Genomic DNA, 242,138 nt, shown 5'->3' with positions numbered 1-242,138 from the left:
CCAAAAGACACATTACGGGTGTCCCCTGGGTGCAGGTTTCTGGGCCACGCTGCAGACGGCAGTGGAGTCTCTAGGAGTCTGGCCCAGGAATTTGTATTTTGCCAAGTTCCCCAAGTGATTCTGAAAGTCCAAGAACCACTGATTACCCTGGGGGGATAAGGGGATAGGCACTGCCTAAAATGGCTTCTGAAAGATGGGTAGGACTGACCAGGAAGAGTGTTCCAGCCAGAACCATGGAATGAGGCTAGGAAAGCATAATAGATATAGGCAACATTTAAGTACCATCTGCCTTGTGCCAGTCACCCTCCTACGTGCATTTCTGTGTATTAATGCATTTAATTCCCATGTCAACCCCGTGATGTGGGTGCTGTTATTATTCTCCCGTTTTCCAGATGAGGAAGCCAAGGCACAGAAGGGTGAGCAGCAAAGCCAGGATTTGAACCCAGGCAGGGCTGGTATATATGCTGATAGATACAGAGAAATCATAGCAAATGAGTCTGATAATGTTGGGGCTGATCACAGAAAAGCCTTGAAGGCAAAGTAAACCAAGGTAAGTTTGAACTTCATACAATGAGCAGTGGTAAGCCATTGTTGATTTTTGAGTGAGACAGTAACTTCATCTGCCCCAAACCATGAAGCCCCTAACTATGTGGTCAGCGCTGTGCTAGGTGCTGCAGGGGGTTACGGCCAACTTCCAGGGTGGGATAGGTGGCAACTGGCAGGGTCAGTGAATGTCCTGGAAGTTCTTTCTTTTAATGTTTTATTTTTGAGAAAAAGCGTGAGTGGGGGAGGGGCAGAGAGGGAGACACAGAATCCGAAGCAGGTTCCAGGCTCCCAGTTGTCAGCACAGAGCCCAACGTGGGGCTTGAACCCACAAATCGTGAGATCATGACCTGAGCTGAAGTCCGAGGCTTAACCAACTGAGCCAGGTACCCCTGTCCTGGAAGTTTTAACTGAAGTCACTCCATAGGCTGTGATTCAGAACATTCTCATGCTCCATCTTTCTCCACCTCCTGGGATAGAGCTGGAAGGTTGTTTGGTTTGGCCAGCAGATCAGGAGCGGATAGCACCAATAACCACTCAGTGTGGGAAACACGCGCCCTCCACTTGCCTGGTGCCCACCCCGCTCACCCTCCTCTGCCTTGCCCTCAACCCCCCACACTGGAAAGAGCATCCTTTAGATGGCATCCAAAGATCGCTTATTTTTCTAACTAGTTGGGTTTTTTTTTTAATAAAAACAATACAGTCATGATAAAAAAAATTCATTGCCAGAAAAATTAAGTAATAAAAGTACCCACCCCGTCTCCATCCATTCCCCTGCCATAACCAATATGAAATTTCTTGTGTAGCCTTCCAAAATTTTTCTATGTATGTATCACATGTGTGCATGCACCCCATTTCTTTTTACATAAATTGCATACCATCTAACTTTCCTTGGATACCATTTTGAACATTTGGTTCTACTCTCTTCTTCAGAATAGCTGCTGGCTTACTACCTCCCTGTATGTATGCATGTACCCTAATTTACCCAGCCTCTCCTCCTGAGGAACAGTTACGGTGGCTCCACTTTTTTTGCTATTATAAACAGCACTGTAGTGGACATCTCCAGGCATAAAGCCCGCTTTGAAGTGATCTGCCCTTCTGGTAATTGCTATAATATGTACTCATCAATTTGGTATATATGGGTTCACCACCAGGTATCTTACCATAAAAATCAACTATTGCTTGAGATTTATTCCATCATCTTAACTCCAGAGTGAGGAAAAGGCATTTTTAACCAAGTACTGAGCAACATAACTTGTGTTCTATCCTGAGTCAGGCACTATGTGGGAAATAGAAGTCTAAGACAAGGGCTCTGTCCCCAGGGATGTGGGTCTATTAAGAAGACAAAACTGATGGCCAAAATATAAGCCAGAGAATAGCAAAGAGCATTAAGGAATTGTAAGTGAACTGATGTGGCTCTGAGGCCTGCATGGCCAGAGGGAATTTGAGAACTCCCAGATCAGCTTTGGGCTTGGGCTGTAACAGCTTTAAGCTCCCTTATACCCAGGAAAATGGGAAGGGCCTCCCCAAAGAAAATCAAATCAAAATGATTGTCGTTCTGTTCCCAAATGCTTGTGTTCTGCTCATCTGGGCCCAGGGCTGGTTTATTTCCTTCTGCACAATGTAGGACCCTGCTTTCACTACGTAAGTGGCATTTTCTATTCCTTTGATGTTCCTCTACAGCCCCACAAAGAAACCAGAAAATAAAACTGTCAACAACAAATTCTCTTCCAGCAAGATGGAACCACATAAATCTCCATGATGTTCAAAGACATTGCTTCTTTTCTTCCTGGGAAAAAGTAGGTCTTAAAAGTGCCAGGTGAGATTTGCAGGACAGGGGTGGGGTAGGGGATTGGGAAGAATTTGGTCCCATCTGTTTCTTTAAAACCCACTGATCAGTGATCTTTTAGATTTCTCTTAAGGTAACTTTATTTAAGATAGAAACAAAGCAAAGACCCACTTCCCACCCCTTTCTACAAGCCACCCTTGGGCCTGTCTTCCTACCTGGCCAGAGATGACTTACGCAGCCCCCAAGCCCTCTCTGTTCACTTATTTCTGGAGAGTAGACTGAACTATGTTGGGTCAGATATCTCTTGGGACAGTAGTTGGACCTCCAGTGGCTGACTATTGTCTTGAGGCTCCTTCAAACAGCTTGACTAGTGCTGAATCAGCCCCAGGATCTCCCAGCCAAGGACCATAAGTCAGCCCATACCGACCCCCTACCCCAGGAATCCGGGCCAACCAAGACGACAGCAGAGGCCTTAAGTAGACCCTGATGCAGGGCGGAGGTTGGTGGCATTCCGCCCTCTTGAGACCCATAGCTTTGCTGGGACCAATTCCCAAGAAGCCCTCTCCACACATTTGTGTCCTGCAACATTTTATAACCTGGCCAGGCAGGGAAGCTACCAAAGCTCCACCCATCCAGAACCAGACTTGGAGCAGCAAGATCACTCAGCCTGAATGTTTAGCGATCCAGAGAGAGACAAGGAAGTGCAGACCCCTGCCCTGTCTCCATGTGCCCACTCAAAATGGAGGCCCACATGTAAGGTGCTGCCCACTAGATACCTACCCAGCTTCTCTCATGACAAAGCCGTGCAAAGACCAATGAGTCAGATTCCAGACCATGTAAGTGGCACAGGGACTAAGAGCTTGGGTTCTGTGTTCAAATCCCAGCTATGCCAGCAAGTCTCAGCAAGTCTCTTAGTTTCTACGAGCCTTGGTTTTGCTGTTTCTTCTATAAAATGGGATCACACTGTCCACCTCATACAGCCATTGAGAAGATTGGGTAAAAAGGTAGGATTTAGCTTTAGGACTTGAGTGATAAAGTCAAGGACAACAAAAACAAAAACAGTGAGCTCTCCATAAACGGAAGGTTGTCTGTTCTGACTACCTTGGGTTCCTTCCTCCATAAACCTGAGGCCTAGGTTTTAGGTTAGCAGAGCCCCAGCTAGCTCTTCCTCTGGCAGCCTCTGCAGGTGGAATGTCTGTTCCCCACCACACCCCTGCTACCATCAGATGGTCCCAGATAAAGTCTCCAAAGGGGGCCTTGCTCTTTAGCAAATGAATGGCCAATTACCATTTATTTTAGGATGGACTTTTAAAAAACAATTCCTGACCTTCCCATCTGTACAGTTTCTAATTATTTATCCTGGTACCTTCCTCCTATGGCAGAAATGCACAGAAACATGCAAATACACACACACACACACACACACACACACACACACACATCCTTTGAGAGACTTTCTAAATCCCTGAGCATAATAACCCAAATATTGCATGGCTTTGGAAACAGATTTATCTGTTTTTATCAAAGGCTGCTCCTGCTAACAGATAGCCATCCTAGGTTCAGAAACCTGTCTTGTGCTCCCAGGAGAGGGTCCGCTCAGGCTCCCTTGGGTGGGCTGCACAGTCAGAGCCTGCCTCAGTTGCTTTGGGCTTGCAAATGCTCTTTCTAGCCTGCCCCGTATGCCAGGGAGCTGATTTTTGCTTTTCAGCCACGCCCTGCAGGCCATTTGCTACTGATAAAGTAGGCCGCCTGGACCCCTGCTGTCTACAAGGGGAGTCTTGGTGCAGTGGATCCTTGGGAGAAAGTAACAAGACAGTATTCCACAGCTCTTGCCTGGAGCACGTGTGTGAGCATCCTTTCCATGAGCAGCATGCTCCTGGGGTGCTGGAGCATGGGTGTTCCATGCGGCACCCAAGCTGCCTAACAGCTGCACAGGCCCTTAGTCATTTCAAATCCATTCCCTTAAGTGTGCTCCAAGCAGGCCAAGAAGTGAGAATCTGAGTACTTCTTCGCAACATGGGAAAGGGTATTTATTTTACTATCATCAACAATGTGGCAAGATCTGGGGACTCAGTATTAAACTAGGCTTGGGGTGCTAGGAAGAGGAGGAGGAGGAGAGAGAAAAGTCCCAGCTTCCAAGGGCTCACAGGTCATTTGAGATCAAACCCACACACGGAACCAGGAAACACTCCAAACCATGAACCAAGCCATGTACAATGTAGGACACCATGTCCCACAAAGTCATGGGAGAATGAACACAGCGGTCAAGTCTGATCTTTCACAGAAGTCTCACCATGATGATAGGGCTTCCTACCATTCACTGAGCATTTACCTGGCAAGTGTTGAGGCCTTACGTGGATGATCCCAGTATTCTTCAACAACCCTACGAAATAAACACAATGGTCTCATTTTACAGATAAGAAACTGATGCTCAGAAAGGTTAAGCAACAGAATTTAATGAGTGGCAGAGCTAGGACATGAGCTCAGAATATCTGACCGAACAGCCCTATTCTTATCCACACTGGTATGCTATCTCTTTACACAAAGAAGAATTTTTATCTGAACTTTGCCAGAGAAAAGGCTGGTTGAAAAAAACAAAACACAAAACAAAACAACAGGCTGCTCTGAGGAAGACTGGGAGAGTGGAGGAAACAGTATTCACAAAGGCTCAAGAGCTCTGACAAGCCAGATGCGAGCAAAATGTTTGAAAAAGCCAATGGCCAGGCTTCCAGGGACTCACAGGGGAAGATGAATGGGAAATGAGTCTCCTGGGCGGGTACAGTGTTCTGTGGGGGGGGGAAAGGGAGAGAGAGGCTGGAGGCTAATCAACAAGAGCCCCCTTGGGCTGGATATTTGGTTATGTGTGAAGACTTTAGGTAACAAATGGAAACAGGCCAACATAAACCACCCAAGAGTCAAGCTTGGTTCTGAAGGCAAAGCAGCGCATTCCCCCTGCGTCAAGAAGGCCTTCGACTTTGACAAAGGAAAAGTGGACCAGGCAACACATGAAACTGAGGAATCAAAGGAGAGAGAGACACACACACACACACACCTGCACCCAGAGCTCCAAAGGGCAATGTGGAGGGCACACACAGAAGAAACACTCCAGCTCGGGCCTTATAATTCAGATTTAAGCCACTTACACGCTCAACCGCTTCTTTGTCTGAGATCAGAGATTTTGAGCTAGAAGGAACTTCAAGTAACAGTCACCATCTCCCCCTACCCCCACCATCACTTCCAGCTGTCCCAGCCACCCAGCCTACCCCCAACCAAGCCAGGATGTCACTGGACTCGGTCCAGATGGGCTCCAGTTCAGAACCACTAGGGACGGGAGCTTCACAGGACCACCTCTGGTCAAGGATTCGGATGTTAACCTCATGTATGACAATGAGGCTCTTTCAAACTATTTTTCTCTTTTTCCACACCGCAGGACATAGAGAACAGCTTTCAGCTTAAATCTGTAAGTTCGACATGCTTTTTATAAGATATACACCAATTGTTAAAAGCGGTTATCTCTGCAACACGAGATGGTGGAAGAATTCCTATTTTCATTGTTGCATTTTTTAAAAAGCCCTAATATATTATTTCTGCCCTCTCCTGCAATGAAAGACATGGTATTTTAAAAGCTCCTTGTGGAGCATTATTTAACTGCCTCTCTTCTCTAGGCTAAATCCTTACACTTTTATCCAGAGGTTAACAACTGATTCCTCTGTGGGGCAGACGGGTGGCATAAAGGAGAAGGAAGACGTGGAAGGCAGTGCAGGTGACCCCAACAAACTGCAGAGAGCATGCCTGGCCGAAAAGCATTCACCTCCCAAACTGGGCTGTGGGCCACCAGCCTGCAACCTCTCCCCACGAGCACTTTTCTCATCCTGTGTTTCTTGGTTTTGCAAGCTTCCTAAATTAGTATGTGGAGCCCCAAAGAGAACATCTTTGGTTTTGGTCATCCAAAGACATGCCATTATCTGTTGTGTCAACAGCAATTTTGGTCTCACGCCAAATACTTGCCAACACACAGGATTTTACACCTGCAAAGTCCGATCAGTCCCCGAGTCCTAGGAGAGGCCACAGGGGCCAAGCAAAGATCCAGGAAAATGTGACTCGCAGACTTTGCTCTGCTCTGGCTCAGGTGCCATGGCAACAGGGCGCCCCATCCTGAGCAGACTGCCCCGTCACGTGGCGCCCATTCTGGCAGATCGGGCCACCTCACCAAAGCAGGCTTGCGTCTGTCCAGCTGGCTCAGAGCCACACCGGTAGCTATTGACATGAGTCAAAATCCACCCAGAGGCAGCAGATGGCCGGGCTGGGCTGAGACGTGGGGAGAAACAGGGCTGGCTGGGCTGAGTCAGAGGCAGGGGCTGCAGACAGCTCAGTGGGCACCGACAAGTCACAACATCACTCCCACTACTGCCCGGTCTTTCGCCACAGCTGGGAAGCTAAGAAGAGGTTCAGCATGAATAGAGCTGAAATGATGACAAGCTGATCCCCAGACCTGGAGATAAGATGGCATCGGACAGCCCTGTCCCACTCCTATGGGGTAAGTGATAGAAGCTGCCAGCGTCCAGTTCCTGCCGGCACTCCCGGTCACCCTTGGTTGTGAGCAGTGCTGGGCAGAGCCACTCAAGGTGCCATATGGGGCCAAGACAAGCGTTCCCACTGCCAGAGAACCAGCTCCAAAGCACGAAGTCTACAGCCTCCACCAAGATGAATGGAATGACCAGGGGCTCCTGTGTTTTTGTCATCTTTCGCCCCCACATGGCCCAGGGCTTGGTACACAGCAGGCAACTAGAGGCATCTGTTGAGACCAAGTGAAAGTGTGTGTGACGCAAATGCAACCAAGTGACCTTTGCCTGTGACTGGGTTTAGGGTGTTGTTTATTTTTTCAAGGCAGGATGTTGGTATAGAACATTCTGTGAGCCATCCTGAGCCCTGACAGCACCGGTGAAATTCTGACGTAGTCGGTCTAGGGGAACAACGGGTGTTTCATTTCCTGCTTCAGGATTTTTTTAGTCACAAGACCCTTGGTGTCTCCCAGGCCAGCGCCAAAGTGTGAACAAGAATGATACGCATGCATGCCCATGTGGACAGCAGCTTTCAGTTGCCAAATGGAGAGTATTTGGGCCTGGAGTGTTTCCCTCTTCCTCTTCTCCAGCTTTCCTCTCTCCAGGGAAGTTGTGGAGGGGCCCAATCCGTAGTGATGAACATCATTGATGGGCAGGCCTTGAGCCTCCACATCAGCCTGAGCACCAGTGATCTGGAGGTCAAACTGGGCCAAAAGGCCAAGGAGCCAGGAGGCACACAGGCTCCCAAAAATGTGCTTGGACATTGGCACTGGGCACTTGAGATTTCTTGAGAATCATCAGAAGGTAGAGGCCTGAGGAGTCATACAAACGGATTGTGAGAAAGAATACATTTTCTGTCTCCACGTTTATTGAGAACCTCAAAGAAAATGAACAGAGATTGATTGACCCACCAAAACAATCCCTGATGTAGAGTCACGACGTCCTTGGGAATTCTGGATGTGAAGGGGGAGACTGAGACTCAGCAAGTTAGCCCATAATCAAAAGCATCAGGGTTGTTCTGAAAATAAAGATTCAAGAAGCCCAGGAAAATGCTCCTATCTATGAGAAGGGCGCACACTGTGGGGTCCTGCTTCATGGCTGCTGTCCAGAGCCGGAGAGCTGGTGTGTGGTTCAAACAGCTGCAGGACAGGAAAGAACGGTTAGCTTGTCTGAAAGGGAAGCCATGGGTAAAGGTGGCAGGCGTGCTTCTTAGATTGACAAGATACAAAAGACTGGTTTGTTTGGGCAATGAAGTTATCTTAGCTACCTTATTATCAACTGGTCATGATCATTGACTGGAGGAAAAGCTCATTTGGGGAACAGTTGTGCATGTTTGGAATTTACAGAAGTTGTTGTTGCTTTTCACAAGTTAAAATGCTTGTGGACTGATTGTTCCGGGAAGTAAGGTGTCTGGGCTTCACTGTTTACCAACAAAAGGACACCCCCCCACCCACCCGCCACAAAAAGAAACATTCTTCTGTCATTGTTAGATTTTACTTTAGGGAGTTTGAAACAAAACAAGTCGTTTCCAAAAACACTTTTTAAAAATCAGCAAAACCATCATCAAACCTTGAAATAATGGAGCTGACCCAGCCCTTTCAAAGATGGATCAGGAAATTTAGGTCTAGGATATGGAAGTGATTTGCTCAAAATAGTACCACTGGTGAGTGGGAAATCCAGGAAGAGGTGAGGGTTCCCGATCCGTGGTTCAGTACTCCATCTCCAGAGGACAGAGGTTGTGGTAATGTGTATTTTGAGACATAGTTTAAAATATCTAACTATGTTTTATGTGATCTTCCTTTGGAGACAGCCAAAGTGGGAGGTGCGGGAGAGCATGGCTGGGTAGGTGTGAGCCCGCGCATTGTGAGGGTACAGACGCACTTCTGCTGGGGCAGGACCCGGTTCCCCAACGCCATAATTGTCCAGCGCCCAATTATGCACTGGACCGGGAGTACAGCAGGTGCCAGTACAAGTTCAACGTCTCTGAGCATCGGAACAAAGCACATGTTCTGGCTGCGGACCCCTACACGGTCTCCCCAGGTCCACTGGGCAACTTCATCTATTTTAAATATCCCTAACTTTCCATGCTGTGTGGCTGGTCATTCTGCTTGTTACCCAGTACAACCCCACAGTCAAATGTCTTACTCAGCTATTCCATACACATCCAGCCGCTCAAACCAGGGCCAAAAGAGGTAATCGATCATGGATATACAGTCTCCACCAAAGAAGACGGTGTTCTGATAGCCAAGAATCTAAAAGTTTAAATAGAACAAAAGCAAGTTAATTTACCTACCTGCTGCCATGTTTATAGATGCTAACTACAAATATCAAATTTACTCCCAAAGAGAGAGAACCAAGGCTCTGATTCTCCTTGCAATTTGTTAGGCAGTGAGTCTTCCCTTTTCCTGAGGTTTCGTCCACTTCCTTTAGGGTCAAACTCCCAGCCAGATTCAGCCCTTCCCCCCTTTCAACACTGGAGCACTGGGGTGGCTCATGTGACTTGGGAACTTGGAGGAAACCCCAAGCAGAGGGAGCCCAGCTCTGCCCTCTTAGCCTAGAACACGTTCCTCCGTGTGCTAAACTTTCATTGGATGAGCTCAGTTCCTGGAGACAGGGGCCCTGCCCCAAGCCAGCGCTGCCCATTACTGAGAGGCAGGGGACCACATTAGGAACCCTGCTCCCTCATTTTCCAGGACCCACTTTATCTGTAATTAAGGGAATACTGTAGTCTCCATATGTCTTCCTCTTTAGACTTATTTCTCAATCAATGTATAACTAAAGCAGGAAAGAGCAAATGGTCTTCGTGGACTCCCTCAAATCCCAACACTGTCTTTATATCATCTTTTCTTTTTTTTATTTGAGCTCTTTGAACTATACACTTCTGGCCACTCGTCACTGTCAACTTTTTACATTAAAATAGAATGTCTCATTTCCCAATGGGACAAATTTATCCAGATAGGTAGACTGTAAACCAAACAGATAAACTCTTAACAGACAGATAACCAAAAGCCAGTTAAAAAAAAAAGTACCTGAAAATTTTAAAAGCAAAAATGTCTAACACAGGTTACTTTTGGACCAGGTCTTTCCAAAGAGAAAAGTATGGGGCCAGTTACCTAGGTAAATCAAGCAAACAACTCTCTTTGACCCATATAACTCATAATCAACTGCTTACTCCCCTACAGCTATAGATCCAGATTCCTACATCCTTTAGATACATTTCTATCTTCCTATCTCTACCACTCAGGCTTGATTTTTCATACTCCAGACCAGCTTATGGATTCTGTGATGTAGTCTAGGGTTGTCATTAAGAAGGTGAGCTCAGGAGCAGTCAGACCTGATCCTATCCTGGGCTCTACCTCCTATTCAACATGGAACCCAGGGCAACTTGCCTCAATTTGCTCATCTGTACATGGTGGTAAGTTAGCGCCCACCTCAGAGGTTATGGTGAGGAGTTACGTAATCATGCATAAATAAACATAAGCTCTTATGATGAGAAAGCATAGAGATGTCCAGAGTCTACCTCTACAGAAAGCAGATCCGTTCCTGACAGAAAAGATGAATGGGATCCCCCCACCTGCCACCCTTCTCAGAGGAAAAAGCAAATCTAAGTTTTCATTATCCCCCAATATGGTAAAGAGCAGTTTACATGACTGGTGTCCTGGAAGTCTAAAAAAATGTTAGGTAGCATGACTTTGTTCAAGAAAACTAACAGGATGGAACTAAACCAGTAGAATCTGGCCAATGAAAACTCAAGACAGAGGCTATTTTAAGGCATAAGGAAAACAGATCTGACTTACAGCAGAAAAGAACAAATTGTTCAGTTTTCATGGGTTCTAGATAGCACCAAATCTTTGTGTTCAGGAATAGATCGTAATTACCCAGACTTTTATCTCTGGCTTTGAAACATATTTCTCCAATTTACTGTTGGCTTTCATGGGACAAATCAGAACCAAATCTAAATCGATCAACCCCAGAACATCTGTATAATTCTTCTGTTTACAGAGCAGCGGTGCTCTTGGGAAAGTCCTTGTCAAAACAAATCATATATGGACATTTATTAGAACCCATGATGGGTCCTTTGGTAAAGTGATATTTCAAAAATGAATAACTGCTTAGTAATTGATATTTATTTAGTATATATTTTAAAGCTTTTTATTTACTCGAAGTAGGAGTATGTCTTTGATATACATGATGTTACAGATATAATTAATTCTTTTTTTTTAATTTTTTTTTTCAACGTTTATTTATTTTTGGGACAGAGAGAAACAGAGCATGAATGGGGGAGGGGCAGAGAGAGAGGGAGACACAGAATGGGAAACAGGCTCCAGGCTCTGAGCCATCAGCCCAGAGCCTGACGCAGGGCTCGAACTCCCGGACCGCGAGATCGTGACCTGGCTGAAGTCGGACGCTTAACCGACTGCGCCACCCAGGCGCCCCAGATATAATTAATTCTTATATAAACACTCAAAGTAATTCAAGCCCTATCAAAGTACTTGATACAGTAAAAAGTCAAAATGAGCATATGGATGAAATAGATGAAGTATTATTCTCAGCCAATCTCTCCCACCCCCAAAATACATTTACACATTCCCTCGGGCTCCCTTCCTTCCTTCCTTCCTTGTTCCTTCCTTCCTTCCTTCCTTCCTTCCTTCCTTCCTTCCTCTCTCTCTCTCTCTCTCTTTTATTTTTCCTTAAGTTGGCTTCACACCCAGCCCAGAGCCCAACGTGGGGCCTGGGCTCAGGACCCTAAGATCATGACCTGAGCTGAGATCAAGAGTCAGACACTTAACCAACTGAGCCACCAAGGCACCCCTCCCTTGGGCTTTCTTAAATTCAAGTGTAACATCAAAACTCCTTGGAGTTTTTGATACAGCTTCTGATTCTTGACTCCTGCCTCAGACAGGCATTTCTCCCCCAGATTTCTCACAGGGCAAGTCTAAAAGTCCCAAGAGAGGGGTGTCTGGGTGGCTCAGTCAGTTGAGCATCCGACTTTGGCTCAGGTCATGATCTTGCAGTTCTTGAGTTCAAGCCCTGCATCAGGCTTTGAGCTGTGCTTGACAGCTCAGAGCTCAGAGCCTGGAGCCTGCTTCAGATTCTGTGTCTCCCTCTATCTCTGCCCCTCCCCCATTTGCACTGTGTCTCTCTGTCTCTTCCAAAAATAAATAAACATTAAACAAACAATTTTTTAAATAATAAAAGTCCCAAGAGAATAGCCATCTTCCTATAAAGTAGCACAAAGTGCTGGCTCCTTTGCAGACATGTGCCAGTGATGTAGAACATCCTGGCCAGCCCTCCTTACAGGTTTATTGAAACCTTTAAGACCCTCAGTAAGCGAGCTCCCTTCCATGCAAACCTGATACCTTCAGATATGTGCAGTGGCTTTTCCCTTAAGAATCACAGAACATCAGTGTTGTAAGGGTCAATGGAACTCCTCTACTGGGACCCCCCCTCCCACTTTACCATTTTTTTACACCATGCTCATTACACACAGGATTAGAGATGCAGTGTAAAAAATCTGTGCAATAAAAAAACATGAAAGGGGCGCCTGGGTGGCTCAGTGGGTTAAGCATCCTACTTCAGCTCAGGTCATGATCTCACGGTTTGTGGGTTCAAGCCCTGCATCAGGCTCTGTGCTGATAGCTCAGAGCCTGGAGCCTGCTTCGGGTTCTGTGTCTCCCTCTCTCTCTCTGACCCTCCCCCACTCATGCTCTGTCTCTCAAAAATAAACATTAAAAATTTTTTTAAAAACCACTAAGATCAGAAAAAAACAAAAGTTAGAACAGAAGGTCAAAACAAGGAAGGAAATATCAAGCCCAGGGGCCTGAAGAGTTCCTTAAATCTTTGAATCTGACTTGAGTTTCCTGGCAGCCGAGGAGGAGAGGAAAACACGCCGGGTGAGCCAATTCTTGCCTCTCACGTGGAAGCACAAAGAGACTCTCACTTTTCAGGGGAGGAAACTCACTCCTAGGGAGGTGAAGGAGCTCTCTGGGTAGTGCAGGAGCTCAGACGAAAACAGCATTCTCCTTATTCCCATACTAGAGTCAGCCCTTGTGTTGTTGAACTTCAGATATCTAAGTATGACGACTGCGGTCACAGTCTCTTGTGAATTCTTTGTTCTTTAAATTTAAGTATCAGCAAAAACCCTAGAATCAGCAAACTCTGAAAGCCTCCACCCCTCTCTGGCCAAGGCTGGTCCAACTGTGAGCTTCCCTGTGAGAACTCCCTCCCCAGTCCTGTTTTCTCTCTCTCAGACATGGGCTCTGCCAGAGCACCAGCCATTGGGAGATGAGACACAATCACAGTAAAAAACAAAACAAAACAAAACAAAACAAAACTTTATCAAAAATCTTCTTCTGGGGCACCTGGCTGGCTCAGTGGGCACAGCATGTGAGTTTGTGAGTTTGAGCTCCACATTGGGTGTAGATTACTTAAAAATAAAATCTTTACAAAATTCTCTCCTTCTTGTTCTATTCCATTGATAAGAGGGTCTTTGGTCAATATTACTAAGATAGTTCTCCTGTGTTCTCAGTTTAAACTTAGTCCCTTGCCCAAAGCCAATTAGCTCCTCTGAAAGATTTTAGGATAGTCAGAAGTAAAACAGGATAGTAGGATAGTGAGTACACAGATAATCTTAATCTCCAGTGGCTTATCCTCCCTAAGTGTTTTATTGTCACAAATGGAATAGGAAGCTGTGCTCCCTCAACCCCACTTAGCAGTGGTTATGCTAATATCCATTTTATAAAACTCTATTTTGAGTTCTTTTTGTCACCCACCTCTCACATATAGAATCCCTCACTTTCAGAACTATTGTCTCTGGTATGCCAAGCAAGGCAAAATAGCCTGCTTACAGAGGTGTTTTTATTCCAAGGCCCCAGACATCTCCCCCCAGGCCACACACGGGCAGCTGAGGGAAGCGAGGCTCCAGCTTCTAGCTCTCCACTTTCCTAAAAGTATCAACACATCTCCAATCCAAGCTTAAGAGCTAGGATATTGGGGAAAAGACATTTGATGTCCTGAAATATATATATGTATTTTAAAAATCTACTTTTTTCACTGAAAATTGACTACTAGACTTCCCTTGCTTGTGGATGTCAAAAGAGGTAAGGAGTGAACACGCAAATGAAGAGGGAGGGACCGTTGGGTACAGTGTTTCCAGCCCCTCAACGTGAAAAAGCCCGGATGAAAGGGCTCCTTGTCCTCTGCGAGGGCCTCTCGGGCTCCCCCAGGAGGACCCAAAAGAGGTTCGCCCTAGAGCGCGGGTGGAAGGAAGAAGCGCGGAGCACCCCCTTGTGGCCATACGTGGTAAGGCGCCCTGGCCTTTGCTTGCCCTGGAAGTTTACCAAGGAGGTAAAAGAAATCTGTACGGTTTTTGTGAGAGAAGCAAGATCTTAAAGAGAAGCAAATCCCAGACTTCCTCAGACTAGACACTAAAAAGCTTCCATCTATAGTCTTGGTTAGTAAAGCTGGGGATCAGCTTCACTAATGCTTCACTGTGCTTAACTTGAGGAGGTCTCTGCCCTGCACCACTGTCATTGCCTCCAAAGAGGGCAGACAGAGCAGTGGCTTGAGGGAGCGCTGCTGTCCTCGCTGGAGAACAAAGAGAGTGTTTTTTTCTTGAAGGAAACAGTTCCTGAGAAGCAGAACCTCGCTCTCCTCCCGCCCCAAAAAGACACAAAACCACTTGCCAATACATCAGCAAGGCAGGCCCTTCTCCAGAAGTAGAAAAGTACTCAACTAAGGGGAAGAAATCTGAGTCCATAAAAAATAAGAGAAGGTTCTCAAAGGCCCCCTGGGGGTGCTCAGTCGGGTAAGCCCCAGCTTCAGCTCAGGTCATGATCTCACAGCCCTTGAGTTCAAGCCCTGCATCGGGCTCTGTGCAGAGAGTTCCAAGCCTGGAGCCTGCTTCAGATTGTGTCTCCCTCTCTCTCTGCCCCACCCTGCTCTCTCTCTCTCTCTCTCTCAATCTCTCTAAAATAAATAAACATTAAAAAAAGAGAGAGAGAGAAGATTCTCAAAATTTCACATTTCTGACATTTCTGGTCCCTGTTACACTGAAGCACTGCTGAGGCTGAGCCAGCGAGAAAGAACTGATTCCCTGTAAAATGAACCAAGGGTATAGAAACAAACTATGAGGACAAACTAGAGTACATATAAACCCATTTCTCCTCTGGAAAGAAGCCTCAGAAGTAGGTTCTGGGACAGAACACACCCCCTCCTGCTGCTCAACAATTATGACCTGGAGTCCCCTATGAAGATTCAGAACGCAATTTGTCAACATTCAGGGATTAAAGGACCATCCTGAGAATTCTATGCTGGGATCCTTTTAATGGGCTCACTTCTTTTGCCAATGTGTATGAGCACGATAGTAAGAGGGGAAGCTAGTAGGCCAAGGCTTGACAAGTCCAATACCTTTAAAGTGATGGATCGTGAGTGAAAAAAAATGAATATTTTCCATTTCTCCTGAAGGGGTAGACGACTTCCTATTTGTAAAAGCTGTGGAAGAAATCACAACGGGAAAGACCTATAGCACAATACGGTTAAATGTTAGATTTCCATTTTAAATACACTTTTTCATATTTTTATTTATTTTTGAGAGAGAGTGAGCACGAGCAGGGGAGGAGCAGAGAAAGAGGGACACAGAGGATCCGAAGCGGGCTCTGCACTGACAGCACAGAGCCCGATGCAAGGCTTAAACTCACAAACCGTGAGATCATGACCTGAGCCTAAGTCGACGCTTAACCGACTGAGCCACCCAAGTACCCCTATATTTCTTTTTTTTTGTTTTAGTTTATTTTATTTTTGAGAGAAAGAGAGAGAGAGAGAATTCCAAGCAGTCTTAGTGCTGTCAGCACAGAGCCTGACAAGGGGCTCGATCTCAGGAACCGTGACAAGAGTCAGACACTTAACCAACTGAGCCACCCAGGTGCCACTAAATGTTATATTTCTACATGTACAAAAAAAAAAAAATAAGCCAAACTAAAAGTTAAAAAAAAAGAAAACAAAAAAAAAGCATTTTTAAAAACAGGCAAATATCCTTAATACATAAGGAACTCTTTAACATATAAGGAACTTTTACACTCAACAAGGAAAATCAGGAAGATCTTGATAGACGGGTAACAGGCCATTTTCACAAAACCCAAAGAGATGGCACACTTTGGGGGAAAATCTTCCACTTCACTAGTAATCAAAGAAATACAAATTAAGGCAACCATGAAAAACTACTGCTTCTCTCCAAAGCAGGCAAATATCATCTTTAATGAAATCTCCCAACAGTGGAAAGGGGGAAGTGCAAAGAGAATTTTTATACACTGCTGGTGGGGGGCAAACAGCCCAAGTCTTTGGGGAAGCAATTTAGCAACACACTGCTCCAGCCTCTAAATGTTCATACCCTTTGATCTGGTAATTCCATTCCTGGAAGTCTGGCCTAAGGACATATTCTAAAATACAGAATTTTTTTTTTATATGCAAAAAAGAACAGCTGCCGTTTCTTACAGCACCGTTCAATGGTAAACAACCAGAAACAATCTAAAAACTCCTAATGGGTGTGCTGGATAAATAAGTATGGTTTATACACATGGCAAATTATGTAGAAAGAAAGTGATTTTTTTTTCTGTTTTTAAAGATTGTACATGTAATACAGAAATACTTTCTCATTATTTAAAAACAAGACAGCAGCCTAATTTTTTTAATGTTTACTTATTTTTGAGAGAAAGAGAGCATGAGTGGGGGAGGGGCAGAGAGAGAGGGAGACACAGAATCTGAAGCAGGCTCCAGGCTCTGAGCTGTCAGCACAGAGCCTGACACGGGGCCTGAACTCACAAACTGTGAGATCGTGACCTGAGCCAAATTTGGACACTCAACCGACTGAACCACCCAGGCGCCCCCCACAAAGAAAGCAGTATAAATGGCAAAGACCTGCCCTCCCCATCCCTGCTCTTACCAAGTTTTCTTTCTCATCCCAGTTCTAATCCCTTTCCCAGTAGCAACCTCTATTGGGAGTGTGATATCTATCTATAAAGGCATTTTTCTGGACATTTATTTACATGCATATGTACACATATGTACATTTTTTTTTCTTCTACAAAAATGGGATCATGCCATCTGTATAACTGTGTAATTCACTTAAATATTTCTAGGCAATTTTTTCATGGCAGTACTCATGGATCTACTTCATTCATTTTAAACTGCTATACAGGGGTACCTGGGAGGCTCAACTGGTTGAGCGTCTGACTTCAGCTCAGGTCATGATCTTGCGGTTCACAAGTTCAAGCCCCCAACCAGGCTCTGTGCCGACAGCTCAGAGCCTGGAGCCTCCTTCAGATTCTGTGTCTCCCTCTCTCCTGCCCCTCCCCCACTAGTGCTCGCTCTCTCTCTCTCTCTCTCTCTCTCTGAAAAATAAATTTAAAAAACATTAAAAAATAAACTGCCATACAGAATTCCACAAGATGAACATAATTTTTTTATTTAAAAATTTTTTTTTAACATTTACACAAGTCGGGGAGGGGCAGAAAGAGGGAGACATAGAATCTGAAGCAGGCTCCGTGCTGTCAGCACAAAGCCCACTGTGGGGCTTGAACTCACAGACTGTGAGATCATGACCTGAACCAAAATCAAGAGTCAGCTGCTCAACTGAGTGAGCCACCCAGGCGCCCCAAGATGAACATAATTTATCTAACCATTTCCTGTCTAATGTACATTAAGGTTTATAATTTTTCACCCTCATAAATAATGCTTCTTTTAAAAATGCTCTTATACATATAAACAAGCATTCTAGAGTTTATAAAAATATGGGAAAATCTTTACATCATAACGATAACCTAGTTCTATATAACAGTACAATTTCAACTACATAGCAGAAAAGGAAAACAAAAAAAGTCCAAAATAATACCAATAGTTGTTTCTGGGTAATAGGCTTATGGATTTTTTTTTCTTAGTTTCTATATTTTCCAAATTCTCTAATGAACAAATACTAATTTATAATTGGAGAAAAGTAAAATTAATTTCTACATGATGAGAATAATTATTATTCTATTATTTACATGGTGGTAGATGGTATAGCAGAAGGCTATTAACAGAAATATAGCAAATATTCATTTACATGGAAAGCAGCTGTCAGAACTGGACAGTGAATAAAGTTACCAAAGTAGCAACAGCACAAAAAACACTCAATTAGCCCTTGTGAATAGAGGATAATCGGTTTCCTAGTGTGGAAGGATGGTGATTACAACTGAAATTAATGGCACATTAATAGACATGCTAAATCAGTTAGCAAACCCAAGAGAACTGATAACATACATCCAACACAAAAACGCATGCATAAATGCTCACAGCAGCATTATTTGTCATAGCCAGAAAGGGGAAACAACCCACCTGTCCATTAACTGATGGATATGCAAAATATGGTATCTCCAAATAATGCAATATTTTTCAGCCATAAAAAAAAAAAAAGATGAACCTTTAAAACATTATGTTAAGTAAAAGAAGCTCATGAAAGGCTAACATTCTATGTTTCCACTTCTGTGAAATGTCCAGAACAGGTAAATCCATAAAGACAAGTGAATTAGTGGGTGCTGATAGCTGGGAAGGTTTTGAAGAAATGGGAAGCTAATACTAATGACTAAGGAGTTCCTTTTTGAGATGATGAAATGTTGTAGAATAACTAGCGGTGATGGTTGCACAACTCTGTAAATATTCTAAAAGCCACGGAACTGTACACTTGAAAAGGGTGAATTTATAGTATGTGAATTATATCTCAATAAAGCTGTTATAAAAACATAGCTAGTAACAACTAATTTAGTTTGTAGACATGTTAAATTGTTGATAACAAAATAAATTTAGGTTATAGTTTGCCATACACAAAAGGCTATAGAAAATTATTTTCAGTGAACAATTAGCCAGATACAAACTTTCTTTCCTTCATGTCCTGCTGACATCAAAGGATAAATAATTAAGCAACATATAATTTCATTATTGAAATTAATAAAAATTAAGGAAAAAAAGCAAAACTTAACCAAGAAAATATAATCTAATTGGGTGCAAATGTATTCTTTCTGGAGAGGAGAAAGGACAGATTAAAAATTAACATTAGGGTAGGGGCGCCTGGGTGGCTCAGTCGGTTAAGCGTCCGACTTCGGCTCAGGTCACGATCTCAGGGTCCGTGAGTTCGAGCCCCGTGTCGGGCTCTGTGCTGACAGCTCGGAGCCTGGAGCCCGTTTCAGATTCTGTGTCTCCCTCTCTCTCTCTGCCCCTCCCCTGTTCATGCTCTGTCTCTCTCTGTCTCAAAAATAAATAAACGTTAAAAAAAATTAAAAAAAAATTAACATTAGGGGAGAAATTTGGAATCACAAAAATACTTAACTAGAGATGTTCCTGGGTGATGTCAATACAGCTTATACAAATCTGACCTCACTAAAAACACAAGACATGTAACCAAATTTGGCGACATGGGAAGCTTTGCGTGGAGACATCACAAGGCAGGTTGGGGAATACCAAGAATTAAAAACATGGGCGCCTGGGTGGCTCAGTCAGCTGAGTGTCTGACTTTGGCTCTGGTCTTGATCTCCAGGCTAGCTGCTGTCAGTGCAGAGCCCGCTTCAGACCCTCTCTGTCCCCCTCTCTCTCTGCCCCTTCCCTGCTCTTTCTCTCTCCCTCTCCCTCTCCCTCTCCCTCTCAAAAATAAATAAACATTTATTAATAAAAAAAAAAAAAGAATTAAAAACAACATAAGGTCTCCTGTGGCCCCCGGAAGCTGAAGGCCTCAAGTTACTAGGCAGGTTGTCATTCCCTCCTAGGGATTGTGTTTTCCAGAGTTATCTGTTACTACCCTTCTCATTCCCTTTTATTGAGTTCCACTGATGATTGGCAAGAAACCAAGCAACAGCCAGAATACAGAATTCATAACACAGAAACGCTGAATCAGAGCAAAATTCCGCAGCATCAGAGAAATCTGGCCGAATCCTGTCTTTCACTGCCTTTGGGCTGACTGCTTCCACAATGAAAATATTTAGAATGAAGGCACTAGCCCCGCCCCCCCAAAAAAGGAACCTCTGAAAGTTCTGCCACATTCAAATCCACAAAGATAAAACGAAAGTGGGCTCAAGTGCTATTCTGATACGGCGAAGTCAAGCACAAACGTTAAAAAAAGAATAAAGCTAAAAAGACGTGTGCCACTGAGATTGATTCAGTAGAGGCTGGAAAATCGGTTTGACAACAGAAAGTGTGGTTAGGGAAGGGCATCCCTGTCATTTTAAAGCTCATGCAAATGTTTGGAACAGGAAAGCAAGTGGGGACTCTGCCAGTTTGATAATGAATGCAGCAGTAATGTATCTCAAAGAATTGTAAACATATTGCAGAAAAATGCGGCTAAATAACAAGCACAATGAATCTTTAATTTTGATGCAACTTTTTTAAGAACAAATTTAAAAGTCAGGGCATTACTTGAAAAAGAGAAACTGTCACAGTTTAAGGCTGCAAGCAGTAAACTGAGCAGAAGATTATGTATTGGTATCTTGCCTTACTTATCACTCAGAAAGACCATGTATATTTAATGTACTTTCAGCTCACACAAAATCCTGATTATATAAAACCATGCAAAAGAGTTGCACAAGTCAGGGAACATTCGCTATCAAAATTATTCTCACAAGTTTCTATCTCAGTAGAATCTCCTAGAGTCAATATACTGGTATTAAGAGTGGATCAAGCTAACTGGGCATGTTTCAGATTCTGATATTGCCTACATTGTATTTATAAGTCTTGCTAATAATGGGACAAAAACCATATTCAAATCTGCTACAACAATCCTGAATATTCAGGGGTCCTTAAATACCATCAGTATTTTGGTATATACCTACCTCAGCTAGTTTAACAAATTATTTCTAGGACTCAGCTACTGAAGATAAAGAGGAAATGTGTTATTCAGTGTTGCGCCGGAGCTGACCAATCACCAATCACATCTCTTTTCAACCCTGGGCTTAGACACAACATTGGTAGGTCAAATCAGCATTTGGTGGGAGTATTTACAGCACCGAAATCAGAAAATGCTATAAATCAGGGGGGCCTGAGTGGCTCAGTCGGTTAAGCATCCCACTTCGGCTCAGGTCATGATCTCACAATTCGTGAGTTCCAGCCCCGTGTCGGGCTCTGGGCTGACAGCTCAGAGCCTGGAGCCCGCTTCAGATTCTGTGTCTCCCTCTGTCTGCCCCTCCGCTGCTTGCACTCTGTCTCTCGCATTGTCTCAAAAAAAAATAAACATTTAAAAAAATAATAGAAAATGCTATAAATCAGAGCTTCTTCTTCTTTCAGAAGTCCTTTCTTATAGATAATTATTCATCATCCATAAATACTGCAATTGTACAAATCTAAGATAGGTAGCTGGAAATGTAAATAAATGTAATCTGCTTCCACTTGACAAAGGTCAAATGAAAGAGAATTAATAATCAGCCTTCCCTGAAGGGGATAAAAATAGCATTCTCTAGCTGCCAACAGTTACAACTCCCAGCCCCATAAAGGGAACATATCAGATTCTAGAACAAATTTAAAGGAAGTCATTAGAACCACCTTTCAGATCATTCTAGAGGTAAGGGGTAAGTAGCTGTATTACTGCCAGGTTAGGGAAGGATCTGCTGGCAGAGATTGCTCCTTGCCTACCCATAGCCACTCTCCCCTCTTTCTTGATTACAGAACCCTGATTTATTCAAGGTGTCCCCAGCTAAAAGACTACATTTCCCAGCTGGCTCTGCACATAGTTCTCACACAACAACTAAGTTGTGGCCAATGAGATTTAAGGAATCATTGAGTAGGGATTCTGGGAAAGTCTTTTAAAGGGGCATGGCCTTTCGCCATTTTTTCCCCCTTGTTCTCCTTTCCTCAACTTGGAACTTAGAAATGATGGCTGCAGTTCCAGCAGCTATCTTGTCATTTTGAGGATGAAAGACCTGCACTAAAGATGACAAAGCAGATGGAAAGAGAGCCTCAGTCCCTAATAACTTTATAAAGAACCCATCAAAATAGCCCTGAACTGCACTACTCTGACTTTTTATGTGAGAGAGCAAACTGTTATAAAATAAGTTTACAGTAGTAAGGTCCCTTTTGCTAGCAGCCAAACAAAATCCCTAACAAATACAAATCTTAGCCTCATTGGCAGAAAATACAGAAGCCATGCAGCAGTAAAGAATGTGGTGAGTTGGGGAAAGGAAGAAACTCATCACGTGTCCTTCCCCCTTCCTTGCCAGATTTTCAAGAATAGTTCCATAACAGGTTAGTGGGGAGCAAGCACCCACAAGTTAAAACCAGATGACTGGCACCTGAACTTATCAACTTCTGGCAGAAAGAATAAGTCTGTGAAAGCAAGGGGTCAGGCTCAGGACCCTGTATCACCTCTTCCACTGAATCTGACCAGGAGAGGGACCCCCTTTTGTACCTCTTCAAGGTTGCAGAATTCCTGACGCAGGGCTAGCTTCAGATCAGCACATTCTCTCCCACATCTTATGGCCACCAGACACGCCTTGGTCAAATGTGGGACCTAATCAGAGAACACAGGTTCTTAGTGGAGAAGTCTAAGGAAACTCTGTGCTCCTGTTCTGCCTGAAAACACAGCCAAAGCTTTATCACTCCAACTGAACAGGACAACACGCACATCCAGGTTCCCCACCTCCTGGGAGGGTCATGCCATCTCTGGGTTCCAGGAATCCACTGTCACAGCACCCTGGCAAAACAAGGCACTTTATTTTTTTTTTTTTTTTTTTAAATTTTTTTTTTTTTCAACGTTTATTTATTTTTGGGACAGAGAGAGACAGAGCATGAACGGGGGAGGGGCAGAGAGAGAGGCAGACACAGAATCGGAAACAGGCTCCAGGCTCCGAGCCATCAGCCCAGAGCCTGACGCGGGGCTCGAACTCACGGACCGCAAGATCGTGACCTGGCTGAAGTCGGACGCTTAACCGACTGCGCCACCCAGGCGCCCCAAAACAAGGCACTTTAAAGGGGGTCTCTAGTGCTCCTTACTCGCTCAGCTACTTCTTCGTTGTTCAATCTGCGGTGGGGCACTTAACCTCTCTAAGCCTCAGTGTTGTCATCTGAAGAATGGATACAATAACAGTGCCCCCCTTGCAGGGCTGTTGGGAGCGTTAAGCGAGTTGACCTTTATAACGCAGGTAGGGCCGTGCTTGGCACAGCATAAATGCTCAAGATAGGTCAGCCATTAATGTTCTTGAGTTCCTTTTATTTCTTTTCAAAGAGAACTATCATAAAACTCCATTTTTTCTTATATTATCAACAGGTATCCCCTGTTCTCTCTTCTTCATGTTTCCTGGGTAGTTGGCACTGTTGCTCTGCATAAAGTCCAGTCCCCCTTCATGCATTACCTTCTTAACACCCCAATTTTTTTTTACCTGAAACCTTAGAAATATTCCCCTTAAAGCGCTACCAGTTTTCAGCTCTTTCAACCTTCCCACCTGGAGGCACATGGTCATGACCACACCGTAACCATACCTCTTGAGTCTCCTAGTTGAAATGGAAAAAAACCTATCAGTTAAGCCTTTCATCTTTAATTTTAGAGGTGAGAGCCCTACTATTACTCCATACTAGTTTTCCTTCTAAGATGCACATAGTATTAACACAAAACAACCTCATCAATGATTTAGCTTTAAAAATGAACTGAGGTTTGGGAAAGACATACAAAGTAAAATAGACTGTAAGTGGCTTTTTAAAATTTTGGATATACCTTATAGAATAGCTCCAATAACATCTTCTGGCGAGCCCGCTCATAAGGGTCATATGGATACAGCTTCCTTCCAGGATAAGCATCGTCCAGGTACTCACAGGCGATGACAGATTCATAGATCAACTGACATTTGCTGTTCTCCAGGACAGGAATTTGGCCAGAAGGGTGCTTTGTATAGTACCATTCAGGCTTGTTTCTCAGGTTAATGTTGATTACTTCATGTCTTCAAAAGCAGAGGGAAAATAAGACAGAGCAAAAATGAGAGGCTTACGCAGACAGACATTCATCTGGAAAGCAGAAGCAATCAATTTATAAAATTTCAATTTGCAATAAGTTTTTCAAAGGTTAGGTTTCTACAAAGAAAAATACATAGCAACATCATTGTCTCCATTGCTATAGTTAAGACGAGCTAGGGGCGCCTGGGTGGCTCAGTCGGTTGAGTGTCTGACTTCGGCTCAGGTCATGATCTTGCAGTTTGTGGGTTCGAGCCCCACATCAGGCTCTGTGCTGACAGCTCAGAGCCTGGAGCCTGCTTCGGATTCTGTGTTTCCCTCTCTCTTCCCCTTCCCCGCTTATGCTCTGTCTCTCTCTCTCTCTCAAAGATGAATAAACTTAAAAAAAAAAAAAAAAGACGAGCTAAACATTTTTTCTGCCTTGTCTTGTTTGCTCTTTGTGATTCCTGCCTCCAAGAGGTTCAATCTCCTGCCCATTATCACTGCTAGGAAATAGTACAGCCAAGCTGAGAGTCAGAAAGTCTGACTCAGAGCTCACACTCTTAAGCACAGCATTACAGAGTTTCCTACGTTTTAAAGCTTGCAAATACAAATATGATATTAACAAGTCACAAAAGGATATGGTAAATATTAGTAGTTATGAGCTCAAACTCTGGCATCAGACTGCCTGTGGTTTGGACTGTCTAGCTTGTGATGCTGGACAAATTCCTTAACCTCTCTGTGTTCAGTGCCCTTAATTGTAAAATGGGAGGAATCATTGTGGCCATCTTGGCATTGTGGTGAGGATCAAATAAGTGTGTCTAAAGTGCTTGGGACAGTGCCTAGGTACATAAGCATGTAATAACTTTTTTATTCTTCCCAATATTATTATTAGAGGCTCAAGCCTATAAAGTTACCAGAAGTGCTCACATATGTTTAAAAGAGCAAAGGAAACAAATGAGTATATTCTTTGCTCAGTCAAGGAGAGTATCTTAAATCCTAAAGCAGTGGTTTTCAACCAGGAGTAATCCTGCTCCATTCTGCAGGGACATATGTCACTATGTGGAGCCACTTTTTGATTGTCATATCTAATGGGTAGAGACCAGGGATGCTGCTAAATGCCCAACAATGAAGAAGACAGCACCCCACCCCACCCCAACACACACACACACACACACACACACACACACACACACACACCAAAGATCTACCTGGCCCAGAATGTCACACACACACACACACACACACACACACCAAAGATCTACCTGGCCCAGAATGTCAATAGTGCCAAAGTTGAAAAACCCTGCCCTAAAGAAATACTTACATTGCTTCCTAAACTATCAATTTGTCACTTAAGGGTAAAACCTGGAGCTGTTGTTATTTTAAAAAGGTAACCTTAGGGCCAACTAGACTCAAGCCATAAGGAAGAATCTGGAAGTGTATGCCATATACACTCAACAGAACAGAATTGCATAATAAAATGTCTCTCCATTATTATTTCTTGGTATTTCTCTGACATCAGTCTGAAACTCTGAAGTCATCCCTTAATGACTTCCTTAATCCCTTAATGACTCTCCAAGAGAGTCAAAAGCCTGGAATAACACAACCTCAACACTTTGGCTCTGGCCAGCTGCACTCCTCAGTCCGTATTCCAGCAAAGTTGCTCTACCTTCCATACCCAGACCTCCTCTGCAGGTGCTAGTTTTGCAAAATTCCTTCTGGAAGAAAATGTACCTATTTCTCAGGTATGTTAGAACCTTCAAGACACCTCTTGACTGCAGTTCTTTCTACCTACTTCATTGTTTGGAACTATTTGTTCATTCATTCAAAAAATATTTTTCAACACCTACCATGCACCAGGCTCTCTTCTAGCTCAGGAGTAAAACAGACAAAAGCCCTACCCTCAGAAATTACATTTGGCCACCGGGGGCGGGGGGGGGTGGCGGTGGTGGCAGTGGGGCCGAGGAGCGTGGAGGGGAGAGGAACGAACGGATAAAATGCTGGATGCGGTAAGCGCAACGAAGAAAGTGAACTGAAGTTGCCTGGTTGCCTGGGTGGGGGGCCCATTCGCTGGAGCAGAGGAGGCCTCGTAGCAGCCGCAGTGCCCTTCCTTCACAAGCATTACGGGAGGGAACCGGCTCGCCAGAGGCAAGGTTCAGTTTACCGCGAGGTGTCCTGGAAGTTTCGGGCACAGACACCGCTACGAACAAGCCGTGCAGTTCAGGACCGCCTGCTAAAGAACCCGCCCTCTGCTAACCACTTACCGACTCTGCCTCAGAAGAAGGGGACACAAGGAGCGCCTCTGAAATCGGGGCAGGGCGCCCCAGATTTTGAGCACCCCGCTCGCCTCTGGGGCTCTGGCTTTCAGCTTCTCACCTGATGCCTTTGGCCCGGAGGACAAGGCGCGTCCTGTGCGCAAAGGGGCAGAACCTCATACTGTAGACTCGGATCAGGCCCTCTGGGACGGGCCCCGGGGGGCAGCTTCCTGCGGGGGGTGGGAGGGATCGAGGGACCGGTGAACCCATGGGGAGGTGGGCTCACTCATCTCCCGGGGATCCCAAGAGAACTGCTCGCACCCCGCCTCCCGAGTCCCAGAGAGGACACATTTCATTCCGCTTTTGTGCAGAGAAACCCCTCAAGTCCCTCCCCGCCGCGCTGGTCTGGGGGCCATGGCCCGACAGCCCCATCTCCCAGAGCCAACATCCCCAGCCACGCGGAGCCCCCAGTCCGGGGACAGCTGTCGAGGGGGCTCACCTTTCCCAAAGGTCCTGGTCGCATCCTCCATGGTCTCCCGGCGTCTGCGCGGCGTGTTATCCTCGCCGCGGCCTCAGGCTCTAGGGACAGCTTCGCTCCAGCCTGCCCCTCCTAGCCCCAAATTCAATTTTTGAGTGACTGAGGTCGGGGTTGGAGGGGAGGTGGTGAGGGGACAGAAGGGAAGTGATCTGGGACGGGAGCTAGGACAACTTAACCAAGAGAGACATCTGCCCGGATCTGGAAGCCCAAAAGTCAGAGTGAGCAAGAGAACCCTGAAAAGAACCCCTTGCCTTGAACACGTGGGAGAGCATTCAGGGTGGGTCTCTCCTCCAGATCCAAAGTCCCTGAAGATTGGGCATTTAAACTCCAGCTTGTATTTCAAGGGAGTTTAGTAAAACTTGACCAGGGTAATGATACGTTTTCTTTCCCATCCTAAACCCTCCCTCCTGCATCTCTAAGACAATTGGACACAACCTCCCTATAATGAATAAGATTTGTTTGTTTTAAGTGAAGCCAGACTTCCTCCAGATATAGCAGATAAGGATGAAAACTTGTTAGTGTTGAAATCTTGCGTGACCCGGAGAGTGAGTGCCTCCTTAAATTTTTTGCGGATCGCGGCCCCTCACTTGCTTCACCTTTATTCTCGCCCTATTTGTGACATTTTATCCCAGCTACAGAAAACTAGTGATGAGTAGGAACATTCTTTACCTAGAGGCAAAGACAAATTTGTAAATTCTTACCACTCCCAGCACTCATTTCAGAGAAAACTCGAATTGCCACGGAAAACATGGCCAACAACCCAGCAATACAGGGACCACTTGGGTAGCTCTTCCATCTACCTTACATAATGGAGGTAGCTGGTCTTTGTTCTGACCCTGATAGGCTGAGATCATGAAATTTAGCAGGTGGTAAAATAATTCCTTTAATTTTACAGGACTTGGTTGAAATGGGAATTGCTTGTCAATGGATTGTATAAGATTGACAGGTAAAGAAGGAAAGAAAAGTATGATCTGTCTCACTCACACCAACTGATTTCCATTGTCTACCTTGTTTGATTCCCATGACTACTCAGTTAGGCAGCTAGTATTATTCCTATCTTGCAAAACAGAAAAGAGACTCGGAAAAATGAAATTACTTGCCCAACGTGACCAGTGAGTGGGGTTGAAGAACTTTAAAAGTTCAAAGCCTGACTTTATTGTCTTGGCCTCTAAAGTTGGTTAAGAGGGTAGGAATGTTAAGTCCATTCTTATAAGTATTAATTATGTGTGAGATATAACATATAACAGCTGCTCAGATGTCCACTAAATTTAAATATTATTAAAATGACAGAACCTAATTATGTAACTTATGAATGGGTATCTTTTGGCCTTTGGAATTCCAATCTATCCAGAAATCATTGGTTAATAGGCTTTTTTTTTCTACTGAATAAGAATCTTTAAAAATCTTCAGGATAGTGACTCTGTTACATTTTTTGCTAAGTCATTCAGAGTGAATTCATGTGGTTTTGAGTAGTTGTCGCTTTATAAGAATTGGAGAGTGGCAAAAATGTTTGAATAAGTGTTCTCTGAAAAGAAAATATTATATGTCAGTAGGACATCTGGTATTGCAAAAGGTAAACTGACTTGCCATGCTAACAATTTTGCATTTTGGAAGACGGATAAAGTAATAGGATAACTACTATTCTGGAGCTAATTTTGACCAAGAACAACAAATTAGTGGAGCGCCTGGCTGGTTCGGTTGGTAGAGTGTGCGACTCTTGATCTGGGGGTTGTGAGTTTGAGCCCGACCCTGGGTGTCGAGATTACTAAAATATTTTTTTAAAGGGGGGTTGGGGAAAGAACAAATTGGATGGTAAGATGAAAGCAATGACTATAGCCATATCACGTGAGAGCCTCTTGGTAGACAAGGAAGTGACTCCTCGGCAGACCAATGTATCCTCACATAAGAAAAGCAGATTCAAAGAGTTGGAAGAAAATATATCCAGATTTTAAAGGGGAGGGGCTATAAGAGGAATGTGAAATTATTACTAACACATATTTGGTGCTTTATGTGTATTCAATCATTTAATCCTTAAAATAGTCCTATAAGAATTCTATAATTTTAGTTTAAAAGACAACCAAGCTGATGCTAGCAAGGTGAAGTCACTTGTCAAAAGCCTCACAACTAATAAGAGGTGGAGGGAGGATTCTGAAGCCTGGAAGTTCAACTCCTGGGGCAGCAATCCAACCAGAATCTTATTCTATCCCAGAGTTGGGCAAACTTTTCTATAAAAGTTGAGATAATAAATACTTTAGGCTCTTCCAGCCAGCTTGTCTCAACTACTCTCTACATTTTAGGGTGAAAACAGCCAGAAATAATATACAAATGAATGGGTGTGGCTGTGTTTCAATAAAACATTGTGAATGCTGAATTTAAATTTTATATATATTTTAACGATTTTATTTTTAGAGTAGTTTTCGATTCACAACAAAATTGAGAAGATACGATTTCCCATATACTCACTACCCCTACACATACACAGACTCCTCCACCATCAACATCCCCCATCAGAGGTACAGTTTTATAATCGATGACCCTGCATTGACACATCATTGTCCAATGCCCACAGTTTTCATTAGGGCTCACTTTTGGTGAATTTCATATAGTTTTCATGTGGCACAAATTATGATTATTCTCTTGATTTTTTTTTCAACCATTTACAAATGTAAAAACCAGGGTGCCTGGGTCACTCAGTTGGTTAAGCATTCACTCTTGGTTTGGGCTCAGGTCATGATCTCACAGTTCATGAGATGGAACCCTGCATTGGGCTCCGGGCAGACAGCACGGAGCCTGCTTGGGATTCTCTCTCCCTCTGCCTCTCTCTCTCTGACCCTCCCCTGCTTGTGCTCTCTCTCTCCCTCAAAATAAATGAATAAACTTGAAAAAAAAAAAAAAGAAGTAAAAATGTAAAAACCATTCTTAGGTCTTGGACTGTAAAAAATCCAGCAGTGGAGGGGCACCTGGCTGTTTTAGTCAGTTAAGTCTTCGACTTTGGCTCAGGTCATGATCTCATGGTTTGTGGGTTCAAGCCCCGCCTCCGGCTCTGTGCTGACAGAAGCCTGGAGCCTGCTTCTGAGTCTGGGTCTCCCTCTCTCTCTCCCTCTCTCTCTCTCAAGAACAAATAAACATTAAAAACCAGCACTGGACTGGATTTGACCTGTTGGCCTTAGTTTGCCCATCCCTGCTCTATACTGACAATGACTGAATTAACAATAGACAAATTGGGAATTACATTAGCAAAGTAAAAGGTTCCTGAACCATCTTATTACTATGCCAGAAGAGAATGTATTTCCAACTTTTTTCTCCTCATCCCCACTCATCAGGAAAATCAACTCTAAGAGTTGGAAGATATTATTTATTAAAAGTATACCTGTGTGTTGGAAGCCACATTCTAAAATGGGAGTGTAGTTGGTGAAGTTAGAAAAGATAGAATGATGGAAACATTTCTTTCTCCGAAAAGAAGTAATATATTGTCAAGATTCTTACTTGGCACTATATTTAAACCCTGGCTTTGGCTCTTGGGCAAGGTATCTAACCTCTTGGACCTTCATCTTCATCATCTGTAAAAAAAGAACACTAATCGTAGCTACTTGATAGGTTTTGAATATTGAATGAAATCGTGCACATCCTCAGTATAGTAAGAGCTCAGTGTGTTTGGAAATTAATGACTAATATTAGTGAATAAGAACACATGTCTAATAGCACAGTGCACTCCAATTTTGCATCTATAAAGATGAAATGTACCGCAATTCTGCTTTGCCAGACACATTAGAATTAAAATTCAACTCAAAATACTTATTTCACCAGCTACCAATTTAATGCCAGTTGAATGGGTTGCAGGCTACAGGCTACATTTCAGTAGTGTGGTTCTTAATCTTACCACTGAATGCTATGGTTTCCCTAGAAAGATTTTAATTATGACCTTTAAGCTTATCCCTACTTCCTTTCTAAGAACCAATATGTACCTCTTTGAAATCCTCTTTGCAAACGTTCTTCTTATGTTATTATATCATGTTTATACCACTATTATACTGATTCACTCAAGCAAGAAACAAATAGTAATAGGGCTATATGAAACCTACTCTAAATCATTTCTAGCTACCTGAAACAGAACCGGATCAGTTTTGAAACTGTGGGGAACTTCAGTCATGGGTGATAATTATTCAAGCCTTCTAGGAAAAGAATGCCACCAGAGAAATAATTTCTTTAACTACACATGTCTCTGTTTTGAGAAACGGAGAGAAAGCAGAGTTTGCATTTTGCAGTTAAAAAACTTTTTATTTATTTTTTTTTTTTTTGTTACACCAATCTCTGACAGTGGCAGAAACTGGAGGACATTTCAGAAGCCTAATTTACATGAAAAATTATGTTACCGGGTGTTCAAAACTTGTTCGCCAAGTTCAAAGAATGAGATAAGTAAGGGGAAAATCTCTATTTTCCCAGGACTGTTTCCAGCAAGTTGGGCTCATAGGGAATCCTGTGTTCTAATGCCTTTGGGACTTTTTTGTTTCAGTTTTATTGAGACATAATTGACATACAGCTCTGTATGAGTCTAAGATACAAAGTATAATGACTTATATAAATTGTATAATGATTACCTCAATGAGTTTAGTTACCATCCATCTCCTCATACAGTTTAAAAAAAAAAAATCTCCCCACGAGATCTTTTAGGATCTACTTTCTTAGCAACTTTCAAATATACCATACAGCGGTGTTACATATAGTCATCTTGTACATTACATCCCCAGGACTTACCTATAACTGAAAGTATGTAACTTTCCACCACTTTATTTTAATCCCAATGCCCTCCTGAACTACACACACACACACACACACACACACACACACACACACACCCCAATCTGGGACACATCAAATAAGATTAGTAAAGTTACCAGAGGAAGAACTTCATCATCCCACTATGGAATCCTGAGTCAAAGGAGAATTTCTTCCTAAGTACTGGATTCCACTTTCCTATTCCTATTTCTCCTTACAGCTTGGGGGATCAAAGAAAAAAAAATTAAACATTTTAATATGTTATCATTTGAAAGAGCAAAGGCAGATTTTCAAGATCCTGAAATTAGCCAAAGTCAAATATTTGTAAAATTTAACAGAACACACTAAATTTGAAAAAGGAACATCAACACTTCCTGTTAAATCCCAGACATAATAGTGGTGTGTCCAAAAGGTGGATACTATCCTCTCCTGGCTCAGCCTCTAAATGCTAGTGAATAGAGACTGGGGCAGAAGCAAATGTATGATCTTATCTCAAGAATGCTCTGAACGACTGTAGGAGTTCAGGCTGGATTTAAATCACCTCTTTAGCATTTACTAGCTTGGTGACCTTGGGAAACACACAACTTTCTATGCCCCAATGTTCCCCCTCCCATAATTTAGAGCCAATAGTACCAACACATTCTGTAGCTTGGGGAGGATTAATTCAGATACTGGTTAAGAGACATTTAATACCTAGCAAGCACTCAACATTAGCTATTATTTTTATTAGTATTTGAACGTAGCAGGGGAGTCCCATAAATCCTCACAACGTGAAGACTTTCGCGGGGACCAAATTTGCCTGCAGCCAATGCCCTGTAATGTAGCTAACCTAGTGGTGCCGGATGCAAGCCTGAGAATTCCTGATCTTCGGTCGTCTTTACCTACTCCAGCCAAATCAGAAAAATTAGAATAATTTAATGAGGTTTTTTTTCTTTAAGTTAAAGGGATTCGCTTTAAAGACCTGTTCTTTAAATTATAGAGCTTGTGCTTTTCTTGATGAAACTTTGATGAAGATAAGTCGTTGGGTTTTCCTTTTAAAAGTGTTAGGCAAACCCGAAATTCGTGAAAAATCCAAAATCCATTATTGACCTCAAACCCCTCTCCCTTCCAATGCACCACAGACCGGACAGACCCACCCGGGGGAGGTAACAAGAGAAAGACACACCGAAGTCACCCACGCGCGCCCGGCGGACAGAATTGGAAGTAGAGCGGAGCCTGCAGCAGCTGGCAGTGGCAGCGGAGGGAGGCGGGGCCCAGGCGGAACCCGCCCCTTAGAACGCGATCCTACCCGCCGACTGGCCGCGACGCCTGGAACTCCAGCCAATCTTTAAAGCCTTTGAAAGCCCTACGGCCAAGCAGTGCGGAGCTGAGCCAATGGGCGGCCGCGTTACAGGCTCCTGGATACCGAAGTCGCGAGTGCTTGCGGTGTAGTAGCTGGCAAAAGTAGAAGCCAGGTTGTGGCTGGCAATGGCAGCTCAGCGCCCCGGTTTACATCCGACTGAAGTGTGCCCGCAGCCGACCGGGGCCTGGAGGGTGGGGCAGGCGGACGGCGGCAGAGATGAGTCCACCCGGAGCTTGGGCGTGGGTGGCGGCCGAGGGTTTGCGGCCAGAGGCCTTTTGTGAAGTCAATCGGTTCTCACGGCCTCTCAGGGTGCGGTCCTTGGATCGCCTGCATCACCGTGGGGTGGGGGTGGGGGAGAGCTCATTTCAAATGTGGACTTTGCAGCCCACCCTGGACCCACCGAATCGGAAATCCAGCGGTGAGCCTTAGGTGATTGTTATGCGCTCTTACGTTTAAGAATATGTACCGGAAACCAGACTGTAATGGGGTGGGTCGACAGCTCACTGATATTCACAGTGTGTTGGCTGTGTTCTCGATCTTTCTGCCAGCATCTTAAGGACTCATTTAGCCTCGGGATCTTAGTAAAACTGTCTGTAGAATGAAATGATGCTCTTTGACCTAAGTTCTTCTTTTTTTTTTTATTTCTTTAAATTTTTATTTTTTTAACATTTGCTCATTTTTGAGAGGCAGAGAGACACAGAGCTTGAGCAGGGGAGGGGCGGAGAGAGAGGGAGACACAGAATCTGAAGCAGGCTCCATGCTCTGAGCTGTCAGCACAGAGCCCGAAGCGGGGCTTGCACTCAAGAGCAGAGAGATCATGACCTGAGCCCAAGTTGGACCCTTAACCAACAGAGGCACCCAGGTGCCCCTGACCTACGTTCTTCTAATGGAAGTAATGTGATGATAAAAATTAAATAGAAGCTCGGTGGGCTATAGAAGATAGCATTAATATTTCCGAATTACTCATCCAGACTTACATCGGAATTGATAGATGTGGTCTCCACATTATTTAAAAAAAAAAATTTTTTTTTAATGTTTATCTTTGGAAGGGGGTAGGGCAGAGAGAGAAGGAGACACAGAGTCCAAAGCAGGCTCCAGGCTCTGAGCTGTCAGCACAGAGCCCAACGCAGGGCTTGAACTCCTGAGATAGTGACTTGAGCTGAAGTCAGAAGCTTAACTGACTGAGCCACCCAGGCGCCCCTTCACAGTATTTAGTTACATTTATGGGATACCTGCCATGTGCCCAGCATGGGAGTTGGTACGAAGAATTTGAAGGGCATTGAGATTGAAGACGGGGAAACCAAATAGGAGGACACTTAGTCACCTAACTTTGAGGTGTTATTAGTCTGGTCTTAAGTGGTGACAATGGGAATAAAAAAGGTAGTGAAATTAAGTTGAAGGAAAGAAAAGAATGAGGAATTGAAAATTTGAGAAGGCAGATGTAGAAACAACAGAGTATCCAAGTGGAAATGTCCTATGGGCAGGAAGAAATCTAGATTGAAGTCCAGTTCTCACCAGAGATGATTATTTAGAGATTTTCAGCAGAAACTATGATAAAACCCTTAGAAGCATGTGAGCTTACATTTCTGTAGGAAGGCCTTAAGGGCCTTAAGCCACAATGTCAAATCAGAGAAGGTGATCCAATGAGACATGAGAGCATTTGGTAAAATGAAAGCATGTTTTCCTCATATTCGTGAAGGAAAATATCAGACATCTCTTCATGGCTGACTCCTGCCCCCATCAGAGCCCATAATCACAGGCCTCAGGGCTGTTCTGCAGGTAGAGATCTAAGAAACCTCGAAAGGCCTTCGCCTCAATGAGGAGGGACGACACTGCAGGATCTTCCCTCATGGCTGCCATCCAGAGCTTAAGTTTTGGAGTGTGATCTACACACCTGTGGGAAGGGAAAAGAATGAACGTGTGAGCTAGATGAACTAGGAAGGCATTGCAAAGTCTCCTATACCATTATCACTCTACAGTTTCCTTTTGTTTTCCTCTAATCTTTTAAAATATTTCTTTACAATGCACATAATCAGAATATTAGATTTGGAAGATATTTTAGAGGTCTTTGTTTTGTGGAAGAGGAATCCTAGAGTCAAGTGACTTGCTCAGTTAGCACAAGAATGCATCCAGGCAGACTGATAACTTTGTTAAAATGAGAACATGAAAGACAGCCATGGATGTTATATAGTTATTATTCTATAGCAAGACTGACTAAAAGTAACCCTGAATAGCTCTAAGAATTGGGAGTAAGCCAAGGTGGCTGCCTAACTTCAAAACATGGAGTTTGGAAACTAGTGTGGGGATCCTGCTGGAAAATGGGAGGGAGCATTGGTCATACAATCCCACATGATAAAGCTTATAAAAATGCACTTACGGATTTTTAGCCAGAAGGGAAGGAGTAAATTATTTTTAAAACATTTTGTTACATGTTGCAGTACTCTCTGCCCACCCCTGCACTGCACACTTCCAGGAATGGAGAAGGGGGGTGAGTATATGCCCTGGATAGTCCAAGACTCTCCTCCTGTCTGCTTGTGCCCATTCATACCAGTTGTATAAAACAGTTTCATTTTTGTTCAGGAAAAAAGGTCAACATATAATATGCCAGTCATCATTATCCTAAATTATGTACAAAATACTCAAATGTCTTACTCATTTAACTCCAGAACTTCGAGCCGTTCAAACCAGGGCCAGATGAGGTAATCAATCATAGAAACAGAATTGCCACCAAAGAAGGTTGTCTTCTTATTGGTCAGAACCTGAATGTTAAACAGCATGAGAGTACTGCTTAAGTGTGCATTTCGTAAGATTCATCATCAGATATTAGAAGACCAGGTAAGTAGAGCAAGTGAGAGAAGTTCACCAAAAGATAGATATGAGAATGTTAATTGCAGCACTATTTGTAATAGCCCCAAGATAGAACTGTTCACTGTCCATCAGTAGTAAAACGGATAAACAAACTGCTATAGTCATAGGTTGAAACACTATACAAAGAACAGGAATGAACTATACACAACATAGATGAATCTCACAAACCTAATGTATGAAAGAAGCCAGACCCCGAAGAGTACATATCCTAGGATTCCATTACGTATAAAGAGCAAAAACAGCCAAAACTAATACTGTTTCTTGTTATGGGTGCTAATTCCATGACTATGTTTACTTTGTAAAAATTCATCAAGCTGTACTCATGCTTTGGGTACTTCTCTGCATGTAATACTTCAATTAAAATTTTACCTAAAATATGCTGGAAATAACTGGATTAACTATTTTTTTAAAGGTTTTTTTTTTTTTTTTACATTTATTTATTTTTGAGAAACAGTGAGACAAAGCATGAGCAGGGGAGGGGCAGAGAGAGAAGGAGACACAGAATCAGAAGCAGGCTCCAGGCTCTGAGCAAGCGGTCAGCACAGAGCCTGATGAGGGGTTCGAAGCCACAAACTGTGAGATCATGACCTGAGCTGAAGTCGGATGCTCAACCGACTGAGCCACCCAGGCGCCCCTGGATTAACTATTAACTGATGTCAAAATTATTTGAAAGCCAAAACAAGTTGTATGTTCCTGAAATTCAAGAACGTGCCTTGGTATTAATGGTTTTGCCAAAGTAAAGAAACTGAGAATATTATCTGCCTAATAAACAAACCAACTTACTGTTTATAAAACTTCTGCAATTTTCCTCAGGGCCCATATAACAGTCTGCATTATAGACTGATGGCATATATCAACCATCTACTACCAAACTAAATATCTGAAGAGTATAGACAACGTCTTACTTTCTACCTCCCATACTTTCTAGCATAGTACCTTGTACTTATTAGGCACTCAGAATTGTACAATGAATCGATATTAACTGGGTCTGTCCTTAAACTATAGTGTCTGGTTATTATATTCTGCATAAATAAAATTTAGTATGACAGTTTAAGTCAGAAGGAAATAACCCTCTCAGCAACCTAAAGCATGGAAATGATACTACTCACTTTGAAGCATGAGTTCTTAATCTGGAGTGTGAACTTAGATGAGAAAAAAGTACCTACCTTCTCCGAACTCCACTAACCCCACAGTTAGCAGGTATTTCCATTATGAAATAAACCACAGTAGAGTTAATCTTACATATTTTAATTTAAGCATTTAAAAACATGGGCTTTACCAGGTTGCCAAACACAAAAGTCTTAATCTTCAAAGAAACAACATCTCACATGCATTCTCTGACCAAAATGTAATTAAATTAGAAAACAGCAAAAGATGTAGTTTAGGAAACTTACAAGTACATGATCAATAATTGGTAGGCAATGAGAAAATCATGGAAACAGCAAAAAAAAAAAAAAAAATTTAGAACTGAACAATGAAAGTCCTTCACAGTAAAATATACTGGATGCAGCTATGATGTTTAGAAGTAGTATGTTAGTCATTAATGCATTAAATAATCAAGAAAGACTGAAAATAAATGCATTGAGCTACGGAACTCCTGGGCTAGTTAATAAAAGCAGAAACAGCCAAACTCTATCAAATGGTTTCTGAGATTAGAAATACAGGGAAAGTGAGATACTAGGAAGATGGCGGCGTAGGAGGACGCTGGGCTCACCGCGCGTCCTGCTGATCACTTAGATTCCACCTACACCTGCCTAAATAACCCAGAAAACCGCCAGAGGATTAGCAGAACAGAGTCACCGGACCCAAGTGCAGACGAGAGGCCCACGGAAGAGGGTAGGAAGGGCGGCGAGGCGGTGCGCGCTCCACGGACTGGCGGGAGGGAGCCGGGGCGGAGGGGCGGCTCGCCGGCCAAGCAGAGCCCCCGAGTCCGGCTTGCAAAAGCGGAGGGGCCTGACGGACTGTGCTCCGACAGCAAGCGCGACTTAGCGTCTGGGAGGTCATAAGTTAACAGCTCTGCTCAGAAAGCGGGAAGGCTGGAGGACAAAGGGAGGGTGAGCTGCGGAGCCCCCGGACGACAGAGCTCAGTTTGGCGGGGAACAAAGGCGCTCTCCAGCGCCATCTCCCCCGCCCATCCCCCAGCCAAAATCCCAAAGGGAACCGGCTCCGGCCAGGGAAATTGCTCGCTCCGCGCGAACACCCAACTCTGTGCTTCTGCGGAGCCAAACCTCCGGCAGCGATCTGACTCCCTCCGGCTGCACAGGGCCCCGCCTGAAGTGGATCACCTAAGGAGAAGCGAGCTAAGCCTGCCCCCCCTGCCGCCGTGCACCTTGCCTTCCCACCCCAGCTAATACGCCAGATCCCCAGCATCACAAGCCTGGCAGTGTGCAAGTAGCCCAGACGGGCCACGCCACCCCACAGTGAATCCCGCCCCTAGGAGAGGGGAAGAGAAGGCACACACCAGTCTGACTGTGGCCCCAGCGGTGGGCTGGGGGCAGACATCAGGTCGGACTGCGGCCCCGCCCACCAACTCCAGTTATACACCACAGCACAGGGGAAGTGCCCTGCAGGCCCTCACCACACCAGGGACTATCCAAAATGACCAAGCGGAAGAATTCCCCCCAGAAGAATCTCCAGGAAATAACAACAGCTAATGAGCTGATCAAAAAGGATTTAAATAATATAACAGAAAGTGAATTTAGAATAATAGTCATAAAATTAATCGCTGGGCTGGAAAACAGCATACAGGACAGCAGAGAATCTCTTGCTACAGACATCAGGGGACTAATGAACAGGCACGAGGAGCTGAAAAACGCTTTAAAGGAAATGGAAAACAAAATGCAAACCACCACAGCTCGGATGGAAGAGGCAGAGGAGAGAATAGGTGAACTAGAAGATAAAGTTATGGAAAAAGAGGAAGCTGAGAAAAAGAGAGATAAAAAAATCCAGGAGTATGAGGGGAAAATTAGAGAACTAAGTGATACACTAAAAAGAAATAATTTACGCATAATTGGTATCCCAGAGGAGGAAGAGAGAGGGAAAGGTGCTGAAGGGGTACTTGAAGAAATAATAGCTGAGAACTTCCCTGAACTGGGGAAGGAAAAAGGCATTGAAATCCAAGAGGCACAGAGAACTCCCTTCAGACGTAACTTGAATCGATCTTCTGCACGACATATCATAGTGAAACTGGCAAAATACAAGGATAAAGAGAAAATTCTGAAAGCAGCAAGGGGTAAACGTGCCCTCACATATAAAGGGAGACCTATAAGACTCGTGACTGATCTCTCTTTTGAAACTTGGCAGGCCAGAAAGAATTGGCACGAGATTTTCAGGGTGCTAGACAGCAAAAATATGCAGCCAAGAATCCTTTATCCAGCAAGTCTGTCATTTAGAATAGAAGGAGAGATAAAGGTCTTCCCAAACAAACAAAAACTGAAGGAATTTGTCACCACTAAACCAGCCCTACAAGAGATCCTAAGGGGGACCCTGTGAGACAAAGTACCAGAGACATCACTACAAGCATAAAACATACAGACATCACAATGACTCTAAACCCGTATCTTTCTATAATAACACTGAATGTAAATGGATTAAATGCGCCAACCAAAAGACATAGGGTATCAGAATGGATAAAAAAACAAGACCCATCTATTTGCTGTCTACAAGAGACTCATTTTAGACCTGAGGACACCTTTAGATTGAGAGTGAGGGGATGGAGAACTATTTATCATGCTACTGGAAGCCAGAAGAAAGCTGGAGTAGCCATACTTATATCAGACAAACTAGACTTTAAATTAAAGGCTGTAACAAGAGATGAAGAAGGACATTATATAATAGTTACAGGGTCTATCCATCAGGAAGAGCTAACAATTATAAATGTCTATGCGCCGAATACCGGAGCCCCCAAATATATAAAACAATTACTCATAAACATAAGCAACCTTATTGATAAGAATGTGGTAATTGCTGGGGACTTTAACACCCCACTTACAGAAATGGATAGATCATCTAGACACACGGTCAATAAAGAAACAAGGGCCCTGAATGAGACACTGGATCAGATGGACTTGACAGATATATTTAGAACTCTGCATCCCAAAGCAACAGAATATACTTTCTTCTCGAGTGCACATGGAACATTCTCCAAGATAGATCATATACTGGGTCACAAATCAGCCCTTCATAAGTTTACAAGAATTGAAATTATACCATGCATACTTTCAGACCACAATGCTATGAAGCTTGAAGTCAACCACAGGAAAAAGTCTGGAAAACCTCAAAAAGCATGGAGGTTAAAGAACACCCTACTCACGAATGAGTGGGTCAACCAGGCAATTAGAGAAGAAATCAAAAAATATATGGAAACAAACGAAAATGAAAATACAACAATCCAAACGCTTTGGGACGCAGCGAAGGCAGTCCTGAGAGGAAAATACATCGCAATCCAGGCCTATCTCAAGAAACAAGAAAAATCCCAAATACAAAATCTAACAGCACACCTAAAGGAAATAGAAGCAGAACAGCAAAGGCAGCCTAAACCCAGCAGAAGAAGAGAAATAATAAAGATCAGAGCAGAAATAAACAATATAGAATCTAAAAAAACTGTAGAGCAGATCAACGAAACCAAGAGTTGGTTTTTTGAAAAAATAAACAAAATTGACAAACCTCTAGCCAGGCTTCTCAAAAAGAAAAGGGAGATGACCCAAATAGATAAAATCATGAATGAAAATGGAATTATTACAACCAATCCCTCAGAGATACAAACAATTATCAGGGAATACTATGAAAAATTATATGCCAACAAATTGGACAACCTGGAAGAAATGGACAAATTCCTGAACACCCACACTCTTCCAAAACTCAATCAGGAGGAAATAGAAAGCTTGAACAGACCCATAACCAGCGAAGAAATTGAATCGGTTATCAAAAATCTCCCAACAAATAAGAGTCCAGGACCAGATGGCTTCCCAGGGGAGTTCTACCAGACGTTTAAAGCAGAGATAATACCTATCCTTCTCAAGCTATTCCAAGAAATAGAAAGGGAAGGAAAACTTCCAGACTCATTCTATGAAGCCAGTATTACTTTGATTCCTAAACCAGACAGAGACCCAGTAAAAAAAGAGAACTACAGGCCAATATCCCTGATGAATATGGATGCCAAAATTCTCAATAAGATACTAGCAAATCGAATTCAACAGCATATAAAAAGAATTATTCACCATGATCAAGTGGGATTCATTCCTGGGATGCAGGGCTGGTTCAACATTCGCAAATCAATCAACGTGATACATCACATTAACAAAAAAAAAGAGAAGAACCATATGATCCTGTCAATCGATGCAGAAAAGGCCTTTGATAAAATCCAGCACCCTTTCTTAATAAAAACCCTTGAGAAAGTCGGGATAGAAGGAACATACTTAAAGATCATAAAAGCCATTTATGAAAAGCCCACAGCTAACATCATCCTCAACGGGGAAAAACTGAGAGCTTTTTCCCTGAGATCAGGAACACGACAGGGATGCCCACTCTCACCGTTGTTATTTAACATAGTGCTGGAAGTTCTAGCATCAGCAATCAGACAACAAAAGGAAATCAAAGGCATCAAAATTGGCAAAGATGAAGTCAAGCTTTCGCTTTTTGCAGATGACATGATATTATACATGGAAAATCCGATAGACTCCACCAAAAGTCTGCTAGAACTGATACATGAATTCAGCAAAGTTGCAGGATACAAAATCAATGTACAGAAATCAGTTGCATTCTTATACACTAACAATGAAGCAACAGAAAGACAAATAAAGAAACTGATCCCATTCACAATTGCACCAAAAAGCATAAAATACCTAGGAATAAATCTAACCAAAGATGTAAAGGATCTGTATGCTGAAAACTATAGAAAGCTTATGAAGGTAATTGAAGAAGATTTAAAGAAATGGAAAGACATTCCCTGCTCATGGATTGGAAAAATAAATATTGTCAAAATGTCAATACTACCCAAAGCTATCTACACATTCAATGCAATCCCAATCAAAATTGCACCAGCATTCTTCTCGAAACTAGAACAAGCAATCCTAAAATTCATATGGAACCACAAAAGGCCCCGAATAGCCAAAGGAATTTTGAAGAAGAAGACCAAAGCAGGAGGCATCACAATCCCAGACTTCAGCCTCTACTACAAAGCTGTCATCATCAAGACAGCATGGTATTGGCACAAAAACAGACACACAGACCAATGGAATAGAATAGAAACCCCAGAACTAGACCCACAAACATATGGCCAACTCATCTTTGACAAAGCAGGAAAGAACATCCAATGGAAAAAAGACAGCCTCTTTAACAAATGGTGCTGGGAGAACTGGACAGCAACATGCAGAAGGTTGAAACTAGACCACTTTCTCACACCATTTACAAAAATAAACTCAAAATGGATAAAGGACCTAAATGTGAGACAGGAAACCATCAGAACCTTAGAGGAGAAAGCAGGAAAAGACCTCTCTGACCTCAGCCGTAGCAATCTCTTACTCGACACATCCCCAAAGGCAAGGGAATTAAAAGCAAAAGTGAATTACTGGGACCTTATGAAGATAAAAAGCTTCTGCACAGCAAAGGAAACAACCAACAAAACTAAAAGACAACCAACGGAATGGGAAAAGATATTTGCAAATGACATATCGGACAAAGGGCTAGTATCTAAAATCTATAAAGAGCTCACCAAACTCCACACCCGAAAAACAAATAACCCAGTGAAGAAATGGGCAGAAAACATGAATAGACACTTCTCTAAAGAAGACATCCAGATGGCCAACAGGCACATGAAAAGATGTTCAGCGTCGCTCCTTATCAGGGAAATACAAATCAAAACCACACTCAGGTATCACCTCACGCCAGTCAGAGTGGCCAAAATGAACAAATCAGGAGACTATAGATGCTGGAGAGGATGTGGAGAAACGGGAACCCTCTTGCACTGTTGGTGGGAATGCAAATTGGTGCAGCCGCTCTGGAAAACAGTGTGGAGGTTCCTTAGAAAATTAAAAATAGACCTACCCTATGACCCAGCAATAGCACTGCTAGGAATCTACCCAAGGGACACAGGAGTACTGATGCATAGGGGCACTTGTACCCCAATGTTCATAGCAGCACTCTCAACAATAGCCAAATTATGGAAAGAGCCTAAATGTCCATCAACTGATGAATGGATAAAGAAATTGTGGTTTATATACACAATGGAATACTACGTGGCAATGAGAAAAAATGAAATATGGCCTTTTGTAGCAACGTGGATGGAACTGGAGAGTGTGATGCTAAGTGAAATAAGCCATACAGAGAAAGACAGATACCATATGGTTTCACTCTTATGTGGATCCTGAGAAACTCAACAGGAACCCATGGGGGAGGGGAAGGGAGAAAAAAAAAAAGACGTTAGAGTGGGAGAGAGCCAAAGCATAAGAGACTGTTAAAAACTGAGAACAAACTGAGGGTTGATGGGGGGTGGGAGGGAGGGGCGGGTGAGTGATGGGTATTGAGGAGGGCACCTTTTGGGATGAGCACTGGGTGTTGTATGGAAACCAATTTGTCAATAAACTTCATAAAAAAAAAAAAAAAAAAAAAAAAAAAAAAAAAAAAAAAGAAATACAGGGAAAGTAACCCAACTCATTTTATCAGGTTAGAATATCCTTGATATAAAAAACAAGGACACTATGAAAACAAAATAATAGCCCAATCTCATTAATATACAACACCTTTAAGTATTCACTAGTTCTATAGTATATAGAAAAATCCATTGAAAACAAGTAATGCTAGGATGGTTAACACCAGAAAAATCTGTCAATAACACCATATTTATCAGATTAACATAAAAATTCTATGAACATATCAATAGATGTAATAGATATAGACAAAACATTCAGTAAAATCTAACACTCATGCATGACTTTTTGTTTTTTACAGACTAGAAGCATTTTTCTTAATGAAAAAAAGTTGTGAAGAAAGTCTACAGCAAACTTCAAACTGACAAAATATAGGATACATTCCCATACAAGACAGGAACTATGTCTAGTAAAAACCCAAGGCTGAGCCAGGAAATGGAATGTTTCAAGGCCAAGAGAAAGACTTGATCTAAAGGCCCAAATGGCAGCTTTGCCCCAAGGGAGGTAAAAACTCAGCCGGGCTTCTCCAAGTGTCTTTACGATTCATGGCAAACTCTGTGGTGGGAAATGTTTATTATGTATTATTAAGTAGAAAAAACACAGAATAATATCTATGCCCTGATTACAGTTACGTTAACCTTTCTTTCTTCCTTTCTTTTTGTTGTTTTTTTGTTTTAATATATGGATGAGGACTAGAAACAGGCATGGAAAAATGAAAACAGGTGACAAATTGTGGAAATATCAGTGCATTTCTCCCTTGTTAACATCAGTGCAACAAATTGTTTTAAAAGCAAGCCATGACAAAATATTTTTAGGTGTGTTGATTTCTATCTTAAATGCACCTGCTTATAGCAATCTGTTGTAACCTAAAATTCCTTAATTGATGTTATTACTAACTGTCACAAAGTGATTTGGGAAACGGGCATAGAAAGAAAGAAGAGGGCAGGAACAGTGTATCATTTACTCTGATAAAAGCTAGGAGAAGAGATTACCTCCTCTAACTTGCTGAATTCTTTACGCAATTCTTCTTTTAGGCCAGAGCCGTCTTCGTTATTTTGTCTTCTAATGAAGCTTGTTACCAAAGGGGGAACCTAGACAGAGTAATTTCTTACTGTCAGTGTGAGGCTAACTGTACCGGCCCCCTCACTGAACCCTCAGAGTCCCAGTTCAGGGTGTTTGAGAAACTTGAAAGGTGCACCCATTCCTGTGTTCACAGAGGTCAGGTATCAATCTTAGAAACAATTTTGCGGTGAAAGGTGCTGTTTGGTCAGGATTTTATAAGTTGCAAATAGTAGAACCCACTTTGGCGAGTTTGAGCCAAAAATACCTTTTAAAAAGTATTGAGTAGCCCATTGAATTATTGAGAGGCTGAAAAAAAAAAAAAAAAGGCTGAGAACTAAGCTGGAACATTCCAAAATCATGCTCCGAGCTGACCTCATGGGAAGCACCCACTGCTGCCAGTGAGCTGAGCACTAGGTGCTGCGGTTTGTACCTTTGCCAGAAGTGGGACTCGGAGGTAACTAAAGCCCAGAATTTAATCTTGCAACGGCCACTGCTCCCGGCCACTGCTCCCGAAAGCCTGGGGCTCTGCGCCACCCTCCCACCCCCTCCCCTGCCACTCCCACCAGCAGAATCAGTGCCCCACCCCAAGTCTGTCTCCCCACATTGCTCGTTTCTCATTTTTTTACCTTTAAAAAAAAAATTGTTTTTCTGGGGCGCCTGGGTGGCGCAGTCGGTTGGGCGTCCGACTTCAGCCAGGTCACGATCTCGCGGTCCGTGAGTTCGAGCCCCGCATCGGGCTCTGGGCTGATGGCTCAGAGCCTGGAGCCTGTTTCCGATTCTGTGTCTCCCTCTCTCTCTGACCCTCCCCCGTTCATGCTCTGTCTCTCTCTGTCCCAAAAATAAATAAACGTTGAAAAAAAAAATTTAAAAAAAAAAAAAAATTGTTTTTTTAATGTTCATTTTTGAGAGAGAGCCAGAGATAGAGGCAGAGACGGAGACACAGAATCCAAAGCAGGCTCCAGGCCCTGAGCTCTCAGCACAGAGCCTGTTGGGGGGCTCGAACTCCTGAACTGTGAGATCATGACCTGAGCCCAAGTTGGAGGCTTACCTGACTGCGCCCCCCACCATGCCTTTTTTAAAAATATGGAACGCTTCGCAAATTTGCATGTCATCCTGGTGCAGGGGATGGATGGTTCCAATTTTCATACACGCGCTGCTGAAGCAAGCGCCACATGGCTCATTTCTGAGCCCAGCTCCACCATGTGTGTTTCTGACAGGAAGAGCCTAGGTCCCAGGCATTGGCCCCAGCTGCAAAGGGAGCTGGGGAAGAGAATTTTTCTGCTTTCCACCTCGGGGAGGACATGAGAAGGGTGTTCGAAGGGGCTGACTACCTGAAGACTCACAGGCGTAGTGCCAGATGCTGTAGGGCTCCTGCTGGAGGCATTTGTGTTTTCTCACTGCAAGAGCTTGAAGTCCACTCGTCTCAGTTTATCAACAGGTGCTTGTAAAAATCCAGGAGAATGTCCTGATATCCTGTCCGTATCAGTACAGCTTGCCCTCTTTGGAACTGAAAGTTTGCTGGCAGCACTTCTGTACGCAGTTCCATCTGGGCATGCCTGCTTTATCTATCCCTGCCTTGCCTTAAATGTCTGCTCCGTATGGTTTCCTATATATCAAGATATCAAGTCCCTTTGCAATGCTCTTAATTTCTGCTTCCTTAAAAAATGTATTTTTTACATGCCTTTGGTTTGTTAAGCCTTCAATTATATAAACACACACACACATACACACACACACATTTATACACAGACACACATCTCTAAAGCTTCAACACCTTTACTGTTAATCTCTGTGTCTCAGTTTCAAGTTCTCAGGAAAGAAGATGATTGGCTGCAGGTACAGGTGGGGGCATTTCTGGTTTGCTGAGAGCTGTGGCCAGGAGGGAGGGGGCATATGGTACCTAAGGCCACCTTTTCCCTGAATGTGAGCTGGGAAGTAATGGTGAACATCTCCAGCTTTTAGCTGATTTTCTTTCGAGACAATACAATGAATCTTTTTTTTTTTTTTAAAGTAATCTCTACACCCAACATGGCACTTGAACTCACAACCCTGAGGTCGAGTCTCATGCTCTACCAACTGAGCCAGTCAGATGACTCTACAATGAATCTCTTGTTACTTTTTTTTTTTTTGAATTCTCCAACACCTTTCTTCTAATTGCCATGTTCCCTGTCTATCACTTTTGACAGCAGGTATCTGCTGTTTCCCTCTCCTTCTGCTAAGCCAGACAACTCCCTCTTCCTTCCCCATTGGCTTCCCTTTGCAATGTCTCCTTACATAATACATTCTCTCTGTAAGTTCCACCTTCTAGGTATTTCTTTAACCATTTAAAGAAGACAAGATATGCCGACATATATTCTGATAAATAACGGGTATAGAGATAACTTGACATAGCTATACCTGTTGTCTACTATTGGGCATTTCTTTGTTAATATCAATTGTTTGAACTATCTACAACCTTGATGCTGATTAAAATAGTTCTTCTACAAGAATGTCATTTACTCAGCTAAAAGCTACTGCCAACACACAGTAGATGCCCGCTGCTAGACACTGTGGCTAGAACCACAAGAGCTAACACAGTATTTACCATGTGTCAGACTCTGCTCTAGGTGTTTTATATAAACTGATTTTTATCTGCAAGAAGGGAGCAGTTATTATACTAGTTATTATACTCCTTTTATAAGCGATGAGCTGAGGCACAGAAGTAAATGAGTAACTTTCTCAGAGTCACACAACTAGGAAGAGGCAGAGTTGGTCACAGACCTAGGCAGTGAGCCAACAGTGATGGGAACACGGCTTCACCTTCAAGGAGCTCACAGCCCTGGTGCAACACACAGGCAAGAAGGCAGGCAGTCACTGGCCCAGAGAAGTTAGCACATGTGGGAACACAGCTGGGCACTAAGCCAGCGAGGACAAGCTTCTGGAAGGCAGCAGAACCTGAGCAGATACATGAATGAGAACTTGGAGATAACCAGGCAAAGTGAGAAGGGGGAAGATTTAAGGAGGAGGTGGCAAGTCTGGGAAAGCTAAACATTCAGCGGCTGGAATACAGTGTCCAAAGAGTAAGGAGGGCTAACATTGGAGAGGCAAACAGGAACTGGATGGTGAAAGGACTTGCAGGACATGTCAGAGCAGATAAGAGCACTGCTTTCTTTTCCTTTCCCACATTCCTGAGTCATAAATGACAACACCGATTTAGCTTAAACAACAAAGTTTGTTCAAATAAGAGCTGAGATTTCTTATACACACACCTTAGAAAATAACTCAAAGACCATCTTTTGGCAAGCTTTCTCATAGGGGTCATCTGGCAACAGCTTCTTCCCTGGATATGCTTCATCCAGGTACTCACAAGTAATGGCAGATTCATAGATCAGTTGACCCTGACTGTTTTCCAGAACTGGCACCAAACCAAAGGGATTCTTCGTAAAGAACCACTCAGGCTTATTTTTCAGGTTGATGTTGATGATTTCATGCCTGAAAGACACACAGAAGACAATGAAGAGAGTGGAACTTTTTCTTTTTTCTTTTTTTTTTTTTCTTTTTTTGGTACTTCTGAGTAGATCCTTACCAGCCCTACCATCCACTTAGCTGATTGGACCCCAAATTTAGGAGTCAAATCAGTCTTGATTCCTTCTCCCTTGTTCCCTCTGCCTCAAGTCAAATAAATGGATGGATCATCAAGACCGGTCGGCTAGACCTCAAAATCATATCCACTTTTCAGCTATACTGCTACCATCTGGTCCAAAACATCATCTGCCAGCTGGACCACTATAGTAGTCTCCCACTGGCCGCTGCTTCCACTGTGCCCTCCCTACAGTCCATTTTCCACACACAAGTAAATTGAATCAGGCCACCCTCCTGCTTGCAACCCCTTGATTGCTCCTCATTGCAATGAGCATAAACTCTAAGCCCCTCTGTGGCATGTGATCTGGCCTGTTCTTACTTGTCACACCTGTTTCCTATAACTTTCCCTCTGGTCATTACAATCTGGGCACACTGGCCTTTTTTATATTCCTTGAATTTGCCAAACATGTTCTCACCTTAGAACATTAACATTTATTGTTCCTCTGCCTTCTCTGCCCGTCTTCTCAGGTCAAACACCATTCCAAGAGGCCCTCCCTGACCACCCTCTCTGAAGCTGCTGAGAGCCTCTATTAACATGATCATCTTGTTTTCTTGATGATATGTATCTGAAATTACTTTGCTCACTTATTTACATGTTTATTATGTCACCTCCCTAGAATGTAAGCTCCTTGAAAGCAGGGATTTTGTGTATCTAGTTTATATTAATAAACAAACATGTAAGTGAGCAAAATTTTAAACAGATTTAAATGCTGTGAAAATAAAAGTGGTTTCAGATAGGGTACTCAGTAAATATTTATTGAATGAATTAATAAGTGGAAAATGCTTCAAGATTGTCAATAAGATAATCCACTTTGGGGTATAAGGTATCATTGCAAATTATAGGAGGTACATAATTGAATTGTATCCATTACCTACTATATGAGAATCAACATGATAAAATTCAATTCCTCTTGCTAAATTGAGTAGAAAGGTCCTCATTTTTTAAAAAAAATATTAAGGAATGCAAAAAATCCACCCACAAAACCAAGTTTCAGATTAAATGTCCATGCATTGTTTTTTTTTTTTTTTTAATGTTACGTGAGTAAGCTACGTATGCTAAGCAAACCCAAAAGGAGGAAAATGAAATCCAAGCTATATTCAGACTGTAATTAGATCTAACTTGTTTCTTGCCTGAGAGATTGTAGAGGAAATAAAAGAAAGGAAAGCTTCATATAATTGTTAAATCTGAGTAATCATTCAACAGAACAGGTTAGTTATTCAAAAATAATAACACACCAACACCTTTTGTTTCCTACTTCCCCATCCACCTCAGAAGTTAGAATAGTATTTAGTTTGAGGATTTAAATATGTAATCCCCCATGGAAACAGAAATGGCTACAATGAACCCTAGCATTTGTGTATCAAGAGGTTTGTGTGGGGACAGATTACTGGAACTCAGATACAAGCCATGGAAAGAAATACAAGGCCAGCTCCCTGCCAAGGAATTATCAACACTTCTGAAATTTTTATACCATGAAACAAAAGTTGTTTTATACCAACAACAGCAACAACAAAATGGGGTTTTTTTTTTTGTGATAAAGAACACACTTAGAACACACTTGTATTTGTCAACCTGACATTATGAGTTAACAAGTCAACACACCTGCCACGAGTTGGAAGATGCACTTTTTAGAGAAAACCATGCTTTGTCAGGTTATACCATGTGAAAATGTAGCACCTGTCCAATAAAAGTCTTCTGGGTGTGAAACTGAAAACTAATTCAGAATGTAGAAGACCTCTGTTGTTTCCTGTTACCATTCTTCACCCCCATACACACACTATTTTGGTAAAACCAGTCCAGTTTTCCTTTGGAAAACTGTCCCAGTAAATAAGGTAGGTTGTTTTCAACCTAGTGTTCCAGCGGGGCACATAAACCAGGATTTTATGCCTCCCAATCCAGCTGTGCTTGCTCCTATCCTTTTATTTTTATTTTTATTTTTAATGTTTATTCATTTTTGACAGAGACAGAGTGTGAGTGGGGAGGGGCAGAGAGAGAGAGGGAGACACAGGATCCAAAACAGGATCCAGGCACAGAGCCTGATGTGGGGCTTGACTCACTGACTGCGAATCACGACCAGAGCTGAAGTCGGACACTTGACCGACTGAGCCACCCAGGAGCCCCGATACTTTCCAATTACATAAGCATAAGATACATCTTTTTTCAATCCAATTTGAATAAGATTAGGATAAAATACAAAGTTTGGAATGTTGAGCATTTTGCTATGTGTTCAGAATCAATTTCATCCAAATAAGATGCAAATTTTAGTGAAGTGATGGCTAATTCAAAAATATTTTTGGGGCGCCTGGGTGGCTCAGTTGGTTAGGCATCCCACTTCAGCTCAGGTCATGATCTCACCATTTGTGAGTTCAAGCCCCACATCGGGCTCTGGGCTGACAGCTCAGAGCCTGGAGCCTGCTTCAGATTCTGTGTCTCCCTCTGTCTCTGCCCCTCGCCTGCTCATACACTGTCTGTCTCTCTCAAAAATAAACATTAAAGAAAAAATTAAAAGAAGAAACTATTTTTTTTCCTTCAGAAAAAGAATGCATCTTACATTCTTTTAGGTAAAATTATTGTCTGCCTAATTCTCCCCCTAGAAAACTAAAATTAGTTTATAAACCTTAAGCACATGGATGGAAAATTTCTTAACAATGGGGGCTATGTTTTAAACTTCCACACCACAGGTATCTAATGTCTGCTCAACAAATTCCAAAGATCATTGGAAGGGAGGGGATTCCAATGGATATTATCAGGAGCCAACTGACTATCGCATACTCCCTATGCATAACCCATTGGTCAAAAAAACCATGCTAATTTCAAAGAGGCTTCGCAAAAGACTAAATTTTTAGGCATAGACACTTTGACTCAACCAACAACCCAACCTATAAGAATATGTCCAGTACAGTTAACTCAGCACTCTGCCAGGACGGTCAACGCCTGGACTCTGTCCTGGGGTAAATTACCAACTATTAGGGAAGGGACTATATACTCAGAATAACAGCAAACAGTATTAGGTATCAGACATGAATGTAGAAGTGGGGTGAAAGCAAAAGGGCAGTGGACCAAGAATCGGGGATCTACCAGACCTAAAAGCGCTGCTGCAGGTCATTACCTGTCAAGTGATCTCCCGAATCACCAGCTTTACCAGAGCCTCAACTTTTCTAATCCATAAAGTGGTTAGGTTGATCTAAACGGGGAGTCCTAGACTGGTGTAATCTGTGCCATTCCCCCTACCTCTCACCCTGGGAAGTAGGTTCATAATTTGCTCTGTCCCCCCAAAAGTCTGAGAATAGTTTATTTTGCAGGAAAGAAGCCCTGGGGCCCAATCCGAGGTTCCCACCCGGCCGCCCCGCAGCAGCTGGTTCCCGGGCGGCTGGGGGAAAGGCCCCTGCCTGGGTCCTCACCCAATTCCCTTGGCCTTCAGGACCAGGAGCGTCCTCTGGGCGAACGGGCAGAACCTCATGCTGTAGACGCGGATCAGGCCCTGGGGGACCGGCCCCGGGGGCGCGCTTCCTGCGGGGGAGACGCAGCAGTGGTCATGGCCCCGAGAGCGGCCGGGACTCCCATCCTCCCGCCACCCCCGGGCCAGGCCGCGGAGAGGTCCCGCGCGCTGCGGCCCCGGCCCGATCCCCGCGTGTGGGGGACCCCCCCGGGTGGCTCCGGAACAGCCACACCGGACACGCGGCAGGGGGTGGCCGAGATTCCCCCCTCCTCCCGCGGCCGGCAGGCCTCACCCTTCGCTAGGCTCCTGGCTGACCCTCCGGACATCGCGGCGCAGGGCAGGCCGAGTTCGCGACCCAGGGTGTGCAGGCGGTTCAGGAAGTACGTCGCCCCTCCCTCGGTCCTTGCTGCCTTCTCTTCTCCTCTCAGAAGTGCCTGCCGGGGGCGGCCGCCAGCTGGGCGGGAGCTGTGCTCGCCGGGCCCCGCGTGGCCCCGGGCGCTTAATGAAAGCTGGCGCGCGGCGTCCAGAATCCCCTTCCCACCCTCTGCAAGCGGGAACGCACCGCCCCTGCGGCCAAGAGCCTGCAGGGAAATCGCAGCCGGAGACCCACCCAACGCGCCCACCTAGGCCTGGCCTTCCCGGTTTTGCAGAGCTAGCGCTAAAACACCGCAGCTGCTGGTCGTGCCCGAGTGTACTCGCTGGCCAAGAGAGGTACCCACGTCCAGAGCCACAGAAGAAGCTCGACACCCTCAGAGACATCCCCCCATCCAGAAGGATGGTGGTCTCCAGGCCGGCCTCCACGTATGTCCACGCCTAACCCTGACCTGACCTCCCACACCCCGCACCTGGGCGAGGAGGCACACCCGCTGCTCTCAGGTGACATGGGTCTGGGTGCAGATCCCCTTCCGTCCCCAAACTCCCCTGACTTGAGGGCTTGTGGGCCCCAGACTGGAGCTTGCTCACAGTTCTGGGATGTATTCTGCAAAGATACCTGTCCACTGCCGGTGTCAGTCGCCCAGCCATCTGTGCAGCCTTTTCCTTTCCTTGTCGGTACTTAATACAACTACTATTGCATAGCTTAATATGGCTACTGGGAGGGCCATTGTTCTTACTGTCACCTGTAGGACACATCCTTTTAATTTTAACGCAAAGGGAACAGCACAAATGTGGATAATACTAACCTCAGAATGCTGGTGCTGCTTTAAAAAACCTATTAAAGGTTTGGATTTCTTAGTTGATTTATTTTGAGAGTGAGAGGGATAAGTTGGGGAGGGGCAGAGAGAGGAAGGGAGAGAGAGAATCCCAAGCAGGCTCAGCACAGAGCCTTTCGTAGGCTCCATCCCTCCAAAGGGGCCATCAGAAAGGTGAGAACATGACCTGAGCTGAAATCAAGAGTCAGATGCTTAAAGACTGAGCCACCCAGGCGCCACAAAGGTTTGGATTTTGAAGCTGAGTAGGGGCACAGGCTCAGAGTCCCACAAGTGAGCTGAGTAAATTTAGACTTGTAGATCTATGACAAATGTCTGTCTAGAGCCACTGCTGAAAGTCCCTTAAAGAGGCAGAAAAGCAGAGGCTCCAGGGCACATGGTACGACTCTAGAAAGGGGTCAGTGTTTTGTTTGTCTGCCTAGATTTGCAAGCTGGTAATTCCTGTGCCATTTATTTGCTCCAGGCCTTGGTGTCTGCTTTTATTTTGATTAGCTCTATTATGGGAGAGGCAGAGAGTGAGGTGATAAGCACACCAATCTTGCAGCCTTTCCTGCCTGGGTTTGATGCCCACTCCACCCCTTTATTAGTTTTCAAGGGTTAGGTTACCAAAGTACCACAGACTAGGTGGCTTAAACCACAGAAGTTTAGGGCCGCCTGGGTGGCTCAGTCAGCTAAGCCGCCGACTTCAGCTCAGGTCATGATCTCACAGTTCGTGAATTCTGTGCTGACAGTGCAGAGCCTGGAGCCTGCTTCCCGTTCTGTGTCTCCCTCTCTCTCTCTGTCCCTCCCCTGCTCTCTCTTTCTCTCTCAAAAATAAATAAACATTTAAAAAAAATTTTTTTAAGGAAGTTTATTTTCACAGTTCTGGAGGCCAGAAGGCTGAGATCAAAATGTCAGCTGACTTGGTTCCTTCTGAAGACTATAAGGGAGAATCTATTTCATGCCTCTCCTCTAGCTTCCGGATGGTTTTGCTGGCAATTTTTGGTATCCTTGGCTTGTAGAAGCATCTGTTCCATCTCTGCCTTCACCTTCCCATGGCCTCCTCCTTGTGTGCATATCTGTGTCCAAATTTCCCCTCTTTATAAGGACACTAGTCATACTGGATTAGGGACCCACCCTACTCTAATATGGCCTCATCTTAATTGAACTAATTACAGCTGTAATGGACCTATTTCCAAATAAAGTCATATTCTGAGGTACTGGGGGGTGAGGTTTCAACATATCGATTTATGAATTAATAATTCAATATATGAATTTCTTATAAAACTCTATAAATTATAATAACCCCTTATTAAACTGTGTGAATGTAGGCAAGATCCCTTTGTGTTTTAGTTCCCTCATCCGTAAAATGCAGTGGTGAAAACTTCTTGCCTCCCTTATAGAGTTTGAAGAAGTATTACATTAGTAAATATATAGAAAACACTTAAACGAGTTCTTGGCACAGAATAAACGTTAAATAAATGCTTATTAATACAGATACTAAATGAAAAAAATTAAGGCACATTTTTTACTAACACAGGGGTCTTGCTTAGCTCTTTTTTTAGAAAACTAACTTTTTAGAAGGACTTTTAGCACATTTATGATATAATGCAAATTAACCTTGTACATTTAAGTCTCTGATTGGCCAACCTAAAAACTTCATGACTAGTGTAACATTTTGTTGTAATGATTTGAAAGATCCAATTCAACAATAAAGTAAAAGGTTAATTGCTCAAAAGAAGAAATTGAAAAAAACATATATTGTCCCAGGAAACTACTGTACTGCTGTGCATTATAGTGGTTCCTCTCCAGGCCCTCTGTGATTGTGTTCATAATGTGACCATCTGGATACCCACTGCTGTTAGCCACAGGTGAAGGGCACAGTATCTCACATTTTTGCAGTTGTGATTGTCAGTAATTAACCTGAGGGGGCTAACTCGAACTGATTCTGCTGGTTAAAGGTCAAGAGTTGGAGGTCACAGTGATAAGAAACAGTGTTTTGCCTTCTAAGTACCACCGTATACACTCACTTGATACAAGTGACTTACTGACCATATACACTCACTTGATACAACATTCTTTTGTGACTTGTCAGGAATGTAATTTGAATAATATTATACTTTTTAGAACATGATCAATTAAAATTAATAAGGTATTTTTATAGAGTAAGTTAGGAATATTGAAGTCACATGAAGTGTTTCACTCGTTATTATTTTAATTAATTATATTTAAAATCTCTTGAAAAATTAGGGGCCCTTATCTTCTTACAGAATTAACATTCTGTGACAGTCTATGGCAGCCTTCAACAAAGAGATTCCATGGAAAAATACCAGTGGAATGAGAATGAAAGAATTAGTAAGGCCCAGAATGAGGTCAAGTGAAAAAACAAAAAAATCATTATAATCCTTACAATAAGAAGCCATACCATACAGGAATAAATGGTCCATAAAGAAAGGAGCTTGAATAGCAAAAAAACCAAAAAAACAAAAACAAAAACGAAAAACGGGGGGCGGCGGGGGGGGGGGGGAACAGGGATAGAGGGATAGTAAAAGTGTACCCTGAGTACAATGGATAAATAATTTGTGGTGTATTCATATGTTCATATAATGGCCAACTATCCAACAATGAAAACTAATAAACTACAGCTACAACTATTAACATGAATGCATCTCGAAAACATAAGACTAAGTCACAAAATAATATACGTGGCATGACTAATATATTAACTTTAAAAACATGCAAAATGACACAGCATGTCAGTTATGGCACATGCATATGTGGTAAAATTGAGAAGCAAGCAACAATAATAAACAGAATTCAGGTGAGTGAATACCGCTGGATCGAGGAAGAGAAAGAAAAAGAGAAGGCACGTGACATGGTGCGGTGCTTGCAGGGCCTGGTTATATTTCTTACGCTGGAAGGTGGCTTCTGGACAATGGAACTGAGGTAGGAAACAATGAGTTGAGAAGAAATGAGATGAAGACTGTCTTCATTTGAAAACCTTTCTATGTAATCTGAGTTATTACTCTATGCTATATATCAAAAAGAATTTTTTTAAGAAACTGATTTTAGGGAAGAGGATGGGCGCCAGGAGGAGCTACTCTTGTCATGGAACAGAGCGGTGTGGGGGCGCTTGCGAGGCCAACTCCAAGCTTTCCGGGGACACCCACCGGCCTGTGGGGCCGAGGCCGCGGCCTACGGCAGGTGCGTGCAGGCGTCCACAGCCCCGGGAGGCCGCCTGACTAAGGACTTCTGCGCGCAGGAGTTCAAGGCCCTGCGGAAAAGCTTCGCTGCCCCGGCCCAGAAGGGGAGGCTTTCGGGGTGGAAGAGCCAGCCCTGCACTTCTGTTTGCTGTGGACTGCCACAAGGGCAAAGGTCTAAAACATGTAAAGCTTTTAGAGCTAAAAGGACTGCAGACTTTTCCGGGCAGGTCGTGGGCAGAAGGGGATTTGGTTTTCCTGCATCGTGTGTGTAAGGTTTCTGATTAAAGAGGCAGTGAAGAGAGTACTGACCATGGCTGATCAAAAAACGAAAAAGAAACTGATTTTTAAAAGGACAGGTAAAAAAATAAGAGCAAAACACCAACCTAACGACTTTTTTTTTTTTTTTTAATGTTTTTTCTTGAGAGACAAAGGGTGTGAACAGGGAAAGGGCAGAGAGAGAGGGAGACAGTCTCAGAAGTGGGCCCTGTGTTGGGAGCAGAGAGCCCTACTTGTGGCTGGAACTCACCAATTGCAAGATCATGACCTGGCCGGAATTTGGCTGCTTAACCCACTGAGCCACCCAGGTGCCCCCCAACCTAACTACTCTTAAAAGGGACTGTAGGGGAGAAAATTCTGCCACCCCAAAATGTGTTTCTTTGGCATATGGATTATTTTAGGCTGATTATTTGTAAGAAACAGAAGGCTCAGGAAGAACCTTTGACCTTCTCCCTGAATACCTGAAAGAATTTGCATGAAAGACCTGTTCCAAGAAGGGAGCTATCATCATAAGTAACAGCGTAAGATGAACTAGGTGTGGTAGACAGGAAGAAACATAGCAAAGTTTGTTTTTAAAATTCCTCTCTGTGTCTCATTCTTTTTGTATGGCCCCACAAACATTTGTTTAGGAAGCATTTGCTTGTTTTCATCTTGTTTTCTGGAAATTGTCTCCTCCCCTTAAAGCCCCAGATCCCTACCCCCTTCTCAGTTCAAGATGAGGTATATACCTCATTTTGCCTATTTTTGGAACCTTTCATGTTTGTGTGGATTCCCCAAACATACATAATTAACTTTGATTTTCTCCTATTAATCTTTCCCATGTCAATCTAATTCTTAGACCAGCCAAAAGAATCTAGAAGGATGGAGAAAAATTTTTCCTCCCCAAAAGCATGAAGTAGTTGTATATATACTGATGCAGAAATACGTTCAAGGTATACTGTTAAATGGAAATGTAAAATATCATATAGGATATAATTACCTCTGGTGAATGCATACTGCCTGCTAGGTGTCTGCTAAATGTTCCACATGAAAAAGTTTTAATTAAACTTTAAATAAAAGTTAAATAAATAAAATTAAATTAATAAAAATTAAATTAAATAAGAATTAAATAAATTAATTAAATTTAATTAAAATTTAAATTAAATAAAAATTAATAAAATAAAATAAATAAAGAATTAAATAAAAATTAAATAATACTGTTAATATTACCATCTCATGGATGAGGAAACTCAGGGACAGAAATTAAGTGGCTTTCCAACAGCAACATACTTCTGAATGGTGGAATGGGTCTTTAAATTCTGAACTGACATCACAGTCTGATCTCTTAACTACTGCCATATTTCATTAATTCTAAGCTGTACATTTCTCCACTTTTGAACACTTCTGAAAATTGGGCTATATCTTAAAATCACTATAGGCTTGGTGCAATCCTGACATGGATGTTATTGCTTGTGCTTGAACTTTGCAGGGTGGATGCCAATGGCTTGAAAGAAAATCTCAGAGATAATAAGAGGGCACCCTTTTTCCATTATTAAATGAAATGCTCTTATTGGCACAGAGGACAATGCAGGGGGTGGGGAGTGGCAGATGAGGTAGTGGTAAATGAATACCTATGACTCTGACTTGAGAAATTGTTCAAAATAGCTGGGTTGTAAAAGTGAACAAGTTGTAGGAAAACCTTAACTCACATCATTTATATTTTCTCTTCTTTTTTTTAATGTTTATTTATTTTTGAGAGAGAGAGACAGAGAGACAAAGAGAGACAGAGAGAGAAAATGAGTGGGGGAGGGGCAGAGAGAGAGGGAGACACAGAATCTGAAGCAGGCTCCAGGCTCAGAGCTGTCAGCACAGAGCCCAACTCAGGCCTCTAACTCACTCACTGTGAGATCGTGACCTGAGCTGAAGTGAGATACTTAACCAACTGAGCCACCCAGGTGCCCCTATATTTTCTTGTTTATACTTACACAAGAGAGTAATATAGGATAAAACCTATTTCTTTTGTCTATGTTTATTTATTTTGAGAGAGAGCAGGGAAGAAGGACAGAGAGAGAGAGAATCCCAAGCAGACTCTGTGCTGTCAGTGCAAAGCCCAACTCAGGGCTTGATCTCAGGAACCTCGAGATCATGACCTGAGCCGAAGAGCTGGATGATTAACTCACTGAGCCACCCAGGTGCTCCAGGATAAAAATCTATTTCTAGGTAAGTTTTAGTTCTTTTATGATAAAAATCTAAATTTTAAAGAGCACTTTCAATAAATATAAAATGAAAATTCTGAGTGATGAGAAAGGATTCTTTTGTAATTTTTTGGTAGATTTTACCCCTTAATAATTTTATCTGAAATTTGATGAAATTCAGTATGTCTTGCTCACAGTTACCTCTAATGTACTTACTGACTTTTTTAAAGTCATTTTTAAATCACATTTTTATTTTATTTTTTTTTTCAACATTTATTTTTGGGACAGAGAGAGAGCATGAACGGGGGAGGGTCAGAGAGAGAGGGAGACACAGAATCGGAAATAGGCTCCAGGCTCCGAGCTGTCAGCCCAGAGCCCGACGCGGGGCTCGAACTCACTGACCGCGAGATCGTGACCTGGCTGAAGTCGGACGCTTAACCGACTGCGCCACCCAGGCGCCCCTTAAATCACATTTTTAAAGTGATCACACACACACACACACACACACACACACACACACACACACACACACCCCTGATACTTTATTTACCCTACCCTGTGGGATGCTTTGTGAGATTTTGTTTATGTTCTTTCAGTAACAAAAAGCTGTTGGTCACAACTTAGTAAACAAATCATACAAATCACTAAGGTGTTACAACCCATAACTGCTCTAGAACACAAACGTGTTACCAATGCTAATGAAAAATTCAAGGGAATTTGATAATCTTCTTTCTTAGCCTTAACCCACCGTAGTAATCTATGCACTGCCTGCTTTCAGTGTGCTTATAAATCACCTTCCTTCCCAGGCTCAGTAGCTGAGGGACTTGCAACTGACTTGCAACTATGTAACTATGTAACAGGACCATCTGCCTATATTGTACCTTTCATTTAAAGTCATTTTTATGTATATCATTTCATTTGATCCTCATAAGTAATCCTTTGGAGGTAGGCAGGGGAAAATATCAGATTCACTTTACAGATGATGCAGTTAAATTTCAGAATGTTTTGGCTTTTCCAGTATCACATACCTAGTAAGAAGCCAGATAGAATAAGAACATAAACTTTTAGGCTGGGGGCTCTTTTCTCTAAATCACATAGCCTCTGAGAGTATACTCTGAGTTCAAATATGTATTTTCACCACTTCATCTTCACTTTCTCATTCTGGACTCAAGTTTTTGTCATAGAATACAATGAAGCGTCCAAGTCTAAACTTGTCATGCCAGATTTCTACCAGTAAAAACATATGGCCACAGAACATGTATTTTTTTTGAAAGCACTGTTTCTTTGCTTCTACTTCAAGGGATTATGAGTATGAAAGACCCTATGGGCAAAGGAAATGGAAGGGAAATAAGATGAAAGGATATAAAATGGAACGTACTGATGGATTTTACTGTTTTTAAGCTTTTACTTTTATGAGAAGGTACAATGGAGAATTTAATGGGGATGAACCTTGAAGCTTTTTAGGAGGACATCCAAACTCAAATTTTGAATATGTAATGATGGTAAACCTTTGCTCTTCAAAAACTTTGTACTTAATACTCCTTGAAAATGCTATTTTAAGTGATATTTATGGCACACGGCGAATTCATTCATTTTTATCTACTAATGGCCCCTGGATTTCTGTTTAAATGAAGTCCATGTTAGAGTCCATAGATATATGGATATATAGAGTCATAGATATATTTTCTTGTTTATACTTTCACAAGAGAGTAATATAATATAAAATTTCATTTTTAATTAACATTCATTTCAGTGTTCTGCAAAATTGCCAGGGATCCAAGGCCCCAGGTGAGCCCAGAAGTCTCGCCTAGCCCATCTCAATGCCCTCCACAACCAGATACCTTCTGCAGGAGTAACTAACTTCCCGACTTTTTGTTAAACTGTACTGTTTTTGTCATCTAATAAATTCCACTGCTTCCCCCTTTCACCATCTCCCACAAAGCTTTCCTCCTACGCTATTTTATCTTTCACTCTGTAGTTTGTTAAACATCTGTGACATTGTACCATCCACAGACGCAGCAAGGAGTGCCCCTGCCAGGGACCCCACGCTTTAGAGAGCCCATGCCACCAACGTGCAGGATACAGCACTCCACATTCTCGCAGAACCATGGCAACCCTAAAGATCTACCATAGTGACTAGCCCTCTTCTCGCCCCGGGTTTCTCCATTGTTGCCCCAGGTCCTCAAAAGCAGACTACTTACTGTTTTTGACCACTGTGAGGTTTGTGGAATGTATCACTACTGACTGACATCAGAGGGATAAACTATTTAGGGAGTGTAGGGAAGATCTGAGTGGCAGAAATGCTTGGATATGAGAAAAGACAGATAATAAATGTGTCTAGTCCTCTGCTGCTGAGAGTATGAATTCATTAGGCTGTTCTCATAATTAAGGACCCTTTCTCAGTAGAATCAAGTGACTACTTTCTTAATTCTCTTTGGGTTCCAATTTGTGCATCCAGGGGTTCTCATGAATTAGTGTGGTATTGGCATTAGTAACACATGAGACTGTGGAATGCGTTACAATATAATACAAACCTTATTATGCCTACGTTTATTTATGTACGTGGGACTAGATGAAACATGTTGCAGCCTGACACCAATTCTTCACTTTGACTAGATGGATACTGAACACTAGAATTACAGTGTTTGATATAAAATATTTTAAGATTTAATTATGATAAAAAATGAAATAACAATTTTGCCTTCATTTTAAAATTCTGATTTGAATTTTTTTTAATGTTTATTTACTCTTGAGAGAGAGCACGCGAGAAAGAGCACACGTGTGTGAGTTGGGGAGGGGCAGAGAGAGAGGGAGACAGCGGAGCTTAAGCGGGCTCTGTGCTGTTAGCCCCATGTGGGGCTCAACTCATGAACCTGAGCTGAAGTCAGATGCTCGACTGACTAAGCCACCCAGTGCCCCCTGATTTGAATTTTTAATTTTCATTCCTGTAATTTGTATTTTGATTATTTATTTATTTATTTATTTTAGAATTTTTTTTAACGTTTATTTATTTTTGAGACAGAGAGAGACAGAGCATGAACGGGGGAGGGGCAGAGAGAGAGGGAGACACAGAATCGGAAGCAGGCTCCAGGCTCTGAGCCATCAACCCAGAGCCCGACGTGGGGCTCGAACTCATCGACCACGAGATCGTGACCTGAGCTGAAGTTGGACGCTCAACCGACTGAGCCACCCAGGCGCCCCTGTATTTTGACTTTTAAATTTTACTTCATTTTTTAAAGTTTATTTATTTTGAGAGAGAGAGAGAGCGAGCGAGCACTGGGGGAGGGGCAGAGGAGGTGGGAAAAGAGAATCCCAAGCAGGCTTTGCACCAATGAGGGGCTTGAACTCACAAACTACAAGATCATGACCTGAGCCAAAATCAAGAGTTGGACGCTTAACCAACTGAGCCACCTGGGCATTCCAACTTTTAAATTTTAATAAATTATCTAAAAATACTTGGATAAATGGCTTACAGGTGTCTTGCCTATATTCTTGCCTTGGAATTCAGGGTGGGCCTGATGTAACAATCTCCCCTCTCCCCCTTAAACTAACTTTCTTAGTCACCTTCTTTAGAGCATTGTCTAACACTGTATTATTTACTACTTAATAACAGTGTATTATTTACACTATTTAATAACAGTGTATTATTTACTTGGATGTTGATTACAAATCCTTTTCATGTTTCAACCAAATGTAGTTATTTCAGCATCAAGATCAAGGTAAGCAACTTGGGACATGAAATGTAATCATACAGCTATGTTTTACACACACTACAAAAATATTTGAAATGTGAAAATAAACCTGAATATGTTAGGTTAAATGCACAAAATAATAACATTCATCCATTTTTACTAATTGGCTCAGAATTACCATAAAAATGTAACCTGGTCCCATATTCTTTATTCTAAAACTTCCGAGAATTATGAAGGATTCCCTATTTTTCTTCTTCTTCCGGGAAAATGCTCAATTCAAGTTAAATGCCCAATTTGATTTAAAATTTCAAGTCTTCACATGTCTGGAAAGAAGGGTTCTTTCACATAATTAATTCCACCTGGGTTCAAATCCATTTAAGATTGTGATACTCTGTACAAGATTCTTGACTTTCCTGAGACTCAATTTCCATGTCTCTGCAATAGGGATAAAATAATACATGTTTCATAAATGTGTAGCAGACGCAGAGCAGTGGCATAAAAAGAGTTAGCTGTTCTCATTGCCGAGTGGAGAGGAAATCTGCGCAGAGCCATGCGTCCAAACTTGAGTTACATGCTTCAACTCTCTGAGCCCCAGTTTGCCCTGTACCATGGTTGTTGGGAGGATCCAGATTTTATGAAGTTCTCTACAAAAAACAGGAGCTCAAGAAATTGTGGTTTGTTATCATCACTATTATAAAATGGGCCAATTACCAGAGAATAAGAAGCTACTTTCTCTTGCAAATTGTTATCCCTTTACCTTAAAAACATTCATTACTTACATTTCTTTTTACCCAGAGAAACAATGTTAGTTTCTTGCTTTTTTGACTTTTCATGTAAACATTGCTACCTTTCACAAAAAGCACATTTATTCATCTACTTAATGAAATGCGTTCCAGTATGCTGTATAATCTTTTCCCATGTTTAAATGATCCTAGAAAACCGAGTTAGTGGGTGGAAACTTTAGTGAAAATTCATCTTTCAGATATCATGGAGTTTGACTGGGACCCAAGAGAAGCCAGGAATGAAACAATCTCTTAGTGGGAAACAAGTATTTGTTGTTGTCGTTCTGTGGCTGGTTGTGGACAAGTTTTGGTTTTATGGTTCAATGAACTTGAATTGACCACGGCTTTTTGGGGGCATTGAGCTGAGTTCTACAAAGGTATAAAGCTTAATGCTGAGGATTAGGCTTATTCTGTCCAGGACTAGTCTAAGGGTGATAGAGAGGAGATTTGCAAGGAGAAAAGGAGTTGAGAGGTGTGGGTTGTGCTTAGGTGGGTTGGATGCTTCCCCCAAATGGTGGAACATACTAGTTGTCACCTTAGGACGCTCAGGGCTGCTCCTTGGGGTCACTGATTAGAGAAAGAACTTGTTTCTAGAGAAAGATTTTGTTTCTACTGTTTGTAAATCTTTCAGAGTGAGCACTGGAACAGATTTTCCTGATTCACCCCTACCAGTCCATTTCCTGGGGATGATCTATATTTCCCGCTGCAGACTAAGAAAGGCCACTAATCTTCCTGTAACTGATATGATGTAAAGGTTAGGGCATCTCTTCACGAATATCAACAACAGATATCACAGAAACCTAGCTGGAGACATTTTTTTAATCTAAACTGCAGTCAGGGTTTCATGCAGTAAGATAGCTATAAAATGGGGTTTTCCAATTTGATTCCATTTCGTTTCTCTTTTGCTCTAGCACTGGGCAAGTTCAGGGTTTCCAGGGTCATGGCTGATGCCAGCCTGGTCAGTATCTCTTTTCCAGAGTACATACTTCCTGCCTCCCTTATATCTTCTACCTACCATTTATTTACCCAGTGGCAGGATTTGCCTCATCACATTCTTCTCTGGTGTTGGCTTTAAAATGCTCAGGTTGTGGTTAGGGGCGCCTGGGTGGCTCAGTCGGTTAAGAATCTGACTCTGGATTTTGGCTCAGGTCATGATCTCACAGTTAGTGAGTTTAAGCCCTGCATCCGACTCCTCACTGACAGTGTGCGGAGCCTGCTTGGGATTCTCTCTCTCCCTCTCTCTCCCTCTCTCTCCCTCTCTCTCTGCCCCTCCCCCGATCACTTTCTCTGTCTCTCAAAATAAATAAACTTAAAAAAATAAATAAAATGCTCAGGTTGTGGCTAAAGGTATTTTCGGTTGGAGGGCTTAGTCAAAATACAAATACAAGCCAACTAGTGAGGAAGTGGCAGCAGAAACTGTCCAGGGTTTAGGAATTACCAGAGGGGAAAGCTTGACTTTTCTTTATGCCACTTCCCCCTGTGACTGAGAAATGTAGGATTTTGTCACCCAGTTCTGTGAGGTTCTTTAACACTGAGCACTGCATGTGTGTTGCCTTCCATTTCAGCAAAAAAACAAAAAAAAAAACAAAAAAAAAAAACAATCTTTACAGCAGAAACACACGTCTCTGATTCTTCTTCACCCCATCAGTGAAGGGTACCACTCTCTTTGACTATGATAATCAGAAATCCAGATCATCCTTGATTCTTCCTTTTCTTTTACCCCTCTTTATCAATCCAACACCAAATCCTATAGATTTTTACCTTCTAATTTTTAGACTGATCAGTGGTCTTTAACTAGGGGTGATTTTACTCCCCCCCCCCACTATAGACATTTGACAATGTCCATAAACATCTTTTTAAGTTTATTTATTTAGAGAGAGAGCGAGCAAGAATGTGCACAAGAGGGGGAGGGGCAAGAGAGAGAGAGAGAGAGAGAGAGAGAGAGAGAGAGAGAGAGAGAGAATCCCAAGCAGGCTCCGCACTATCAGCACACAGCCCAATGTGGGGCCCGAACTCACAAACTGTGAGATCATGACCTGAGTTGAAATCAACAGTCAGATGCTAACCAACTGAGCCACCCAGGTGCCCTTAGACATTTTTGATTGTCCCAACTATGGAGGTGCTACTGGCAGAGGTGCTCCTAAACATCCTGCATGCAACTCCCCACCAACCCTCCAATGCCAATAGTGGTGAGCACGAAAATCCTGTTTTCCATCCCTTGCTGGGACCCTTAGGCTCCTAACATGTCTTCTATTTCTATTTCCCCTATTCTCCTAGTCAAGTGATAATCTTCCTGCAGTCAGAATCTTTTATAAACATAAATCTGATCATGTCATTCTCCTGATTAAAGTTATTTAATGTGTTTGCATTGGCTTTTAGGAGAAAGAGCAGAATTCTCAACTTGGCTTTTACCTGGCCCTTGGTTCCTTCTCCAGCTTCATCTTCAGTATTTTCTTCTCATCTCCCTCTGCTCCAGGCACATTACTCTTCCCTGTTCATCCAATCTGCTGTCCTGTCCTAACAGTTTACAAAACTCTCCTCTGCTCATCCTACTCCTGCCCCCAACCTCCACCCCAGCCCCTAGCACCCAGCCCCCAGCAATGGCTCCTCATCCTTCAGCTCGAAGTGAAAATGGCGCATGCGCACTGAAATCATCTCTGCCCATTCAACTAGGTGAAGACCTCAACACAGGCGATCACTGTATCATGCTCCTTTTCTTCTTAATTCAACCTATAATTCTGTATCTGTGTAATGATGTGGATGTCTATCCTCATCTTCCTGGACTCCACCAATCTCTAAGTTCCAAGAAGGAAGAAATTTTATCTCTTTTGCTCATTTTTTTTTTCAAGTGACTAGCACCATGCACGGGAGATACTCAGTAAATATTTGTGTACGAAATGAAGGCCAGAAGGTGGCAAGACAGGGAAGAAAGAACTAAGGAAGAGAAGGGGAGGCCAGTGAGGAGGAGACGAATAGAAAGGAAGAAAGGGAAAAAGGGTACGAGAGGAAAGGGAAGAAACAAGAACAAGATGTGGCCTTCCGATCAAGTTACTTCCTGGAGATGTCTGCCTCCTTGAGGTAGCGGAGGGTCCGTGTGAGAGTGTAATATAGTAATTAAAGGCTAGGAACTCTAAATTTAGACGATACCGATACCTGGTTTTAAGTCCTAGTTTGCAGTCTTAGGCAAGTTCTTTCTCGCATCACTTACACTTTGCTTATCTATAAAATGGGGCTGATGGGCGATTTGAAGAGTAAATCAAATAATGCCTGCATGGCGCTAGGAACGACGTCTGGCGTGGTCAGCACACAATATTAATTCTGCTATTGATATTTATTAATATTGTAATTATTTGCCCCAGGCAAGGGCCACTCAGCACTCACTCTTAAGGGCCCGCCCCACGCTTAGCTCGCCGCTCTCCCATATGCTGAGACGCGGCAGCACTTCCACCAATCCACTAGGTCCGAGAGGGAGCATGCAGACAGGGAATAGCCAATGGGAGCAGGGGTTACAGTCTCCTGGATACGGTGGTAACAGCGGACGCTTTGCAGTCTGCGCCGCAGAGGACCTCAGAGTAACGAACGGCTGCAGACCCGAGTGGGCTCGGGCATTTTCTCCCCGGGGCCGGGCTGAGAGAAACCTGGCCCATGGCTCACGGCCGGGAGCGCGAGGAGAACGCCTACGCCTCCGTCGGCCCTTCACTGTCCGTGAGGTGCGGCGTCCTCCGCCCAGCGACTGCCGGGTCTCTCGGAAACTTCCTTCTGACCCAGTCCCCTCCCTACCCTCTTCTTTCTCCCATTCTTTGGACCTGCTCTCCTGGAAACTTTGAGCTCTTGTCCTTTACCCCCCAACGCCCTCCTGCAGACTCCCTCTCTGTGTGACTTCTTAGTGACCACATCTCCAGCTGTTTGCACCCCTTCGTTTTTCTGCGACCCTCCCCTTTCTCGCTTACCCACGATTGCTCTCTTCCACTCTTCTGCCTCCTCTTTCTGGCTCAGTATTCCGTTTTCTCCTGATTTTTCAAACACCACCCTACACACACTCCCATCCTTTCCTCGTCATCCTTGGGGATTTACCCTAAATTAGGACCGTCAGTCCCTTTCTTCTATCCACTAACTTTGGAGCTATTTGCATTTTTTTAGTGGTCTTTGGAAAGCACAAACAGCTGCACAGATAGAAGGTGGTATTTCTTTTCTTCTACATTCTTGAGTGTTACCTGCACTCTGTTACTGTTTGATTCTGTATCCTGTACTCTCCAGTCATGTTGACTTAATTCCATTTATTTTCTGCATTCTATCTGTTTTTTTCCCATCTAAAATACAGCTATACACATTTCATCTTGGTAAAGAAACAGTTTTCTACTTGACTCACAACCACAAAGTAGGCTGCCCTATTCAAAGTTGTTTTTTTTTTTTAAGCTTGTTTAAAAAAAAAAATGTTTCTTATTTTGAGAGAGCGTCTGCGCGAGCGAGCGAGCGCGCGAATGGGGGGAGGCAGAGAGAGGGAGATGGAGGGAAAGAATCCCAAGCAGGCTCCACACTGGTCTCACAGCCAGCATATGTCTTCTTTTATCTTAGAGATTGTTTTGGGCAGAAAGGAGGTAAAAATAGAAGAGATGTGTTTCAAATATTTTGATGACCTTTTGTTTGCTTTGTTTAAAAAAAGTATTTGAAATGGATTATATTGATGGTGATATATTTTTTTCCCAAAGATGGGTCCAAGGATTCCCTAAGCAGAATGTTCATTTTGTCAACGACAGCACCATTTGCTACCCTTGTGGGAATTTTGTAATATTTATTAATATTGAAACCAAGAAAAAGACTGTACTTCAGTGTATGAATGGAGTTGTGGGTGTTGTGGCAACTAATGTTCCTTATGAAGTTGTGGCTTTTTCCGACCGGAGGTTAAAACCTCTCATCTACATATACAACTTTCCTGGATTGACCAGAAGGACCAAATTAAAAGGTAACCTGCAAGACTCGTAATCTGCCGTAACTGAAGGATTTCTTTATGTGACCAAACCTAGTTCTTACAAATGAAGGGTGTTTTTGGTTTGTCAGTTTGTTTTTTTTGTTTTTTGTTTTTATATCACACATTTTAAAAGTAGGATCGAGCTGATCACAAAGAATTTAATCAGTGTACTGCAGCCTTGCTACTCAAAAGTCTGTGGTCTGTTTATCTTCAACATTGGTATCACCTAGGATACCTGTTATAAATACAGAAACTGCTCCCATCCCAGACTTACTGAATCAGAATCTGCATTTTAATAAGATTCTCCAGGTGATTTATATGCACATTAAACTTGATAAGCACTGGGCTAGTAGACTATTACAGCACTAAATGCAGTTTGAAACCTTTTTCCAGAATACTTTTTTTTTTCTTTTATGACGATTTATTGAAAATCCAGGTAAATTGAGGTCATACAAGTTCTAAAGTCTCTGAGCCTCAATTTCCTTAGGTGTGGGGATAATGGTAGTATCTACTGTTAAGGCTGTAATGATAATAAATGTAATTATATGTATATTATGTATATATCCACATGACATATATGAATATCACACACACACACATATAATATGTCAGTCACCGTTACCCAACATTTACTATAATTAATTTATTCACAGATACATGTGACCCACAGTGGGCTGCTGCACATTTACTGGAGTTTCCATCTAATGATTCCCTCATTTAACACATCATGGATAGAAAGCCCAGGAGAGCTTGGGACTGGTCTTAGTTCTTTGGACTTATTGGTCAAATAAGTCTTTGGGTTAAGCCAGGGAATTTCACTATAATTGATAGCATTTTATTTGTGGGGAAATTTGTGTTCTCAACAGATTAAAACAACTTATAAAACATCACTCATTCATACATTGGTAACTGTCTATATGGACTGTAACTACTCTTCATCTTTAAAATTTCCCCAGCTTTGTTATTTTGACTGTAGCCCTGTCGAAGCAATTAAAAGTTAATTCAAACCAGCAGCCAACATTTATATTAAAAAATGGAACTCTAAAGGCATTCACAATAAAATTATGACTAAGTCATCAAGGATAGCTGTTGTTACCACAGTTATTTAATATCAGCCTGGAATTTCAAGCTAACGCAACAAAATATGAAACAAAAATTATAGGTATAGAAGAAGAGATTATGGGTAATGCAATGGTCTACTAGGACTAATAAAAGAATGCTCAGTAAGATGCTGGTTTCAAAATATTCACATAGCTAAGGTGATTTAAGTACTTAGAACTGATTCAAGAAGAAATGTGAGCGACCTCAATGAAAACTACAAAAATATCATTGATTTAAATTATTTAAGTATATAGAGACATATTCCTGAGTGGAAAGTCTTGTTATTATATAGTTCATAGAAAATAATTCCTAAGTTTATCATGTTTTAGACAGCAAGGAGTACTTAAATGAAATGATTCTGAAGTTCTTCCAGAACAACAAAAAGTAGAGATGGGAATAATTTGAAAGAGAATGATGGCATGATAGAGGGTCCTTTTAACATGATGCTATAGCGATTAAGAGTGTGATATTGGTGTAGGGATCACCACATCAGTGGAAGAGTTGAAGAGAGGGTACAAGCTTAGAATATATAAAAGCTAAGTATATGATGAATGATACTCTGCATTCCTTCCCCCAAAATAGATAATATAGATTGTTCAGCAATGGTGCTAAGAAAACTATTTGAGGGGTACCTGGCTGGCTCAGTCGGTGGAGCATCCAACTCTTAATCTCAGGGTCTTGAGTTCATGCCCCATGTGGGGTGTAGAGATTACTTAAATAAATCAATAAATAAATCTTTAAAAATTTTAAACAGAAAACTATTTGAGCAAACATATCAAGTTTGATACTCATGTTATACTGAACGTCAAAACATACATCAGATAAAAATAAGAGTTCAATATAAACAGCAAACCATTTGAAAAGTAGGAGAAAATATGGTAGAATATTGAAATGATTTGGATGGGGAAGAAATTTTCACACAAAGGAAATAGCTAAAAATAGAAAAATTGACCTATTATTGCATACAAATTTAAAATTTAAGAACATTCAAAACACCATGAAAAATTAAAGACAAATAATAAACTGAGGAAGATACTTGGAAGTAATATGATCAAGTATTTTTAGAGAGTTTATGAAACAATAAGAAAAAGACCCAAACATCCCATTAGAACAGTGGAAGAAGAAATTGCCCAAACCACAAAACTACAGATGACCAAAATATCAAAAAATATTCCATCCAATATTCATTTTAAAAATTGATATTTGAACTGAGATGAGGTTTTTCTCCTTATCAAGGTCACAATTTTTTTAAGCTGATAACTGCTAGGTGGAGCACAGTGAAATTGGTAGCACACTTTCTTGCTGAAGGTGGGAATAAGGTGGGAGTAAGATTGATACAATCTTTCTGGGAAGTAAACATTACCGTATTTGACCCAGTTAAACTCAGTTGAAGAACTAGAATTCAATTTTAAGGAAATCAGAAATAGTCAAAGATGTGTATGCACAGGAGATAAAGGCACTATCATAATAGAAAAAGATTGGAAACCACCTACATCCCCAGTAATAGGAATATGGTTAAATATGTGAAAATATCCCATAAAGTGTATTATATAAGCATTAAAAATTGATTTTGAAGAATTATTAATGACAAAATGCTCTATATAATGTAAACAATAGGAGTAACACTCTATGATCCAAGTTTTTGAAATGAATTATTATACATAATATTTAAACCATGATTGTTATAGCTATAAAAAGCAATGTTATGTATTTTTTCAAAGTTATATTTAAGTAAAAAAAAATGTTTATTGACAAGTAAGCATAGAAGAAAATACCAGAAATTTACCAAATTTGGTAGTGAGATTACAGAGGATATATTTTCTTGTAAAGCTTTTTATTGGGGGGGAGAGGCACCTGGGTGACTCAGTTGTCAGTCTCTTGACTTCAGCTCAGGTCATGATCCCAGGGTTGTGGGATAAAGTACCCCATTGGGCTCCTTGCTGACTGTGGAGCCCGCTTGGGATTCTACCCCTTCCTCTCTCTCTGCCCCTCCCCCAGTTGTGCATGTGAACTCTCTCTCTCTTTCAAAACTAAATAAACATTAAAGCTTTTTTTTCATATTCAAACATCATGCATTTTTTAGAAATTTAAAATAAATAAAATATAAAATGAATAATCTTCATTCATGAGAGGAGATGTCTATAGTAAGGATAGAAATTATTCTATTGAGGCCTCTATTCCACAGAAAACCTTTTATTTTTGCTCAGTTAATACAAGTTTTCTTTGTTAATCAAACTGGGCTAAATAAATTCAACAAACAACAAAGTTTAGCGTTATATTCTAGTCAGTTAAAGTGAGAAGGGCAAAAACAGGAAACAACCACGAAAAGTACAGAGAACTAGCAATAGAGACCTGCATGTGAAAAAGACATGGGAGAAGGCAGAACTTGTACCTATGGAACCACATTGAAAAACAGCAGGTAGAGTGGGGGAAACGGGATCTTTATACACAGGAGGGCAGAAGCAGATACTTCCTTGTCTTAGCGTCCTCGTGACACACATTGTAAACACATAGTTACTAAGGTTTTTAGAGTCATGTTTCATGTCTTCAACTACAGGGATGGATGAGATAGAACTTTTTATAATTGTTCCTAGAACCAGAAGATATTAAGCAAAGGGCCTGGTGTGGCCCAAGACATAGAGACGTGGAAGTAAGCTGGAATGATTACAACTCCCCAAAGTATTTAACGTTGTTTGAATAACTTTTCTAATTACAGTGTTTCATATATTTATGGAGCATGTTCTAGTTTTTGGGTCATTTCAAATTATACTTACGACATCCATGGTTCAATACACTCAGTTCTGATTGAAGTCTAGGGACAGTGACCTAATGGTCTTAATTTACTCTCATATCTTTAGTTTTTTATTTTAAAAAAATTTTTTAATGTTTATTTTTGAAAAAGAGACAGAGCATGAGCAGGGGAGGGGCAGAGAGAGAGGGGGACAGAATTCAAAGCAGGCTCCAGGCTCTGAGCTGTCAGCATAGAGCCTGATGAGAGGCTTGAACTCAAGAGCTCTGAGATCATGACCTGAACCAAAGTCGAATGCTTAACTGACTTAGCCACCCAGGTGCCCCCCTAATTTTTTTCTTTTTTTAAAAAAGTAATCTCTACACCCACTGTGGGACTCAAACTCAATATCGAGAGTTGCATGATTTCCCAACTGAACCAGCCAGGTACCCCAATTCTAATATCTAAAAAAAAAAAAAAAAAAAGGAATTTTAACGTTGCTTTTAGCTTTCTGTTCATAATCTTAGAAATTACTTAGGAGATTTGTTATTCCAGGAGCTGAATGCTTTTGAATTATGTGAAAATCATTAGATAAGGGAGATAAACTATAAGACTGTAGTTAATCTGAACACAATGATTAAACCCTTGTAACTGATTTTATATTTTAGGCAGTGTTCTTCTGGACTACACTTTACTTTCATTCAGTTATTGTGGCACCTACTTGGCTAGCTACTCCTCTCTCCCAGAATTTGAACTGGCCCTTTGGTAAGTCAGTGTGCTACAGCATTCCTTTCATTGGATTACATTTTAATCTTGTCTGGATTTTATTAAAGGACATATACATGCAAAATGTGCAACAAGGAAAAATGGAAAGAATAAAAGTTTTGATTATAAGGTTTAATAGAGTTGCTACTTTTAGGCATAAAATTTGGCAGGGCAAAAGCTATATGGGAGTGAAATTATCATCTTTCCTTTGTTGTTAATGTGTTATAATAGTTCCTTTGTTGGGTAAAGAATGACAATTGCATACAGTTTCATCTTTCCTTCAAATAAATGGTAGCAACTCTTTTTTTGAGTTGTGTGTGTATTTTCCACTAATGATGAATTTAAGATGTTCTCTATATTAGAGTTCAATTTGAAGTAATTATAATTAGTATTTTAATTTTGATTTTAATTAGTAAAGTAATGTTTTTAGAGACATTAGAAGAGTTATATGTTCAGAGAGTGGAACAGCACAGCACATTTGCCAGCTGTATAGGAAATACCTGTAAGACACATCTGTGGTCTTTGCTGGGTCATTTCATGTGGCCAGTTTCAAAGTTGTACTCACTCTTCCATCCATTATATAAACTCCTGCAATGGACAGTTTTCCGTTTTTAAACATATTTTATTTTTAAGGAATCTATACACCCAATATGAGGCTCGAGCCCACACCCCTGTGATCAAGAGTCACATGCTCTACCAACTGAGGCAGCCAGGCACCCATCAGGGGGAGTTTTTCTTTTAAGGGGAAGTACAAACTGTTCAGAGAATGATTGAAGATACTCCTTACACACCAGCATTTCTTATACAAAAATATAATAATCTAGGTTCAGAGAACTACATTTAGTTTGTTCAGTTTCTTTTTTTTGTAACAGCTTTATTGAGGTATGATTGGCATATTAAAAAATTCACATATAAGAATATAATTTGATTAGTTTTTACTTGTGTACACACCCATGAAACCATCACCATAATCAAGATAATAAATATATCTATCACCCCCAAAAGTTTCCTTGTGTTCCTTCATATGTTTCCTTATGGGCCCTTCCACACTTACACCATCCCTGTCCCAACCCTTGGCCCCTTTCCCCAGGTAGTCACTGATGTGTTTTCTACCACACATGTGCTGGATTTGTTTGCATTTTCTAGAATTTTTTGTACAGGGAGTCATCCATTATAGACTCTTGGGGTCGGGGGAGCCTGGCTTTCATGTAGCATAATTATTTTGAAATTCTCTTATGCTCCTGTGTGTGTCAATATTTCATTCCTTTCTATTCCATGGAATGAATATACCACAGTTTATTTATCCACTCACCTACTAATGGATATATTAGTTTGCTGGGGCTGCTATTAACAAAGTACTAGTAAGTGGTTGAAACAACAGAAATTTAGTGTCTCACAGTTCTGGAGGCTAGAGGTCTAACATCAAGGTGTAAACAGGGTTGGTCTGTTCTGAGAGCTATGAGGGAGAATCTGCTCTAGGCTTTTCTCCTTGGCTTGTTAATAACTGTCTTCATGTTCACATGGTGTTCTCATTGTATGTAGATCAGTCTCCAAATTTCCCCTTTCCTTTTTACAGGGATACTAGTCATATTGGAATAAGGCCACACTAAATGACTTCATTTAACTTAGTAAAGACCCTGTTTCCAGATACAGTCACATTCTGAGGTACTGATAGGACATCAACAAATGAATTTGAGGGGGACACAGTTCAACCTATAACAATACTTAAAGGATAAGTAGGAATCAACCTTGTGAAGAAGATAAGAGAATTCTAAACAGAGGAAAGGCATGTGCAAAGGCCATGAGGTCAGAGAAAATATGGCAAGTTTGAAGATTTAATTAAGAGATCATAATGATGGCAACCAGAAATGGGTCATGAGAGGTAAGCCTAGGTGGTCAGTCTGAGGCTGAGGCTGGCTCATGAGCAGCCTTATAAATAAGTGACCATGTAATTTATCATGCAAGTCAGGACACTTGAGAGTGAGAGGGGATGTTGTCAATAATTAAACCAGGAGAATACTCACCCTATGCCTAAGCCATGCTAATAGGCACATCCTTTATCCTAAAGGTGATGGGAGGCTGTTAAAGGGTTATACGCAGGGATGTGACATGAGCAGATCTGTGTGTAAGAAGCCATGTTCTAGCCATGTCATGGAAAGTATATTGGAGGGAAATAGGCATGAACATGAATTAGTAGGCTTTGGTGGCCCAGGTGAGTGGTGACTGTGGCATGGACTAGGGTGGTGGGAGTAGGGACAGAGGGAAGTTGAGAGATTTGGAAAGTGTTTAGGAGGCAGTACCATGGCACGTGGTGACTGAATGTTGGGCGTGGTGCTGAGGGAGAGGGACAGCTGAGGGTTTTACCCAGAGTTGTGACTTTGACAACTTATGGTCATTATGGTTCATGTCAGAAAGATGTCAAGAACACAGGTAGAGGGAAGTTGGAAGCGGCAATGGGGGAAGACCAGCTGAGACAAACTGAGGTGAGGGTGCCTGAGATAAATAAATGGATATATCTAGTTGGGCCAACTGATAGATCAGTTAGGATTTAAGTTCAATTTCTGTCACAGAAACCCAAATCATCCTAAAGTGGTTTAAACAAGACAGAAGTTTCCTTCAAGTTCACTAGTCTGGGTATGAGTAGCCCATGGTTGGAATGGTGGCTCCCTAGTCTCGGGCCAGTCTGCCTCTAACTTGTTGCTCTCCCTCTCTTGGAGTGTTGCCCTCGTCTCTAACGTAAAGTGGGGGCACTGCCCATGTATTTTGGGGAGCCAGTGGGAAGGGAAAAAGATAAAGAGGAAGGCACAAACCTTTCTTGGAATGCATAGCTTAGATGTTGCACACATCACTGCCACTTATATCCCACTTACCAGCTTAGTCACAAGCCTTGTGGAGCTACAAGGGACACTGGAAAATTTGGTCCTCAGTGTGGGTAACCACGTGGCTGGCTAAAAACTAGGAGTTCTGTTACTCACAGAAAGAAATGGAGAAGAGATGTTCAGGGACACAGTGCCTCTGCCACAGATGTGCAGGACTGGAGCTCAAGAGAGAGCTGAAGTTCGGGAGTTGTCAAAGTGGTATTCAAAATGCTGGAAGTGGATAAGAAGAACTCAAAGAAGAACCTCGGGCCGAACCTAGAGAGCACCAATAAAAGGGTCTGAAAGAGGAAGAGAAACCTAGGAAGCTCAGAAGGAGTAGTTATGAAGGGAGGAGGGACACTGAGCATGGGGGCTTTCCAGAATATGCCTCAACCAGTGTTCCTTAGAAAGCGGAGTCTGAGGTAACAGCCCCTGAGCCACTTCTTTAGTGGGGAGTGGAATCCCAGGAAGGAGGCAGGTGGAAGTGGGAAAGCGCAGGGAGGCAGGGAAGGAAGAGAGCCAGCATCAGGGCACATTACTTTGCCGGCCAAGTGCATTAGTCTGCACTTGGTGCCAAGTGCAGTCGATTGCTTGGTCTCACAGATGGTCTTCTGAGAGGCAGAATGAACTGTGAACATGGGAAGTCCTTGGTCAGTGACAGACAGTAGTAGACTAGGAAGCGGGGAGGAAGAGATGAGAGTTTATCCACTGACTCTTGTTATCCCACTGAGTGGGATATCCCTGCACAGAGTGTTAACAGCCACACTTTCTGATTTATTTAGACCTCCCGCATGTCATTTCCAGGGGCACATGGGAGCCTCTGGGTATGTGGAGCAGGCATGAGGTGAGGCACAGGTGGGGTGTGCCTACATGAAGTTCGTCAAAGCCTACACCGTCAGACAGCCACTGAGTCAGCTAGGCAGAACAGGTGATGAAGGCCCCAGAAAGAGGCATGAGATGTCCCCTAAGAGGTATGTGACAGAGATCCCAAGAGTCATTTCAGAAGATCATTGTGAGCAGTGTCAAATCCTGCAGAGGTCAAGTTAGACAAGGACTGAGAACTGTTGGATTTAGGATGAAGGTGGATATTGGTGGGTCTTGGAGAGAGCTGTGTCAGTGGACTGGTGGTGACAAGGAGCAGATTTCCAGGCATGAGAGAGAGCTGGAGTGAGAAAGAAGAGGCAGAGAGTTTAGAACAACTCCAGGAGTTTGGCTCACAGGGGAGGGCAGAAAGACATGTAAGGGTGAGATTGAGGGAAGGCTTTTTAAAAGATGGTGCAGATGAACATTTAAGTGTTGTCAGGAAAGAGTCAGGAGAGAGGGAGAGTCTGAAGATGTAGAAGAGAATGAATAATGGAAAAACTAATGTTCCTAAGGAGGCAAAGACCCCACACACAGGTGGTGAAAATAGCCTTAGGTCAGAGGAAGTACATGCCTTCCACTGTAACAGGAGGAGGAAAGAATGATGCATATCCTGATAGCAGAAATTTGGGGAGAATTCCCAGGCGATAGCCTCTATCTTCTTAATGGGATCTCTTCACTGAAAGGAAGAAGGAGGTAGAGAGGTTGGAGACTTCAGGAGAGTGGAGAATATTAAAAATATTCTCCCCTTATTGAGAGAATGGGAGAGAGAATGGACCAGAGAAACACAGCAGGATGCAAGGGTTATTGAGGGTCCAAGGGTGGGGGCATTAACCATGAATTTATAATGTCACAGACACACATAGTCCTCTGATCTTTGTTCCAATGTCTCCAGCATCCTGGGCTTTCAGTTCTATCCATCCAGGGTTGATGGTTGGTCCAGGGATCTGAGGCAGAAAGTCAAAAGATTCAGGGAACCAGTGATACCAGTAAGAGAATGGCTGACATGAGGGACAGAACACTTGTGATGGAGGTGGAAGGAAGTGAGAGCAGGAGGGTGCCAAAAGGCAAGGTGAGCTCAGTAAATATTAATTCCATTTCCCAGTCAGAAGCCTGAATGGAGTGCTAGCTCCTTGGAGGAGGAGATAGCTCACATTTATTTTTCCTCCCATTTCATCTAATAAAAGACCTTGCCCATGGTAGGGATTCAGGATAGTCTCTCAAATGGGTAAATGAATGAAATATTTTAAAGTACTGATTTTTAAAAGTCAGTAAATAATCAATTGGTATCAATGTGTATAGTGAACATAGGTCAATCTGGAGTATTCATATATAGTATGTTGAGCTTTAGATACTTGTTTTTCAGCAAGTGTGATGATATATTCCATTTTCTAGATTTGGATGATTTAAATTCAAATTTAATAAGGAAGATAAAATAGCCTTGATAGCACATGACAGGGTAATATTGTTAAAACACACAGTTATTTTGCTTTCTTAGAAGGGTATAGCATAATTATTAATAAATTTGATATTAATATCATGGATTAAATAGATTATATCATTAAATAAATTATATCATATATTGAGACTCAATATATGTAATTAGATAAATGGTCTCAAGATGTCAAGTTAAATGAATTATTTTTTTTACCAAACACAATTTCTCTCTAAGGAAATGGGAATCAAGTGTCATTTTATGCAAGAAGTCACAACCTGGTGTGGATGTAAGCTGCATGACTTTTAACCCTATGAACTGGCGCCAGCTGTGCTTATCAAGTCCAAGTGCATTGACCGTGTGGACCGTTGAAAAAAGTAACCAGGAGCATTATTTAAAAGCAAAGTAAGAGACTTAGTTACACAACAAGGTGGTGGTCTTAGTTTGCATTCATGTAATGTGATTGCATCAGTTTGATGAATTAACTGGCTTTATATGTACTATTAAACATCTTCAGTTGTAGCATCTTTCTACATGTGTAATTCCCTTGGAGTGATTACTTGCATTTTGAAAGGATTCTCTATGACCTGGTTTCTCAATGAATTTCTTCTAAATACCAAGTCATCGTCGAGCCTTTTCCAACATGATTTAATTTACCAAAATTTGATTTCCTTTACAATTTCAAAACATGACTATTTATATGAAAAAAGGATGGTTATGAGTTTTTGCTCCTATTACTTTGGTGTACAACTGGAATCTCAAAAATAAGAAACTTTTAGATATGGAAAACATATGGATTATACCTTCATTCACATAACCTCCAAACAAAAGGGTAGTTGCATATAGTGGAGTCATGGGAATTACCTGCTTAAATAGAACTGGGTCAAAAAGAAATTTGTGACCAATGTCCTGGTAATAGCTGATGATGATGGTGCCTTTGTTAAAGGAGTTTAAAGACTCAAGGTGCCTCTGAACTGACTATTCTCAATGTATTCCACAAAGTCAAAGACTAAGTTGATGCTGGGTATATACATCCTTGAAATTGCAATTTTTGAAAAATTGCCTTCTTAGGAAAAATGTAAAGTTTTCTAAATGGAGAATCCTAAAAAAGACACGTCTTTCTGTGCTGTACCCTTTATGTCTCAATTTCACTTTTATGAGAACCCAACAAATAATCAAATCTGTCTCAAGGCAGAGACATTCATAAAATGGGTAATGTCTCTATCAAATCCTTGCCAAGGTGGGCAAGTAATTGGTCCCAGTGTTCTCTCCTTTTGCTTGCCTTGAATATTCTCTTCTAGTTCTGAATGTTGAGTTGTGACTTTTCTATAAGCAGCTAAAGTGAGAGGCAAAGTGAGTGGATTGTCATGGTTCAGAAAGCCAGCAGGATTAGAAAACATTGAAGCCTTATATTTGAATAGTAGGTACTGTTTTTACATGATCCGTTTTTAAAATTATTTATCATTCATAAAACATAACCAAGGAAGTTTTAAATTTAAGGCATAAAGCCATGAATTCTTCAAATGCCCTTTTATAGCTGTATTATGGGTTAAAAGTAGATGTATGGTATATTTGAAAATGAATTCTTGATATTGGAGGTTGTAAAGGTAGCTAAATACAACCTACATGTACAGATGGTCCTTGACTTAGGATGGTTCTACTTAAGATTTTTTGACTTTGGGATGTTGTCAAAGTGATATACATTCAATAGAAACCATACTTCACATTTTGAATTTTGCCCTTTTCCCAGGCTGGAGATACATGGTACAATACTCTCACGATGCTAGGCAGTGGCAGCTGCGGCTTATAGTCAGCCACGTGATCACAGGGTAGATAACCTGTGCACTGACCACCATCCCGCACCTTTACAACCATTCTGTTTTTTACCTTCATTATAATATTCAAGAAGTTACTTGAGATATTCAGCACTTCATTATAAAATAGGCTTTGTGGGGGTGCCTGGGTGGCACAGTTGGTGAAACATCCAACTCTTGATCTCAGCTGAGGTTGTGATCTCACGGGTTCGTGAGTTCAAGCCCTGCATGGGGCTGTGTGCTGATGTCTGCTTGGGATTCTGTCTCTCCTTCTCTCTGCCCCTCCTCTCTCTCTCTCTCTCTCTCTCTCTCTCAAAATAAATAAATAAACATAAATAAATGAATGAATGAATAAATAAATGGCTTTGTGTTAGATGATTTTGCCCAACTGTAGGTTGGCAACTAACGTAGTTTGCCTAACTAATATAGGTGTTCTGAGTACATTTATGGGAGGGTAGACTAAACTATGATGTTCAGTAGATTAGATGTGTGAAATTCATTTTGACTTAGGATATTTTCAACTTATGATGGCTTTATTGGGACATAACCCCATCATAAATCAAGGAAGATATGTACGTTTATTTTGGCCCACATTGATTTTTATTTGAATTGATTGCCAACATTTAATACTTGAGAGATTTCTCATAAATATCCAGATTATGATAGTCTTTCAAAATTCTGGAACCACAATTCTCAACAAACCCTCTTGGCTAGAACTGAGTGGCACCTACCACCTTTTGGAGGGAACACACTTTCCCATTTGCCACAGTCTCCCACCTGGCTACGCATCGCCTGCCTGACCCCTGCCTGTACAATCCCAGCTTTAGATATTAACTTTGAAAATTTTCAAAAATCCCTGTGTGCTTAATTTATAACTGCATTACTTGTCCTTTTGCGATATGTTTTTTTTTTAATATTTATTTATTTTTGAGACAGAGACAGAGCATGAACAGGGGAGGGGCAGAGAGAGAGGGAGACACAGAATCTGAAACAGGCTTCAGGCTCTGAGCTGTCAGCACAGATCCCGACGCGGGGTTCGAACTCACAGACCGTGAGATCATGACCTGAGCTGAAGTCGGATGCTTAACCGACCAAGCCACCTAGGCGCCCTGCGATATGTATTTTTAAATCTACTATTTGGTGTTTATCTGGTTTGGTTGCGTGTTTGTTTTTTACAAGTTACATTACCTCCCCACCTTGTTTATCACCAATATGTAGTTGCTCCATCAGTGACTAGTTTTTGTTAATGATTATTCTGATTTCTCTTTTTCCTAAAGGTCAGTAAAACTACCTATGGAAGACGGGTCATTTTATAACGAAACAGATGTAATTTTCCCCACCTCGTTGCCCAAGGATCTTATCTATGGACCGGTGCTCCCACTGTCAGCCATTGCTGGGCTAGTAGGAGAAGAGGCAGAAACTTTCAGGGTAATTACCTGGCACCTCTTCCTGTTTGCCTATTTGATTCTCATAACCATCTCATGAGACATGCAAGATAGAGAGAAGATCATCCTGGGTTTTTAATACAGATTAGCCCTGGAGACCATGAGAAATGAAGTCTCTGGGAGGATGATGACTGGGAGGTTGGTTGACTGGGAGGATGATGACACTGATAATAGGAACAGAGAGCTGGGTCCTGATTTCATTTTTGGACATATTGAATTTGGGATGCTGGGAAGGCATCCAGATATAGGTGCCAGGTGGAAATTGGGCCATCAGACCTGTTCCTGGGGTGTAGAAGGCAGGGCTGGAAACACAGAAGCCAGAGTCATTACCACAGAGGGAATAGTGGAGGACTGGAGCAGGGGAGGGTTGATAGAAAGGAGAGAAAGGGTGCCAGGCAAGACAGCCAGAGAGGAAACTGATTTGTTAAGAGTTGAGACTTAGTAGAAGAGTCTGAGAAAGAACAATCACAGAAGTAAGAACAAAGCCAAGAGAGAACAAGGCCATGGAAGAAAGTTTCTGAAGGGAGTTTGTTAACAGCTACACACTCATTCAAGTCAACATATATATCAAGCTTCTTCTATGTAGCAGGCACTGTTTCAGGCAATGGGATCACATGATGACCAACCAGGCATAATCCCGACCCTTTGGAGCTTATATTCTATCAGGGAGACAAAACAACAACAACAAATAAAGAGATACATTAAATCATTGCAAAATGTAATAGTTATTATAATGGGAAAAATGGGGGAAGAGATGGAAGTGAGGAAGAGATTAACATGTGTTGGTCAAGGAAGGCCCCTGGGGAGATGACATTTACACTGAGACCTGAAGGACAAGGAGACTCAGTGCTACAAACAGGGTCAAGAGTGTTCAGTCAGAGGATACTGTAGGTACAAAGGCCCTGGGGGAAGAAAATAAATCAGTGTGTTTGAAGAGCGAAGAAAACTTGTGGTGGCTACAGCACAGTAAATGAGGGGGATCTGCAGTTGTAGGTCAAGAGGTAGGCGGGGAGCTCACTCAAGGCCTTTGGCATGAAGGTGAGGAGCTCCGTTAAGCTAAGCCTAATGATTGTGTTAAAACTCCAAGCCAAGGATGAAGGAAGTGAAGCTCCCAAATATTTTTGTCCACCAAAGAGAACTGAGATATAGATGTTAAAAATAATTCAACATGGTAATTAGTTTGTTAAAAATTTCTCGCCACCAAGAGAAAAGGTTGTGTATGCTCTTAGTGTTTCCTCTAAAGGATGACAATTATTCACTTTTTCAATACTGAAAACCACCAATTCCTTTTAAGAGGACAAATCCTAGCCTTAGAAATACAACCACGCTCAGCCACAGTGGGGCAGCAAAGTAAATACAAATAGATGAACCATCAGGGTTTACAACTTGAAAAAAATGTTTCTACGTTTAGTATTTGATGCCTAGAAACCCACATTTTCAACTATCTTGAATCTTTTCTTCTGCAGTAAAATTCTGTAGGAGCCCTCATCTTTCACATTTGCACCAGCAGGATGAACCCTACATAAAATATGTAAAATTCAGGCATCTGTCTTTATCATTTGAAAAATGCTATAAAATGCCTTCATTAAGTACTGAAATGTGGAGTCACCATTTTTTTTAATGCTCATAATAAACAGACATCTTTGTTTCCTCGGACTTTTATACTCAGTGAATTTTAACCTTTTTTTTCTGAAAACAGAATTTTAATGCTAAAGTTTGACATTTTTATTTATTTTATTTTATTTATTTATTTTTGAGAGAGAGAGAAAGAGTGCATATGTGCACAGGGGAAGGGCAGTGAGAGAGGGAGAGAGAGAATCTTAAGCAGGCTGTGCGCTCTCAGCACAGAGCCCAATATGGTACTTGAACCCACGAACCATGAGATCATAACCTGAGCTGAAATCAAGAGTTGGACATTTAACAAACTGAGCCACCCAGGTGCTCCTAAAGTTCCACATTTTAAAATCACACAGGGAATATTAATAAAGCATGTACTTTACATTTATATTGGAAATTAAGCTTTCCAATATTTACTTTTTCATCTTATAGATAAGTAAGGTGAGAAAAATGGCTAAAACATTGATTAATGTCTATACAATGAGTGGAAGCATAACCAAAAATAGATCTCAAATGTCTTGATTCTTTTCCTTTGTTTGAATGACATTTCTTGTGACTTGGGTATCAACCAATGGCAAAGAAATCAGTAATGAATTGATCTGTATAAGAGGAGTCTTAAAAATTGATAAGCTATGAACTTTTGCAAAATTACAAACATTAAATACTACCATTATGTCTCTTGTAGCCAACATTATAGGCCTGCCTCACATTACACAACCTATTTAAGGCATGAGAAACAGTATCTAGCAGTACCGTGGGGGAAAATCAAAGGCAGATGTTATCTGGGCAGAAACTGGATCCAAGATAATGAATTTAATCTCAAGTGTCCAGTTTTCTTTTTCCATCTACCTTAAAAACAATAGAAGTAAGTAAATAGGAATTCCTTTTATAAACTCAAGTATTCTGAAACATATTTGGATGCTTACATTTTCTTTTTTCTTTTTTAATTTTTTTTTAATGTTAATTTTTGAGAGAGACAGAGAGCACACAAGCAGGGGAGGGGCAGAGAGAGAGGGAAACACAGGATCTGAAGCAGGCTTCAGGCCCTTAGCTGTCAGCACAGAGCCCGACACAGGGCTCGAACCCACGAAACTTGAGATCATGACCTGTGCCGAAGTCAGAGGCTTAACCGACTGAGCCACCCAGGCACCCCAGATGCTTACATTTTCTAAAGCAATATTGAGTTAGACTCAAAATTTTCATGTTCAGTCTTCAAGTGACCGAAATTTTTGATTTGTGATTCCAGAGAGCTGAAAAATGGGGTGGCATTACAACAAATATTTTTAAACACTATTTTCTTTTAAAATTTCAGAATTTTTAGAATTTAAAATTATTGCTTCTGCTCACATAATCCATATAATATCACATTCATTTTTCAATGGCACAGAACATATTTATTGATGAAGAGAGTAATAGAAAGACAAGCTCAGGTTTATCTTAAAGTAAGAAAAGCCACACACAATACTAGTTTAACATATTAAGGCCAGAAAACTCCAAGTTGTAATCCTCACTTTCCGTTGCATACACATAGATTCACTGATGTGAGAACTAGATATGTGTGGGTTTTTAAAAGGTTTTTCAGCCCATTGCCATACCAGGTAAGAGTCTGTCCCTTTGTAATATATAGCCTAAGGTTAGATGTCATCAAGACAACCCAAGAAACTTTTAAATAATCGTGATTAAATAATGGCATTCAGTGAGTAACTCTTCCCTAGGAGTCAAATCTCAATTAGACACCACAAATGTGTCACTAATCAGCAGCAGTTTAATCCTTTTGAGTGGTTTTGCCCCCCCCTTTTGGCCCATAGGGTGGCCAGATTATTAATCCAGTATTTATTTTTTAACAATCCAAGGCTATGAGGGCATGAAATAGATCAATCATTGACCAAAGTCAATATATCCTTATACCCTGATATATTGATTTTGGTCAATGATTGATTTATATATGCTTATACTCTGATATATTGACTTTGGTCATGATTGATCTATTTCATGCCCACCATTTGCAGCAACGTGGATGGAACTGGAGGGTATTATGCTAAGTGAAATAAGTCAGTCAGAGAAAGATACCATATGTTTTCACTCATATGTGGATCTTGAGAAACTTAACAGAAGACCATGGGGGAGGGCAAGGAGAAAAAAAAGTTACAGAGAGGGAGGGAGGCAAGCCATAAGAGACTCTTGGATACTGAGAACAACAGGTTTGATGGGGGGTGGGGGAGAGGGGAAAATGGGTGATGGGCATTGAGGAGGGCACTTGTTGGGATGAGCACTGGGTGTGGTATGGAAACCAATTTGACAATAAATTATATTAAAATATATATATCCTTTTAAAAAATTATCATGGTGACTGCTGCTATGTCGGATTTTTGCCTTAGTCATCAAGGTCCATTCCAAATGATAACTCTTTCTCCATACTTTGTTCACTCCACCAAAAAGAACCAATTGCTTTCTCATCAACACTCCTGTGATATTTAAACATTCCTCTGCTATAACCTATCATGTTTTCTGATTCTGATATTTGTTAATACTTCTTCCTCACCTAAGTGATCATCCTGTTGAGAAGAGGGATCCCTTAGGACTTGGCACAATGCCTGGTGTATCAGCAACATCCAATAAATGTTTAAATACAAGTTATGTAACAAATTTATGTCTGTTAGGAATCTAGTAGAAATACTTTGACAGCAGTATACCTGCTTTACCTTGGATCTACAAATCATTCCTAAATTAAAAGAACAGTATATACCACATTGTTCAAGTAATTGAGTATTTATTAGAAAGGTAGCTTGTATATATTGAGGAGTTTCTAATGGAAAAATTACTGTTTAATAGGTTTGCAGTATTCCCCAACTGTAGAACCTATTCCAACTTCTGCTTTATGTTTATCCACAGCGTTTGTCAACATATAATATTCTATATGGTTAACTTCTTAGCTTATTTTTATTCTGTTTCCCTTCACCAGGACATAAGCCCCATGAGGGCAGAGATTTGTGTGTGTGTGTGTGTGTGTCTGTTTTGTTCACTGCTACATCCCTGTGCCTAGAACAGTACCTGGAATGTAGTAAGTGTTTAATAAATATTTTTTAGATGAATTAAAAAGTGAATGAAAGAATGAAATAAACATGGAGGTCTCAAGGTATTCAAAAATTCTGTTAATTTGGCCAGTAGCTTATTAAAATTTTTTTCTGTTCCAATGGGTGTAAGGATCCTAAAGATAACAAAAACGTTACTTTCTAGCTAATGCAATTCTAAACAGTGCTATAGTATAACCAAAAGCTCAGACAGTAATAACTAAGTAAGTAAACTAGTATATTTGATTTGATTAACTAGAAAGGAAGCAGTCCTGTGTTATGTATTCTGAATTCATAGTTTTAATCAGTGCTGTGGGGCATATGCCCAAAATAGCTGCCACAGCTGCCTTGACCTCCAGGAAGGAAAGCAGGGAGGCCTTAACTTATGAGGAGACCTGCTCTGTGCTGACAGAAGAGCGTGTCCCCTGTGGAACATGAGTATTTAAAGCTGCAGGGGCCATATTACTGAGGTATTACCGTCTAAGGCAGAGATCAACAAACTGTGGCCAGTTTTTATATGGCCCCAAGCTAAGAATAGTTTTTGCATTTTTTATTGGGGTGTTTAAAAAAAAATAAAAGGGATATGTGACAGAGACCTATGTGGTCCACAAAGCCTAAAATATTCACTACCTGGTCCTTTACAGGAAAAGTTTGCCTTAGATCCTTGGTCCATATTGTTCTTACTTCCCAAAGCCAGCTTTTCTTTTAGGCACATTCCATAGATGTTGTGTCTTTCTCTTTGAGTTTTTCATGGTATCAAAATCACATAGGATGTTTCATGAACCAAATTAGGCCACCAAAATCAGGCATGTGTCCTCTTTTCATTTCCCCTAAAACTATGCCAGAGGATCTGGGTCAACTTCTCCATGACCACTCAAGGAAAATCATATCTGTGCCCCCTGAAGAATCAGGAGGGTGAAATGATGGCAAAAGTTTTCCTCAGGGTGATTTTAGCCAGACAATGTCTTTCTTAGATTCGAGATAGCAAAAAAGTCTCCCAAGAAGCAGTGTAGGAGTTATTACTTAAAATTTTCATGAAACCCTGTGACACCAGAGCTCCAAATATGCTGGCAAGACCATCTTATATATTCTTAGTGAATTAAAATATAGAATGATAAGTGGAGCAAGGAATGGTAAGTTCACTTAGCTCTTGGCAAACAGGACCAATGAATTGAAAGGATATAAGTCCATATTCATTTGTTTCTTTCTGGAAGTTATTCTGTTGGGTATTTCTCTGGCTCTTAAGCCATGAATGTTGTCTCTCCCTCTCTTTCTTTTTTTTAATGTTTATTTATTTTTGAGAGAGAGAAAGAGAGACAGAGTGCAAGTGGGGGAGGGGCAGAGAGAGAGGGAGACACAGAATCCATAGCAGGCTCCAGGCTCTGAGCTGTCAGCACAGAGCCAGATGAGGGTCTCCGACTCACAGACTGCTAGATCATGACCTCAGCTCAAGTCCGCCGCTTAACTGAATGAGCCACCTGGTACCACAGCCATAAATGTTGTTAACACAAGGTTTCTAATCTTTTCCTAAAGCCTAAAGACGATCTGTATCCTTTGCTTCACCCAACTATGCATTGCTGGACTCCAACAAATGACCTATACATTGGCTGTGAAGAGGGTCATCTTTTAATGGTTAACGCAGAAACCTTGAAGGTGACTATACTTAATAAGATAGAAGATACGACATCAAGGGGTGAGAAACTACTTTGTTTCATTATTCCCAGAAATGTAGCCACTGGTGATGGTTTTACACTTGAAAATGGATGTTTGTTCCTTATTTTTCTCTTGCTTGGAGACCTCTTTGATTCTTTCTTTTCCTTTATCCCATAGTTAATTACCAAGTCTTGTGCATGTTCCTTCTAGCTAGTGTTCTATGCTCTGGGCATTCTGCTGCACTCTATGTGTATATTTCATGTAATCCTCAAAACAACGTTATAAAGAGATACATTTTCATCTCCATGAGAAAGATGAAAAAAACGTAAGCATTGAGAGGTTAAGGAAAATTCCCAAATTCACATAACTGGTAAACTGTGGAACTAATACCTGAACACAAGCAATAAGACTTCGGAGTCCATTGGGGCACCTGGGTAGCTCAGCTGGTTAAGTGTCTAACTCTTTTTTTTTTTTAAGCTTATTTATTTTGAGAGAAAGAGAGAGTGCATGAGCAGGGTAGGGGCAGAGGGAGAGGGAGAGAGAGAGAATCCCAAGTAGGCTCCACACTGTTAGCACAGAGCCCGACATGGGGTTCAAATTCAGGAACCATGAGATCATGACCTGAGCCAAAACCAAGATTCAGACACTTAACCGACTGAGACACCTAGGCACCCCAAGCATCCAACACTTGATCTCAGCTCAGGTCTTCATCTCAGGGTCATGAAATCAAGCCCCACATTGGGCTCTGCACTGGACATGAAGCCTACTTAAAAGAACTTCAGAGTCCAAGTTATTTTATTTTATTATTTTTTAAATTTAAATCCAAGTTAGTTATCATTTAGTGTAATAATGACTTCAGGAATAGACTTTAGTGATTCATCACTTACATATAACACCCAGTGCGCATCCCAACAAGTGCCCTCCTTAATGCCCCTTGCCCATTTAACCCATATCCCCACCCAACACCCCACCAGCAACCCTCAGTTTGTTCTCTGTATTTAAGAGTCTCTTATGGTTTGTATCCCTCTCTGTTTTTATATTATTTTTGCTTCCCTTCCCTTATGTTCATCTGTTTTGTATCTTAAATTCCACACGAGTGAAGTCATATGATATTTGTCTTTCTCTGACTGACTTATGCCACTTAGTATAATACACTCTAGTTCCATCCTTGTTGTTACAAATTGTAAGATTTCATTCTTTTTTATTGCCAAGCAATATTCCATTGTATATATATATATACCACATCTTCTTAATCCATTCATCCTTCAATGGACATTTGGGCTTTTTCCATATTTTGGTTATTCTCGATAGTGCTACTATAAACATTGGGGTGCATGTGTCCCTTTCAATCAGCACAACTGTATCCCTTGGATAGATACCTAGTAGTGCAATTGCTGAGCCATAGGGTAGTTCTATTTTTAATTTTTTGAAGAACCTCCATACTGTTTTCCAGAGTGGCTGCACTGGAGTGCATTCCCACCAGGAATACAAAAGCATTCTTTCTCCACATCCTCACCAACATCTGTTAATTTTAGCCATTCTGAGAGGTGTGAGGTGGTATCTCGTTGTGGGTTTGATTTCTGTTTCCCTGTTGATGAGTGATATTGAGCATCTTTTCATGTGTCTGTTAGCTATCTGGGTGTCGTCTTTGGAGAAATGTCTATTCATGTCTTTTGGCCATTTCTTCCCTGGATTATTTGGTTTTTGGGGTGTTGAGTTTGATAAGTTCTTTATAGATTTTATATACTAACTCTTTATCTGATATGTCATTTGCAAATATCTTTTCCCATTCTGTCAGTTGCCTTTTAGTTTTGCTGATTTTTTCCTTCTCTTTTTATCTTGATGAGGTCCCAATAGTCCATTTTTGCTTTTGTTTACCTAGCCTCTGGAGATATGTCAAGTAAGAAGTTGCTGCGGCCAGGATCAAAGAGGTTTTTGCCTGTTTTCTCCTCGAGGATTTTGATGGCTTCCTGTATTACATTTAGGTCTTTTATCTGTTTCGAGGGGTTTTTTTTGTATATGGTATAAGAAAGTGGTTCAGGTTCATTTTTCTGTGTGCTGCTGTCCAGTTTTCCCAGCACCATTTGCTGAAGAGACTGTCTTTTTTTCCACTGGATATTCTTTCCTGCTTTGTCAAAGATAAATTGGCCATACATTTGTGGGTCCATTTCTGAGTTCTCTATTCTGTTCCATTGATCTGTGTGTCTGTTTTTGTGCCAGTACCACACTATCTTGATGATTATAGCTTTGTAATACAGCTTGAAGTCTGGAATTGTGATACCTCCAGGTTTGGTTTTGTTTTTCAGGATTGCTTTGGCTATTTGGGATTTTTTCTGGTTCTATACAAATTTAGGATTGTTTGTTCCAGCCCTGTGAAGAATGCTGACATTATTTTGATAGGGAATGCCAGAGTTCAAGTTATTAGCTACTATGCTATATCTTTTCCCATACATATGCCTATTTTGTTTAATCAACAAATTATGCCCTTTCCTGCCCTCCACCCCTTTCAAGGCCTTTTTCCACAATGACCTCTTTTAAGTTCAACTGCCATCTTGAAAATTATCTTGTGTTCCTTGATTAGAATTTCTAAGAGAATTGGATTTATTTTCCTTAGATCTGATGTCCATTCCTGGTCCCATCAGCTGTGGCCAGGGTTGCCCTTAGTCACAGAAGCTAATGTCCACTCATTAGCTAGGTATAGACCTTTTGGGTCTAGGAGCTAGGTATAGACCTTTTGAGAAGGGAGACTGGTCATTGTGAGCTCCCCACTTTGTGCAATGCACTCTCCATTCCACTTACTCCACTCTCCATTCCTCTTGTTATTTCATTTCTTGATTTCTGCAGCAACCTTAGGACTGACTTCATTGGCCTTAATCTACACTAACCCAAAGCAGGCATCTCATCCTTGCCAAACTGTCCTTCTTGAAGACCATTTCAATTTTTTTTAACGTTTATTTATTTTTAAGACAGAGACAGAGCATGAACAGGGGAGGGGCAGAGAGAGAGGGAGACACAGAATCTGAAACAGGCTCCAGGCTCTGAGCTGTCAGCACAGAGCCCAACACGGGGCTTGAACTCACGGACCGTGAGATCATGACCTGAGCCGAAGTCAGACGCTTAACCGACTGAGCCACCCAGGCGCCCCCTTGAAGACCATTTCAACATGCAATTCAGTGACTGCTTTGCCTTGATTCTACACTCTCTCTAATCTGATCCTACCTGCTCTATTTGTATTGTTTCCTTCTACTCCCCAGGTTGAGTTTTCTGATCTAGCCAGTAATTTCTTCCTGTCTTTTCACAGACATGCCTCCTAGCTCACCCTCTTGCCAATTTACTCTCTGAAATCTTAAGTTCCCAGCTCAATACCACCACCTACAGCAAGTTTCCCCTAGGACAGTGCCCCTCATCTACTCTTACTCCCATTCCCTGGCTTAGACTTCATTGAAGCCATTAGGTTTGACTTTCCTGCCCCAACCCTGGCTTCCTTTCATTGTCACCTGTACCCTCCAGGCTAAGTTCTCTTTAACCTTGCCTCCACAATGCCGTCTCATAGCTCTCTACAAAGTGAACTCCTTTTGTGGCCTGCCTTCCCAGTTCCAGCTTCTCCCACATAAGTCTTAGAGAAGTTCTCATCATTCCTGTGCTGCCTCCAAATTCTGCCTGCTGGCATTTGTAGTTATCTTTGTCTAAGATGCCCTTCTCTTCCTGGTCTACCTGATGAGGTCATCCTCCGTGGATCCTTCCCTGTCTTCACCCCAACCTTAGGGTGAAATTCAGTGACCCTGTATGGGATTCATTGAGACTTGCTCCCTTGGTAGAGCCTCATCCTGTGCTTTCACAGTGTCCCATGTGCATGTCTGTGTTTCCCACTAGACATCAATTCTTTGAAGTCAAGAACTGTGTTTTACTCATCCTTTGGCTCCAGAGTTAAATCACAGAGATTGCTACAGATTAGCACCTATATGTTTTTTTAAAACAAATTCTTTTTTTAATTTAATTTTTTATTTTTTAAATTTGTATCCAAATTAGTTAGCATATAGTGCAACAATGATTTCAGTAGATTCCTTAGTGCCTCTTACCCATTTAGCCCATACCCCCTCCCACAACCCCTCCAGTAACCCTCAGTTTGTTCTCCATATTTATGAGTCTTTTATGTTTTGCCCCCCTCCCTGTTTTTATATTATTTTTGTTTCCCTTCCCTTATGCTCATCTGTTTTGTCTCTTAAAGTCCTCATATGAGTGAAGTCGTATGATATTTGTCTTTCTCTGACTAATTTCACTTAGCATAATACCCTCCAGTTCCATCCACGTAGTTGCAAATGGCAAGATTTCACTCTTTTTGATTGCCGAGTAGTACTCCATTATGTATATATACCACATCTTCTTTATCCATTCATCCATCGATGGACATTTGGGCTCTTTCCATACTTTGGCTATTATTGATAGTGCTGCTATAAACATGGGGGTGCATGTGTCCCTTTGAAACAGTACACTTGTATCCCTTGGATAAATGCCTAGTAGTGCAATTGCTGGGTCATAGGGTAGTTCTATTTTTAGTTTTTTGAGGAACCTCCATACTGTTTTCCAGAGTGGCTACACCAGCTTGCATTACCACCAACAATGCAAAAGTGATCCTCTTTCTCCATATTCTTGCCAACATCTGTTGTTGCCTGAGTTGTTAATGTTAGCCATTCTGACAGGTCTAAGGTGGTATCTCATTGGGGTTTTGATTTGTATTTCCCTGATGATGAGTGATGTTGAGCATTTTTTCATGTGTCAGTTGGCCATCTGGATGTCTTCTTTGGAGAAGTGTCTATTCATGTCTTTTGCCCATTTCTTCACTGGATTATTTGTTTTTAGGGTGTTGAGTCTGATAAGTTCTTTATAGATTTTGGATACTAACTCTTTATCTGATATGTCGTTTGCAAATACTTTCTCCCATTCTGTTGGTTGCCTTTTAGTTTTGCTGATTGTTTCCTTCACTGTGCAGAAGCTTTTTATTTTGATGAGGTCCCAGTAGTTCATTTTTGCTTTTGTTTACCTTGCCTCTGGAGACATGTTGAGTAAGAAGTTGCTGCAGCTAAGATCAAAGAGGTTTTTGCCTGTTTTCTCCTCGAGGATTTTGATGGCTTCCTGTCTGACATTTAGGTCTTTTTGAGTTTATTTTTGTGTATGATATAAGAAAGTGGTCCAGGTTCATTCTTCTGCATGTCGCTGTCCAGTTTTCCCAGCACCACTTGCTGAAGAAACTGTCTTTATTCCACTGGATATTCTTTTCTGCTTTGTCAAAGATTAGTTGGCCATACATTTGTGGGTCTATTTTTGGGTTCTCTATTCTGTTCCATTGATCTGAGTGTCTGTTCTTGTGCCCATACCATACTATCTTGATGATTACAGCTTTGTAGTATAACTTGAAGTCCGGGATTGTGATGCCTCCTGCTTTGGTTTTCTTTTTCAAGATTGCTTTGGCTATTCGGGGTATTTTCTGGTTCCATGCAAATTTTGGGATTATTTGTTCTAGCTCTGTGAAGAATGCTGGTGTTATTTTGATAGGGATTGCATTGAATATATAGATTGCTTTAGGTAGTATTGACATTTTAACAATATTTGTTCTTCCTATCCAGGAGCATGGAATCTTTTTCCATTTTTTTTGTGTCTTCTTCAATTTCTTTCATAAGCTTTCTATAGTTTTCAGTGTATACATTCTTCACCTCTTTGGTTAGATTTATTCCCAAGTATTTTATGGTTTTTTGTGCCACTGTAAATGGGATCAATTCCTTGATTTCTCTTTCTGTCGCTTCATTGTTGGTGTATAGGAATGCAACTGATTTCTGTGCATTGATTTTATATCCTGCAACTTTGCTGAATTCATGAATCAATTCTAGCAGTTTTTGGGTGGAATATTTTGGGTTTTCCATATAGAGTATCATGTCATCTGTGAAGAGTGAAAGTTTGACTTCCTCCTGGCATCCTCCTCTTGGATGCCTCTTGTTTCTTTGTGTTGTCTGATTGCAGAGGCTAAGAATACCAATACTATGTTGAATAACAGTGGTGAGAGTGGACATCCCTGTCTTGTTCCTGACCTTAGGGGGAAAGCTCTCAGTTTTTCTCCATTGAGGGTGATATTGGCATTGGGTCATTCATATATGGCTTTTATGATCTTGAGGTATGCTCCTTCTATCCCTACTTTCTTGAGGGTTTTTATCAAGAAAGGATGCTGTATTTTGTCAAATGCTTTTTATGCATCTATTGAGAGGATCATATGGTTCTTGTCCTTTCTTTTATTGATGTGATGAATCATGTTAATTGTTTTGCGGATATTGAACCAGCCCTGCATCCCAGGTATAAATCCCACTTGGTCATGGTGAATAATTCTTTTAATGTATTGTTGGATACGGTTGGCTAATATCTTGTTGAGGATTTTTGCATGCATGTTCATCAGGGAAATAGGTCTATAGTTCTCCTTTTTAGTGGGATCTGTGTCTGGTTTTGGAATCAAGGTAATGTTGGCTTCATAGAAAGAGTTTGGAAGTTTTCCTTCCGTTTCTATTTTTTGGAACAGCTTCAAAGGAATAGATGTTAACTCTTCCTTAGATGTTTGGTAGAATTCCCCTGGAAAGCCATCTGGCCCTGAACTCTTGTTTTTTGAGAGATTTTTTTTTAAATTTTTTTTTTAATGTTTATTTATTTTTGAGACAGAGACAGAGCATGAATGGGGGAGGGTCAGAGAGAGGGAGACACAGAATCTGAAACAGGCTCCAGGCTCTGAGCTGTCAGCACAGAGCTTGACATGGGGCTTGAACTCACGGACCGCAAGATCATGACCTGAGCCGAAGTTGGCCACTTAACCAACTGAGCCACCCAGGCACCCCAGATTTTTTATTACTAATTTGACTTCCTTACTGGTTATGGGTCTGTTCAAATTTTCTCCTTCTTTCTGTTTCAGTTGTGGTAGTTTATGTGTTTCTAGGAATTTGTCCATTTCTTCCAGGTTGCCCATTTTATTGGCGTATAATTGCTCATACTATTCTCTTATTATTGTTTTTATTTCTGCTGTGTTGGTTGTGATCTCTCCTCTTTCATTCTTCATTTTATTTATTTGGGTCATTTCCTTTTTCTTTTTGATCAAACTGACTAGTGGTTTATCAATTTTGTTAATTCTTTCAAAGAACCAGCTTCTGGTTTCATTGATCTGTTCTACTGTTTTTTCGGTTTCGATAGCATCAATTTCTGCTCTAATCTTTATTATTTCCTGACTTCTGCTGGCTTTGGGTTTTATTTGCTGTTCTTTTTCCAGCTTCTTAAGGTATAAGATTAGGTTGTGTATCTGAGATATTTCTTCCTTCTTTAGGAAGGCCTGGATTGCTATATACTTTCCTCTTATGACCGCCCTTGCTGCGTCCTGGAGGTTTTGGGTTGTGATGTTATCATTTTAATTGGCTTCCGTATACTTTTTAATTTCCTCTTTAACTTCTTGGTTAGCCCGTTCATTCTTTAGTACGATGTTCTTCAGTCTCCAAGTATGTGTTATCTTTCCAATTTTTTCTTGTGGTTGATTTTGAATTTCATAGCATTGTGGTCTGAAAATATGCACAGTATGATCTTGATCTTTTTGTACTTGCTGAGGGCTGATTTGTGTCCCAGTATATGGTCTATTCTGGAGAACGTTCCATGTGCACTGGAGAAGAATGTGTATTCTGCTGTTTTAGGATGAAATGTTCTGAATATATCTATTAAATCCATCTGGTCCAGTGTGTCCTTCAAAGCCGTTGTTTCCTTGTTGATTTTTTGATTAGATGATCTGTCCGTTGCTGTGAGTGGGTGTTGAAGTCTCCTACTCTTTTTTTTTTTTTTTAATTTTTTTTAACGTTTATTTATTTTTGAGACAGAGACAGAGCATGAATGGGGGAGGGTCAGAGAGAGGGAGACACAGAATCTGAAACAGGCTCCAGGCTCTGAGCTGTCAGCACAGAGCCCGACGTGGGGCTCGAACTCACAGACCGCGAGATCATGACCTGAGCCGAAGTCGGCCACTTAACTGACTGAGCCACCCAGGTGCCCCGAAGTCTCCTACTCTTATGGTATTACTATCAATGAGTTTCTTTATGTTTGTGATTAATTGATTTATATATTTGGGGGCTGCTACATTTGGCGCATAAATGTTTACAAGTGTTAGGTCTTCTTGGTGGATAGACCCCTTGATTATGATATAATGCCCTTCTGCATCTCTTGATACAGTCTTTATTTTAAAGTCTAGATTGTCTGATATAAGTATGGCTACTCTGGCTTTCTTTTGGTGACCATTAGTATGATAGATGGTTTCTCCATCCCCTTATTTTCAATCTGAAGGTGTCTTTAGGTCTAAAGTGGGTCTCTTGTAAACAGCATGTAGATGGATCTTGTTTTCTTATCCATTCTCTTACCCTTTGTCTTTTGATTGGAGCATTGAGTCCATTGACATTTAGAGTGAGTACTGAAAGACATGAATTTATTGCCATTATGATGCTTGTGGAGTTGGAGTTTCTGGTGGTGTATTCTGGTCCTTTCTAATCTTTGTTGCTTATGGTATGTATGTATGTATGTATGTATGTATGTATGTATATATGTATTTATATTTTCATCTTCTCCCCTCAGAGAGTTTCCCTTAAAATTTCTTGCAGGGTTGGTTTGGTCATCACAAACTCCTTTAATTTTTGTTTGTCTGGGAAACTTTTTATCTCTCCTTCTATTTTGAATGACAGCCTTGCTGGATAAAGAATTCTTGGTTGCATATTTTTCTGTTCAGCAAAATGAATATATCCTGCCACTCCTTTCTGGCTTGCCAAGTTTCTGTGGGTAGGTCTACTGCAAACCTGCTCTGTCTTCCCTTGTATGTTAGGGACTTTTTTTCCCTTGCTGCTTTCATGATTCTCTCCTTGCCTGAGTATTTTGTGAATTTGACTATGATATGCCTTATTGATGGTCGGTTTTTGTTGAATCTAATGGGGGTCCTCTGTGCTTCCTGGATTTTGATGTCTCTGTCTTTCCCCAGGTTAGGAAAATTTTCTGCTATGATTTGCTCACATAACCCTTCTACCCCTATTTCTCTCTCTTCCTCTTCTGGGACCCCTATGATTCTGATATTGTTCCTTTTTAATGAGTCACTGATTTCTCTAATTCTTAAATCATCATCTTTTGCTTTAATGTCCCTTTTTTTTTCTGCTTCGTTATTCTCCATAAGTTTGTCCTCTATATCACTGATTCTCTGTTCTGCGTCATCCATCCATCCTTCCTTCCATGGCATCCATCCATGATTGCAGCTCAGTTATAGCATTTTTTATTTCATCCTGACTAGTTTTTACTTCTTTTATCTCCTCAGAAAAGGATTCTCATCTACTTTCGATTCCAACTAGTATTCTTATTATCATGATTCTAAATTCTGGTTTAGACATCTTGCTTGTATCTGTGTTGGTTAAATCCCTGGCTGTCATTTCTTTGTGCTTTTTCTTTTGGGGTGAATTCCTACTGAATTGTGTGGTTCAGGTTGTGCAGATTGTTGTGTTAATCCTCAAATCAGTTTCCTAGGTGTGCAGGATGGCTTAGTGTCGGTCTGGCTGTATTTCATGGATGCAAGACACACAAAAAACTTCCATGCTGTTCCACAATCTTGGCTCCTCCCTTTTAAAATGAACTCTAAAGCAATGTTCTTCATTTCCAAACTGTTGTCACATTTGTAATATGTTATACAAAATTTAGGACTTAGTCATGCGTAGTCTTGTATTGTTCACTATTTCCTTCTTGCATACTATTCCTAATAATTTTCATGGTATATTATAAATGCTTTCATATAAATATTTGCCTAGCCTCTACAATGTGTAAGATACCACACAAAGTGCCTCAGAGGTGACATAAGTGGCAAATATATGATTTTGTAATATCTACCCTTAAGAGATTTCTATTTTATTGAAGAGAATTAAACAAGTAGACAATTACATCCAGGTAGACTAAGATAATTTCATTAAAGAGAAATTTCACCAATTGCTATGTGAATTCAAATGAGGGAAACAGGCCATGTTAAGTCATTTTGAAGGTGACATTTGAAATGGCCGTTGAAGTTTGGGTTGTCACAAGCAGAGATGAGGGTAGGTGGAGTTTCTGGCAATGGTATCTGCATAGACAAGGAAAACTGGGGAAGGTTGTGATACAAGAAGTGGTCCAGTTTGTCTGAAAGCATTGAGTGTTACACAGAGCTAGTGGGGAACAAACGGACATGTATACCATGTCTGACCTTGAATGTCCAGCTAAGGTGTTTCTACTTAATTGAGCTGACAGTGGGCAGACATCAAAAACTCCTGACTGGTGATGTACCCTAACTGGAATTGTGCATGGGAAGATTAGTTTAGCCATAATTCAGAAAAGGATAATCCTAGAAGGTGGCTCTAAGCCTCAGGTACCTAGGCCAGGCCAGGAGTCATAAGAACCTCGGATCCAGGGGCACCTGGATTGGAAAAGAAGGAACTATGGGGAGGTGAATAGTCTTTGAAGGAAAGGGCAGTATGCTTCTTAGCATCTGGCAAAATGCCAAGCATGTAACAGTAAAAAAGTAATTTGATGGATGCTGTATGAGCTTTTGATCTTATAGTTGTCATGGTTTATCTACATAAAAGGCAATACACTTTTGTTATTCCCCCCCCCCCCTCCAAGGGCAATATGTTATTAATAACATTTGTTCCTATAGAACATTTTTCTTTTTACTTTCTTTTTATCCTTTTTTGTTTATTTACTGAGATATGAATTTACATACCATAAAATGTACAAACCTTAAGTATGCAGCTTGATAATAACTTAGGTTTCATTTTATTTGTTTTTTCCTGGCATCTTAAAATCTCTGACAACGCTTCCCTAGAATAAGAAAGTGCATTTGCTATATAATTCTACAGTGTTAGTTACACAGACCTGATGATACAGAACTTTAAAAAAATTCCTGTGATTTACATTAGTAATCAATGCTGAGCATCTTTTATGATTCATTGCTTGGGAGGCATTATAGCACATATTCTGATAGAAAGCTGACTTTTGGTAAGGATTACAAAGAAAGGACTAGTACTAGGAAAGAAAATGAAATTAATTGCTTTGTACTGCACTTTTAAATATGTGTCACCTGTTTTACCTTGTTTTTCTTTGCCAAAAGAGGGATGTCATCTGATTAATCCAGTCACCATGGCATATCAGAAGGGAGGCGTGCTGATTTCTGGAATTGTAATGTATTTTTTCTTCAAAATTAATTGCTTTCAAGTGTATATATAGCTTCCATTTGTTGCCACTTACTATTATGAGCCATAATTTGGGACAACAGGTTCTGTCTGATTATTAATTAAAATTATTCCCTTTTTGGATGCTTGCTATTATAAAACTTTTTATATGAAGAATGTTTTAAATATATATAAAAGTAGAACAGTATAATGAACTGCCATGTATCTAGACTATTGCAAATAATCAAAAATAGAGTTAAAAACTCCAAGTCCCCCAGAACACCTAATTAATATCTGTCACCCAACTTCATGCCTGTTTGTGCACTTAACATCTTAGGTTGTCAGATACACATGGAACCTTTTGTCTAAGCTTCAGCTTACCTTCTTGTGCATACCCAGTTAGCTTACATGTATCAGATTGTTATTGTTCATATTAGAGTTAGCATTAATGACCTACATTTACTTGGTGCTTATTTGGTGCCAGGCGTCATGCTAAGTGCTTTCCTTGTATTATCTTACTGGTTTTTGTAATAACCCTATCAAGTAGGAACTATTGACATCCTCCTTATACAGAGGAAGGAGCCAAGCCTTACAGAGTTCACCAGCCAGTAAATGTGGTAGTTGAGGCTTGAACCCAGGTGTGTCAAACTCCAGAGTTTTTGCTATCATTTATTAGAGCACACAGTCTCAGTTAAGTATGAAAAGGGCTCAGACCACATTGCTTTTCTGTGGTATTGTAATTAGTGCTAAGGTTTGGAGCCAACCTACACTAAAGTCTCAGCTCTACTGGTTGATGTCCCAAGACCGCTGTTAGCTTTGTCTCTTCCATTGCCAGAGATCACATTTCCAGGACCCTGAGGGTAGTTAGGCAAGGATGTCAGGGTGAAAGATGTAGCTCCACCAATGAGAAGCAGTTTGGAGCTCATACACCTACACTCAGTTGATAATCACCCCACCAACCTTGCAACAGACTATTCCCACTCCCTCACCTCCTACATTTAGTTTGCATTTATAGCCTTTTCTGGCTCTGTCCTTCTCAAGCCCATCCTTGGCATTTTTAAAAACCTAGTTTAGGGGTACCTGGCTGGCTCAGTTAGTAGAGTCTGTGACTCTTGATGTCAGGGTTGTGAGTTCAAGCCCCACATTGGGTAGAGAGATTATTTTTAAAATAAAATTAAAAAAAAAACACTAGTTTAAAAGAGTGGTGGGAGCATCTGCTCCATGAATTATGGAGAATGGTGATGAGTTTGGAGAAAACACCTTGCGTGTTTTATCCCCCAGGTCTTAAGTATCTGAATCCAGCCATCTCACCAATCCATTTATTTTAGTTATAGTGGGATCTAATCTAGAAATGATGAATGAATTTGTCCAAAGTCTCTTCACTACTGTAAAAATAACTCAAATTCATCTTGAGAATAGTTAAATTAACCTAAGTCTGTTTACAACCAACCAACCCATTTTTACTGGGTACTAGCACTGTGAGAGGAACTCGAAGGGAGGATATAAAGGAAATAAACACCACATGCCCTACCTTTGAATCATTTAGGGAGAAAAGAAATACGCATAATAGTGATTAAATAATTACATTAAGGCTAGTGTTCCTTGAAGTAAGGAGACTGCTATACATAAGCCATACGATAAACTGCTTCATTTGCCCCACCTCCTATATAATGAAGAATTTGGTAAAAAAGATAGATGCTAGAGGAGTTCAAAGAAAGGGGAGATCAGTAAAATTTTAGGTCACAAAATTTTGTGTCACAAAAGAAATAAAATTGACACTAGGCCAGGAAAGATGGTTAAAAGTTGCCTAAATAAAGAGGGCATTCTAGATAATGTAGACGTTGATGATGATTCCAAAATAAACTGTGGATGGTAGCCAATATGTTTTAGCTCATTTGACATGAAAAGTATACATGCATTGACTGAGGCTGATTTTCTGTGTTTATCTCATTGTTTTTTGGTCTCTAGGATGGCTTTGTGTATTCTTTTATTATTAAAGATTTACATTACAAAATAGAGGATTTTCTTCAGGTTGAAGAGCCTGTGGAACATATGATGTTTTCTCCAAGTTACCAAATGTTGCTGATTCAAACAGAGAAGGTATGCTAGATGGCATTTCTTGATGTATAATTTTCAAATATTGTTATTATTATTATCATTGCACTCCAAGAATGACAAGCATAGTGCTGCATAGTGATACTCTACTAGTCGTGACCCCTTAGGTTACAAATGAAAAAATACCCAAATTAAAAGGCCTAAATACCAAAAGGTTTTTTTTTTGTTGTTGTTGTTGTTACTGTTCATTTGTTTGTTTTTGTACATGTAACTAAAAGGGCAAGCCCATGAATTCAGAGGCTCCCATGATGCTGCTGGCCTTGTTTTGTGGCCATATCTTGGCTCTGTTTCCTCTCTGCTGTCACCTTTTCCATGCAGACTCTTTCCTGAGATGTCAAGGGGGCCTCCTGCAACTCCAGTTTATATTTCTACCTTCATGGTGACCCTAGTGGAAAGACATCAGCTGGGAAAAAATGTCCTGGAATTTAGACTCATTGTACTTACTTGGGTCATATCTCTACCCCTGTGGCAATTACTATGTCCAGGAGAATTCTAAGCTGTCATTGATCAGGCCTGTCACATGCCTACCCTTGAACCCTGGGTAGAGTCAACCCAACCAAACATGGATTGAGATTGGGGTCATGGATGGTTCTGTAAGAGAAGGAGAGAAGAGGAGTAAATGCAGGATAAAACCAAATGTCTACCTCAATTATACTGTTAGAACAGCTCTGAATTAGTGGAATGACCCTCAACAGTCAGGATTAGCAGCAGTTTATATTTTTAGGCAATGGCCTTAGATGGATTACAAAAAAAGACCAATGATTTTCTACCTAAAAGAAACTTAAATTTAAATATGGAAAGATTTCACTTTCTGGTAAATATCTGAAGTTAAAACAATTATGCTAACTATGTTTTCATAAATACAGTTTTAACAAATAAATGACAAACCTAAAATATCTATGGAGAACAGGAAACAATAAAAGACATAACATAACAGGGGCGCCTTGGTGGCTCAGTCAGTTAAGCGTCTGACTTCAGCTCAGGTCATGATCTCACGGTTTCTGAGTTCGAGCCCCATGTTGCGCTCTGTGCTGACAGCTCAGAGCCTGGAGCCTGCTTCGGATTCTGTGTCTCCCTCTCTCTCTGCCTCTCCCCCACTTGTGCTCTGTCTGTCTCTCTCTCTCAAAAATAAATAAAATGTAAAAAAAAAATTTTTTTTAAAAGACATAACATAACAGAAGAGAGAAAGACTGAAATAAAAATTCTAAAAGAGAAAAATACACTAACAAAGTAAAAATTAAATGACTATGTCTGACAAAAGATTGGACATAGCCAAACAGAGAATTCATGAACTGGAAGACAGAGCAGAAGTTATCCAGAAGGTAGCTTAGAGATGCAAAAGGATAGGATATACAGAAGGGAGAGTAAGAGACATGAATGATACAGTGAAAAAAATCTAACATATGCTTAATTGGAATCCCAGAGAGGAGAGAGAGTGAGGCAGAGACAATATTTAAAGAGATATTTTAAAAAAAGAGATTTTCTAGACTGATTAAAGACATGAATTTACAGATTCAAGAGGACCAGTGAATCTCAAGCAGAATACATAAAAGATATCCACACTTAGACTTAACAAAGTGAAATTCATGAAAACCAAAGGCAGAGAAAATCTTAAAAGCAATCAGAGAGAGAAACAGATTATTTCAAGAAATTTCAATTAGACTAACAGCTGACTTCTCTGTGGCAATAATGTAAGTAAGGAATAGTGAAATGCTATCTTCCATATATAGCAAGGGTCAGCAAACTATTGCCCTGTAAGCCCAAACCAGCCTGCTGCTTGTTTTTATAAATCAAGTTTTATTGGAACACAGTGACACCCATTCATTTATGTATTGTCTATGGCTGCTTTCACACTACAATGGTAGAATGAAGTCATTGTGAGAGATCACATGGCCTGCAAAGCCTAAGATATTTACTTTGTGTCCCTTTATAGAAAAAGTATGCTGACCCCTGATGTAGTGAAATGAGGTAACTACCATCTGGAATTCTACACCCAGTGAAAGTACTTTTCAGTATAGGGTTGAAAAAAAGCATTTTTAGACACTCCAAAACTGACTGTAAGCAGCAGACCATCACTAGAGAAAATTCTAAAGAATGTACTTCAAGCGGGAGGAAAATGATCCCAGATGGAAGTATTGTGTTATAAGAATGAATAGCAGTAAATGTGTAGAGAAATGTAAATGAACACTGCCTAACAGCAAAAATAATGTGAAGTTAGGTTTAGAAATAACATTGAATTAAAATCCTAGACAACAATAATGTAAACTGGAGGGGAAGGAGTAAATGGAATAAAGTGTTTCAATTTCATTGTTTACTTTCCCAGGCAGAAAGTAAGGTTTTAAGTAACCTTGTGGTGTTTATAAATTAGGTTTACATGTTGTAACTTCTTTTTTTTTTTTTTACATTTATTTATTTTTGATAGAGACAAAGCACAAGTCGGGGTGGGGGGAGACAGAGAGAGAAGGAGACACAGAATCTGAAGCAGGCTTCAGGCTGCGAGCTGTCAACACAGAGCCTGATGCGGGGCTCGAACTCACGAACCGTGAGATCATGACCTGAGCCAAAGTCAGACGTTTAACCAACTGAGCCACCCAGGTGCCCATACATGTTGTAGCTTCTAAGGTAACCACCAAAAGATCTGAAACAGTAGATGAAATTTCTACACTATAGATGGAGAAAGTGAAATACTTTTTTTAAAAGAGCAACCCAGGGGCGCCTGGGTGGCGCAGTCGGTTAAGCGTCCGACTTCAGCCAGGTCACGATCTCGTGGTCCGTGAGTTCGAGTCCCGCGTCAGGCTCTGGGCTGATGGCTCGGAGCCTGGAGCCTGTTTCCGATTCTGTGTCTCCCTCTCTCTCTGCCCCTCCCCCGTTCATGCTCTGTCTCTCTCTGTCCCAAAAATAAATAAAAAACGTTGAAAAAAAATTAAAAAAAATAAAAAATAAAAAAAATAAAAGAGCAACCCAAAACAAGGTAAGAAGAGAAAAAGAAACAAGTAAGAAAGTAGAAAGCATAAATTAAAATGTAATATTTAAACTCATATATATTAGTAATTACAATAAAAGTAAAACAATATTAGTAATTACAATAAAAGTAAAACAATAATTGATTTACTTAAAAGGCAAAGGTTACAATACCAAATTAAAAAAAAATACAAAACCCAATTATGCACTGTTTACAAGTGACACAGCTAAAGCATAAGCATACAGTGAGATTGAAAGTAAATAAAAGTTTTTTAGGGGCACCTGGGTGGCTCAGTCGGTTAAGCGTCTGACTTCAGCTCAGGTGGTGATCTCACAGTCTGTAAGTTCGAGCCCCACGTTGGGCTCTGTGCTGACAGTTCAGAGCCTGGAGCCTGCTTCAGATTCTGTATCTCCCTCTCTCTCTAACCTTCCCCTGCTCATGCTCTGTCTTTCTCTGTCTCAAAAATAAATAAAAACATTAAAAAAATTTAGAAAGTAAATAAAAGTTTTTAAAAATACAGTAACATTGAAAGTAAATTTAAAAATTAAAAGTAAGTAAAATTAAGACAGAAAAAGATCTAACATGCAAACATTAACAACAACAAAAAAGCCAGTGGTGATATATTTATTAGGCAAAAATCATTACTGAAGACAAATGGACTTATTTCAAGAATAGTAAAAGGTTAAATTCACCAGGAATATATAAACATTAAAAAAAAAACATATGTACTAAATAAAATAGTCCCAAAATATATAAAGCAAAATGTGGCAAAATGGCAAGGAGAAGCAAAGTCATAATCTCAATGGGACACCTTAATACACTTTTCTCAGTACAGGATAGAGTAAACTGTATCCCTAACATAGCAGCCAAAGTGAGAACAACTGTTGTGTTTACTCTTCAGAACCCTCCAGTGATTTCCCATGTTCTTCTGACTAAGAGCCAAAATCCTCACTGTGCTTTACAAGGCTCTTCATGATACGGGTTCTGTTCTCACTGGGCCTTGTCTCCCCCTGCTCTGCTTCTTGTTCATCCTGTTCCAGTCATGCTGGCAATCATGCTGTTTTCTTTAACTCACAAGGCATGTTCCCCCTTCACGGTCTTTGCACTGGCTGTTCTCTCTGTTTGGAATGCTCTTCCCACAGAATGCACATGAATCCTTTTTTTCCTCATTTCCTTCAAGTCTTTTCTCTAAAGTTACCTCAATAAAGCCTTCCTTGGCTACTCAGTTGAAAATCCCACTCTCTTATCATGTCTTACCTTCTTTCCCTGCTTTATATTTTTGAGTCTTACAAGTACTGCTGTTTAACTTACAATATATCCTATTTAGATACCTTGTCTATTGTCTGAATGCCCCAGCAGAATGTAAGCTCCATGAGGGCAGGGAATTTTGCCTGTTTTGTCCTCTGCTATCGTCCCAGCATGCAGAGCCATGCCAGGCCAGTGTACCCATTCAATATTTGCTGAAGGAATGAATGAAAATTAAAACCAGTAAGTATCTATCAAATTTAGACTCTACAGAATTGTATTTTTTAGACCAACAAGAACAGGAGTATTCATGTTTAACTCAAGGAAATGTGAAGAACTCGTCTTCAGTTGAAAGCCGATTTCTTATTGCTAGTTAAGTGGCTCTACCATATTACAGTTACTTGGCAAAGAGTCATAACTTACAGGATAGATTTTTTTTGAGAGGTGAATTTGGCAGCTGAGAACGATAAATAAGTCATAAAGTAACAGCTTCAGCCCCACCTCCACAATTTCCACAAAGGCTTATTTAAAAGTTTTTATCAGTGCCCACCACCGTCTAGTATGTGATTAAGACTTACTCGTTCACCATAACAATTTTTCTGGTTTTCCACATTTCACAAATTTTTTGTATAAATATTTTCGAAGTCAGGAAGAAGTGTTATGTTTTATACCTTAAAAAATGAATGCTTGGAATTGGAGAAAAGAAGAAAGTCCTATTTGTTGATTATTTTAAATGATGTGTGAGTGAATGAATCAATCAATAAACAAATTAAGCATCTAGATTTTAAGCTCTTCAAGGTCAAGGCCTTATTGGAGTTGATCTCTAATTTCCCTTCACCTATTCCCACACAGTGCCTTGCTCATAGTAGGCATTTAATAAATAGTTGCTGAACTGCACACACAACAATTACATCATATTTCTTTTTCTTTTCTTTCTTTCTTTCTTTGTTTTTTTTTTTTTTTTTTTTTGGTATATTTAACAGGGATCCATTTATATTTACACTTTTGGTGAGGAGCCAACCTTTAATAGAGTCCTAGAGGCTTGTGATGGGAAATTTCAGGCAATTGACTTTATCTCACCTGGAAATGAATACTGCATGGTAAGGAATATTTTAGCATTTCACGGTAGGATTTAAAGATAAGATTTTGGAAGTTTATGTGCAACCTTATACAAATAGGAGCCAGAGGGTATTAAGGATGTGGTAGAAATGCCAACCACTTCCATCACTGAATGTCCTCCCCAGTTAGAATGACATCATTATATTTTGACTTCATAACATTAAGTCTCTGAAAACATCCAGAGCAATTAAAATCTGAGGAGTCGGGGCGCCTGGGTGGCTCAGTCGGTTAAGCCTACGACTTCGGCCCCACTCATGCTCTATCTCTCTCTGTCTCTCAGAAATAAATAAATGTAAAATCTGAGGAGCCATCCTGTTTATAGTCATCACCCAAGTTTTCCAAGCCAGAGCTTTAAACAGATTCATCGCTCATGAGTTATTAACGCTCATTAAACTAGTAGTATTTACCCTTTGTCAGAGTAGTATAGACCCTCTGAGGATGGAAATGAAATACTTGCCATACACAAAATATGAATTTGACCTACTTAGGAAAAAAAGCCCAACTGCTACATTTTGGAAAGAAACTGTTTTCTTCCTGGTGTTTAACTGTTTAGTTTTTATTGATCTCAAGAAACATTTCATTTTTCATATGGTTTATCAACAAATCCATTAAAATTTTGGGAGTTCTAGCAAAAATATGTACAAGATCTATATGAGAAAAGTTACAAAACTCCTTTGAATGAAATCAAACAAGATCTAAATAAATGGACAAATATTCCATGCACATGGATAAGAAGACTCAAAATCGTTAAGGTATCAGTTCTTTCCAAACTTTCCAAACTTAACTTATCAGCGCCCACCACAGTCTAGTATGTGGTAAGATTCAATGCAATCCCAATCAAAATCCCAGCAAGTTATTTTATGGATATCAATAAACTGATTCTGAAGTTTATATGGAGAAGCAAAGATTCAGAATTGCAAATACAATATTGAAGAAAAAAATGTATGACCAACACCACCCAATTTTCAAGATTTATTTTAAAGCTACAGTAATCAAGACAGTATGGTATCGGTGAACAACTGCACAAATAGATGAATGGAACAGAATAGAGGACCTAGAAATAGATCCATACAAATATAGTTGACTGACCTTTGACAAAGGAGCAAAAACAATTCAATTGAGAAGGGACAGTCTTTTACCAAATGGTGCAGGAACAACTGGACATCCACATACAAAATCATCATCATTATCATCACCATTGAGTCACAGACTTTACACCTTCCAAAAAAATTAACTCACACTGGACCTAAATGTAAAATGAAAAACTATAAATTCCCATAAAATAGCATAGGAGTTTGGCAATGACTTTTTCAACACAATACAAAACGTAATCCATGAAAGGAAAAACTGATACATTGGACTTCATTAAAATCAAAGGCTGATACACTAGGAAAGACAATATTAAAGAAAGTAAAGACAAGCCACAGACAGGGAGAAAAATCTTTGTAAAACATGTATCTGATAATGGACTGGTTTCCAAAATGTGCAAAGCATTCTTATAGCTCAACACTAAGAAAATAATCAACTCCAGTAAAAAAATGAGCAACATATTGGAATACTTTACCACAGAAAATATACAGATAGCAAATAAGTATATGAAAAGATGTTCAATATTATTCATCATTTAGAGAATTGCAAATTAAAGCAATGAGATCACACCACACACCTATTAGAATGTCTAAAATCTAAAACGTGGACAATACCAAGTGCTAGCGAGGATATTGCAGCAACAGAAGCAATTACTCATTGCCTATAGGAATCAAAATGATATAGCAACTTTGCAAGTTTGGCCCTTTCTCACAAAGCTAAACACTCTCTTACCTTATGATTCAGCAATTGGGCCTCTTGGTATTTGAAAACCAATTTGAAAACTGGGCCTCTTGGTAGTTGAAAACGTGTGCCCACACAAAAACCTATACATGAATGTTTATAGCAAGTTTATTCATAATTGCCAAAACGTGGAAGTAACCAAGATATCCCCCGGTAGGTGAATGAATAAACAAACTGTGATATATCCATACAATGGAATATTATCCAGCACTAAGAATAAATGAGCTATTAAATTGTGAAAGGATATAGAAGAGCCTTAAATGCATAATGTTAAGTGAAAGAAGCCAATTTGGGAAAAAGCTATATGATTCATTCTATGTGATGTTCGGGAAAAAGAAAAACTATGGAGACAGTAAAAAGATCAGGGGCTGCCAGGGACTCAGTGGGAAGGAGGGAGGGAAAGATGGAGGTGGAACACAGCGAATTTTTAGGGCAGTGAAACTATTCTGTATGACACTGTGATGGCGGATACATATCATACATTTGTTAAAGCCTGTAGGATGTATGACACAGAGAGAACCTTAATACGGACTATGGGCTTTAGTCAATAATGTATCAATGTTGGCTCCTCAATTGTAACAAATGTACTACACTGAAGGCAAGATAATAATAGAGGAAATTTTATGTATCTGGTGGGGGGAGGGTAAGGGCAACTTTGTACTTTCTGCTAAAAATTTCTATAGTACTGAAACTGGTCTTAAAAGCAAAATCTATTAGTTTAAAAAACGTATAATTTCTTGTTTCTAGCTTTACTCATTAAGCGATAATCCTGTTGAATTTCTAAGTGATTATGTTACATGGAAAAAAATTTTTGATTTCACTTTTCTGATCCTAAATAGTTATTATGTGTTACTTAAATTGTATTAAAGATAATTTAATTTTTGTTTAAATCAGAAGTACTGGTGTTGTGATTGTCATCATAATCCATACAAGTAAAATGAAGTATTATAGTAAGTCATCCAAGTTATTGACTTACTAAAAAGGGATTTAGAATATGATTCTATAACAAAGTCTTGTTTTCTGTTTAGGGTTTTATTTTTCTTTCTTTTACAGACACTCACACATTCAGGGGAAGTTTGTGTTTGGTGTTTAGAAGATGGTACTTGTGCCAGCAGGATTTGTCTGAATACCCCAGTAAGTGTGGCTTAGAAATGGATTGAAATATTGAATTCTAATCTAATCTATGTTTTCATATTTACATGTCAATAGTCTATGGAAATACTTGTTACACATGCCAGTAGGGCATTTTTACCCTCTGTATGTAGAGTAATTCCTGTGTATAAAGTATATTCCGCACCCCGGAAGGTAGAATATAAAGTACGGTATTGGTGTATACCAACATTGTCTGTGGTGGCAATTGTTTCTGAGGTCCTAGTGGTTTATATCTCACTCACGCTGTAAGTTCCCTGTGGTTTGGCAGGGTCTCTGCTCCACACAGTCTCTCTCTCAGGGAGCCAGGCTGAGGGAGGCTGACTCATAGCTCCTCAATGCCATGTTTGAGGGAGTGTTTGAGGGAAGGGAGTGTTTGAGGGTCTTGAAGTAGCACTTAGGTGTTTTTACTCAGAGATGAATCACCCCCCTCGGCCATAACTAGTTAAATTGCCCCATCTAACCTCAAGGAGGTCAGTTAGAAATGAAAGAAAATTGCTACTCTAACCAGCTTGAGCCAAAATTAAGGAAGTGGGAGGTGTTGGCTTAATTGACTATAAAATATACAACTTGTCCGGCCTCAGATGTGGTTCCATCCAGCAACTCAAATGATATTATCAAGGATCTTGGTTTTTTCTCTATATCTTTAGTTTCACCCTAGGCGTCTTTTAGTGGTACCCAAATGCCACAGGTGTCAGCCTCATGGGTGTCAGACCATCAAGGAAGAAAGCCTCCTCCAGTGGGAGGAGGAAGAGAAAAGAAGCTTCTCCTTTCCCCAAGGCTAAATGTCTTCTAATGTCTTTTTTTTTTAATTTATTTATTTATTGTGTTATAGAGAGAAAGTAAGAGGGGAGGGCCAAAGAGAGAGGGAGAGAGAATCCCAAGCAGGCTCCACACTGTCAGCACAGAGCCTGACACGAGACTTGATCTCATGAACTGCGAGATCATGACTTGAGCTGAAATCAAGAGTCAGCTGCTCAACTCACTGAGGCACTCACGCACCCCATTTTCTAATGTCTTAATAACATCCCTGAACTAGTCACTGTGGACAGAAGAATGAGAAATGCTAATTGACTTAAGCTTAGCCTTGAAAATGGGAGTCAGATCTGTTTCACTGAACCTCCAAAATAGGAGAGATGGTTTCTCAGTAGATATTCCAGAAATTTTCCAGAAGGAAGGTGTATGGATGCTGAGTGGCAAACCACAATTGCTCACAACACTCACCACAAGGTGATCCCAGTATTTCTGCTATGTTCATAGTACATTTTTCATAAAATAACATTTCTAAAACATAAAAGGACCAAGAAACAATGGCAATGCTATTTCTCCCTGAAATCATCATTTGATGTATTCTACAGTTCTAGATAAGATATGGATCTTGGTAGTAGGTAGGGAGGTTACAGTCCTTCCCCTTTATAAAATTAAAATCTCAATTATAAGACAAGAGGAAACATCATACCTCACATAAGAGGGATTATAAGATGCAAAGGCACATAATTCAATGGGATATATAAAACTCACCCCAACAAATAAACCTAAAAATTCTTACCTAAAAGACTGAAATGTGAGTAGACAGCATGTTCTAGTGACAAGAGCTCATATGTATTCATTTCTGTTAGAATTACTAGAGCTTGAAGAGATCTTCAAGTTCATCACATCTCCTTTTACAAATGAGAGACATACAAATGGTTAACCACCTACCTGAGAGTCTCTCTAATCAGGGCTTACCTTGTTCTTCTTGGCTAAAGAGAGATAGAGGCACCGTGAGAAGGCTCACTTTCTGTACCAGATCTCTCCTTCGCCCAACCAGAAGGGAGACATTCAAACAGCTTTCACGGTTAATTTGACAAATGTTCACTGAACTCCAAACCAGGCATGGCACACTCATATGGTTCAGCCTGCACTGGGGACAACTGGTGGTTGCCCCTTCCTGAACAATACTGCTGCCTTGTGGGGAATTGGTAAGTGCACTGACCCAGCAATACTGAGGCCAGGTCTCCTGCCTGTGCCCGGGACTGTGTTCCCCATGAACATTTTAGGCAGAGACCCCGGCCCAGCACTGGGATGGGAGGATGTCTGGACACTAGCAGCTTCCCTTGATGGCACTTGCTAAGGAACAGAAGACCCCTCCAGATATTGCTGTATATTTTTAACCCGGCCGACTATTGCCCGGGAATGGACGATAATTTCAACTGATTATTTTGAGAACACACACACATACACACACACACACACACACACACACACACACACACACACACACACACAGATCCCATAAAGACTTTTAGTTGAAAAAGAGGAAAAAAGAAAAACCCTCACTATTTCGTTTCCAGTTTCACACTGAGATACCACTATAAAGACTCAACCTTGGAAAATTCACCTTTAAAAATAAAATAAAGACATGCTTGGTTGGACAACTGTACACTCTAATGAGTTCTCATCTTTGTCACCAGCTATGGGACCCTGAAGCAAATTGCTACATTTTTCTTGGCCTCCATTTTCTGTTCTACCAAATGATTATCTCCTAAAGTCTTTTCTATTTCTAACGTTCTATGATCGTATTCAAAACAGCCTACAAAATATAATTATAGAGGAATGAATCTGATTGCTTCAGCGTCGTGAAAGCAGATTTACTCCCCTAGACCTCATATTCTGTAGATGACTGTGAGGTAAGCAGGAATCTGCGATGCATGTCTTTGGTTACTGAATATATGGTGCAGTGATATGGTTATTTTCTTAAGTCTTCCTCCATCATACCAGCATCCCAGGATCTACCATCAGCCAACAGATGAATGCTGATTAAAAAAAAAAAAAATCACTAACATTCCAGAAAGATGTCCAAAAGTGCTAGGAATGTATTTTAAATTTATTTTATTTTTTTATTATTATTGGTATAATCATTTCATAATCCTTTAGGGATATAAATGAAGCCGTGGTTTAAAGCTCAAGAAATCTCTTTATATTTTTGTGATGCTAACTTTAGGATTAAAGAATAAGACGTACAGATTCCTGTGACTTATGCTATCTATTAGCTCAGGAATGCTGCATGTGTAATTTGTAATATCATACAACACTTGCCAAGGTCCTCATTTTGAGGGCTTTTCAAATAAACTGTAGATTCTTATGTGTAGTAGAGCAGGCTTTGTGTTCTGGCACAGGGAAGTTAAGCCTCTGGGGTTATTTTAAACAGGCGACGGTTCTGGCTTCCTCTCCCTCCTCCTTCTCTGCCGCTGTGGGCACCCAGGAGGGCTCCATCCATTTCCTGGATGTCAGAGATCCTGAGACCCCTCGGGCAGTTTACAAGGTCTTTCCCTCCGAATGGTCTGTGCAGCACCTCCTGTAAGTACTTCCTGCTTCTGGCAGCAGCATTGTTAGGACTGTCTGTCGAGAATTACAGTGAAGCCATAATTTCTTTTAATTTTAAGTTTTACATGTTTTGTTTCAAAAATTAATACACTGACTCAGGTCACTATTCAAAAAGTACAGAGGGGTGCATCGTGAAAAGGCTCCCACTCTTGTTCCCAAACACTCAGTTGTCCTCCCTGGAGGCAGCCTGTTACCAGTTTCTCATGTCTTCTTTCCAGAGATATTCTATCCATAAATAAGCAAAACAAACAAACAAACAAACCAAACAAAAAAACAAAAAAAAAAACCCACAAGTAAGTTCTTCCTGTTAATTACACAAATAATTATTGAGCACTTAGAATGTGGTACGTGCTTTGTTGTATGAGATGGATACTCTTATTGTCTCCATTACGGGGGAGGAACATTAGGCACGATGTGTTAAATAATTTGCTTAATATTGCACAGGTAGTAAATAGCAAATGTCAGGATTTGAACCCAGGTAGTGGGGGTCCAGAGTCACTGCCTTTGCTTTTATTTCTTTTCAAGTTTTGATTTAAATGCCTTTGCTTTTAATGGGTAGCAAACTGTATACAATCTTCTATACCTCATTTTTTTTCCACTTAATGGTATATTTTGGACAATGTTTTCTATCCACACATGAAGACCTTCCTTATTCTGTTTTATGGTACGTAGTATTCCATGATATAAATATACCATCATTTAAAACTTTTTAATTTTAATTCCAGTATTGTTAACATACAGTGTTAGATTCGTTTCAGTTGTGCAATATAGTGATTCAACAGTTCTACACATTACTCAGTGCTCATCATGATAAGTGTCCTCTTAATCCCCTTCACCTGTTTCACTGATTTCCCCCCCCCTCCCCACCTCCCCTCTGGTAACCATCAGTTCTGCATAGTTAAAGCGTCTATTTCTTGGTTTGTCTCTCTTTCTCTCTCTCTCTCTCTTTTTTCCTTTACTCATTTGTTTTGTTTCTTAAATTCCACATATAAGTGAAATCATTTGGTATTTGTCTCTGACTGACTTATTTCACTTAGCATTATACTCTCTAGCTCCATCCATGTCATTGCAAATGGCAAGATTTCATTCTTTTTTATGGCTGAGTAATATTCCATTATATATATATACATACATACATACATACATACACACCACATCTTCTTTATCCATTCATCAGTTGATAGACACTTGGGTTGCTTCCATAATTTGGCTATTATAGATAATGCTGTAATAAATTTAGGGGTGCGTGTATCCCTTTGAATTAGTGTTTTTGTATTTTTTGGGTAAATACCCAATATACTATCATTTTTAAAGACTGAGTTCTTTGGGGTTTTGTTTTGTTTTGAGAGAGAGAGAGAGAGAGCACGCAAGCAGGGGAGGGGCAGAGGGAGAGGGAGAGAGAGAATCTTAAGCAGGTTCCATGCCCAGTGCAGAGCCTGATGTGGGGATTGATCTTACAACAGTAACATCATGACCTGAGCCTAAATCAAGAGTCACTTAACCAAGGGAGCCACCCAGGTGCTCCAAAAGTGTGTATCGATGGGCATTTAGATGATTTCAAATCTTTTGAAGTAATACTTTTTAGAAGACACCATAGAGACATTGGATTTAGACTTGTGTGTTATTGTTCTTTCTTTTGTTAATTTATCAGAATAGTAAGTATTAATAAGAAGTGACATTGGTGCCCTGCTTTACAGTTTGAGGTGCTGTCATACATTGTATGTGAATGTGAACCTCACTACAGCAGTCAGAAAGGTATTATGTTTGTTCCTGTTCCACAAATGAGAGGATTTAGGCTCAGAGAAGTTAAGAGAAGCTTTAAAGGATTGCCTAGCTAGTGCCTGGAGGAGGCAGGTTTCCACCTGCTGCATTGTTGTGCTCACGGCTCCCTCCAGCTCAGGGGGAAAGGAGCTGTAACCTCACTCCATTTATACCTTTGCCGCCTCCTCTTTCTCAGATCCTTTTCTCTTATTATAATTTCTATTTTCCCATTTTTCTAATTTGAAGAAGTTACAGAAACATTTCACTACATTCTTCCTCCTCCTGCCAGGCACTAGATGTCACAGTGATCACTAGTTTGAGAATTGTTTATTTCCACTTGCAATACCAAGAAAGCTCTGGTGTCATATTTCACTTACTTATGATGAAACACCACTGCATCTTCTCGACTGTGCGCTTTTAAGCTGCAGTTTGGAAATAACATTAACCTAGAATGTAATGATTGTATTTACCTGCAATCACTTGGCTCTTTACAAGATGGGATAATATTAAAAATCACAAACCATAAGAATGACTGGTTTTGAATGTATTTCCACACTGTCAGTCAATAAGTTTGTTTACCATCTTACTGGTGAAACAAGCAAAATCTGAGCCTCAGATTTCTTCTTTCCTAGTTATGACCAGCGAGGGATATATCTATTAGTTGGAACATCAGAAGGATGCATCTTTATCATCAATGCCAATCCATCAAGCTTGTTTCAGATCCTTGGATTCGTAGGTACAACATGGAATGTTAATTAATTGGCAATTAATTAATGAAAATACTGGTCACTTTATTCCAAAGAATTTAAGGTTGTGAAAATGAGGCCCTAGTGTATTTTCTATAAAGGAAACATTTAAATAACTGCTGTAAGTTATGTAAGAGAATTCCCACATCACGTTTAAAGGGTTTTTGGTACCTCTGCTTGGCACATAGTTGAGCTAAATAAACTTTCTTAACTAAATTAATGAATTAATTTAGATATTTCTCATGTTAGATATTATATATATTATACATATATTGTACACATATATAATATGTATGTATATTATTATATACATTATATATAATGCTAGATATTTCTAATGTTATCACAAAAAGTAGTTTCATTGGTTTATCCTTGAAATATATTTTAAAATACTTGATCTCTATTTAATAGAGATAGCTAAAGAAAGTTTTAGTACATGCATCTTTAATATTTCCTCTTTAAACAAAATGATATCTAGGTTTTTCAGTAATGTCATCCACATGCCCAGGTAAACCACAGACCTGGAAGGTGAGGTAGCAGTTATGTGATAAGTAGTAAGAACTAATACTTTCCTTTCTGGTATATTTTTACCCAAACACATATTTAATTTATTCATTAACTTTTTAAGATTAGTGAGTGCCTACTAGGTCTAAAATGCTGAACCTAGGTCAGTGGGAGCATGAAAAGGTCAAGGAGACAATTTCGTGATGGAGGAATAAGCAGAGCGCTGTGTAGTCTCAGAGGAAGAAGCAATTAACTCTGCCAAGTGTGAGGAAAGGAGTGGAGACCAGATAAGGAGGTGCAGAGGGTTGGGGGAGAGTTCCCTGAGGATTTAAGTAGTGGGGGATGGGGCATATTAGTATTCCAGCTCAGGAGGAAAGTCTGAGTAAAGGCACTTGGAATGGCCAGCAGTCTGGTATAATAGGTAAACAGAAGAGTTTACTCGATGATGATCATGGCAATGAAGTCCTGAAGAAGATGAGGGTCTTGAATATCATTGCAAGGAGTCTGGGACATCCTCTGAGGTTTTAAAGATGGGCCTGGTATGATTTGACTTTGGAGGATGACTCTGCCACAAGTATGAAGGATGGAGCTGAAAGGCAAGAGAATGGAATAAAAAAGAGGAGTTAGGGAACAAGTCTAGTAGCCCAGGCAAGAGGTGACAGTAATCATAACAATAGCCGACATTTATCGAGGTATTCTTTGCCATATGATCGCGTTCTAAGAACTTGGCATGTGTTAATTCATTTAATCATTACAGACAACTTTTATGGGGTAGAGACTATTACTATCCCAATTTACAGATGAGGCAATTGAGGCACAGTGAGGCGAAGTACTCATTCAGAGTCATGCGATTGGATAGTGGTGGAGCCGGGACCCAAATCCAGGAAGTCTGTCTTGAGGCTCATGCTCTTATCCAGAGTGCACACACCATGCAGCAGTCATAGAAAGAGAAAGGAGGGGACAGCTCTGAGTGAGGAAATTGGCAGGACTTTGGTGTTCCATCAAATGTGAGAGGGGAGGATCAGCACGACTCCAAAATTTCTAGCCTGGATGGTGGAAGTTTATGATGTCATCAAATGAAGCAAAAACTCAAGGAAAAAAGGAAATTAGAGAGGTTGAGGGATAGCGTGAGCTGATGAGATTTGTGTAGATTTGAAGCTAATAAGCTCTTTATTTGGGGATATTTAGCTAATGTTTGGAAATGGAGATTTGTAGTTCAAGTCTTAATGATAGCTTCCTGATCTTGAAATTGCGGAAGCTGATGGGAAGGCTTAAGAAGATAGAGTAGGGGTGCCTGGGTGGCTCAGAGGTTGAGCATCCGACTTCGGCTCAGGTCATGATATCATGGTTCATAGAGTTCAAGCCCCATGTCAGGCTCTGTACTGACAGCTTAGAGCCTGGAGCCTGCTTCAGATTTTGTGTCTCCCTCTCTCTGACCATCCCCCGTTCATGCTCTGTCTCTCTCTGTCTCAAAAATAAATAAACATTAAAAAAATTAAAAAAGAAAAGACAGAGTAGAGGTAAATACCAATTGCTTAATGAGACCAAATGGATAAGCTACATATGTAAATTCGAAGACATGGACTGTGGTAGGACCTATGGCTCATCTCGCAGTGGATGCGCATCCTGCTTAAATGTTCCATTTTTTAACATATCTGGTTAAAGTGTGATGGGAAAAGCAACTTCCATTGCAGTTATGGACAGAGGAAGATGAGGCAATAAAGACAACTGAGGACAGGCCAGTGTAATGAGAGCACTGGGAGTCCTCACTCCAGAAAGAGCTTGAAAGAGGAAGGCTGATGAGGGTGTGGCCTGGCAGAAACTTGAGTGCAGTGAGGGCTGGGATGAAGCCCTTGTGCATGGGCCCATCAGCGGGTAACTCCTGGGAGAGCTACTGCTTTGGAATAGAGGGACAAAGAGGTTAGGGAGGGCGTGGTGGTCAGAAAATGAAGTCCATAAGTAGCAACTTCTGTTTTAAGAAGTTTGCAACAGAAAAATAAAATTGGACAGCTATGGTGGGGAAGCAGGGCTGCAGCAAGGTCGCAATCTGAAGATTGGGTAGTCTTGAGAGCTGAATAGAAGAAACCAATAAAAGACACAAGAAAATAAAATGAGGACCTGAAAGCACGTGGTCTAGTAGGAGATTGGTGACCTGGGCTCAAAATCAGAGATGTAAAGGATTGCATTTTATTGATACAAAAATATTTCCTGAATAAGAACATTAAGGTCAGGGCACCTGGATGGTTCGGTCCGTTAAGCATCCGACTCTTGATTTTGACTCAGGTCATGATCTCACAGTGTGTGGATCCGGCCCCACATTGGGCTCTGGGTTGACAGCGCAGAGCCTACTTGGGATTCTCTCTCTCCCTTTCTCTCTGCCGCTCCCCTACTCATGCTCTCATGCTGTCTCTCTCTCAAAATAAATGCATAACTTTTTTTTTTTTTAAAGAATATTAAGGTCCTCTTTGTATCAGATGTCTTTGGTCTTCTTTGTTGTCAGACGAAAGACCACCAACTGACCACCTGAGGGGAGGGGCTGATCCTGGGGGCCTGAGAAAGTGGACACAAACAGAACAGCCCCTGTTCTGTGGAAAGAGGGAGTAGTGACTCTGGAAAGAACTGAAGATGTGTCCCAGGCATGCCACCTTTCAGAGGCCCGATTTCCAGAGAAGCAAACTCATAAAGTCATGGGTGTTTCCACCATACCCACAATATCTTGACTACAGATTCAGAGAACACTGATGCTAGAGTTTATCCAATACCAAGAGTGGGCAAACAGGCCACAGTGGACAATGAAGGGGCCAGAGCAAGCAGGTGCTGCTGAGTGGGGTGTACATGGCAAACTCCAGAGGCTTCCCTGACAGGGAAGGAAGCTCAGACCAACTGAGCTGGCTTGAATCTATCAACCCAGATATCCAGTCATGAGAATCCCTCATCGTTCATCAAAAATGTCCCCATCACTTCTGTATAGTTTTTAAGTTTATTTATTTATTTTGAGAGAGAGAGAGAGAGAGAGCATGAGCAGAGGAGGGGCAGAGAGAGAGAGGGAGAGAGAGAAAATCTACAACAGGCTCTGAGCACAGAACCCAACATGGGGCTTGATCCCACAAACTCTGAGATCATGACCTGAGCCAAAATCAAGAGTGGGACCCTTACTGACTGAGCCACCCAAGCACCACCCCCCATCACTTACGTTTAAAGATCACTTTAGGTATACACTCGAAGCTTGCTGTGGATTCTCTCTCTCTGCCTCTCTCTCTGCCCTCCTCCCCGGCTTGTGCACACTCTCTTTCTCCCCCTGTCTTTCAAAATAAATTAACTTAAAGAAAAATAAAGGCCACTTTAAAAATGCAATAAATAAATTGAAATCTAAAGGCTTACTGAAGGCAGTCCTATAATGTGATACCTTACTTGAGATGATAAAAGATTCTTTAAACTTATGAATGATGACTTATGATGATTTCTGTTTGCTTTCAGAGGTGGGCAAAGACATTTTACAAATATCCACAGTGTCTCTTTTGGAAACAGACATAGTAGAAGTGATGGTGCTTTCGCCACTTCCGGAAACAGGAAGAAGCAGATTGGAAATATTTACTCTGCCTACAACACTGCCACAAGGTAAAGAAAAATCAAGCAACCCAGATGAGTAGTCGCTTAGCTTGTTTGCTTGCCTTCTTTCCTTCTTTCCTTCCTTCCTTCCTTCCTTCCTTCCTTCCTTCCTTCCTTCCTCCCTTCCCTCCTCCCTCCCTTCCTTCCTTCCTCCCTCCCTTCCTCCCTCCCTTCCTTCCTTCCTTCCTTCCTTCCTTCCTTCCTTCCTTCCTTCCTTCCTTCCTTTTCTTCCTCCCTCCCTTTCTCCCTCCCCACTCTTTCTTCCTTTCTTTTCTCTAATGATTGCATTTTTTCCCTCTTAACATGTAAAGACGTAAAATGGCCATCTTTTATACATCTTACAAAGTGAAACTGATGTGCCTGCTAAATGATGTGAAGTGTGGACTTTCCTCAAGTCCTTGTCATTCATATGAATGTATCTTCTTCCCGGAGAAGATCAGGATCAACTGGTGCTTTTGTCAGATCGATATGTCATTTTGTGATACCTGTTGTTCTGTAGCTTTAAATATACATAGTTAAATTCAGATAGCTTACTGTGTAGTAGCTTTCACTGATGAAATTATAAAGAAAGCTTTTTGGATAAAGAAGCCTGATGAAATAGACACTCTTTGTTTTAGATAACAAATATATCTGGGTAGCTATTTTGTAAATACATAATTACAGAGTCTGAGAGAGCTGAAAACCTCAAAGTACTCTTGTGTCTTAATTAAGACTCTCTAGACCATCATGAGTATCTTTTAATATGTCTCTACCTAATTGATTAAATTAACCAAGGTCTTATAAAAGATATTTTACTATCAGTCACTTAATACTCGAGTAGTTCTAGTGGATCTGTGTTGTTTTAAATCAATTTTTGTCTCCTAATAGCCTCTGCAACATTAATTGAGCATTTGAATTTTTTATTTTGCTTTTCATAGTTATTCATAATGATTAAAAAATAAAATCACTGTATGGTGCAAATGATCTCCTTTCTTCCTCACATCTTACAGTTTCTACAAGCTTTGCTGATGAAAGAGGGAGGCTGAGAGATGAACTCATTGCTAAGTTCCTGTATGAGATAGAACATACCCTGTCCTCTGCCGTGTTGGACTATCAGAGTCACCAAGTATATGGCTTCTGTAACCAAGTGCCATACATCTGCAGCTACCGTCTTCCTGAAAAAGTATGCCAAAACTTAAGCGTGCTATTATTTGTCTTAGCGATCATGATTGACACGTTGTGTTAATTACACATGATGCATGCTTTAACATTATAGTTCAGTTAACAAATGGCTTTATTACACTAACATAATTTTCTCGAATCAGATACATTATGAGCATTATTTGTTAATCCATCATAAATACATTTGAGCAACCTCATACTTGTGCTGCACACATCCTACTCATCACATAAACATGCAGGTAACTCTATTGACTTTGTGTGTTTAAAAACGGTGTAGCATTAGAGCATGTACTCCACAGGTGTTGGGGGGCTCCAGGGTCTATGGTTTTCCATGGAACTTTGCACCTAAGCCAGAAGCAAAATTGCACAAAATAGATAAACTGTTTTTGCCATCCTTGTATCACACTCTTTTCAAACCTCTCTCTATCGTATCACTCCTGGTACACTCACTGGCCCAGATTATCTAGCACGCTTACTCTCTAAACCCTCCTCTCCCAGGGAAGCCACTGTCAGCAAAGTATGAGACATCACAGAAGTAATATCTGAAGTGGCCTTTGAAGAATAGGTCATATTTAGACACGGAGAAATATTGTGTACAATTTTGGCAGGAGGTGGAGGTTGTTGAGGTAGGGAGGGGACAGGACTGGTGGGAATGGGGTGGACAAGGGCATTCCAGACAAAAGTCACAGCATGTGTAGGGGCTTGGAGCTGGGAGTACATGAGAGAATACTGATTCATTTAATTGTCTTGAGCATGGGTGTGTGTGAAAAGGATCAGTAAAAAAGAAATATTGTCAGTGTAGGCTGGGATCTTTAATTGCAGCTAACGCCTCATGACTTTTCTTAGTTGGTTAGAACAAATGTTAATTTACAAACAGATGAAAATGTGGTGCAAGAAAAGTGGTGTATCAGTTCACTTCCGTGGACAGCATTTGCAGATTTGAATCTGATCGTATATGCACAACTGCAAACCCTTAGGTACCACTCTCCTGCTCTTTTCTATAACGGAATCATGTTCTTTGATTGGCAGGAACATAGCGGTATTTGCATCCTTAAGCCATACCAAAAGGTGCAAAGCAAGCACTACGGACCTGGCATGCTCTTTCTGTCTCCGCATGGATTGTGGCTCACAACAATAGCTAAAGGTGGAATTCTGTGTATCCGAGATGTTCACACTTTGGTAAACAATCTTTTTTTTTCTTTTTTTAAAATCTTGGGGATGTTTATCTTGATCTCATATAAGGAACAAAAGCCCTCAGGGAAGGAATTGAACTTCTTTCTTAGGTCAATTAACTCATAACTTATTCACCACTGGTTGTAGTACTGACTTTAACATTTTACTGGTGTTTTTATATGCTGAGGGTTTGAGTCTCCAGGGAGGAAACACCAACCAGTAGACTGAGACCTGCACAAAATGAGCATGGGACCCGGACACTGTAGATGAGCTGCTGCCCAGCTCTGTCACCACTTAGTTGTGTGTCCAAGAGACTCACTGACCTTGACTGAGCTTCAGATGCTCATCTGTAAAATTAGGGAACCCTTCCATGCCCTCATCCTCTGTGATTCTGATGAGAGCCGGTGAGAGGGTATATGCAAAAATGCTTTGGAAATAGTGAATTGCCATGGAAACCTAGAGATTATTACCCCTATCTCCCTGGCCTGGAGTGACCCTGGGCTGGTTGCTGCTGCCCCCCACCCAACTCTTCAAGTGATCCCGAGAGAGCAGAAGGGAGAGTTCTCCCTCATCCCTTGCAGACCAATCTCAACATTACCAATACTGCTGCCATTTTCTGATTTCCATTGGGAAAGTGCAAATAGTTTCTTCTTCCAAAAACGTGCAGGGTCCTCTTCTAGGTTTTGAGACCACGTTGTCCTGGTTGTCAGTCTACTTCGATGAGGTCAGTGATTCTTACCCAGGGTTCCACCCCACACACCTGAAGCCTTGCAGCCACCTACATGTCACAGTCCTGCGGGTCCACAGCTAAACTGGGCCCTGGTGTGCACATCCTGCTCTTCTCGTTCATCTGTGTAAGAAAGCATATTTGGAATGCAACTGGACAAAACTGATACTATTATTGTACAGGGAAAGTTTTGAATCCTTTAGAGATTATGTTGAAGTGGCCAATTTGCAAACTTTGCTATATTGTCCCTTATTCAAGTGATTTAAAATTTATTTATTAATTTTGAGAGAGAGAGAGAGAGTACACGTGCAGGGGAGGGGTAGAGAGAGAATCCCAAGCAGCCTCCACACTGTCAGAGCACAGAGCCTGACGCAGGACTCCAATCACAAACCGTGAGATCATGACCTGAGCTGAAATCAAGAGTCACATGCTTAACCAGCGGAGCCACCCACATGTCCCTCAGGAGATTTTTAACATGCTATAGATGATGGTGGCATGACATGGCAAGACATCAAAGTTCTTCTGGGTGATTCTGTGCAAAGCACCTCACACATGAAGTTATTCACAGCAGCACTGTGTGTAAAAGCAACCTAATAACAATCAACAGAGGACTGGATAAATCATGGTGTATAAACGATACATAAGGAAAACGTGAAATATTATGCAGAGTGAGAAAATCTTTACGCCACAATGTGGAAGGAACCTCAAGATCTATGGTCACGAAGGAAAAGCAAGGTGCATGATATAATGTATTATGCTCCAGTTTATGTTAAAAATTACGATTGCATAAAAATTTGCTCATATGTTCTAAAAGACATCTGAAAGGATATTAAAGGTATTAATTACACTGATTGGCTTTGGGAAGTGGTGGTTGGGGAATGGAGACAGAAAGGAGATTTCACAGCATTGTTTTTCAATTTTGAAACCTTTGAATATATTGCCTATTAAACAGTTAAAATTTTCTTTAAAAAAATCATGGTTGAGAACCAGCATGACACATAAATCCCAGTTTTCAGTCAAGGAGCTTAAACTGTTGCCCTCTGCACCAAATCAGTGCTGTGTTTTGTTTGGGTTTACTTGAACTGGTTTAGCCTCCTCCATGTGGGGCAGGTCACCCTCCACTCTTCACAGTGCCTCTTACCCTCCCTCAACCACTCAGCACACGTAAATGAAACCTACCTGACTCTTGAAGGCACCTGAATGCCATTTCTGCTTGCTCAAGTCCCCTCCCCTAACTTTGTAGCTTTCAGCAATTTGCTTCTGTGTGTCTGGTTTTCCTATTGGAAATTGGTGATAACAATCCCTCTCCTTCCATTCCACACAAATGAGAAAAATAAATCAGGATTGGTGAACGGGTTTTGAACCAGGGATTTTCAGTACTATGTATTACTAACAGGCTACTTCCATGCCAAATAAAACGCTGTTAACAAATAGAAACAGATTTACTCATGAGCGAAAGTGCGTGTGACCCCCTTAGAAAAACTACGTGGTGGAATTGCATTTGTAATTTTTGCACTTTGTTCCTAAAACTATTGAGGAAACGTTTGCTCGAAGTCGGAGTCATTCTCACCAGGGGCATGGGATTCAATCAGTGAGAATTTCAATGGATGGAAAAAACATTCTAGTGAATGGGAGAAATGATGGCACCCTTGTTTACCTCAGATGGAGGTATGTACAGTATCTAAAAGCAACTTCATATGGTATAGTGTTGAAAATAAATATTTTGTTATTATTTATGTGTAGCAAGGCCACCATAACAGGAGACAACTGCCATTGGAAAGATTATTATACCCACAGATCCCAAGAGGAGGAGGTTTGCCAACTCTGTGGTGGGGCCACATGGGGAAGCCCCTGGGTGGGTCAGGAGGCAGAGGGAACAAAGGAAACATGGGCAACAAACCAAACCTATTTTGGTTTCCATGGGGAGGAGCAGGCCAGTTTGGCTAGTGTGGATAATTTCAGCAGCTTCTGGGGCATGGTGGCTGGCCCTGGTTTTCTGGTACTTGGCCCAGAGGTGATTAGGGCAGGGAAATAGTAGCCCTGAGTTGGAGGTGTGGGTTCTGGATTGGTTTGTTTGCATTTTAAAGGTGGCTCCAGGGTGAGTGGTTTCCTATCTGTAGCAACTGGCTAGTACTGAAGGGGCAAAGCCCCACATGTCAAAGCATCAAAACACAAAAAATAACAAGACATAGTTAGTACATATGAGATGATCAGTCCTCCCATTCACAACACCCGTTGGAGGAGTACAAGGAATGGGGATAATCCTCAAGAGTAGATAATTTTAAAAACTCCTATTCATCCCTTAAAAACCTGACATAGATATGTATGTGTGTTTACACACATGTAGATATAGTTCTCTAGTTAGACTTAGTTTAGACAATATTAATTTGGACTTTGCTTAGATTAAAATTAAAGTTCCAAATAAAATACTACTCAAGCATATAGATGATGACCAGGGGATAGAGAACCTGGAAGTGACAGCCTAGACTTTATATGTTGCCTTGGTTGATCTGTCAATGGATATCACTAGTCAATGTGCAATTTATTTCCACAAAAATAATATCTTACGGTGCCCCCTGTGATTAAAACAGTAGCAAAACATGGCCTTTTCCCAATGACATTGTGAAAATGTTAAATATTTGTAAATGTTAAATACAGGTAAATGGAGATTTTATATCATAACAATTTTGGTAGTCACTTATTTCAAAGACTCGTTTGAACACTGCATCATCAGGCCCAGTCTATGCATGGCATCTGAATAAGATACTAACTTGTAACTCATATATAAGTCCTAATATACCCTTTACACTAAGTGAACAAACAGCATTTCAGGCAACAGCAAACAAGTGCTGGAGACCTCTTGATAGAAGTAAGGGCATTTCCATTCATGGGTAATCACGTGGACCTCTGACTCAAAGTTGAGTTGGAAACCTTGGTCCAGGACTTACTAACTTTGACCTCAGACACATAATAACACCCTCTCTAAATTGTCTGCAACATTGTTACTCAAGGTGGGGTCTGCAGCAACTGTAAGTTTGTTAGAAATGCTTATATTTGGTCCTCCCCCAGACTTTCTGAGTCATACCTCTGAAATGGAATCATCTGTTTTTAACAAACTCTCATCCAGGCGATGCTGATATGCCTAAAGTTTGAGATGCCCTGATATACTGAGTGGAAGTAATGCTTTCCTCAATGACAGGTGGGGGCTATGAGGACTAAATAGGACAATGTAATTATGTACATGAGGCAGCGGAATGCCTAGTACATTCTAAGGCTCCACCGGAGCAGTGGCTCTTCTGTGCAGTGGCCAAGGTGGGTGGGTGCAGAGGGTATGTAGGGTAAGGGTACATGGACAGTGTGAGGAGAGGTCACCTCAGAGAGGTCAAGAAGCTTTGTCATGTCCTGGAGCACATGAAGGTGCTCTCCTCTAAGTAGAGCCCTAATAACTACAGGGCACTGTGAAGAATTGGCCGCCATATTTCTTTGTGTAGAAATGATGAGGTATCTGGAAATAATGCTGCTGAATGTAACTTTTTAAAACTGTGATTTTTGTAGCCAGTTTCTTTTCTTTTTTTTTTATTATTATTATAGGCGGTTTGGAGGAAACTTAGCCAGTGAAATTCTTGAATATTGCCAGAAACTTTTAATTTCCCTGAGCAACACCATGGATGAGGAGAATGATTATTTAAGTATATTAAAAAGAGAGTCCTTGAATTTGGGATCAACATCTGAACACACAGTTGAGTTCCAATACAGTGTTTGTCCCTCTTTCCTCCCTCCCTCCCTCCTTCCTTTCCTCTCTCTCTCCCTCTTTCTCCCCTTCCTTCTGTGCCTTCTACCCACCCACTGTCTCTTCCTTTCTAAATCAGATATCAGTTTTCAGTTTGTGGTTTTCCTTCAGCAGATATTTAATAATATTTCCCTTTATCCAGGTACCCCATGATTTTCAGAAAGACCATTAGCTACATCTGAGACAAAATATTCAGCCTTTCTCAAAGCAATATTCTCAAAGCAAATATTACATCTCAGATTTTATTTAAACCATAATACGAGATCTGGGCTTTCCTGTGAAACAAATCTTACCCCTAATTCTAGTGCTTGATCAAGCCAGTCTCTCTTTACTTTTATGTTACATACTTTATTCTGGAAGTGTCTAGCCAGAGAACAACATTCTTCCATTCAATCACTTAAATATTTATGGAGTGCCTACAAAGTGCCAGGCTGTGGGGGATATAAGTATGAACAAGACAGTAACATTTTCTGTATTCATGGAGTTTAAATTCTAATTAAGAGTTGGGTGTGAGCAGGGAGAGATAAGTACTCAAATAAGAAAATATTAGATAGTAACAAGACCTATTTAGTGAATAAAAATGCTTGTATTTGGCTGGAGTAACCTCTCTAAGGAGCAGACATGTAAGCTGAGATCTGAATTAAAAGAGGGTACAAAGGTGGGGTCAGGAGGGCAAGAATAGGGCAGAAGGGGAAAGACCTCAGCATGTTTGAGGCCCTAAAAAAAGGTTTGTGCAATTGAAGTGAACAAGGGAGAGAGTGGAAGGAGATGAGATTGTAGAAGTAAAAAAAGACCAGATAACGTAAGGCTTTGTAAGCCAGGTGGAATTTGGATTTTATGTTACATGTAATGAGAACCTATTAAAGAGTTGTGAGCAGAGGATTTACAAGATCTTATTTACATTTTTAAAAAATGATTACTTGCCACTATGTGGAGAATGGTTCCTGTACAGGACAAGAATGGAAACAGGGAGATTTATTAGGCTATGGTAAAGGTCCAGGTAACAGTGGAGGAGGAGGAATGTTATGGAGAGGAAGTGATAGATTCCAGTTACATTTTGGGGGTAAAGTTGACAGAACTCACTGAGAGATTGGACATAGAGAGGCAGGAAGAGAAAGGACTCTAGGATGACTCCTAGGTTTTTTACTTAAACAACTTTGTAGAATATGGTACCATTCACAGTGATGAGGAAGTTGGAGAGGAGAGGTGCTGTGGGGAGAAAGAAGGTATTCCAAAATCAGTTACCCATGCCAAGCTTGAGAATTCAAGCCTGCTGGGCATTCAAGAGGAGATATTAGGTAGACTGTTGGATAGATGAACTTTGAGTTCTGGGGAGAGGCCAGGATTGAAGATGTTGATTTGAGAGTCAAGGGCAAATGCAAAGAGTTTAAAGCCATAAAAATAGGTAAGGTTACTGTGGAAGGGGGGATGGTGAGCAACAGAAGGAGACCAGGATAGAGCAACTTCTACAGATCCAGGAGAAGAGTTCAGGGATGCAAAGAAGTGGCAGCCAGTGAGGTTCTATCTAGTAGGGCCGGGAGAATGTAACATGGCAAAATCTTTCTAGAGACTCTATTGCAAAAGGGAGCAGAGAAAGGGGGTGGTACCTAAAGAGGAATGTGGTAGTCCATGGATAATAGCTTTCCTAGGACAAGATATATTAAAGTGTGTTTGGGAAAGATTTGTTGGGAAAGATTTAGTAAAAAGGAGAAATGGATCGTGCAGAAGGGCAATGGAATTTTTTTTTAATTTAATGTTTATTTATTTTTGAGAGAGAGAGAGAGAGAGTGCAAGTGGGGGAGGAGCAGAGAGAGACACAGAATCTGAAGCAGTCTCCAGGCTCTGAGCTGTCGCACAGAGTCCAGTATAGAGCTTGAACCCACAGGCCATGAGATCATGACCTGAGTCGAAGTCAGACGCTTAACCAACTGAGCCACCCAGGCGCCCCTCAGCGGGATTTTTTTTTCAAGTGTAAAGACCTCTTAAGTGTAAAGAAGGAGGAAAAGATTGAGATCCTAAGTACAAATGGCTGGGCAGGGCGTGATAGGCAGAGCATGTGATCTACAATTATAGGAAGGAGGCAAAGAGGGATGTGGTAAATGTGTGACTTGTCTGATCATTTCTGCTTTCTCAGTGAAAAGTGTGGCTATTGTAAGGACAGATTGGTAGGAATTAAATTAATAAAACATTACATCTCGGGCAGGAAAATTTTTTGGTATTCTTTAAAAAAAATGCAATTAGTGCAGAGGGATCCAAAGCAATTATATGAAGTAGGGTGGGAGAAGAAGAATTTTAATTTTAAGAAATATCTGTCTTCTTCTAAGGTAAATGAAGATACGAAGTTAAGCATTGATTCATCACAAGAGGAATTAACCCAAGTTGATAATTCAAAGGAAATTCCCTGGATACAACAAAAAAGCCAAGAGGTATTTATAAAACATGGAAGAGGTTTGAAATAATGTGCCAAATAGACTAGCTTCCTATGAAAACCCACTGGAAAGTTAGGAAGTAGATATTAGTAGATACTAGTAGATAGTAGTAGATGCTTAGTAGGTACTACCAGGCAGAGCATTGCACCATACAAGAGTAACTTTCCTGAAAGCAAACACCCTAAACTAGCCCAATCTTTTAGATTAGGTTATTTTGAGCTTTAAGAAGTGTTCTTAAAGCAATGTGGAACAGAATCAAAATGTCTAGGGAAGCCAAACTGAAGAATAATCAGATACCTCGTGTTGGAGTGAGTGTTGAGGGACACTGCAAAGTTGATTTAAAGAAAAAGGGTGGTCCAGAAACAGGAGAAAGGACTTGGTAGCTTCAGATGTGCAGGAAGGTCACAAAGGTAGTAGCTTGTGCCTGGATTTAGCTTATTAGTCCCATTCAAGTTCCCCATAAAATAGCAGACTGGTTTCCTTTGTCAACTATGCTTTATTTAATTTTTTTACTACTTATTCTTTCCGATGGCCTTATAAATGACATCAGTTGCAAGTTACTTCGATGGCCACTTACGTAGTAGCAGTTGACTTAAGCAAGGCGTTGCAGTGGTGTTATTTCATGTGCACGTTGTATCATTAGTCTTTATTTTTTGTTTATTTCTAGAGAAGTGCTATCTATGTATCTATGTATCTATGTACCTATGTATGTATGCGTCTACCTATCTGTCATATAACTATCATTTCTCTTGCCTATCTAAGAGATATACTTGTTCCATTTCAGGCCATCAGAAAGGAGGTTAAACTGTTTTCCAAGAAAAGGAAAGAGATAAAAACAGGAATCAAAGCACTTGCTAAAACCGTAAGTGTTGTGATTTCATATACTAATACATCGGCCCTCTGTCTAAAATTACTTTCTACTATTTCATCCAACACAACATGAGGAGCTCTACCCATTTTTTCCTCTGCCAGTAAGCTCAGTTTTCTGAGATGCTTTTAACATGGTGGGATTTTTACCATACAACACTAAATATAAACAGTGGTTTTCTTCCCCGTCTTCCTGAAACACTGGATCTTATTTTTTTTTTAATACTTATTTTTATCAAACTTATTTGTTTACACTTTTAAAAATTAAATAATGAGTTATGTAACTAAAAATAATGTCTTTAAAGCAACACCTGCCCTAGTTGTCTTCACTAGGATTCCTGTATTCCCGAGGTACATGTTTTCAATTCTTTCAGCTTTTTTGTTTGGATATTTACCTCTCTCTTTCTAAATAGTCTTTTTAATACTGCTATTTCTTGATATTTCTATTTTGACATTAATGGTGGGCTTCCTGGCATGGAAGAAGAGTATTTAGGTTCTTTTACATCCCTTATCAGTACAACATACACATAAATCCATACTCCGTACACACACTATTATAGCTACGTAAAAGTTCTTCAGAGCTGAGCCACATGGTATGTTATGATTACATTTCCATTTTATAATTATATTTTTCCTGGAATTCACAATTGCTTTTGTTTTAGTATAAGCCTTTCTATATACCTATTACCTATTCAGACTCTCTTAAAATGCTAAAAACTCTTCCCAATACAAATACCTGAGGTAATCAAGCTGTCATGCTTTGGTTTATTTGTTTGTTTGTTTGTTTGTTTGTTTGTTTTTATGACCTGCCTTTCCATCTTCCAGCTCCAATATAAGCACCTTGCTCCCTACACCAGGCAAATGGTCTAGGGAACATGTGTCCTAGGGACTCATCTTGTCCATTCTCCTGGGAAATCCTCTCACCTGCCTCCTGAGTTGGAGCCCCTCTTTCCAGAGCCCCATTTCTTTTTTTTTTTTTATTAAAAAAAAATTTTTTTAACGTTTATTTATTTTTGAGACAGAGAGAGACACAGCATGAATGGGGGAGGGGCAGAGAGAAAGGGAGACACAGAATCGGAAGCAAGCTCCAGGCTCTGAGCCATCAGCCCAGAGCCCGACGCGGGGCTCGAACTCGTGGACCGCGAGATCGTGACCTGAGCTGAAGTCGGGCGCTTAACCGACTGAGCCACCCAGGCGCCCCTGGAGCCCCATTTCTTGATGTACATCTTCCAATAGCTTCCTAAGCAGGACTACTGTGTTGTCCCATGCTTGAAGACATCATTTTTCAGATAGCTGTGCTTCTGGCATGCCATTTAAATGTTATACTGTATGAATGGTGCCCGCCCCCTAGAGTTGTAAGAGCTTTAGCTCCGTTCTTGGGAAAGGGCATGTGAGAGGGACATCTTTTAAGACTTGGTTTTTCTTAAAATGTCTTTATCCTACTGTCAGTGCTCATTTGATAGCTTGTGTAGGGGTTTATTGATTTCCTCTCAGAATTTTAAAGGCTTGCTCATCATCTTCTAGCTTTCAGTGTTTGCTTTAGAGAGTCCAATACCTTTCTGATTCCCAGTTCTTTGTCTCTGCAAACTTACAGGATCCTTTCTTTATCCCGGCTGTTAGGAAATTTCACAATTATGCTTCTTGATAAATTGGGTGGATATTCTTGGTTTGAGGATGCAAATATACTCTCTGCCCTTTTCCATCCTGTTCTCAGCCGCAAGAAGCTGGCCTTTGTGGACTGCATCAATGTACTACCTTGCCCCTGGCTTCTGGTTAGGTGTAACCAGTGAGTGGCATCAGCAGGAGATCAGAGGGCAGAGCCTTTATTCCTCCAGTGGCCTCTTTGTGGTATCATGAGTTGGCAGTGACAGCTAGGCCTTTCCCAAAGCCTCCGATCTTTCCAAGTTCCAGTAACTACTCCACCCCCCCTTGCCCTTCTCACATAGGAAGTAGGTAGGACGTAGGAACGGTGATAGCTTTCTGTGGTTGCCAGTGGGAGATGCTTTATCATGCCTAGCTGCTCTCCTTTACCCTGACAATACTTTTGTAAAAGTTCCTCTCCCCAGTTATCCCAAGTGACTGTGTCATCTATTTTGTACCCAGTTTGTTTGCTCTGTCTTTTCCGTATGTTAGGCATTGGTGAGCACTTTCAATAAAAAAAATTTAAAAAAAAATTTTGATTTTCAGTTCTGGGAAATGTCCTCAAATTTTTCTTCGGGAATTTCCTCCCCTTTGTTTTATTTTCCTGGTTACTAACTAGGTTGAGCATCTTTTCCTAACTCTTTAAGACTTTGTATTCCCTCTTCTAGGAATTCCCTGTTTGTATCCTTTGCTTATTTTTCTATTGGGTTGTTGGTCTTTGTCTTTTGGATCATAGGAGTTCTTTATTTTTATTTTAATTTACGTTTATTTGTGATAATTAGGGCTAGTTAAGCTGTGATAATAACTAAACTCCAAAAATATAGTGGCGCAGAGATTAGAAGTTTATTCCAGGTCATTAGTGGCTCAGTTCCATGCAGTTGTTCAGAGATGCACGCAGCAGAGATTCAGCTGTCTTCAATACGAGGCATCCAAGGTCGCCCTGCTGGATCTCACCACAGTCAGCTGGGAGGGGAAAGAGCATGGAGAGGGGCAAGGGGAAAATCGAGAGGTGGCTCTTATTACCAGGTTGAACCACATGAGATCACAGTTTTACACAGGTCAACCTAATATGCTATGTATATTTTTTCTTGTGTCTTAGCTTTTATAATGTGCCTTTTGAAATGCAGAATTTAAAAATTATGATCCAAATTTATTGATTTTTTTTTAGAGCTTTTGTTTAGTGTGTCTGATCTTAAAAGGTCTTCCAAAGTCCCACGTACTTTTTTGTAATACTCCTTTATTTAATCTGTAATTTACTTCATGAATGGTATGAGGTATGGATCTAAATTTATTTTTTCAAATAAACAGCCCATTTTGCCAGTGTTTTTTATTGAATATACCACCTTTTCTCCACTGATTTGTGGAGCCTCCTCTATCAATCCCTGGGTTCCCGCATATACAGTGTTGTTTCTGGACTTTATTCTGAAATTGAGTATTGATAATTTTCAAAGCCAATTCCAAACTATTTTGATAGCTAGCTTTATAAAATAAAAACATTTTTATACTTTGAAAGTAATTCTCCCTTTATTCTTTTTTTTAATGTTTATTTATTTAGTTTGAGAGAGAGCACACACACGTGTGAGTGGTGGAGGGGCAGAGAGAATCCTTTTTAATTTTTTAAAATGTTTATTTTATTTTATTGAGGTGGGGAGAGAGTGGCAGAGAGAGAGGGAGAGAGAATCCTAAGCAGGCTCCATGCTGTCAATGTGGAGCCTAACATGGGGCTTGATCCCGCGACAAGAGATCATGATCTGAGCCCAAATCAAGAGTCGGATGCTTAACCGACTGAGTCAACCAGGCACCTCTCTCCTTTTACACTTTAAAAAAAGAAAAATGTTGGCCTTTTTATGCACTTATTTTTCTATTTGAATTTTAAAATTGGCTTGTCAAACTCCAAGTTTTTCATTGGCTTGAAAAACTCTGATCTGACTTTGAGACTATATTGCTTATGTTTTACTTGGGTGAGGGTTTATTTGCTCTCTGAAAGTTTATAGAAATACATAATTTATAAAAAATTTTTATTAAAAAGTTTTTTTAATATTTACTTTTGAGATAAAGACAGACTGCAGGTGGGGGAGGGGCAGAGAGAGAGGGAGAAACAGAATCTGAAACAGGCTTCAGGTCCTGAGCTGTCAGCACAGAGCCCGATGCGGGGCTCTAAGTCCAGAACAGCAAGATCATGACCTGAGCTTAAGTCGGATGCTCAACCAACTGAGCCACCTAGATGCCCCATAATTTACAAAAATTTATAATATAAATTTTATATGTAATATGTACTATATAAGTATACTATTTATATGTAAATAATACATATCTGTATTCAGTTAAGAATTCTTCAGTGAAGTTTTTTGTTTTGTTTTGTTTTGTTTTTAATTTTAGTTAACATACAGTGCAATATTGGTTTCAGGAGTAGAATTCAGTGATTCATCACTTAAATACAACACCTAGTGCTCATCACAAATACCTTCCTTAGTATCCATCATCCATCTAGCCCATCTCCCACTGACCTCCCTCCATCAACCCATAGTTTATTCTCTATCATTAAGAGTGTCTTGTGGTTGTTTCCCTCTCTTCTCTTTTTTCTCCCCTTCCCATATGTTCATCTGTTTTGTTTCTTTCTTCCTCCCCACCCAGCAATGTGACCTTTATTTATTTTTTTAATAATTTTATTTGTTTGTTTGTTTGTTTACATCCAAGTTAGCATATAGTGCAATAATGATTTCAAAAGTAGATTCCAGTGATTCATCCCCTTTGTGCTCACACCCAGTGCTCACCCCTATCTGTATCACACCCAGTGTTCATCCCAACAAGTGTCTTCCTTAATGCCCCTTACCCATTTAGCCCATCCCCCCACCTACAACCCCTCCAGCAGCCCTCAGTTTATTCTTTGTATTTAAGAGTCTCTTATGTTTTGCTCCCCCTCCTTGTTTTTATATTATTTTTACTTCCCTTCCCTTATGTTCATCTGTTTTGTATCTTAAAGTCCTCATATGAATGAAATCATATGATATTTTTCTTTCTCTGACTAATTTAACTTAACATAATACACTCTAGTTCCATCCACATAGTTACAAATGGCAAGATTTCATTCTTTTGATTGCCGAGTAATACTCCATTGTATGTATGTATATGTATATATATATACACCACATCTTATTTGTCCATTCATCCATTGATGGACATTTGGGTTCTTTCATACTTTGGCTATTATCAATAGTGCTGCTATATACATTGGTTTATAAAACAAACATTGCTATAAACACACCTGTATCCTTTGGATAAATACCTAATAGTGCAGTTGCTGGGTCATAGGGTAGTTCTATTTTTAATTTTTTGAGGAACCTCCATACTGTTTTCCATAGTGGCTGCACCAGTTTGCTTTCCTACCAGCAGTGCAAAAGAGATCCTCTTTCTCTGTATCCTCACCAACATCTGTTGTTGCCTGAGTTGTTAATTTTATCCATTCTGACTGGTGTGAGGTGGTATCTCATTGGAGCTTTAATTTTTATTTCCCTTATGATGGGTGATGTTGAGCATTTTTTCATGTGCAGTTGGCCATCTGGATGTCTTCTTTGGAGAAGTGTCAATTCGTGTTATATGCCCATTTCTTCACTGGATTATTTGTTTTTTGGGTGTTGAGTTTGAGAAGTTTGTTATAGATTTTGGATACTAACCCTTTATCTGATATGTCATTTGCAAATATCTTCTCCCATTCTGTTGGTTGCTTTTTAGTTTTGCTGATTGTTTCCTTCGCTGTACAGAAGCTTTTTATTTTAATGAGGTCCCAATAGTTCATTTTTGCTTTTGTTTCCCTTGCCTCCAGAGACGTGTAGAGTAAGAAGTTGCTGCGGCCAAGATCAAAGAGGTTTTTGCCTGCTTTCTCCTTGAGGATTTTGATAGCTTCCTGTCTTACATTGAGGTCTTTCATCCATTTTGAGTTTATTTTTGTGTATCGTGTAAGAAAGTGGTCCAGGCTCATTCTTCTGCATGTCGTTGTCCCGTTTCCCCAGCACCACTTGCTGAAGAGACTCTTTATTCCATTGGATATTCTTTCCTTCTTTGTCAAAGATTAGTTGGTCATATGTTTGTGGGTCTATTTCTGGGTTCTCTATTCTGTTCCATTGATCTATGGCCTGTCTTTGTGCCAGTACCATACTGTCTTGATGATTACAGCTTTGTAATACAGGTCAATGTCCGTGATTGTGATGCCTCCACCTTTGGTTTTCAGGATTGCGTTGACTATTTCGGGTCTTTTTCTGGTTCCATACACATTTTAGGGTTGCTTGTTCTAGCTCTGTGAAGAATGCTGGTGTTATTTTGATAGGGATTGCATTGAATATGTAGATTGCTTTGGGTAGTATTGACCTCTTAACAATATTTGTCCTTCCTATCCAGGAGCATGGAATATTTTTCCATTTTTTGTGTCTTCTTCAATTTCTTTCATAAGCTTTCTATAGTTTTCAGTGTATATAGATTTTTCACCTCTTTTGGTTAGGTTTATTCCTAGGTATTTATGGGTTTGGGTGCAATTGTAAATGGTGTCGATTCCTTGATTTCTCTTTCTGTTGCTTCATTATTGGTGTATAGGAATGCATCCAATTTCTGTGCATTGATTTTATATACTGAGACTTTGCTGAAATCATAGATCAGTTCTAGCAGTTTTTTGGTGGGCTCTTTTGTTTCCTATATAGAGTATCATGTTGTCTGCAAAGAGTGAAAGTTTGACTTCCTCCTTGCCGATTTGGATGCCTTTTATTTCTTTGTGTTGTCTTATTGCTGAGGCTAGGATTTCCAATAGCATGTTGAATAACGGTGGTGAGAGTGGACATACGTGTCGTGTTTCTGACCTTAGGGGGAAAGCTCTCAGTTTTTCCCCATTGAGGATGATATTAGCGTTGGATCGTTCATAATATGGCTTTTATGATCTTGAGGTATGCTCCTTCTGTCCCTACTTTCTTGAGGGCTTTTGTCAAGAAAGGATGCTGTATTTTGTCAAATGCTTTCTCTGCATCTATTGAGAGGATCGTATGGTTCTTGTCCTTTTTTTATGGATGTGATGTATCACATTGATTGTTTTACAGATATTGAACCAGCCCTGAATACCAGGTATAAATCCCGCTTGGTCACGGTGAATAATTTTTTTAATGTATTGTTGGATCCGGTTGGCTAATATCTTGTTGAGGATTTTTGCATGCATGTTAATCAGGGAAATTGGTCTGTAGTTCTCCTTTTTAGTAGTGTCTTTGTCTGGTTTTGGAGTCAAGGTAATGTTAGCTTTATAGAATGAGTTTGGGAGTTTTCCTTCCATTTCTGTTTTTTTTGGAACAGCTTCAAAAAATAGTATTCTTTTACTATTTACTAACTTATACTATTGACTATAGAAGACTAATAGTCTTCTTAAATGTTTGGTAGAATTCCTCTGGAAAGCCATCCAGCCCTGTACTCTTGTGTTTTGGGAGGTTTTTGATTACTAATTTGATTTCTTTACTGGTTATGGGTCTGTTCAAATTTTCTATTTCTTCCTGTTTCAGTTTTGGTAGTTTATATGTTTCTAGGAATTTGTCCATTTCTTCCAGATTGTCCAATTTATTGCCATATAATTGCTCATAATATTCTCTTATTATTGTTTTTATTTCTGCAGTGTTGGTTGTGATCTCTCCTCTTTCATTCTTGATTTTATTTATTTGGGTCCTTTCCTTTTTCTTTTTGATCAAACTGGCTAGGGGTTTATCAATTTTTTAAATTATTTCAAAGAACTAGCTCCTGGTTTCATTGATATGTTCTACTGGTTTTTTGATTTCGATAGCATTCATTTCTGCTCTAATCTTTATTACTTCCCATCTTCTGCTGATTTGGGGTTTTATTTGCTGTTCTTTTTCCAGTTCTTTAAGGTGTAAGGTTAGGTTGTGTATCTGAGACCTTTCTTCCTTCTTTAGGAAGGCCTGGATTGCTATATACTTCCCTCGTATGACTGCCTTTGCTGCATTCTGGAGGTTTTGGACTGTGGTGGTATTATTTTGATTGGCTTCCATGTACTTTTTAATTTCCTCTTCAACTTCTTGGTTAGCCCATTGATTCCTTAGTATGTTCTTTAGTCTCCAAGTTTTTGTTGTCTTTCCAATTTTTTTCTTGTGGTTGATTTTGTTTCATAGCATTGTGGTCTGAAAATATGCATGGTATGATCTTAATATTTTTGTACCTGTTGAGGGCTGATTTGTGTCCCAGTGGTCTATTTTGGAGAATGTTCCATTTGCACTCGAGAAGATATGTGTATTCTGCTGCTTTAAGATGAAGTGTTCTGAATATATATGTTAAGTGCATCCGGTCCAGTGTGTCCTTCAAAGCCATTGTTTCCTTTTTGAGTTTCTATTTAGATATCTGTCCATTGCTGTGAGTGGGGTGTTGAAGTCCCCTACTATTATGGTATTATTATCAATGAATTTCTGTATGTTTGTGATTAATGGATTTATATATTTGGGTGTTTTCACATTTGGAGCATAAATGTTTACAATTGTTAGATCTTCTTGATGGATAGACCCCTTAATTATGATATAATGCCCTTCTTCATCTCTTGTTACAGTCTTTATTTTAAAATCTAGATTGTCTTATATAATTATGGCTACTCTGGCTTTCTTTTGGTGAACATTAGTATGATAGATGTTTCTCCATCCCCTTACTTTCAATCTAAAGGTGTCTTTAGGTCTAAAATGGTTCTCTTGTAAACAGCATATAGATGGATCTTATTTTCTTATCCATTCTATTACCCTGTGTCTTTTGATTGGAGTGTTTGGTCATTGACATTTAGAGTGAGTACTGGAAGATATGAATTTATTGCCATTGTTTTGCCTGTAGCGTTGGAGTTTCTGGTGGTGCTCTCTGGTCTTTGTTGTTTTGGGTCTGTTTTGTTTTGTTTCATCTTTTCTCCCCTCAGAGAGTCCTCCTAAAAATTTCTTGCAGGGCTGGCTTAGTCACAAACTCCTTTAGTTTTTGTTTGGGAAACTGTTTGTCTTTCTATTTTGAATGACAGCCTTGCTGGATAGAGAATTCTTGGCTGCATATTTTTCTGATTCAGCACATTGAATATATCCTGCCACTCCTTTCTGGCCTGCCAAGTTTCTGTGGATAGGTCTGCTGTGAACCTGATCTGTCTTCCCTTGTAGGTTAAGGACCTCTTTTCCCTTGCTGCTTTCATAATTCTTTCCTTACCTAAGTATTTTGTGAATTTGACTATGATATGCCTTGTTGATGGTTGGTTTTTGTTGAATTTAGTGGGAGTTCTCTGTGCTTCCTGGACTTTGATTTCTGTGTCTTTCCCCAGGTTAGGAAAGTTTTCTGCTATGATTTGCTCACATAACCTTTCTACCCCAATTTCTCTCTCTTCATCTTCTGGGACCCCTATGATTCAGAGGTTATTCCTTTTTAATGAGTCACTGAGTTCTCTAATTCTTTTATCATGCTCTTTTGCCTTAGTTTCCCTCTTTTTTTCTGCTTCATCATTCTCCGTAAGTTTAGCCTCTATATCGCTGATTCATTGGTCTGCTTATCCATCGTTGCCGCTGGGGCATCCATTCAAGATTGCATCTCAGTTATAGCATTTTTAATTTCGTCCTGACTAGATTTTCCTTTTTTTAATCTCCACAGAAAGGGATTCTACGCTTTTTTCAACCCCAGCTAGTATTCTTATTATCATGATTCTAAATTCTGGCTCAGACATCTTGCTTGTATCTGTGTTGGTTAAGTCCCTGGTTGTCATTTCTTTCTGTTCTTTCTTTTGTGGTGAATTCCTTTGTTTCATCATTTTGAAGGAATAATTAATAAAAACAAATTAATTAAAAATTAAAAATTAAAAACAACACTAAAATGTCAAAGGACATTTAGGTGTGTTTTGGTCTGGTTGTTGAAAGAAGCTTGATAGAATGGAGGAAAAAGGGAAAGAAAAGAAAAGAAAAAAAAGGAAAACATTTGAAAATGAAAGAAGTGAATACAATAGAGTAACATGAAATGATAAAATAAAATAGAATTTAAAAAATTTACAAAAAAGTAAAAAACTATAGAATAAAATTAAAGAAAAATCTTTTTTATAAGAACGGAAAATAAAAATAAATTTTTTCCTTCTGTATTCAAGAACATGAAAAGAAAAAGAAAAAAATTGAATAGATGGGCCAGGGAACAGAATGAAATACAATTGAAGTGATAACCAGTTTCCCCTAGAAGTCAAGCCGTGAAGCACTTTATAATCTGTAAACTAAGCAGGCGGAGAAACGCAGTGTTCCTCAAGAGCACAGTTGGCCCAGTCGTCTGGGGCTTGGTGTAATGGCTCCGTTCTCCACTAGATGGCACTGCTTAGTTTACTTGGGCGCATCGTTGTGGCGTATGTACGCATGTATGTGCATGTGTGGGAGGGGTGAAAATGGTGTCACCCAGCTACCCAGTCTCTAGTATTAGGACTCTGTGCTCTCACCAAGGGGCAGTCAAGCACCCCACCTTTGCCTCCAGCTTCTGTCCCCTCCCGACCTACAAAGTCCATAACTAAGCTGTCAGCCTGCCAGGTGATACCTCCCTCATGAGTTTTATCTCAGGTGGGGCTGTGTTTCCAAACCCCTCACTACTGAGGGCCCTGCAGCTTTGACCCACTGAGACCCTCTGGAGGAGGTTCTCACCCAGCAATGGTACGTTTGTGTGACTGTGCTGCTGCAGATGCCCAGAGACTGCAGCCGGGTGCCAGCCCGCCGCAGAAAAAGTTTATGCAATCATGTAGCAGCAGCATTTCAGGGATTATGGTAAATCACAACACACATCCAGTGCTAGGCTTCACCCTTAACGTCCTTGTTCCAACACCAGCTAATGTAGCTGTTCTCTGGGGTCCACTGGGACCTTTGCCTGTGGGGAGGCCATACAGCCTTTACCAATGTCCTCCCAGCAGGGAACTGCCTCTCCCTATGTGACCCAAGGACCCTCGGACCTCACCGTCTGCTCCTGGGGACTCACCCTTCCCACCAGAGCTCCACCACGTATCAAGCTGTAGAGTTTCAGACTCTGCACTCCCCTGTTTGTAGAGTCTTGTTGATATTTAAACCCTCTCCTTTCTTTCCCCTTTCTCCTTTCTCCCTTTCTACCTTTCTCGTTCAGTCTCTTGTGGGTGTTTCCACTCTCTTTCTCTCCAGCTGCTTTCTGGGGGAGTGCTTTGCCTGTACTCTCCCCACCTGTCTCTGTCCTCTCTCCAAAAGCAAAAATATCCTCCTACCCTCTGGCCTTTTTCATCTCTTGTTGCAGTCTTTGTTTTAAAATCCAGTTTGTTCATGGGGCGCCTGGGTGGCTCAGTCGGTTGAGGGTCCGACTTCAGCTCAGGTCATTATCTTGCAGTTCGTGGATTCAAGCCTCACATCAGGCTCTGTGCTAATAGCTGGGAGCCTGGAGTCTGCTTCAGATTCTGTGTCTCCCTCTCTCTCTCTCTGCCTCTCACCTGTTCATGCTGTTTCTCTCTCAAAAATAAATAAACATTAAAAGAAACATTTTTTAATCTAGTTTGTTCAGTGAAGTTATAGTATAAAAATGACTTTGTATACTCTTCTCATTACATTCATTTTAGATATTTTGTAGGTTTTTTAAAACTTTTGTGAATGGAATATTTTTCTATTACAATTTCTAATTTGTTACTACTAGTATATATGAATGTTACTGATTTTATCTTTTATATCTGATCATGTTGCTGAATTCTCTTTTTAGTTATCCTTTTTGTCAGTTGATTCTCTTGGACTGTCTAGGTAAATGATCATATCTTCTGAAAATCATGTCTCATCAATTTTTATACTTCATTACTTTTTTTTATTATTATTATGTTTATTTTTGAGAGAGAGAGAGTGCACGTGCACAAGCGAGTGGGGGAGGGGCAGAGAGAGAGGGAGACACAGAATCTGAAGCAAGGCTCCAGGCTCTGAGCTGTTAGCACAGAGCCCAATGCGGGGCTGGAACCCATGAGTGTGAGATCATGATCTGGGTCGAAGTCAGACGCTCAACTGACTGAGCCACCCAGGCACCCCATTTCATTTCTTTTTCTTCTCTTATGTCGAGGGCTTCTAATATAATAGCGGTCATAGGAGTAGACATGCTTGTCTTCTTCCTGACCTCAACAGGAAAGGTTCTAACTTTTCAGTATGATATTTGTCTCAGCGTCTGTTAGATATCCTTTTTCACAAGTTAAAGAAATTCCTTTCTATCCCTTGTTACCTAAGAGTTTTTGTGAATTTTATTGTGAAGTTTATCAAACACTTGTGTTCCTCTGATAGATATTGTAGTTCCTCTGATAGAGTTTAAGTAGTACACCAGATTCCATTTGCTAATATTTCATTTAGGATTTTTGTATCTTTATCCATAAATAATATTGTTTTCTTATACTTTCTTTGTCTAATTATTGTATCAGGGTTATACTAGCCTTATAAAGTGACTTGAGTAGTTTTCTACTTTTTTTCCATGCTCTGGAACAGTTTGTATAAAGTGGGATTCTCCTTTAAGTTTTGATTAGAAGAGAAACAAAAAATTCACACACATATAAAACCATCTGGGCCTGATTTGTTATGAGAGTTGATTCTTTTCTTTGTTTCAAGTTTTTCTACAGTCATTAGTCTTATCAGGTTTTCTATTTCAAGTATAGATTTGATAAATTATAGTTTCTTAGAAAATTGTTCATCCCATCTAGATTTTAAAATATATAAGATATATTTATAGAATAGTCTAATTTCAAGTCTTTTCTGATTTTTCAGTTATAGCTCTCTCTTTGTTCCTGATTTTATATTTATGCCTTTGATCTTTTTTCTTTTTTTTTTAATTTTTTTTTTTCAACGTTTATTTATTTTTGGGACAGAGAGAGACAGAGCATGAACGGGGGAGGGGCAGAGAGAGAGGGAGACACAGAATCGGAAACAGGCTCCAGGCTCTGAGCCATCAGCCCAGAGCCCGACGCGGGGCTCGAACTCACGCACTGCGAGATCGTGACCTGGCTGAAGTCGGACGCTTAACCGACTGCGCCACCCAGGCGCCCCTGATCTTTTTTCTTGATCACAGTTTATAAGTGTTTCTATTTTATTAATATGGTACAGTTTTTATTGACTTGACTATTATTATAAGAGAACCATATATATAATTTTATACCTATGTATTTGACCAGTTTAGGGTTTTAGCAATTTAGAATTTTATTTGTTCTTCCCTACTTCCTTCAGGGTTATTTGTCCTCATTTTGTCACTTTTTTGAGTTGAAAACTTGGTTTATTTCCTATTGTTTTCCAATGTGCTTGAAAGGCTATAAATATACCTCTCAGTACCACTTGGACTATATTACATTGGTATTGATAAGTAATTTTCTCATTGTTCCTTAGTTGTAAACATTTATAATTCCATTTTGAACACATCAACCAAAGGATTTCTTAAAGGAGTGTATGCATTTGCTTGTTTTCAATTTTCAGATTGCCTTGTATATTATAGATTGTTTTGTATATGGGTTTTTTTTTTTGCTAATATTGAAATTTATTTCACTGTGATCGGTGAATAAATCTTGTTGAGATTGTCTTTGTAGCCTTGTATCCAGTCACTTTTTTTACCTTTCTATGTGTGTTTGTAAAGAATATTTTATTCTCTGGGTCTTTTTGGTGGGGGAAGACAGTAGGGGGAGGTATATAGTGTTCTTTAAATTCCTATTAGATCAATCTAATTGTGTCAAGTTCTTCATATTTGTATTTACATTTTTGCTATTTGAGATGTTGTTATCTAGGTTATGATTAGCAATTTGTCAATTTATCCCTCTGTTTCTATCAATATTTATGTTAGATGTCAAAATGTGCACAACAGATCTCCTCAATAAATTATTCCTTTTGTCCATATGAAATATCTTTTTCTCATTTAATGTTCTTACTCTACATTTTGTTTCTTATATTCCCATTTTCTTGGTATTTTTTCTAGCACTTACATATATATGTGTATATATATATACATGTATATATACGTGTGTATATATATATATACACATATATATGTATACGTATATATATATACACGTATATATGTGTGTGTGTATATATATATGTATATATATATATATATCTCTACATATATATATATCTTTTTCCAGTCCTTTATTTCCAACTTTCTTTTGTCTGCCAATCAGTATACAGCTGGATTATTTTTTGTAAATTCCATCTAAACTTTTTAATAGGTGAGGTTAGCCCCATTTATTATGATTATTGATATATTTAAAATTATTTCTGCCATTTTATTTTTTGCTTTCTATTTAACATATTTTCAACTTATTTCTTTTTCCCACTTTCCTATCTTCTTGGGTTGCTCATCCATTTTTTTTTATTATTGTTCTATTTTTCTTTACTATTTTGGGAGTCATAATTCTATTTCTGTTTTAAAAATTATAACCCACATGCTTGGTCTTCTGTCTTTCCACCTCTCCTGGTGTCTTCATAGTCAGTGAAAGAGCACACCAGCACTGACTGACATCACCTGGAATCTTAACCCCAGCCCATATGTGCTGAATCAGAATCTGTTCTTTAACAGGTGATTCATAGGCACATTAAAATTGGAGAGGCTCTGGTTTAGTTTAGCTCTGGTTTATCCAGTTTATCTCTGGTTTAGCTCTGGTTTATCCATCCCCCAGATAAGACAACACCCTCAGTGTGTTTTTGTTGTTGTTGCGTCTTACTTTTCCAGCTCCCTCTGTTTCCCTCACCTTCTCTCAATGATATATAATTTGCAATTATAGCTCTAATTTGCTAGTTTTAAAAACTCCTAAAAACATGTAAATCTTCTTTAGACTTAAGTCTTTCTACCCACCTTCCTCTTGCATTAGTACATCCTTAATAATCCTTTCAGCTGTGTGGGTATTGGTGAACTTTCTGAGCCCCTGTCTATAAATGACTATTTTAACCTCTCACTTGAATGATGATTTGATGGTACAGAATTAGAGGCTCAAGGTTTTTCTTCCCCTCAAACATTTGATTCAAAGCTGTTGATGCATTGTATTCTTGCATCCAGTGTTGCTAATCTAAGACTGATTCTTCTATTTCATGATATTCTTTTCCCCTTTGGAAATGTTTCAGATTTGGTTCTTAAGTTTCACATTTCTGGTCAACACTTGTTAGGCCCTTTCAGAGTTGAGTATTCATGCTGTACTGTGTTTTTGAAAATTCTCCCTTGTTATTTCTTTAAACGCTATGGCCCCCATTCTCTTTATTCTCCCCTCTTCTGAAGTCATGTTAGTTGTAGCTCCTTCTAGATATATCGTACAGTGTCTTCACTTTTCTTTCACATTTTCTGTCTCTTTATTTTGTTTGGTTACACCCCAGGAGAATTCTTAACTGATTCTTGCAGATCACTGATTATCTTCAACTGTCCATCTTGCTATTCAGCCCATCTATTGAATTATTTTTGTTTCAAAGATCAAACTTAAAAGACCAACGTTTTTAAGTTTTATAATCTCTTGATACTTTTTATGATATACAACATTTTGTACCTAGTTACTGTAAAATTCTACTTTTGCTTAATTAACTCCCTTTCTTTGCATAACAAGTCTTCTGTTTATTGAATTTATTGTCTCTCTTCAATGGTCTTGTTGTTCTCCAAATATTGGGATGTATTATTATTTTTATTACTCCATGCTCATTTTTAAAGTTGACATGCCCCATTGTAATTCACTCTACGAGTTGAACCTGCTTGGGAAGATGTGTAGGAGATCTGACTTAAGTAAGTATATTGCTCTGTTTTCAGTAGAATGAGAAGGGATGGGTGGTGTTGGTAGATGTCTTGGCCACCTGTCTTGTGGCAGAGGGAGATGTTCTCTAATTCCTTCTAGCCACTGACAGACTCCTTGTCATTGCCCTATTTCTCCCATTCAAATATTCATTTCATTTTTCTCTGCCTGGTGGTAAACACCCCTGGTACTACTGCTGGGCCCCCAGGAGTTTTATCAAGTGGTGGTACATATACATGCAGGTTCTATCCACTGCCTCTTTCTGATGTAGTCCCCCCAGCCAGTCACTCAGCTGTTACTTCCAGGTTACTGCATGCTCCTATATCTGGTGTACCTTCTACATGTTGTTAAATATTGTCTTGTGGACACTTGGGGCTATCATGTATCATTTAGATCCATCTGATTTTCATCTTTCAGAAGTTACAGTTTCTGGGCCACTGAAAGATTCTTTTTTTCTGTCTTAATTTTAGTAGTGGATTTATCTATTTATCATACACTTCTTTTCTCTTTATTTTATGGATTGAGGTGGGGAAGGATGATTGTAAACTCCATTCTCAGTCAACTATTTTGAAACTGAGGTCCTCAATTTTTCTATTATATTTTCTGATTTTTTTTTGTTGTTGACTTGTAAGAGCTTTTAATATATTGAAGATATTAATACTTTATCATCCATGTTGCAGTATGTGTCCTTTGGCCCTGAATTTTCTGAAGTTATAAACTTTTTTAATTAGAAAAAAATTGTTTTTATGTTTATTTGGAGAAAGAGAGAAAAAGAGCACAAGCAGAGAGAGAAGAAGAGAATCCCAACCAGGCTCTATGCTGTCAGCACAGAGCCTGACGCAGGGCTCAAACCCATGATCCCTGAGATCATGACCTGAGCCAAAATAAAGATCACGCACTTAACTGACTGAACCACCCAGCCTTCCCTGAAGTTATAAACTTCTAAACATAATTTTTATTTTGGAAATGTTCAAATATAATATAAAAGGAGATAGAATAATAAAATAATAAATCCATTGGCCAGTATTGTTTCATCTATATCCTCAGCCACTATCCCCTCTCCTGATCATTTTTTAAATGTTTATTAATTTTTAGGATTCATTTTTGAGATTCATTTTGAGAATGTGAGCAGGGGAGCGGCAGAGAGAAAGGGGAACAGAGGATTCAAAGCAGGCTCTGCACTGACAGCAAGCTTGATGCGGGGCTTGAACTCACGAATCATGAGATTATGACCTGAGCCAAATTTGGAGGCTCAACCAACTGACCCACCCAGGTGCCCTCTTCTGATCATTTTGAAGTAAATCCCAGATATTATATCATTTAATTATTTAAGTAGGTACCTCTAAAAGATTAGAACTCTTAAAACACATGATCACAATACCATCAGCACACCTAAATATCAATAATTCTTTAATTTCTTTCAATGAAGTGATGAATTTACACATTTTTGTTGTCGTTTTTAGATGAATGAGGGTTAAAGCTGAAAACTTAAATGGCTACAATAAGCCCATAACCTAATGCTTTACTCAATAGTTACATTTAGATAAACAAGACCTCTCTTTTTTTTACTGACTGCTATCTGAAGAGACTTTGAAAAGCATGGCTATAAAGTTTAATTCTTGTCACCATTCTTTCTTATCTGAAAATTCAGGTTCTGACTATGATGGAAGAAAATGAAGCAATAGACAATATCGCAAAATTAGAGCAAAAGGAATTTAGCCTGGATCTTGAAGAACTGGAAAGGCTTCACAACGAAAATGAGGAAGAAGTGGCAAAGGTATGGAAAAATCTGAATTAAGCACCATAAAGAAACATAATGAAAGAAGTAAAAAAGAAAATGTGAAGGAGAACTTTTCTAGGATAATGTGAACAAAACAAAAACTTCCCCAGCACAATGCAAAGAAAGCAAACCTAGTAGGTATAAGTGCGACGAGTCAGAGAATTATTAAATTTGGGAGTTAGGGGAAAGGGGTGACTGGGCCAGCCACACATCTCATGTATGTCCCTCTTTTCCTGACATCCATTCCAACCATCTCCCACCATATGTTTGAACGTTTTTTGAAATCCTCTCAGCCACCTATGCCAACTTTGGACCTTCTGGATTAGTAAGCCATTTCTTGACAGGAGTTGGAATCCTTCTCCCTTTATTCACTGATTCTTCTACCCTTTAAGCATCATCTATTCAATGGCCACTCTGAAAACAGAGAAGATTAGCACTTACCATGTTCCCTCTGTATCTTGTCTAAGCTAGCTGTCCCAGCTCCTATGACCATCATATAATGTAGTTTCAATAGCTTCATCATATGTCATACATTTTCCCCTATGATTTCATTATATTTGAGTATGGCATCCACAAAAGAATTCCAGTTATTATCTGTCCAATTTACAGAAAAGCATAAAATGAAACCTCCATTTTTCTAGATACTATACTTCTATTAATACAGCCTTTGCATCTCTTTGTGTCACATTACATTGTTTACTCATATGGGTTTTATTTTAGGTAAAAGTCCTAATTGTGTTTTACACAGAATGTTCTCTTTTTTTAAAGTTTTTATTTATTTATTTTGAAAGAGAGAGAGACAAGCAAGCTAACACGAGTGAGGGAGGGACAGAGAAAGAAAGAGGGAGAGAGAGAATCCCAAGCAGATCCTGCCCTGTCAGCATGGAGCCCAACGTGAGGCTTAATCCCATAAACTATGAGATCATGACCTGAGCTGAAATCAAGAGTTGGACACTCAACTGACTGAGTCACCCAGGTGCCCCTACACAGAATGTTCTTAAGCTACCTCTTTCTCAACCTGCACAGTACATTTAACTTTTTGAGTGTGCAAGTATAAAAAACATTTTTTTCCTAAAGAAGAGAAGGAAATATTGCTGGATATAAGGACATTTGAGTGGATTATAGTTGGTTAAACAACTATATCAAAAAGAGGCTGATAATTTGATGCCTGTAGGAGGGAGGTCTCCAGTGATGTGCTCTAGGACCCTTTCCTGTTAAATAAGTTAATGACTGGGGTAAAGATACAGAAATGAGGCATATTTGTCAAATTAGTGAATGATATAAGGCTGAGAATGAGAGGAAATATATTGAATAACAGAATCAGTACCAAGAGGACCTCACAGACTGACTCAAGGAGGTAAAATTCATCCATCCATCCATCCATTCATTCTGCAACATTTATTGAACACCTGTTATGTGCCAGGCACTATTGTCAGTGCCAGGAATACAATGCCTATGAAATATAGGTCCTGCCCACATGGCACTAATCTAGTGGAGAAGACAGACCATACACAAATCTCTCTATATTGTATGATGGAAACAAACTGAATTCTCTGATAGATATGGGGCATCTACTTCTGCAGTCAAAGAAGACCATTTTAAAGGGAACAAAAAGGAGAGAAGGAGCTAGCTATGCAAGGAGCTGGGGGAAGAGAATATCAGGCGAAGGAGGCAGCATGAACAGAGGTCCTGAGGCAGAAATGGCTTGGATTACTCCAGAAACACCATGGCCAGAAAGGCAGTAGCATAGGGGAAGGAGAGAGCTTCTTGAAATGAGGTGGGGGCAGAGACCGGCTCTGAAGACCTTGTACATCATTGTAAAGAATTTGGCTTTTCTTACACTCAACAGAAAGCTGTTAGAAATCATCCCATTTTCTTATTATAGCAATAGACACCAGTTTAGGGGCTTTTTGAATGTTGTTTATTTTGATTGTTGCAACCATCCAAAAAAAGGTAGGTTTTTGGTTTTCCTGACTTGAGGAAACTAAGGATTTGGACCTAGAATCACTTGACCTCTCCGTAGTGCATCTGGGTCAGGTGCCTAGCCCTGTCTTCATTGTTGGTTCTCTCTCCAAGCTAATGTGGGACCACTCAGCCCCACAAACCTGCCCCTCTGGCCTGCTGACCTGCAGATCACTGATGAGCCCACCCTGATTACCCCCACCCCATGCCTCTGTCCAGATGCTCCTTGCTGCTTATCAAATTCCTACATATTTCTCCAGAAGCCTCTTTGCTCCTTTGAGGCAGTCTTTGGTGCAGAGAATGGCTCTTCACACACTCGTTTCCCCAATATTATTACCTTTTCTTTTTTTTTTTTTTTTAGCTCTGGGCTTGGAAGAAAGATTGGCCCCACATTAGATGTGATAGTGGAACCAGATGGTCCAGCACAGAACAGTGTTAGCAGATGAAACCCTAAACCCAGGTGGCCTTCAGCACATTTGGGAACAGAATACTAGTCCCTGGAAAGAGTTAGTGCTACCTACCTGTCAGGGATCCCAGTCCTAAAGGGAACAGGCGATTAGTTAGCCTTGGCTAGGATCTCAACAATAGGGAAAAGACCAAAGCCCAGTAATGACAACCTGAACACAGTCTGGAGGGGTTGATCAAATAGCCTCAGCAGTAGAGAGGAGAGGGCTGGGTGGGCTGGGAATCAGGCAGGTTCTGACAACTGATAGGCCAAAACAGCTGTTCATTTAAGGAAAAAATAATTTAAAACTGTATTAGCCATTAACTCAGTGGATAAAAAAAGAAGTAAAATACAAATTAAACAAAGCCTTTGATCACACAATGAATAAAATAAACACAAATGAATAAACAAGACATCTTCTAATCTGGGAGATATATTCTTAGCTAGTTTGCTGATAATTCTGCCAACACAGCGAAATGCAAAAGAGGTTCTGAAGAGGATCCTAAGGACTAAAGATTGTTGGTCCTCACTTTCATGTTAGATCTTTCAGCAAGCTCCATTAAAACAAGAATACTTAACCACTTATGTGTTAAGCAGTTGGCTGACTTAAGCAGATAAAACTAATTGAGATAGTGTATGTTTCTAAATGAGAAAAGGTCAAGCATATGATCCCCAAGAGAAATGGAGCATTTATTTTTTTTAATTTTTTTTTAATGTTTATTTATTTTTGACAGAGAGAGAGATAGAGCATGAGCGGGGGAGGGGCAGAGAGAGAGGGAGACACAGAATCCGAAGCAAGTTCCAGGCTCTGAGCTGTCAGCACAGAGCCCGACACAGGGCTCGAATTCACAGACTGTGAGATCATGACCTGAACCTAAGTCAGACGCTCAACCAACTGAGCCACCTAGGCGCCCCATGGAGCATTTATTTATTGTGGATATAAAAATTAGAAGAATTAAGTGACCCCAAGACAAAGCTCACAAACTGGCACTTCAAATATGCATTGAAAAGAAGTAAGGCAACATTTAGATATCTGGTAGTTTCATTACAAATACACATTTTCGGGGTGCCTGGGTGGCTCAGTTGGTTGGGCGTCCGACTTCGGCTCAGGTCGTGATCTCATGGTTCTGTTTGTGGGTTCAAGCCCCATGTTGGGCTCTGTGCGGACAGCTCAGAGCCTGGAGCCTGCCTCACATTCTATGTCTCCCTCTCTCTCTGCCCCTCCCACACTCGCTCTCTCTCTTAAAAATAAATAAACATTTAAAATTTTTTTTTAAATACACATTTTCAAGCTTCTCTAATAAAACAGGAACACTTGGCACAGTGGGTTTGCTTTCCAGCTCTGTACCAACCCGCCAGTGTGCACTTTAATTCTGCAGTCCACCATGGCCACGCATGTGTCCTCACACCTCCCTGGCTCACGTTTAGGACCTACCTGCCTTTAGAGGTGTTTGTGTTGACACCCTGGTCCTCAAGGAAGGGAATCCCAAGCCTCCAGACTAAACTCTAGGAAATGTTGTTGAGACAGGAAAGTGTTCCTCCCAAAGGACATCTGAACACAGGGCAACCCAGAACTTTGGGGAAAGAAGATCCCACACTACCACTAAATGTGCAGCCACGGCTGATTAGTGAATTTACAATTCAGATTATTTTTTCAAGAGGCCACGTTTTCATGTGTATTTTTTCCCCTTCACTTATGTTCTTCAAGATAAGAAAGGATGCAGAGATGCATAACCTAGCCAAGGCCTATTTGGCTGAACTTATTAAAGAAGAATGCTGGAATGCGATGGCTGTGAAAGGTCGAGCTCTTAAGGTAACAGATAGAACTCCAGGTACAATACCTTAGCCAATGAGAATTTTCATTGAGAGTCTCATGGCGGAAAAAACTTTTAAATAATTTTAAGAAAATGCATGCATACAAAAGCATTCAGAGCATGCCTTGCCCTTCCAGATTCCACCTGGATGTACCACTTTCTCTCGTCTCATTCTTCCCTCTCTGTTCGGTCCCTGTGCCCCTCCAAGCCAGCAGCTCTGAAGATTTTCTCTCTTTCCTCTATGAACTACCTGCATCCAGTCTTATTATCTATCTGTTCCAAAAAGCCGCTTCATTCACATTCCACACAGATGGAAAACTAGACACAGTACTGTCCACAGTTCTACCTGTGCCCTCTAAATGTCTGGTTTTTATGCTTTTTCACTGAGATTCCTCCCAACACAATGTTCCTCTTCATGTAAGGTGACCAAAAGTCCCAGTTTATCCCTGTGGTCCTAGAGTAACTATTAAGAGCACCCTTCTCATTTCAAATATGCCCCCCCAATTTGGGTAATGAAATATATGGTCACCCTACATATTTGTGGTTGAGTATTGCTCTTAAACAGGGTTTCCCAAGAGTGGCACATTTGGGGCTGGTTAATTCTGTGGTGTAGAGGCTGTCCTATGGATTGTAGGATGTTTTGACCTCTATCTACTAGGCCCCAGTAGCATCCAAAACTCCCACTAGTGAAAATCAAATATAGTTCCAGACATTGCCAAATGTCCCTGGGGGGCTGGGGAGGAGGGGGACAGGGCAAGTGAAATCACTCCTGGTTGAGAATCACTGCTCTAGAAATAAATCCTTCATTGAAGCACAGTATTTCTACTCAAGGTTTACACCAATACTAATGTAATATAAATAAATTTTTAAAAATATTTACTTATTTATTTTTTTTTGAGAGAGAGAGAGAATGCAATCGGGGGAGGAACAGCGCAAGAGGGAGAAACAGAATCTGAAGCAGGCTCTGAGCTGTCAGCACAGAGCCCCATGTGGAGCTGGATCTTAGGAACCCTGAGATCAAGAGTTGGCCACTTAACTGACTAAGCCACTCAGGCACCCTGTGTTGTCTTATTTTAAAGAAAGTTTCCACTGTCAATTTCACTCATGAATGATAACCTATGAATTAATTTTAATCAGGGATAACATCTCTCACTCCAATTGTGTGTATACAATTATACTACAAATAAATTTATTTATCCTGCCTTTTTTTTTCAAGTGCTTTCACATGCCTTACGTGGTTGAGAACTTCCCAATGAAAGAACGCACGGATGAAGAGTTGAAAGAATTAAAGAGAGTTTTGCAGCAAAAGAAGATTGAAACAGAGTGTCTTAAAGTACAATTTTAAATATATATGTATTTATATAAGTGATGTGTTTTATTTTAGGGTCTCCATAGGGATCTGAGTTAAGATACAATTTAAGATAAGTTTAGATCTTGTTTATATTTTCATTCCCTGTTAATTTGTAGAATATATTTTAATAAATATAGGAACTAAATCCACACAATAAGTCAAGAAGTCTATAATCCTATATAATACTGGCTAGCTCTCAAATAGGAGGATATACTTTTAAACAATGAGATTTAGGGTTTTGTTCTTGTTCTGGTTAGAACTTGCCTTCATCTACCCTGCTCTTTTTATCATCTCTTATCATATGGGATTATATTTTTAAGTAATTGTCCAAAGATGCATAGTATCTACTTTGGTTGAATTACGGTTTTCCTAGAGCAATCCCAGCTTTTTGTTTCTTTGTTTTCAAGCAGCAATCTCTATCAGACCACTAAAAACACACATCCCTGTCAGTGTAATGGGGCCAGAACCTTGCATCCATTCTTTTTCTGAAATATAAAATTAAGGCATACTTAATTCTTCTTAACCTACACTCCCCAGTCCTATGGGAATAAGTTCCTTTGTAAACATGAAGAAAAGGTATATTTTTTAATGTTTAGGTGTCAGGAAAGACTCAAGGTATTTACAAACAGCTGTAATCCTGTCAGAAATGTAAATATTACATACTGTCAAGGACAGTGTTCACTCTTTCGACTTATCCACAGTTTATCAGTTTCCAAGGCTTAACCCTCTTCTGCATCAGTTTCAGGATCTACCCAACACTTTGAATTCAGTTGTTGGCAAGACAATTTGACATCTAAGATGACTGAAAAAAATTAAGTTGTCACAAAATTGCCCTTTCGAGAATTCTTGTTATTGCATAACTTCTGTGTCATCTTTTTCTATATTTAGCTACGGAAGGAAATTGTAGAGGTTCAGTCTGCAATTACCTTGGTTAAAAAGCATCGTGAAGAGGAGGATGAAGAAGAGGAAGAAGATGTGGCAGTAAAAACTAGCAACTTGCCCAATTATCTGCTTGGCAGTCTGAGTACTGATTTTGGGGTACATGCCTCTCTGTTGTCAGGCCAATTGGAACTTCATTCCAGAGAGGAGAAAATCAACCAAATTATATTACTAAAAGTAGGTGAATTTTTCCTTATCCTCCAAAATCTCTAAAATTCCCCATGAGGTGTCTTGCAAAGGCTCAAATTGAAATCTAATGCCAATCAGATGATGTCTTTAAAGTACATAGAGAAATATCCAGATGGCTCGTGTGTCCATGTTCTTCAGACAGAACTTGTATACAAGTGTTGCTTTCATCTATTTGGACTGGGATCTCTGATAACAGGTTTTCTGAGGAACACTCCACACTGGCTGATACCACAAGCAAATCATTGTTCTACTTAGAACTTCAGTAATCTCAAAGGTAAAATAGGTCCTTGAATGCCATCTTCTAGGTAACTCAGATGTCCTTTGGAACCTCCTTGTAAGATCAAGATGTGATTGCTTATCTATATATCCTCTTAACCTGGGGAAACACAATTTCTTCCCTAAGATGTCCGTAACTTCTCTTCTGGAACTCAGGGATAAAGTACAGCATCCCACAAGCTCTAAGCTCCTACTCCTTACTTTCTACCAAACCAGTCAGTCTCAGAACACATTTGTATATGGCAACCAAAGGGTTTTGAAAATTTGATGACTGAGATTGCACTAATGTGGATAGTTTGAAATTTAATAATGGCCATTCATATTCCTAAAAGTCCTCCAGCCATATCTGCAATTTGAGTTCCAGCCTCCTACCATGATACTCTGCTCTCTCTTCCTATTTTTTTTCTTCTCTTCCTCCAACCCTGAAATTCCTGTGCATTTATATCCAAAATTGTTTCATTATGTCTTTTGTTGCTCAGCTTCTGCTGACCTGTGCCCTCAGTGTCTCACCTTTCTGCTGTTTTGTTAAGGCATTTTCCTACAAGAAGGTTAATTTCAGCTGAAGAGAAATTCTGGTTTTAACTGTTAAGATCATTTTTCTACCTGCTTTGATGGTTTCATCTTCAGTAGGACAGATATACAGATTGAACTCTGATGGTAAAATAAAGGATACTTTGAGTTGACCATCATTCTACTCACCAGCAGAGGTGGGGGTAATCCAGTTGGACCCACTGCCAAGGTCCAGCTAGCCAGCTTAGCTCCCCTTCCTGCCTTAGAATGACCTGACCATACAGAGAAAGAATGTTGTGTGCAGTTGTGCTTTTCTGGGAAATTCTTTAGACAATCTCTATAGGCCATCCTTTCCTTACCACATCTCCCCCAAACCAGGTCTCAAAGAAGAGACATTTCCCAATATAAATATCACATATTGCTTTTTAAACATTTTAGGATGGATTTTTTTTTGGAACATACACAAAAGTTGAGAGAATAGCCCAGAGTCTCCTAGTACCCATTGCCTACTTGAGCATTTATCAGCATACCTGCACATTGAGTTACGGCTAACATTTCAGGAAGTAGAGTGTGGTATAACAGTTATATCACTGCCTTAATCCTACCGCTGCCACTGTGGGTTATTGAACCAAGAAATGACTTAATATAAACCATCTTTTAAAACGATTAACTTACTGGGGCACCTGGGTAGCTCAGTTGGTTGAGCATCCAATTTTGGCTCAGGTCATGATCTCATGGTTCATGGGTTTGAGCCCCAAGTTGGGCTCTGTGCTGACAGCTCGGAGCCTGGAGCCGGCTTCAGATTCTGTGTCTCCCTCTCTCTTTGCTCCTCCCCTGCTGGAATTCTGTCTCTGTCTTTGTCTCTCTCAAAAATAAATAAAACAGAGAAAGACAGATACCATATGTTTTCACTCTTATGTGGATCCTGAGAAACTTAACAGAAGACCATGGGGGGAGGGGAAGGAAGAAAAAAGCTAGAGAGGGAGGGAGCCAAACCATAAGAGACTCTTAAAAGCTGAGAATAAACTGAGGGTTGATGGGGGGTAGGAGGGAGGTGATGGGCATTGAGGAGGGCACGTGTTGGGATGAGCACTGGGAGTTGTATGGAAACCAATTTGACAATAAATTTCATAGTTTAAAAAAAAGTTAAAAATAAATAAAACATTAAAAATTTTAATAAATAAAAAAAATTTAAAAGAATGATTAACTTGCTGAGAGTTTGTAAATTGATTTGGTGGGAAGGTAAAAACATGAGATCATGTTACCATATAATGTGATGTGTTCACAGTATCATATTGCTATTTCAGGATGTCATTTACAAGGTGAAAACTATTTTCAACAATGAGTTTGATGCTGCATATAAACAAAAAGAGTTTGAAATTGCACGTGTGAAGGAAAGAAATGTAAGAATTCAAGAAATTATTTTAGATCTGGACTTAGAAGAAGTGGTCTGGCAACCAGAATTTGATGATTGCGAGAAGCCAGAGAGAACCCTTGTTGTGGAAAACAAAGAGGTACTGACTACCTGTGTCATCCCTTCCCTTCTTTCTCACAACATTCCCCCATGTTCTTAGTTACTCATTTTCTTTTTTTTTTTTTTAATTTTTTTTTTAATGTTTATTTTGGGGACAGAGAGAGACACAGCATGAATGGGGGAGGGGCAGAGAGAGAGGGAGACACAGAATCGGAAGCAGGCTCCAGGCTCCGAGCCATCAGCCCAGAGCCTGACGCGGGGCTCGAACTCACGGACCGCGAGATCGTGACCTGGCTTAAGTCGGACGCTTAACCGACTGCGCCACCCAGGCGCCCCAGTTACTCATTTTCTTGTGCACACTACTGGAAGTGACCATATTAGATAGCAGTCTTGGTCACAAGAAAAAAAAAAAAACAACAGTTGACATTGCCTCAGCAATAATGAGAATTTCTTTTGTGAATCCTATGGAATCTAGGGAAGATTTGGACACCAAGCCTAGAAGGAAGCAGGGGCCAAAGGCTGGAACTTTGAGGGGAGTCAAGAAGTACCCTTTCTTTATCTCTTAGCTCACTTCTCTCTGCTTTCACCTTCCTCCAGCAGCTTCTACTTTATTTCTCCCCACTTAAGCAAACAACTGATCCCAACTAGAATCTCTTAGTCCTGATTCCACATTTGCCTAGGAAGAGGTCCCTAGCCCAGCGTAGGTCTGGTACCTGTACCAAAGAAGGTTGGGTCATGCTGTGGGAGAAAGGCTGATGAAGCTCCAGGAATTATCTGGGTCATTAAGGCACTGACCAGAGGAACGGGGCTCACTGGGCAGCCTTCTTTTTTTTTTTTAATTTTTTTTCAATATATGAAATTCATTGTCAAATTGGTTTCCATACAACACCCAGTGCTCATCCCAAAAGGTTGGGCAGCCTTCTTAAAAGGTGTTTGGCCCCAGGTGGTTACAAGTAAATGCTTAAAGAAAACAATTAAAATATAACCATATTTTATTTCTAAAAAGTAAGAAATGCTAGAAAATACCAAAAAAAAAAAATCCTTGCCCATATGAAAACAGCTTGATTACTTTGGGACAAAAAGGTAATAGTGTTGCTTAGAAATAATACCAAACATTATACAGCCCCTGTTAAAAGCCAGATACCATTCTAAGTGCCCTAAATAGATTGAGACTAATTTTTCATTATAAGACCTTATATGGTAGATACTAATATTACCTCCTTTTTACAGGTGAGGAAAGTGAGGTACAGAGAGTTTAAGTAGTTTGACCACAGTTACAGAGCTAGTAAATGACAGAGTTGCAGTCTGAACCCAAATTATTATCCTTCAGAACACATCCTTACCTCTGAGGTCCATTGTACTTGTTTAAGGATATCATTTCTTCCAGAACCAGACCCTCACCATGTTATCAAAAACCCTGGAGCATGGTGATAGCAAGGACTTTACTCTGCTGCTCTCACCAAGGTCTTGCTGTGGGCAGTCTTTGTATGTGGATAATTAACCTCTTCTTTAATCCCTTCTATGTGAGGAGAGTGAGCTTGTTACAAGCCAAACTTATGTCCTTCCCCTGCTTCACACCCCACAGTGGCTGCTCATTTCACTTCAGGAAACATGCCTCTTCCTGTCTGCCCACCCCAGCCCCTTCCTCTTCAGCTGTTCTCACCATCTTGCTTTGGGTCAGCCACACTTGCATTCCCACGACTCCTTGAATACTCCAAGCTGTTGGTCTCTCAGGAACCCCATCCTACAGGGTTTGGCTTAGAGGACACTTCTCTGAACCCTCCTCCTGCCCCCTCCTCTAAATCAGATCCCTGTTATAATCTCTTTAGTGGCAGAGAACAGCTTTGAGAGCTAATAGAGAAGGAGCAATCAATTCTCCCAAGCCTCTCATTCTAGATCTCATCTTTGTTCCAAGATAGGAAATGGGTTGTGAAATCTGGATGGTTCCTTTATCTTCTTGGTACCTTCTAACCTCTTCCCTGATGTGTGGAAGGAAGGTTTGTTTTGAATTTTGTAAGAATAACAGCAGGAAACTACATTTTCTCTTTCAGATTACAGCTCACAGATTTGTTAATCCATGGCAAAAAAACAAAACGCAATTTACTGTGACCAGTAAAATGGAGCAATGGCTTCTGACACGGGTAGGCAGTTTGGCTCAGACATATCTAAGACCCCCTTTCCTTTAGGGATTCTTGTTCCAATTTGGTTCAGTAGTCTCGTACTTGTACTCCACTGTAGAAACATATCAAGGCAATTGACATGATCAGAGGTCACTGGAATCTCCGTGGCCTCCTTCTCCTCTTCCCTCCATGCCACTTGCCACCCTCCCCAGTTCTAAATGCAGTCATTCTAACACTGGGTGGGAGGCCGCCTCTGGTGCCACCAGAGGGACAGATCTTTGTCTCAGCTGCCCTCCCTGACCCTGGCTCTTTTCCAGGGTCCTGACACAAGGCACCGAGCCCTGATGGACATGATGGGAGGAGTTCTGGAAGTCAAGAAGGAAGATATTTTGAGAATGGTGAGATTTCTGGACATTCTTATGGAAGGTGGAATGGGGTAGAGAGAGCTACTTAAATCTGATCATTCTTGTCTATAATAACCTGAGTCTTAGAAATTCTACAGCTACAAATATACAGTACCTCATAAACAAACCACATCAGGCAAATAAGAAATTTGAAACCCCAGGCTTGCCTTCTCATCTGACATAAAGCAAACAAAAGAACAAAAACAGGCAACCATAGTGGTTCTTATCTCTATAGAAAGCAGGATTAACGCTGCACCCATAATTCTCTGGATATACCAAGAAACATTCCATTTGGTACCTGCCATAGGTGTCCCTGGAGCTCAGATCCAGTTCTAGCTATGAAGATATCAACATGTACCTCTGAACCTGTCACTTAAGAATCGGTGTACATTCCAAATTGCCCACTCTCGCTTATGTCACAGAAAAATAGTTGTAACATTTTTTCATATCCTTTCATTAAAGTGTCAGGCCATCATCTTGCCAATGTGAAGAACTGTATCTCTTTAAAAGTCTTTGGGGCTTAATTTAATTTAATTTAATTTAATTTAATTTAATTTAATTTTAGAGAGAGAGAGCATGCATGCATGCGTGCACTCAAGCAGGGGAGGGGCAGAGAGAGAGAGAGAGAGAGAGAGAGAGAGAGAGAATACCAAGCAGGCTCCATGTTCAACACAGATCCAAATGTGGGGCTCAATCCCACAACCCTGGGATCATGACCAGAGCTAAATATCAAGTGTCAGATGTTCAACCAACAGAGCCACCCAGGCATCCCAGGGCTCTTTATTTAAGCTGTAATGATGGGGAACCTGGGTGGCTCAGTCGGTTGAGCATCTGACTTCGGCTCAGGTCATGATCTTGCAGTTGGTGAGTTCGAGCCCCATGTTGGGCTCTGTGCTGACAGCTCAGAGCCTGGAGTCTGCTTCAGATTCTGTGTCCCCCTCTCCTTCCACCCCACCCCTGCTTGTGCTCTGTCTCTGTCTTTCAAAAATGAATTAACATTAAAAAAAATTAAACTGTAATGATAACCCTGAACCTTCACTGTACTGCTATATTTATGTTTGAGGCACAGTATATGCTTTCCTTTATATCTTCAGGTGATTCCTCAACCTGCTTTCATGGCAAAACCTGATGCTGTATGGTCTGAAGAAGAGAGGAAACAATTTAAAGAATATGAGAAGAAAGTTAAAGAGTTAAATGAAGAAAGAGAGAAATATAGAAAGGTCGGAAGAGCAAGGAATTAATGTACCTCACCCAAGTTTCATTTCAGTATCTTTTAAAATTGAGTGTTCTTTATTCCCTCAGTATCTTGAGTAGCTCCAGGATAGTGTTTCAGCTTAAATTCTCAAGAGACTTAGGGGAAGTGGGTAGAGATAAACTTAGAGTTAACACAATTTCAAACAGAAAGAACATATTGCAATGATTGTGTTTTTTTTAAGTTCTTATTGATTTCAATATTTCCCACATAGATACAACTCATTTGGTCCTCCATTAATTCTTAAGATGTTTAGTGAACATGTATTATAGTATATTGTAGGCACTGCTCTCTATCTTCTACATCTGTTTCAGTTTAGTAATACTCTTGCTTGATTTGCTCTCAATCTCAAGGAAAGGACTTGACAAAAGAATGACATAATCAACACAGCACGTAGTTTACAGTTGTAATTTGAGATACCTGCAATGCAGTTCTATTTTTATCTCTTTGCATCACCAAGAAACATTCCAACATTAAAATTGCTTACAATTATAATAGGGATATAAAAGCTGATGGTATACAACCAAATAAAAAAATTTATTCCTCTGTGAAGAAAGTAAAACCATGCCATCATTTCAGGCAGGACAGTTTGTCAGCTTTATAGTGGCTGTATCTCATGAGCAACTTCTTTAAACCTATTGTTAACCTGTTCCCGCTTTTATTCACGGCAGTCCTCTAACAGTGCCCTAACATTTCATCCCAAGGTAGGACTTACCAAAAAGCCAAAATGAGCAGTCTTGAATGCAGTAAAAATGTGAAGGCATTGGGGACTCTAGATGCCTAAGGTGGTGGCATTTATTGCATGGTCTCGTATTGTGAAATTAGTCTGCTGCCTGTGTCCCCACTTCCCTGTTCCTTGGTCACACTCAGTGGGTAAAAGCCAGCCTTGACTAAAGCCAGTACTTGTCCTTCTCTGTGCCTACACCTGCTGACTGGTTTCCCTCTAATGACCTTAATCATTATTGGGTCCTTAGAGCTGTTCAGCGACACTGTTCTCTTTTTCCCCTAGCTTAGTCCACATCACCTGGGGGATGTTGTCAAAAACGCAGATTCAGTTCTGTCATTCTGAGGAAATGGAAGGATCCTGAGATTTCTTTTTTTTCTTTCTATAATTTATTTTTTATAATTTATATCCAAGTTAGCACATGGAGAAACAATGGTTTCAGGAGTAGATTCCTTGAGCCTCTTACCCATTTAGTCCATCCCCCCTCCCCAACCCCTCCAGCAACCCTTTTTTTGTTCTCTATATTTAAGAGTCTTTTATGTTTTGTCCCCCTCCCTGTTTTTATATTATTTTTGCTTCCCTTCCCTTATGTTCATCTGTTTTGTATCTTAAAGTCCTCATATGAGTTAAGTCATATGATATTTGTCTTTCTCGGACTCATTTCTCTTAGCATAATACCCTCTAGTTCCAGTCACGTAGTTGCAAATGGCAAGATTTCATTCTTTTTGATTGCTGAGTAGTACTCCATTGTATATGTATGTACCACATCTTCTGTATCCATTCATCCACGGATGGACATTTGGGCTCTTTCCATACTTTGGCTACTATCGATAGCGCTGCTATAAACATTGGGGTGCGTGTACCCCTTCGAAACCACACACCTGTAGGATCCTGAGATTTCTAACAAGCAACCTGGTGGCAGCTGCTGCTGGTCGGAGGACTGTGCTTTAAGTAGCAAGATCCTAGAGGACTGTGTCACATGTTCTCCCCTGTCTTCAAACTTCCAACACCTGACCTCTTCAACGCACTCTTACCCTATTTTCTATTTCACTGGGAGGAGAGAAGCAACTAGAAGAGATTTCCCTTACTCTTCCACCTCCACATCTATCTTCTGCCTGCGCTAGAATCCAGGATGAAATGGCCTTGCATCTGCCCGAGCTGGTCCTTCACTTGTGCACCCAATCCCCTACCACCTTACGATTCAACGTTGTTACTCCTGCAGTTTTCCCCTTTTTCCTGCATCAGTTTTTCCCTTCAGCATAGACACATGTTGTAATATTATACATTGGATACGTCTCTCATCTTTTAGAAGAGAAAAAGAAAAAAAAAAACTCCTTTGAAGAGGATTCTGGAATTCATTCTATGATCCTTGTGACTTTTGAGTTAGTCTGAATGTACTTCAAAATAAGCTAAAAGGAAAAAATAACTCTCTGGACCTCACTTTCCTTTCAATCCACTTCCCAGCGTCTCCTCAAAAAAAACCTAGAAAAATCTGTGTTCATTGTCTCCAGTTTCTCCCGATCTTTTCGAAAAGCCTTTGTATTCTGGAAAATATCAAATATATGAAAGAGTAGAGAAAATAGTAGAATGACCCCCCCCCATCCAGCTTCAACAATTATCAATTCATGGCAAATCTTATTTCATTTTATACCTCCACAAATTTTCCTAACACCAGATTAAATTTGCCAATTTTTATTTTAGAATTATTCAAATGTACAGAAATGTTACATGAGTAGTACTGTCTATATACCATATACCTATACCCTCCAGTTTTTAATATTGCCACATTTCTGTTTTATATTTTTCTCCTGAATTATATATATATGGTATCAAAACATCATACTATACATAAAACGATATGAAAACTTCATACTATTACGTCCAATTCCAACATAGTATTTAGATCTCCTTTCTCAGCGCAAACCCTAGTTGCCCAACTATAAATGTATTTATTCATTTGCTCTGTCCTACAATATGCCTAAAGTGCCTCTACAAAAAGCAAAACTTCTTGGTAGGTTTTAAGATTTCCTTGCACTTCTTTTTGTTCTTAGGATATATCCACTGAGGGTGGGCCACCTGCACATTATATTCAGAATTTGTTTGGATGAATCTTCTTTTTCCCTTCTGTGTGGACGACATTATCAATTTGATATAAAGTTCTTCGTGTAGGACTATTCTTATTTCAGGGGGAAGAGGCCAGTGTGTCTTCTGATTTCATGATTTTCTTTGTTTCTGCAGAACCCTTCATGTTCACTTCTTCCTTCCTTCTTTCCCTTTACCCCAAGTCTCCTGGAGGCACCTCCGTCTTCCACTCTGCCTCATTCTCCCCAGAAGCAGCACTGCCTGACATTGCACCTCAAGTCCCTTCTTTATGATTTGCCAGGGGCCCCTCTTTGGGCACCTTGACAGCTGCCACCCTAATCCAAATAGTGTCATTTCTTACCTGATTTATGGCATCCGTTTCCCTGCTCTTCCCCTCCCCTGATCTGTACCCTTCCCATTCTCTCCCATCACTCTCCCCATCCTTAAGTGTGTCTACTGCACTGGCTTCGCGGACCTCCATGGATCCCCAGTGAACTCTTGACTCCCACACTCACAGCTCATTCTTGCCATGGACACTTGACATGCTGTGGCCATTGCCTGGGGTGCTCTCGCCCCATTTGACCACACGCTGTCTCACCTCTTTTGGATCTCTACTTGGTCGTCAGCTAATCTCCCTAAATAACATGGCAAACTCTCTCCTCACTAGTCCCACTCTGTCCCCCACACCCTGCTCTGGTGTTCTCCAGAGTGCTCATCCCCACCTGGCCTGCTTCCCCTGCACTCGTGTATATATTACCTGCCTCCTCCACTAGAATGTAATGTGAGGGAAGAGAACTGGTTTGTTTTGCTCTTTACTATATTTCAAGTTTTGAGAACTATGCTTGATCCATGGGCACTCAATAAATATTTCTTGAATGAGTCGATAAATTTATTGACACTTACTATGTACCGGGCACAGACCAAGGGCCTGGGGATTTACCACCTTCATCCTCAAGAGCCTGTAGTCTGGCCAACTACAATAATACTTTCTTAAATTGCAAGCCATGTGTTTGTCCAGGGCTGGGAGAAATTCTTGTTCTCATGGGTTCTGCACTGTTCATCCATACCCTCCTCTTTAGTGTCCCATCTCCCATCTCCCTGCTTCTCATTTCTCAGCACCTGATGCAGACATTTTTAGTTAAAATTAGATTTTCCCAGGGATGTTTGAGGAAAAGTGACACCTAATTCTTTAACAAATACTCCTTTGATTCCCACTGTGGGCTGGGGGCTGTGCCAGATCCTGGGGGGCGCTTGCTGACTAGACAGACACAGCCCTCGCCCCTCACGGTGCTGTCTTGGGGGGGAGGGAGTTACATATTAACTGGACATTCACAAAATAGTCATTTAACTACAATGCAATAAATCAGATGGCCAGGTGCCATCTGTGACAGTAAACACAGAGGCACTGACTGAGATTGGGGCCACTGCTGTTCACCAGACCCCCTTTACAGGCTGGCGTGCCCATCCCCTTACTGCTATGCATGCTACAGATAAAGACTCAGACCTGAGACCTCTGGCACCTTGCCCTTGGCTCATCAAGGGGGCATCCTTGTTGTACCACACAAGGTTATCCAGAACAGCCTGTGACTGACTGATGACATGGGGATGCAAAAGTCCAGCCCCCTTGACCCAAACTGGGACAGCTCAGTGGAACCTCTCTATTACCCTTATCCCCTGGGAATCAGGCAAAGGCTGGGCTACCTAAGGGCACATCGTTGCTCAGCCTCTGCCCCTTCCTTGGCTGCTTCTCTCCCCCCCCCCCCCTTTACAGATGTCTCTGAAAAAGCACTCCCTCCCAAAATCACATACACTGGAATCCCGTTCCAGGCTTTGCTTCTCAGGCTCAAGATAGTGCCTAAGACGGGACCCAAGGTAGGCTTACTTGAGAAAGTGACTTTGGTGCTCATGTTAGAAGAATAAGAAAAAATGACAGGTTGAAGAGCAGGGAATGGAGATCAGACAGATGGAAAAGCACATGAGAAGAGCCTGCAGTGAAAAGAATGTGGGGTGTTTGAAACACAGAGCAAAAGGCCGTTCTGATATTAGAAAAAGTTCCTTTCTGTCCGGAGAGAGGGGTAGGCTGGGATCCTTGGCCATGTGATGGTGCTACCATTGTCCAGGGACACAGGGCCTGGATACACAGCTACTGGGCCCATAACCGGTAGGATGTTTCCATTCCTATGAGATAGTGTCATAAATTATGATAAACAAACTGGCCCTGAAGTGTGCTTTTTCTGTATTTGTTTTATTTTAATATTTCCTCATTGCTTCATTAGCTTAATTTGGGTGGTGTTTCTCCTTGTGTCAAGGGCCTCTATACATCTAGCTAAACTCTCTCCATCACCTTCCCAGAATTTGTCTCTCACTTCATTAAACCAGCATAGATAGAACTTAGCTTTTTTTTTTTTTTTTTTAATTTTTTTTTTTCAACGCTTATTTATTTTTGGGACAGAGAGAGACAGAGCATGAACGGGGGAGGGGCAGAGAGAGAGGGAGACAGAATCGGAAACAGGCTCCAGGCTCTGAGCCATCAGCCCAGAGCCCGATGCGGGGCTCGAACTCACAGACCGCGAGATGGTGACCTGGCTGAAGTCGGATGCTCAACCGACTGCGCCACCCAGGCGCCCCTAGAACTTAGCTTTTTAAGGTAAACTTAAAATAATGTATTATTACCACCATAGTAATAATTTATTCAAGGAAGAATTATCAGTGGATGCTAAAACTGGTGGATAAAAGTTTGATGAGGAACAAGATTTTTACATGGTTCCTAAGTATCTTCCCACAAATTGATTACAAATGGAAAAATAGCAACTGTATGATAGAGACACTGGCAGACAATTCTTGACCAGTTAACATCACCAGTAATGAAACAAACCAACATCATGTCTCCTCATGTGGTGCCCTGAGAAGGATACAACATGATTTATGTAGTGTTCCTGCTAGAAATGTATAACCTGGTCTATGCATGAGAAAACATCAGACAGACCTAAACTGAGTGACAGTCTACAAAATGACTCAGCTGTATTTGAGCGTCTGTAGCTTATTCTCAAATGGTTGAGAAAAAGATAGAGATAGGGAGAGAGAGGGAGAAGGGATTGAGCAAGTGATAAAACAAATGCCTTGGAATATTAGCATTTGATTAATTTGGTAAAAACTATGTGGGGATTCTTTGTACTATTCTTACAACTTTTCTGTAAATTTAAAGTCATATCAAAAATTTTAAGTTACAAAAACTTTTAAAGATAAAAATTATTTGTAATGGTATGTCTAGGATTGAACTACAGGTATTGTTTTCTTTAAAAATATAAGTTTAGGAGCGCCTGGGTGGCTCAGTCAGTTAAGCGTCCGACTCTTGATTTTGGCTCATATCATGATCTCACGGTTCTTGAGACTGAGCCCTGCGTCAGGCTCTGTGGTGACAGCATGGAGTCTGCTTGGGATTTTCTCTCTCCCCCTCTCTCTCTGCCCCTCCTCTGTTCGGTCCCTCTTGCACATGCTCGCGCTCTCTCTCTCTCTCTCTCTCTCTCTCTCTCTCTCTCTCAAAATAAATAAATAAACTTTTAAAATATTGAGGAGGGCACTTGCTGGGATGAGCACTGGGTGTTGTATATAAGCGATGAATCACAAGGAACTACTCCCAAAACAGTGGGTACACTGTATGTTAGCTAGCTTTACAATGAATTATATTTTAAAAAGTAAACAAATTCACCAATGTGGTATTTTCCATGAAAAAAAATATATATAAATTTATAGTTTCCTACTCACCTGCTCTTGCTTAGCTCTAAGTCTATCTCTGCCTCTACCTCTTTATCTATACACTCACTCCTTATTTCCTTAAAATCTAAAAAATTCCGTGAAGATATATCATGGCTTTAAAAAAAAAATCAAGATTTTTTAGGGTCAGATTGTGTGCCTGGAAATTTCTGTTTTATATATAGAGAGTAAGAATTTTCCAGAAAGATTTGCTGTAATTTGTTTTACTAGGCCTTATTCTGCCTGCATCATTAGCCATGATCAGTTATGTCTTTTTTTTTTCCAGCATAATCTTTTTAAAGCAAAAATCTCAGACTCACAGTATATTAAACAGATCCAAATGGAACATCTCTGGTTGAAGAGAGTGGAAGGCCCAGAGCACTTCAGAAGGCCCGTCCTTCCCCTACCCTTGCAGCAAAATGTGAACACCACTTCCTTGCAGCATTTAATGTTCCTAAACATTAACTTTGCTATTGATTTCCTTTCAGTCATTGGAAGCAGAAATGAAGAAACTTCAAAATTCCATTCAAGAAAGCACACAGAATTTTGATGAACATTTGAAAAGACTCTTTGAAAGGAGAGTAAAGGCAGAGATGGTTGTCAACCAGGTAAATAAAAGCTTTTACTTACATGACTTTTTCTTTTAATGTTTATTTATTTATTTTTGAGAATGAGAGAGAGTGTGAGCAGGGGAGGGGCAGAGAGAGAAGGGGAGACAAAGAATCCAAAGCAGGCTCTGAACTGTCAGTGCAGAGCTAGACACAGGGCTCGAACTCACTAACCATGAGGTCATGACTTGAGCCGAAGTCAGACACTTAACCAACTGAGCCACCCAGATGCCCCATGACTTTTATTTTAAGGAGCCTCCAGGGCCTCTCTCTGTTCTTAGGAAAAAGACCAACAACCTTCCTGCTCATGTGGGCCTGGCTCCTGCTCCAGCCTCACCTCTGCCCCTCCCGTCTTCACTGGCCACACTCCCTTTGGTGCCTTGAGCACAGCAGTGTGCCCATTCCTCCTGGCTCTGCCTCCTGACCTGTATCTACTCATCTTTCAGGTCCCAATTTACAAGCCAGTTCCTCAGACTAGGTTAGAGCTTCCTAGTATATGCTCTGACCTTTTACTTTCTATTATTTATTGCAACTGAATTTTAATTTATATGAGATTACTTTTTAATGCTCCCAGAACTATAAGTTCCATGAACTCTGTCTTGTTCACCCCTGTATCTCCGGCAACCAGCAAAGGGCTGGGCTCATACTATGTGTTAGATGAATGAATAATCCATCTGACCCAAAGAGCCAATGAAAAATCTGGCTTAATTTGATTCAACAGTAAGAATATAAATGAAGTGTACAGTAACTAGAAACAAGAAGACCAAGGGGTGAAGCCTTTCAATTCTAAGGGAAAATTATTCCTAGCATTGGATTCTACACTGCCCAAACTATCATTTGAGTGTAAGAGGAGAATAATGATATTTTGAGAAATACAAGATCTTGAAAATTTATATGTGTCTCTAAAGGCAAGAGGGGTCAACCAAAAAAGATGAAAGAAGATAAGGGAACCTCTAGGAGGATGTCTCTATCCTCGGGGTCCCAATAGGAATGGTACACTGAAAGAGTTATATTGAAGAGGGTTTAATGCAGGGACTCTTTACTGAGGTATGGGCAGGGTTAAGGGAAACAGCAAGGAATGGCCAAGAGACCAGAAACAGTGGGAAGCCCATAACATTTCTAAATCTAACGAGGCAAGGGAAGGGAGCTACTACCACTACCAGCAAGAGCTGTAGCCTTGAAAGAGGGGCTGCTCCTGGGGAGTCATGGCCACAGACAGATGAACATAACCACTGGCCCACAGGGAGGGAGTGTGTATATGGTAGTTGGGTCGGGGGAGATTGGTAATGAATGCCCCAGAACTAGGCATAAGAACAGCGTTAGTCATATGGCCAGAAAGTAGAAACAATCCTAATGTCCAATGACTACATATAGATAAATAAAATATGGTTTATCCATATAATGGAATATTATTTGGCAATGACAAGTACTAACATGTGCTACAACATGGGTGAAAAGTGACTTATATGAAATGAGTGAATTGTATGAAATATATACTAATAAAGCTATTATTTTAAAAAGATGTGCTTAGAACATCTTTTCATACAAAATAATGAGGAAACTATCAAAGACTACCAGATAATATCCAAAGGACTCAGGAGCCAATTTTAAAAGCTCCCGTAAAGGGAATACTTTAAGATTCAACAATGATAATCATTGCAATTACCTGAAACCCACCAAAGTTGTTTAAATTTATGAATTTGCGGTATTTTAAAAAGAAAAATGCCTATCGTTCACCTTCAGATGATAACAACCAATTCATTATTTGAAAACTGACAGAGAGAGTGTCAAGAATTGATTCTGCCTTCCTGTATGAATTGTACCACTAGGTAACTACACTGCAGATAAGGAGGAGCATCTGTGTATTTACAAAGGAGTTTTAATGAATAAAGTGAAAAAAAAAAAGGAACTACAGAAATAGAATATCACCATCCTACAACTCTCCATGGATTAATGGGCCTGGGCATGCAGTGTCTACACTTACTAACATCACAAAAAAGCAGACAATAGTATGTGTCTCCTGATCAAAGGACATAGTATCACCTACGGTATTGCCAAAAGGATCACACATGGGTCCGATCAGGCCTCTGATCAGCTGCCAGTTTTCAGGCAGTACATGAGATGAAGGATACTGATGAACTCACCGGAAGTGTGCAGTTAGCAAAACCCAGATTAGGTAAAACTACAAGTAAATGTGAGGAAAGGAAAGGAAAGGAAAGGAAGGGAAGGGAATCTGTGGATTTTAAGAGATTTTTTTTCAGGTGGCAATTTTTTAAATGGACAAGTTATGCTCTAGTGCCTAGAGATATACTTGGGTAATAAAAGCATAAAGAAACACAAGAGAGTGATTATTATGAATGTCAGGAAGGTGGCTATTACTGGGGTTGAGACTGTGAAGGGGACACATGGAAGGGGAAGCTGTATTTCTTGAACTGTGTGGTGATTGCAAGGGTGTTTTACCTTTATAACTCAAGCTATACGCTGTTGTGTGTATTTTTTCTGTATATATATTTCACCTTACAATGAAAAGATGGAAAAGGTAAAATAACTGAGTAGTTAGTGCAACTGTCTATATTCCCTTTTCCTTGAAAAGAATTTCTCTTATTTGTGTGTCATGAATCTGCTTGATGAGTGCCAAGTCTGTGGCCCTCAGTAGAAAATCATTTCTCAAACAGAAGTAGTGATCATCTTCCCCACCTTTTGAAATATTTCCACAGGAGGAACTGAAAATAAATAACCTCGTTTTTTCTTTGCTGTTGGATGAAGAAATAAGCTCCAGAGAAGCGTTCCTAAACAACTACCTTATAAAGAAGCAGGCAGAGAAAGTAAGGACAGTATCTGATATCTTGAATATAACCAGAGCTGACACACCTAGGCCCTTCCCTTCTTGCACATCCCTCTTAGCTGTGTGTGTTCCTTGGCTCCCTGCCAGGGACTTTGCTCCAGGGTCAGATGAAAACACCTGCTGTAGTCTGTTCATGAAGTTATGTGATTCCGTGTCTGTAACCATTTAGTCAAAAGAACTGTGTAACTTTGATATGATATATGATGTATAAAATGAGACAATATAGCTTCATGGTTGGAAGGACTCGCTTCTAACTACTGACTGGCTGTGGGACCTTGGACAAGACATAGAATATTTTAAGCTATTTGTAAGCTCTTCTCTGGGAGTATTGTCTTCTCTGGATCATTTGGAACCCTACATTTTACTAAGCATGTGAGTAACAGGTTAGCTTATAGAATGAAAAGCTGTCATATTCTGAAAAACCCTAATAAATAGGGGTTGAATAGATAAGTCTTATTAAAGAGACAATGAATGCAAAATGCTTATCACATAATAATTTTCAAAAGGTGTCAGCTTTTATTGGTAGTATTAATAAAGAACATTTATGTATGAATGATTTAGAGTATCATATATGACATATGAACTTAGTTTTTGCTAACAGTCTATTAAATAGCATATGTAAAGCACCTTCTAAATGCAACCATCCTCATAACAACCCTGCAGGGTCCTGGATTTCTTTCCTAGTTGAGGAGAGTTGGTAACATGCCTAAGTCACCCATTAGAATGTAAAACAGCAAGAATTGGAACTGTGGAAATAAATTAAGACCATCTAGATGACAATAAGCAGACTATTTATTCAGAGCTTGGTATAGTAAGGGTTCAGCCACCATCACTTGTGTTTGGCAGACACTCACAGGCAGGCAGGGGGTGGGAAAGCTTTATAATAAAGAAGAGAGGGCTTCAGATGCACCCTGATTAGAAGTTGTTGGCATGGGGAAGCCAGGGGCAAGGTAATTAGAAGGCAGGCAACCTGTGTGATTAATTTGGGGAGCATATTTGGCTTTGTCTGTTTGGTCCTAAACTGGAAATGGCGGCAAAAATTAGGAAAGCTGAAAGTTACTGACCAAGTCCTGGCAGTTTGGGGTTGCTCGCTGCTGAGGATATGGTTTAGCTTCCTGGCTAGTTGCTACAGGGGTTGTGGGTCAGAGTCCTATTTGTCTATATAGTCTGGCCATTGTCTGTTTATATATTCAGTCTCTCAGAAGCCAGCTCCATGTGAATCCCAAGACTGTGCAATTCCATCATTCATACTTCCTTTAGTCACTTAACACACTCACATGCAGGCCTGGCTATACTTAGAAACAGGTGATTAGATGTTTGTTCTTTCAAAATCTCCAACTGATTTACTTTCTTCTACAAATCTTATCTGTAATGGATATTCCACTGACCCATTTATCTTATACTAGGAAATTTGTTGTTATTTTTAATATCCCCAATATTTTTGTTTATCCTGAAAAAATTAGTTCCAATTGCCTATTCTTGGTGTTATTACAGAACCAGACTTCAGAGGCCATCCAGAAAGCCAAAGAAGACCTTGATACGTACAGGGAACACTATGACAACTTATTGGCAGAAGACAAAGTGAGAGCCGTTGTCTTACCCATTCACCAATGCAATAGAGTTGCTGCCTAGATTTGGGGAAGATTAAAAGGAATGTAATTTAACTTCCTCATAGATTTTTCTCCTATTATAATTTTCAGTTATCAGTGAACTTCATTCTGTGCCATTGTATATTTCTGATAATAACTGTATAAAATAAATTTTTGTAAACATCTCTGGTTTAAACATTCTCTTGTACAAAAAAGAGAGATCATCTAGACTGAGGGCTTCTCAAACTTTAAGTTGCAGTCCCCATCAGTTGGTCATGAAATCAATTTAGTAAGCTACAACCAGTAGTTTTAAAAAATTTATTTTAATTCAAGTATAATTAATGCACAGTATTCATTTCAGATGTACAATATAATGATTCAACAGTTTTATACATTACTCAGTTCTATACATTACTCATGATAAGTGTACTCTTAATCACCAACACTGGCGTGCCTGGGTGGCTCAGTTGGTTAAGTGTCCGACTCTTGATTTCAGCTCAGGTGATGATCTCACCTCAGGTGGTGATCTCATGGTTCATGAGTTCAAACCCCACACTGGGCTCTGCACTGACAGTGCAGAGCCTGTTTGAGATTCTCTGTCTCCCTCTCTCTCTGCCTCTCCCCCACTTGTAATCTCTCTCTCTCCCAAAATAAACATTTAATCCCCCTCACCTATTTCACCCATGCCCCCACTCACCTACCCTGTGGTAACCATCAGTTTGCTTTCTATATTTAAGTGTATGGTTTTTTATCTCTTTTTTTCTTTGTTCTTTTGTTTTGTTTCTTAAACTCCACATATGAGTGAAATAATATTGTATTTGTCTTTCTCTGACTGGCTGACTTAGCATTATATCTTCTAGGTCCATCCATGTTATTGCAAATGGCAAGATTTCATTCATTTTTATGGCTGAATAATATTCTGTTGTATGTATATGATACATCATCTTTATCCATCCATCTATCAATGGGCACTTGTGTTGCTTCCAAAATTTGGCTATCGTAACTAATGCTGCAGTAAACACAGAAGTGCATAATCTTTTTGAATCAGTGTTCTTGTATTCTTTGGGTAACTACTCAGTAGTGGAATTACTGGATCATATGTATGACCAGTAGTTTTGTTTTGTTTTGTTTAAAGTTTAGCCATTTATTTTTGAGAGGGGGGAGAAGGGCCGAGAGAGAGAGAGGGAGAGAGAGAATCCCAACTAGGCTCTGTACTGCCAGTGTGGAACCCAGCTCAGGGCTCAAACCCACGAACTGTGAGCTCATAACCTGAGCCAAAATCAAAAGTCAGATGCCTAACCTACTGAGCCACCCAGGTGCCCCTGACCATTAGTTTTGTAATGGAAAAGAACAGGTTAGAAAAACATATAGAATAGAATAGAATAGAATAGAATAGAATAGAATAGAATAGAATAGAATAGAATAGGATAGGATAGGATAGGATAGAAGAATAGAATACCTTGCATGTTTTACTTGTAAATATTATTTTGTGAAATTGTAGTTCTGAATGATTTCTAGAACCTTATATGAAGTAGTACTTATAATTCACTGAAGTACTTCGTATTCAAAATAAATCTTTGATAAATCCTTGCATAGTGAGAGGTCACCCTTCAACAAATCTACTTTTTAACCAAATTTTCATAGATTTTTAAAATCAAAGTGATACAATCCTATATTTTGAAGAGTGCTGTCAACGAAGAAAGGGCTTCTGAAGAGAGTTGCAATCCCAGCAATGATATGTCTGTCCTTAGGTTTTGGATCGCAGCTTTAAAAAAGAATTTTCTGAAATTCCCAGTCACCAGGTGGATATACTCTACAAACTTTTTAAACGCCGACCAAGGTTTGTTTCTCCTTTGCTATCACGTTTCTGAGAAAAAAACGTTTGTAAGTGAAGAGGAATATTATTATATTTTGGCTTCTTCAGTCCCACTTAGATGGAAATATTCAATATAACATATTTTATGTGAAAATGTTCACGTGTCTTTATCATAACTCTGGGTTTTTTAAGATTATTCTTAAATCTTAAGGTAAGCAATGAAGAATAATGATTTCATTATTCAAAAAGTGTCTAGGTGAGCATTGTGCTATTTTAGTTCTATGAAAGTAGCACTAAAGTTCCTCTTAAGTTATAGATGGCGTACAGATTTATAGTTTTTCCCAAGATGTGTTCCAGCAAATATGAGGACCTTGTGGTATGAATTGGAATTCATGTAAAAGGCTTCCAGGACAAAATAAGTTAGGGGGAAACACTGGGTTAAAAGAAAAAAAGTTAAACAGTTTTCTTTACTGAAAAACTTCTCAGAACTTGTTTTTGGTCTTTGGATCTCCAAATATAAAAAATAGGATAAGCAGAGTTGTCCAAACTTATTTGGCACTCAGAGCATTTCATGTAATTGTGTTTAAGACAAAGTTTGAAAAATGCCAGTATATATGATTGAAAATAACCATTATCATAAAGGGTTCTGAAATATCTGTTTTTTATACCGAAAGGAGCATTAGAATTACATTTCACAGATTTCCAAATTCTTACAATTTCCATAGTAATCCATAGAAATCCACAGATTTCCATAATTTTCAAATGTAAGCTAGAAACCATGGAATTTGTTACAAAGGTATAGGCTCATTGTGTCTGAGGTACAGACTCATTCTCTCACCCTTGACAGGTTACATACAACCTCGGGGAATTCAACCTAGCACATGCCTCATATCTTGGTTTCCTTATTTTTAAAGGAGTCAGTCATAGTAAGTCTTGTGAAAAAAGAAGGAAGACTTCCTACATATTGGGAGGCAGCAGTGGAAAAAGCATAAGCTTTAGTGTCAGACAGAATTAGCTTTAAATCCTAATTCTACCATCTATCAGACCTGTGGTCTTAGACCAACAGCTTCTCTCAGACTTTACTCATTCTAGAGAAAGAAGATAACAATAGTAACTTCACAGCATATTGTACAGCATCTTGATGGTGAGTGGCTGGTACAAATCTTTGTATCCTTCTTTCCTTCCTAGCTACAGCCCAGGGAAACAAAACTAATCTATTCAGATAGATTTTTTTTTAAATTTTTTTTAATCTTTATTTATTTTTTTTGAGACAGAGAAAGACAGAGCATGAACATGGGAGGGTCAGAGAGAGAGAGAGAGACACAGAATCGGAAACAGGCTCCAGGCTCTGAGCCATCAGCCCAGAGCCTGACGCGGGGCTCGAACTCACAGACCGCGAGATCATGACCTGAGCCGAAGTCGGCCACTCAACTGACTGAGCCACCCAGGTGCCCCTATTCAGGTAGATTTTAAAAGGTGCTTCTTCAGTTGAGTTTATATCTGAAAAATTCCAGGCTAGAGAATATGTGGGACATAACTAGAGAATATCCACACTCCTCTTGGGCTAGACTTCTTCAGGGCAGGTAAAGCTGCCAATGCTGACGATAGTTAGGAACATCAGTAGTCCTGCCAAGGTCATGTCTAGGTGTCCAGGGAGTATGCAAGAAGACCAAAGTAGGTGCTTTTCTCTTTGGAATAGTCCACCAGCCTCCTTCTATTTGGTGGAATAGTCCACCAGCCTCCAAATGTCAAAATAAAGTGTCTTGCAATGTCATATTGATGCTAAGCATTGTATATAATTTAACATTGATTTCTTTTGTGTGAGAATGTGAAAGGTTGATGGGTTTTTATTGGTAATACCAGGATTCAGAAACAGAAAATACACTCAGATACTGCCGGTATTGTGCCTTTTGGAGAGCGACCGGAATCTGGGAAACTGAATAAGGATGCCTTTGCCCAATTAATGAAAGCCATGGATGACTTGGACAATATTAGTAACATGCCAGAAGGCTTGGACCCCTTGGTCTGGGATCATTTCTGCCAAACCAGACGAGCGAAAGTGGAAAATGAACAGAAAGTATATAATAACATTTTATTCCATTTTCACTTCATTTCATTTCAGTGTGCTAATAAATGTAGTTTATAGTGACCTTTGCTTCCAGAAATGCTAATTATTTAGGTTTTCCTGCTAGGATAGTAGTTAGTAATGTTAGTAATAATAATGAGATAAAATATTAACCTTAGTGGTATTAAGGGCTAAGTATAGGCCCGTATTGTAGGCCCACACTGTCCAAAGTGGTGGTCACTAGCCACATGGGGTTATTGTTTACTTGAAATAATGTGGCCAGTCCTAATTGAGACATGCTGTAAGTAGAAAATATACAGAGATTTAGCAGTCTTACTTATGAAAAAGGAATGGAAAATGTCTATATGTTTTATATTCATTACAGGTTGAAATGGTAATGTTTTGGATATATTGTTTTAAATAAAAAAATTAGCAAAATTAATTTCACCAGTTTCATTTCACTTCTTATAATGTGGCTACTACAAAATTGAAAATTAAGTACGTGGCTCACATGTGCGGCTCACATTGTGTTTCCTTTGAAGAGCCCCATTGTGGACACAACTTCCCTTCTCCTCTCTATCCCTGGTCTTGAGTTGTCCTCATCCCATTTTGCAAAGATTAGAATTATATTTCACTAGAACCTACTTTATAGTTTTACTAGAATATTTTTTTAATGTGGCAAAGGTAACAATTTGAGGGTATGTTTGAGAGAAGAATTCTTACTCTTATTGTTTCTTAACCACCCTCTGCCCCCCCACCTCAAAATACCTAAATTCCGTGCCACAAGCATCAGACTGGCATATTTTTGCTAAAGAATCTATGATTTTATATTTTTGTCTGAGATGACGAGAATGAATTTGAAAATAAGATATAAGGAAAGTTGTGGTTGCTTGAGTATTTGATTTTCAGTGAGAGGCAAAATTGGATACTTTTCAAATTATTCATGGATGTACCATGTTAAGTTTTAGGTATCTTACATAATGGTGGGAATTTAAATTTTTGTTAATCTCCTAGAAAAATGGGCTTATTAAGGTTTTGTAGCTAAGTTAAAACATGTATGTTTTCCAAAGTTCTTTAAAATTTGTTTGCTTTTATTCCTAGAGCTGCATATGTACTGAGATGTTTGTGGTTTGGTTCCTTCAGGTAAAGCAGAAAGCAGCTGGCTTAATGGAAATGGTTGCTTTCCTCCGGAGGAGAACTGAGGAGGATGAGAAGTTGCAACAGGAAATTGAAAAAGTGTTCCATGAACGCATTGTGTAATTTGAACCTTTCGTTCATGTTCATTTACACAAAACCTAAGCTAAGGCTAAGTTAGATTGTGTTATCATGGGGGAAGAAAGACTACTCACTGGTTTACAACTGGCACAAACTGGTCTATCTTGCTGGGCTTTATAACTTCTTCTTAAAAAAGTGCATTTTGTTACAAAAGACCTTACTTCAGAATAGAACTTACCTACACGTTCCATTGCTCTTCTTAGAAGTAGGCAAGTTTGGGGAAAATCTTATTATTTTTTAATCTGCTCCTTCCACATAAAAATGCAAAGAACTTGTTTCTGCTAATAAGCACCTTGGGGCTCAAGCCACACAAGCAAACTATGTTGAAAATTAGGCAGATATCCAAGAAATTTCCATGTAAACAACTAACCAGCTAATATATTTTTCTTTAGGAAAGTTTGTTCTATTTTGCTAAGTGATTAGGATACTGTTTTAAGTCCTTACTTCACTTTATCCGAATTTACAAACATTTTGATAAATTCTTCTTTGATGTTCCCAAATTCATCATTATACATCATTTTCAGATCCAGGCTATTAGGAGAAATGTGAATTAGCCAGAAATAGATATAAGTAGCATACAGATTAAATATCGTTAATAAAATATCAGAAGTCAATACACAAAGTCAGAACTTTAATAGATTTGTTATTTGGGAGCATCTCAATTTTCTTCCAAAATAATATTAATCTTTTCTTAATCATGAAGTATAACTTTATGAATGTATTTCTGTCCATGCCATTCTTTGAGCAGCCCAAGTGTAATTCCATATCAATAAGAGGCATCATAGAGACCTCCAAGAAAGCTCATCATTGGGAAAAGATTTTCTGCATTAATCTCCAGCAGGTTTTTCTTTAGCTTAAGGTTGAAATTTAAGTTGAAAACTAAGTTTGAATTTTATATTCTCAGATAATAGATGAAATTTGAAATATAAGTATATTTCAACTGCTTACTTTGAAGTCTTTTCAATGTAGATTACAGGAAGAGAAGGTGAGATTCCAGTTGAATTTGACAATCCAAATTCTCCTTAAACAAGGACAAGTAGAGCTGGAAAATTTCCAGTTGTTGCTGGAGTATCCTGATGCAATTCTCATCAACAAGAGCATAATTGAAGACTTGAATTGTGTGATTCGGGTAATTATCATTTTTTTAAGAAGAAAGCCAACATATTAGCCTGCTGTACCAAAAATTTTCTCATTATTCTCCCATTTCCATGATAAATCATTTTCATTCTGTTAAATCAGTGATTCCAAACTCTGGCTATACATTAGAATCATCTAAAGAACTTTACAAATGCATCCAGGCCCACCCCCTAAGCATGGGTATTTTTTAAAAGCTTCCCGGATGATTCTAAAGTATAAGAAGTTTAAAACTACAAGGTTAAATGCTCATTCTAATATGCTATCATTTTGTTACGCTCAATTTACTCATGTAATGATAATTTTAGATAAGATTAGATCATTGATTTTAGACCTTGCTTATTTTCTAATATAAACATTTAATGTCATAAATTTCTCCCTAAGCACTGTTTTAGCTGCATTCTGCAAATTCTGATATTTTGTGTTTTCATTTTCTTTCCATTTAAAATATTTTCTAATTTCCCATTAACTTCCATGTTTGACTCATGGGCTACTTAGAAATGCTATTTAATTTCCAAATATTTGGGGAATTTGTGCTATTTGGGAATTGTGTGCTAATGTTTCCATGCATTTTACTTTTCCAAATACCCTAAACTGACAATACACTGTTACTATTTTTGCTTTAGATAGTTTTCTTTTAGAGTGATGAAAAACAAGAAAAAAGCATTTCATATTTCCTTTTATTTTCACTATTTCAAGTGATCTTTCTTTGTATGGATTAAAGTTTCTGCCTTATACCATATGTCTTCTGCTTTAAGAACTTTTAACTGAATTGAATTGCAAATCTGCCTGTAATGAATTCTCTAAGTTTTTCTTTGTCTGAAATTGTCTTCGATTCACCTTCATTGTTGAAAGATAGTTTGCTAGGTTCACTGGATTGGCAGATTTTTTTCTCTCTCTTTTTCCTCTCCTTTTCTCTTTAAAGGTGTTCATTTTCTTCTGGCTTACACGGTTTCTGACAAGGTGCCTACTATATATTTTTAGATCTTTGCTCCTCTTAATGTAATATGTCTGCCTTTGAGATATTCTCTTTATCTTGATTTTCAGTAGTTTGAACATATGTCTAGGAGTGTGTGTATGTGTGTAAGATCCTTTTAATGCACTGTTGAACAATACAGTTTGCTAATATTTTGTTGAGGACTTCTGTATCTCTTTTCATCAAGGCTATGGCTCTGTGGGGTGCTTGGGTGGCTCAGCCAGTTAAGTGTCCAGCTCTTGCTTTCAGCTCAGGTCATGATCTCATGGTTTGTGGGATCAATCTGCACATCTGACAGTACAGAGACAGCTTGGGATTCTCTCTCTCCCCCCTCTCTCTTCCCCTCCCCTACTTGTGTTCTCCTTCTCTCTCAAAATAAGTAAATAAACATAAAAAAATAAAAAGATTATGGGCCTGTAATTTTCTTTTCTTGTGGTGTCCTTGTCTGGCTTTGATATCAGGGTAATGCTGATCTTGTAAAATGAGTTTGGAAATGTTCCCTCCTTTTCTATTTTTTTAAAGAGTTTGAGAAGGATTGGTATTAATTCTTCTTTGAATATTTGGTAGAATTCACCAGTGAAGCTTTCTGGTCCTGGGCTTTTTTATTTCGTTGGGAGGTCTTTTATTCTGATTCAGTCTTTACTTACTATAGGTTTATTCAAATTTTCTGTTACTTCTTGAGTCAGTTTTTGTAGTTTGTGTGTTTCTAGAATTTTTTTCTATTTCATCTAGGTTTATCTAATTTGTTGGCATTCAATTGTTCATAGTATTCTCTTACTATATTCTATAAGGTTAGTAGTGATGTCTTTGATTTCATTTCTGATTTTAGCAAATAGAGCCTTTTATCTTTTTTCTTATTCTAACTAAAGGTTTGTCAATTTTGATCTCAAAGATTTTGGTTTCATTTATTCTTTCTTTTCTCCTATTTTATATTTCATTTCTTTCTGTTCTAATCTTCCAATTTCCTTCTTTCTTCTGGGGTTGAGTTGATTTTGGTGTTCTTTTTCTTAGATTATTGATTTGAGATGATTCTTTTTTTTTTCTTTGATAATTCTCCTTTTTTAACATAGGTGCTTACAGCTATAAATTTCCCTCTGAGCACTGCTTTTGATGCATCTCATACATTTTGGTATGTTGTGTTTTCACTTTAGTTTATTTCACAATATTTTCTTTTTTTAATTTTTTAAAATTATTTTTGTTTATTTTAGAAAGAGAGAGAAAGTGAGTGTGTGAGTCGGGGAGAGGGGCAGAAGGAGAAGAGAGAGAATCTTTTTTTTTTTTTTTAATTTTTTTTTTTAACATTTATTTATTTTTGAGACAGAGAGAGACAGAGCATGAACGGCGGAGGGGCAGAGAGAGAGGGAGACACAGAATCGGAAGCAGGCTCCAGGCTCTGAGCCATCAGCCCAGAGCCTGACGCGGGGCTCGAACTCACAGACCGCGAGATCGTGACCCGAGCCGAAGTCGGACGCTCAACCAACTGAGCCACCCAGGCGCCCCAAGAGAGAATCTTAAGCAGGCTCCGTGCTCAGCACGTAGCCCAACACGGGGGGGCTCAGTCCCATGACGCTGGGATCATGACCTGAGCTGAAATAAAGAGTCAGGCACTCGATCAACTGAGCCACCCAGGCACCCTATTTCACAGTATTTTCTAATATATCTTGTGATTTCTTCTTGGACCTATTATTTAATAATGTGTTATTTAATATTCACAAATATGTGAATATTCCATATTTGTGAATCCATATTTGTGAATATTCCAGTTCCTTCTGTTATTGATTTCTAGTTTAATTCCCTTGTAGTCAGAACAGATGTTTTGTATGATTTCAATCTTTTAAAATTTGTCAGGATTCATTTTATGGCCTAACATATGGTCTACATTTGAGAGTGTTCCATTTGCACTTGCAAAGAATGTGTATTCTGCTGTTATTGAGTAGTGTGTTCTGTATTTGTCTCTTAGGTCTAATTAGTTTATAGTGTTGTTCAAATCCTCTCTTTCCTTATTGATCATCTGTATACTTGTTCTATCCATTACTGAAAGTAGGATGGTGAAATCTCCTATTACTATCATGGAACTATTTCTCCTTCAATTCTATTGATTTTTGTTTCATATATCTTGGGGCTCTGTGTTTCGAGCATATGTGTTTATAATTGCTGTATCTTCTTGAAGGATTGGCCTGTTATCAGCAAGTAATGTGTTTGTCTGATGTTAGGATAGCCACCCCAGCTATCTTTTGATTACAGTTTGCACAGATGATACCTTTACATCATTTTACTTTCAAGATATTTGTGTCACTGAATCTGAAGTGAATCTCTTCTGGATAGAATATCATTGGATCATTTTTTTAAATTCATTGTGCCTATCTCTGACTTTTTTTTTTTTAATTTTTTTTTTCAACGTTTATTTATTTTTGGGACAGAGAGAGACAGAGCATGAACGGGGGAGGGGCAGAGAGAGAAGGAGACACAGAATCGGAAACAGGCTCCAGGCTCTGAGCCATCAGCCCAGAGCCTGACGCGGGGCTCGAACTCACAGACCGCGAGATCGTGACCTGGCTGAAGTCGGACGCTTAACCGACTGCGCCACCCAGGCGCCCCATATCTCTGACTTTTAATTATTGAGTTTAATCCATTTACATTTAAAAAATAATTGCTAGTGAGGCACCTAGGTGGCCCAATCAGTTGACTGTCTGACTTTGTCTCAGGTCATGATCTCATGGTTCATGGGTTTGAGCTCCCTGTTGAGCTCCAGCTCAGAGCCTGGAGCCTGCTTCAGATTCTGTGTCTCCCTCTCTTTCTCCCCAGCTTATGGGCGTGTTCTCTCTCTCTCTCTTTCTCTCAAAAATAAATAAACATTAAAAAAATAAAAATAATTTCTGGTAAAATGAAAAGGACTTTACTATTTTGTTATTTGTTTTCTATCATATTTTCTGGTCCCTCAATCCCTCCATTATTGCCTTCTTTTGCATACAGTTGACTTTTTGCAGAATACCATTTGATCCTCTTGTCTTTTACTTTTCTGTATGCATTTTAGTTTTTCTCTTAGTGGTTACCATAGGGATTATAATCAACATCTTAATTTTATAACAAACCAAATTAACACCAACTTAGTTTCAATAAATATACAGAACTACAAAACTCTGCTCCTATACAGGTCTATCCCTCCTCTTTTATGTTCTTATTGTCATAAATTATATCTTTATGCATTAAGTGTTTGTTATCATAGATTTATAGTTTTGTGCATTTTTCTTTCTTTGTGCATTTTTCTTTTAAATCATAGAGGAAAAAAAAAGTATACACAAACCAAAATACAATAATACTTTTATATCTACCTTTGTAGTTACATTTTTAATTTAGTTTTTTTTTGGTTTTTGTTTTTTATTCTTATGGCTTTGAGTTACTGTGTAGTGCCTTCTCATTTCAGGTTGAAGGACTCCCTTCAGCACTTCTGGTACAGCAGGTCTAGTAATGATAGACTCCCTCAGCTTTGTTTTCTCAGAGCATTCTCCTTCATATTTTGTTATTAGTGTAGGCGCAAAAAATCATTATCAAAATTGCTGATGGATTCAATGCAAATGGTAAAGAGAAGAATCAAGAATAAATCCTAAAACACTGGCTTTTGAGCAACTGAGTAGATGATGGTGTGATTAACTGACATGAGAAAAAACAGGAAGTATATAGTTTTGCCTGGGACATAAAACAAAGAGTTTTGGCCTTTGCTAAATTTGAGATGCACATAAAACATTCCAGTGGAAATATTACTGGACAGAATTAAGGGCTGAGATATAAATTTAGGAGTGTTCTATATATAGATCACGTACAGGTAACTATATATGGATTATTACCTATAGACATTTACAAATGGATAGTTTAAGGCATGAGAGTGCTTGAGACCACCTAGGAATGGGTAGATAGAATACAGAGTTTGGGCCAGTGCCCCAAGTCTAACTTTGATAGATCTAGCAGAGAAGGAATCATGTAATGAAACTGAGAAGGAGCTGCCAATAAAGAGGAAACCTGAGGGACACCTGGGTGGCTCAATGTCCAGCTTCTGCTCAGGTCACGGTCTCACAGTTCGTGAGTTTGAGCCCCGCGTTGGGCTCTGTGCTGACAGCTCAGAGCCTGGAGCCTTCTTCGGATTCTCTGTCTCCCTCTCTGTCTGCTTATCCCCCACTTGCACTCGGTATCTCTCTCTCTCTCTCTCTCTCAAAAATAAAGATTAAAAAAATTTTTTTAAATAAAGAGGAAACCTGAAAACCATGAAAAAATGTCTCCAAGGACAAGGGACTTGTGCACTATGTCAATTACTTGACAAGAGCAGTCTCAGTGGAAGTTTGGGGCAGGGGCTCAACTGGCCATGGTTGAAAAAATAATATGAAATGAGGTTGTAGAGACAGTGACTATAAATAAATCTTAGAAAAAAATTGATCAAAGGAGAGTAGAGAGGAGATGTGGTAGCTCCACAGCAGTGTTTCTCAACCTTGGCACTACTGATATTTTGGGCTGGATGATTAGTTATGGAGAGATGTCCTGTGTATTGCACAAAGTTTAGTGGCATCCCGGCATCTACCCTCTAGATTCCAGTAGCAACACCTCCCTCCAGTTGTGTCCACCAAAATTTCTCCAAACATAATTTAATTTCCCCTGGTGGGGCAATATTTCCAACATTTGACAAACACTGCTCTGGAGAAATTCCTGAACTTAATATTTTGGAGCTGTTATGACAAGATCAAGGGTATGATCATGGGAGTTGGGTGGCTGAGTGAGATGGAGAAAAAATCATTGATAGTGAGAAATTCAAGGAATTGAGAGGCCAGGTAGTGATTAGAAGCTGAAAATAATTTTTAAAAAGAGGAGCAGGTAGTATAATATAATATAGTGCCATGAACTTTATAAAGCTAAGTTTTTGAAGAAGAGAGGAAAAATATAAAATGTTAACTGATGGAGCTCTTGTACAAATTAATTTAAGAGACATAATAGTTTCACTATTAGCAATCTGGAAGAACAACTTCATGAAAATATTCCTGAACTTCAATGTAGGCAATTTGAAGTGAAGGGCAAAATATCTAGGTATTTAAAAATATTTAGCTCATCCAATTGTATTTTATTTCATCTCATTTCATTTGCTTTTCCACTAGCTACCAACTGGATATTGTTGTCCCTAGCTGCATTAAACTACAATCTTTTTTTAAATTTTTTTTAATGTTTTTTATTTATTTTTGAGACAGAGACAGAGCATGAGCAGGGGAGGGGCAGAGAGAGAGGGAGACACAGAGTCCGAAGCAGGCTCCAGGCTCTGAGCTGTCAGCACAGAGCCCGACGCGGGGCTCAGACTCACAAACCAAGAGATCATGACCTAGCCAAAGTCGGACACTTAACCGACTGAGCCACCCAGGTGCCCCTAAACTGCAATCTTTTATCTGTAGTGTTGAGAAGCAGGGCAGAGAATAGGGGTGCCAGTGCATACAGACTGGTAGATTGGTGATAACAGAAAGAGCTCCCGCCTAATTTTAACATATAAAGTAAACTGGCTATGCTATTCAAGTATATTTTATAATCCTTTCTGTGTAGTACCTATAAAGCTTTTTAGTGATCAGATTTTGCCCAAAAAGTAATTTTTAAATATCTGCTACATTTTTAAAAGAAGATAGAATTATCTCTGTGGTCCAAGTGTTTTCTAAGAATAGCATTCAGCTTCAGATATTCTGTATTCTGTCTGCAGAGTCCTATGAATATCAGAATGTACTTTTTTTTTTTCCCCCAAGGCTCAAGGACAAAAGAAAGTTGCTAGCATGATGGAAAGTAAAGATGTCCACAAAGGAATATTTCAGATTGAGTGGGAACATAAGAAAATGGAGATGGAAATGGAAGATCTAAATCAGAAGGCTTGGGATATTCAGATGCTATTTTTTTCCAGAGATCGTCAAAAGGTAAGCTCTCCTTGCCCCACTACGTAATTTTACGTTCATTCATTAATGTATTCATTCATTCAAACAGTATTCAATAGGAAGTCTCTGTAATATCAAACATATTCTAAGCCACTAGTTTTTCATGATGTGTATGAACTCTTTTTCTTCCAAGTATTTCCTAATTATCAAACCCAGTGTTCTTTTCCCCAGTCATCACCATCCCTCAGCTGTCTGTAGCATTTGACAATCTTTATTGCCCATTCCTTTGGCTTTTTCATCTCTATTTTCTGCTGTTTTTTTCTTCCAACATGTCAGGCTGCTCTGCTTCTTTTGCTGACTTCTCTTTTGCTTCTCTTAAATATAGCTATTTAAGATGATGCTTTTAGCTTGGTTTCCTTCCATGCTCTCTCCTTTGATGGTCTCAATTTTTCTAATTTCAGTGATCCCTCCTAAAAGTCCGATCCAAGTTCTCTGTTCCTGAACTCCCTGAGTTCTATTTCTGCCTTCCCACCTCCCAACAGCAACTCTTTAATTAATGTGCTTATTTCTGTTCTTTTCAACCACTTACTCAGGCTTGCAGTTGTAGTCATGTGTGATTCCCCTCTCCCCTGTCTTCCAAGTCTGGCCTAGTTTATCTCTTTATTCCTTCATTCTCTATCCCTACTGCCTTTGCACTTGCTCAGTTTTTCTTTTTCATGATTTACACTATTGTATAATAACCTCCTAACTGGTCTCTTGACCTTGGGGATTTCTCTTATTTAATCTCTACTGTATGCTGTTGTCAGATTAATACTGCTATTTACCTCCAATAACATTACTACTCTCCTCAAACATTTAAAAAAATTTTTGGGGGCGCCTGGGTGGCTCAGTCGGTTGGGTGGCCGACTTCGGCTCGGGTCATGATCTCGCAGTCCATGAGTTCGAGCCCCGCGTCGGGCTCTGAGCTGACGGCTCAGAGCCTGGAGCCTGTTTCAGATTCTGTGTCTCCCTCTCTCTGACCCTCCCCTGTTCATGCTCTCTCTCTGTCTCAAAAATAAATAAACGTTTAAAAAAAATTAAAAAAAATTTTTTTAATGTTTATTCATATCCTGAGCGAGAGAGACAAGAGTGCAAGCAGGGGAGGGGCAGAGAGACAGGGAGACACAGAATCCAAAGCAGTCTCCAGGGTCTGAGCTGTCAGCACAGAGCCCAATGCGGGGCTAGAACTCACGAACCATGAGATCATGACCTGAGCAGAAGTCAGTTGCTTAACCGACTGAGCCACCCAGGTGCCCCTCTGCTCAAACATTTTAAACTGCAACGTCTTACCTGGCAAATGAATTATGAAATCTTTGGGTCGATGTTCCACATCCTTCAACCCTACTTTTCAAATTCATTCCCACTGTTCCTTTTATACATTAGTATTCTTAAACCAGACTAGTTAATATTTTCTAGGATTTTACCGCTGTGCCTTTGCTCATTACTGATTTTTTAACCTCGAATATCTTTCCTCAGGTTTTTCACATCCCAAATTTATTTTTCAAGGTCTAGTTTAAATGCCACCTGCCCATAAAGCTTCTGGATTTCCCCAGTCCAGAAAAACCACATCCTTTCTCAAACCGCCTTTGAATTTGCAAGTCACTTTATTTTCTGGCAACCTACTCATATCTACATGTTCTCTTTTTCTTGAAGGCTAAGGTCATGTTATCCATCTTTGTATCTCCCTTAGTATCTTTAACTGAAACAATATTAATATATGACTCAAATGAGATACTTAATAAATATTTGGTGAGTTGAATAAATGAATGAGAAAATAAACTCTAGGTATCTATAATTATTAGCATACAGGTAAATGTATCAATAGCTAAATAAAAGTAAATATTATAGCACAAAAGTCAAATAAATCTTGGATAATTTTTATGACAATAGTAACTTTCAAAAATAAGAACTTTTTATAAATTTATCTATTGAAAGAATAGAGAAAAATATACTTACATATATTGTGGGTTTTTTTTCTTCTCCAAGTACCTAAATGAACCAAACTATGAGACTCTGATTGCCATTCAGATAGGAATAATGGAGCAAACCATTGCTGTTTTAGATAAGGTAGGTCTGAAAGATATTGATCATTATAATCCCAATAGTTGTGAATCATTTGAACACAGTAATAATGTTCGAAATCATGAATTCAAACATAACCTAAAAAAACCTAATATAATAAAATCAAAACAGATCCTTTACTGACATTCAGGATATAATTAGAGGCCCCTGAATAGTGTCTTTATAACCATAACAAGTATGGTAGACTGAAGTACTTCTTTTAATATTAGAAATAACCCCTTGGGAGATATCTGAGTGTATATGAATTTCCAATTTCACAGAAGTGTTAATAGTCTCTCCTTGGCATAACTTTTTTCATAACTGCTTAACAAATGCTCAGTTTTGATTGTATAGCATATATAAGATGGAAACAAAGTCATCTCAAGGCTATGTGGGATTTTTTAATCTCTCATTTTCAAGAATATACAAGATTTTTTTCTAGAATGTGGTATTAAAGTACCCTTCTATCTTTAAACAAATAATTTAGTTAACTACTATGTGCAGGCATAATGTAGGCAGTAGGGATATGGTGATAAGATGATATCTTGATGATAATGAATTTAAATTTTAAAAATGTCTTTATAAAATACTCTTTTTCAAAATTATTTTCATGGGGTGTCATGGGGACAAAAATTTCAGACCCACAAAAAGAATGTGGAAAACTGCAAAAAACTACTAAAAAAGCTGGGAAGGTACAGCAATCAAAAAGATATAGCAAATTATACTCTGAGCTGCAATTTACGAGAAGAGCTGGTGGCTGTCTCAGAGAGAAAGGACATCTGTAATGCAATAGGTAAGAATTGTTTCTCTTTAATCAACTGTAGGTTTCTTTAAAAGTAATCACTATTCCTGAATTCTGGTCACTGGTTATCAAGCTGCCAGCATTTCTTCTACAGGGTTAACTGATTCTGAGTGCTGTTTCTGTATTTGAAAGTTTACATGACAATCCAACTAATTCTATTCTTCATTTTTTGGGGGATAGGGTCTCAACTGACTTGTGAAAAGATTGCCAAAGAACAGTATGAAAACATGATGCATCAACAAAAGTTAACAAATATTTCAAAACAACAAGCTGAACAGATTTCAATACTGCAGGCTGAAGTTGAACGATTAAGGATGAAGACATTTCCTGCTCTTGTTCAAATGTAAAAATGCTGGTGGGAAACAAGACAGACAGTCAATCATTTAAAAAAAATAGTTTCATTTGATTAAAATGATTTCTTTTTCTCCCATATCAGGACATTTAAGTAGAGCTTCTTCTTAGTTTCATTTTTTAATAGCAAATTATTTAATTTTAGCCTCATTATTATAAAAATTTTTGTCTTCCACGAATGTGTAAAATATCATGAATTGCTTTTGCTCAAGAATGAACTGAAAATATTCAAGATCTATTTTACTATTTAACTCATTTAGGCTTAATTTTGGTCATAAAGACAAAAAATTTTTAGCCACTACTGGCATTTGTAACTTTATGAAATTACCAGAAAACTTATGAGTTAATGGATGATTTTCATACTTTTCTGTATTAAGTTTTCTTCAGCAAGGATTTATGTAATCAGAAAAAAAAATTACCAGGGGGCACCTGGGTGGTTCAGTCGGTTTAGTGGCCAACTCTTGATTTTGGCTCAGGTCATGATCTCACGGTTGTGAGATAGAGTCCTGCATCGGGCTCCATGCGCAGCATGGAGCCTGTTTGGGATTCTCTCTTTCCCTCTCTCTGCTCCTCCCCTGTTCTGTCTCTCTTGCTCTGTCTCTCTCAAAATAAATAAGTAAACTTTTGAAAAAAGAAAACAACTATCAGAACATATAAGATCATTCCCTATTCTAGCCTGAAAACAAAGTGAACTGTTTACTTTTACCAAGCCTTAAGTCATTTGAAAAGTACAACATATTTTTTTTAATGTTTATTTATTTTGATAGAGAGACAGGGGTTGGGGGAAGGGCAGAGAGAAAGGGAGAATCTCAAGCAGGCTCTGCGCTGTCAACATAGCCCAATGTGGGGCTTGATCTCACAAACCATGAGATCATGACCTGAGCTGAAGTCAAAGAGTTGGTTGTTCAACCGACTGAGCCACCCAGGCATCCTGCTACATATTTTCTTCTATATAAACATAACATAATCTTCTATATTGCATATTCATTGTAATAGATGGTGATAATGAAATAAAGAGAAGATTAAATGGTCAGAAAGCTGCTTTGCCCTGGACTGTTGCATTCCAAGATGATACCATTGGGATCATTGGTGTAGGGAAAGCAAGAGAGCTATTATTATAAAACCTCCTATTTAGAAAAAAATCTTTAAGAGATTTAAAATCTTCTATTTAGAAACTTCCAGGATAGTACCATAATTGATCACCTATATACTGATCAATGGTATAAGAATGGTAAGAGAAATAATAGGTCCAATGGGTTTTTTTTGTTTTTGTTTTTGTTCAAGTTTATTTATTTATTTTGAGAGAGACAGAGCACGAGTGGGGTAGGGGCAGAGAGAGAGGGAAAATTCCAAGCAGGCTCTGTGTGATGCAGAGCCCGATGCAGGGCCTGAATTTACAAAATTGTGAGATCGTGATGAGCCAAAATCAAGAGTCAGATGCTTAACTGACTGAGCCACTCAGACACCCCACAGGCCCAACATCATTTTTGAGGACTCGCCTCCTTAGTACCAGAATGACTCCTCAAGTAGTTGATTTGACTGATTCAGTAGAAAAGTGCCCATTGGTAACATTCTCTACATTTGGGTTCCTTCAGAATTATCTCTGAGATTGTGGGGTGATTGTGGGGGTGGGAGGGTAGACCCAATGTTGGAGAAGTGTGTTAAGAATACAAAACTTTGGGGGGCCCCTGGGGGGCTCAGTCAGTTAAGCATCTGATTCTTGACTTCAGCTCAGGTCATGATCTCAATGGTTTGTGGGTTTGAGGACACATCAGGCTCTGTGCTGACAGTGCAGAGTCTGCTTGAGATTCTCTCTCTCCTTCTGCCCTTCCCCCACTGGCGTGCATGCTCTCTCTTTCTCTCTCTCAAAATAAATAAACTTAAAAAAATAATAAAATAATACAAATACTTGATAACTTATGATGAGATTGTCAGAAGTTCTCTGTCCTGTTGGATTGAGTAACCATGGTTATATTAGGCTTTTTGTTCTTTCCATTTTTTCTAGTGATATAAATTCCAGGCCACCCATATTAGTTGCCTGAAGGCTCCATTTGCTAATAGTCACTGCCACAAATTTCACTGTGAATTCCGAGATCTTAACAGCCTATGTAATTTCTATTTCTCAGTGGCCACCCTGGGTGACTCTTAATTCAATCTCTGCTTGAGAGCCTCATTTTTTGAGGCTTAGAATGGAGATTAGCAGAAATCTCTGGTCTCAAGCTATATTCTAGTAGCAGCACTTTTCAACTGGAGACATCTTCTGGTTTGTGGGGTTGGCTTCAGAAAAGCACATGGGTCATTCACCCCAACCCACTCTTGATACTGTCCATGGTACTGATTCCTCTCAGCTTCTGCTGAACTAATAGCAATTATATATTTCTAGTCCTTTAAAATATTATCAGGGGCACCTGGGTGGCTTAGTCGGTTAGGCGTCTGGCTTCAGCTCAGGTCATGATCTCACGGTCTGTGAGTTCAAGCCCCACATCAGGCTCTGTGCTGACAGCTCAGAGCCTGGAGCCTGTTTCAGATTCTGTGTCTCCCTCTTTCTCTCTCCTCCCCTTCTCACGCTCTGTCTCTCTCTTCTTAAGAGTGAATAAACGTTAAAAAAATTTTTTTTTAAATATTATCTATATTATAAAGTAGTAAGATAATTAATTGGGTCAAATACAGCACAGTTTTAAGCACAGGACTTGCTTAGTAGGGCTCTGTTGCTAGGGTTTTAAATAACTGTTTTTTAATTTCTAATGTTTATTTATTTTTGAGAGAGAGAGAGGGAGAGAGAGCAGGAGAGTGGCAGAGAGACAGGGACACACAGAACTCAAAGCAGGTTCCAGGCTCTGCACTGTCAGCACAGAGCCTGATGTGGGCTCGAACTCATGAACTGTGAGATTATCACCTGAGCTGAAGTTGGATGCTTAACCACCTGAGCCACCCAGGTACCCCAATAACTATTTACTTTTTAAATAACTATCTTAAATTTCCTCATCTTTAAAATTGGGATTCTGATAATTAAAAAAAAATTTTTTTTAATGTTTACTTTTGAGACAGGGAGCACAAGCAGGGGAGGGGCAGAGAAAGAGGGAAACACAGAAACCGAAGCAGGCTTCCCAATGTGGGGCTGGAACTCAAAAACCACGAGATCATGACCTGAGCCGTATTCAGGGGCCCCTGGGTGGCTCAGTCGGTTAAGTGCACAACTCTTGATTTCAGCTCAGGTCATGATCTCATGGTTTGTGGTTTCAAGCCCCGCATCAGGCTCCATGCTGATGGTGTGGAGTCTGCTTGGGATTCCGTCTCCCACTCTCTTTCAAAATAAATAAATAAAAACAAACAATAAAAAAAAATTTTAAGTACATTATTCAGTGATCTTTTAATAAATATATCCCATTAAATAGAAGTGAAATTCGACAAATGAGTAAAAAGGGTACTGCCTCATGGGCATCTTGGGTATCAGACTGTCCCACAAGCCTGAACCATGTTCCTTGACCCACCGCCTGTTGCAGGAATGTCCACTGTGCTGCTGGAGCCCTTAGCACCCAGCCAGTGCCTTGGAAATGCAGATTACTATGGTGCCTATTTGCTGTCCCCAACTTTCCCAGAACCAGAGTCCCACTGATGCTATAGTTCCTCCAAGTGGACATGTAAGGGTGACTTTAGGGGATGGGCTAATCAACAGTGAGTAGCTGCAGCCAAATGCCAGTACCATTGCTAGGGAAACCACTTCTCATGCCACATTTAGGCCCTCTGGCTGAGCAGCAAGCAGCAGGGGAGGCTTATAGGCTCAAAACAGCACAGGTCCCCAGGGATGCCTATTCAGGAATCTCAGGGTCACAGGAGGCCCATGAGAGGCCTAGGCCAGTCCTCTTGGGTTCACAGCAACTAGTGACAATGGCAGTGTATAGAAGGCAGGAATTTGTGTGGTGAGAGAAGGGTATGTGGCGAGGGGGGTGGACACTAACAATTAGAATGGATGTAAGACCAGGGTCTGAAGGTTTCCTGCTATGCCGAATATTAATAGTTTGTTAGATCATGGGGCAGTACTGGGTCAAAAATGGGTACACTTTGGGGCACCTGGGTGGTTCAGTCGATTAAGAATCCGACTTCAGCTCAGGTCATGATCTCACGGTCCATGGCTCAGAGCCTGGAGCCTGCTTAGGATTCTGTGTCTCCCTCTCTATCTGTCCCTCCCCTGCTCATGCTCTGTCTCTCTGTCTCTCTCAAAAATAAATAAACATTAAAAACAATTTAAAAAACATGGGAGTACACTTGGAAGAGGAAGGGCTTCGGGGTATTGGCTATTTACCTACTAGTAGGGAAGTACTTTCTTTCAAGATGTTTTTAACTAAGTAAAGCTGTTTTAGCCCTTAAAAGGACCTCAAAGCAGAAATCCAGAAGGCCCTCAGGAAGGACCGGAAGTTAGAACCAACAAGCCACTGATCTACAGAGCTCTCTCTCCATCTATCATCTCTGCCTTTCTTAGTAAGATCACACACTATCCTTAGTATGCTAGCTTTTCTGCTTCCAAGTTTACCTACAACAGCTTCAGCCACAAAAAAAAAAAGGGCTTTCTTTTCCTCAGCCCAATTTCAATTCTCCATCTGGGCCAGCTTGAGTCATATTCTGTGTACAGCCATCACAGGTAACACAGCAGCCAGAAACATGACACTATCAATGTGGGTTTCTGGCTGAGGAGTCATTACAAACTGAGAAAAAGCTAGAAAAGTAGACGAATGTGAAGGACCTTGTAGGTCTTGAAGTGGGGTTAAGGATATGTTGTTTTGCAAGAGACAGACAGCCATTTCACTAAATGACATGAAGAATACAAAAAGCAAATTTGAAGACAGGACGAATATAATATTTGGATATATGAACAAGTTTAATTACCTGCTATACCATCCAGATAGAAATATGTGGCAAATAGATGGAAACAAGGTTCATAAACTTAGGACACAGACAGGCATTTTTAGACCACGTTAGGTTTAGACATTCACCAGACTGAACTATTTTTTAACATTTAAAATAAAACTTTTTTATCCAACAAAACAATGTATTAAAATTGACTTCCAGAAATGCCCAGATTATTTTTTAAACATGATTTAATTTTTTACGTTTCTTTAAATGTCAAGTTATCTTTGGAAAATTTATCCAAAATAAATTGATTAAAATAACCAAAATAAATTGCTCTAAATGGATATTCATCAAGATACCTTTCTCTAAGCCCTTATGTTTCTACCTTCCCTTTAAATTGAATGTATGAAGTATCTTTTAAGTGGGAATTCTCAAAAATATTCTAGAGAAAAAATTATGAATTAAACACCCATAAATTCTTCTTCATTTCTGTTATAGTGTAGCAATTTATCATCTAACCCACAGTGGTCTATCAACTGAGTCAGGCTGAGTTTCTTGTTCTCCTCGCACAGAGCTGACTGCAACTCGTAAAGCAATAGCTGGCTACAGCTTCTCCATTTCCTTATTAACAACTGCAACTGAGACAGGTCGTTCTGAAATAGGAAAAAAATAAAATAAAGATATGTCAATAGCTAGATACTTTAACATTTTAACGTACTTTTTTAACATACTTAATGAAAGTTGTTAAATTAGTCGACTGAGTAGGTTTAAGGGGTAACATACTTGGTCAGGATTGGGACTTCTACTCAAGCAAAAGTAGGATGGTTTTAAGTAGAATGGTTACAATGACAACTCAGGTTGAGTTGCATTTTGCTCGGTCCAAGCTCTAGACCATCCTTACTTACCCTCAGGGACAAATCAAATCATGAAGTAGGACAAAACTATGTAGAGAAGCAACAATATAGGTTAACAAAACAAAACAAAACCTTTATTACAGCTGTACTTTAAAAAAAATGAAAATATTCAACTTAATATAAATATAAATTAAAACCCAAGTAGTTATATTTAGTAAAATCCTAAAAATTCAAGACAGCAAATAAGACACACTATCCTACCAATTACTCCACACTGCCGGGGAAGGAGGAGGAACTACGTACGTACCTGTGAGTGATCGAGGTAATTAAAGGTTATCTTCTTCCAAGTGCCCAACTTCTATGGAATTCAACCTATCTGGGCTGAAGTCTAAAATCTAATTTATATTTGTTGTTTTTAGCAAACAAAATACCTGGGACATTTTAACAATTTGGAAGAACACAAGATTATTACTAAAAGTATTTTTTATTGTACTCTGTGGCCCAATTTTAGCTTTTATAATCATTCACTGGCAGCTGTCACTTCTGTTGTCGTTGTACTTGCATCTATCTTTTGGTACTAATACTTCCTACAGGCTGGAAACTAGAGAGAAAAGCTTCTACTACGTATTAAATGAGAGCTGGCAATTTTTAGAGTTGTATCTGGCGTTGAGAGACCTACTCTCCTCTAAATCTGTAACATTTGGGTTACAGTTGTGGGAAGCCAGGTTTCTGGATATTTGGCTTACTGCTCATTATGCTAAAATAAACTTATTTTCTCTTTGAAATTATCATTTATCTAAAAATTAAAACAAAAAAAGAAATGGTTCTGAAATTATTCTCACCTTTGATCTATACATTTTAACTAGTTTTAGCCTCCGAAGAAGGTCTTCTTTCTCCTCAATCTGCTTCATCAATTTTGCTCTTTCTTCACTTAATCCTTGTTTGGGAAGATCCTCATTCACAAAGCCACTTTGGAGATCACTTCGTGACTCAGTGTCAAGTGATTGAGATTCACTTGCACTGATATTTTTGAAGGTATTTTTCAAATATGTACTTTCTTCAAATTCATTGTCTGTGTGTTTAAAATTTTCCTGAAATTCCAAACAGTTTTCTTCTGTTGAAGATGCTGGTTTCTTGGAAAAAGTCTGATCATTCCCTTCATTCTCTACTTTAAGACGTTTTACCACACTATCACAGGAATTAAATGAAGATCTTGTTTTCCTTAATCGTTCTCTAAGTGTTGCACTCATAGGCTGGAAAAAAGCACAAAACCTTAATCAAGAGAAACATTCTCATATAAGTAAATCAACTAGAAATAAATACCTTACAACAGGAGACACCACTAGATGGCTTTATATCTCCATATATCTAAAGTAACCATCACAAAATGTCTTTAATTCCTGCAAGCCCCATTAATTTCATTCTTTTCATTTTAGCAAAGTCAGCACCCTTCTAAAATAGTGTTGAGACACTTACCCCGTTCTTCACAAACATTTGTTCAGCAACTAGCACGTGCCTGACACTAATGAGTGCTTAAGGAAAAGACCTAGATCCTGCCGCCAAAGACCTTCAGAATACTGCAGATTCAAACTTCCTCAATTTGGAATTTTGTAATAACCTGATCTGAAACTAAACGAAAATAATTGATTCAAGATGAAAATCTGGGGGGGGGGGGGCAGGGAGTCAAACCCATTAGCTAAGAATAAAAACCTGAAACTGTTTAATAGTTACTAAAATACCTACTTCTTGATCTACACATTATGTAAATTAACAACCTCCAGTAGAATTAAACCCACTACTGGCCCAGTGCCTAGACATAATGACTAGCTCCACTCAAAGAACTAAGATACTCGTACTTGTTTTCTTGAACTACTTGTACAGGGAGAGGGTGGATTGGCACAGTCCCGTGGAGTGCTAGGTGAAATCACAGCCGAGTAGGATGGGCTTTCCATCTTGAAAATGAAATCTTGGTTTACCTCTAAAAAAAAAAAAAAAATCAGAACGTAAATAAAATTAACCCACACCTTTATATACTCAGTTTTTGTAAAAGAACTTATTGTTGTATGTATAACAGCCGCAAGTAGGCCAGCAACTATTTCACTTAGTTGTGATTCATTCTTAGGCTTTCTACAGTTTTCCATTTACCTTCCTAAATAACTAAGACTACTAGTTTTTTTCGGGGCAAATTAACAAGCATCTCGTGTAAACACTATCCATCTTCAAATCTGCCATGTGGGGGCTGGGGAGAACAACCACCTTGGAATTCTTCAGGAATTCTTTAATTTCTTACACCACCTTTACCATGAAAGGAAATATAACTGAAATCTTGACTCGGAAAACATAACCATGTCACACTACCTTAAACCCTAAAAAACTCTTGGGACCAGAAACCATGCCTGAGGAACAGCAACACAAACGCAGATAAATACACGTCTGTGTCGAGTAGCAATTAAACCCTGAAAGGGAGTTGGCCTAAGTTCGTTTCCTCAAACAAAGGCATCAATTTTACTGGGGGCTGGGGACAGGGAGGAGTTCCTTCCTTCCTCCCACCACAGCAGAAAACCCACACTAACCCTGGAAAGATCTCAGGTCAGAGGATGGGTTGAGAGGTCCCCTGACCGCGGAAAGGGAGTTCTACTAGACTCCACAACCGACGCCGAAGCAGCCCCGCTCTGCGACATTCGCGGCTGCCGGCACGTTACCTCTCTTCGCCTTCCCCCAGAGGAAAAAATGCGCGCCGCCGCGGCCGCAGCCGGTCCCGTCCCAGGGGCGGGGCCTCACGGGAGGCGGAAGAGACGCGCGATTGGCCAGATAGACCGACGCGTTCAGTTCCGCGCGGTCTAGCATCCAAGAAGTGGGACTGCGTGCGTGCGCGCGCGCGGCCCCGAGAGCCCGTGAAGGGGTGGAGGCTGAGCTGGGCCTCGCGGAGCCGACAGAGACGCGTGATTGGCCCGGTCGGAGGACGCTCGCAGCTCTGCTCCGCCCAACGCCAAAGAGCTGTGGTCTTGTGCGCGCGTGGCCGCGAGCCTCCGCAGGCGTCGGGGGCGGGCCCGGCTGAGCTTGGGAAGACTGACGGCTTCCGAGCGGGAGGGGGGGGGCGGGGAGGGGCGTGCTTCTTTCCCGGGCGTCTTGTCCCTCCTCTTTCCTGGCCTTGCCTTCTTTTCCAGCTTCCTGGTTTTTTGGTGTGTGAAGTACGTCTCAGCGTCCCCCCAACACCGCCCCCCCCCATTTTCCTGCTTCTCGATGGTGTCCGCCCTCGCTCACCACAGCAATGGTCCTTCCTCAGACGGGGCGGGAGGAAAAGCCGCAGAGCCGGCTGTGGTTTAAATTCAAGGCTGTAAGCCCTCCTGAGGCAGAGACCACAAAAGACCAGCGCTGGGTTACGCGGCCGGTTGAGAACCAAACATGTTAGAAATCTCTCCAAGAGGCCCGGCGGATGCAGTTGAGCTAATTTCCAGCCTTTGCTGCCGCCAACGGCGGTTCTATCATAGGTTTTCTACTGAAAACCACAAATTTTAAATTCTTTAGCTTGGCTTCCAGTCTAGTCAAATCTGTGAGAATGTAGCCCCTTTGGGCTATGCGGGAAGCAGACCAATCACTAAGTAAGTTTGTGTTGGTCCAGAATTCAGATGTTTTGAGGCAGGGATGGCCCTTGCTGAACACTGGGCAGCGCATTCCCTAAAATAACCCTCAGGGGCGCCTGGGTGGCTGGGGTTGGTTAAGCATCTGGCTTTGGCTCAGGTCATGATTTCCCATTTCGTGAGTTCGAGCCGCGTGTCCGGCTGTCAGCGTTTCCAATCTCTCTCAAGATAAATAAAAAATTAAAATAACCTTCCTGCAGGTGCCTGCCTGGCTCAATGGGAAGAGCGCGGGACTCTCGGGACTCTTGATCTCGGGCTGGTGAGTTTGAGCCCCACGTTGGGCACAAAGGTTACTATTAAAAATTAAAACATTAAAAAAATAACCCTCACTTCCTGGTGGTGGTGTTCTGTTGCTGTGCAACAGCAAAGTTAAATAAATTGGGTGGAGCACTGGGTTTGGGGAAAGACAATTAGTAATTTCTGAGTCACATGGAAGTTGGGAACTTTCAAGGAGCTAGTGTTTTCAGCCCTAATGAACGGCCATTGTAAATGTTGACACTGTCTCTCTTTACAAATGTCTAATAATGGTTTACAAGTAGCCAGGACCCCAAGGAATTAACTGAGTCCTAAGCGGTCAAATATAGAACCTGAAGACAACCCAGTGCAGTGATTAAGGATATAAACCTTGGAGGCAAATTGCCTAAGTTCAAATCCTGAGATTGTTTTATATGCTTGGTAAGGTAGTGTCTCTGTGCCTTGGCTTCCTTATCTGTAAAATAGGCATAATAGCACCGCCCTCCTAGGGACTGGAGAATTAAATGAGAATTCATGACAGGGGAAGCACTCAATAGTTGTGATTTTATATATGCAACTGTAGTCACCATTCCCTCATATAAAGGTATGTGTCATAGGGGCGCCTGGGTGGCTCATTCGGTGAAGTGTCAGACTCTTGGTTTCTCACCCGGTTCGTGAGTTCAGGCCCCAGATCAGGCTCCTGGCCGACAGCAGAGGGCCTGCTTTTGAGTCTCTCTCTCTCTCTCCCTCCCTCCCTCTCCCTCTCCCTCTCTCTCTCTGTGTCCCTCCCCCACTCATTCTGTCTCGCTCTCGCTCTCTTTCAAAATAAATACACTTAAAGGTATGCATCACATAATTCTTTCACCCTTTCACTTATCGCCCCAAAAGGTCAGATTTTTTATTTTATTTTTTTTTAACGTTTATTTTTGAGACAGAGAGCGACAGAGCATGAACGGGGGAGGGTCAGAGAGAGAGGGAGACACAGAATCTGAAACAGGCTCCAGGCTCTGAGCTGTCAGCACAGAGCCCGACGCGGGGCTCGAACTCACGGACTGGGAGATCATGACCTGAGCCGAAGTCGGACGCTTAACCAACTGAGCCACCCAGGCGCCCCAAGGCCAGATTTTTTTTGAAGATGCTGTCATCTATAAGATCCTACCTAATTTAAGCCAAAAATAGCAGAAAATGTGGTGCCTCCATATACAATTAGTAATACATATTCCACCTCTTCTAAATTTTTCAAAAACTATATAAATTAACCTCAAGGATGTTACAAAATGAAAGGGAGAACTCATGATTTTCTGATACAGGTGTTATTCACCTCACCAAGCCACAGGTCTGTCTGTACATTTATTTCTCTCTTTACTCATCCATTGGCATCATTTACACTGAAAAAAGCAGAATGATTTGTCCTGACACTAGAAGCACAATGCAGACTCTGCATATTCTTTATACCTTGGGGCATAAGGTTGGGTTGTTTTTATGATTCTCTAAAATCAGCTGCTCCAAAATCCTTTTATCATGACAGCCTAAGCTCAGAGCTGCGTTTTTCCTGGCTGCGTAAAGGAAAACAACACCTTGCCTTGCAAGTGTTCTGACTTGCTTATTATGTGAACTGGTATATTAAATGGGATTGTTTTGGCCAGATTTTCAAAGAACTTCAGAATAAGTGCTCAGGAAAACCTGTATTTCAGAAATGCGCATTTGTTGACCTACATCTCTGACTTCCATGTACTGTTAGAACTGAACGATCTTCCCAGGATTAAGTTTGGTATTTTACTTACTCTCGTGACATCCCCAAATAGAAACATACCTTCCATTTTCAACTTTGTGTAGAGGGTCTAGAATATAGCCCCTCATAGTTTTCATTATACCTTTACATAAGGCCTAGCAAACACTTCCGTGTCTTTAGGAGCCCGAAATCTATTGGCTCCTAAGGGGTTTGTTGTTTGTGACACAGGACATTGTATGTTACTTGAAACTTTTCAGGCTGGGAAAAATACAGCCCTAGAGAGCCAGAAGGCAAGGACTCCTGCCTGACTCTACCATAGAGAATAATTTGAACAATAGAATTCAATGATAATAGTAATTAATACTAACCTAAGGCACTATGTTTCTCTGTGTGTTTTTAAATTTCTCCAATACCCAAGGCTACTGTTAGCTACTTTGTTATTCATCAGGGAGTGGTAAAATGCTCCTTCCAGTTCTTGTCTGTGATTATTGTCAGTGGGATGATGACATAGGCCTAAAAATCTTTATGAGGGTTTTTTATTCATTTTTTAATAGCAAGAAGAAAATAGTCTCCCTTTCTCCACATAAACACACACACGCACACACACGTACACACACATACACACACACGTTTAAGCCACAATTTAAAATTTCATTTTCTGGATTTATTTTTTAAATTCTTGGCTGTAGCATTATTTTAAAAATCTTAACAGGGTGAGCTAAATTCCATTCCACTGACTTTTGTGTATTAACACAATTTTTTATATCATGCAAATATAGCTAGTGTCCATAGATATTTTTTTAACAATGAAAAATATACATTTTTAAAACCAGGATTAAAATCCATTTGGATGAGGTATTGTGTAAAATCCACATTATTAAATTGATTTATATTGTGCATTAGGGCAGGTTAAACAAAATTTAATATACATTTGTAACACTCAGATAAAGTCTACTAAATTCTCTTAACTAGCTTTCAGTATTTCTTCTGACATTTGTATATAAGTAGAAAATCTTCAAAAACTCTCCTGTATGTTTCTCTTGTCATGAATTTGATTCTCATAGATTTATCCATGGTAAAGATGTGTTTTAGTGCTCTGTTATCTTACAAATTTCCCTTTGCGTAACTGACAAACTATTTCTATTTCTTTTCTCTATTACTGAAAGATCTCATATGGAATTCTATAATGTGTAATTGATGGACTTCTTAAAAAAATTTATTAACGTTCATTTATTTTGAGAGAGAGACAGAGTGTGATCAGGGGAGGGGCAGAGAGAGAGGGAGACAGAATCTGAAGCAGGTTCCAGGCTTTGAGCTGTCAGCACAGAGCCCAACGTGGGGCTCAAACTCACGAACCACGAGATCATGACCTGAGCCGAAGTTGCATGCTTAACCAACTGAGCCACCCAGGTGCCCCAAACCGATTTTTTTTTCACCCTCAAGACGAAAGAGCCCTTGACTTAGCTAGCTATTAGGCATGCCCGAGAGGTTGCCTTACTGAGTAGGATGGCTACTTAGAGCAGGAAAATATGGGGAGGGTCGATACCATTAGTGTGATAAAAACTTGTCCACTGCAAGACTAGAAAACTCATCTGGTAACTAATATTGAGGGTAGGATACTGAACAAGAACCTTACAGAGCTCCTTTCACCTGAAGTTCCTGTCTTATTTTATTAGATCTGGCACTTTGTCAAGTTCTTTAGAGACTAGAGAAGCAAGAGTGTCTGTGATTCACTGTTGTTACTGGGGTGTGTTCTCTTGGAGAAGAATAGAGTGATTCAGGTTAGATTAATAATGGTGAGGAAGGGGGTAGATAGTGTGTGGGTGGGAGGGTCGTGGCAGAGGAGTTAAGACTGTGGAAAGGTAGTGGTAATAAAAGTATAGCTAAAAGCCACATTTTTTCTCAGATCCTTTATTAACTCAAATGTTACTGCTGCATTCATTTCAAGGAAAAAAGGTATTAGATGTCAGCAAATCCTTAAGCAACAGAACATGTCTTATAATCATCCTTAACTACCTGAAGTTTGAGAGATAACAACTCCCAAGATAATTTCACAGTATTGAAGTCTGTTTGAAGTGCTGGCAAAGAAGTCAATGCATTTTGCTATCCTTGCTTCTCATTACTGTTTCAGTCTTTTTATATTAAAAGCTTTTATATTAAAAGCTTTCTTCTTGATGATATTTTTTAGATGGAGAAGCAAGACTGTCTAATTGTACCAGGAAAATAAGGAGTTAAGAGATCATTCTACCATGTTCTAGGATGCTATTGATTTTTTTTTTCATCTGCTCTTCTAACCCCTTGGCAAACTTTGATGATAGATATAGTAGTAGAGAAAATCTGTGAGTCAGCCTACAACCAGGAATGTTCTGGTCCAATTCATGATCTGAAAGCTAGTTTGAAACTTCATCCCTTTCCCACCTTCCCAAAGGCTACATAAAATGCCTTAGATTTTCATCATGGGCCTTATGAGCAGTACCAAACTCATTGAATGCAGAGCACCTGACACAGAGGTCTAAATCCCCAGCGAGGATCCACTGGAAAGACATTATCAAAGATGGGGGAGGTGGATTGAGCAAAGGCAACTCTTCCTTGATTCTCTCTCTTCCACCTCCAAGACATCCTCATGCCCATGTCCCCCACGCCATACCTAACTTGTCAGTGACATCAGCATTACCCAGATCTCCACTCTGTCACACCTCTGTGGCCACCAAAAAATAATGCATGAAACTTGATGATGATGCTGGTGACCCTCACCTGGCAAATGGTACCACCATTTTTTAATAGTGAAAATACGTGTTTCCCATGAATAGGATCTTGGAAAAGAAGCAACAAATATAGCTACATTAATCCTGACCTGATCCTCCAAGACTCCACCCATCTATTTAAACTTCATTAACCCAAAATTAAGACAATAGTTTTCCTTCAACAATGAGCACCTTTAACTCAAACTCTTGCCAAACCTCCCACCTCCCCAAGTTTTCCCCTTATGTGCCACTCTAGTTACTACTATCACAGCTTTCAAGTACCTACATCATCTCAGTTATTTTTCCCTTTTCAATGTAGGTGACTGGCTCTGAGTCAAATTATCCTTTTCTTAGAGCCATTTACAAACTTTTCCTTTATCTTTTTTTTTTTTTAATCAAGAGAATGTTACTCAACTGTTTTCCAGTAGTCCATAGTACATGGAAATGATGGCTTAGTTTGCACTGTTTACTCTCTTCCTTACACTGTGTTATAACTTGTGAATCTATGCCTTTCTGTGAGTGCTGGATATTGAAAACTCAACCTCTATGTTACCAAAGGTCTACTGTGAGTAGAATTCATACCAAATACACAGATAACACTGACCAGCAGACACGGTCTTCTTAGACTTTTGAAAGCCTGTCATTTGGCAGATAGCATATCATGATACCAAAGAACACAGGCTGGGTTTGGAAAGTAGGCAACTAATCACATCCACATTTGTTAAGCAAATTCCTATGAGACTATGAATTATAAGCTGCCCATAGGATTTTTAAAAAACAAAAAAGCATTACTATAGGTTGCCATTTTCTGAAATGCTTTCCTAGCGTAACTCTGGGCCGTTGAAATAGGGCATTTTAAACCTGCACGTACAAGTTTAAGATTTTTGTAAAACTGCCAAATCTTTAATATAACAATAATTAACATAAAGCTTGTGCAATTAAGCTGCCCCGAAAGGAATGAGTTTCAATCTTTGGCAAGATGTTCCTCTTTTTTAAAAAGCAGCTTTACCAGTACATATTATCTTCACTCAGAGCTGTTTCCCTTAGTTTTGTAGGTATGTGAAGCTGAGTTTGTTTCATGCCAATAAGTGTCTATAGGGATAACAGTTTATTTTCAGTCACTATTTTTCAGAATGAATCAATCCTGACCAAACCAATTTTATCCACCAATATAATCTGCTATGAATATTTTCATTTTTATAGTTTGAAAGAATCAGACTTGCTGATCCCCTTAACCTAATGAGAATTCTTCTGTGCTGAGAATGTGATTAAGCTCCCAAAAGAAACTCTACGAAGAGCATTCATTTCAGAAAAAGAAATCCACAGATATCAAACAGTAGATGTGGTAGGCCAGTACCTGAAGTGACTTGATTTTAGGGAGTGAAAATAGCATATTATTACAGATTTGAAAGACTACATCTTAAGATTATGGGAACTAATGGGAGTACAAATCTTCCTCTACTTATAATGGAGTTATATTCTGATAAACTCATCGTAAAGTGAAAATATTGTTAAGTTGAAAATGCATTTAAAACACCTAACCTACTGAACATGCTAGCAGCCTAGCCTATCTTAAATGTTCCAAAACACTTACATTAGCTTACAGTTGGGCAAGATCATCTATTTCATAAGTATTGGATATCTCGTCTAATGTATTGAATACTGTACTGAATGAAAGGGAAAAACAGAATGGTTGTATGGGTACAGAATGGTCTTAAGTGTGTGGGTTGTTTCCCCTCGTGATCACATGGCTGACTGGGAGCTGTGGCTGCCTGCCGCTGCTTAGCATCAGGAGAGAGTAGAGATCACACTTCAAAATTCAAAGTACAGTTTCTATTGAATGCATATTACTTTTGCACCATCGTAAAGTTGAGAAATCTTAAGTTGAACCATCCTAAGTCTGTACTTACAAAGCTAAAACTGAACATTTGCATACTAATTACAGCTCTGAAGGCAAACCTTATAAACCCATCAATAACTGCTCAAGCTAAGATTATAGGAAGCTTTCCCCAGTCACTATGTTCATAACTGAACTCGTGCTCAAGAGTTCAAAATTCAGTGCCAGGAATTCTGTAGGAGAAGAAAGAATGAGAGGGGAAAGGAGGAAGGGAGACATCTTCACTATATGTTTCTTGCTTTTAAGGAGAACAAAACCTGTGTTTTAAAACACTATTTTTTATAACATTACTGATTACTAGGCTTGTGTATACCATACTACAAGTTATTTTGCAGATTTAACCTGGGTTTTGAGGTCCACATAGCTCAAACACCACGAAAACTGGGCACACTAGTGAGGCTATATTCTGAGAAAATCATGATTTCTTCCTTAATGAGAAATGCGTACCTCACGTTCTTTAAGACCTTTGATACAATTGAATAAAAAGGATTATAGAAGTTCAAGACTCCATGGTTAATGAAGATGTAAACATGCGTTATAGATATACCTACACTTTCTTACGATGGGTGCAATATCATAATAACAGGTTAGACCTGAGTATATCTTATAAATTAGATAAGCTGCATTTTATAGAAGGTAAAATTTTAACTGAATAAGGCTGTAAAGCCACAGACCTAACTTCATTTGTCTTTAGCATGCCAAACCTTCTCTTTGTTGAATTTTGTTGTTGTGTGCAGTGAGTTGGGGATGAAATGGGCTGTGGTCACAAATTGGGAAGGTGAGGTTTCTTCAACATGGCATAATCATGGGTTGTCAGTTCAAATTGGAGAAAATGGGAAAGTCATTTGGGATTTTTGTGTGAATACAAGTTTCGGTAAGTACAGTGATACACATTGACATTTACAACGGCTTTTCTCAGATTCATTCATCCTGCTGGAAATATGACGCAGCAGGAGATTCCATACAAATGGAATCAGAGCAGCAGAGTTCTTTACGGACCCTGCTACTAACAACGTACTATGTGACTTTGGCAGATTCGGTGAAATCTTATGGTTTCAGTTTTCTCATCTATGAATTCTAGAGAGAAGAGTGATCTTTTCTAGCTCTGAGTTTTTCTAATTACAGTTTGGGCACATTTTGGTTTGCCTGAGATTACCAGTTTCCACCATTACTTAGTTCATAGACAGTTAAAGTTACATATAAAATTCCCTGTAGAAACAACCATTAATATGGTGCTATGGACAATGTTCTAGGTGCTAAAGATAGAAAAGTAAACACATTTTTTTTAGGAGTTAACAAAGAAAATTGGACATATCAGTATTTATCACATAGATTCGATCAGTATGAGCCCTGGGAAAATTTGTTACATGGAGGATTTTTTTTCTTCAATGACCTTTCCTTCCTCTCAGCAGCCTTCCCATATCATTAAAATCCCAGTCTCCCAAGCCCTGCACTTCAGGCTAGCTCCCACTACCTGCCACTTGCCACCACAGGACACACTCCTGGTTACTCTGCTTTTACTGTCATCTTCTGGCATTCATGCCCTTACTTTTATTAACGTTTGATGCTTACCAGAGGTGCTCAATAAATATGTTTTGAGTGGATAAATTTAATGATAAATGATTAATCAGTAGCTCAAAAGGTGAAAATCCCAAACAAAGTAAAAAAAAGAGAGTTGTAGTGTGGCAATCTAATAGAGTAAGGGATGGGGATGGGAGAATATTAACAGCAGGCAGAATTGTCACTGTGCCCTTTAAATTACTGATGGAGGCTGGTTACCAGAAAGACCAAGCCATGATTAGAAGCTTGGAATTCTCAGGCACCTCCCTCTCCCCCAACAACTTCTCTTGAGGGGAGAGGGCCTAAAAGCTGAGTTAATAATTGATCATGTCTATGTGAGGAAGCCTCCATAAAATCCCAACAGTATTGGGTTCGAAGAGCTTCCAGGTTGGTGAACACATCCACGTACCAGGAGGGTGACATATCCCAGTTCTACAGGGACAGAAGCTCCTGTGCTCAGGACCCTCCCAGACCTCACCCAATGCATCTCTTAGTCTGGCTGTTCATCTGCATCCCTTATCATGTCCTTTAATAAACTGGTAAACACAAGTAAGTGTTTCCCTGAGTTCTGAGAGCTGCTGTAGCAAATAATTGAATCCAAGGGGTAGGAGGTCACAGGAACCTCTACTTTGTAGCCAAGTTGGACAGAGGTTTGGGTAACCTGGGAACCTACAACTTATGACTGGCATCTGTAGTAGGAAACAGTCTCATGAAATTGAGCCTTTCACTTGTGAGATCTGATGCTATTTCCAGGCAGATAGTGTCAGAATTGAGTTAAATTGTAGGACCCAGCTGGTGTCACAGAGAGTTGCTTAGTGTGGGAAACAAAACCTTGCATTTGGTGACCAGAGGTGTCAGAAGTGTTGCAAGCACAGTAAAGGAGACGCACAGGAGGCAAGATTGCATTTTTTTAACATCCATATTATCTAGCAATTCCACTTCTTGGTATATACCCCAAAGAATTGAAAGCAGAGACTCAAACAGATATTTATATACCAGCATATTTATATACCAACATTACTCACTACAACCAAAAGGTGGAAACAACCCAAACGTCTATCAGCAGATGAATGGATAAGCAAAATGTGGTTTCTGCATACAAATGGAATACTATCCAACCTTAAAATACAATGCTAAAGAAATAAGCCAGGCAAAATCGGTCACAACTTCCCAGCTTCATCCTCAACCACTTTGCAGCACACACCCTGCACACAGGCCTTCTCTAATCATGTACTTGCAGTTGCCAAAACAGACCAGACTCCTCATCATCTTGCTTGGTCTTTCTGCCTGGAAGACACAGGCACAACATGTGCATGTGCATCTGTACAAATACACTTTAAGCAGCCTAATTCCTCCTCCCACCTCAAGACTAGGATCAAGGGTCAAAATCCCCACCCTCTCTCACTTCCTTCCCAGTGGCCCATGTTCTTTTATTCCCCTCCCCATCCTCACCTTCTAGCTGGTTAATTGCCCTTCCTTTTTCACAGCACCCTGTAGCTGTGAAATAATACATATTTTTACCATGAGTTATTTGAGGGCAGGAACTGCATCTTTGATCTCTGTATCCCCGGCACCTGCATAAGACTGAGCAGATTTTTGGGGTTCAGTTGGGAGATAAAGTGCTAAGGGCACAGGCAAAGTGCTAAGGGAATTCTGAGAAGGTTGAGTCAAGGAAGACTTCATAGGGGAAAAAATGGTATTCAAGCTATATTTCATCTTCTTTACAAAAATATTTAAAGAATCTTCCTTCTTGCTTTTCAGTCAACATTTTTTTTACAACTAATTCTGTAAAATACATTCTATAAGTATATAAACCTGATTACAGTGTACAGATAACACCTTGAGTAATAGAGTGATAGATTTATGATTGAGAAATTTTTTTCTGTTTTGTTGTTTTTTGACAGGGGGGGAGGAGGAGAGGGAGAGAGTGAGAAAGAATCTTAAGCAGGCTCCACGCCCCGTACAGAGCCTGATTCCGGGCTCTATCTCAGGACCATAAGATCATGACTGGAGCCAAAATCAAGAGTTGGATGCTTAACCAACTAAGGCATCCTAACGCCCCCAACTGAGTAGTTTTTAAACACCTTATTGACAGACTTACAAAAATGGGTTATTATTTTCTACTCGTTGCTGTATATTGGGTTATAAAAAACGAATCACAGTGTAGCAGTTAAAAGAATAGACAGTGGGGGCGCTGAGTGGCTTATTCAGTTAAGCATCCAATTTTGGTTCAAGTCACATCTCCCAGTTTGTGAGTTACAGCCCTGCTTTGGGTGCGCTCAAGCCCCATTTCCGGTGAGTGCGAGCCCCCTGTGAGGTAAGCCCCACTTCTCTCTCTCTTTCTCTCTCTACCCCTCACTCACTTGTGCCCTCTCTTTCTCACACACAAAAAAAAAAAAAAAGAGGAAGAAGAGGAAGGAGAGGGAGAGGAAGGAGGAGGAAGGAGGAGGTAGGAAGAGGAGGAGGAAGAGGAGGAGAAGAGGAGACATTGGAGTCAGATATACCTGGATTTAAATCTCAACTCTGACCTTATAAACTGATAGCAATGATAATCTCACCAAAAGTGTTTCTTTATATATCGAATGGGGTAATAATATCTACTCTATTAAATATGATGATACAGGTAAAGTTTAACATGGAACTTGCCAGATAGTAACTCTCTACATAATGGTGGTGAAGGTGGTGGCGCTGGTGGTGATTACCTTAAAGCTGAGGATGGAGAAAAGTGGCAGGGAGGTACAAGATTGCTGCTTGATCATAAAACTTTTCTCATCTCTCATTTAGACAAGTTTTCTCAGATTGTTCTCCAGTAAAACAGTGGTGTCCTATGAGCTGGTTCAAGGTGTTTTACAGGTAAGATCAAAATTAGGGTGATCTTTTCTAAATTTGCAGAAAAAAAATAAAATAAGAAATAGGACGTTTCCAATTATAATTTTTTTCTGTATACACTTCTTAAAACTTTTGTGTCTGCTAATGGATAACAGATAACAAATGAATAGGTAGCAAATGAATATTAAGAAACATCAGTAAACTGATTTAAGTTTATTCAACATTCACCAAATACTTGTTTTATAAAAGGTTTTTTTGTGTTTTTTTGCGGGGGGAGGGGAAGACTTTGGTCGTTTGTTAGTATTATAGCTCTTAGTTCGTATGACAAAGTGAAATATGGCTTTATTTCATTCTGTTCCACAAAGAACACCATGTCATCCACATGCTTGACCACTTACAGAAGCACATGGTCTGCTATTACCAGCATCCCATTGTCTGAAGCGTTAGTGTCCTGGGTTTTAAGGCACCCTTAAGACTTTACTGAAATATCCTTGGAGAACCTCACTGTTCATCTCCTAACCCCGTCTTATATTAGAGGAACACTGCCTTACAAGTACAGAATTTTTAAAAAGCTGAAATCTTGGTTGCTGCATATTTCTGTTACTTGTGGCACATGCTATGAATGGATCAGTACTTCTGTATCTCCTAGAGTCACTCTATACGAAGATGCCCTAAAGAGTGAGTAAGAAGAAATGGGAAACAGAGGAAACATGTCCTGCTTTATCCCATGCTGTATGCTAGTCATCCCCAAGAAGAGAGAACCATGCTGTTCAGAGCTAATGATTGAACAAGGTAGCTGCTCAAACTTTGGGAAACACGAATGACTACATCTTGACTCATCTTCCTGTCAGAAATCCTGAGGCTCAGAGTAACTTATCGATTGTTTGTTTTTGATAAGTAGGTAAGTCTAGCACATTTCTGCGTGTTGACTGGCATGACCAGTCTGAGGACTTGAGGAACCCAATCTGCTATATAGTTTTGGGCAGTCCTCATCATATGTGTGGCTCAGTGTTACTTTATGTTTACTCTGTTAAGTCTTCCATGTTAATTCAGAGGCATGGAAGAAAAGAGTTTGGAAATTTCATTATCTAGACCTAAGTAGAATGGTGTAAAGAACATGGCAAGAACTCTGAGACCCAAGTCTATGCTTCTCCGGATACTTCAAACTGCTGAAGGCCTGGATGAACACTTATGTTTGAGTCAATTTCACTTTTGCAAGTAATGCTTCACATTTAAGGACCATCACCATAAAAATTTTCATTATTTATATTTTTATTAATTGCTTATCTCAAGTGCCGACTTTATTGCTGTGAAGTGAATCTAAAAACCCTAATAAAAATTGGGAATAGTGATCTCTCTTCCTAAGGCTTCTGTATCCAGACCACAGTTGGATATATAGGAAAAGTTTAATGGTTGGCCTTTAGCCAACTAAATTTCTCAGTAATTTTAGAACCCTCTTGGAAGAATTTCCTGGAAAACTCTTATTGTAGGTATCTGAGCCGTGATATTGCTAAATATGCCACAAACATAGCCTTCAGTCCACAAAATAACAATATACTCTACCAACTTTGAGTTTAAGGAATTAGAATCTTACTATTTTTTTATTCCTATACAAAGAAATCAAATGAGGAAGGGTATAAGAACAACCAAAATGGGTTTACTACAGGAGTACAGTGCTGTTTTAGCACTTGATAATCAACACAGTTCACCATATTGGCCCTCCCAAAAAATTATATGTCCATCTAAATAGAGGGTTGGAGTGCCTGGGTGGCTCAGTTGGTTAAGCTTCCAACTCTTGATTTTGGCTCAGGCCATGATCTCACAGTTGTGGGATCAAACCCTGTGCACTGGGTGTGGAGCCTGTTTAAGACCCTGTCTCTACCTTTCTTTCTGCCCTTCCCCTGCTCACGTACGCTGTCTCTCTCTCTCTCTCTCTCTCCCTCTCTCTCTCTCTCTCTCTCTCTCTCACACACACACACACACACACACACACACACACACACACAAAGTAGATGGTTAATAAAAAGCATTTGATAAAGTTCAACATTAATTCAGGCTAAATAAAAGCAAATGTTTAACAACTTATTTAATAAAGTATTTAATTTAAAAACTATGATAAATATAATGGTGAAAGGTTGAAAACTTTTCCTTTAAAATTGAGAATAGCAAGGATGCTCACTCTTATCACTTATATTCATCGTACTGAATGATAATGTAATTCTTATTACAAAGTATAAGGCAAAAAAAAATATAGGACTGGAAAGGAGAAAACAAAACTCACTATTTGCAGATGATATGATTAACTATACAGAAAACCCAAAAGAATCTACAAATAAATTATTCTAAATAATATGAGAATATAGTGAGATGAAATACTACACTTAAAGTCAAAGTAGTAAAAAAATCTATTAAACTTTTAATAGAAAATGAAATTAAAAAAAAACTTTTTCTAATAGCATCAAAAACATTAATACGTATGAAAGACATAAAACCTCTACACAAAGGGGCGCCTGGGTGGCTCAGTCAGTTAACTGTCTGACTTCGGCTCAGGTCATGATCGCACAGTTCATGGGGTTAAGCCCCGCGTCAGGCTCTGTGCTGACAGCTCAGAGCCTGGACCCTGCTTTGTATTCTGTGTCTCCCTCTCGCTCTGCTCCTCCCCCACTCATGCTCTGTCTCTCTCTCAAAAGTAAATAAACATTAAAAAAAAAAAAACCTCTACACAAAAAACGATGAAATGTATAGAGTATAAAATTAAGGGACATATAAACTCTGTTTATAAAACATATAAGCATATAAACTGTAAACGTTAAAACATATGAACTGTATGTTTATAAAGCACATAACCTATAAAATACATACAACTATACCACATTATTTTAAGAAATCATAGACCTAAATAAATGGAGGCATAGACAAGGCTCCTGAATTGGAAGACTACATTTTAAAGATGTTGATTTCCCTCAAATTGGTATATGGATTTTGTGCAATTTCAGTTTTTAAAAATTCTAGTTTGTATGAACATTTAAAAATGTTTGTATATATGTGTGTGTTTGGTAGGCTGATTCTGAAATTTAAATGAAAATGTAAAGGCCCAAGAACAGCCAAGAAACATTGAAAAAAGAAAAAGAAGAATGACTTGTTCTCCTAGATATCTTGATTTATAGGCAGTGTTGAATTGGAGCAAGGAGAGATGAATAACAGGGAAATAGAGTCCAAAAAATATGGATGTAGAAGAGACTTGATCTATGATAAAGACAGCACTAAAGAGAAATGGTAGAAAGAATGATCTTTTTAAGTAAAGAGTACTAGGTCAACTGGATAGCCATGTGGGAAAAAACTAAATTTGACTCCTAACTCATACCATTCACAAAAATCAGTTCCAAATGTTAAAGGTTCAAAAATAACAATTTAGGAGACTTACAAGAGAGGATATCTTTATGACCTTGGGAAATAGAAAGGTTTCTTAGATAAGAGATAAAACACACTGATCATTAAGGAAAAAATTAAGTGTTCAGTTTACAAAAAAAATTTAAGACTGAAACAGATGCCACAGATTGGGAGAAGTTATTTCCAAAATATATAACTGATAATATCAAGGAAATTAATAAGAAAAAGACAAACAATCCCCATTTAGAAACACCCACCTGGGTGGCTCAGTCAGTTAAGCATCTGACTTGATTTCAGCTCAAAGCTGTGGGATCAAACCCCCATGTCTGACTCTGTCCTGAGTGTGCAACCTGCTTAGGATTCTCTCCCTCTCTCTCTTCCTCCGTCTCTCCCCCAACTTGTGCACACGTGCGCTCCCTCTCTCTCCCAAAAAATAAATAAAATAATTAAATAAAAACGGCCATGAAACTTGAACAGGCTCTTCACCAAAGGGTATATCCAAATGGCCAATAAATACACAAAAAGGTAGGAAACCTCATTAGTAATCAGGGAAATTAAAAATAAAGCCACAATAAGATACTACTGTAGACCCACCAAAATAGCAAAACTGAAAAAGCCTGACAATAGCAAGTGTTTGTGTGGATCTAGAACAACTGAAGCTCTTACACACTGCTAGTGGGAGTGTAAACTCCTGGGGAATATCTGGAATTAGGTACTAAAGTTAAAAGTGAACATACCCTATCACCCAGTAAACACGTTCCTAGGTATAGATCCAGCAGGAATTTTGTGCACATGTTCACCAAAAGCATGTATAAGAATATCTGTAGCAGCATTTTTCAGGATAGTCAAAGTCTGAAGCATTTTAAATGTCAGTGTATAAATAACATGTAATATATTCATACAACAGAAAGCTGCACAGCAATAAAAATGAATTACACATGACAATGTGGATGGATCTCATAAACATAGTGTTGAGCAAAAGAAGTTATACACAAAAGATACATATCAAATAATTCCATTTTAATTTCAAAAATAGACAAAATTAATTTGTGGTACTACAAGTTCCTGAAAAGTAGACTTGCTGAAGGCTGGCAATGAATGTTCTATTTGTTGCCCTAGATGGTGTATATTCACTTTGTGATTGTTCATTAAGCTTCTATATTTATAATTTGTGTACCTTTCTGTATGCGTGTTATTTTTTTAAAGCCATGAAAACAAAAGACAAGCAGCCCATGAATCAATTGCTTTCCCTTCATGTTCCAAGATTTACTTCTTTCTTGAATTCAGAAGTTTTAAGGTAGCAACAGGCATTTCTACGTAGAAGCTACATTATACATACTTATTGAATTAAAAAATTATTTACTGGGGCGCCTGGGTGGCGCAGTCGGTTAAGCGTCCGACTTCAGCCAGGTCACGATCTCACGGTCCGTGAGTTCGAGCCCCGCGTCAGGCTCTGGGCTGATGGCTCGGAGCCTGGAGCCTGTTTCCGATTCTGTGTCTCCCTCTCTCTGCCCCTCCCCCGTTCATGCTCTGTCTCTCTCTGTCCCAAAAATAAATAAACATTGAAAAAAAAATTAAAAAAAAAATTATTTACTAATACTTTATTTTTTAGAACACTTTTCGGTTTACAGAAAGTACGGAGTTCCCATACATGTCCTCACCTTCTCTCCTGACCAACCACAGTTTTTCTATTATTAGCATCTTACATCATTAGTGTGATATCTTTTGTTATAATTGTGAGCCAATATTGATACATTATCATTAACTAAAATCCATACTTTACATTAGGGCTCATTCTTTGTGATGTGCATTATATGGGTTTGGATGAATATGTAAAGACATGTATCCACCAATACAGTAGAATTTAGTTTACATTGGTATTTAGTTTAGTTAGCTTGATATAGTTGCTATAATGATTATTCTTTCCCATTGCTGATTGATTTTTGCTTTCTTTATAACTATAGCTATTTCCCACGGAGGATGTAAGTTTCTTTTTATGTCATTAGCCACGGGTTTAAGTTAAGTAACATCAAGTTAAGGATTTATGGCCAAGTACTGGGCAAAAGAAGTTGCTTCCTAGGCCTGAAATTTCAGAGATAGCCTACCTTGCATTTGTCTTTGGCAGTTAGAAGATATGTCAATATTCCAGTGAAATATTCTATTATAATGTTTCAGGGAGGACTTGCCTTGGGCCAACCACCTTCAGCCCCCACACTGAAGATCTCTGAATCACGCTATGAATCATCACAAGACTCAAGACAGGATGTGCAAGTTCTTACTCCTGGCACAGTCATCTCAAAAGGCTTGGTATACCTTAATATGTGAATATCGACCATATTCAGCCTGAAGACGGTGTGGACAGCAGATTTTTCCTCCACTCCTCCCCCCATTCCTCAGGGAAGCACCTCAGAAATGACTAACATCATGACAGGAAAGGTAGATAACTGTTCTCACCTGCCTTAGTTTACAAAGAAGCACGTAGTAGTGGTTTCTTCTAAGTACTCAGGACTAACGGAGAAAATCTAATGACTGTACTTTGGTCATAGAGTGAACTTTGTTGGATGTGTAATCATGAGCACATTTTAGTCGTTGAACAACATACTGGGAGCGTTGGTTATATATTAGAATAAGAGAAAGCAGATATATTTGGATATGTTCAAAAAGACCAACATGTCATATTAACACAATTCATAAACAGAACTAATGAAATCCAAAGTCAAGAATAACATCAGAGGCAGCTCAAAGTTGTCATGAGGCAAGATGAGCTTACCAACATTTAAACCAGGTTATATAAAAAATAAAACCATTGTTTTTTTTCCTCCCTTTTTTATTGTTTCAAGTTTTTATTTAAATTACAGCATACAACATAATATGTTGGTTAACATACAGCATAATATTAGTTTCAGGAGTAGGATGTAGTGATTCATCACTACATACAATATCCAGTGCTCATCACAAGTGCCCTCCTTAATACCCATCACCCATTTGACCCAACTGCCCCCCACCTTCCCTCCAGCAACCCTCAGTTTGTTCGCTATAGTTAAGAGTCTCTTTTATGGTTTGCTTCTCCCCACCAACCATGTTCATCTGTTTTGTTTCTTAAATTCCACATATGAGCGAAATCCTATAGTTTTTGTCTTTCTCCTACTGACTTCACTTAGCATAATACCCTCTAGGTTCATCCACATTGTTGCAAATGGCAAGATTTCATTCTTTTTCATGACTAAGTAATATTCCAGTGTGTGTGTGTGTGTGTGTGTGTGTGTGTGTGTGTGTGTGTACACAAATACCCATTGTTAAACATTTTAACATCTATTTGTATGCTACAAACATGATGATTGCTTATTCAATAAAACAGTGCCTTTAACAGCTATATACAACAAAGCAGTGTTACCTGAGTTTGAGTTACTGTGAAGCAAGAAGTGAACTCTTCATTCATTAGTTCAGATTTTCTCCTATATCACACTCATGTGCATGGAGGTCACAGGAGCTCTCAAAGTATCCTAAATTATTTTTTCTTCCTCTATCCCCCATCTTTGTTGTTGTTTAGAGATTACCATCCACCAGATCTAAATATTATTTTAAAGTAGCAAATATATGGGCTTGTCCTTTTCTGAAAACATTCCTACCTGGTGATACATCATGATCTTTGAGTTCAGGTGTGGCTGAGAAGGTCTCTGAGATGCAAACAGGCTTCCCCATTCTGAAGTCTAGTCTGTCCTCTGACGAATGCTGTTAGCTGACTTCTGAAATGCAAGGTTCTCAAGTGTGTTCAGGTAAATGGAGCTGCACAAATATAAACACTGTTAGTGGAATACAGGGTTCATCCATGGAGTTAATGTTTTGTGGAATATCCAACTCATCTAAATATGAACCGTGTGCTCATTTCTTTTGCTGTATGGGGGATGTCATTTGTTTTATTAAGAATGAATGTGTTGTTCTTCTTACATGAAAATGATTCTTGCCCCTGAACTCCAATTTTTTGCGGGGGACAATTGGAGTTTAGGACAACAAGTGTGTTGTTTGGGGTTGTTCTGAGCCTGAATCTGTACTGTTGCCTAATTTCCTTGTGAACACCGTGCCTGAAGGCAACAAGCTGAATTGTGTTTTTAATAGTCATTTATATTAGAGATCTACAGAAATCTCTTAATAGAGTCCATATCATGTAAATAATTTATTTTTATGAGCACTTGTACTATTTTGTTTAAAATATTACAAAAAAGAATATCTTTCAAGTCTCTAGGCCAGGGTTTTCAGGAGGAAGGGACCTCCTATCATTGGTTTTCACAGCCTGCCCCATGTGCTAACTGAGGGAGTTCACAAATTCTTGCCCATTTATATTTCAGTAAAATTCTCTATTCCAGTAGAAAAACCTATCCCAGGGATGCCAGGAATCTGAGGTATATTGGCTGATACTCAGCATGTAAGAACAGCTGCTGTAGGAATAGCAGGGGCTTTCACAGTTTAAAAAAATCAATCACAGGAGTCCTTTAAGCCTCCTTTTGGAACAAGTGTTGAAAAATGATAATTTCTCTGGAAAATGCTCTTTTCATCGATCTAAACACCCTTCACAACTACCGCATGTCAGCATGATTTTACCAAGCCCCTTACAATGACAGAATATTTCTTACACATTTCCCTGTGGGCTAGAATGTACCTCCCACAAATAAAATCAAGGAGTGCCTGCATCTTGCCTTTACCTGAAAATGTCTTGGGGTAAGAGTTATGACATGTCATCAAAGATATTAGAGCATCAGACTTGGAATAAGCTGGCAACAGAACTCAGAAAGAAAACATACAATAAGTTACAAGACTGTAAAAACTCCAGGACCAGAAGAGCAAGCAAGATCTTGTCCCTTTACCTACCTAAGGCAAAATAGGGAGTCATTCCCCATGGGAAAAGCAAATGAAACCTAACCCCAGACCTTCATTTCAGAGCCTCATCTCAAGAACTACAAGGTTAGGAACAAGGAGTCTAATCACACTTTTCATTTTCACCAACTGTTGCCATGCTTCATAGTGGGAAAGAGCCCAGATGTTGATATGATCTGTGTATGCAGGAATGGCGGAGAAGGTGGAAGCGTGCCCGGAAGTCCCTTCTCTCATCATATTCACAAAACATTGAGAGTCTAACCCAAATTGGGAGAAAATGCTGGAAGAGAAGTAGAATAATTTGGAAGAGTGTTCTAGCTCTTCTGTTGAGGGATCTAGATGCATCCTATCCCTCCTGATTTGGGGGAAACCAATCTCAATTATCCTTCTCAGTTCCCTATGCTTTGTTACCTTCATGATTCCCTTCTTCATTTTACTTTTTTTCCCCCTCATACTTCTTTTCTGTTCTCTTTTTTCTTATTTTCTCATTCCACGTTCATTCCATGAACGTTTTCTAAATACTACAGCGAGCCTGATACAGACCAGGCCCTGTAGACACTAAGATGAATACAGCACCAGGGACATGGCTGAGGGGAGGATAGAGGGGGAGCGTGACAGGTCTGGTTTGTGACATATGGAAGTTGAAGCCCCAACAGGATATCCCTGGAGGTAGACAGCACTGGTTGGGAACACTAGTCAGGAGCTCAGAAAGGAAGAAGATTTATTGAATGCCTGTTGTACTATAGACACTGTGTTCACCGGTGGGAATACAGTGAAAAGATAAAACCCAGCCCATTTCTCCAAGGACTTTTAAGAAAACAAACAGCTGCATTCAAGTGTTAGAGGTGCAGAAAAAGTGTGGGCGGGTGCAGAAGAGGTACAAAGGACAAGTGGTCAGATGTCCTATGTGGGGAATGAGGAAAGTCAGCCCCTCAGTTTCATTAAGCAGGCCAGCCAGAATGGTGTCCATAGGCATTCAATTTGCCGCTGGCCTTTGAAGTTCTATTGATACCAAATTGTTCTAGCCAGTCTTGCCCATGGGAAAAGATTTGCTTTTCTTTCTTTCTTAAATGTTTATTTATTTTGAGAGAGAGAGTGTGTATGTGTATGAGAGGGGGAGGGGCAAAGAGAGAGGGAGAGACAGAATCTCAAGCTGGGCTCCATCTCACAAACTGTGAGATCATGACCTGAGCTGAAATCAAGAGTCAGACGCTTAACCGACTAAGTCATCCAGGCGCCCCAGATTTGCTTTTCTGATTTGTGTTCTTCTTTCTCTAACTGGGCACTGATCTCCTGGTAGCAGAAGAGTCTCCATGTCTATATGGGGAAAAGAAATATGTGACTACATGTAAGACCTTCTTCCCAAATTGTTACAAGAAACCTAAACTCGTTAGCTTTATTGTCAGGCTGAACACTATGCTGATTTTTCAAAATAGCCAATGATCTCTTGCATTTCTTCCTATGCATTTCCTGGGCCCTAGAACAAGCCTGATGGTGTTCTGGGTTGAGTGCACAGACTTTAGTAAAGCTGGCAGTCTGATGGACTGCAAGAACTTTCTGAGAGTACAAGTAGATAATTGCTGTAAGGGTTTTTTTGGTCATGTGAGATCCGATCAAGTCAACTTTCTATTTCAAAATCCCTTCCCAGCTTTTGTGATAAAATCCCCTTTGACGATCAACTTATCAGATCTTGAACTAATGGAAATTCCCTCCCATTCTACCCTACTCCCAACCCCATTTGTCTGAGCATCAGAATAAATTCTCCCATCTTTCATCAAACACCCATTTTTGTCTGTCTCCTAACCTAAAAAAATCCTAATAGTCTGATTAAATGAGTTAAGGTTTACATAAACAACTTAACTCTCCCAGCCCTTTCTCAGATGTCTGAGTTAACTCAGACAAACCAAAAATGGAAACCCAAAGGTCACATACCTGCTGCATTTTTATCCCTTTAATGGAAAAGTCCCCTTTTGTGCTTTTCCTGTGCCAAGAACACTGTTCTCTACCCACAAGTTATTGCTAAGAAAACAGGCAGCCTTGAACATTGGTGGGAGGTTCTATATACAGTTAAGTCAGTCTGACTGCAATTAACCCAGATATTTCTTCTCAGTCTAGGTTTGTTTTTCCAGGTTTTGGATTTAGAAGGTCTACTTCCTTCCAAAATTACCTATTAAAATGTTATTTCAATTATGGCAATATATTATTATTGATGACCTGAACCTTATTTATGATACTCTCGCAAGTTACACAGGATTATTATAAAATCATTATAGTGAAGTGAAAGTTCCTTCTTGTTAGTTGTGGGGAAAGAGAAGCGTTAATGGATCTTTTTTTTTCTCTCTCTCTCTCTTTATTAAGTTTTTATTTAAATTCCAGTTAGTTAACATACAGTGTAATATTCGTTTCAGGCATGCAATATAAGATTCCATACTTCCATACAACACCCAGTGCTCATCACAACAAATGCCCTCCTTAATCTCCTCACTTATTTAACCCAACCCCCACCTCCCCTCTGGTGACCATCAGTTTGTTCTCTATAGTTAGGTCTCTATAGAAGGTCTCTCTCTCTCTCTCTCTCTCTCTCTCTCTTTCTCTCTCTTCCCTTTGCTCATTTGTTTTGTTTCTTAAATTCTTAAATTATGATGTGAAATCATATAGTATTTGTCTTTCTCTGACTGACTTATTTCACTTAGCATAATACTGTCTAGCTCCATCCATGTTGTTGCAAATGGCAAGATTTCATTCTTTTTTATGGCTGAGTAATATTCCATTGTGTGGGTGTAGATATATATATATATATATATATATATATATATATATAGTCTTCTTCTTTTTTTTTTTTTTTTTTTTTCATTTAAGAGAGAGAGAGAGACAAAGCTTAAGCAGGCTCCACAGTCAGCAGTGGAGTCCAACGTAGGGCTCGATCCCATGACCCTGGGATCATGAGCCAAAATCATGACCCTGGGACCCGAGCCAAAATCAAGAGTCAGCCACTCAACCAACTGAACCATCCAGGTACCCCATATACCACATCTTCTTTATCCATTCATCAGTCAATGGACACTTGGGCTCTTTCCATAATTTGGCAATTATAGATGCTGCTGCTATATACATCAGAGTATATGTATCCCTTTGAATTAGTATTTTTATATTCTTTGGATAAATACCTAGGTTTGGATAAATACCTGGGTTGCAATTGCTGGGTTGGAGGATAGTTCTAATTTTAACTTTTTGAGGAACTTCCATACTGTTTTCCAGAGTGGCTGCACCAGTTTGCATTCCCACCAACAGTGTGAGAAGGTTCCCCTTTATGCATATTTTCACCAATACCTTTTGTTTCCTGTGTTGTTGGTTTTAGCCACTCTGACAAGTGTGAGGTGATAGCTCATTGTAGTTTTGATTTGTATTTCCCTGATGCTCATTAATGTTTTTAGCATCAGATTATTGGATCTTTATCATTTTTGTGGCTATCTAAAATTTTAATTAAGTCCTCTAGTAACAGGCCAAAGAGTTGGGGGATTTGAGATAATCAGAAATGAAAGTATTTTCTTTAAAATTTTAGTACCCCATTTTAGGTACTATTCCTCCTGTGGCCGCTTTATTCAATATAGATGAAACAAGCATAATCTGATAAACACAGAGTACATGGCAAAAAAAATTACCTTATAAAATACATTTGATTTTATGCCACACTAACTATCCTGACTGTTCAAGTATCTTGTTAGTATGTACAATGGCTAAGCTTACTTCTTATTCCCAAGAGAAATGAGTGGATGGTAAAAATCATCAGGAGCAGGGTTATTCTACTTAAGTTCATCATTGAGAATTGCTAAAACTTGCACCGGATTTTAGAAGAACATGCCTGGTCCACAATGTTTGATAATCCTTCAAGTTCCTCAGTATTTAGGATAGTTAAGAGCCTCAAAATGCATTTTGAACGGTTCCCCAAATGCCATAGCAAAACAAGCAAACAAAAACCTACATCTTAGTCCTGTCTCTACCATAGATGACCTTCAATAACATATTTAGTTTATTTGGATCTCAATTTTCTCATTTGCATTATCATTAGGTGATCTCTAAGACCTCTTTGAGCTCCAAGATTTTATGATACTAACATTAGAAAAAAAATTTTTTTTTAAATAACAAGAAAAAGGGACGCCTGGGTGGCTCAGTTGATTAAGCAGCCGACTTTCAGCTCAGGTCATGATCTCGAAGTTCATGGGTTCGAGCCCTGCAGCAGGCTCAGTGCTGACAGCTCAGAGCCTGGAGCCTGCTTCAGATTCTGTGTCTTCCTCTCTCTCTTCCCTTGCCCCACACCTGCTCTGTCTTTCTCTTACTCAAAATTAAATAAACATTAAAAAAAGTTAAAACATTAGAATGATGCCCATTTTTACTAAAATTAGTCTCAAAGGTTCTTGCATCTTCTGAGAATTGGTACTTATAAGTCTTGGGTGTTTGTGGTCTTGACAATGAGGAAGCTACATTTGAGTCTACATTGGAGTGAATCATTCTCAACGTTTGAATGTGAATATCTCTTCTTAAAGTCAAAATATTTTACAGAGTTCCACATGATGATATGTGTACTTCTGGAATCAAGTGATTAAAAAATTAGGCAATGCCAGAGGGATATTTTGACTTCATTAACATTTAAAATGACTTTTTATTTTATTATTCACAACAGCATCTATGTAGATTTAGAGAATCCATTACTTATTATGTATGTAAGTTTGGACAATATTATTATATATTATTATGTATCAGTGAGGATGCCTTCAACTCCAATAATTGAAAATACCAATTCAAATTGGCTTAAATGATAAGGAAGTTTATGGGGTATCTGGGTGGCTCAGTCAGTTGGGCGTCTGACTTCGGCTCAAGTCATGATCTTGTGGTTCATGAGTTGGAGCCCCCGTCTGGCTCCGTGCTGACCGCTCATAATCTGGAGCCTGCCTCAGATTCTGCGTCTCCCTCTCTCTCTGCCCCTCCCCCACTCATACTCTGTCTCTCTCTCTCTCTCTCTCTCTCTCTCAAAAATAAGTAAAATATTTTTTAAAAAGATAAGGAAATTTATAATCTCATATCCAAGGAATCCAGAGATAGGGTGGCTCCATGACTGTTTATTCTGGCTCTCAGTGTTGTCATTGAGGAACAAGGATGTTTTCAATTCTCATCTCCTCACTGTGGTGATTTTGCTCTTGTGGCTGTAGTGTTTTAACAATTCTACATCACATCCAGACATAACAATATCCTGAAAAAGAAAAGGCTTATCTCTTCTTTGTCTCTTTAGAAGCAACAAGCCTTTCCCAAAAAGTCCCTAGATAGGCTTTCTTCAGGTACAATTGGCAAGAAATGGGTCACAGTTCCTTCCTAAATCCATCATTAACAAGGGCAGTAGGTTAAAAGGAAAAGTGTGGGGGTAAAATTGAGAAGCTGCCACCATGACCACTATAACAGATAATACATTCCCAGTCTATACAGAAGACTCTGCACAGAGCCATGGTAATAAGTTGACATGTACTGCCCGATTCTCCTTCCAAATACTCTGGAAATGCTTGGTCAAATCCTATCCATTACACCAAAGTCCATAACACTCACCACACTGTTAATGATTTGTATTCTTTTGTGGATTAAAGAAATCAAATAAAGCAAATCACCTTGTGTGTGCTTTTCTTGAGGATAAATGTCAAATACTGCAACAAATAGCACATGTCATGCTTTCTTAATATTTAATGTTGCTACTGAAAAAACAGATATCTGCCCACTGAACCAGTCTCAAATGAGATCACAGAGATTATGATTGGATACCATTACTACCAACGATGTCTGCTACAAGAATAGTAATAAAAGAGGTCAGTCAGAAATAAAGACTTACTCAGACAAAAAAAATTGAGGGAGTTGTCAATAGGTCTTTTAAGAAACGTTAAAAGAAGTTTTTTAGAAAAAAGGATAATTATATAGGTCAGAAACTCAGGTCTACATAAAGTAAGGAAGAGAACTGAAAAAGGAATAAATGAAGGTACAATAAAAACTTTGATTTTTCTTATTACTAATTGATCTAACAGACAACAGTTTGTTCAAAATATATTTTGTGTGTATGTGTACAACATATGTGTGTATGTATAATACATATATGTATTATGTACATATATTATGTATATAATATATGCTTATATGTAAGTAAAATGAAAGACAGCAATGATACAAAGGACAGGAAGGAGGAGTTGGAATTATTTTGCTATTGTAAGGTACTCACACTAACATGAAGTGGTATAGTATTATGTGTAAGTGGACTTTACTTGTAAATGTAAACTCTAGGGCAACCAGTAAAAAAAAAAAAAGCAACCTTTAAAAAGAGGTATAACCAAGAAAGGAGAGAAACTGGAATCATATAAAACACTCAAATAATATCACAAAGGCAAGAAAAAGAATAGAAGACAAAAATAGAAACAAAGAAAAAGGGTAACAAAGAAAACAGTAACAGACATGATAGGTATTAACCCAGCTATTATTCATCACTTTGAATGTCTATGGTCTAAATATCTAAAAGACACAGTTGTCAGAGTGGATCAAAACACAAGACCCAATTATATGTTGTTTACAAGAAAACTACTTTAAATATAAAAACACATATAGATCAAAAGTATGGATGAAAAATAAAAAGATGGAGAAAAATATACCATGCTATTACTAATGTAAAGAAAGTAGGAATAGCTTTTTAATTTCAGACAAATCAGACTTCAAAGCAAGGAAAATTATCACAGATAAAGAAGAGGATTGCATAAAGAATAATAGGTCAATTGTAGAACAAGACAGGACAATCCTTAATGTGTATGCACCTAAAACCAGAGCATCTAACTATTATGAAGCAAACAGTAATAGAAGTGCAAAGAGAAATAGACGAATCCACTATCATAGTTGGAAACTTCAACATGCCTCTATCAGAAATGGACAGATTCAGGAGCACCTACGTGGCTCAGTTGGTTAAGTGTCCAATTTAGGCTTGGGTCATGATCTTACAGTTGTGAGTTCAAGCCCTGCATCTGGCTCACTGCTGTCTGCACAGAGCCTGCTTCGCATCCTCTGTCTCTTCTCTCTCTACCCCTCCCCTACTCTCTCTTTTTCTTTCAAATACAAATAAATGTTAAAAAAAAAAAAGATGGGAATGCAAGCTGGTGCAGCCACTCTGGAAAACAGTATGGAAGTTCCTCAAAAAACTAAAAATATAACTACCCTACGACCCAGCAATTGCACTACTAGGCATTTATCCAAGGGATACAGGTGTGCTGTTTCCAAGGGACACATGCACCCCCATGTTTATAGCAGCACTATCAACAATAGCCAAAGTATGGAAAGAGACCAAATGTCCATTGATGGATGAATGGATAAAGAAGATGTGGTATATATATATATATACAATGGAGTATTACTCAGCAATCAAAAAGAATGGAATCTTGCCATTTGCAACTATGTAGATGGAACTGGAGTGTATTATGTTAAGTGAAATTAGTCAGCCAGAGAAAGACAAAAAACATATGACCTCACTCATATGAGGACTTTAAGAAACAAAACAGATGAACATAAGGGAAGGGAAACAAAAATAATACAAAAACAGAGAGGGGGACAAAACAGAAGAGACTCATAAATATGGAGAACAAACTGAGGGTTACTAGAGGGTTTGTGGGAGGGGGGATGGTCTCAATGACATGTCTGCTTTCAATGACATGGAATTAAACTAGAAAACAACAGATAACTGGAAAAATCCCAAATACTTAGAGATTAAACACCATTCTTCTAAATAACACAGGAATCAGAGGAAATACCAAGATAAATTTTAAAGTATTTTGAACTAAATGAAAACACTATATGTGTTATCAAAATTTGTGATATGCAGTTAAAGCAGTGTTTAGAGGGAAACTGATAGCATCATATGCTAATATTAAAAAAGAAGAAAGATTTAAAATCAATCATCTAAATTTCCACTTTAGGAAATGAGAAAAAGAGCAAATTAAATCCAAAGGAGGCAGATGAAAAGAAATAACAAGAAATATAGCAAAAATCTATGAACTTGAAAACAAGAAACCAAGGGAGAAAATCAACAAAACCAGAAGTTGGTTCTTTGAAAAGATCAATAAAATTGATTAGCCTGTAGTAGGCTAAGAAAGAGACTCCATCCATAATTTACTACTGTCAGAAATGAAAGAGAGGACATTACTACAGATCCTACTGACATTGAAAGGATAATAAAAGAAAACTATAGGGCACCTGGCTGGCTCATTTGGTAGAGCATGTGACTCTTGATCTCACGGTTGTAAGTTTGAGCCCCACATTGGGTATAGAGTTTACTTTAAAAAAACTCTTTAAAAAAATTTTTTTAAGGAATAACTATAACTCTACACCCACAAATTTGATAACTTAGATGAAATAGACTAGTTCCTTGAAAGATATGATTTGCCAAAACTCACAAAGAGAAATAGACTATTAGGCTTATATCTCTTAAAGAAATGGAATCAATAATAACCTATTTTAAAAAAACATCACTGAGACTAGGAAGATGGCGGCGTAGGAGGACGCTGGGCTCACCGCGCGTCCTGCTGATCACTTAGATTCCACCTACACCTGCCTAAATAACCCAGAAAACCGCCAGAGGATTAGCAGAACAGAGTCACCGGACCCAAGTGCAGACGAGAGGCCCACGGAAGAGGGTAGGAAGGGCGGCGAGGCGGTGCGCGCTCCACGGACTGGCGGGAGGGAGCCGGGGCGGAGGGGCGGCTCGCCGGCCAAGCAGAGCCCCCGAGTCCGGCTTGCAAAAGCGGAGGGGCCTGACGGACTGTGTTCCGACAGCAAGCGCGACTTAGCCTCTGGGAGGTCATAAGTTAACAGCTCTGCTCAGAAAGCGGGAAGGCTGGAGGACAAAGGGAGGGTGAGCTGCGGAGCCCCCGGACGACAGAGCTCAGTTTGGCGGGGAACAAAGGCGCTCTCCAGCGCCATCTCCCCCGCCCATCCCCCAGCCAAAATCCCAAAGGGAACCGGCTCCGGCCAGGGAAATTGCTCGCTCCGCACGAACACCCAACTCTGTGCTTCTGCGGAGCCAAACCTCCGGCAGCGATCTGACTCCCTCCGGCTGCACAGGGCCCCTCCTGAAGTGGATCACCTAAGGAGAAGCGAGCTAAGCCTGCCCCCCCTGCCGCCGTGCACCTTGCCTTCCCACCCCAGCTAATACGCCAGATCCCCAGCATCACAAGCCTGGCAGTGTGCAAGTAGCCCAGACGGGCCACGCCACCCCACAGTGAATCCCGCCCCTAGGAGAGGGGAAGAGAAGGCACACACCAGTCTGACTGTGGCCCCAGCGGTGGGCTGGGGGCAGACATCAGGTCGGACTGCGGCCCCGCCCACCAACTCCAGTTATACACCACAGCACAGGGGAAGTGCCCTGCAGGCCCTCACCACACCAGGGACTATCCAAAATGACCAAGCGGAAGAATTCCCCCCAGAAGAATCTCCAGGAAATAACAACAGCTAATGAGCTGATCAAAAAGGATTTAAATAATATAACAGAAAGTGAATTTAGAATAATAGTCATAAAATTAATCGCTGGGCTGGAAAACAGCATACAGGACAGCAGAGAATCTCTTGCTACAGACATCAGGGGACTAATGAACAGGCACGAGGAGCTGAAAAACGCTTTAAAGGAAATGGAAAACAAAATGCAAACCACCACAGCTCGGATGGAAGAGGCAGAGGAGAGAATAGGTGAATTAGAAGATAAAGTTATGGAAAAAGAGGAAGCTGAGAAAAAGAGAGATAAAAAAATCCAGGAGTATGAGGGGAAAATTAGAGAACTAAGTGATACACTAAAAAGAAATAATTTACGCATAATTGGTATCCCAGAGGAGGAAGAGAGAGGGAAAGGTGCTGAAGGGGTACTTGAAGAAATCATAGCTGAGAACTTCCCTGAACTGGGGAAGGAAAAAGGCATTGAAATCCAAGAGGCACAGAGAACTCCCTTCAGACGTAACTTGAATCGATCTTCTGCACGACATATCATAGTGAAACTGGCAAAATACAAGGATAAAGAGAAAATTCTGAAAGCAGCAAGGGGTAAACGTGCCCTCACATATAAAGGGAGACCTATAAGACTCGTGACTGATCTCTCTTTTGAAACTTGGCAGGCCAGAAAGAATTGGCACGAGATTTTCAGGGTGCTAGACAGCAAAAATATGCAGCCAAGAATCCTTTATCCAGCAAGTCTGTCATTTAGAATAGAAGGAGAGATAAAGGTCTTCCCAAACAAACAAAAACTGAAGGAATTTGTCACCACTAAACCAGCCCTACAAGAGATCCTAAGGGGGACCCTGTGAGACAAAGTGCCAGAGACATCACTACAAGCATAAAACATACAGACATCACAATGACTCTAAACCCGTATCTTTCTATAATAACACTGAATGTAAATGGATTAAATGCGCCAACCAAAAGACATAGGGTATCAGAATGGATAAAAAAACAAGACCCATCTATTTGCTGTCTACAAGAGACTCATTTTAGACCTGAGGACACCTTTAGATTGAGAGTGAGGGGATGGAGAACTATTTATCATGCTACTGGAAGCCAGAAGAAAGCTGGAGTAGCCATACTTATATCAGACAAACTAGACTTTAAATTAAAGGCTGTAACAAGAGATGAAGAAGGACATTATATAATAGTTACAGGGTCTATCCATCAGGAAGAGCTAACAATTATAAATGTCTATGCGCCGAATACCGGAGCCCCCAAATATATAAAACAATTACTCATAAACATAAGCAACCTTATTGATAAGAATGTGGTAATTGCTGGGGACTTTAACACCCCACTTACAGAAATGGATAGATCATCTAGACACACGGTCAATAAAGAAACAAGGGCCCTGAATGAGACACTGGATCAGATGGACTTGACAGATATATTTAGAACTCTGCATCCCAAAGCAACAGAATATACTTTCTTCTCGAGTGCACATGGAACATTCTCCAAGATAGATCATATACTGGGTCACAAATCAGCCCTTCATAAGTTTACAAGAATTGAAATTATACCATGCATACTTTCAGACCACAATGCTATGAAGCTTGAAGTCAACCACAGGAAAAAGTCTGGAAAACCTCCAAAAGCATGGAGGTTAAAGAACACCCTACTCACGAATGAGTGGGTCAACCAGGCAATTAGAGAAGAAATCAAAAAATATATGGAAACAAACGAAAATGAAAATACAACAATCCAAACGCTTTGGGACGCAGCGAAGGCAGTCCTGAGAGGAAAATACATCGCAATCCAGGCCTATCTCAAGAAACAAGAAAAATCCCAAATACAAAATCTAACAGCACACCTAAAGGAAATAGAAGCAGAACAGCAAAGGCAGCCTAAACCCAGCAGAAGAAGAGAAATAATAAAGATCAGAGCAGAAATAAACAATATAGAATCTAAAAAAACTGTAGAGCAGATCAACGAAACCAAGAGTTGGTTTTTTGAAAAAATAAACAAAATTGACAAACCTCTAGCCAGGCTTCTCAAAAAGAAAAGGGAGATGACCCAAATAGATAAAATCATGAATGAAAATGGAATTATTACAACCAATCCCTCAGAGATACAAACAATTATCAGGGAATACTATGAAAAATTATATGCCAACAAATTGGACAACCTGGAAGAAATGGACAAATTCCTGAACACCCACACTCTTCCAAAACTCAATCAGGAGGAAATAGAAAGCTTGAACAGACCCATAACCAGCGAAGAAATTGAATCGGTTATCAAAAATCTCCCAACAAATAAGAGTCCAGGACCAGATGGCTTCCCAGGGGAGTTCTACCAGACGTTTAAAGCAGAGATAATACCTATCCTTCTCAAGCTATTCCAAGAAATAGAAAGGGAAGGAAAACTTCCAGACTCATTCTATGAAGCCAGTATTACTTTGATTCCTAAACCAGACAGAGACCCAGTAAAAAAAGAGAACTACAGGCCAATATCCCTGATGAATATGGATGCCAAAATTCTCAATAAGATACTAGCAAATCGAATTCAACAGCATATAAAAAGAATTATTCACCATGATCAAGTGGGATTCATTCCTGGGATGCAGGGCTGGTTCAACATTCGCAAATCAATCAACGTGATACATCACATTAACAAAAAAAAAGAGAAGAACCATATGATCCTGTCAATCGATGCAGAAAAGGCCTTTGATAAAATCCAGCACCCTTTCTTAATAAAAACCCTTGAGAAAGTCGGGATAGAAGGAACATACTTAAAGATCATAAAAGCCATTTATGAAAAGCCCACAGCTAACATCATCCTCAACGGGGAAAAACTGAGAGCTTTTTCCCTGAGATCAGGAACACGACAGGGATGCCCACTCTCACCGTTGTTATTTAACATAGTGCTGGAAGTTCTAGCATCAGCAATCAGACAACAAAAGGAAATCAAAGGCATCAAAATTGGCAAAGATGAAGTCAAGCTTTCGCTTTTTGCAGATGACATGATATTATACATGGAAAATCCGATAGACTCCACCAAAAGTCTGCTAGAACTGATACATGAATTCAGCAAAGTTGCAGGATACAAAATCAATGTACAGAAATCAGTTGCATTCTTATACACTAACAATGAAGCAACAGAAAGACAAATAAAGAAACTGATCCCATTCACAATTGCACCAAAAAGCATAAAATACCTAGGAATAAATCTAACCAAAGATGTAAAGGATCTGTATGCTGAAAACTATAGAAAGCTTATGAAGGTAATTGAAGAAGATTTAAAGAAATGGAAAGACATTCCCTGCTCATGGATTGGAAAAATAAATATTGTCAAAATGTCAATACTACCCAAAGCTATCTACACATTCAATGCAATCCCAATCAAAATTGCACCAGCATTCTTCTCGAAACTAGAACAAGCAATCCTAAAATTCATATGGAACCACAAAAGGCCCCGAATAGCCAAAGGAATTTTGAAGAAGAAGACCAAAGCAGGAGGCATCACAATCCCAGACTTCAGCCTCTACTACAAAGCTGTCATCATCAAGACAGCATGGTATTGGCACAAAAACAGACACACAGACCAATGGAATAGAATAGAAACCCCAGAACTAGACCCACAAACATATGGCCAACTCATCTTTGACAAAGCAGGAAAGAACATCCAATGGAAAAAAGACAGCCTCTTTAACAAATGGTGCTGGGAGAACTGGACAGCAACATGCAGAAGGTTGAAACTAGACCACTTTCTCACACCATTTACAAAAATAAACTCAAAATGGATAAAGGACCTAAATGTGAGACAGGAAACCATCAGAACCTTAGAGGAGAAAGCAGGAAAAGACCTCTCTGACCTCAGCCGTAGCAATCTCTTACTCGACACATCCCCAAAGGCAAGGGAATTAAAAGCAAAAGTGAATTACTGGGACCTTATGAAGATAAAAAGCTTCTGCACAGCAAAGGAAACAACCAACAAAACTAAAAGACAACCAACGGAATGGGAAAAGATATTTGCAAATGACATATCGGACAAAGGGCTAGTATCTAAAATCTATAAAGAGCTCACCAAACTCCACACCCGAAAAACAAATAACCCAGTGAAGAAATGGGCAGAAAACATGAATAGACACTTCTCTAAAGAAGACATCCAGATGGCCAACAGGCACATGAAAAGATGTTCAGCGTCGCTCCTTATCAGGGAAATACAAATCAAAACCACACTCAGGTATCACCTCACGCCAGTCAGAGTGGCCAAAATGAACAAATCAGGAGACTATAGATGCTGGAGAGGATGTGGAGAAACGGGAACCCTCTTGCACTGTTGGTGGGAATGCAAATTGGTGCAGCCGCTCTGGAAAACAGTGTGGAGGTTCCTCAGAAAATTAAAAATAGACCTACCCTATGACCCAGCAATAGCACTGCTAGGAATCTACCCAAGGGATACAGGAGTACTGATGCATAGGGGCACTTGTACCCCAATGTTCATAGCAGCACTCTCAACAATAGCCAAATTATGGAAAGAGCCTAAATGTCCATCAACTGATGAATGGATAAAGAAATTGTGGTTTATATACACAATGGAATACTACGTGGCAATGAGAAAAAATGAAATATGGCCTTTTGTAGCAACGTGGATGGAACTGGAGAGTGTGATGCTAAGTGAAATAAGCCATACAGAGAAAGACAGATACCATATGGTTTCACTCTTATGTGGATCCTGAGAAACTCAACAGGAACCCATGGGGGAGGGGAAGGGAGAAAAAAAAAAAGACGTTAGAGTGGGAGAGAGCCAAAGCATAAGAGACTGTTAAAAACTGAGAACAAACTGAGGGTTGATGGGGGGTGGGAGGGAGGGGCGGGTGGGTGATGGGTACTGAGGAGGGCACCTTTTGGGATGAGCACTGGGTGTTGTATGGAAACCAATTTGTCAATAAACTTCATAAAAAAAAAAAATAAAATAAAAAATAAAAAAAAAAAAATAAAAAAACATCAGTCCCAGATATATTCACTGGTGACTTTTACCAAATATTTAAGGAAGAAATTATACCAACCCTGTACAATCTCTTTCAGACATTAGAAGCAGAGGAAATACTTCTAATTTATTCTATAAGACCAGAATTACCCTAATACCAAAACCATACAAAAATGTTATAAGAAAACTAGAGACCAATATCTTTCATGAATATAGACGTAAAAATTCTCAAAAAAATTAGCAAATCAGGGGCATCTGGGTGGCTCAGTTGGCTAAGCATCCAAGTTCCACTCAGGTCGTGATCTCACCCCTTGTGAGTTCAAGCCCCACATCAGGCTCTGTGCTGACAGCTCAGAGCCTGAAGCCCACTTCAGATTCTGTCTCAGTCTCTCTCTGCTCCTCCCCCACTCATGAACTGTCTTCTATCTTTCTCAAATATAAGTAAACATTAAAAAAATTTTTTTAAAAACTTAGCAAATCAACCATATCAATGTGTAAAAAGAATTGTACACAATGACCAAGTGGAATTTATCCCAGGTATGCAAGACTGGTGCAACATTTGAAATCAATTATTGCAATCCATCACGTCAATAGGCTAAAAGAGAAAAATCACATATTTGTGTCAATAGATGCAGACACATAGATCAATGGCACATAATAGCTCAGAAATAGACCCATACTTATATAAGTAATTGATTTTTTGACAAATTTGCAAAGGTAATTCAATGGAGAAAGGATCATCTTTTCAACAAATGGTGTTGGAACAATTGGACACCCTATATAAAAAAATAAATAAACCTTAATAGATACCTCTCACATAAAAATTAACTCAAAATGATTCACAGTTATAAATTTAAAGCTGAAAATAATAAAACTTCTAGAAAAAATATATGAGAAAATCCTCATGAACTTGGGTTGGGCATGTTTCTTAAACATTGCTTTAATATACAATTCATAATAGGAAAAAAATGATAAACTGGACTTCCTCTCCAAAGTGTTCTATTAAGAAAATGACAAGTCTAGCCACAGGCTAGGATAAAATATTTGCAAAAACACCTCAAAGAGGATTTATACCCAGAATATATATTAGGATTATCAAAATTCGATAATAAGAAAACAATGCAATTTGAAAATGGGCAAAGATCTGAACAGATAATTCACCAAAGAAAATAAATGAATGGGAAATAAGCACATGAAATGATGATCCACATCATTAGTCAACAGAGAAATGCAAATTAAAGCCATAACATAATACCACTCCACACTTACTAGAATGATGAAAATCAAAAAAATGTACAATACCAAGAACTGACAAAGACATAGAACAATATGAGCTCTCATACATGCTGGTGAAGATGCAAAATGTTACAAACACTTTAAAAAAACAATTGCTAGTTTCTTAACAAATTAAATCTATATTTACCTAAGTCAGCATTCCACACCTAGGTATTTGTCCAAGAGAAATAAAAAACTTATGTTCACACAAAATCTGTACATAATGTTTAAAGCAAACTTCATTCATATTTGACAAAAACTGAACACAATTCAAATGGCCATCAACATATGGATGTATAAAAATTGTATATCAAAAAAATTGAATATACTTAGTGATAAAAAGAGGCAAACTAATGTTCACAACACGGATGAATCTCAAATTCTAGTCCAAGAAGCCAGCCTCAAAAGGCTATGTATTGTAGGATTCCATTACATGACAACCTGGAAAAAGGAAACCATAGCAATAGGAAACAGATTAGTAGTTGACAGGGGCTCCAGATGGGGATGGATTACAATGGTACACAATGGAACTTGGGGATGGGATGGAACTGTTCTAGATCTTGAATGTGGTGGTTATACAACTATATGCATTTGTCAAAACTCATGGGTCACAAAAAAGGGTAAACTTTACTGGACTTAAATGATCTGATTTACGTCTGATTCTGGCAAATGGCTAAAACACCAAGGGCCCCAAAACACAAGCTGGGAACCACTGATGTAAGAATAGTTTGGAAATTTTTAGATGAGTGTTATAATCACTGGAATGTTGAGTCAATGAGCATGTCAGGGAACAAGACCTGATTTCAGTGTGAGTCTATGTATTAGAGATATACTCATGAGGAAAACAGTGGTAACCACAAACTAGACAACAGGGTGTGGTCTTCATCTGAATGAAGATGGTCCTTGTGTGGACATGTTTTATGAGAGCCAAGCCCATCTTCTGAATCTTGGAATATAGTACAAGAAAATGCTCATCACCTGATGCAGACATTTCAGATCTTTGGGCTAAAGGCCATTAAAATCCAGTAGTAAATCCATCTGTCATGTGGCTTCCTGCTATTTTGTTAAATTGTTTTTCCTTGCTCCCCAATAGGGATCAGGCCTAACATATCGGTCTATTTAAACAACTAGTCTATTTACATTCGGTTATTCATTCTTGAGAGCTCATCTTTTTTTCTATGAGCAATATTGAACTTATCATCTCCTTGATGCTTCTGACATCCCTTCTATGTAATTTCTGAGCAAATAAAGTATGAATAACTTGGCTTACCCCAGCTCTTAGAGAGGTTTAACACTGCCAGTGTGGGCAGGTAAACAGTGCCAAACAGAGGAATTACTTCCAGCCCAGATAGGAGGATTTTCATTTCTTCCATAAGTGGGGGAATCTTTTGGAATCTAAGGTATATATTTTCTCTGATTATGAAAGGGAAGCAACTGCTAAGAGTAACACTTCACATATTTTTCTTTGGCTCATTGCTGTCTTTTGATAAAAAGTAATCTATAAATATTTATTATTAGAAACAAGTTACGGGGCGCCTGACTAGCTAGGTCAGAGGAGCGTGCAATTCTTGATCTCAGGGTTGTAAGCTGAAGCCCCACATTAGATATAGAGATTACTTAAATAAATAATTATTGTGAAAAAAATGAAAAGAATTACAGATAATTTAGTAGGGCATGTGTTAGCAATAACACATGATGGTTTTAAACTAATTAAGTATATTATCTACAGGTAATATATTCTAATATTATCCCATTGTCTTAATATCTAAATTCTTCAAGACAGAAAATAAAGCCATTTTTTATACCTACCATGTGTTAGGTAATGAACATAGGACAAAAAAATGGAAGCAGGGAAAAGTCCAAACCAAGGGAATGATCTTTTTTCTCCCATATCCTCCTGCAAGCTCTAACAGATGGCATCTTGAGGAAGGTAGAAGGTGGCCTTTTGAATGAGAGAAAAGGAGGGAAGTTGCTGTGGTCAGTGGTTGGCTTGGAAAAATCTCTGTCATCCTAAGCCCTACTCTCTTTGTCATCCTAGCAGCAATCACTAAACACAATGTGTCTGCCCAACCTCCCTGATATTGGCCCCTTTGGTTCTTTTCCTTTTTCATCTTTGCCCTGCTAAACTTCAGCCTTTATCTTTCACCTAAACTATTGCCCTAATGTCCTTACTGGTCTCACTATCTCATCTCTTCTGGTCCACTCTACGTTGTCACCATATTAATTTTTGTTCCACCAAGTTCTCATCATTCCATTTTTTGACTTCCCATAAATCCCTCTCACCCATGGAATGATGTAGACATTCCTCAGGCTGGCATTTCAGATTCCCCATGATCCAGCTGGCACACCCTATACCTCCAACCTCTCCCTATCTCCTCTTTTTTCATGGTATGTTTTACCATCCTCCACCCAAGCCTTACTCTTTCCTGTGTCTGTGCCTCTCATGCTGGATCCTGTGCTTGAAATTTCAGCTCCACCTTCAGCTTCTTAATACCACCCATCCTTTTCAGTCCAACTCAAATGACATCTCTTTCATGAAACATTAGCTGACGCCCACAGCTGGATATCCATATATCTTTTTTTTTTTTTGTATTGTAAATTCCTTAAAGGTATGTTTTACATCTCATCCTCAATTGTGTCTATACACCCAATGCCATGTTCACAGTAGACAATAGGTATTTGTTTATTCGTTCAACAAATGTTTATGGGTTCTGAGTGGACAAATGAGTAAATAGATCTGAAATTAGAAATGGAAGCAAAGAAACCAAGTGCTCTGTTATAATAAAGGCAGCAAGGAACACAGTTTGGGAACAATTCAAGAACTATCAGAGAGAGGAAAAGCAGATGGAGACCTTAAGCCCACATGCAAAGGGCAGGAGTTGGTACTATTTCTCAGCTGCATCCTCCCAAAAGCCAACTTGCTCCATAATTCTGACATATGCTGTTGTCATCATTGTTTACAGGGAGTTCTTATCCAGGAGTACATGCAACCAAAGAGAAAGTTAGGCAGAAATATGTCCTTCTAGTCTTAGAAAGATGGTAGCAAACTGCAACAAGTAATTATTGTATCGTTTTTATTTTAATATGTAGGAATTCTTTTTTTTTTTTAATTAGTGGGTTTACTATCCGACAAAAGAGCTGAATCAATGACTGTAGATACTGGAATTATCTCATTAAATATAAAATGATTTTCTCTCACCTCCTTCTCAGTGAACTTCTTATTGTCTCTTAGGAATGCAAGGCGAGCATATCCCAAAGCCTCAGGATTCCTGTATGAAAGTTTCATGATAACAACATATCACTACCATGTGATGTTTTATAAGAGGGTCACGAAATTGGTAGAAATCCACTGATAGGGTACATTCCTTTAAGCCAAGTAAGTAAAGAAAACTCTGTGTTCACAAAGATTAATGAAGCAGTGAACAGTCATTTGACAAAAAACACTCACCCTGTTACTAAAAAGTGGATTTACACATCACTTTTCAGAAACTTGGCAACCATGTAAAACAGGGTCCACCCACACTCACGTTGCTCAGCAAGTGATGAGAATCTGGGCACCAGGTGCCAATCTGGGCTACACATGAACAGACACCCTTTCTCCCCAACCTATTTAAAAGTCAGTAGATAATTTGGAGTGGATGAATATTTTTCCGGTTGCCTCTTAAGGAAATTTTCTTTCTAGTCCATCACAAATTGATGAAATGTGACTCATTAACAAAGCTCTGAATGGAGGAGGGAACAAGAAACACCTTTCCGGTGTCTTAGTCACTGCTACTTCCTAACCTTGACTCTTTGTTCCTTCATTTTAGCAAGGATTTTGTTGTTTTCTGGTTAATTTAAAACCTGTAAAAGACAACTCCCTTAGTACCAGGAGTATGGTAGGAACTTAATTCATGAATGTTGAATGAATATAAGATTTCTTTCACTCCATGTACCAAGGTAATGTCTTCTTATAAATGATTTTGCTAAGGGGCTCAGTTGGTTCAGCGTCTGACCTTGGCTCAGGTCATGATCTTATGGTTCGTGGGTTTGAGACCCACGTCAGGGCTTTGTGCTGACAGTGTGGAGTCTGCTTCCAACTCTGTCTCCCTCTCTTTGCCCCTCCCCTGCTCATGTTCTCTCTCCATCAAACATTAAAAAGATTCTTTTAATAAATAAATGATTTTTGCAAGCACGATAAATGGTGAACGTTGAGTAGAATATAAACACTTGAATTCTTTTAATTTCCTTCTTTCCCAAAGTGCCTAGTACAGGACTGTATAAATAGCACACACACACACACACACACACACACACACACACAGGCTTATTAGCTATTGAGTTAGCTTAGAGGATCTTGGATGAACTACTTTAGGGTTTATCTATTTTGGGTCTGACTTTTCCATTGTCCCTGGAGAGTACCAATGTTATTATAGGACCCCAAGGGGAGAGGAAAAAAAAAGCCATGCCAATTCCAATGGTTGGGTAGCATGTTTGGTTTTATATTTATATATTTGGTTATAGTTAAATAACTGTTTGGTCCATGATTGCCAAGTCTTAATAGACAGATTTTTATCTAAAAGCATCAATAAACTATACCAACACCATAATGCTCTTGACTGCAAATATCCCCACTATTCAGATGGTTTTTGTTCTGATTTAAGTTGTCATTTGCTCTCAGGCCTGATCTATTTTGATATTGCTTACTTTCTTTCATCCCAAAGCTATGGGCATATTTAAATTTTAATGATACACAAGGCAATGGGTAATGAGGGTTGGAGGAATATAGGCTCTGCCACTGTGTAAAAAAAAAAAAAACAAAAACAAAAAACAAACCTCCTCCTCCTGTGTCTTCCTTTACTCTCACATCACTACCAAGCCTGCAACACTTTGGATGCTTAGGTCACCAAAAGTCAGTGGGGTGGGGGGTTCCCTCATCAGACAACTCTGCAACACCAGTTGTGTGTCCTACAATTTAACTCAATTCTGACACTGTCTGCTTGGAAATAGAGTCAGATCCCACAGGGTAAGGGCTTGGTCCTACAAGACTGCCCCCCACTTCAGATGCCAGTTGTAAGTCATAGGTCCCCAGGTTACCCACAACTTCTGTCCAACTTGGCTACAAATCAGAGGTTCCTGTGACCTCCTCCCCCTTGGATTCAATTATTTGCCAGAGCAGCTCACAGAACTTAAGGAAACATTTATGTTTATCAGTTTATTAAAGGACATGATAAAGGATATAGATGAACAACCAGACTAAGAGATGCATTGGGTGAGGTCTCGGACATTTCTGAGCACCTGAGCTTCTGTCCCTGTGAACCTGAGATGTGTCACCCTCCTGGTATGTGGATATGTTCACCAACCTGGAAGCTCTGTGAACCCCATACTGTTGGTTTTGTATGGAGGCTTTATCAGGTAGTTATGATCAATCATCAACTCCATTTAGGGCCACTTATTAAGTGTAAAATCTTTGGCCTCATTATTCGACCACCCTGAGTTTCACTTTTCTTGGCTATAAAATGAGAGCAACTCTTAGAGTTTCTATAGGGATTAAATAAAATACCATATGTAAAATATCTGGCACACAATAGACCTTAGAAAACACTAATTCCAGTCTCTCTTCTTTCTTAATAATCCAAATACTGATACAGTACCAGTGTAGAGTTGCTTCCTGATGTCCATTTAAGAACATTTTCCATGTACCTTAAAACACCTCCCTCCCCTGACTAATGAGGCCCTGTTCTCCCTGTAGCTTCACTCCCACTGCCACCCTACCTTCATTTGGTACAGTTAAATAGATTGGCATCACTTTTCCTCAAATTCATCATGCTTCTTCTACTTCATAGCCTTCTCAAATATTTTCTTCCCTGTCTAGATTCTAGAACATTCTCAATCCCTCCTTTCACCTGTATGACCTCTGTTTAACCTTCCTCTGTCAGTCTGAATGTTACCTTCTGAGCAGGACTTGTCCTTCCACCCCTCCTCTGAATGATCTCTCCTCTTCTCTTCTCTGGTAGTATCCAGAATTCTTTCTTTATTTGCGCTGAATTGTTTGGGGGTATGCACACCATCTGTTATAAATTGTGTCTCCCACCCCCAAATTTAGATGGTGAAATTTAACCCCCCTTACTTTATAATGTGACCACAATCTGTAGATATGGCTTTTTTTTTTTAATGTTTATTTATTTTTGAGAGAGGGAGAAAAATAGCGAGCAAGTAAGCATGAGTAGGGGAAGGGCAGAGAGACAGAGACAGAGAATCCCAAGCAGGCTTTGCACTGTCAATGTAGAGCCTGATGCAGGGCTTGATCCCACAAACCTTCAGATTATGACCTGAGCTGAAATCAAGAGTCAGAAGCTTAATCGAATGAGCCACCCAGGCACCACTGGAGATATGGCTTTTAATGAAGTAGTTAATATGAGGCTGTTAGGATGGGCTTTAATCCAATCTGACTGGTGTCCCTGTAAGAGGAGATTAGGATATGTAGCAAGAGAGAGACAGCTGGGATGCTGAGCGTGCGCGCGCGCACACACACACACACACACACACACACACAGAAAGGCCAAGTGAGAACACAGCAGGAAGACAGCCCTCTGCAAGCCAAGGGAGAGGCCTCAGGAGAAACCCAAGCTGCCCACATCTGGTCTTGGACTTCCAGCCTCCAGAACTGTGAGAGAATGAATCTCTGTTGTGTAAGCCACCAGAATTTTGTTCCGGCAGACTTAGTAGAGTAATATGTTGTTTAAGACCTATCTTGTTCCACCAGACTGTGAACTCCATAAGGACAGAGAATATGTCTCCATTTCACCACTGAACTCTCAACAAATAATGTCTGGCTCTAAGCAGGAGCCAACATGTTTTCGTTTAATTCATGAATTAATGAATAAATGAATGAATGATGCAGGCTTATGTCAATTTTATGCTGAAAGCTCTCCATCTTCCAGATTCTCCAGTGCTCTTTTCCCATGAGATCCAGGGCAGACATGTTGAGTAAGTATTTATTTGGGGTAAGTAGGAACATCCCAGATACAAGAACCCAGTAGTGTCACATTCTAGGTCATTGAAAGGATTCTGAAATGGGTTATTCCAGCACAGAATATTGGGAGCTTAGGAATGAGATGGCTGCAGGTGGTACTCGGTGGCCTGCTACCCTTCTAGTGGTGTGAGTGCCCACAGTGGCAGGGCCCAGACATGCATTAGTGCTATACTCCAGGAATCCTACGGCTCTCCTCAGGACTGGGAATACCACCTAAGCGAGTCCCAGGTTCAGACCTCCCATATTACCAATACCAAGAATCTCAAGTTAGTCTTTAGGGGTCCTGAAAAGCCAGATGCTCAGCAGGTATTCAAGAGAAGTATATAGATTGGTATAAATTGACCCTTTAGGGAAGTCTAATGGGTCCATGGAACGTAGCTGAGGCCACAGAGTTTCTAGGCATCCACACTTGTCTTTGGGTATCTGGAGACTGTTTGCCTGATTTGAATGGCAAGAAGGTTCTTCACCATCCTCAACAGTATCTATCCATTATTTAGTAGCTAAATGCCTAAAGTCCTGTCACTAATATGTCACTCTTTGGAGTAAACACCACTCTACCTGGCTGCCCCTTTAAAAAAAAATGAATCCCTATGCCACCAACTGTGCCATATTTGCATTCACTAACATCTTATTCTGAATGAGTTCGCCCATTTCCTCCAGGTGGGCTTGACCCTGCTTGGGTCAGAATGCAGGGAAGAGGGCAGAGGCATCTACAGGAGAAACAGGTCTTGAATATAAACCATGCCAACTTCATAGGTTTTCCGGGCTGGGGCCCGTTGACCACAGGCCCCCCAGAAGCTTGGCCACACCATGAGTCATGCATTTTGGGATTTTTACTATTCTGTGGCAGAGAGGAAAGGGAAAACCAAATTGTGGCAGTTCTCTGGCTATGGAAGATAAGGAGAAGTAATAAAGGGCATTTCCTTTACCTTTGTTCCCTTTTCCCCGTGGACCCATAAATGGTTAATGGGCCTACCCCTGTAGGAGAAACTTTCTGCCTCCTGTGAAGTTTGGCTCCTGGAGGCAGATCTTTTTTAAATGCAGCAAGTGTCAGATAATTGGAAGGGTGGAGTCACTGTAAACCCCGACACACCTTTGTCAGGACTTGTTAGGGAGCAAAGAATTGAAAGGAACAAGGGGTAGAGCAGGAGAAGTGAACATTTTTGAAAGATCACTCAGCTCTAACACACCTGAGCTGGGTCTGGATAAAAAAAGTGGGGCCTGCAAACATCTTGGAGAAAACACCAGGAGGAGAAAGAGAGAGAGGGGTTGATTCAAAGTTGTTTCCAGTTCCTTCCAAATCTCAAAGGAGGTAAGTAACAGGAGGTATCTGCCCTTTCTCCCTTCTTCTGGGACTTTGGTTTGACATTGGCTATTTAGAACTCAAGTATTTGTTGGGAGAAAATAAGAGTGAGTTGTTAAGGTTCAAGTGTTGTGCTTGAAGTGATTAATTGATCACAAATGGTTACTTTGGTTTCTGTGTTCTGCTCTGCTCGGGGCAGGTCTTTCAAAGGAACGAGAAGAAAGATTCATCAGTGGGAAGGAGAGAAAGGCCAATTTAGATAACTTGGACTCTAGTGGCCAGTTTGTTTTTCTTTTTTTGGTATTTTCAGTATTGCAAATGGCTTGTGTTGAGTTGTTTCATTTAGATTATGACAGAGTTGGTAATTCCTTCAATCTCAGCCTCTCACTCTCCTGCTACCTCTGTTTCCTTCTCTTCCCTCAACAGCAGACAACAGCTCAGAGGGGAAGTTAAAGAGTCGGTAAGTGGGAGCTTCTGGAAGCAGCCCCTCAGCTCTGAGAGGTGAGGGGCTGCCAGGGGACCTCTGTGCTGGCAGGTTCCGATTAAACTTGAAAGTATGGATGGACATTGTTGTTTACCATACTTTCAAAATACTACTGCCACTAATCTAAAGTAAAGTGTAATATCTGAAATGATATGATTAATCCAGGAATTTCCTGGTGTCAAACTTAGAACAAGAAAAAAAAGAGAGAGAGAGAATTTTGTCTGTGCACACACTTTTACTGGTTAATTTGTCCCCACCCCTAAATCATTTTGGTGTGAGAATTTACCAGCTTCAGTTAAGGTATCTCACTGGACCGCACTAACTTCTCAATGACAAATTGCCACTTTGCTTTTTGAAGGATAGGCAAAGCCTCTGGCACATCACTTTGTTTGAGTAGCAAATAGTTGAATTTGCTAATGTCCATAAAATATAGTGCGATTTTTAAAAGCTAGCCATTTGAAAAGCAAAATTGTTTATTCTCACCCCTACATGCTCTCTTTTGGAGTTAAGTCACAGATCTAAGTCAGAACTAGACTAGAGAGGACATCCGGCCCCTGATGTATGCCCCTCAGAGAATCAGAGGGTCCAGCTGCACTCTGAGCCCCTTCAAACACCCACACAAATCCGATCAGAGTTTACATGGGGGGCAGTTAAAGAGTCTTGCTTCAATCTTGGATGGAAACTCCGATTCATGAAACTGATCCCACCTAAGAACTAACCCCATTCTTAGATTAGGTCTGGCCAAAAGGAGTCTATGTCTACGTGGTTTGGGGATTTTCTGCTATTGTTAACGGCCTCCGGACTTAACGAAATGTGGCTGTAACCAAGAGGCATGATCACAAAGCTGGTGCCCCAAATCCCCCAACCTCAAGTGATAAAAATCAAGGATGCCAAATGTAGCAAAGGTGGCACACCCATTGCCGAGATGTTGCAGAGATAAAAACCTCTGAGACCATCAACCCTAGGACATTGGTTTTCCTGGCCGTCACGCTGCTCGCTCCTTCTGTGCTAACAGATCATAGCTAGTGGATGGTTTTCTCACATTTGGACCATTTTGTTGCTTTGTTTTAAAATTTGAAGTGTACAGAGAATGGAGTAATAGAAGCTGTAAAAATTACTTGCGATTCCTTAGCAGACTATAGAAAGATTAATTCCTAAAATAAGAACACTTAGCTTCTCCATTCCCTTCCTTACTAAAGACCAAGGGTCTCATGGGTCATTAGAATAAGGTCAGTGTGATAGTTTACTACCCCTGATAGCAGTTTGTCCTTGTGTGTGCGGGTCTTTCCCCACGTCATCCTGGGAATAGTTTTAGGTGAATGTGACATTTAAATGAAGTGGAAAGAAAAAAAAAATTCAAAAAAGTAGAAAAAAGAAACATCTTCAAAAGATCATTAACTATGAAATAATCACAAAGCAGCCCCTTAGAACTATGGATGGAAATTAGCATAGTTTTGGAATTGAGAACCTAGTGATCTACCCTTCCTTGATTCTAGTGAAATGGCCCAAACATCAAAGAAGTTAAAATTAAGGAGTTAAAAATTATGTGACTTGACAGTGCTTCCATTAAGTAGTGTTTTGGAGAAAAGCACAGTGGGTGAGCACGCCCAGAAGAGGCAGCCTCTGCACATGCCCGGGCCTGCCAGTCTCCTTTCCCCAATGTTGCACCTCTTAAAACTATCTGCACTGAAAATGTTTGAAAAGGAAGTCCTTTGGGAATGCTGTAGATCCCATGGGACCATCCCAGTCAAGGTTTGTGCCTCGACCCATTGCTTTCCATTTGATAAATCACTTAAAAATTTTTTCATCTTAAGTTTTTGGTCTAAAGGACTCTGTCTCCTAGCACATCCCTGCCACTTCAGACTATCAGTCTGGGAGCCAGCTCAAAGTCTGTCTCAGATTTTGAGACAGTCATCAGAACTTCATCCTCTGTATTCCAGGCCTAAGAAATCATTCTGTATGGCCATGGGACACAGCCATCTGAGGGGCTTCAGGCCGAGAAGCAGGGGTCCATCCACCTGCACCCACCTTGGGCATGTTCTTTCCCAGAGTACCTTCTAGTAAGGATCCCCCAGGCCCTGGAGGAGGGTATCTGATTTCTTAGCAGGTGATGTCCTTGTGCCCTTCGGGAGCTGAGGAACCCTTTACATTTTGCAGCACATCTCAAGGCTCCATCTTTGGAACTTAAGAACAAAATGAGTGTGCCTAGGAAAGTGGGTTATTTTCCTGGGTACAGAAAGAACAACAAAACACTCCCTGGGTTTGCTGCCTGGAC

General features: G+C 40.0%; 4 protein-coding genes, 1 long non-coding RNA gene and 1 pseudogene across 7 annotated transcripts; 2 read left to right on the top strand and 4 right to left on the bottom strand.

The window, feature by feature from the left end:
- Positions 1-7,811: 7,811 nt before the first annotated feature.
- LOC124506319 (glutathione S-transferase omega-2-like) lies at positions 7,812-26,437 on the bottom strand. The gene is given in 8 exon segments (XM_047072368.1): positions 7,812-8,033; positions 9,040-9,146; positions 15,304-15,339; positions 15,341-15,415; positions 22,313-22,414; positions 23,615-23,837; positions 26,091-26,235; positions 26,368-26,437. Coding segments are annotated over 8 exon segments (918 nt in total). The 3' UTR covers positions 7,812-7,873.
- A 7,432-nt stretch (positions 26,438-33,869) lies between these two features.
- Positions 33,870-51,742, bottom strand: GSTO1 (glutathione S-transferase omega 1). Its single transcript, XM_047073412.1, has 6 exons — positions 51,667-51,742; positions 51,337-51,445; positions 47,562-47,784; positions 44,244-44,342; positions 35,390-35,496; positions 33,870-34,631 (listed from the first exon to the last, which is right to left on the bottom strand). Exons 1-6 carry the CDS (start codon positions 51,698-51,700, stop codon positions 34,478-34,480), a joined length of 726 nt encoding a protein of 241 aa, XP_046929368.1. The 5' UTR covers positions 51,701-51,742; the 3' UTR covers positions 33,870-34,477.
- Positions 45,391-45,482, bottom strand: LOC124507355 (uncharacterized; annotated as a pseudogene).
- Positions 51,743-66,333: 14,591 nt separating the features above from the next.
- On the top strand, positions 66,334-186,697 carry CFAP43 (cilia and flagella associated protein 43). 2 transcript variants are annotated; one of them, XM_047072704.1, is made up of 38 exons: positions 66,334-66,398; positions 67,398-67,651; positions 72,155-72,251; positions 77,643-77,810; positions 80,497-80,647; positions 86,886-87,045; positions 98,176-98,243; positions 100,205-100,336; positions 105,542-105,658; positions 108,561-108,641; positions 111,847-111,995; positions 114,416-114,519; positions 118,511-118,651; positions 119,632-119,804; positions 120,833-120,982; positions 123,241-123,371; positions 125,295-125,442; positions 127,818-127,919; positions 128,707-128,784; positions 145,829-145,954; positions 150,073-150,177; positions 151,395-151,511; positions 152,418-152,645; positions 154,751-154,957; positions 156,969-157,058; positions 157,355-157,435; positions 158,536-158,661; positions 165,741-165,860; positions 168,578-168,685; positions 170,200-170,286; positions 172,046-172,134; positions 173,974-174,187; positions 175,319-175,431; positions 176,420-176,579; positions 183,326-183,490; positions 185,474-185,554; positions 186,188-186,341; positions 186,531-186,697. In XM_047072704.1, the coding sequence occupies exons 1-38, from the start codon at positions 66,334-66,336 to the stop codon at positions 186,695-186,697; spliced, it is 5,007 nt and encodes a 1,668-aa protein (XP_046928660.1). The 2 variants fall into 2 exon arrangements, with proteins under 2 accessions (XP_046928660.1, XP_046928659.1); XM_047072703.1 differs by having other exon boundaries at positions 125,295-125,458; positions 127,828-127,919.
- A 4,861-nt stretch (positions 186,698-191,558) lies between these two features.
- Positions 191,559-195,171, bottom strand: SFR1 (SWI5 dependent homologous recombination repair protein 1). 2 transcript variants are annotated; one of them, XM_047072702.1, is made up of 4 exons: positions 195,106-195,171; positions 194,260-194,381; positions 193,246-193,656; positions 191,559-192,202 (listed from the first exon to the last, which is right to left on the bottom strand). In XM_047072702.1, exons 2-4 carry the CDS (start codon positions 194,353-194,355, stop codon positions 192,011-192,013), a joined length of 699 nt encoding a protein of 232 aa, XP_046928658.1. In that variant the 5' UTR covers positions 194,356-194,381; positions 195,106-195,171; the 3' UTR covers positions 191,559-192,010. The 2 variants fall into 2 exon arrangements, with proteins under 2 accessions (XP_046928658.1, XP_046928657.1); XM_047072701.1 differs by lacking the exon at positions 195,106-195,171 and adding an exon at positions 194,977-195,099.
- Positions 195,172-206,998: 11,827 nt separating this feature from the next.
- LOC124506728 (uncharacterized) lies at positions 206,999-213,253 on the top strand. The gene is made up of 2 exons (XR_006960869.1): positions 206,999-207,064; positions 212,606-213,253. It is a non-coding gene; the product is annotated as an uncharacterized LOC124506728 (long non-coding RNA).
- Positions 213,254-242,138: the final 28,885 nt, after the last annotated feature.

Source organism: Lynx rufus, unplaced genomic scaffold, assembly GCF_022079265.1.
Source record: "Lynx rufus isolate CCGP_SWC_20201006 ecotype Redwood Valley unplaced genomic scaffold, mLynRuf1.p SCAF_11, whole genome shotgun sequence".
NCBI lineage: Eukaryota > Metazoa > Chordata > Mammalia > Carnivora > Felidae > Lynx > Lynx rufus.
This window is presented reverse-complemented; position numbering and strand designations above follow the sequence as displayed.

What these genes read in the sequence shown, in the direction of transcription:
- GSTO1 (XM_047073412.1), bottom strand. Translation starts at nt 51,700, where the DNA reads ATGTCCGGAGGGTCAGCCAGGAGCCTAGCGAAGG. An exon ending in CTGAAGGCCAAGGGAATTGG is followed by an intron (nt 47,785 to 51,336) that starts GTGAGGACCCAG and finishes TGTGTCTTTCAG; the next exon opens with GCATGAAATCATCAACATCA. An exon ending in GAAGTTCTGGAGTTAAATGA is followed by an intron (nt 34,632 to 35,389) that starts GTAAGACATTTG and finishes CCCTTCCCACAG; the next exon opens with GTGTGTAGATCACACTCCAA.
- CFAP43 (XM_047072703.1), top strand. Translation starts at nt 66,334, where the DNA reads ATGGCTCACGGCCGGGAGCGCGAGGAGAACGCCTACGCCTCCGTCGGC. An exon ending in GCTACCGTCTTCCTGAAAAA is followed by an intron (nt 119,805 to 120,832) that starts GTATGCCAAAAC and finishes TTTGATTGGCAG; the next exon opens with GAACATAGCGGTATTTGCAT. An exon ending in AGCAATGGCTTCTGACACGG is followed by an intron (nt 157,059 to 157,354) that starts GTAGGCAGTTTG and finishes GCTCTTTTCCAG; the next exon opens with GGTCCTGACACAAGGCACCG.
- SFR1 (XM_047072702.1), bottom strand. Translation starts at nt 194,355, where the DNA reads ATGGAAAGCCCATCCTACTCGGCTGTGATTTCACCTAGCACTCCACGG. An exon ending in CAAGTAGTTCAAGAAAACAA is followed by an intron (nt 193,657 to 194,259) that starts GTACGAGTATCT and finishes GCTTTTTTCCAG; the next exon opens with CCTATGAGTGCAACACTTAG. An exon ending in TTAAAATGTATAGATCAAAG is followed by an intron (nt 192,203 to 193,245) that starts GTGAGAATAATT and finishes TTCCTATTTCAG; the next exon opens with AACGACCTGTCTCAGTTGCA.